The sequence below is a fragment of the Eschrichtius robustus genome, chromosome 5, assembly GCF_028021215.1.
Source record: "Eschrichtius robustus isolate mEscRob2 chromosome 5, mEscRob2.pri, whole genome shotgun sequence".
NCBI lineage: Eukaryota > Metazoa > Chordata > Mammalia > Artiodactyla > Eschrichtiidae > Eschrichtius > Eschrichtius robustus.
In genome coordinates, this window is record NC_090828.1 from 24,110,374 (window position 1) to 24,398,731 (window position 288,358).

The 288,358-nt window shown below is 36.3% G+C and overlaps 1 protein-coding gene and 1 non-coding gene across 7 annotated transcripts; one reads left to right on the plus strand and one right to left on the minus strand.

Moving 5' to 3' along the window:
- Positions 1 to 4,296: 4,296 nt before the first annotated feature.
- IKZF2 (IKAROS family zinc finger 2) lies at positions 4,297 to 177,350 on the plus strand. 6 transcript variants are annotated; one of them, XM_068544527.1, is made up of 9 exons: positions 4,970 to 5,146; positions 6,314 to 6,417; positions 7,908 to 7,956; positions 8,770 to 8,874; positions 106,515 to 106,781; positions 113,444 to 113,611; positions 157,589 to 157,726; positions 165,809 to 165,952; positions 171,688 to 177,350. In XM_068544527.1, the coding sequence occupies exons 3-9, from the start codon at positions 7,923 to 7,925 to the stop codon at positions 172,410 to 172,412; spliced, it is 1,581 nt and encodes a 526-aa protein (XP_068400628.1). In that variant the 5' UTR covers positions 4,970 to 5,146; positions 6,314 to 6,417; positions 7,908 to 7,922; the 3' UTR covers positions 172,413 to 177,350. The 6 variants fall into 6 exon arrangements, with proteins under 6 accessions (XP_068400630.1, XP_068400628.1, XP_068400626.1 ...); XM_068544525.1 differs by having other exon boundaries at positions 6,314 to 6,380; XM_068544531.1 differs by having other exon boundaries at positions 6,314 to 6,380; positions 106,515 to 106,703.
- Positions 177,351 to 280,966: 103,616 nt separating this feature from the next.
- Positions 280,967 to 281,073, minus strand: LOC137765557 (U6 spliceosomal RNA). Its single transcript, XR_011074204.1, has one exon. It is a non-coding gene; the product is annotated as a U6 spliceosomal RNA (small nuclear RNA).
- Positions 281,074 to 288,358: the final 7,285 nt, after the last annotated feature.

Consider the following 288,358-nt stretch of genomic DNA (forward strand, 5'->3'; position numbering starts at 1 on the left):
GATATCTCCAGCAGAATCCAACCATCGGTGTTACAGACCTTTAAGCTAGTTGGCCCTATGTTCACCTCCCAATTCCAAAGTCAAATGATCACTTTTGATTTTCCTTCTACTCCCAGAGAGTGTTTATTATTCTGTACCTAAATTAATGCTCACCAGATAACGTGTTCTCCTTTTACTGTTATCCTCTAATTTGTGAGCTGTGTCTTCAAAAATTTGAATCATCTTTTTTTTTTTTCTTGTACTAACACTTTCCAATAACCTCATTATACTTTTTGTGTTTGATGATTTCAGGATTTCCTAGAAGAATCTTCTTCCCCATGCCTTTTAGAGTTGTTTTTCGAGCATCATCTATCTGCACTTGACCCAACTCAAAGTTCCTTCATCTTTGCACTAATGGCACTCATTTCCTCAAATGCCGAACACATCTGCATTTTAAAGCAACTATGAAAGATTTCAATGACATCTTTAAAAATATGTGCTTTCATTTTTTTCCCAGAAATCTCTCCAGTCCTCACCCCTTCGGGCTAACTCCCACGACTTATAATTCTCATTTGGGATAGAGATAGCTTATCATCTGCTCTATATCAAAATGTGCTTTCTAGAAGAAATGTGATATTATTCTTTCGAAGTGTGAATTTAAGTCATAATGTTACCTTTTCTAGGGACATGGGTATTTGCACAAGAGCCTTATATAATTGCAAAGTGACACTCTTAAGAACTGTTAAAAGAAACTATTGTTCAAGGTGGATGGAATGAGAAGACCCCTACCATGTGGGACTCAAATGCCAGCTGGACAGACCCCAGACTATCAATGTAGTCACGGAGGCATAGTTAGGAGGTATTAATACACCTTACTTATGAAATGGATGGGGTATCTTAGAATGCTTTCTTTGAAACTATGGTTCCATTTATGACTTCCTTGCTTCTTCATAGTGCCAATCTAGGTCGACAGGAGAAAGTGAGACCATTGTTCCATATCCTGGTTAAAAAGAGAACACCACTTCAAAGAGAACACCACCACCTGACAAAAATAAAACAAGTAATCAGTTTTAAAACACTGTGCCTATGTGTGCTTGGTAAACTTAACTTTTTCAGGGATTCAAGTTATTTTAGGGCACCTACTCTGGTTGATTATGTTCTATATCTAGCACAATAAAGCCAGCTAAATAAAAAAAATAAGTATATAATCAGTTTCCAAAAATTTCTTCTTTGATACTAGGAAAGTACTGCAATGTTACAAACTGTCCCTTCCTACCCTCTGCTAAAAACAAAACCCAAACTTAAAAACATAAAATTAAGTGCTTGAATAAAAAAAAAGGAACTTTTATTCAAATTCTTTTAAAGGGTACTAGGGCTTTTAAATCTAAAACAGATAAAGTATCCGAAGAAAACAAGACTAATACTTTATAACGTATCTTTTAGCTACACTGCCTTTTAAAAATGTTCTTTTGCTAATTGCACTTAGTAGTTATAGAATTAAATCTGTTGCATTCTTTGATAGTCAGTCTGGTTCATGAACTATCAGGTATTAACATGAAATAATCTGTTTATGAAACAGAGGGGTCACATAAATGTATTTTACTCAGAATTATTTTACCCACTTTTACTATTCATACTTATAAAACTTTATATTATCTACCAAGGCATTCATGTTCTTCACGTGGATCATAAGACGGAGTTGACCTGTTAAGGTTATTTGTAACATGACTTATGAGCCAAGATTTGACCAAATTCTTTACGGAATTAGAGTGTATCTTGGATGTCCTATACTTTTGGCCCTGGAAAATAGTTTTGACACATGGAAGCTAGGTGAGTATGGGACTTACTCCATATTCCTCCATTCAGTAAAATGTTTACTGAGTACCAACTCCTGCCAAATACTGTGCTAGTTCTGAGAAAACAACAGTTAGCAGGGCAGACATAATCTCTGTCCTTAAAAAAGATGACATTCTAGTGAGGGAGACAGATTTTCTTCTAAAAGCTCAACAAATGAATAACATATTTACACACTGCATAATGAAGGAAATGTGCAAGTGCTAAGGTAGGGGTTGGTGCTGGGAAGGAACGGTTTCCGTAGGATGGGACAGAAAGGGGGAGGAAGAACCAGTGATATGACAAATGGTGGGGGTGGGGTATGTTTTCTCCCTGCCTCCTCACCCGGCCCCCAAAGTGAAAATTTAACTCTCCAACTGCATATAGTAGCCAAAGGATATGCTACTGCACTTGCTGGGGATATATTTTTTTATGCATAGTATAACTATAAAAGTGTGGACAGTTATGGCAAAGGCTGGAAGTACAGATATGCTCTGACCACTATAAAAATACTGTTGAGAAAAACTGTTAGCAAAGTGAGTTTCTACAGTTTATACAAAGGTTCCTTCCCAAAAGTGGAATTGTGAGTTTCAGAGCCAGGATTATTTGACCACAGAGGATGAAATAGAACCCCTAGTCTTTGTATGTAAACATAATCTTGACTTCTTTGGGGTAAATTGGATATACCATGATCTGCAAATTAGAAAGGAACATAGGACGTTAAGAAGAGGGAAAAGTTTCCCCAAATGGTCTAATTCTCACAAGTGGTCATGAGATCTTTGCCATTCTAAAATCTGGGTGCCATTGCTCCCTGCCCAAGTCCCCCATTTTGGGGGAGACAGGGCCACCAAATGTCAAGTGTCTGAACACTTAGCCACTAGAGGGAGAGAGTGTACCTTTGGTGATTAGGGAGCCAATGAAAGTAACTCATGAAAAGGATAGGCTTTCAAGGGAGCTAAATTAAGCTCTAATCAGCCAGGGGCAAAGACTGTATCAACTGTGCTAGCTTTAGGGAACTTGAGGATGATTCCTTAAGACTTCACAATGGATCCACTTCTATTAAAGAATTAAATTGCTTAAACTATCCAGATACTTCATCTTAATTTTGAATATGTTTTAATTCATCTTTTCTAAGAACCTCCATAGCTTTGCAGATACTTAAACACTTTGGCTTAGTTTTTAGGGGGGATTTATGGCAATTTAGAGAAGTTATGTTACCCTTTGTATATTGGGAAATTATATATTATGAACATTCCAATTTTCTATGGTAATTTAAGATTAAAATCTTTGCTATCTATTGGGATGATTAGAATGATTTGTGGAGTTCTATGTTTGGTCTTTCCCAAATATGACTTTAGGAAAATTACTTTTATTTGGATAATTGACAGGTTAAAAAACCCCTGCTTTACCAACGTATAACTCACAGGTGTTCTTAAAATCGTCATAAAGTTGTTGCTAGCCTGAGCCCAAATGATTTGCTCTCCAATGAAAGTTGGTTAATCTTGTTTGCAGCACGGCACCAACTATCATTTTCCATAATTTAAAAAACAAGCCTATTGGTACAACTGTTGTTTAATAAATCCAACATAGGAAGTAAACCTTTAAAAAGTAACTAATTAAAAAATTTAAATACAGGATTATACAAGTCATATGATGTTCATGATTTAGTGTCTATTAGTGTGAATAAATTCCTTCCCAGTCCCCAAATCTAAAGACATTATCCAAAATTTCCCAGATATAGAGTGATGCTTAAGATATAGGTGATGATTTTATTGTCAACGTATCATTTCTCTTTCCTCAGCAGAAAAAAACCTCAGCAACTATTTCTGGGATTCTTGAAAGGAGTAGGAGTACAGTGCCTGTTCCTACTCTTTCAGCATTGATTTTCTTCACAATCTGTGATATGGTTTTTCAGAAATGCTGTTTGGCAGTCCTGATAATTTCATGTGTTTTCAAACTTAAGCCACCCAGACTACACAGTGCAGTATTTTCAGCTCCTTTCATTTTCCTTTTCCCTTTAATTATAGAAGTCTCTATTCCCTCTTTTTGCAAATGTGGTCAAGAAAGATGCTAAATGCGACTGTTTGTAGAAAGAACGTGCATTTGTTTTTCTCATGACGATCCACATAAGTTCTTCCCAAATACAAAAGCTGTGCTATAACTAATTGATGATATTGATGGACAACACTTTACTCCTAATAACTTTTTGGACCCTCCCCCGTTCCTTTGACTTTGGTGGATGTGCCACGTGCCCAGTGGAGAGAAAGCAAGTAGACACTCTAATTTTAAACTTGCACTGTAAAGCACTTTCAAAATAGTAATAGTTGAGCTTCATTTCGGACCTGACTTTCCTTCTCAATCCATTCCCCAGGACCCCTCTCTGCTGATTCGTGTCCTGGTCTATCGCGGGCCGTTTTCTGAAATCGCAAACCACAGTTTATTGCGAAGCTGAGTGGGTGGGTCCACGCGCACACCCAGACTCCGGCCAGGACGCCGATCCCAAAGCTCCGCGTCGCGCGCCTGGATCGCGGTCCCGCTCCCTTCGTCCGGCCGCACCACAAATCCCAGTTTGAAAGAAAACTTCTCGAGGCCGAAATGAACCTCCCCTCGCCGTTGCAATTCTTCCTTCCGAGCCGGCAGAAAACGTGAGATTTACTACGACTCGCGGGGAGTGGATGGGGGCTGCCGCAGCACTCTCGGAAGCGGGTTACCTGGTCCTCCCCCACCCCGCTTTGGGGGCGGGGTCCGCCGTCTGGGGGCACCGGGTCAGGGGCGGCGCGGGTGGGCGCGAGGGAGGGCGCGCGTCGCGGAGCCGCCGGGGCAGCACTTGTCCTGTAATCGATTGCCGAGCGCGCCGAGCGGCGCAGCGCGCAGACACGCGCACACGAGCCCTCGCCAGCCCGCGCGCACACACATACACACACGCACACACGCACAGGAGCCCAGGGCCCGCACACGCGCGCGCGCGCGCGCGCGCGCACGCACGTCCTCCCGCCCGCGCCCCGGGCCCCGCCGCCCGCCGTCCGCCGCCAGCCCGCCCTCCGCCCGCGGGCGTCTGCGCGAGCCCGGCCGGCGGGGGAGATGTGCTCGGGCTCCGGCGGATCGGTTTCTCGGGGTTTGACCAGCTGTCCCGGGCTAACCCTGCTCCTCGCTGAAGATGGAGGAAGTAAAAACAGGATTACCCTTAGCTACAGATCCACTGCCTTAGTTTCCACCACCAACTGCAGTGCACAAACACACGTTAGGCACAGGAAAGAAAGAAAGAGAGAGGACACACTAACAGTAAACACAAACAAAAGGGTGATGGGATTATTTTACTGCATGCACTGCTGAGGTAAATCTCCGCTTGCCTTTTGCGCGGTGAAGAACAGCTCTTGTTTTGTCTTCTGATTCATAGGTTATATATAAATATGTGTATCTGATTTGCAAAGGGGGGGAGTGTTTTCAAAGTTAAGTGTAATTATATAGTATCTCGTTTTGCACTGTTATGTGATCAAATGACTTGTTGCTATTAACCAGTAATAATAATAATACTATAGATATTTTTCTCTGGGAGGGATGGATTGTGGTTATGATTAGGGTAATGATTTCTGTAAAGGACGCTCAGGGAATCGGGTTGAAGATGATGTCTTCTGCCTTAATTTATCGTCCCCTCCTTGTAATCTGTTTCTGGGATGTTAATCGATTAATCAGTTCTCATCTCTATAGCTGTCATGGATTTGGACTTGTTTTGCTTTGTTTTAACTTGAATTCCAAGAAAGGTTGGGTAGCCTGGAATAAATTACAGCTGTCCAGATAGAAGGTAATATCCAGATCCTGTTGGAATTAAACAACAACAACCTGGTATGACATGTAAAAATGCAGCCGTTAAATCACTTTGACAGGTTCTGGTATGGGCAAAAGAGATGGAATTAAGATTTAATTTATTATTATTATCATTTTTTTGCCAAGGGCGAAAAGCAGTCCTGTGAAGTTGGCCTAGGCTCTTTGCTGGGTTCTCCCTGACTGTCCCTCCCCTCTCAACACCCCTCCACCCCCCACCCCCCCCACCCCCCGCCTTTTCTTTCAGTTTTCTTGTCTTAGCTTTTGGTCGATTCTTAAGGAACCGGTGGATCAAGTTTTTTCTCTTCTTGTTAATCGCATTGCTGTAGCACTGACTGACCTCCCTCTCTCTCTTTTTTTTCCTCTTTCCTGAAAGTACGTGGTGCCATTCCTGAGTGACTTTTCCTACTAGACCATCCCAAAGGGACGAGGGGGAGGGGTAGAAGGAGGAGGAGGAGGAGAAGGAGAAGGGGGGTGTTCCTTCTCTCTCATTTCTTGGTTTTGTTTATCAGCCGATCTGTTTGCTGGATTTGGGCTCGGAATGACCCACCTGTAAAGTGCTTTTCCTTCCTCCTTGCCTTGAACTCTGCAGGGGGGCTTGGCTTGGAAGGGGCAAGGGAGGGAAAGAGAAGGGGGAAACACAAAAAACTTCTTTCTTTCTCTCTCCGTTTATCTTCAGCCCGACATTGTCACCTCCTCTTTGAGGGGTTAGAAGAAGCTGAGATCTCCCGACAGAGCTGGAAATGGTGATGAATCTTTTTTAATCAAAGGACAATTTCTTTTGTATGTACATTTCGTTTCTCTTTCTCCTTTTCTTTCTTTCCTTCTCTGAGGGTTAATAACCATTTCATTGATGGGGCAGACTTCTTTCGCTTCTCCCTGACGTTTCTTTCTTAATATGTGTGTGTTAAATGTGTACATTTTTAAAGAGATAAACTCATTTGTAAAATATCCGAAGAAATCGCTCCCCTTTAAACTTTACGGATGCCTTTCTTTAAAGCCTTATGTAATCATAATTTGAAAGAATTTGATAACAGTACAGCAGGTTGAAATTTAAGTGCTATGTAGTGACTGAGTTGGGAATTTGATCTGATTATTCCATAAAGGAAGAAAGAAAAGTTTCTTTTGGGGGGGGTAGGGAGGGTGGTGGTGCAGAAGGGGAGGGGAGGGAGAAGGGAAGTGGTTTTGGAGACAAGAAGTGAAGCTGCCTGTTTTCCAGTAAGTAATGGAGAAATTCCAGGAGCCAGGGCTAAATATACTTGGCGATCAATACAGAAATGGCTCATTGTGAATAATTTAGCTGCTGGTGCAGTGAGAGTTTTGAAACTAAAGGAAAAAAGGACCAGGGCCAAAGGAAAAAAAAAAAAAAAGTAAAAATCTTCTCAGGACATGTCAATTCTTTAAACTTTTTTCTTCAAAGAATACAGTTAGCTTATCGATCTTTTCGTTATGTGAAATCAAAGCTAGGGGGTGTCATCTCATACAATTTACTTTTGTTTCTGAGAATTAAGTTCTTGTTTTGTGTCATTGGTGCACGAAAATAATTCCCCAAACTTTGAAAAAGTGATCCCCTTCCCCTCTTCAAAAAGTGTATGAATTTTTCAAAATTGGAGTGTATTAAGTAGGCTCGGCATGGTATCCAACCATGGTCTGGCAGGAAATTAAGGTTACATTGAACAGGTGCTTACACAGAACTTGGGGTTGGCTAAAATGTCAATACAAGCCTGGCAGTTGGGTAACTGCTGCAGAAACCTTCGAGACATACTTGGGCACGAAGTTTTTTTGTTTTGTTTTGTATTTCTTCTGTTTGTTTGTCCTCCCCCCCCCCCCCCATTAGAACATGATGAACCAACTTGCAACAATTGTGAATAGAGCTATCTGTATACTCGGGAAGTCCTTGATTTTAGGAAGTAGTGAATGGCAAAATACTTCAATCCCAGTTAAAGCTGGCACTTTGGAGGTGTACCCCCTTCCTATTTTTTTCCTCTAAACCGAGTAAATTCTGATTAAAAGAGTCATTCGTTTCTTGCTGCAGCCCATCTCATAGCACACTTATCTTTCCTATCCTATCTCCAGCAGGAATCAGATCATTTGCAGAAAGAGTTCAGTGACTTGCAAATGAGCACATACAGTACACTGTAGTATGTTTCTTGGGCACAGGTTGCAGCAACAGCAACATGGGCTAACTGCTTGGAGCTTCAAATAAGTTAAGCATTTAATGGCAGATACTGAAAGGAATCATTGTGTTAAGGGTATAATCTTTTGTATTGCAGCACTGCACTTTGACTATGGAAACAGAGGCTATTGATGGCTATATAACGTGTAAGTATTCATTTTCATTAATCTGTTATTGTTAATAAAATTATGTTTGTTACCTGTATTGTAATTTCTGAATTGGAAGTTTTTATCAAGAACTGTAAACTCTTACCTCCTATCTGTTCACAATTTCACCTGGTAAATGAGTTTGAGAAAATAGCACTGAAGTGAAAGAAGAAGGAACTATAGATATATACCTGCTATATTAAGGACATTATTTAAATCAGTAGTAGCTTAGCAGATCAACACTTTAGGACTTTATTTTTTTCATTTACTTTAAGTCTAGAATAGGTCGGGTTACATATATGTCTACTAATATGGCATGTACTAAATACTTTGTACTCTGTAACCTAATTTTTCAGACACATAATGTGAAAGAGAATTAGCTCACTCAACTTGACAATTTTTTTTAGCAAACTCTCCTTTCAAACATCTAACTCTCTGATAGCCAGTATTTTGGAAATGCTCATTAAAAATACTGTGTGCTTAAGGATTAAATTAGATGTTAAAAGAAAACATTTTTTTCAACTAGAAGATACTTTAGAAATCAACTACTCCAGTCTCCATTATTTTACAGTTAAGATGAATGTGATAATGAAATTTTGTAATTTTTTTATTGTGGGCTGGTTGTTGCTTTTCGTCATTTCGTTCATTTATTATGTATTTCTAAATAACATTTCCTTATAGTTTCTTTTTAAGGGAAAAATGTATTTCATTAAAATCATATATGCATACCCCTGCATATATGATTACAAAGTTGGTAATTAGATTTTAGATGACAATGAACAGAGACCAAAAGATTTTATTTTGTGAAAACAGGTGACAATGAGCTTTCACCTGAAAGGGAGCACTCCAGTATGGCAATTGACCTCACCTCAAGCACACCCAATGGACAGCATGCCTCACCAAGTCACATGACAAGCAGTAAGTCTTCATTTTATGATTTTTTTTTTTCCTATTTCTCTAGCGATAGACTTGAAGTTGTTAGGTCTGTAGGGTCCTCGCACATTGTGGTGTAGCTGCTGCTGTAGATTTTGTTAAAGAAAGAACAACACAGATTTATTCCTGTTCATTTTGGTATCGTAAAACATGAGCCTGATTACTAGTCTGAACTATCCCAAGGTGGCATTTGGGAGCTGGTGCTTACCTGTATCAGGTAAGAAATGTTAGGCTTTGCTGGTTATTCTTTTGTCTTGCCAGGTTTATGACTAGATTTGTTTTTGTTGCTGGGTAAAAAAAATATGGAAACACGTTATTTCCAAAGGACTCTTCGAAGTAAAAAAAAGAAAAAGAAATTATTTTCTATTACCTTGGCATAAAGCTAATCCATCAGTGGTAGAATTGCAGTGTTAGTTGCTTTTTTTTTTTTTTAAACATGTGAAAGTTTCGTGTCCAGAGCATTGGAAGTGAAATGTAATTGAAAATTTGTGGAACTCATTTACATCTGTTTCTCTGACAAAGTGAAAGCATTTTGTTTTAGACTGTCCAGAGAAGAATTGAGAAAATTTGGAAGGATGTTTTGAACTTGCAGGAATAGACAGTTTTGGCTACTGTTTTTGATAAAGGGTCATTCATTGATATAGTAAACACTGTTTTTGTGTAATAGAAAAGCAACTTACATGCTGTCAGTGACAAGACAAAATACTTTATTAAGAATTTGGTTTATTTTCTCTTAATTATAATGTTTCATAAGTTATCAAGTACAAATGCTCTGTTACTCCTACTTAAACTTAATTTGAAATCGTGTGTTTATACTTTTGATATGTGTTATATTCTTATACAGAAAGGCCATCTGATTTACATGTAAATATAATTTAATTTAAAAGCTTTCTATTTGGGTGACATGTGAAGGAAAAGCATTTTCTTTCCTTTTTAAATGAAGATTTAATAACTAAAGGAAACTGAATCATCAAGTGAATTATGAGCATATTCTTAATATGTTAATTCTGATTATCCTGAGAGAACAAATTTTCTTTCCACTTCCCTCTTACAGTTTCAAAACTTGATGTTATTGTAAAGCTACTAGCTTCATAAGTAGTTAAGACTTTTGAATTATAAGCAAGAGTATATAGAATAGTATTGAATACATTTTGCAATTCATTAACTTTAAGTGGTTCTAGTTACTGACTTGAAAGTTTGACTGAACTATGTGAACTTACTTTACTTATTTAAAAGTTTTCTGTATTTTTATTAATGGGAAGCACTTCCTAGGAAGATTTCATTCTAGAAGCAGTCATTGAAATTCCTTTATCATGTAGGAAGAAAATTAATAGTTAGTGATGCAATGTATATTAAATTATAGTGCTAATCTCTTGTAATGGATCTTGTAGCATTAATTTATTTTTTCTGCTAGTTGGCTATTGATTTGATAAAAGTTATACTACTATTGCAATGTAGGGAGTACAATTTTTACATTTTAACATTTAATGTTACTAGGTCCTTGGCAGGATAGATTTTTTATTTTTCAGATAATTTTCATTTAATTTCCTAAAGAGTAAAGATAGATTGATATGCAATTTCTGCTAGTTTAATGTTTAGCTATTGTCTTTAGAAACATTGAATATAAGGGGTACGTAATAGTGGGTAATCAGACTTTGACTGTCATCCCCCAGCTACTGCTAGAATATCAGCTGGAAAATACTTGTTAATTGGTTAATTAGTGCCTTTATTTGTGAATTTGATTTTGGTTTTGCAAGTAGTCCTTTCTAAAAGGCAGTTCACTCATTTATTTTAAGTAAACATTGCAGAGTATGGGCATGATCAGTTTGGACAAATAAGAGCTGTGCTTTTGATATTTGAGTTTTTCTCACCCAACAGCAGTAAAATTATGTTTGGTAAAGAGGTTTTGTTCTTGTTTCTTTTTTTTTAACTTACTAGCCTGTGGCAATTCCATGTTAGTATAGTTTTTAGCTAAGCTGCATGTGTTTTCACATTCTTTTCCAAAGAGTTGCAGGTTAAATATTTTGGCTCTCACTTCAGAGCTGTCTGTTGCATCCTTTACGTAGCCTCTATTTACAGTATCTAGGTTACCCACTTAGGTGTTAGATGGAGAAGATACCCATTTTTCCTCTCTGTTAGATCTAGGAGAATATCAGCATTTTAGATTGCCAAAGCAAATAGTGCTAGAGAGGGACTCTTGTCTGTTAATTAGAATAAGAGACCTACAATCGGTCACTCAGATGTTTTTCTATGACCTGGAATAATTTTTTGTGCGTGTGTGACTTGTCAAATCACTTGTGTCTGAGATTACTGGTTTTCCTAAATCCTTTTATATGCATTGCTGACTTTATTATATAAAAAGAACTTATTTATTTTCCGCATTTTTTAATATCTTCAAATAATCTTTCTGAAGGGCTGTGACTTCCAAAAACAGAATTGCAGTTTTGGTTGAAAGTATTAGAGCTGAAAGTAAATGTGAAAACCTTTATGATAGAATAAGATAGGTTCCATAGCAGCAAGGAGGACAAGAGTATGTGTGTAAGAGGTAAAAAGTTATTTTAAAACAGTTTAGAAAAAAAATAAAAGGAATAAAGCCTTTGATTTTATGAAATAACTGACGTTCTAGCAGTGAAGTAACACTACCATGTGATAGCCCACTTATTTTGGCTTTAGGAAAGTGGTCAGTTTTATTCTAAGGTCATAGTCATTTGTTTAGGTTATTCTATGACTATTCTAAGATGAAGGGTATCTGTACAACTTGCTGCCAGCTATTGTATAAAAAATAATGACAGCAGCTATCATTATTTGACAGTGCTAGAAGAGAGCATCAGTGACTTGGGAGAGAACTAAAAATGTTACAGTGCCTGACAGTCTTTGGTTTTAAAATTCAGCATGTAAGATAAAAAGAAATAAGAGGTATTAGTGAACTTAACATTTTGTAATGACTACATCCTATATTTTCGAGTGGATTTCCTTAGAGAAACTTAGACTTTTTCTTCTAGAATAAGGATCTCTTTGATAAGAAGATGGGCATTGTTGCCCAAGATCATTAGTGTACACACTGAGTCTGCTGACAATCTTCGGTGTCAGGGATGACAGTATATGCCTTGATGGCTACTGGAAATACACAGTGTTAAGTGATTTTAAAAATAGAATCTGGAAGTTAAGAATCTGAGACAGACAACGCAGACAGAACAATACAAAAATAATCCATATTGTATTTCGGCCCATCAGATGAGACTTACTTTGTGATTCCTTATGTTTCTGGGTTAGCTCATTTCCAATTCTTGTATAGTTGCTTCAGTATCGGTTTCAAACTGTGCTATACCTGCTGCTGAGTATTTTGAAAGATTTTTAAGGTTCAAAAAATTGTCATTAATTTTATTTTTCTCATCATCATTTACTTTTATAATGCTAATAAGTAAATTTTCTTTGGAGAGAGCTAATGGTGTGAAAATACATTGTGACATAAATTTTGTTTCTATTACTTCCTTTACATGGATCAACTTTGCAGTCAATACCATTTATCAGTCAGTTTGATGGCCAGGTGGCATGTATGGGATTGGAAGAAGTAGTAATTCTAGTTTTACAAGACTCTGACCAATAATCAGGTCAGGGAATCTAGTTTATTCTTTTTAGAGTGCTTCACATTCATTTTTTTTCTTAGCTAGTTTCCATTTTTAGAACCTAGTGAAGCATAAGTATAGTATGATTTCTATTTTTCTTGTGAGGAAATGGAGGCTTGAAGAAACCAGTTGGCCTCTTACGTCCCTTAGCAGAAGGATAAAGTTGTCAGGATTGGGATATAAAACTGATATTACCTTGTGGGTTAGATCACTTTATTGATAACTCTTGAAAATGTCATTATCTCAGGGTGCCCACCATGTCCAGTACTGACCCATGTTTTAGTGACAAAAACAGTATTACAGAAGTAGAATAGGGCTATTATGAGGGTGGAATGATAACAGATAATCTTGTTAAGCAGATGCTCTAATGCACTTTTTAAAATATAGCTTATGTTTTGGGACTCACCAGCTTTCTGAGTTGTCTTCTGTAGCTTAGTTTGGCAGTCACCCTTGGCTGGATTTCCATAGGACACACCCTAATATAACACCAGATGGACTTGATGTAAAAGCTCGCTCTGTTTTCAGTTGTAGTACTTAGTTTTGTATATATACCCAACATACCTTACATTTAGTTTTTACTTGTTAGGAAATTAAAAAAATAAGTTTGACTTGATTTCTTTACACCTATCAGAGGTAAGTGTCATGGCCATGTACCAAAAGGAAAAAAAATAGGAACTAAAGGAAGTACATATGAGCAGGGAATTAACAGCAAAATTTCTGTATTTTTTTCTTTGCTGCTTATTCCACTCCCACCCCCCCATTCCCCCCATTTTTTAAGTCTGCTTTGAAGTAAGAATAAATGTCTGTCTTGGAGAAACAAAACAGCTTACTGTAGAGGTGTTGTTTATATTGCCTCTATCTTTGTCCAAATTTGTCTTCCCCACTGGAAATACATTAAAAACAATGTAATGTGATTGGTTAGGTTCTTTTGGGAGTCTTCCTTCAAGCCGTAAGGAATTGAGATCCCTGGGTCCCATCCTCTTCTCTCCTAACTTTGAGTATCGATACATTTTGATTTTATGATGTTCTGAAAGATCAATAGCAGGGTCACAGTCCTAAGATGAGGTAGACTATGTTGTTTTTCTTTGCTTTTTTCCTTTATATCTGTTTATATAATATATATTTATTGACCTGTTAGTATTTTCCTTTTGTGAATTAATCAAGACTTAGGATATCTCTGCTGAAATAGGTAAAGAGTATTTAGGAACTATTTTCCCTTATTATAAATGTGTAATCACAACTGGAGTGAGAGAAAGAAGGGGGGCATAATTTATTGAATATATATAGGCACTATACTAAGTGATATACCCAGCACTATACTAAGTGATCCATATTATTTCACTTAGTCTCCACAACAGCTCTGTGAGGTTACTCTGTTTATAATACAGAAAACCGAGGCTCAGAAGCAGTAGATTGCAGGTGGTTAAAAATATGGGCTTTGGAGTTATATAGGCCTGTGTTAGAATTCTTGCTTTGCCACTAGCTTGCTGTATGATCTTAGTCATGTTACTTCACATCTCTGAGCTCCAGTTTTCTTATCTGTAGAATTGGGAAAAGCAATACCTAAGTCAGTGGTCTGTTGTGAGGTTTATTTTTTTATCTTTATTTTTCTTCTTTTTCACTGCGCTGCGTGACACGTGGGATGTTAGTTCCCAGACCAGGGATCGAACCCATGCCCCCTGCAGTGGAAGTGCAGAGTCTTAACCACTGGACCACCAGGGAAGTCCCTGTTGTGAGGTTTAAATGAGGCAATATTATGCAAAATACTTAGCACAGTTCCTGACACATGCTAAGATCCAATAAATAATCACTGCTGCTATCACTCAGAGTGGGCAAGTTTCTTTTGCACCAAACCATGATTCATAAGAAAGTTTTTTTCTTTTTTCAAATCAATATCTGTTTGAAATCCAGATCTTTTGCTCTTTCCATTTTACTACGTAGGTCCATGGAATGGAGATAGGCATTTCTAATAATTTAGGGTAAAAATGAAAGAAAAACCCCTCTATTATTTAAAGCATCTGTGAAGATTTTGGTTAAGAAAGAAGTAGAGTTTGTCTGTGTGCCAGAGATTCTTTTTATTGGGTTTCAGTGTTCCTGAGATAAATTTTATATTTTTGGTTACATGTAAAGAAAATCATTGCTTATCATTGGTGCTCTAAAGACACCGGTCTTTAAGAATGGAAAAAGTCCTCTTAGTAGAGTAACCTAGCCATATCTAGAATCAATTCTTTCTTTGAAAATCTGTATCTAAAATTTCACCGTATTTGTTGCTTCTGGTAGTACCATCACTTCTCATTTGATGATACCTAATCAAGTTGTACGCCTGATTGTTGCTAATTGTGCATTTTGGGGGTAATAGTTTAGGTGTTTTAAATTTGAAGTAAACTTAAAATAAAATTATCACTTACAAGCATTTGACATGTTGCTATATCGTTCTAGTTGATTAATTCAACAAATATTTGTAGGCTATCTTTTATGTGTCAGGCACAGTAAGGTGAATCCAAAGGTGAATAGTACACTATTTTTGTCCTCCTGTAGCTCGTGCTCTGGTTTGAAAGAGACATCTGAACAGGGCATTATACTATGATAAGCTCAGTGTTATTATTATGGGGAGTGAGGGGTGGTACTAGTTTGAGAAGACTTCCTGGAGGGAGATGATGCTTAAGCTGAGACTTATTAAATGAATAGGATTTAGGAGAGAAGCAGAAGGCTTGTTCACCAAACAAACCCACAGCGGGAGCTGAGAAAGAATATGATATGGTCTGGGAAATACAAACAGATTGGTATTTCTGGAGTGCAAAGTTGGAGTCTTGGAATTTGAAGCCAGAGATGACTCTGGAGAATTAACCAGGGCAAGATAATGGAATATCTTTTATAAGAGGAAACTTGGATTTCATTTTCAAGGGAGCACAGGGTTTTAACAAAGAAGATTACTTCAGTTTTTTTTATTGACATGGATCATACCAGCTACAATAGGAGTAAAATGATTGTGGCCAGGGAACACTCTAGGGGCAGGGGGTTCTTTAACAGGCTGTTGCAACGACAGAGTGAAAAGTCATGAGAGCTAGTGGTAGTGAAGATAATAAGGAAGAGAAGGATTTGGGATATAATAGCTTAAAGTGGACAGGACTTGGATAGTAGGGTTAAGGAGAGGAGAAAGTTCATGATGATGATATCTAGATTATTGGATAGAGGCAATAGGTTCCATCAGGGAAGATAGGAAATCCTGGAGCAGGTTTCCAGGAAAAGATTTAGTTTAGTTTAATTCTGTATACAGAGAGTTTGAAGCACCTGTGGAATTTGGGAGAGGCTAGTAATCAGGCAGGAGGATAGTTTAGACTAAGTGTGAATTTTCCTAATTAGTGAAATCTAATATGTAGCTTGTGGTTTTGTTACTTTCCCTCCTATATTACTTTAACAATAGTTTAGTATTTCTTTAAAAAATTCTTCCCTAAGTAATTCTCAGCATTTGATCAGTGACCATATTTCCCCAACTGCCCCCATTGAATCAAAATTCTATATGGAAATGTACGATCACAGGTTTTAATGAGCTCTTTTTGCTTAATGGAGTCCTTTTATGCTAGTCTCAGAAGTTGGATTAGTTGATGTGATTGACTCACTGATTTTTAAACAAAACATGCTAGCCCTCTCCTTAAAATTTTGTGATCTATTTAATATCATAATTTTGATGGTTACATATTTTAAAAAAATCATATGCCATACACTTCAAGGCCTCTACTGTAATGATTTGTCTTTATTCTGTAACCTATTTCTCATCTATAAATACATAGCTTAAAACATATGAGGAATCATTTGTTAACTAAGTACTAGCCAGTTCTGCTACATTAATAGCCAAAGAATTTAATGATTTTATGCAGAGCCTTTTTGAAAACTTTGAGATAAATATACAACATGATATATATCATTTGGAAATTATTTGGTACATAATTTTTTTTTAAGTTTATAATATTGTGCCCCTTGGGATAAAATAATGTAAGGGGAAAAGTGTGGTATAGAAAACATCTTAATCTATTTCCTCAAAACATATATTATAGAACTCTATCTTAGAAATTAAGCCCTGATTACCCAAGACACCATGAAATTTCAAATGAATGTTAATGATGAAAATAACTTCATCTGAGATTTCCTGTATGTGGAGATTCAGAACTTGCTGTGGAGATATTTTTATCTTTTAATCACTGATCCAGCAAACATTTATTAAGCATTTTCTTTGTGTGATGCACTGCTGATGCTGGGGCACAAAAAATGTGTTAGGGCTTTTTTTTGGAATGGATGTTATCTTTCAAGATCCAAGTGAATTCATATTTTATTTGAGATATTAATAATCCCATTGCATTTAGAAGCAAATAAGTGTGTTGTGCTCACCATAGTTTATATCCATTGTAGAGAAATGAACTGCTTCTCACCTTTTACCTCTGAGAATTCTTCAAAAGTGTATAAATTTGAAGACACACAATGAAACAGAGACAAAAATACAGCCAGCTTCTAAAATAGGTTCCCACAGGAGAACATTTCCCCAAGAAATTTTTTAGAATGTAGGGTTTTGTTCTCAGCCTTGTAAGTTCCGAAACTTGATTGGCAGCACGCAAAAAGTGGTCCCGTATCTCAAGGTTGACTCGCATTAAACAAGTTTACAAAATTGATGTTTAAAATTGGAATACCAATTTATGTCTGTACTTTCATTAAAAGTAAAACAAACAAACAAAACCTGAACCAACTAACATAGGATCTGGATCACCTCAGTTGGCTTGACCAGATCTTTTTTCGTGTGTGTACTGACCTATATGGGTAAAGCAACAAAGGTCGTTTGGTTAGCAAGGAATCCAAACAAAGGGAGTTAGTTACATAATTCAAATGTTTAATGGCATCAGACTAAGAGACCCTAATATGTTCAGCATCACAATAGAAATAGCAGTGCCATTTGCATCAGTATGGTTGAAGTCTTTTGTCCAATTCCTTCTTCCCTGAATGGACATGAATTTAGATTCCCTAGATATAGCCTCAGCCAAAATACTTCTGAGAGTCATTTTTTTTTCTTGGCTTCCTTGGCTAAATCCCGCAGATTCAGTTTTTAACTTATACATGTAATCAGGTTATAACCAATTCTTGTCAGCCTAGGATCCGTTCATTTTCTTTAAGGTAATTTTACATTTCTGCTTAGATTTGTTAAATGTTGATTTTATAGCCTAACTCTATGAAAGCTATCTTATAATACCTATAAAAGACACCCCAACTACTATTACCATAAATTCAAACTTCCATTCACAGAAATGTTGATGGGTGATGTGGCCAGCAGTTTAAGAGGTCTTAGTATCTATTTTAGATGAAGATGGAAAATAGCACTGCCACCTGAGAAAGGCACCTTACGTTAGCTGGGGATCTAGGAGAGCTTCTAATTAATAGGTCAGGAGGAATAAACATCACACTAGTTTCATGAAATCTCTGAAGTAGTCCGGCCACAGCAAATGAGATTTTATAGAAAAGTATAGTATTTTAGGTTAGTTAATAGGGAAGGCTATCTTAATTACTGAGTGCGAATTTAAGAATATTTTTTCAAAGCACACGGCTTTATTTTGGGGCCACATGTTGATTATAAAGAAATTAATTAGAGATTTTCCAGATGTGAATCTTTGAAGAAAATGGCTATGCCTTATCTATTGGGTTGGCCAAAAAGTTCGGGTTTTTCCGTAAGATGTTACAGAATATTTCTTCATTCCCAGTATACAGTACCATACTGGGTCATTGTAGGAGCCCAGTAATTATTTATTGAATTAAGGAACTGCTTGTGATTCACATATTGCGTATGTGTATTTAAATAATGTGTTTCTGATCTATTTGAGGAAATTTGGAAAGTTGATTTCTTAGATGTTGAAATAATTCTGAAATCCCATTTTACTTGTGATTTTCTTTGTTAGGGTATGTATTTATTTCAACCATGTCTCAGTCTCAAAAGGATTTTGTAATCTTCAGATCAGCCCCAAAGAGATGATCTTCAAGATTCTAAACGTCTCTTCAGTTTTCTGATTCCATACTAACATAGTCAGTGGAATTCAAGTTAGTGTAAATGTTTCAGTGAATATGTTATAGTCATCATCATTGTCTTCATTACTAATATCTTTATATGACACATTTAGTGTTTACAGATTTCACGCCACATATAATTTTAAAATCAGTTTTTCTATCACTTATTTAAAACTGCATGTACAAAATGGAATGCTTCAATTAACTTTTCTTATGCTCTCCAGATATTTTGAGGAGCATATAATTAATCAGTGTAAAGTCACGTTCTAATAAATTAACATTCTGGTGTCTACACCTTTGACATTTTTGTCATTGCTCTCTTATTATCATGGAAGCTGTAGCTCTCCTTACACCTGACGGTGTCAACTTTACCTGCTACTTACTAAGACATCAGTATGCAGGGCTTGGCCATATTTTGAAGTGCTGGGAAGCTACATTGCTCTGTTTCTGTTGAATTAACTAAGAATTTCTGGCTGAGTTCTAAAGAGGAATTATTCCTTCTGCAACTATATAAAACATTTCCTGTTATGTCATTTTCATGAAGAACCTTGTTGTTTTGTATTTGTTGTTCAAAACAAACATTTTAGCAAGTAGTATTTACGTATGGAAATATATTTCTTTTGTAAGACATGTCTTTCAAGCCTTTTAATCAGATTTATGTCAGTAACTTTATTATCCAGATGGTCTGAGGTAGATTGCATTATTTTCATTACATTTGTTACCTTCTTGATAGAAAAGTAGCATTTGTATACCTTTTCGAGCTGAGGATTTACGTTTAACTCCTGATTGAAGTAGGTTCATTTATTTTTACTAGAAATGATTGCTTAGATTATTCATATATCACTTAGAGCTTGGAAATTGGGCTGTTTAAGAATTTTTAGGTATTGAAAATAGGTGAGTAGTACTTAATCATTTTTAGACACTGTTTTAAAATTATAAGTACTTTAAAAACACTGATTCTAATATAGTATTTTGAAATAGAAAACAAATTCTATTATATTGCTGAATGTTGCAAAATATTTGAAAGTGGTAATAGATTTTGTTTGAACATAATTGAGAACTAGAAAAAGAAATATGAGATATTTTTCTGTAAGTCTGCTGTTTTTTACTCAAAATATGAATTACACACTGCCATCTGTCTGAACTATGACAAATTAATGACCTAATTACAGTTTTTGGATTCAGTTTTAACAAAAAGAAACACTCCTGCTCCCCAAGAAAACATAATTTAAAATAAATTATTTTTACATATATTGTGCTAACAATAAGGCTATCTTTTGATGAATTTCAGTAGTTCTAGTTGGTCCCACAGTTTGAGTACAATAACTGGTAACAAATTTAAAGATCTGTTATTTTTTAAGCAAATCAGAGAAATTATAGTTAACTAAACAATTGCTTTCATACAACTGTATGTGCAAGAGAGTGCCATTTATGTTTTAAAAGTGTGTGTGTGTGTGTGAGTGAAAGCAAAGAATAAGGAAGGAAAGAAGGAAGGAAAGACCAGACTATTGGTAGTGTTCACTTTGGCTTATGTGAAGGTAAATAAGGTGTTTTATCATTTATTCTAAATAGTTCTGCATTATTTGGATCTTTTATAAAAGATCTTTTACTTGTATAATTAAAAAAAAAAAAACGAATTCAGTCAACCATCTTCTCAAAGCACGGAGCTGTTTTGTAAGAGAGACAATGATATCTCTGATAAGAAAGGTCTAACCTTGAAATTTCAGTGATATAGTAGACTCATGAAATTGGACTACTGCCGTTGATGATAAATACTGAAATCAGGGGTATTCTCGTATACAAATGCTGTCAACAGACTCATTGAATATTATTTTAAATTTATTCTGAATATAAGGTATTTTCTTAATGGCTGTAATACAGTGGAATTTCCAAATAAATTTACATACTCTGGAAATTTTTTTGAGTGATATTGATTTATAGCATGAGATGCTGTAAAGTAAATAATGTTCATATAAGTGTACTTCTGGCAATGGTAAGGAGACATGTAGCATTACGATGCCGAAAGAAATCTGAGTAGAATAAGTTAAAACTTATCCTTAGGTTTTCCGTTCTACCTTGTATATGATAATAAAGTTTACTTTTTTAAAAGACCCTTAGTCTCTTTTTCATGTTCATCAATTTAAAATTCCATTGAATGTTTCTCATTGAAAGGAAAGAGTAGAGGTATGGAGTATAGAGAACAGAGAAGAGAGCTAGCTCAAGAAGAGAGAACACAAATGGCAAATCCAGAAGTGAGGGATAAGCCACAGAACCCACTTGAGTTAGCAGATCTACTGGAGAGAGGAATAGGCAAATGAAAAATAGGATCTTTCCCTTCCTTTTTTCTTCTTTCAGAAAGCATAAATAAATATATGAATTTATAAGTTAATTAAAGAAGTTACCTCCTGCTTGAGTGATGAAGAATGTGGCCATAAGATTAAAGTGGTTTCTGGTAGAAGATAAATGATAAATATTGATAGTCAATAGAAAGAAGTGTACTTTTTCAGGTATCTGAAAACCAGGGAGTGAAAGATGGGGGTTGACTGGTTAGAAGAACTGGAGTCCTAAGGGTTTCAGCCTAGAAAGATTGGAAGATTGAAGCAGTAGAAGTCGGTAGTACCTAAAATAGATTGTTTGATGTCATAACCCAGTGGTGTTACTGATGGCCATCTTGCACTCATCTATTGCTTTTATCTTTTGCAAAAGTGACTGAAATATGTGCTGTGTCTGAGAGGTATCCTAATTGGTTGTGTTCCTAAATTATAACAGATGCAGTCAACTTTGGTCTTGTCCCTCAATTGCCTTTTTACTTCATTTCAGTGGGAAAGGCCGTTGGGGAGTTAGGGAGACCATAAGCCTGCCAGAAACAGTAAGAACTTACTCTGCTTTCTTTCTTTTTTTTTTTTTCCCTCATGGGAGGCGGCAATGAAGAAGGAACTTGATATTGAGCAGATGAGATGGGGTTTTGCATCCAGTTTTTGTTCTCTGATCTCTTGTTTTTCCATTTTCCTCCTGAAGTATCTAAGACACAAGCACTGAGTGTTTCAAAAGACTTTCTTCAGATCATACCCTGTCAGAGATTTAGAATTCCCAGGTTGGCTGTTACCTACTGGAATACTCTTCTAAAATTAACCTTGTGATAATACTGCAGTAAAAATTTATCAGACGTGAGATGAAGTTTACACATGTATTATTGTTGAAGGGAAGGTTTGCTAAGCCCATAAATAATAAAAACAAGATCAGGGTATATGTTTAACTGGCTTAAGAAAAAACAGTTTTTAAGCCTATTAAAAGTCATATATTTTATTTGTAAAATATTTTAGACTATTTGAAATGCTTTCACATCTAACATACAATGTGCTCATTAAAACTTGATCTTAATATTTATTTAAGCAGTCTCAGAGGACTCTATTCTTCCTGGCATTACTTAAGCCTTTTATTTGTTACTAGAAAATAATAAACATATATTTTTAAAAAATACAGAACTGAATGAATTTTCCTCTTCCCCTCCCTGTGTGGTAAAAAAAGGTGAGCCCTGATATATATCAAATGTGAGACCTCTAGACAGATATTTCATCTCTTAGAATCTCAGTTTGTAAAACAGGGATATTAATAATCTGCTTTGTCAGAGGAGTGGCAAGCGTTAGAAATAATATATGTAAAGGCTCCAGAATGGTGACTGGCATGGAGTAAGTTAACCAGAATGGTAGCTATTATTTTATTGTTAGATAAAAAGAGTATGAGAAAAAACTTGAATCAAATAACCAAGAAAAAGATCCCACATACATGTTGTATCAACTAGTCTTCTAGAAAGGATATGCTTTTAGTCTGCTTTTAATCAACAACAATTAAAAAAAGTAGTCCAAAGCGTTGCTGATAAAACTCAAGATATATGCATCACTGAGTGGATATTTTTGCTCTTCATGTGTCTGAGTGCTGTCAGATCGTCCTTGTTTGAAAAGAAATGTGTGTGCAGATATGAAGCAATTATTAATTCTGTTGTATTCAAATCAATTACTAAAGAAATGAAACTAAAATTACCTAATTAATGCGAATCACAAATAAACCTGCTCTGTTTGTGAGGGATGTAATTGAAATGGTAATTATGCGGTAGGAATGCACGTCATTTGAAGATGGCAGTTCAGAAGACGTGTTTGGTGGCAGGATTTGACTGCACAGTGTGCCTCCCTCCTGACCTGGCCCAGAGAGGGGTCTTGTTTGCTTATTTACTAGATATGTTGGTGAGTGAATTCCCAGTATGGTTCTGAAATTCCATGAATTTCCATACTCATGGAGCTGTGTGTCCTACATCATTACCCATCTCTCTGTTGCATATCTGGAATTCTCAGAACTATATATCAGTCCCCAGTAATGTCCATTATTTTCCTCTGTGAACAATCAAGAAGAAAAGTGGATATTCTTTTAAAAAGATTTTATAGCAGAGTACATAATAAACAGACTACTCATAGGTCATTTGGTTAAAAGATGCAGAAATCTTTGTAAATCCCAATGAGATCATTTAAAGTTACCCATTTTGCTTTTCATGTCTGAAGTGTAACTTTTCCTGGGTCTGGGTTACTATGAGCATAGTGTCAGTGTGCAATCAGTCCTTAAAACCAAATGATCCTTTTTATCCAGGAATAGTTTCCTCTCTAAAAACTAGGAAGCCTTTATCACTTCCTATCTTGTTTTACCATTACTCCATTGCTTGTGTACATCTTATCGCCCCTGTAAGACTGGAATCTCCTTGAGCGCAGGGAAAATGACTATAATCTCTACAGCCTGAGGGTAGCCGTCAGAGCCTGACTTCAGTGCTGATCAGACTTGGGTTTATGACTTGGGCTGTGCTATGTGTTAATCTCCAATTCCTCCTTTGTCAAAGGAGGCAAAGTTAGTACTTGTCTCTCGGGGTTGTTGTGAGGATTAATAAAACACTTCAGTAAAGCTTCTATCACAGTGCCTAACACATTTCAAGAAATATTAGTTTCTCTTTTCCACAGAAGTTAGCTAGCATGTTGCCTTACACGTATGTCTCTCAATCAAGAAGGCTGCCTATTAATTTTTAACTACATTATGAGTTAATGTGAATCGCTTATTTGGCTAGACACCTTAGAGATGTAACTCAGTTATTTCTATAAGTTATTAGTCAGATTAACCCCACAGGTTTGGTCACTTCAGCACTGTGTGTCCTAAGGGTACATCACCCAGCTAGTCTTTTTACCCACAAGGCAGTTTTAAAATAAATGGTCTAAAGTTAACACTAGCTTAGGCTCTTGAACTCTCTTAGCAACACTCATTCAAGCAAAATACTGTGTTAGACTAAAAGCTTCAAGTGCTTAGAGGCCTCACATGACTTCATAAAATGCATCTTTTTAGGCCAATGTTGCTCTACAGTACAGAGATAGATTTTATAAAGATTCTAAAAGATCTGTAGAGAATCTTTATATATATATAAATTCCCCCCCATACATTTTGGTTATTTGTTGTTAAGAAGAAGTGTGAAGTAAGAGAGATTGTTGAGAAAGTTTATAGTTTTAAAGTTATTATTATTCAATATCCTGTGATAAGCCATAATGGAAAAGAATTTTGGAAAGAATGTGTACGTGTGTGTTGATATACATATGTATATATACACACATATATCTGAATCACTTTGCTGTACAGTAGAAATTAACACAACATTGTAAATCAAGTATACTTCAATAAAAAAATAGTTATTATTATTATTTTGTCTAATGAAGGTTTCTAATTTCCATGATCCAAGATCTCTCAAATCATAACCTAGCCATTTAGTAGACACACATGAAAATGGGAGTAATACTGCTGCTGTTTTTAGTGAACTCTTACCCAGTAGCTAAATCCCAAAGATCATTTGAAAACCCATGAATCAAATGCCTCTTCCTTGAAACTGTACACATTTCTGCTTATGCTAGATTGTGAGGCCAGACCTTAATTTTCTTAGAGCAATCGTGATACTTATCACCTTTGTCCATGACATAATTGTTATAACAGTACATAGGATCAGATACCCAACCTTTAGGAAAATTTTTTTTTCCAGTTTTTATCTGAATCCTTTCTTGAAATAATTGATTAAATGTGTCTGAGCAATTTTAAAAGAGCAACCAATCGTTACCTAGTTTTACAGACATTTGTAATCAGGCCTATAGCTACAAAAAATCAGGCGGTGTATTTAATAGCTTGGAGAATGCCAAGTCTTCTCATTGTTTACATTGTAACATCTTCTTAAGAACTAATCATTTTATTGCTTCTCTACCTTTGGTTTTTCTTTTTCTTTTCTTTTTCCTTTCTTTATTGGTACAACAAAATTGTATGTTATTTGGAAGTTCATGAAATGTAGTTTGCTTGGTATGGGTTCTGTAAATTAAGCCTATAATATTTAACTGGCATATATTGGAAAGCAATGTACCTAATCCTAACTGAACTGAAAGTGCTTGTATCTCTATAGTAGCAATTTAATGATAACAGGTCATCTGCATTTTTATGCTGAAAAGAACCCTTTGTGGTAATCAATCTGTAATTTTCTGTTTGCCATCTTTTTCTTTATTGTGTGAGCGGTTGGAGTTGAATTACTGTAAAATACTTCTGCTGCTAGCAAGTTGTTTTTAATCAAAGTGCATTGTTACCTACTTGGGTGGCTCTTCAGGATGGTGGGGAACTTCAGCACTCCCCCAAATGCTTGCTTTTCAAGTGTGGAGTTCTTGGATACATTTTGGATACTGATATATTTTCAGAATCATATATCTGGATGGGCACACCTCTGGTGATTAAGGCCTATTAAGTTGTATTTACCACTTTATAATAAAGCCTTTTTTTTGGTTTTTTTTGCTTTAAAGTGCACTCATGCTTTGAATTTGGTGTTTTACTTCTTTGCTGCCCGTGAGAGACCCTGGGCTTGGTAATTAGTATTTATTTCCAAGTTTCTATTTTTACCATGTGTTTTGATTTTCTAGGTTACTGACTATTGAGATAAAGGAAATGGTCCAGTTAGTTGCAATCAGAAAGCTAGAAGCTTTTGATAGAAAAGTGAGAAAAATGTACTGCCCCTGTCTGAGAGAAAGAAACAGAGAGGGAGTGGCTTCATTAGAAGTGTCATAATCAGTGGCTGCCAATTACTCAGTGAACAGAAAACATCTGGTATTCACCTACATCTATTAGCAGCCCTTATGTTTCCATCTGCAGGTCATTGTCTCTTTCTCAGTTTTTTTTTTTTTAGATACTGCGATGCTTTGACTTTCCAATCTGTATCTGGTACTGGTTCTTTCCTCAAACTCTACATCTAGTCCATCAGAAACAGTTGGCTCCACTTCGAAAATATATCTTTAAAAAAAATTTTTTTTTTAATTTATTATTTTTGGCTGCGTTGGGTCTTCGCTGCTGCGCGTGGGCGTTCTCTAGTTGTGGTGAGAGGGGGCTACTCTTCGTTGCAGTGCGTGGGCTTCTCATTGCAGTGGCTTCTCTTGTTGTGGAGCACGGGCTCTAGGGCTTCAGTAGTTGCAGTGCGTGGGATTAGTAGTTGTGGCTCACGGGCTCTAGAGTGCAGGCTCAGTAGTTGTGGCACACGGGCTTCGTTGCTCCACGGCATGTGGGATCTTCCCGGACCAGGGCTCAAACCCGTGTCCCCTGCATTGACAGGCAGATTCTTAACCACTGTGCCACCAGGGAAGTCCCCCAAAATATATCTTGAATTTACATAATGTTCACTCCTACATCTCTAGTCTGAGCTGCCATCATTTCCTAGTCTTCTAAACCTAAAATATTACAAAAATTTGTAGCTGGTCTTTCTGCCTCCATTCTTTTTCTTCTTTGCCCCATAATCCACCCAATAGTCAGACCTGCACTTTCTAAAACTGAAACCAGATAATAACCATCCATTGCTTTAAACACAAAACTTTTCTATTAAAAACAGAATAAAGTTGAAATCCCTTTCCAGAGTCTGCAAGATCCTATAGGACATGGCTCCTGCCTCTGTCTCTGAGTCCTCCTCCTCCATTCTTCTTCTTCTTCACTAAACTCTCAAAATATCTCCCCTCTTTCTTCTCCTTGGACAGGGCAAGTTCATTCCCATCTGAGAGTTTGGAACACTCTTCCTTCATAACTTTGAATGAAGCCTCCTTCTTTTCTGCTGTCACTCAACTCAACTGTTGCCCCTTTGGAGAGGCTTTTCCTGAGCACCCTAGATAAATAAGCCCCTCTCAGGCATTCTATGACATTACCCTATTCTATTTTGTTATACTTAATAGTATCTGAAATTATCTAGTTTATTTATTTGTCTCTTCTCTCAACACACGCTTGAAGAACATTTGTCTTGGTCACTGAGGTAACCCCAACACTCAGAATTGGGCCAGGAACATAGTAGATGATAAATATGGGCTCAAGGTCTCACTAAATTACTGTCCTTTCCCTTCCATAAATAGAATTCTGCATGCGTGTGTTTATGTGTGTGTGTGTGCATGCATGCCGGTGCGTGCGCATGCACCAGTATGATAAACACAGTATTTTATACTGTAATATCTATTCCAAAGCCTGTATTTTAGAAATCTGCATATTGAGGCCCAAGGTCACATGGGGAAAGAGTAGAACAGTGATTTAAAACCTTGTGTTCTTGCTCTTGGCCTGGTGTTGCTTCCCTTACATAATTTGCTCTTTCCTTCTTTTCATTCATTTGTTCATTTGCTTCATTCACAATAAATATTGGGTACCTGTTTGCTCTGGAACATAGCAGTTTCTGTGGGTGCAGATGTTGTTATGCTTTGGGGTGGGGCCCAATGGAAGTGGTTAAGGTTTTCAAGTAACATAGACCTGGGGTCAAGTCCTTGCTCTGCTCCTCACTTTAAGGTAAATGTAGGGAATTGCTGATATTTGATTGTTCTACTATGTGACCTTGGAGTGTTTCTTGGATATTCTACACTCATTTCCTTCAGCTGTAAATAATAATACCTGTCAAAAGGTTTTAAGAAATAAATGCAGTAACTTACATAAAGCACTTAGCTCATTTTCTGGCACAATTAACTGTTATTCTTTGTAGATTATAAATATTTGCATATTATTTCTATATTTATTAGATATGGTTCCTAAGATATTACTTGAACTATAAGTAGTATCAACTCAGTCTAAAGTTATCTCTTGCCTTCTAGAGAATATGAGTATTTTTCTTACTTGATTGTTATAACGTTTAGAATATTCTTTTCCATTAAAAAAACAAACAAGTTTGCCATCCACAAATTTCACTGTTTCACAAATCATTGTGGTGTTTCACAAATTTATTTTATTTTATTATGGTAACTTTATTTAGCTTTTCTATTTGATTTTATATTACACTTAATAGTATTTTAATTATTATGGTTGATTATCATGATAATTTAATAGTCTCTTAGTACTTAAGAAAGGGAATCCTTTATAAAAGCAATCAAATCTCATTTCTTTAGTTCCTAGGATGTTTTGGAAATACATTTTTTAAAGTTAGTTAATTGGGTGGAAAAATTACATGTTATAATTTTCAGAAAAGAAAATTGATATACCTAACCAAAAATTCTGATAATATTCAATAGATTAGAAGCTAAAGAGAAAATGACAACAAGTATACCATTGATTGCAAATTACTTTTATTTAGGTAGGATTAACCATCTTCATTCTATGACTATATGTGCATACTATAGATCAATAAGGTGTTCAGAATGGGATTAACTATCTGGAAGGAAGTGGTGTTATCTAAAACCTACAGCTGGAAAATACAAGAATTAGAAACTATTTGATTAATGCTGGATCACATAATTATCCAATGATTAAAGACTGCTTGGTGGAACTGACATAATGGGGTTTTCTTTTTGGAAAATAATATTTGAATTTTAATGGTGTTCTGCTTGGTATTTAGTAAAAATGCAATTCACTAAGAATACACTTAGGGTTTAGACAGAGACCTAACCTCTGTAGCTTGGTGGTTTGGCACTTCTGATGCAGATTTGGGGAGAGGTTTGAAATTAGGATGTAAAGTCAGAACAGCATGACTTCAGCTAATGTACTGTTTGCCCTTGACCCCTTCTCCACTACCTGCCAGTAATGATAGGCGTTTGACAAGTGTAAGTACCTAATGCCCATTTTATTTACAGTTTTCATAGCTAATGAATAATAAGAAAACGTCCACCAGGACCTGACTGTTTACCTCTCTAATAGCCATTTACAGATGGTGCATGTTGTGGCTGTCACAAAGCCATGTCCTATAATCACATTTGATGTAAGTAACTGCTCGCCATTCTGTATTGTGGTTGGAGCTGGAGAAATAGAAAACTGGTCATTTCCCGGCAGATAGCAGTAAGTTTCAATTCAGTCAGAATGCTGTATGTCCTGTGATAGGTTTATAATTATTACCCAAAGATTGATGGTTTTTTGGTGAGTGTAAATTTGTGCAGCAGTAATCCATTAAGAAATCGATAATCATTCCATTCTGATGTGTAGTTCCTATTCACTGTTATAAATGTGTACTTGGAGCTGAAACCAGTGCCTTTTTTTTTTTTTTTTTTGAAATTGTAGTTGACGCTATTGGAAATGAGGGGATTATTATAACATTTTTTTCTTCAGTCGGATTCCTTTTTCTTTGCCTGTGTTCTCTTGCCCCATATGGCATACCAAAGAAAGGCTGCATATTTTCATACCATTTACAAAATTTATTTAGACCTTTATTTAATGTTTCGGTCTCCTTTTCTCCATCTTTTACTTAATTGTTTAATAATGGCAAGTCTAAGTTTAAAGTGCCTCAGTGTTTCTTTCTGTAATGTGGAGGTGATTTATTAGCAAATATACATGATCAGGAAAGTGTGGTAGTTTCTTCCCTTTAAAATAAAATTTTAACCTCAAAGCTATAATCTCATAAAAAGCAAACCTAACATTTATTTATTTACTCATACCTGTTAAGCACTGTGCTAGATGCTTTTGGCGGAAGCAAGGATTAAAACAACATTGACCTTGCTCTCAGACAAGCTTATATTTTAGAGAAAGGGAGGCCAAAATCAGCACAAATAACATAAGGATGTGAAGAAAGAAGAGAAGTGGTGGGGGAAATGTCAGCTCTGAAACCATCCATTACGTAAGTTCCGAACTGGAACTTTGGTGTTATGGTATGATAGTGCTGGGGATGATGGGGTGTGGGTAGTGATCTTCATCCCACAGGGGATGTGGCCAGTGTTACAAAATTCTGCCACGGTCTGGGACTGAAGAGCAGTCTAAATAAAGATTCTAAATAAAAGTGACATAGGGGCAGAGTAGAAAGTTAAAACAGTAGAGAAAGATATAAAATGAAAAGTAAAAGCCCCACTGCCCAGGTTATCCCAGCCCTCCGTTTCTCATATTACTAATTTCTTCATTATCCTTCCATAATTTTTTGGTATATTCTAGCATGTTAAGTCTAGTGCTAGTTCAGCTAGAATATAGACTACCACATCTACATATTTTTCTTTTTTTTTTTTTTTTACTACCAGTAGGATTACACTGTGCATACTGACTTATGGCTTGATTTTGCATTTAGTAATTTTGTTTTGGACTTTTTTTTTTGTTCTTGGGTGCATATAATTCCATTATACATTATACCCTGAGGATACACTGTGATTTACTTAGATAGTCCTTCAACGATGAGCATTTAGTTTGTTTCTAGGTGTTTGCTATTACATAAACAGTGTTACAGTGAATGGCCTGTCCATCCATTTACCTTTGCACAGGCGTCCTTAGGATAACATGGCTGCAGATTTGCTGTCATGAAGTATGTGCAGTGACCATTTTGGTGGATAAAGTATGGGCAGATTGCCCTGTGAAAAGGTTACCAATTTACACTACAAGTAGGCTGTGAGTCCTTGTTTTGTCACCTTCGACAACCCTGAATTTTATCAATGTTGGTTAATATGATAGGGGGGAAATAGTATCTAAGGTTATTTGACATTTCTTAATTATGGTTACTTAAACAGTATTTTGTATGTTTGTTGGTTGGAATGTCTGTGTTTAATTTCTGTCCATGAAGAACATTTCTACTTCAGCATCCAGAAGAAATTATAATTAAAAACTCTATTAAGAACTAGGAGAAAGGAGGAAAAAGATTTTATTTGGGGTCCATGTCTCAAGGCAGATTTAATGGGAAGATACTGATTGTTTGATGTTAAACAAAAACTTCCAAAAGTTAAATATGGCAGAAAATGTAGCTTTTATTCCTGTTTCTGCTTTCATTTCATTGGTTCATCTTGGTAAATCACGTAAGAAACTCTTCCAAGGTATTTAGCATAGTGCTTCAATAAAGTTCTACGGTTAACAAAATCTTAATTGTTATACCATGGAACCTGGCTATCCTTGTAGTAGCAATTCTTTTAAGAGAAAAGAGTGCGTATCTAAAAAGTAGAAGTAGCAAGCAGAGAATACAGAAAGAAAAATAAGGTGTTACTTAAAAACTATTTGATTAATTACATTGGAGGCTCTAGTTTTTGAATAAGGGGGATGCTTTTCATGAGGTTATGTAAGGGGATAAGGAGCTGTCTACATAGGACCTGATTTCTCCTTCTTTCCTATTTCAAGACTAACGGAGCTCTCCGAGTCTGTCAGTTCATAAGGAAGTTGATTTGTCTCAAAACTCACAGGCTAAGCCTACTCCTGAAAAAGGCTGAAGTCTAGTACTTTTTGTTTGTTTGCTTTCTGGTATGCTTTTTCAGGAAACTACTAGGTTTTTCTCGCACGGGAAACTGAAATATGCTGGAGAGCAGAGAAAGTTCATTTCATGACATCTGTGTTTTTTTTATACAATTATACATCCAAATGTGTTCTGTAGTTTTGTAGCTCCCAGTCTGTCCCAAGAACTAGATTGATGGCAGCCTGTTAAAGAATATGCTAGAGGCCACTAGGGACCTGGGCTTGTTCTTTGACTCAAAGAGCATGCTGAGGTAGAACAAATTTGTACCTTATTCCCTTCTGCAGAATGGTGGTTTGAGGATGTAGCTGATTCAATCTCTGCTTTTTGCCTATAAAATCACATTTAAAAATATCAGGCTTCTAAGTTCTCTTCTGGGACTGCAGGTGTGTGTGTGTGTGTGTGTGCATGTGTGTGTACACCCATGTCATTTATTTCACCACTGAAAATAACCTTGATGAATCAAACACTTACTTGGAAGTGACCCCAGAGGTCATTTAGAACAACTTCCTAAACAAAGCAAGAATATTCTTGGCAGCACGTGTGACAGGTGGTCTCTGGGATTTTCCTTGACCACTTCTGTGCGAGAGAAGCTGTTGTATTGTTGGTCAGCTCTGATTCTTAGAAAGTCCTTTATGCTGAGCCTTCATCTGCCTCTCTGGAATGTCACTGCCTTTTACTAAGACACAAACTAAATATCTCAGGGGAATTTTAGATGCTTTGTTCTGGATTAGTGCTTGTAGTCCTAGGTTTTCATGTACGTTTTTAGAGCTTTGCATTGGCCCTGTGTTCAAAAGACTGTCATAATTTATTCTGAGAAATAATGCCATAGTTAGCATATGTATGTCCTGTCTCTTTCCATCTTCACCCAGACAGCTACAAGTAAACCATCTAAGTATGGTTAAGTAACAAACAAAAACAAAACAAAATAAAAAACCCTGACTTTATTTTCAGTAAGTTACCTCTTAATAAAACTATAAATAACTTTTAAGTTATTTAAATAAATTTAAGGAATTTCTCTTTTAAACCTTAAATAACTTTTAAGTCTTTTGACAGTTCAGATTAAATTATATTTAAGACGATATTTTGCCTGAAAACCGGGCATATTTTGAAGACACAAATTCACTGATTATGTTTCCATTTCAAAGGGAATGCAAAATTTTGACTTCATACATAGATGTTTTAGCAGTTATATTTACCTGAAAGCTTGTTGCTCTAAGACTTAAAAGGGAAGCGACATATAGAGAGATGTTGCAAAACTCAAATATAAAATGGGAATATCTTTCAGGCATGCATTTAGCTTAGGATGTAGAAACTTACCGAAATTTTCCAGCTGAAATTTATTATGAAAAATTCCTAGGTGAAAAAGATAAGACGGAGTTTCCTGACAGGGGTTCTAGGCATCCACAGTTGTTCCTCCAAGGGTATTAGCAATATATGAATCGGCTTATGACTTCGTATTTCTCCCCTGGCTGAGTGGCAGTTTTACTGTGCCTTTATTGGATTTACTATGGTAATTGGATATGGAATTGTGCCGGGAAGCACATATTTCAATATGTGCACCTTAGCAATCTAAATTGTTAGCATGGTGACTCACTCAACATTTAACAGGGAAATTAGCTGGCTTTGTCTGTGTGTGAACATTTGGGGAGGAGCTGACCCTAGCTTCGGAGACATACCAATGCTCCAGATCACCTGTGGCAAAATCTAGCCATGGGAATTTGTCTTGATTAGCCAGGCGAGGCTTTGTCAGACACATCTTTGCTTTATTTTGGAGAAGTATCTGATTAGGGGATTCCCTAGCTGAAAAATGATTGGGTATATGTTTAGGAAATTTGTTAGCCCATTTAGTTATGCCACTGCCGATTTGGTAAGAGTGCTTCAGCAAGTTCACATAGCACTGTTGGATCTCCCTTCATTTCAAGGAATATTGTGAAATTCTCGGGAAGGGATAATCCTCATACCCAAGTTGTTTTAAAAATAGTTGTGTTATACAGCCTGTTTCCCAAACTTGTTTGATCATAAGAATCATCTGGGATGCTTGTAAAACTGGAGACCCACACCTCACTCCAGGTGTAGTGAATCAGAATCAGCAAGGAAGGAACCCATGACTCTGTGAGGCAAGTTTAAGAAATACTATCAAATAATATCTATGCAGGAAATTGGAAAGGACAGCTTTGGAAAGAAGACAGTGGTTGCTCCAAGGAGCCAGAGGATTACAGCATGTTACTATCAAACACTAAAATGTCCCTTACTTTTCTGTGATGGTACAAGAAGAATATGCCTGACTGCGTCCTTAGGGTTTTCAGGGGGTGGAGGGAAAGGTGGAGGTTGCCCTTTTCAAGAAAAAGCTAAAAATGTAAAGATATATTACATTGCTTTATTGCAGCAGGCAGAATGTCTTTACTCTTCTTCTCTCATTTTTTCCTGTTCTCTACCTGCCTTTGGCCACTTTCCTTTTTCTTGCCCTTCCAGGTTACTTTGTTTGGGACATTTAATAAAAACCATGGGCAACATTTTCACACTGCATTTTCTGAGACAATATTTTCTCTCTCTAGAGAAGAGACAATACTTCTGTCGGTTGTATTCCTTCAGCCTGTTTACAAAAACCCAGACACATGTTCCTGTTTCAGCTCGGGAGCTTGTGCATCTGTTGACACTTCAGAAATAATCAGTTTAGATTTCAACAGCTGATTAGTCCTGCCGCAGTTTCTAACCAAACTGAGAAGGAACTCTTAAGAATGTTACCATTTTGCTACTTAGTTGTCTGTACGAAAATATAATAATGGTCATTTTAGAGCAATGCTGTGGTTATAAAAGGCCTTTGCTACAATGATATTTTCCTTTATTGTACCTCAAAGAAGTTGACTAGTCTGTTAAGAGCAGTTCTTCCAAGACTAATCGCAAAAGTTTCATTAGGGTCCTTTCACTTACAGCAATTCTGAGTGTTAGAAAACATATTGATGGAATTCCAGGAATATCCTATATGATCTGCTAAACAGTTTCACAGAGACTCCAGCTTCCACACTGAGTTACTACTGAATGTAAGAAATACACCTAATGGTATCACTGTGGCACCCAAGTACTGATTTGCGTGAGATAGGGAGCCATATCCCCATGAGCTGCAGCCAGAAGGAAAGAGGAGAGGCGAGCTTTAAATGCACTTGTGTGAATATTTACCTGCTTGACCTTATATTTCTCTAATAGTGTGTAGAAATACACTAGAAATAGAATCAGAGAACATAAGAGAATTGATAGAAATAATGGAGAAGATAAAATCAGAAAGCATAAAACTTATTTATAGAATAGATCCTATAGGTTATTATGCCCCATAATCAGTGAGTACTTATTGAATACTTTATGAAAAATGTATATGGAACAGAGAATTCATTCTTACTTTAAAAAAATGAAATTTCACAGATAGAAATCATAAATAAGTAAAAAATTAAATGTCAGTTGAATATTTTAGATGTGAGTTGGAGACAGCAAACATAACAGTTTCCCAATTATATCCATATAATTAAGGCAGAGGATCCAGTGATTTTTTGGGGAAGAATTGGATGTTGTCTGCCTTCTAGTTCGGTTCATAAAATTAATCATTTTCTTTCTCTGGCCTTGTCACATTTCTTTCTGTAGTACAAATCTGTTTGTCATTCTCCTGCCTTAAAACCTTCATGACTCCCCTTATCTACAGGGAGTTAAAAAGAGCTGTATTACCTATAAAGAACTAATAAGCTCTTTAGTATTCTATACTACACCCTTTGTTAAACAACATAATCTATTAATCTTCATTTCCTGAAATTCCCGTTCACATATACCATGATTCAACCACAGACACTTGCCACGTTTGTGTTGAACATAACAACTTCTTTCAGATTACCTTATCTTTGCCTAAGTCCTTCCCTTTTCCTTGAATTTCTGTCCCTTTTTCTTGACTCCCAAGAAACTCCCAATCCTTAAAGAGCAGATGTATGTTACTGCTTCTTTAAAGCTTTAATTATTCCCCTGTAATCCTGTAGCATTGAGTGTGTACATATTTCTATCATAGTATCTACCGCATTCTATTGTTATTGTTTTACGTCTGTCTCCAATATTAGCCTTTGAGATCCTCTGTTGCACAGACTATGTACCTGTGATCTTGCAACTGCACCAGGTACAGAATAGGTGCACCCCTCTCCAATGTTTTGGGAACAAATAACTAAGGGAGAGTGAATGGGCTTTCATGAAGTGGGCTGTAGTGGGGACTGCCCTTAGGGGAAGACGGATGGAATCCCCTTTAGCTGGGGGTGGGGATCAAGTAGTAAAGGCCAGTTTTGATCTGACTTCACCTGTCCTTACGTGAACAGGATGCAGTCGGAATCCATAAAGGATGGTGACCTCCGAACCCAGATCTGTATGGATGGTCTTATACCTCAGCACTCAAACCTCTTCAGGCCTTGCTCCCTGCTTATTCTTGTAGTTTGGAGGTAGCGAGTATGGATACGTTTGTTGCTGGGCCTCACAGTAGGCTAGAGTATTAATAAGCAAAATTCCTATGGACTTCCTTCTATGTGTCATCTGTAACAGAATAATAACAGTGGTACACCCTTTATTCTTTGTCCCTGTCATATTTCTTCTCTCCCACACTTGCATCTATCCTGTTTGTGCTGGCTCATAGTGTTAGACTTGTAATGAAACTTCCTCTGACTAACCCTAGGGAAATTTGTTTCAGCTCAGGCATTTGCCCTTTGTCAAGCTGACCTATTTCATTAAAAAAATAAATGAGGTTGTGGTGGGAAGAGTACTTAGAACGCTGCAGGAAGGGGCATGCCACTGGTGCCCCAGCAAAGGTTATGTAGATCAGGCTAGTTTTAGTGAAGCATATGAATTGTCTTTGGGCCTTTTTGCTATTCTTTCTTCTTTCTTAGCACTCCTTTTAGAAACCCACTTCCCTTGTGGTACTTTCTTGTTGCTTCACTGCCCCACTCAGTCCTGCCTTCCTTGCAGGGTTGCATGATGATGATACTTGTCTCCACAATCCCTCTCTATCCAAATCAGAACCTGTCTATGGCAGTAGGAATTCTTTTCTCAGCTTTCTGTCCTGTCATGAACAATTCGGTAAAGTCATTCAAGCCGAGATTTTAGAGAGTGACTTAGTTTAATAGATTACAGTTGTATTAGAGTAGCATGTGTGCTTTAGTAGAGGCTTTTCTAGAAATTCGGTCTCAAGTTGTTGTAATACAGTTTTAATAATGGGAATTTCAGGCACCAGATCATACAGGAAGGTATGGAGGAAATGTTTGGGGCCCATGAATATTTTCCTTTTGTTTTCGATCAAATTAATAACATTAAAGTAACTTTTTCTGGCTCCAAAGTGGTATTTGACCTGTGTTGAGACTTTTTGTTTCATGAGTACAGAATATCAGCAATAAAGACTAACTTTGTGGTTAAAAAAGTTGGAGAATATTAGGATCTGGAAGTGACTCCTTGGCCATTCTTTCACCCTGTGCCAAATAATTTTTGTGGGTGGGGAGGTCTCAGGTGATATCTATAAGGCCGATGAGAGCTTGAGCTAATAGTAAGATTTGAAACTACCTTTGTCAGTTTGTTGGACTTGGTATTATTTACTTTTGTTTGTTTTGTTTCAATATAAGGAACTTCTGGTTATAGTTTTATAAATACAGGACACATTTACAAATGTCTTTGAATACTGCATAAATATGCACTTGATAATCTTACACCAGAGACCTCTGCCTAGCCCTTCCCTATGGATAAGCAGTGCTCTATCATGTGTGGTGTGGAAAAGGTGTGCTTGATTTAATAATTTCCACACTTGTCAAAACACTGCCATGGAAAAGAATTGCAACTGTTTTGGTAAAGCCTCCGTAAAACTACAGCTTTTAAATAAATATCCATAAAGATAAAAACGCCATAGGTATAAACATATATTTTGCAAAAATATACAAAACTTTTCTATTTTGGTATCCAATGCGTTTTCCCTCTGAAGGAGGGAAAACCTAGTCAGTTAGTTGGCAGACACAGAACAAGATATAATATAACAGGGATTGTCTTTGTCTGTTTATAAGTCACTTTTCTTTTTTACTTAAAATGTCTTTTTTGCTCCATATCCTGATTATGGTGGTTTTGATTATGAATCAATACATGATATAGAAAATTTTTTTGTTTGATAATTTAAAAGTAAAATGTTGGAATAAAAGAATGCACTTTTCATTTGAAAACATGGCAAAATGGTGTTAAATTTCCAGAATAACCAATGAAAAAGCTTAGTTAATGTGACATTTATCTTATCAATAGAATTATGCAGGCTAGCCATTTCTGAGGAAATACTTTTCAAATCACAAATCAGAACTTGAGGGATACATTTCTCCCCATATAGTCAGGAGTTCTGGTGATAAATGCAGTTACAGTGACTGTGGTGCTAGAGGTAAGGGTTCGGATTGAGAGTTGAAAGAGGATTGACAGAGTAATTGTTCAAGACCCTGGCCTTAGGAGGGCAAGGGTGTTGATATGCCTAACACTTTGCACATAGCAGATGCTGAACTAGTGACTAGATGCTGGGGCCTAGCTTCTGCCTTGGTTGAAATCGTGGCTCCACTTATGAGCTGTGCAACCATGGATAAGTTACTTAACCTCTCTGGGCTTCATTGCTCTCTGCCCTACACTTCTATTATAAGGCTGTTGGAAGGATTACATGAGATGATACATGAAACGTTAGCAGCATCTGGGGCACCTAGAAAGTGATCCTGTGAATGTGAAACGCTATTATTAAATAACTGTTGGATGAATGGCAGTGGCTCCTGTGGCTTTCTGAGTTGGGGAGGTGGTGTTGAATGACGGCTCCTTTACGTGTGGGCTTGTTGATTGAGGTCAGGAGCTTTTGTGAAATTAATTTCTTTCTTAGTACAGCACAGAATACTCAGATGTCTAAAATTGTGATGTTTGTTTCTTCTCTTTCCTATATACCTTTAATTCTGAGCTTTTTTCGTACTGAACTTTAAACGCCACTGAGTAAAAATTATTAGGTATACCAGTTCTGTGTAGGATTTATAATATGGGTTAGTTTTCCTGGATTGTGATTATTAGATGTGAAAATCCTGATTTTTAATTAAGTATATTTTAATGATATGCATTTTACTGTAAATATTTTTTATAGAATGAGTGTAGTTTAATAAGGAGAAAAAGAAAATATGCATAAGTAAAAACAGGGGTGCAACACTCATAATCTCACAATTGCTGCAAAATAATAATAGCAGAAATTCTTATATAGCATTTACTATGTATTAGGCACTGTTCTAATTGCTTTGTATGTAATTTATTTAACAACTTAAAGTATATCCAGGTCATTTTCTATGCCTTTGTAAACATAGAAATGGCTAGGATCATATAATAAAAATTGCTTATTGTATGATTGTTTTTCCCTTAACAGTATGCATTTTAAACACCGTTTTCATGTTATTAAGCATATATATATATATATATATATCATGATTTTTAACAGCTACTGAGTATTTCATTCTGTGGTAATGAACCTACTAGTACATCATTTTTGTGCTCCTGTAACCAAGGGAAAGTTTACCACTTAAGATGTAGATAACATGACTTTGTTTTTCCAACTATAAGTGTTATTTACCAGAAAGTCAATGAAGTATCATCTATTATTCTTATTAAAAGAGGTTCAGGTGGTACTCTGGTATATCTAAGAGTTTCACCCTATTTTTTGTGTACAAAGTGAGAAAGCTCTGTTGTTACACAGCTATTTTTTTCTGTCATACACCCAAGCAATGTGATTCTGAGATAGCTATTCATTTCTAAAATGTTGTAAATTTAAATAAGACCTAAGTATTTATTATGCCATGTAAATAATTACACTTTCTGGGTTTACTGACATTTGGCAGGTAACATTTCTATTATCTTTTGGTTTTGATAGGAAAAACTTGGTCTAATGCCAATATGACTATTCCGTGGTAGTTAATGGGACATATTTGTTGAGATCCACGTGGTTTGAGTTATGCAGTGCCTTCACCTATCCCTTTAATTTATTTTTAAGGCAGGAGATGAGAGTAATGGATTGGTTTCAGGGTGTGAACACCAGTCTCTGATTGTAGTTCGGGAGATATGTGGATCTGAAGTTGATGGGCAGGCTGCCTGCTTAGCCAGGCGAGCTTCCATTATCTCAAGAACCTGTGCCGATTAGCCTGCTATCATTTTGAGAGACCTCACTATGAAAACAGACATTTTCCCAAGGTGGCGGAGAAATAAAAGGAAATATTCCATCCAAGGTTTAATTCCTCCATTGTTTCAAGCCTATAGAATTGCATCTAACTAATAGGATAGCATGTTTATTCACGAGAGGGCTAATGTCTTATTTTCCTCTCCAGTCACTGTTTCCCTTCTTCCTACCTCAAATTAAGACCAGTTCATCTGTAAGGCATACAGATGTATAATTTTATGTTCTTAGGCCAGTGCCTTGCATAAACTAAAAGTTCAATAAACTTACTGAATAATGAATGAATGAAATTAATTTAAGAACTATGTAGCAATGTGAAATATGATTTATAATAGTATATGTGATTGTATATATTTATCCTCCAGCTTTTTCATAGCTACCATGCCCTGGTATTACCTAATTTAGCTGTGATTTTGCCTTCTTAGTGCTCAGTTGAATCTACTGTTTTGCAACTTTTAAGAGTTAATATGATTTTGCTTTAATTCTAAAAAGCTTTGCCTAGAGGGTTTATGCTTTTGTTTATAAACCTCTTCAGAGGTTTATTCTTTGATCAAAGTCATATTAAATCAGACACTGTGGAAAATCAAATCTTTACACCTTTCAGGAGACTTTTTAAGGAATCTCATAATTTGATTTTCACATTCTTTTTCATATATTTTATTTTGTGACAGTTCATACATTTGGTTCATACGATGTTGTATATCACATAGTCAATTAATATGATCACTAATAATTACATCTCTCAAGTCCATCTAACAGTAAATCAAGGGGTAAAACATGAAAGGCAAAGAAAAAAATAGGTCTTTCTTAATATTTTATTTAATCAAAATACTATTTAATTTTTCTATTGCAATTTACGTTTAGCATCTATCAAATTAAAATGATCAGAGTTCTTGGCAGAGTAAAAAAAAAACATCCTATTTCCCTACAACACACACACATATGTACACCCTTCTATTTTAGAGGCAGATTAAATTTTAGATTTCTCTGAAGAAGATACCATTTTTCAATAAATCCTGTTGTCATCATTAGCAAATATGAGCACTGAAAATATGTTGAAAAATTTCAGTCAGCTGTTATTTGAACATGAATTTTGGAGTTGAGTATCAATGTTGAAGGAATTCAAGAAGACGTTGAAGGACAGAGAGCAAGTCTCCAGCGGATGTGTTAGGCAGGACTGATTGTTATAGGTGTATTAGGGAGAGGGCGGTGCTGCAGTTTCAGTGAGAGACGGGGGTTCTGCCGGCCTGCGAGTGCTTGCCGTCCTTGTGATAAGTGTAAAAATATCCATTTGCCTTTATTTCTTTTAAACTTGGTTACCCCTTGCCCCTCCTTGTCAAACAGATGCCCAATTTAAGAACACAATCCCAGTCAGATTTAGGAACGTGCTAAAACTAAATAAAACAAATACCTCCCTTCACCCCTTCACCCAATTAGGAAAAAATGTTCCAAAATATCAACAGTTACAATTGGAAAAAAGAGAGAGAGAGAATAGAAAAAAATGAAACTTTTTACTTCAAAAGTTAATTGACTTTATGGGCTTCCCTGATGGTGCAGTGGTTGGGGGTCCGCCTGCCAGTGTTGAGGGACACGGGTTCGAGCCCTGGTCCAGGAAGATCCCACATGCCGCGGAGCAGGTAAGTCCGTGCGCCGCAACTACTGAGCCTGCGCTCTGGAGCCCGTGAGCCACAACTACTGAGCCTGTGTGCCACAACTACTGAAGCCCGCGTGCCTAGAGCCTGTGCTCCGCAACAAGAGAGGACACTGCAATGAGAAGCCCACTGCAACTAGAGAAAGCCCGTGTGCAGCAATGAAGACCCAATGCAGCCAAAAATAAATAAATTTATTAAAAAAAATATTAATTGACTTTCAAACATGGCTTTCTTTTGTTGAGAAACAGACACTTGCATAGTTAAAGGGTTTCTTGAGATTGTACTTGAAATTAATGTAGCATATTTACCAGAGGTAGCCTAACTATTAGTATCATTTGATATATATAGTGGTCAAATTCCAGCAAGTTGATGGAAATGTGAAATTTTGTCTAATAAATACTTTTTCTCCATTGGCTTCAAAGTTCACTCTGGAGAGGCCCTGGAATGCTGGGAGTTGAGGAGGAAATACGATAACTTTCTTCCAGGCTGGATTTAAGGTGTTTTTATACCTAAATACAGTAAAAATTAGGTTACTTTTGGCCTACCATTTTAGACTGAGTTAGAGTTACACCATTGTATGTCTCCTGGATTGTCCCTTGCTACAGCCGTGCCAAGAGCCAGCATGGGTGTGCATTATTAGTCTTGGTGGATAAAATAGAAAGACTCATATTTTTCTGTTATTCTGAGAATGACCACTAGATACCTACATACTTTCATACAGAAGTTTACTATATGCTCATTTCCATTTCGTTTTGAATCCCCTAAGCATTAGCATATAAATCTGGAGAAAGAAGGATATTTGTTCCTACCACCTCTTTTAGTGCCACCAACTTCTCCAGTAGGAGTTCTGGGTAAGAGACATTGAACCCGTGGATTTTAGGAACTAGGTCACCGAGTTCCTTATGAATACATGTAATTATGTTGAGGGTCTCGTTACCTCTTTTACTACTCAATCAGAAGTAGTAAGGAGTTAGGGGATAGACAATAAGCCAGAATGTTCTCATAAGTATCTTTAAGAAACATAGCATAGAAGTGTTTCTTTATCAAGTTTACAGATTTGAACATCTGGAGCAAAAGACTACATCTACTAGAGATATTAATATGGTTCTATGAAACAGTCAAAAATATATATTTGAGTCACAATGTATGGTAGCTTCTTTATAGTGTACTGGTAAATTATAATTACTTAGCATGGTTACTGGTTTGTAAAGTCTTTAAAAAGGACTTATGTGCATCTGTATATAAAAGGGAGAATAAGAGGGAGACCTTAATGCTTATTTAATTCAGCAAATATTTATTGATTATATCCCAGGCCTTGGAAGGAAAGACACAGTCCAGATGAGATGTTTAGATCATATTTGCTGTTCATCATTATTTCTAATAGATCTTAGGAAGTCTGTATTTTGAATGATTTTTCCTCAGTTTCTATATTATGGATGATGTTTTTCTTTTGGCAGCTGTAGGGTTAAGGGAAATATTTTATCAAACCAGTCAAATATATTATTGAAACTTGCATTTACAAGTATTAGCTCTTTTAATCTTCATAGGTAGATACTGTTGCCCTCATCTTAAAGATGAGATACATAGCTACAATTAAAAGCCATCAAGAGGTATAACTGTGATTCAAACCTAGTTTGTCTCGCTCCAGAATCCATGTTCTTAGCTAGTATGACAATATTTCCAAAACTACAGATTGCAAGTTATTAATGGGTTGCAAAATCAGTATAGTGTTTTGCAACTAGCAGTTTAATAAAAATAATATGGAATAAAAAAGATAAGAATATAAGATATATTTGTGCGTAGTAAATGTACATTATATGTAGTAGGTATAAATATTGTTTTATGAAACCATTTTTCATAAACATGCATATATATTTAGACACACATAGATATGCATATATATTGAGTTACTATAAAAAATGTATTTCTTATTGTGTATCTAGGTCAAAAACTGCAAGCCACTGAACTACACTATAGAGCCAGTCAATGCCTTGAAAAAAGAAGTAGGCGTTCAGTAAATCTTTATAAAGTTAAATTAATGTATTATTACATTTTTAAAAACCCATACACAATATTAGGCTAAAAGGTTTCTGCTGAGCCTATAATTCCCCTGAGGAGTAGAACTGAAAATGTTAGTCCTACAGTTCCTAACCAATGGACCTGTACCAGTCTAGTGTAATCAATTAATTTATATCCAGTCCCAAATCTAAATTCAAGTCCTTTTCCCTAAATCTTTCTGGTTGGTAACTTTTTATTACTTTAAGACTTGGCCTCTTATACTTAAATGCTGTCAAATAAAATGGTCCAAAATAAGTGGCAGTTCCTAAAAAATCACAACAGTCTAGGTTCCATTAAAGTAATAATATTGTCAACAAGAGGGGTTTATTTCAGCAATGCGAGAATATTTCAATGGTAGGAAATCTATTTATCATATTAAACTAAGGAGAAAAATCATATGCATGTATCTCTATAGACACCGAAAAGACATATGAAAAAAATTAACAATTAATGACCATTCTTCATACTCAGTAAAATAGGATTGAAAGGAGACTTCGTCAGTGTGATAAAATATATTTATATCAGCCCAAAAGTCATGATTGATAGGAACACATGAGGCATGCTTACTAACATCGGAAGCAAGGAAAAATTTGGTTCACTCTCTTTACCATTATTTAATATTGTGCTGGAGGAAACTGCCAATGCAGTTAGATAAAAGAAAGAAAAGAGGATATAAAAACTGTGTAAGGAAGAGGTAAAATAATCACTATTTACAGATTATAAGATTTTATGCTCACAAACCTCAGAGAATCAGTTGAAAAATGATCACAAACAGTAACTCCGTAATAGGAAAGTTCAAAATTAATATACCTGTTATTTAATGGCATAATATTTATATTAAATAACATGAAAAAGAATACTTAAAAATAGGAAGAACTACTGCATTCTTTGATTGGTACATCATATAGTCTGTATCTCATACTGAACATACAGCAGCATCCATATCTCATACTGAACATCAGGATAAGCTCTGATTTGGAACAAAGATTTAAATGTGAAAGATGAAACCATAAAAGTAGTATAAGAAAATATAAATTTCTTATGGTCTTAGTATGGAGAAGGCCTTTTTAATAAAATTCAAAATCTTAAAGTCAATTAAAAAGATTAATATGTTTGAATTTATAAAAATTTAAAACTTTGACATGGCAAAAAAATCAGCAAAACCATAAATAACAAGTTGAAGGTAAAAATTGCAACTCATTATGAATAAAGATCTAATCTCCCTATTATATAACAAAACCTAATAATTGACAAAGAACACCTAATGGACATCTGGTCAAATTATCCTAACACATAGTTCAAAGGAAAATACCAGTGACTTTTATACATATAAAGAGTTTCAAAATAGAAAAAAAAATCTATAACTACACTTGACAGCATTTATAATCCAGTATATTAGCAAAAATCCAAATGTGTAATAGCATACTCTATTGGCAAGGCTATCAGGAAATAGGACTCTTATACACTGTTGATGAGAGTATAAGTTGGTATGAATATGTTAGAACAAATGCGTATGTTTTGATTTAGTATTCCTATTTCTACAAATTTATCTTACGATATATTTGTAAAATGTTAAATGTACAAATTTATTCATTGCAGCATTGTTTTTAATAGTAAAAATGGGAAAGAGTTTGCAAATAATGTCCATCAGTAGAGTACTGGTTAAATAAATTAGGTACCTCAACAAGGGGGTATTATGTAGGTGTGTAAAATGAGGAATATTATGAATATGGAAAGATTTCCAAAATATATTGCTAAGTTAAAAAAAAAAAGCAAGGACAGAATAATATAAGCTACATTTGTGCAAAAAAAGAGAGATAAATTGCTGATCACTGTATTAAAAATATTGGAAAAGATGTATAAGAAAGCCAAAAAATGTGTTTTGAGGGTATTTTGGTAGAGGGTTAAGGATTGAGAGCTGAGCAGATAGAGGAATGAATTGGAAGTAAGACTCTTCACTATATACTTTGTTAAAGCAAGACTTTTCACTGTATGTATATATATATATATATATATATATATATACCTTAAAACTTTTTTTTTGAACCCTGCAAATATATATATATATTTATATATATATATGTAGTCAACAATAAAAGAAAAGATAAGCACTGAAAATAAAAAAAAACCTATTACTCAGTAATTTTCCTCGGAAGTGGGACTGAAAATGTCATCCCCGTGGTTCCATGCAAGTGTAACTGTAAGAGACTAGCATAATCCATCCATTTGCTTTCCCTCCCCCCAGCATAGATTTAAATTCCTCACACTCAAATCATTTGTTGATAGTTTTATTTATTGTATACATTCAATAATTTTAATTGCATTTTGTCTTGGTTTCCACACTTTAAAACCATCAAGCAATTATCCAAAAATATGTGTAAGTGGTAGTTTAAAAAACCAATTAAACAAAAATCAGGACTGGAATTCATCTTAAAAATTCCTGGATGTTACTATACAACATGCAGCTCTGAAAATTATAATATTATTAAAAATCTCTGAATATATTTTACCTTATTATGCTTATCTCCTTGAAGTATAACATTGTCAAATTGCCATGCTGTAACATGATGGTAATAGTGCTAGTGTTAGGAGTTTGTTTTCATTAGGGTTAAAATTCAGTTAATAAATGTGAATATACAAGACATAATGTAAATGAGAACATCGAACATTATTCAACATGGGATTTAAGAGCTACATCTTACGTTTTGGTAGGATTCATTTATTAGCTGTGAGAATTATTTAACCTTTCAGAAAGTTGGTTTCTTAATTTGTAAAAAAGATACCAATATATACTTGCCTCATAGGGTTGTGGTCAAGATTAGAGTGAATGTCTTTGAAAAAGACCGCTGACTATAAGCATTTATTAGTTTTGTGGTTATATTAATCATGATATGCAACCCTAAAATTGCAAGGTGAATTTTAATAAGGCAGTATGCACAGTTTGCCCCTACCTATAATATTTGGTTTATTTGAATGAAAAAGTGAAGTTGATTACAAAAATTTTTACTGTTGTAAGTTTGGTTTAAATTCATTCTTCATTTACTGAAAGTTTGATAGGATCAATTATTAAAATCACTTTTAAAATCATCTCCTCAAACAGAATATTTAATATGGAGAATTAGCTGTTCCATTTAAATTCTTTGAAAGATTTTAAATAATGGTTGATTGTTTTAAAAAACAGCATATCCACTGGAGAGAATAAGATACAGCTATTAAAAATCATGTGCTATAAAGATAATTATGGCATAGGAATTCTTCAAAATACAGAAATTTAAAAGGCTGCACAAGTTTGTTTAGCAGGATCTCAAATTCGTAAGTCTAGATTTCTGAATTTTATACACGAAACATGTATTGCATATACGTATAATATTTAAAAAGCAGTGTGTTTTTACATTAACTTTGAGACAATTTCAGGATGAGTAGAATCTAATCACATACCTCCTAAAGAAAAACAGTTCAAAGCTTTATTAACTTTGTTAGTGGAATCTTATTCCAGAAGAGTAGAAGTTGGCACCTGGAAGCACTCTTGGCACGTTTTCGTATTGAGGAGGGGTTTATTTTGGTAAAGTAACACTACCACTGTAGCCTGATGACTACTGAAGTGGGATCAGATCTCAGGTCACATCAGTTCAGTAGCTCAGCATGTAGCTCAGCTCTCTGAAATTGTGGGCCACACTAAGGGTTTTTAGAAGGTGATTCCTATGTCTTTTCATGCATCTAAATCTGCTTATGGAGACCAAATACGGATCACAGGACACTGGGGATGGTAAAAGTAGTACATTAAGCTAATGTAAGGAAAGTTATTTTGTGCTATGTAAATGCAGGTAAAATTTAAAAGAAATATGTAACGTTCTGCTAGCATTCTGCTCAATTTAAACAAATCCCCTACTTTCCAATGGAATAATTTCACATCTTATATAGTCTTCATTATTTCATTTCTTAGCAGCTAGTGTTGTTCTAGTTGACATCAGACATAATACTCATTATGAATACTTTGGGGAATATTCAGTGAGCTACACACTGAAAAGGGATATCTTGTAGGTTTCTATTTAGTAATTTCAGTCATTTTTCCTCAATTTATATTCACTTCATCCTTCTGACAGTTCAAGTTGGTGGCCCCTGACAGTTCAAGTTGGTGGCCCTGTTGTCTTTATGTTACCTTTTGCCTAATTGAGGATCATGCCCCTGAATCTTTTCATTTCATTTAATCGTAGCTTTTGAGAGATATTTCAACCCCCTTCATTTTAGAAGTGTAAAAACTGAGACCCAGAAAAGTTAGTGAATTGTCCAAGGCTGTAGTTAGTAAACAGATAAACCTTAAGTCTTCTGACTTCTAATTCAGGCTGTAGTATGCTCTATCATGTTCCAGTTATTTTTGAAAATTCTCAAAAATGTTGTCAAGAAAGGCATAGGAGTATAGAAATATGTATGTGTGATGTATGTTTGTTTTTCCTCCCATAAGTATTCCTGAAAAAGAAATATATATATATATATATATATATATATATATATATATATATATATATATATCTATCTCATGGCAAATTATCCAAGTTATCACTGAAAACCTGAAAACTCTGGCACATGAAAGTAGGAATATAGTTCTCATAATAACTGAACTTGATTCACAATTCACTTGTGTACCTATTAAGTTCTAGTCAGATTCTCACAACAGATGACCAAATCTGCTCTTTCTATAGTGAGAGAAATAGAGGCAATTCTACAATTAGAATTTTGAGATTCTAATGGAAACTGGATAAATGCATGTATGCATTCATACTTAAAATGAAGCATGAAATATATTTGGATTCAAAGATTCCCCTCTCTCAAAAGCTACAACCTTGAAGCCATGAGACCTTATAATTATCATCTCTTGACATAAATATAATGAATCACACCCAAGTAAGAAGTAATTCTTCATGTTCTTGCTCTGCTAAGCCTTAAAGTTCTCAAGGGCAAGGGATTACAAAATATCTTCAGAGGACCATTATTTTGGTTGTCTTTTACTAACAGTCCAAGTGCTTTGTGATGACCCCCTTTTCATATATATTTGAGAGAACCCTAAGTGTTTCTGAATCTGAGCAGGCTAATTTGGCCCCCCATATGATAAAATTATTTCTAAATTCATAATTTTTTCCCATTTATCAACCACATGATATATCTCTTCTTTACCTTATGACCTGATGAGTGCAATGACGGAGATATTTCAAATGAAAATTACATTATAATTTAGAAAAACCTTTTAGCTGAAAAGTATTTAAAAATTAGAGAGATACTTTTTAGCACTATTGTGCAAGTATTATATATTAATCACATATTAAGTACATGGATTATTTAATGTGTTCATCATAGTACTGAATATGAACAAGATATGTGAGAGTGAGACTTAAGATACTTTACTTTTAGATTTTCCAAGTGGCAAAGGGCTTTTAGATATTTGGTATCAGAATGGAAAACCTACTAAAAACAAACATATTTCCTTAAGAGTGGTTAGACCACCTTTTCATTTAGAAAAAGAGTTTGGCCCCCTCTTTCCATAAATTACTATTTTAGAAACTACAGAAGAAAATTTTAAAATAGGATCAATGTTAAAATATTTAAATACTAATTATTTGATTTATTATCATCAGTCATTATAGTAGTACGCTTTTTTTAAAAAAGAAGTGGTCAATGATGAAGTCTAACAATTTAAATAAAGTAAGTTTAGGTAAATTTATACCTTTAAAAGGAAAAAAATGGAATCAATTCTTATCACTATATTTCTGATTATGAAAGTATATAGATTGGAGAAAATGTTCTCAAACAGATTATACATTTATCTTTTGCCCCAGAGATGTTATATTATCTGAAGCAGGCAAAAATTAAATAGTGTAAAAGAAGTTGTTTCAAAACTCTTAAATCTTAGTGCCAATATTACAATGAAATAGAGTTTTGTGATAGAGTTTGCTTAACCTGTAAGCTACAGCACAGCAGTTTAACTACAGAGATTTTGAGCATGATGCCAATCTATCAGTAGTTTTTACTGAAGAAGTTTTTTTTGCCCCAGAATTCTGATTTTCAGTGCATGATAGGAGGTAAAAAAGGATCTTTGCACTTCCGTCTTTGGATTTTGGTCACAGTTTTATAAGTTGGTAAGCTTTCTGTAATTGTGTTGTTTTTGTTAAGGAAATACACACACATGTATTACACTTATTGAAATGTTTTAGATAAAATCATTTCATCAAGTGATTTGGGAAAGTTTGAGTATATCAGAGGTGATATAATGTATTATGTGTAAACAAAACTTTCAGGTAAGAAAAAAACCAGTTCAGAAATTAGAATATTCCTTCATTGTGTGTGTGTGTGTGTGTGTGTGTGTGTGTGTGCGCGCGCGCGCACGCGTGCGTGTTTTCCCTCACTTCAGTGGTATTCTTCCCCTTCCTTCCCAAACCTCTTGTGTATTTTCACTAATAGTGATGTCAGGTTCTTTAAGAGAGCGGATGGAAAGGAAAACAGGAGGGGAGGAGAGGATTGGCTCTTCGGGGAATGATTGGGAGGGAAGGCAGTTGGGGAATTGCTTTCTATGGGTAGCTTATGGGGGAGAGCTCTGCTCTAGGAGAGGCGTCACATCTTCAGGGAGGTTCAGGGGAATAAACGGTCAGGAATGACTCACTTCAGGGAGTCATTGGAATTGAAAGAAACACAGCCATGAAGGAATTCTTTTGGATACTCCTCAAAGGAGACCAGTGAGGGAAGGCAGTGAGCTCCTCTGAGAAAATTCTAGGATAGAAGCAGGGAGTGGGGAGGAGTGAAATCTCTCCACTACTTTTGTTGTTGGCTCCACTTAGGTCCCTGGTGTGAGGAAGGATCTAGAGAGTGGTAGTTACAAATTGGTTGGCTGTGTAAATCTGTTTGCGTTTGTGAATGTTGTTCTGATTTCCTCTTCCTTTTACCATCTTACCTGAGTGTGGGAATGGCTGAAGGCTTTATTGCTAGCTGTGTGTTGCATGCTATGTGGATCTTTTAAGGTGTGACCTTATCGAAGTTGGCATCTAAATGCAAAGGAAAATGCTGGGCAAGCTTGTTCTAGTTGTGGTTCCTGTCACCAGACCATAGCAACGTGGAACAATGGATACATTACCTGAATTCACTGGGTGTAGGCAGAGTCCCTGCTTCCATGCTTGTTCTTATCAGTGTTTAAAATAGCACCCAGTACTATGAGTACTATCTATCGAGAGAACACCTCCTTCTCATTCTCTTCTTTTCCCTATGCTTGGTGCATATTTTAAGGGGGAAGGCTTTTGTTTGAGTAGTTAGAAAATGTGGAAAAACAAGATTACAAGGTCGGGGTGAAAGTAGTACAAGATTGGAAGAATGAAACTCTTTTTCTTCACTCGGAGTAAAATGATACTCTTGGCTCAAGGCCAGAGAAACATAGGAGTTAGGATGGTGCGGACAGGCCTGGCAACAAGTTTGTTAAGGAATGGGCTGAGAGAGATGTATCTCTGCCCCGTGGTTTACTGTTGTATTTGCCTTTTAACTCTTTGTTTTTTTGTCTGTTGGAAGCAGTGGTAGAGAGATTACAATAAGGTTCAAAACCACAGCAAAACAAAACTTTAAAACACCTGTGGGGTAGCCTAAGAGATAGACTAACAGGTTCTGTTTTAACCATGCTGATAATTTTTTTAAATTGATTTGGAATCTTTTATTTTATTTTAAAAATTTTTTTAAATTGAATTTTATTTTTTTTTTTGAATTTTGTTTTTTTTTATACAGCAGGTTCTTATTAGTTATCCATTTTATACATATTAGTGTATATATGTCAATCACAATCTCCCAATTCATCACACCACCAAGATAATTTTTTTTTTCTGAGGGTTTTTGCAAGGCATGGAATAGTTAACCCTCTTTTTCTCCTATATTTTACTCCTATACTTCACCTATAGTGCAAATAGAATCTGAAGTGTGTGAGAAGTAAAATAAAGGAAACAAAACACAATTTTATGCAGAAAATATATACATAATCTGAATGTGCCCTTTATAGGACATAATTAGCATTCTTTTTATTCAGTACATTTCAAAATATACTATTCTTTTTATAATTTTAACATTTTCCTTATAAATCTGATCACTAATTATTAAAAAAATTTACAGTGTGTTTTTCTGTAATAATTGTTCTAAGTTATAAAAACATCTTTAGAAATCTATATACACTTTATAATAGTTATTTGTTAAGTTCCCTTCAAATATTGTATTAATTATCCAAAGTTTACAAAACAAACATTTATTGAAGATCAAGTTGTAGTTTTAAGAAGACATTTTCTTTCAGGGAATGAAGGTAACAGTAAGAAAGTTTAAAGAGAGTTCCTACTCTTTCCTTAAAAAAAAAAAGCCTATTCATCTTTTGTCCTCATGCACTCCTTCATTTATTCTTTCATTCAATGTACGTTCATCAGGTGCCTGCTAAACTTATACTAAGCCTCTCCTTTTTAGTGTGTTGATTTAATAAATCAGGTTACCTTTTGTAAACGTTAATAAGATACTTTTATAGGCAGTCCAGGCTCTGGAGACAGTCAGGCATAGGTTAAAGTCCAAGTGTCTCTGTTAGCTGTAATAAACATGTATACATGTCTGTCTGTCTATCATCGTTGATCACAATCTATCATCATTTACTCCAAAAAATTGCTAGCTACTAAGTGACCTTGTGTGAATAAATTAATACCTCTGAGTTTCAGTTGATATACCTATATAAGGAGAAGCGATAATACTTACATTTGTTGACTTTGTCAGAATTAGATGAGGTATGTAATGAAGCCTCCTCTATAGTATTTGGAATAGTATAGGAGCTCAGTTACTTATCATTGTTATTGTTTATATTCTTATTAGCATGACTACTCTATGGGCTTGAGCCTCCAATTATTTTCTTGCCTCCATGCTGTCTTACTCTCTTATTTTTCCATTACTGCCTACTTCACAGTATTCTAGAGTAAAAAAAAAAAATCTGTTTTCAGCTGTCCTGTTGGTCATACTTGCTTCCATCCTGGTGCCTTCATGCATGCTGTTGTAGAGTAGCAGGAATGCTGAGGAAGCACTGCTTTTTTTTTCTTCCTCTGGTACAACTGGGCATGTGACAGAAAGAGTGGAATATTTCATTATTAGTAAAATCAACGGTAAATTTTTCTACAAACTCAATATAACTGAGGCCTCCTTCTTTTAAATAATATATATGGTCCTATCAAAACTTTTAGCTCTATGCTGTGGGTCTTTATGTATCCTTTTTGTTAATTTCTGATAATGAGTTATTGGTATCTTAAGAGACTGACATCTTATTTCTGTTTAAAATGCCATAATGCTTTTATGTTGGAAACAAAGAAGAGGTTCAAAAGCAACCTCCAGACTTGTCTTGGTGAATTGTGAAGTGCTCTGGTTTATTTTTGTTTGAACTGCATTTTATGGTCAAGTACTGTACTGCACTGTGTATTTTAATTCAGCATTGAAGAGTCAATCTGAAAATTTTTTCTTTTTCCACTTTCTCTTTATTCTTCAAGAGCTTATTACCTTTGCTCCAGCTGGAGAAAAGGTGGGCAAACAGATACCTTGACAACTGCTAACCATGTCTTGGCTTTCCTGGGTACAGAAAATAGTAAGTTATTTCTAAGATAGTACATCTGTCCCATATGAAAGATGCCAGTCACAAATTATAATATAATTGAAAAAATGAAAATCGCCCCAACTTTAAAACTATGCATTATATGTGCTTCTATCTTGGTTTTACCAAAAATATGAAAAATCTATGTAGCAGATGCAGGTTTACAGCCCGGAATTCACTTCCTGTTGGCTTGCATGGTGACAGTGTTCATCTAAGTGCCAGTTTTGAATACTGGTAACTGGTTATGGATCAGTTAGTTACCTGAAATGGTAGGTTTATTTGTTAAGGGAGGAATGACATTATTTCCTGTCCTTCGGACAGAACTAAAGTGAGAATAAAGTGGTAAGAATGTTCCTTTGCACTTTAGGTGTTAATGTACTATCATTTGTGCTACTGATTTGATTGCCACAGCTACTATCATTAGCATCTTGGACCAAACATGGAACAAGCTGTACTCTATTCCATGTATGATGGAATACAGAGACTGATTAAAAGTACTTTGAAAGGCACTGGGTTTTTTTTTGATAGCTGACTGTGACCTTATACACTGGGGTCTTAAAGTTACTTTCATTTGCGGATATTAAACATTTTTAATCATTGCTTCTTGAAATGAAATATAAATTTAATTTGGACCTAGGGAAAGCTCTTCTCCATTTGAAACTCATTTGTTTTTGTAACCTCAGAATCATCTTCAGAGTAGGTAGTGTCAGTCACCAGAAAAACCTCAAAGTGAAGAAAGCTAATATAAGTCCTTTTCCTAGGGCATTCTTAAGGCAGATTGGAGTGAAGTTATCTATTCCATTTCATTTCTGATGTCTTTTCTGGACTACTTTAGGTAAGGAAGCTTTTCATTTGACATCTGGAAGAAGAAAAGCTCTTTTTTTTTTAACATCTTTATTGGAGTATGATTGCTTTACAATGATGTGTTAGTTTCTGCTTTACAACAAAGTGAATCAGCTATACATATACATATATCCCCATATCTCCTCCCTCTTACGTCTCCCTCCCGTCCTCCCTATCCCACCCCTCTAGGTGGTCACAAAGCACCGAGCTGATCTCCCTGTGCTATGCGACTGCTTCCCACTAGCTATCTATTTTACATTTGGTAGTGTATATATGTCCATGCCACTCTCTCACTTCGTCCCAGCTTACCCTTTCCCCTCCCCGTGTCCTCAAGTCCATTCTCTACGTCTGCGTCTTTATTCCTGTCCTGCCCCTAGGTTCTTCAGAATCATGTTTTCATTTTTTTTTTTAGATTCCATATATATGTGTTAGCAAACGCTGTTTGTTTTTCTCTTTCTGACTTACTTCACTCTGTATGACAGACTCTAAGTCCATCCACCTCTCTAGAAATAACTCAGTTTCATTTCTTTTTATGGCTGAGTGATAGTCCATTGTATATATGTGCCACATCTTCTTTACCCATTCATCTGTCGATGGACACTTAGGTTGCTTCCATATCCTGACTATTGTAAATAGAGCTGAAATGAACATTATGGTGCATGACCCTTTTTGAATTATGATTTTCTCAGGGTATATGCCCAGTAGTGGGATTGCTGGGTCATATGGTAGTTCTATTTTTAGTCTTTTAAGGAACCTCCATATTGTTCTCCATAGTGGCTGTATCGATTTACATTTCCACCAACAGTGCAAGAGGGTTCCCTTTTCTCCACACCCTCTCCAGCATTTATTGTTTGTAGATTTTTTGATGATGGCCATTCTGACTGGTATGAGGTGATACCTCATTGTAGTTTTGATTTGCATTTCTCTAATGATTAGTGATGTTGAGCATCCTTTCATGTGTTTGTTGGCAATCTGTATATCTTCTTTGGAGAAATGTCTATTTAGGTCGTCTGCCCATTTTTGGATTGGGTTGTTTGTTTTTTTGATATTGAGCTGCATGAGCTGCTTGTAAATTTTGGAGATTAATCCTTTGTCAGTTGCTTCCTTTGCACATATTTTCTCCCATCCTGAGAGTTGTCTTTTCGTCTTGTTTATGGTTTCCTTTGCTGTGCAAAAGCTTTTAAGTTTCATTATGTCCCATTTGTTTATTTTTTTCTTTTTAGTTTCCATTTCTCTAGGAGTTGGGTCAAAAAAGATCTTGCTGTGATTTATGTCATAGAGTGTTCTGCCTGTGTTTTCCTCTAAGAGTTTTATAGTGTCTGGCCTTACATTTAGGTCTTTAATCCATTTTGAGTTTATTTTTGTGTATGGTGTTAAGGTGTGTTCTAATTTCATTTTTTTACATGTAGCTGTCCAGTTTTCCCAGCACCACTTATTGAAGAGGCTATCTTTTCTCCATTGTATATTCTTGCCTCCTTTATCAAAAATAAATGACCATATGTGCGTGGGTTTATCTCTGGGCTTTCTATCCTGTTCCACTGATCTATATTTCTGTTTTTGTGCCTGTACCACACTGTCTTGATTACTGTATCTTTGTAGTATATTCTGAAGTCCGGGAGGCTGATTCCTCCAGCTCTGTTTTACTTTCTCAAGATTGCTTTGGCTGTTTGGGGTCTTTTGTGTTTCCATACAAATTGTGAAATTTTTTGTTCTAATTCTGTGAAAAATGCCATTGGTAGTTTGATAGGGATTGCACTGAATCTGTAGGTTGCTTTGGGTAGTAGAGTCATTTTCACAATGTTGATTCTTCCAATCCAAGAACATGGTATATCTCTCCATCTGTTTGTATCATCTTTAATTTCTTTCATCAGTGTCTTATAGTTTTCTGCATACAGGTCTTTGGTCTCCTTAGGTAGGTTTATTCCGAGGTATTTATTCTTTTTGTTGCAATGGTAAATGGGAGTGTTTCCTTAATTTCACTTTAATATTTTTCATCATTAGTGTATAGGAATGCAAGAGATTTCTGTGCATTAATTTTGTATCCTGCTACTTTACCAAATTCATTGATTAGCTCTAGTAGTTTTCTGGTAGTATCTTTAGGATTCTCTATGTATAGTATCATGACATCTGCAAACAGTGACAGCTTTACTTCTTCTTTTCCGATTTGGATTCCTTTTATTTCTTTTTCTTCTCTGATTGCTGTGGCTAAAACTTCCAAAACTATTTTGAATAATAATGGTGAGAGTGGGCAACCTTGTCTTGTTCCTGATCTTAGAGGAAATGGTTTCAGTTTTTCACCATTGAGAAAGGTGTTGGCTGTGGGTTTGTCATATATGGGCTTTATTATGTTGAGGTAAGTTCCCTCTATGCCTACTTTCTGGAGGGTTTTTATCATAAATGGGTGTTGAATTTTGTCGAAAGAGAAAAGCTGTTTTGGATGGGAGAAATAATGAGTAATGCTGTTTTATTTGTTTATTTATTTATTTTTGGCTGTGCCATGGCATGTGGCATCTTAGTTCCCCTTAGATCGAAACTGCGCCTCCAGTGGAAGTGCTGAGTCGTAACCACTGGGCCACCAGGGAAGTCCCAGTAATGCTGGTTTAGAGACTACCTCTTACCTTCCTTTCCAATCCCAAGCACTATATAGTGTTTTAAATAACCAGTGAAGGTGCCTCTGTTGCTCAATAGATAGCGCATTGGACTTCTAAATACCATTGAAAACATTTCATGGTTTCTGAGATTTTTTTTAGAAAGGTATGAAGTGATTTACTGATTAAACCAAACTTTATCATCATAGACACAAGAATGTTCTCTCTCCACCTCTCATTGTTTTATTGTATTATTGTCTTCTTAGGGATAGGGATATAGGAGATTTTGTTTCATTAATAAAGGGATATATGTATCCCTTTATTTTATACACCTATAAAAATATATAAATGTATTTAAATATATTTAAAATATATATATGTGTATAAAAGGACAGCCCTAGTAAAGTTCAACTGTGTAGGTAGAGCCTATATTGTTATTTGCATTAATGCCAAAACTGGTAAGAGGTTGTGTTGAAACCGTAAAAGAAGAGAAAAGACAAGGCATAATAAACATTATATATTCTATAAGAAAAACTAAAAATCTTAATATATTATTGACTTTATTGTCTTTATACTGTTGGGGTTTCTCTTTAACTCTATACAGGTACATAGCACTTTTTTTTGGTACTGTCTGGAGTAGCAACAGGTTCTGTTAAAGTCGTCAAGTGTTCCAAAATATATTGTAGCTAGATTAGTGTGAGGGACTTCATTTAATAATTTAAATGTAAACCTGTGAGGTTACTCTTACTGGTTGTTTATCATAGTTTATTTAGTGACGATTCTACAGTATAGGAGTTATTCTATACTGCTCTGTACTAAATCAATATTAAGTTAAAATCCAGTTCCTTCATTCAATAGCCATTCAAGGTAGTAGATTAAAGATGTGGTTTTTACGAAGGGCTCAAAATGGTATACTGGCTATTTTATTGTTTTTTTTATATCTCATTTGAATTATTGTGGTCCGTGTAAATGAAACATCATCAGTAAGAGAAGGATTTTTAGTCTTTAATTTTAGTTGGTTTTATTATGAAACAGTCCCTATCCATTATTCCTAACATCAGATATTCTTTATAACAGTTCTACTTAATGTGCAGTCTATGGACCAGGAAGTGTTTGTTACTAGTTGGCCTTGAGATAAACATAGAAATTAAGTGTTTAAAACTTTTGGAAAAAATTGACAGAGTAATAAAAATTTGGAGCTTGTATTTTGTATTTTTCAACTTTTACTTTTATTGTATTAAACAAAGGTATTTGTCTGTGACAAATTGGGACTTTTTAAAGAAGGTGATCCTTCACAGGTCCTTTGAGAAGCATTACTTTAGAGGACATAACATAAGGAGAGTCACCTATGTGCTCCGTGTCAGTTACCTTGAATGCTATGCATTAAAATATAAACATACCCTAAACCAACCTATATTACTAAGTAGAATACCACATAATTTTTGTAAATGAAACAAAAATGAAAATGAAAGCCAACTCTTCATTGCATCTAAAGGAGCAGAGCTTTTACTATATGCCTGATAAGTATCATTTATTAAGGGCTTACAATGTGCCAAGTACAAGGGGTTTGCTTTATCTCATTTAATGCTATAAAATCACAGTGGGGTGGGTTTCATGTTACCCTCATTTTAAAGATGAGTACTGGGGTGGGGGGGAGGGATTGTTAAACACATACATTTTGTATGTTAGGATAGGAGATGGTGTTTTCTAATTTATATCCCAGATTTTTAGGACATTCTTTTTTAGCAATGGAGGAAAGAGATTATGTTAGTTTTAGTAGATTTTAATTTTTTATGTGTGTTGTGCTCTAAAATCAGGAGCTAGTTAGAGGTAGAAAAGGAAAACTCAAGCATTTCCTCCAGTGGTAAGTTGGTACAGCACAGTAAGATGTCTTCATCATACATGTTGACCTCAGAGTCTGTTACTACCAATTATTGATAAATGCAAAATTTTAGGGATAATGTGTTCAGATTATAGTTGATACTGTTCATAAGGGTCCCTCTTCTCAAAAAAATGAGATGGGATTTTTGAAAGGCATCCCAACTCTTCATGTGGACACAGTTACCCAGCTCTCAAGAAGCACGTATATAATATTTGCATCTCAGAAAGTAATACTTAAAGTATTTTTCTCCTTCTCCAACCTCTTTAGTAATCTATTTTCTCTTTATCTTTGCAAATGAAAAGAAAGAAGGAGTGGAGGGAGGGAGGGAGAGAGGGTGGAAGAGAGGGAGGAAGGGTGACTTTCCGTATGTAGAATCCCCAACCAAATAAGCCTCTGGATCTTCATCAGTGACAGGTAAACTCAGTTGGTTTTCCAGATGCTTTTCCTCCCTAAAACTCTATAATCCAACTAGCTAATATTATATTTTGTTTGTCTCCATTTGGTCATTCTACTACTGATCATTCATGTGTCTATCTGCCTGATCACCTTTGGAGAGTGTTTAAAGATTGAGGATAAAAACTGTCTAGGGCAAGGCTAGAAGGGGTGACTGACTCCTGATTCTCTGCTGCCCTTGAAGGCACTGGATAATGGAGAAACAAGTGCCTGCATGTGTTGGATTTTGTTAGTTGGATCCAGCTGCAGCAAAGAGATGACTGAGGTCACGTCAGTGCCTTGGAAGGCTGGGAAGCTGGAACTAGAGCAGCTGAGCCAATCCCCAGACAAACAGGTTTTAACCAGGATAGAGTGAGAGAGTGCTTTGCTTTGTAGTGATTCTGTCCATATTTTACTCTGTTCATTTTTGTATAGAGTAGATTAGTTGTGAAGACATTTCTTCTTACATAGCAAAAAGTGATTGCTAATTTTTATGTTAGTCTTTAAAGTTTTTTTGTTCTTTAAGATGCAAAGGAAATATTAGTTATGTAATTAAGGTAGTGTGATGGGAAGACTATTTGCGACAACAGCAAGGATGACCGTTGACCATCAGCATCTTGTTTAAGGTTAAATGCGAATTAAATGTGGTGCCTGCCTGAATAAAGTGTTTAAATATTTTCAGGTTATGTAACATCAGACTCAAACCCCTTTTAACTCTAGAGTGAGATTTTTCTTACAGTTCCTAAAAGTGACGATTTGGATTCTTAGGATCAGCTTCTTCACTGGCTTCCTTTGCAAGTCACTTTACTCCTCTGTAGCTTATCTCCTTTTGACTTGAGATCAGTGGTTCTTAATTCTGGCTGCACAGTAGAATCATCTGGGAATATTTAAAAAATACTAATGCTTGGCTGCACCCCAGACCAATTTAATCAAAATCTTCAGGGGTGGGTTCAGGCATCTATAATGATCCTTTAATTTCCCTGGATAATTCTGATGCACAGTGAAGGTCTAGAACCACCAATATAGCATGATATAGCTGACCTAACTTCTGGGATTTTCTGAGGTTAATTACTACATGTTAACTGCAAAAATGTATAAATCACAGTGTCTTTCTTTTTTCAATATTGAGTCAGAAAAGTGTCCTTTGATATGATCCTGTACTTTGGCAGATTGTATCTAACATTAATAAGGTATAAAGATACTTGGTGATGTATCATGTAATTATATCATATTTTATCACACATTTAATTAAATGTAAATAATTGATTTGTCAGCAAGTATATACTGATAGAGAGGGAAGGGTGGGAGAGCAAGGAGTGAAGGGAAGGGATTAACATTTATTGAGCATCTCTGTGCTCTATGTGCCAGGTCCAGAATACAATACTCTCTAGTATAAGAATCACTATTTCCCCTTATACACTAAGAAATAAGGATGGGAGAGTTTGTTAATTAAATTTAATTATATCTTATTAAGTCATAGAATCTCATGGATATGATTGCTCCTAAAAGTCACCTAAGTAACTCATGTGCTGCACAGAAAGGCTAAATGTGGAGGTTTCTGGGTACTTGAAAAATATTAAATCAGTTATGAACCTTGGGATTTAAAATATTTGTCAGCAAAAGTAATCGTGATTAAAAAAGTCCTGAGAAAGAGAATTGGTATTATATATATTTTACAGTATAACTGTTTGCTTAACTGTGCAGAGTTTTATTTTTTTCTTATCTATTTGGTAATTATAGCAGAGATGGAACTTTAATTTTTTAGATATGATTATTCACTAATAAAATGTTTTAAAATGTTGCATGTCAATTTATATTACAAGTCTGATTATTTCCAACTACTGAATATTTCTAGAACCCCCATATTTAACTTGAACATCTAAAATGATTCCACAGTTGTATTAAATTAGCACAATAAACCATCTTATTATAAAGTATACCATCAACCTTGATTTTACTACATATTCAATGTATTATCTCAGTCTTAAAATATAAAGACAATAATAATACAGCCGTTCAGTGACTGACATTAAGTTGGCAGTTGTCAAAAATTTTTTAATCTTAGGAGTTAATAGCGTGTATGACAGACTCATATTTATAATGTTTTTTTTTTTATAATGTTTTAAAAATTAGAAGAAGAAAAAAAAATGTTCATCCCTATTTGTGAGCATGAAATACACATTAAAAAGTGAAATATCATGTTTCACCCATGATATTAAAAAAAAGATTAAAATTACTGAGATTATTTTACATTGCTAATGTTGTGTTGGTTTGATTGACAACATTATTGGTAACATTGTAGTTTTCACACAATACTCATAGGAATATAAATTGGTGCCTCATTTTGGAAGGAAATTTTGTAGTATATATCAGGACACTTATAATGTCCCCACTGGTTTTTGATCTACTAATGCCTCTTTTAATATTCTAATATTAAGAAACTAATCAGAAATACAGACAGAAGTTTATGCATAAATATGGTCACTGAAGCATTATTATTGGAAATTATTTTTGTAAACAATGCTTAGTAAATTATGGTTGCTACATAAAAGGAAGTATTATGCAACATTAGAAAATTATGTGATGATTTTCTTAATGAAATGGGAAATGATTAGACTATTTTAGAGGAGTAAATAATATATAATGCATATTATATATGTAAATAATTTACATATAGTCTCAACTCCTTGAAAAGAATAATAATACATAATTTATTTATCTATCCATTTGTGCTCTCAACTCTCTTTGAAAAGAAGCAACAGAAAGAGATATGATAAAGTGTTAAAAGTAGGGGTAGATTTGTGGATGCTGGCTTATCTATCTCTGTATATACTGATTTTATATAATGAGAACTTGTTGCTTTGATAATCATAGTTTACATGTAATTATCAGCAGTTTTATTTGGGGGGCCCAGGCTTGAGTCACAATTCTTAGAGATGTTTTTAGATATTCTTAGGTGTTTTTATGGTCAATATTTTGGCAATTAAGTTTGTGAAATTTATATTAAGTTTAGAGTATAATGCTCTCTTGATCAAGTGCCTTGTCCTCAGAGAATGGGTGCTGTTTTTTGAAATTTCAGCTATACCTTCTTCTCCAGTACCTTTTCTGGGCAATTCTGGGCATATGTTCCAGGTTATCTTCCCGTAGGCTGCATGATATTTAGTAGTCATTGTAACCCAGAGATGGGTTACTTATGAATATCAGCTGATACTAAGGAGACTGCAAATGGGATTCTTTCACTCCAAGGCATAGTATTTACATTTTACTTTAAATATCTATAATTCTCTCTTTAGTAAATGGAAACAATATCCTTAGATGAGCTAGAAATGCTAAATTAAGAATTTTTCCTGAGTTTTGCTTCTGCTGAAATACATGTTGTAACTTATTTTTATTTAGGTTTAGTGAAACAGCAAAGTGTGCTTCTTAGCCCAAATTGAAATGTCAGACTTTTCCACCATAAGAAACTTCAGCAAAACTAGATAAAAAGCAACCTCAAGGTTATGCTAATTTTAATAAAAAATATTTTTAAAGAATTAATCTTTAAAATGTTTATTGTGTACCATTGAATAATTAAAGAGGTTGTTGTATAATGAAAATGAGTAATATATACATGGTTTTAAATTTTTGACTCCTCAGTGTTTAAAACTGTTTTCATTATCAGATAAATCTTTATTGTTATATATCTCTTCATTGAAGAATAAGTTTCTATATTTTCTCAGCTTATGATATTTTACTTTATATATGTTCTCTCACAAGATCATTTTATTTAGTCGTGCATGTATACATTTCTCATTCATTCATATATCTGTTCATGTAACAAACATTTCTAGAGTGCTAACTGTGTGCTAGATACTTTTCTGCTAGGTCACAGATCTTCCTAAAATATTTCAATTAAATTAGTTGGGTGACTAAATTAGATATAGTTATTTCTGTAATCTTTGAATATGATTTAAGTCAGTGGTTCTCATTTAATTGGTCAAATATCAGTGTATTACTCTGCTCAGGCTGCCATAACAAAATACTTTAGGCTGGGTGGCTTAAACAACAGAAATTTATTTTCTCACATTTCTGGAGGCTGGAAGTCTGAGATCAGGATACCAGCATAGTTGGGTCTGTTGGGTCTGGTGGTGGGGGAATTTTCCCAACTTGCCCATAGCGGCCATCTCACTGTGTCATCATGTGGCAGAGAGAGAGGGAGAGGGAGAGGGAAAACCCTCTGGTATCTCTTCTTAAAAGGACACTGACCCCATTATGAAGGCCCCACCCTCATGACCTCATCTAAACCTAATGATCTTACAAAGGCCCCATTTCCAAGTACCATAAAATTGAGGGTTAGAACTTCAACATATGAATTTGGAGGTGGGGGGATACAATTTAGTCCATAGCAATCAGTGTATTTAAATGATTTACCCACATGATTCTGGTGTGCCTCCTGGATTAAGCATCGCTGTTTTGAATGAATGTTGGGTTTACTGAATGATTTATTCAGTACTTGTGTAACACCATAATTTTTAATTTAATGGTATATTTTGGTTGATTTTAATTTACTTTATTCTAAAAGCTATTTCTCTATCAATCATTCTTTGTAGTGTTCAGTACTTAAAGAGCTTATCTACAATTATCACATTTATCCTTAGTTTTCCTTACTTTTTCCCGAAGTCTGAAACTTTGAGTTCAGGTCTGAACTTAAGATGAATATTTCTAGCTGTATTTAGGCTATTTAGAAATAACTATAAATAGCATTTTAAGCTCAAAATACTAAAAACTCAGAATTCTTATATACCAGTTCACTCAAATTCTCTTTCCAAAATATCTTATCTGTCATTAGTATAGCCCTCTACTCCATATGGTTCTTTAGGCTTGAAATCTTGGAATCACTGATAACTAAATGTTGTTTCTCATACTTAGCCTGTCCTCTAGTTTCTTATTTTTTTCCTGTAAGATTTCTCTTGGTTTGATCCTGACCTTTCTCATCCTACTTCTCCTTGTCTCATTCTAAGCTTTCTTTACCCGGGGCTGACATTCAGCAAGCACTTGCAGGTACAGTTATGCTGGTTGCTAAAATACTAAAATGCTTTTGTGCAGGTTTGATGAATAGCTTTTAGCCCCAAGTTCCATGAGTATCTAGACTCTATCCATGAAGAAAGCTTCATGAGTACCCTGTTGACTAACATGCTATCAGCTAGCCAGCTGACCTGTGGCAGCTTATGCATAGCTCCGTCTTCCTATGAAACTCCTCTCCCAGGCCAGTGGGGGCACAGACTGCCTCAAAAAAGATGGTACCCGTGGTGGCAGTGCTGGTAACCTGCCCGCCACTCCTAGCAAATGCCAAGTACCCATGTGGGCTCCTGAAGCTGTGATAGTCCCTTGCCAGTTCTCTCCTGCTGATGCTTGTGGGAACTGCAGCCTCTCTGCAGTGTACCAATGTATGTAATTGTTAGATATCGAGACTATCACTCCAGTCTTTACTTCATAATTATTATGGTAGGTTAGTAGCCTCTTACTGGCCCTTTACCTTTAGCTACTTTTCCCTCTAACATATTCATTATAGGCGGATGACTCTTCCTAATTTCATCAGTCCTCTGACCAAGAGGTGGAAATTAGAACTCAGTTCAAACCCTTTATCAACTGACCTTACCATTTCTGCTTAACTTGTTATTTCATGCCTCTCTTAAAAGAAGTCAGATTGATCTTTTAACACAAGATGTTCTCATTTCCCTTTTTATGTTTCCCTGTGTTCTTTTTCACACCTCAGAAATTCTCTATCTTGTGCTATTTCAAGTCAAACATTTCCTTTAAGTTCTATCTTAGTCCTATCTCAGGTAATTCCTCTTTGAAAGTTTTACTTACTTCTCAGATTTATAATGACCTTCACGTCTTACAATCCGTATCAGCCTACGTCTTATAAAGCATTAATTCCAGAACTAGAACATTAGAGTTCACGTAGTTGATGTTTCTAACTCAGCAATCCTTTCTGCAAAACCTTTGATATGCAATGAAGATGTTTTCCAAGATTGCAAAACTGGTGGTTCTGTTTTTGGGCACTTCTAGTTATTATTTAGTTATTTAATACAGTATTTCCTGCTGTTTGCTATGTTCCAGGCACTGAACTTATTCTCTAGTAATGAACAGAACAAACGTGGCTCTGGCCTTACATCAAAAACGTAAGCATACGCAGAAATACCTAATGATGGTTTATGGTAGGTGATATGAAAAAAAAAAGTATAAGAGGCCTGTGAAAAAGAGCATTAGGGCTTTAGTTTATATTAAATATTTAGGAGAGGTGAAATTTTAGCTGAAGAGTAGGTAAGGAGGAGATCCTCACAGAGCAGGGGAGTATATATGTGTGCAAGGCCCTAAGGAGGGAGATAGCGTTTTTGTTCATCAAAGCAATGAAAGAAGGCAGTTGGAACTAGTATTTGTGAGAGAGATGAAGGATGAGACATGTTGTGGCTGGAGAGGTAGGAAGGACCCATATGATAAATACTTTCTTGTAGCTCATGGGAGGAAGTGTGGATTTTTCTCCTAATGCAAACGAGCAGCTATTGAAAGATTTTGAACACTGAGTTGGCAAGATTTGATTTATAGATTTTTTAGGGGAGTTGGTGGTAGCAAGTATTTAAATTTAGAAAGGCTGATTTTCTGTATTACTTAAATGACTTTTTTTAGTTAAATGAATGTAGAGCAAGAACACAGCCATTGTCTTAGAACAGAAAGCTTTCTGACTTCATTAATAAAAGGCCACCACTCCCTGAGAATACAGGTGTGTTCTGCTCTGTAAAGCTGGTTCCTGGGGAGGAGGCGGTCAATTTACATAAGATGCTCAGGTCTTTCTGGAAGAGAAAGAACTAATACCTGGTCTCTGTTGGGATGGAGCTGTGTGGCCCTGACCAAAACCCAGTCTCAGGAAAGGGCAGTGAAAATCGTGATATAAAATTACCTTGAGGAAAACTTTACTTGATGACAGAAAGGAAGAACACAGGCTGGGGACCAACACTGAGAAGAGCTTTTGAGCTCATGCGGCTGATGCTGGAAAGTCGTGTAGATGTCATCAGGGTAGTTCGTATGCTGAGGAAGAGCAGCCATTATAGTAAGTGTAAATCATGGCTGAGCTGGGCACCAAGTGAAACCAGATCATCAAGCCACTGTGGCTTGGATAGGGAGCCGGGATGATGGATGCCATGACAGATGAGACCAGCATTGATGGGTGATAAAAGACCAGTAGTCTTGAGAGTAGCAAACTGATTAATGCTTCCTATTCCTCCTTGCAGTATGGCATGTAGACTGCACTTCTAGGGCAAGCAAGAGCCCTAGCCTGTTATATTTAAAATAAAAATTTAAGTATGACCATAATCATACCTTGAAATGGTACAGAAGGTCATTTTGGTTACAGTTTATAAAAGATGGCTTAACTTGTTTTTGAGAAAATTGGAAAATGCAAGAGAAGAAATGGGGAAACTAGTGGATACGAGGAAACCAGCAATAATAGTTAAGTAAAATATATTAATTAGAACTAGAGTGATAGCGGTAGAGAGAAGTGAAATATTCTTTCATTAATATGTCAAATTTTTCCTGCAAGAACTTCATTGCTTCTACATCTTCCATATTTCTACCCTTGAGCTTTCTTATCTACCTTCCCTTGTTCCTTATCTCTTGGTTAAACATCTCTAGTTCCTTCAGTGATTCCTCAGTTAGATGATTTCTGGAATCCAGACTCACCCATTCAGAGGATCAGGTATCCTTGTCAGCTGCGTGTCGTCCACAGGTTTGACAAACATGCTTTGCATATTTCTTTTCAATCAGTTTAAAGTAGCCCCATGGCATACAACTTGAGACTTCTCTTCAAGTTAACATCTTTTCATTAATCAACACTTTTTGGGTGTGGTTGTTCAACCTGTTATGAAAGTACCTAACTCTCATGTTATTTCCTGCATATTTCTCCATTTTGACCTTAAGAATATTGGGAGAGGTTTCTTCAGATGTGTAAGTTCAGGATGAACAAAGTCCACACATTTTAATCTACAAGCGTAATAAGTGAATCAAAATAAAAGTGTTGTTCTTAGTGAACCCATATTGGAACTTTTTAAAAGTTGTTACACAAACATTTGCCTACTAATTTTAATGGGCTCATCATAAGCTTATCTGATTTGCAGAATTCATGTCCTTTGCCTTTAAAAGTTATAAAATTACCCCACCTGTGGAGCTTTGACATCTTTCCTCTTCTCTAGAGTCTTTCAAAAGATTTTTGCAGTAGTTTCTTGATCACTTCTGCATTTCCTTGACCTCATCTGAGCTTGTATTAATCTTCTAAGGCTGCTGTAACAAAGTACCGTACCACAAACTGGGTGGCTTAAATAGTGGAAATCTAGTGTTTCAGTCTGCAGGCTAGAAGTCTGAGATCAAAGTATATTAGCAGTGCTGATTCTTTCTGAGGGCTGTGAGACAGAATCTGTTCCATGCCTCTCTCCTAGCTACTGGTGGTTTGCTGGAAATCTTTGGCTTTCCTTGGCTTGTAGATACATCACGCCTATTTTTGCCTTCGTTTTCACATGACATTCTCCCTACATGCACATGTATTCAAATTTCCCCTCTTTCTAAGGATCCTAGTCATATCAATACTTCATCTTAACCAATTACATCTGTAATTTTAAAAAATCTTGAATTTTAAAATTGGTTTATTTCTTGGCGAAAGTGAAGTACGATATAAAACCGTTTCATTGTGTAATCTGTGTATGGCCAGGACATCAAATAAAAGTGTGAATGCCAACGAAAATGAGCCTGGAGCTAGTGACACAAAAGACCATGTTTGTTTACTCTCCATTAGAAAGCTTTAAAAAGAAAAGAAAAAAATTGTACTTCACCTATAGGCAGAATCTAAATGTTACAGATATCACCAGCCCGTGACTTCCACATAGAGACACATAGACTTTAGTGAGCAGATGAAGGTGGCTTGGGGTTCTCAGTGCCAGCCCCACTCGCCTGGTTCGTGGAAATTAACCTTCTTCATAGTGTTCTTAGTTACCAGTTACTTCCAGGAGTCAACTATCACTTCACAGATGCCTGGAAATCATTCTCTCAGCTGGCACTACCATAGACTTCCTGCCATCCCTCCTCTGACTCTCAAAGGTCTACATCCAAAACACAAGAAGTTCATTGACAAAGACCCTTTGCTGTCATGAGGACAAAGCCAGTGCTTATATCAAGGCTGCCATAGGTGGCTTCTGAGATTTGTTTGTAGGAGCCCTCTCCCCAACTCTGTGCCCTACTATGTCATCTGGCCTTGAACAAATGCTGCTAGTATCCAGAATATCAGGAAGTGCCTCTTGATTGGTTTCTGGTCGTAATCTCTTTTCCAAATTTCATTTCTCATGGAACACAGTTCTATCATTTTTTTGGCCCTTATTCTTCTACTGTAAGCATTTACTCTCAGGCAAGGAGTCCCACGGGGAACAGATATGAGGCTGTACTTTGGCCTCGATACTTCTCTGTTACTAACCCTTAATTCAGTTTCCTCCCTCTTCTTTCCTTTATGGAATGAAGGTGTTCATGCCCATGAATGGTTATAAACAGAATTGGGGCGAGAGAGTGGAGATTACTTTTTGGCCCCCAGATCTGTCAGCCAAAAATGTTCTATTACATAAAGCATTAGATTTACTAAAGTAAGATGCATTAGGATTATTCTTGGGAATTATAAAACTTTGCATATTTTGTGTATTTGAGGAACAGTAAGACCAGTGCGGATATAATGGTGTAAATGAGGAGAAGGAAAGTAGGGGGTGATAAATATTTCCAAAAGACCATTCTGGATACTCTGTGGAGAGTGGACCAAGGGAGCAGTAGTGCAAACAAGGTGACCTTAAGGAGGCCTGGGGGAAAGTGATCTATGTGCAAGATGGTGGTGGACCAACTTGAGCAGGAGCAGTGGAGATGGTGAGAAATGTCAGGTGTATTGTGTAAGTAGAACCTTTCAGACTTGCTGATGGATTGGAAGTGGTATGTGGGGGAAAAGGAGGTGTCAGGAGTGACTGCTAGTTTTGACCTAAGCAGCCTGGTGAATAGTGATGTCATTTACTGGTACGGGAGGACTGGGAGGAGGGTTGGATTTGGGGACTGAAGTGAAGAGCTCTGTTTTGAACAGGGGAAGTTTGAGATTCATTTCTATGAGACATGAAGATAGAAGCCTTGGCTCTTGAACAAAGGGTCTTATCCAAAGATTTTGCTGCTTACTAATTATAAGATATGCCTGTTATTTAGTTTTTTAAGACATGGTGTCCTCATCTATAAATGGGGATAATATTACTTATTTGACTGGGTTGTTTTGATGACTACATTAGATAATGTTTGCAGAAGTCTTAGTACAGTGCCTGGAATGTAATTAGTAGATATAAATATCTTCAGTTATTGTTATTATTTTGGACAAAAGCAATATTATTTTTTAAACTGATTTTAAATATTTTGGAATGAGCTAGGATATGAATGAACAAATAATAATGGGTGTTTATTGCACATATATAGATTGAAAGGGGTCTTATTTAAATTAGTTGCGTTTTTGTACCTCCTAGAACTGCAAAGTGTTAAAATCAGTATTTTGAATTTTGTAAGCACATGGAGGGGTTTTCTGAATTGGAAATATGGTCAGTGATGTAAGTTGGTATTTGTTGCCTCATAAGGTCTGGCATACATTTATGCAAATCAAAATTCCCACAGAAATAATGAGTCAAATACAGCAGCAGGCAGTATTTAGATCACATTTTTTTCACTGCTCTACAGTTAATCTCACCGTACGTTGTGTATCAAGACCTTTGATGTGCTTAGGTTTTCCATTCGTTTGACTGCCTCTAACCTTTGTTTTAAACCTCAGATTACTATTTTAAGTGTCCTAGATTATGGAAACATTTTTCAGAACAGAGTAAATGTATACTAGAGAATATTATGTTGAGACTCTTCCTATTCCATTAACAGAGAGATCTTTAAGGAGCAAAGGCTAGATCACTTAATAAAACCACAGCCTCTTCTTTGGCGATCGTCTTGAACATGGAAGAGAGCCAGACGTGGCCAGTATGATGTTAGATTCCATTCCATCAGCGTAATAGTTAATAATAATTGACTGACAGGGATGTGAAGGGTGCCCTCTTTTCCTCCCCCCTCCACCCCCATTCCAGGCTAACCTCTCTAAGGAATATGCCATTCCTTTCCCCATTCCTAAAATTCTTTGCTCCAGCACAGCCAGGGGCTGCTGGACCGGTGCCTGATTGTATAAGGGGTGGGGGGTGTCTCTCTGAAAGAGTTGTTAGTCCCTGTAGTTCCTGCTGAGGAAGTCCAGAAGTCTCCAAACATCTGTAGGGATATGGAGGAAAGGTGAGCTGCCCCTGCTGAGGCTAGTGTTTTTGTGTGAAAAATAAGCAGACTCCTGTCACTCACGTGGACTGGCTCAATACCGCATAGAGATCACTTCTGCTTCCCGGCAGCCACTGGTGACATTCGTGTCTGTGGAAAATTAGAGCTGTTTTACTCTATTTTTTGTGTGAATCATACCTCATGTCCTATATTATTTTGCACTGTTCAAAACGGTATTTTCAGAGAGTTTAGTACTACTAAATTAGTAACATTTGCAGCTTTCTTCCAGCCTTTTTTTTTGTTTTATTTTTTTCTGTTTGGACGCAGGTATTTGCAGGATAGGAACTATTCAAACAGTTACAGCATTCCAGAGATTCTTTCCCTGGATTCTACATGCTTACATTCGGAGTTATATTTAAACACTGAGAAGTATTGCTGAATATTGAAGAACATAAGATTTATTAGTATAGCGTTTAGGTGAAAATTCAGAAGTTTTTTCTAAGTCCAGGTAATTCCCGTTCTTAATGGGGTGATGATGCCTATACTAATCAGCCTTGAGGTCTACAATTCGGTGAAGTTAATATTCGGTGTTGCTTGCAGTTTGGGTTAGCAGTTATTCTTTACTCCACATCTCACCACTACAGAGCTACTTGCTAACTTCTAATCACCACCTTCTCAAGTTTAAGAGCTTGGCCAGAGTGATCCCGGAAAGTCTCAACATTTTCCAGTGAGTGAAGTCCATCTCTTTTGGAGATCTTGACACCTTATCATTAACAAGGTGCAACCTCCTTCAGGATAATTGAGAATAGAGACCTGCTCTTCTGTATACACAGCAAATCATAAAGAGGTTATACATCAGGATAAGATAATTTTTAAACAGAGTGCATTGTATTGACCAGCAGGCTAACCCTACATCATGTTGCCTCCTTCATTCTACAGATTATGTTGTGGGTTTCAAATGTTTTTCTCAGGTCAGTTTCCCTATCATTAATGCTGCAACACCTTTACAGAGTAGATATCCACTCTCTTCATTCTTTTATTACACCACAGTGAAACCAGCACGCTAAAACTCTCATGGGTTGATGAATAAACTCCAGTTTTACTGGCTTTTGTAAATAAGACTTAAAAATAGTTTCTAGAATCAGAATATGGTGAATAAAGTCCTTAATCGTTTTTTTTTAAACTAAGCCTCATTTAAATGAAATCACACTGAAATATGTTAATATGTGATGTAAATATGTTAATATACATGCCATTCATCCTCTAAGGTATCAATGGTGTCACCTCGTCGGCAAATTTGGCTGGTAACATGAGTTATGTGTCCAAAAGCCTTTCTATTTGATAATATATGTAATCCAGAAAATATTTAGTTGTTCTTTACACCTTTTAATAAAAGAAGGAGTTAAACTTCTTATTTTAAAAAATGCTTCTTAAAATTGCTTTTATCACCTGTTTCTAAGTGTTACTATAACAAATCAGAAAGATAACTTGGGAAAGGATTCAATTTGATTCAAGAAGCATTTTCTGCATGTTAGTATGTGTCAGCCACTATGTTAAGTGTCTGGAATGCAGAGGTGAATAAGATTGTTCTCAGGTCAGAGTTTAATAGAAGAGACAGTTAAATCATATCACTCCCCTTACAGTCGGGGTGTAGATTCACTATTCTGATAGCAGCCATTAATTTTGCCAGAATTCATCAGAAACGGATATTCTCTCAGGAAATAACATTGGGGCTGTACCTGGAATGACGAAAGCAGGAAAATGAGGACAAACAAGGACATCCAATGAAAAGGAATACTACGTTAGCAAAGAGCGTTGTACCAGTGTGTGGTGGGGAAACGGGGAGGAGCTGCAAAAGTTGCAAAATATGACTTCCACAAAGGTTCATGTTATTACTATTTTTCAGTTTAGAGAAGTCGTACCGATGTTTCTTCATGTATGAAAGGCATTCAAGTAATGCCCATCCCAACAAAATCTTGGGGCTTTGTGGCAACTTAGAAAATACTTAAAGAAGAGATGGTGAGAGGACCTGTTTTTCTCAAATGCTATAGACTGCAGAGGTTTTCAAATGAGTAACAAAGAGAATTCACTGAGATTGAAGTCCCTTAGCTTTTGATGGGAAAGAGAACTATTATGTCATTTACACATTCGTTCACTCATTCATTTATATGTACAACAATGTTAATGGACTATCTACTGTATACCTAGTACTGTCCTTGGTGTTGAGAAAACATCAGGTGACTAAGATAGATGTGATACCTGCCATCATAGAACTTTAAGGTTGGGGGAAGTCACGATTTTTCTCTTCTCAAGTATACTCCTGTTTTAGAGTGACAGATGGTTTTTTATTCATATATTTTATCATTTTAAGATAGTTTCAAAATATTTTTGTTTGTTACTTCTACAAGATCTCATATATGTTCATTTTCGTGTACCAAGCTATAAAAAAATAATTACTAAGTACTTTTCTAACACTGACTATAGGAACCAAACTAATAATGGGTGAGCAAATGGTAGTTTAGGGGAATCCTTTGGAGGAGAGGAACAGAGAACTAACATTTACTGAGTACGATTGTGTGTAAGGCCCTATGTGAGATGATTTCATATACTTTATACCATTTAATCCTGAAAGTACCTCTGAGAAGTAGCTGTCATTATTTCAATTTTTTTTCAATCAGTGAAACATTCTAGGGGAGAGAAACAGAGGTGAACTAACTTGCTCTATGATACACAGCTGGTAAGTGACAGCTTTGGGATTTGAAATCAAGATGGTTTGATTTCTCAGCATGTTCTCAGTTTACTATGGCTTAGACAGGGGTATTTGAATAATTGGTAAATGATAAGCATCAGTTTTGGTATTTAAACCAAGGCCTGACTTACTTCAAAATCTGCTCTTTCCACTAGAGCTTGTGCAGGTTACTTAAACTTCAAATATTGTAAAAGTAGAGTGTTTTCAATACTTAATTTTAATATTTCTTGCTTTCTTTGCTATAGTTTTTGATATTGTTTCACTTATATGGCTCATTTTAACTGAGGGTTTGAAAATGTATTATTTTGTATCAAAAGTATAAAATTACCATCAGATAAACAGACACATGAAGGAAAATAAATATAAAATGGTTTGGGGAGACTTGAATGACTTGCAAACCCTGCAAAGCAGAACCTCTCCTTTGAAATTATATTTTGCAAACATATTTCAGAATGAAAAAGGAATTCTTGAACAGTCAAAGGTAATGAAAATGTCCCCAGCTTTTATGAATATAGTAAGTTAATTTGCTGAAAATCCCATCCAAAACAATTGTCACTAAAATGTATGAGTCCTTTTAGTATTTGTGTAAAGGTGACAGCAGATATTTCGTATTCACATACTCACCAAATTTTGAAAAAGGACATTTTTAACTCTTGCCTCATAAGAGGTAAACTTGTGTGATCTAAATATTCCTTCACATCCCACCTATTGAGGGCTTTGAGTACTTTGAATAATCTGGAATACTGCCTATGAATATAAGAGCCAAACCCTATAGACGTAGAGTTTTAGAATTGACTTGGTCCAACGATTTGCTTCATTGCCGTCATTGGCACTGATACCATAGTGGGCTTTTGCTACTTTTATCAGTTTTCTTATTATTATCAATCCATCACTTCTGGCATGAATATAACATTACAGGATAAGCTAGTGAAAAAAGTACATTGGTAAATAAAAGAAAGCACCGATCTGACACTTGTACTTTGTATACTTGTTCATATATTTAGGTAGCTGTTTTATTTCCTTAATTTGGCTATAAGATTCTTGAGTATAAGGATCATTCTTTATCATTACTTTTATTACTCGAACTTAGCACAATAATTGATATATATTAATTGCTGCTGGAGTTCATGGCAAATTGTTTCAACATGTAGTGCACAACACTGAGTAGAACAAAACTAGAAAAATGAATCTCCATTTGACATGTTACTAAAAATCCTAGATTTTTCATAATTACTGGATAACTTGTAGTCAGCTTCACTTACCTTTAACTTGATCCGGTGTTCCACTACTTCTTTAGAGGCCTTATTAGGTCTATGGTTTAGTTCTAGTTTAGTTCTTATTAAAGTATATTTAATGATCTGCCGACTTTGCAGCCTGACCTCTGACCTTAACAGCTGAATACCCTTAACAGACTCAGATTCTGGACCCCAACCAGGGAGGACATTAGGAGCTGTGTGGTGGCCCACTAACTGAATGCAGAATTATATTTGTTAGTCCTGGTCTGACCTTGGTATCTCAGTTCCTTAGGGCCTGAGTTTGTGGTTTGCTTCCAGGGTTTTGATTTTCTTGCCCTTAAACCCCACCTTCCCCATGGCCAGTTTCAGACCACCAATTGTTTGCACTCCATTTTTCCGTACTCTACTGCATTCATACACGTTATTCCCTGTGCCTGGGTGTCCTCCCACAGCTTGGCAGACTTCATATTTTAAGATGAAGTTTTGTCATATTCTTTGGGAAGGCTTCCCTAACCCACCCACACTTCTTTGGTCATCCCCTCCTTTACACTTCCTCCTATACCTAAGTCCACTCATCTATTTGCAATCATCACGCCATATTCTCATTATTTGTTGACTTTCTGTCTCTACTAGACTTTGAGCTCATTGTAGTTCAGTAAATATTTAAAAGAATGAATGACTTCTGCTACTTCATTTGGGATCATTGCCAGTCACCTGTTTTGCATCTGCTTCACGGGTATTATGGATACTGGAGTGGAATTGAATCTAATAATGATACACTCATATACTTGTTCTTTTATCCTATTCTGGCTAATATCTGGATTTGATTTCAGTGTACCTTTGGGCCATATTCCAGTTTGTTGATTGCTAGGATAACACTGGCCAGCTGTGTGTGTTGTGAGTCTTCCTGAACTACCTCTTATGCTTTTCCTAGGCCTGATATGTCTGCTCTTGAGTTTGTGGGCAGTGGTTCTGCCGCATTCATCTTTCTAGTCTCTGGGCTTATGACTCTGCCTAACTTAATAAATGCTGGACAAATGAATAAGAACTCTAATTCCTTTTTATCAGTTTTAATAAATTTACATTTAAAAAATCCAGCCTAACACTAAAAGAAAACTCTTTATAAAAGGGATTTTTAATGATTAGGACTCATTTAAGAATAGGTCAAGACTATGCCAAACATTCCATCTTCGATTAAATTTAGGATTCTGGAGAGAACTTAGTAAATGGTCTTATTTCCCCCCCCCCCCCCACCATGTGTGTTGCAATTATCAAGGTGGTCAGAATTAGCTAGGATTTTGAGTCAGTGATATGCATCATATAGTTTTTGTTAAATTACCATCAAACCATTCTTACCATGGCTAACTCAGATATTTTATCTTAGATTTATCACTGTTCTGAAAGTTAATGTTGGGCTTTTAAAAGTATTTATCAGGTTTATGACATTTTACTAGATTTAAGAAAATATTTGAAAGTATTTTCTAAACACTTAGTAGTTCTCACTTATTTTAATATAGTTTTAATCACTTGTATGTTACCCATATCTCTTATTGTCATACGTTGTTAAAGTTTTTTTCTTTTTGATCACTTATTTTCTATTCCAACAATTTTCAAGGTTTTTTCTGAATTAAATTTGCTTGCTGTATTTTTATAACTGTTGCTCCTGGACTGATTGATCAACTGATTGATTTTCTTACCTATTTTCTCTTTACTTTTAATATGGAAAATTTGAATATATAGAGAAGTAGATGTTTAATGAACCTTCATGCATCCATCACCTAGCTTCAATAGTTATCAATTCATAGTTAGTCTTTTTTCAGCTATTCCACAAATTATATTAAAGTAAATCTTCAACTTCTTTGGAAGTTCACTAATAAAATGTTTGTAAATTACTGGGTAAGCAAAAAAGACTCTTCTTTACCTGTTACCACATCAGAACTGAATATACCAGATATATTTATACTTATGCTTTATAGATACTTCAAGGTATAGAGTAGCTCAAGCTTGGTGCTTTTTCCCTCCCTTAAGAGTATCTTTATTCCTTTTGTTCCTTTGAACTTTCTAGTTGAAAGTTATAGGAAGTGAAATTGGGGCACAAGTGGTTTTTAAGTATTAATCAATTTTTTTGCTAGAAATAGCTCATCAGTTTATCAGATTAGGTAATTGGTTTCTTAAAAGCTTTTGGCAGGATTCCAGGGAATAGAGGAAATGATAGGTGAAGTTTGATTGGGGCAGGTGATGGGAAAGCATATACAGAATCTTGTTCATTTAGGATGTGTGTGGAAAGGACAAAGTGGACATCAGAATGGAGAGTGGAAAAACATATGGGCATTAATTAGGTGCTTTAAAGGCCCTAGTATTTTGGGGAAAATGGAAGTAACTGCCAAAGGAAAAAAAACTCTGGCTATTTCATTCCTATTTTACACAGTTTTAGTGGGACTGGCAAACATATCCTGCCCAATTGTGGTGGGACAGTATGAGCGTCCTCTCTTGGTAACGTGCAAGAAATTTATGATGGAGGTTTATGGATGGAGCCTGTTGCTCATAGATATTCCTTCACCTCACCCTTCAAATAAAGGAAATCAAAGAAAACAAAAACCAACAGATGCAATAGTTTCAGTTTTTCAATAGACTTAACCTCATGATGATGGACTAGTCCTTTTTTATCAACCTGACATTTCAGAAGTTAGTACCCACCATGCAGCTGCTGTCCTTCATAGATCGGGAAACAGAAAACTCTTAGAGAATACAGTTTGGCTGTGAGGTTGACATGGGAGAGAAGGATGACCTTGGTATAGCAGGAAATTACAATAGAGTCCCATTCTGTTTGGTGGGTTTTCTCTCTGGCCCATGCTTATGTCAACTTTGAAAAAATAAGATAGCCAGTTATCTCACCAGCAAAATGAGTTTATTCAGAAATAGCCATAGGAATTGCAGTTCAGGAAATGCAAGCTATGGTGGGCCATAGGCAAATGCAGAGAACAAAGGAGGGGAGCTTGCTTTTATAAGGAAATGTTGGGGGGAGTTGGAGGCATGTTCTAAATAAAAGTTCTTTGGAGGAAAGTGAGAGTTCAGCATGGTGATGGCCTCTCATTGGTTGAGATATGGCATTTTCCATTGGCTGGGCTTGTTGCTGGACAAGAAGAAAATCTTCCTTCCTCCTGCTGGGGTAGTAAAGTAGAGGCACCTTCCTGTTGGAGATACAAGGTACAACTCTTCCTGTTTGGAGTAACTGATGATAAGTAGTAGGGCATGAGAGCTTCCTTTACAGGTATTCCTCTAATTTTAGTCGAGATTTCCTTTATTATTTTCACATTTCCCTCTTTTGATCAAGAACTTTTCTTGAAAGCATTGCTGATCAGGAGTCAGGTTCTCCACATCTAGTGGTTTGTCCCTTTGTCCCAGAAAGAACCTTTCCTGCTTGTCCTGTCCCACACTGGAGGAAATGTACACGGACTGGAAACTGCTTGAGGCCACATTTGAGTAACAAGTTGGGAGAACTCGCAGGCATTTCTTATCCAGTCTGTATTTCGTCAAGATCATAAGTGTTGAATCATCTCAAAGTGCTAAACTAGCATCACCTTATTAGGTATGTCATTTTTACAAAGGTTCATCAAACAGCAGGTACAGAACTTAACAAGTATGCAGAGCAGAATTAAAAACAATATAGCAAACATAGTTTGCATGATGGCTCTAAACCAGGAGCCCAGATCTGAAGGTAACAAGCTAAATAGATCAAAAGACCATGAATTGTGAGGTGAACTTTATTGTAGCCAATGTGCTTGCTTCCTAATTTTATTGTGTTTTTACCTCTCCAGAGGCACTTATCCATGTGCAACAGGAGGTGTTGGCTATCACACAGACACTTCCTTGCTCAGCAAGTAGATAATCAAGCGCTATATGATTATCCAAAAGTATTTTAGCCATTGAGTCAAACAGTCTTTGCTGAGCTAAAACTGCTTTGGTTGTGGAATTGACCAGCTTTCCTAATGTTAGGGAGAGATTTCTGATCATTTATTCCATTGGCATGTACTCCCATCTATGCAAAGAAAGCTCTAGTTATGGAGGCAGACACAGAACCACATATACTTCTTGGAAGTTCTCCTTTAGGGTGATTGATAATAGAGGTTTAATGAGATGGACCAGTGGGAAGTTTCTATTTTGCTATGGAGAGAGACTAGGACAGTAAATACAGCAAGGCACACTGTCCTTTTATCCTCCTGCTGTCAAGGCAGTGAGTTGCCTAAGCATAAAGGCCATTACCAAAACCTCCACATTTAAAGATGTAGCCAGGAGGTTTGCAAAACTGACAGTGTCTCTGGACCCATTCACTGGTATAGAGACATTAGCATCATTTAGCCAAGGCTCAGACATTATATTATTACATATCAAAAGGCTGTCTAAACATATGGGTATGTCAGCAAGCTTACAAATGGCCCAATTTATATTGGCCGTCCCACAGTTTTTATGTAGATATTTGAGAGCTCTTATTTTCCCATCCCAAGGTTGGGTTAGATTGAAGCAAGGGAGGAATGAGGCTAGTGGGCTTAGTACCCTCACTTTCTGAAATGGGCCTGGGGCACAATTCAAGCATAGAGTGGCATTTAAAATTCCAGGGAATTACTCATAGGATCATTACTATCTTGGACAGATCTAGGTTTCTGATGACGGATCCAACCATTGGAGAGGTTACCCCTTTCTCAATAGGTTGAGAGATGCAAATAAGGGCATTGTCTTGCCAAGAGAGAGGGAGAAGGAGGAGGAAGAGCGAGCAGAGGTAAAAAGGTTTACAGGCCTGGGCCAGACATCTTGGGAAAGCTGTCTCTGTCAGGTGTCATCTGCTTCAGTTCCTGGAAGTCTTTACTTTCAGGTCATCAATTGATGTACAGGTCCAGTTGGGGTCTTGTGTTTACTTTAGGTGTGATAACGTGAATCCAAGAATCCATTCTCTGGAGTTTGGTGGCACAAGGCTTAGTTAGCAGTACCTGATAGGGGCTCTTCCAGCAAAGCTGGAGAGAGTCCTTTTGGAGGTGTCTTTTCCAGTAAACAAATCTCCAGGTTGCAAAGTGTGGTGTTTGGGGTCTTCATCTTCTGGGAATACACTGTGAGCAGGATTGTTCCACTAAAGTGTGGTTATTTTTAACAGAAGCAATTAGGTCTTTACAATATTGAATTCTATACCCCTTTTTTCAGCCGTGTGTCACAGGAAGCAGGAACCAGGTGCATTAGGCAACTTGTTACCAGGGGAACAGATTCCCATTGGACCTATGCAAATACATACTGTCCTGAAAAACAAGAACATTTAATAAGAGTTTCAGAACCTTTGAGGGATCATGGAGGGAGAAAAGGATTAATGCTTCAACGTTTGTCGTGAAGATACATTTTACCAAATTGCTCTAAGTTATAGATAGCTTAAGGGAGAGGAGAAAAAGGAGCCCTTTACATCTGGAAAACAAAACATTAAAGCAATTGGTTTTCTGTTAGAGTTTAAGAAATTCTTACCCAGTTTGTTATTAAGATCTTAAATGTAACAAAAATCTGTATTCTAGAGTACCTATCAAAGTATTTTCCATGAATTTCTCTGAAGAGGAAACACATTTGCAAAAGCATCAGAGTAAAGCATAACTGTTCGTAAATGAAAAAAAAAAAGACTTTAAATGCCCATTATTAAAGATCTGATGAGAGTTCATTATAATGGAATTGCCAAGAGGATCTGCTTATTTCTGTGGCATACATGTTAAAATTATGACTTGATAACACATATCAGGACATTGCAGAATTTCAGGAGTTTCATGCAGTTTTGGGACACATATTAACATGTGTTAATTAACAGATACAAAGTAAAAAGTTTAGTATTCCTTCTTATTTGACAAGCTTCCCATGTAATTTAGCATATCAAGTAAGCCTGATTAGTTTAGAAATTTACCAGGTGAGACAAATCCTTTGAGATTTTTCAGGCACCCTCTGGAAGAGCTCAAAGTTAGTTCAAGGTCAAAAAGACTTCACTTAGAATCTGATTTTTGGGAAGTTTGTCAAAAAATATCAAAAGATTTTGGACCTTTGACCAAATAGTATTGCAGATTCTTATGAAATGATACTTAATTATCTATATGACCAAAGTAACAGTAAAAGATTTCAAAGACAAATGCACAGATTACATAGTTGTAAGCAAAACTTTGTTCTTTTAATATTGAGAAGACTCAAATTTCTTAAGTAATTAGAGACCTGATTAAGACATCGTGAAGCATGGGAAATAATTTTGATAAAATACAAATCTTGTTTTCTAAGCAGATATTTAAAGGTAAGGAAGGAAAAACCTTTCACAATCTCTTATCAGGCGCAGACCAAAACATCAGTAAACCTTGTCCTTTTAGAAAATGAAAGAAAATTGCGTTTTAGTTTTAATAAAATCAGTAGTGTCTTTCAAACCTCTTAATTATAAACCTCTTTTAATAATTCAATTTTACCCAGCTTGACCACACAAATAGTTACTTTTTTAAAGATTACTTTTTCACAAACTTTCTACAACTTACTGTTTTCATTCAGCCTTTGTCCTGTTTTTGTTGTTGTTTGCTTGTTTGTTTGTTTTTCTCTTTCCTATTCTGAAACAACCAGCCTCACTTTAGGACAAAATTACTTTCTTTTCCCTCAACAAAAGATGCATTTCCATTCTTTATATCTTTTCTTACCAAAAACACACAACCTGCTTTCTTTGCATACAGAATTGTTTCCCTTATTATTTCTAGCTTTAAACAATTGTGAATGGTTTGTTACTGGCAAATTTTATGAATACATTTCATAATTTCTAAATGTATATTTTCCTCATAGTAAATTTTCTAATGTGACACAAAACATGTTTACCAATAGAACCAAATATCTATAGTTTATTTGAAAAGGGAGCCAAACGTGGATGAACCTATTTTTAGTAATGTTTCAGTATTTTATCTTATTTGGAAATGATCTAGATATTTAATGACTAACAATCAGTTAATTTAAGTTAGCAAAACTGTAAGGTTTTAGGTTACCAGAAAGATTTGGGGAAGCTATTATCTCATTTACATCCCCTTAATGTTCTTGTTTTCAACAATTATGTTTAGATTACTTATGAAAGTTTTATCACAGCAAGTGATTTTTCTTGCTGACAAATTTTGTAATGGACGTAACATGAACTCATCTGACCAATAAATTCAGGTAGAATGAAAGTTAAATGTCTTCATTTTCAGCATTGATAACTCTAAATGAAAACATGCATGTTAATTAAACAAACAACCTTAAGCTAGCTTTCACTTACTAAAATTTATCCCAGATCATGTAAACACAGAAAGCACCTGGGCCAGTCTGTTATATTTTTGTTCATATAAGGCATGTGTTCATTTTTAAGCCAGTTAAATAGAGTCCTTTTACAAATTAATTCTAGCAGCACCATTCAGAAGTACCATTCAGAAAAGGGAAAAAAAATACCACACACCTACACACACAACATATATATACACATATATATAGACACACATGAAAATACAGACAGATGCAGACCAGGGACCTTATAGTTTTGTTTTAAATTTTAGCCTTGTCTCAGGTATAAAACTCAGTAGAATAGTTGGATCCAAATTGTGTTCCTGGCAGATGGACTAAGTTAAGGTTACTTGCTCAGCTGTCCAAAGTTTTTTTTTTTTTTTTTTAAAGATTTTATTTTTTACATACTGTAAGTATCCCTTTAGAGAATACTTTTGGAGCCAATTTGTCTTCTTGAGAGACTTCTGCATATAAATCAAAGAATGTATTTCATTGTCTCCGGAGAGATTTGGAAACTTCTCTTTAATGGTGCTCCTTAAGGTGGACTTTTCTAAAACAAAGTTTCCCCATTTTGAACGAGGTGAGTGACTTATCAAGCAGCTTCTACAAAGAGACAGTAACAAGAAGCAAGTTTTCTCCTAGGAATTTTGGAGTATATTTGTCTATTATCAAAAATTTAGGGTAATGGCTATTTAAATTTTTCCTTCTAGTTGTTTCTTTGCTCCAGTTAACTTAGAAACAGTAATTAGGGGTTTAGAACTTGAATTCTCAGAGGGTTTGATTTTAAAGGGGGAAGTTTTTGCAGAGGAGAAGAGAGGAATATGGCACCAGGGGCAGAACCTGAGTACAGATAGCTGTCACCTACCCAGGGACAAAGAAGATGGGGGAAGGGAAAAGAAAGGCTCAGGAGCCATTTTGTCTTCCTTCAATTGTTTGTTTGTCTTGGTTAATTTAGAAATTCTATTTTTCAAAGAGGTGATTTTGGGGTCTTGGATATGTTTGGAAGCCTCCAGGCAGCAATTAAAATAGACATTCCATTTCAGTTTGTTTTATTTCAGAACCATGGCTTTCTAATTTAGTCCTAAGAAACCCAAGTTTGGTGAGGTGAAAAGTTCCCCATAATGGCCAATGGAGTTCTAGATTACTCTTGGTCAGGTTGCTCCATTTAGCTAAAATGTGCACATGGAGGGCCCATAGTTCTTAAACATAAACTTGGCCAGGGACCGTGAAAGAGGGTTGCCCTTAGAGCATTCAGGTGATTGGGATCCCACTTCTCAAATTTTCCCAAGAACAAAAGAAACTTCCTAGCTAGCTCAATTCCAAGAGGAACTGTGCCAATGCACTAGTGTGCATTTGAAAGGAAAATAATCAATATTCACCAAGGATGAAGTCTTGACACCAAGGGCCAACTCTTTAATGATCCTGAATAAAGCTGGAGAGCTCAAAATGCAGTGAGTGGAGCTTGGAATCCAAGAGGAGACTTACTAAACTGAAAGTAGGCATTTACTCATGCAAACAATGGACACAAATGGCTCAATGTGCATACCTTGCTCAGTTTGGGGATCATTATCCCTTGGGCGGGGTGGGGGGGGGGAGTGGTCACTGCCTTCCCATCCCACTTTTGACACCAAGTAAAGTCAACTTTAAGATAGCCAGTTATCTCACTAGCAAAATGAATTTTTTTTGAGAATGGCCGGAGGAATTGCAACTTGAGAAATGAAAGCTATGGTGGACCACAGGAAATCCAGAGAACAAGGGAGGGGAGCTTGCTTTTATAAGGAAAAGAGGGAGTTGGTAGGGGCTGTTCTAAATTAAAGTTCAGTGGGGTAAAGTAAGAGTTCAGGGTGGTGATGGCTTCTTATTGGCTGAGCTATGGCATTTCCCATTGGTTGGGCTTGTTACTGGACAGGAAGAAAATCTTCCTCCTGCTGGGGTGGTAAAGTAGAGGCACCTTCCTGTTAGAGATGCAACTAAAGTAGAGGTACCTTCCTGTTAGAGATGCAAGAGATCCTTGGATTCCATCTCTTCCTGTTGGGGTAATTGATGATGAGTGATAGGGCTTGAGAGCTCTCTCTGCAGGTCTTCCTGACTTTAATTTTAGTTGAGGTTTCCTTTATTAATTTTTACTTTTATGAGGCAGATAATTGACTTAATGGTCAAAAGTAGGTAGCGACTCACTTTATTTCACCAAAATGTAAAATTTCCTTTCTGGCATTACTTTTCAAAGGGAAGATAAAGCACAGTGTTTGGATCAAAAACAAACAAACAAACAGACAACTAATAAAATTTAAGCCATGGATCTTCAGCTTACTTTGTGATTTTACTAAAATCAATTGAATTTTGTGGGATTCAGTTTCTTTATATGTATTTTGGAAATATTTATACCTCATATTGTAGTGTGAGATCTAATGAGATGGAAGATTTGAAAATTTCTGTCAACTATATGGAACTAAGTATGAGTTCCATTACAATATAAACAGACAAAATAGTCTCATAATCTGTATAAGACAGATTTTGTTTCTGAAAAGAACTTAATTCTTTATATGGACCAAAGAACTAATGTAACATAAAGAGGGAAAATTCCCCCTTTTTAAAAAAATTGTGTATTTTTCTTTACACATTTTCAACAGAAGTTAGAATATTGCTATGCATATTTTCAAATTTCCTTAACAATTTCAGTTTGTTTTTTACCCTTGTAAAATTCACATTACTAAACATAAATTCATGTATTTATGAATTAATTGTCTTTTCAAAGGACACATGGGTAATCTGTTTACAGTTGAAGATTTGAGGATTAGAATATGTAGATTTATCAGGGGGATTCCTAGTAGGATCATAAAGCTTTAGAGCTGGAAAGGAATATAAGATCTCCTAACCTAACCCACTGGTGTTATAGATTTTAAAACAAAAGCAAAATCTAGATTTCAAAGAGAAATAAAGATATAATTTCATCACTCAAACTAGCTGTGAACATGATTTTTTTAATATAAATACACAGAATAAAGTCACAACTAGAACCCCAAGGGTTAGTTAAAATAAACTGACAAACTAAAGATGTTAGACTGTTTTCCATTTTTGTCATTCATATTCATTCGCTATTTTCATTCATTTTGTTGTTTGCCAGCATTCAATATGCTAAGAGGTAGTTAGTAACAGTGATTTAATATAAATTCTTACAAAAAATTTAAATTTGGAAAGTTCTAGAAATTGACTTTTTGTGATGGGAGAAGACCAATATTATTTTACTTTAACAATGCAGTACTGCAACTTAGCATATGAAACACTTGTGGTTTTCAAGAGCACCTTTTAAGAACCACTAAAACAAACAAATGACAAATTAGTATACATATTAGTCCTCCATTCTGATGTTCATTTGGTGTTAGAATTCCGGAAATGGAGAATTATATCACTAGGAAGTTATTAAAATAAGCCTCCTGTATACCAGATTTGGTGAATCTCACATCATGTAAGATGGATATTTCTACCATTCTTAAGTAGCCTACATAGAGATATTCCACAGTCCTTTTGGTAAATTCCTTCCAATATGTAACCATCTTTTAGTCTAAGGTAACCAGAATTTTCCTTGAAATGATTTTTATTTTAGTTATATGCCTCCTGATTTTGTAAATTCATACACTCGATTTTTTATAGTGAATTGTAGAATTTGGATGTGGAAGTGGGCCATATCTCAGGCTTTTCCTAATTTAAAATAACATATAGAAATTTTCCTGAACATTTGAAAATGAATAACCATTCCTTAGTATTGAGGAAAGGAAATGATAGTATTCCATTTCTCTCCAATTATATATTAAATATTTAATTCCAAAAAAATGTAATAACTGTAGTTAATACATTTGTCTTTAGAGCTAAAAAGCACTTCACATACATTATCTCATTTGATTTAATTAAAAGGCTGTAGTGTACATGTGCTGAATAGATAGATTGGTAGATGCTATGTCAGTGGAACTAAATTGCAAGCTGTCATATTTAATTTTCATATTAGCATTATATGCTTAATATACATTGTCTCCAAATAGTTCTGTGTCTCATTTATGTCTTATGTATATCTTATATTTAGGAATTCTATTACTAATATTTTAGAAATGACATTATATAGTTGGAACCCTTTCGTGTTTCTGTGTTTTGGAACATATGGAACATATGCAAATGGGTTTTTCTATACAACTGAAAAACTGTGTGGTAATACATATGACACCTTCATCCCTGGAAGATTTGTAAGTTTAGTAGTAGGGTTTTTTGAAGCTTAATTCATTTTTTTCTCCCTGTTTATAAAAATCTAGTTTTAGTTTAAATGTTTTCATTTGTAGAAAAGGGTTGGGATAAAAATCTGTATTATTTTTTACAAATAGCAATTTAAAAAACATAGTTTTCATGTCTCTATGTGGGTTAATATATGTATATGAATCCTGTGATGCCACATCCCCTTTGCTTTTTGCTGTGTTTTTTACCTAAATTTGGTAAAGTCCCGTGCCTGGATGGTGGTGTATTTTTAGGGTTTGCTTTTAATTATTTTATGCCCATGAGTCATGTGACAATTTTCATCCCAGGTGAAGAAAGATCATAAATTTTCTTTCCATATTCTTCAGGTTGTATTTCAGTGCTTGAATTATACCAAGATAGAAGTCACATGAAAACGTTTTATCTGTATTTTTTACCCAAGTGAGGATGATTCAAATATGTTTACTGTTTTTAATATAAACTACCTAATGGTTATTATGTCAATGTATATCAGTTAATGAAAAATTAATCAAGTATTTCCTTTGAGGATACTAGTTTCATTTTTAAAGAAGGTTTTTATACTACCTCAGAAAAGCAGTATTTGTACTAGGATTCTCAAATGGCAGTCGATAAATAATATGTATTTAGGTGAAATCCAGAGCAAATTGGGTGTCATGTTAAAAAAAATAATAAACTTCTACTAATGACATTATCAGAACATCGACCTATGTTTGAAGTCACATAGGGCATAAAAGATATGTATTTTCTACTGAGTGGCCTTTTCACTTATTTCTTGGTTAAGTTTAAATATTACTGCTGATATGCTAATTTTAAGTACTTAAATGAACATTTTGCTAATGAACATAAACATATACAGCATGTACCAATGGATTATTTCACTAATATATGGCATAACTTTTAGGAAACTTTTCCCAGTGAGATCTACTATTTTATATTTAATGTTAATGAATGGGAATGAAACGTACATTAAAATACTGATAAGGCTGTATTAAACCAGAAGAACAAAATAAAACTTTTTAAACTGAGCAAAATAAGGCAGTGGATTTCAGCATTTCTCCTTAGGTGAGACTATCTCAATCATGTTAATAATAGGGCATCAGTATGGAAGATGGCTGAGAAACAATTTGTATGCCATTTTAGAATTGTTTCCTTGAAAAGTATACAAATAGTTCAGATCTGAAATCCCTAAAAGTTAGTTTTAAGAAAACACACTGCTGTTTTATGATGAGGATCCATGCCTGTCTCTCTGGCCTGAGTACATTTTGTGAACCTTTAAATAAAGTTGTAATAATAATTTTCTATATTACCACATTAATATGCTAAAAAGCTTGATGAGTAAAATTTTTACAGAATATGTAAGGAAAGGATTTCTTTCTAATTGGAGTCATTTCAGGCAATTTGATATATTATTACTCTAGCAAAACTTGGTAAATATTGAAGTACAGCACAGAGTCTAGATTCCATGTGAAATTTAAACCATAACTTCTATGCAGTAATTAATGCTATTTTAGTCTTAAAAAAAAAAAAAAAAGTAAACATCTACAGTCAATTGGATTTAAGAGTTTTGTTGTGTTTTTGTAAATTCTAACTAATGTTCTGTCTGGACTTTAATCTTTGATATAAATATTTGTATATAATACTTATAAACATGTCAGAATAATTTTATTTCTTTGTATTTAGTTTTATATTAGGTTACTAGTGAAGGGAAAGCTTGGGAAACAAATACTACTTATTTTGTTCATGTTTTTAGTAAGAGATTGATCTACCTCATCAAAGTTCTTTTCTTCTTACTTTTTGCTCTTTTATGATACTGTTAATTAGTCTGATATTTAGATCAGTGCTCTGGACATTTGCAACAAAATAATGAAAATTACTGTTACTTTTTTAAGTTTGAGAGGATGTTAAAAAACAATTACGGGACTGGAGAAATATGATTATAGAAACTGGATTAAATAGTTGTGTTTCTCTACTCTTGGGATTAATAAGTGAAATTAAAATTCACTTTTTCTCAGCCTCTAGATTTTGTTTGTTTTAGAGACAGTTCTTCACATCATTCTGAGTAACTTGTGTTATTTATAAATTTGTACATAAGTCTGGCTCTTTAGATGTCAATATGGTTTTCAGTTTCCTGATTTGAATATTATATATTTAATATGAGCTTTGCAGTTTAGAAAGGTAAACGTGTATGTTGATTTTCTGCTGATTTTCTTGTGGTACAAGAGGTACATCCTTCAGAGGTGTAATATGCTCTATATCAATTTGCCCGTCAAGCATTGAATAATTATCTTGCCACAACTGTAAGACATTTTTATGATTATGAGAAAACATCTGTATAATACTTCCCTGGAAGTGTTTTCTGTTTGACTTTTGTAAAGTTCTTCTGTGGGAAATATGGAGTTAGTTTACTTCCATTTACTCATTGGGAAACTGAGATACAAAATGTTTACCTTCATTTTTACTCACTTAAGTCCATCACTAACAAGTAGTAGTAGAATCTACTTCTAGTTCTGTGGTAGGTTTATTGTATATCATTACCTAGTACCATAATAACTACATTCGTTTTTAGTCTAATTACATTAGACTAATTGCATTAGACTTTATCAGGTTCATGTGTCATTTGAGTTGAATTTTCATATAATCTTCTAGGCCATACTTAATTTGTATTGGGTTGCCATGCTTAACACTTAAACAAAAGCACAAAATAATAACAAGAAAAAATGAAGTCTAATGTGTCTAATACACTAGGCTTGAAAAGGTGCTCTATAAATAGGGATAAAAAGATAAATAAATATGACCCCTTCTCTTATCAGGCTTACTTTTAAGAGTGCTGAAATTCACTAAGGTTTTATAGAAGTTTGTAATTAAAGTCAAGATAAGTAGACAGGTTTCTTTGCCTTCTCTGTTTTAGATTGAGCTGCTTTGTGACATATTCCATGATAGGACGGGTTCAATACCCAGTAAAAGATAATGATAATAAAGCCTGCAGCTGGTGTAGAAGTAAATTCTAGACTATCTACCCCATTATTCCTTACCGTTGTATAGTACCACATATTTTGGCTAGTTTTACTCAATATACTTGCTGGCGACAGAGTGAGTTTTTTAAAAAAAGCAGATAATGGTACTATTTGAAGAGTTCAACAGTGGAAGCAAGAAAAAAGCAAAGGAAAGGAATCTGAAAACTAATCTTTTTTTGACCAATTAGTGAGAGGAGTTTCTTCTTTCTTATTTTTCATTTTTAGCTGATTTGATTAGGAAAAGAAAAGAGATTTAAATTTTACCCTTGTCATGCAAGGCCAGAATTCACTGTTTCAAAATGCAACTGACAAGTGAATTTCATTAAGACTGATAATATGGCAGCATAGTGAAAGCTTGCAACTATTATCAGCGTGTAGATATTTTAGCCCAGCTATTACTTTTTGACCAAATGTTCTATTACATGTCAGAGCGATCTTGTATCTAATGATGTTTAGTATAATGGGTGGAAGACGTTTTATTTTAGGTTTTCGTTCAAACTGTGTCTGTGTGTGTGTGTGTGTGTGTGTGTGTGTGTGTGCTTTAGTTTTTTAGGGTTTGCTCAAATTGTTGGGCTACCTTCATGGTGGGAAATGGGAAAAGGCAATTTGATAATTTGTATATGTGGTAAAGGAACTCTAGGAATTACTGAGACCTGCCAACTGATACTTAAATATATATTTTCAATGGTAAATATTCTGCTTTGTTAGTTGTTTACATACTAAAAACAAAAATTCACATCATTAAAACAGTAATGAAGTGAAGTTATTTCTGATAAAGGGATATATGGTAGGGCTGCAAGTCCTCAGTTCCAGGAATTTTAGTGAATTGCTCTGAGCCTTTCTTGTTCCAAATTCTTTGCCTTTATACTAACTCCCTTCCTCCAAACAGACTCTTGAATGATTGCTGTCTTCCTTTGCCTCCACCTGATATGAGCAGAATATGAAGGCAAAGACTATCTCTGATTTTGTCACTCTGTCTTTAGTGCTTAGCAGAGAACCTGGTGCAAAAGTTATACCCAGACATGCCTGTGGAGTGAATGAACACTCACACTCTTGCCACCTTAAAATCAGACATAAAATTCCAATTCTTAGACCCATTCATTGCATTCAGTTCCTTTTCTCTGCAAATTCTTTGCACTTTTATGTTTGTTGCATTTCATTCATATGCATGTTACTCAGTAAATGAGTTTGTGTTTTGCTTAGTGTTGTATATCTTTATTCTGTACTCTTCTAAGGTCAGTTACTAACAAACATGTGTCTGTATAGTACTCAGTAAAATACGTCTTAAGATGGCACTATCAATAGAGAATGAACCTAGAATTCCCATATTTGTGGAAGTTGGTTTTTTCCCCCATTTGGTTCCTGTATCTGTGGAAGTTGGGTACCCCCCCCCCATTTGGTTCCCTTTGTACCCAGTGAAATACATCATGGGGATATTTGGCTGGTTTCAGAGACACAGTATTTTTCAGCCTTATGATGTGGTCCTGATCCTCAGTTTCCTTTTCTATAAAATGAAGCAAATAACTACCACAAAGTTTGGGAATTAAATGGCTAATGTTGAAGGACACGCAACAAAATGGGCCTTCACTAAATGTTAGTACTTCTCCCTGTCTTTTCACCTAATTCTTCCATTGCTAGTAGCCATTTCAAACTGGCCCACATAATGAATGAATTCGTATGGCGCCACTGGAACTAGATTTAACCTTAGAGTTCCTTGTATTTTTCTTTTTCATCAGTAATGTTTTGAGAGACCTGGACACCGTCATTGGCTCTCCTGTCTTCCTTTTCCTCCTCTCAAACTCTGTATCTTGTCACTGAGACCTGTATTCCCCTGGCACTCTGTTCCTCTCAGAGGACAACCTACATCGTTGCGATCGTCTCTGTCTCAATCGTATTATAAGCCATGCTTGTCTTGTTCACCCTTGTATCTCCAATACTTAGCAGTGTCTAGTGTATAGACTGCACTCTATAAATATACACTGAATGAATGAAGGGATTTGCTTATTTATTTTTATGGGAAAGGGATGATGTGAAGGCAGCATCAGGAAAGCCCGTGAATTCCCTGATCTTGGAATACAAGCCAGTGCCTTCCCAAACAATAACAAGATTTTTGATATCTGGAGAGAGAAGTATATTGTCTGTAAAAGCTATTCATCAGGATCCTATACCTTAATTTGTTTTTCCTTTGTATGGTTAAAGATATGCCATTTAAACCTTTCTTGATCTTTATATATCTCTTTCTTAATAATGTACCTCTCTTTGCCAAAATTGAGCACAGTTAAAATGATAAGTCATATGCTTTCTATATTATCTGAAAAACTACTTCAAGATTTTATTGCATTCCCATTAACCTTGAAAATCTCTAATTCTGGTGTCAGCTGCGATTTTAAAGCTTCATGATTTTAAGGAAGTTAGTTCAAATTTTGGAGATATTTTTTTTTTCTCTCTGAGTGTGAATGTTGAACCAGACATTTGAAAATACATTTAATCCTGAAATACATGAAAATAACAGAGTATACTGGGTATATATTTTTTAAAATATTATTGCACAATTAAATTAATCATGCAGCAGATTCAAACTATTAGAAATAGCACTAAAGGAAGAAAATAAAATTAATTCAAATGATAGTATCAGATCAAGGAAAGGAAAAATATATATAGCTTACACTTGCCAGGCACATATTGTTAACTTTGTTCAGGTGGCAGCTTTTGTGGTTTGCTTGAGTTTCAGCTTGTCTCAGAAGGTGTTGCTATACCATGAAGGTGTTAAGGCAGCGTAGTAATGGAACAGGAGATGAAACGGAAGGTTCATAAAATGTCTTATCATTTGGGCCTTCCTGGAGAAACGTAGCTTGAATTTCTGAGTGGTCAGCTTGACATTTTAAAGCAGGGAGAAGTTGTGTCATTATTTCTGGAATACTCCAGTAGCTAGAGGAAAGAGATTTAAAGTTCATCGCAGTAATTGCTGACAGCTTCCACAGAATGAGGTGCTTTTGGTAAGCATGTGCTGCCTTGCACAGAGGCAGCCTACTAGGAGTGTGGAAGAGGACAGTAAGCTGTGAGACGCATGTGACAGAAATCATAGATTTGGGTAATCTTGTGCCCCTGAAATAATTTCACCCATTTTGAAGGTGGAAAAGAAGTAAAATGCCTTGTAATGGTTCAAGCAAAGAAAAACTCTAGGCTTCTAAAACTAACAACTTGTATTACTTTCAGAAATTTAACCTATGAAACCTGGTGGCCAGTTGTCACAGGGAGCAAGGTAGCTGGTATCACTGGGCTTGTACAGTCCATGTGAAGTGCTGAGGCGATCCCTACTGTCACACATTTCCCCCTCCCTGGAAACCTGCAATTTGCCTCTTAGTCCCAGTTGGGGAGGAAACTTGCAAACAGCTGCAAGCCATACATAATGGTGGGGTTCACATCCTGACAGGGACACGGTAGAAAAGAGGAAAATTTCAAGAGTCTTTATAGCATTATTTGAATCAAGGACTTCGTGCTTTTTGTGAAGGTTGTAGCACTCTGTTTTGTTTTGTTTTGTTTTGTTTTGTTTTAAGTTTTGAATATGTTGTATTTGTTTTGCTTTTTTTTTCCCTTCTGGATGCCAGCCAGTATTCACCTGAAGGAAACACATGGGGATGGCACACTCATCACATTGCACTATCTTCTGCTTAAGTAGCTAACATTTATTGCTTAATAAAGAACATCCTGCACACATACCAACTAGGTTTTCAGTATATATACTATGTATATGTATAAATAGGTATATTCACATTTAAACATGCTCTTACCTGTGACCTTCAGAAATTCATTAATGGGTAGATTTAGGGATGCTGTTTTAAACCCAGAGGTTTTAAATATATGATCTAAAAGTGAGATTTTTGTCTGAACCCCAAACCTAGGAACATAGTTTGTATAAAGACATTTATTTATTTTTAAAAGCTTCCTGAATTTCTTTCAGCTTTATTGAAATTGACAAAACTGTAAGATATTTAAAGTATACATTGTGATGAATTGATATATGTATACGTTGTGAAAGGATTCCTTCCATGTAGTTAATAAACAGTCCATGCCTCACATATTTATCATTTTGTGAGTGTGTGCGAACATTTAAGTTCTACACTCTTTGAACATTTTAAACAAAACAGTGTTAATCAACTATAGTTACTATGTTACACGTTAGATCCTCAGACCTTACTTATCTCATAGATGAAAGTTTGTACCCTTTTACTAACCTTTCCCTATTTTCCCCTCCTTCCAGCCCCTGGCAACACACATTTCTACTCTCTATTTCTATGAGTTTGACTTATTTTAGATTCCACATATAAGTGATACCAGGCAGTATTTGTTGTTCTCTTTCTGGCTTATTTCATTTAGCATAAAGCCCTCAAGGTTCATCCATGTTGTCACAAACATAGGATTTTCTTCTTTATTATGGCTGAATAATATTCTGTTGTATTTATATTCCATGTCTTCTTTATCCATTCATTCATTGAAAGACACCTTAGGTTGTTTCCATATCTTGGCTATTATGCAAGAGAAAGAAGTAAAAGGCATCCAAATCAGAAAGAAAGAAGTAAAATTGTCTCTATTTGCAGATGACATGATGTTATATATAGAACACCCTAAAGACTCACCTAAAAACTGTTAGAACTAACAAACAAATTTAGTAAAGTTGCAGGGTACAAAATCAGTATACAAGAATCAGTTGCATTTGTATACACTAACAATGAACTATTAGAGAAGTTAAGAAAACAATACCATTTATAATTACATCAAAAAAAAAGGAAATACTTAGGAATAAATTTAACCAAGGAGGTGAAAGATCTGTACACTGAAAACTATAAAACACTGATGAAAGAAATTGAAGAAGACACAAATAAATGGAAAGATATTTTGTGTTCATGGATTGGAAGAATAATATTGTTAAAATGTTCATACGACCCAAAGGATTCTACAGATTCAATTCAATCCCTATCAAAATTCCAATGTCACTTTTCACAGAAAGAGAAAAAAAATCCTAGAATTTGTATTGAGCCACAAAAGACCCTGAATAGCCAAAGCAGTCTTTGAGAAAGAACAGCAAAGCTGGAGACATTACAATTCCTGATTTCAAACTATATTACAAAGCTATAGTGATCCAAACAGTATGATATTAACATAAAAATAGACACAGATGAAAGTAAAATAGTCCAGAAAAAAGCCCATTCATATATGGTCAGTTAATTTACAACAGAGGAGCCAAGGACAGACATGGGTCAAAGATAGTCTCTTCAATAAATGGTGCTGGGAAAACTGGACAGCCACATGCAAAAGAATGAAGCTGGACCACTGTCTTACTCCCTGTACAGAAATGCATTCAAAATGGATTACAGACTTAAATTTAAAACCTCAAACTGTAAAACTCCTAAAAGAAAACATTGGGGGTAAGTTCCTTGACATCAGTTTTGGCAATGATTTTTTGTGTAAAGAAAATTATATTTAGATACTAAGTAGCTGATTATTATTACTGATTACACAAATCATTTTTTACATAAAATTTCAAGTATAGTTTGCTTGTATCCTAGAATCACATATACCACAGACTGAAGGGACCTCAAGAATCATGGCCTCAGGCAGGTAGGCTTTTAATTATTTTAGCTGCACAAATAAGTAGCATTATCTAGGTTTCACAGATAAGGAAGCTAAGTCTCTTAGAAGGTAACTCGTCCAATTACAGGTGACAGAGATGTGAGATCAGCACAAAATCATAACTTAAGGAGAAATAAAACTCAGTTTGTATAAGTTTTAGTCTACTTATGATATGATTAGAAAATATCAAGTATTTTAAAGAAAGTATTTTTTAAATGAGTAAGGGGCTCCTTTGCATCTAATAAGTGTATTAGCTTACTTTTACAAGCTAAGACAAGCTATTTATATGCCCCTTAATGATACCAGACATATCTGTTTAATTTGCTTCCTATGATACATAGAACTATGTCATCATTTTAAGTATGTTTCATATACTTTAGCTATGAGCTTTAGAAAGCTGGCTAAAGGATCTTCTAGAAATGGAGAAAGACAACACATTGAATAATCAAAACTTTGTTTCACAGATCAATGACTGCTTAAAGTTAACTACTTACAATTCAGAAAAAGCTGTCTTTTTGAAATAGTGATCTTATGAGAGTATTTCTTGATTACTTATGCTCTGCATTTTGCACTGAGATTTTATAGTAGTAGCATATGCTGGGGGAAGGGCTTTCAAGTCATTGTATTTCACATCATAATATTTTACTGTGCACAGTTGCCCATATATAAAAGCAAAAAAATACATATACATACATATATGCATAAATTTCACAAGTGCCATGAAAGCAGGGACCACATCTGTCCTATTCACTGCTGCGTTGTGGTACCTGGCACAGAGCAGGTGCTCAGTGAGTAATTTTGAATGGATGAACGCATAAATTCTAAGGAGATCCCTCTTTCATACTGTGGTTGTTGAAACAGTCTGTTAATAAGTTGACAGCACTCATCTTTGAAATTACTACCTACAAGCATTAATTCCCTTGTGCCTTACTCTGTTTTAAACTCTTTGATTTTAAAATATTTTCTATTTATGTTACCCATTGAATATATGCATTCCAGAAAAAAACGGTGTCACTCAAAACCAACATGTATTCATGCATCTTTCTTTTCTCTTCATGTTCGCCCCCCTTCTTGAGTGCCATCTGTCTTCTCTTTATTATATAAAGCATATCCAACCTGTAAGTACTATCTTAAATGCCACTTACTTCGTGAAGCCTTCTCTGTCATCCCCGTGCTTCCCTGGAGTAAACATATCCCCCCCCCACCACCACCGCCAGTTACATTTGTTTGATGTCCTACATTTTATGATATGCTTTCATATGGTAGCTCTGTTAATAAGAAGTAAAATAGCTCTAAGGGTGTTGTATATACAATTGTACTTAATACTCAGAACAGCCCTAGGAGGCAGGTAATATCATTTTCTTGATTTTATAGACGAGAAAAATGAGACTGAGAGAGGTTTCTTGAGGTTTCTTAAGGTCATGTGGCTAAATAAATGAAAGGGCCTGGCCTTAAACCCGAGGGTACTGAGTCTCTTAGCCATAGGCTCTAACTGCTTGCACTAACTGACTGTGCTTCCCCAATTTTATGACTTTTATATAGAGGATATTATTCCCAGTTTACATGGTAGGAAACAGGGGCGTGTTAAGTTACTTCTTAATGTTCTCATATGTAAAGGACTTAAACACAGGTATTCTAATCCAGCATTTCCATTATTCATCTAGTACCTCCTATGTCGCTTTGTAATTATTTTTTTTACCTTTTAACAAATGCACTCTATATGACTGACTAAAGTGTCTATTCATTAGGGGTAGGAAACAGGTAAGAACACTGCAAAACAAAATTGCCGCTGCTACATTGCAGAAAATAAAATTTGCTGGGTGGTTGTCCAGACTCATTTTTCTTAATCACAACTACACATTTTCTCTTTTTTGCTACTACTTGATACGTTTTCTTGATTATACATTTTTAACCAAACAATCCTGCATCTCGGGGCCAAATGTTGACTCTCTTTATTTCACACAAATAGTGAAGGGTTTATGGAAGAACAGCAGGGAAAGAACTTCTGTAGCCTTGATGTTTGTTTGTTCCAGATTTTGGCAACCAGGGATATTTGAACCCAGGGTACGGAAAGCTGTTGGGCTCCTCTGTCACTTCAGTTAAGAGGCTCAGTACAGCTGTTGAAGTGCATCGCCTGGCTTTGGTTCTTCCCTCTGTTGCCCTTGCTCTGTAATAGAAGCCCTGCTCCATTTCTTATCTCTTTCTCTTTAGCGTGCCGGCAGCACTGCCTTCTGACCTGGTTTAAACGTCCTCAGTGACCTCTGGCAATCTAATGTTTGGGTCCCTTCAGGAATATGCCCACTCAGCTGGATTTTATAGTAATGATTTTACTTCTGACAGAAGTTTGGTTAACAATTTTGTACTCCCCTTATTAAAGAGAGAATTTCACAATGTAATTTGCTTCACAAACCTCCCACAGTTATGTTAAGCAGATGGTTGCCAAACACCAGTTCAAACTAGATTGCTCTTATATGAAATAAAATCCATGCTCAGAAAATCTGGCAGTGGAAGCTGGTCTTCCTCCAAAACAGGCTCTCAGACAAATTTCCCTTTACTCAAAGCTGGCAGACTACTACACCTGTATTCAACATGCAGTAAAGAAAATGTCAGATGGCACACATCGATTCAAAGTTACTCTTCTTTAACATACTGACATCCTTTTTTCTTTACTGGTAACTAGTAACTGGTTTGCTTTTGGTGACATAGGGGAAATAGCAAGAATTTGGTGATCAGTTCTTGGTTCTAGTTTCAGATCTGGCTCTGAATAGATGTGTGACTTGGACATGTTACTTCACCCATTCTGAGCTTTAGTTTTCTCATCTGTAAAATGAGGGTAATACTGTATACTTCACAGAGCGGCTGTCATGATTAATATCAGGTGATGCATGTAATGCACCTAAAGTCTTTCCTTTTATACAGTGGTCCTTTAGTTAATGTTATGTTGATGATGTTTTGTGTTTAAAACCTAATTCTATTATAATTATTTGTCACTTGTGGTTAACTTATGCATAGCCTATGTAACTTAAAAAAGTGGGAAGCAACCGAATAGCACAGGGAGATCAGCTCTGTGCTTTGTGACCACCTAGAGGGGTGGGATAGGGAGGGTGGGAGGGAGGGAGATGCAAGAGGGAGGAGATATGTGGATATATGTATATGTATAACTGATTCACTTTATTATAAAGCAGAAACTAACACACCATTGTAAAGCAATTATACTCCAATAAAGATGTTAAAAAAAAAAAAAGAAGTATGATAGGTAAATCAGCAACAACAGTTCAATAAGCATTTATTGAATGCCTGGTACGTGTAAGGGGAAGATGGTTTTACAATTGTGAATAAAGACAGCATTTCTTTTCAAAAATCTTACACCATAGGGAGCATAGAGTTAAGGCAAATATACTAATGAAATCACTGTAATGTGTCTTCGTGCTCAGGAAACACTTCATGAAAAAAGGTGGAAGATAAGTCAGCTTCGAAGGTATGCTGATATTGACAGAAGTAGAGGAAAGATTCCAGAAAATAATAATAGGGGCCAGGGGGGAAAAAATAAGTAGAGATGTATAGGATAAGTTCCAGGAAGAATGACTAGAAAATGACTGGAAAAAGTATGAATAACTAAGGGACTAATAGGACATATGGCCAAGAGCAATGACGGAACTGTGCTGTGGTGGTCCTTAAAGTCCATACCAGTACCTTTGTATTTAATTTATAGGCAGTGAGCAGTCATGGAAGACATTTAGAAGAGCAATATGAGCTCTGCTTTAGGAAAATTAATCTAAAAACTGAACATACGATGAAATGGGAGAGTGGAGTGTGGCAAAAAACTGAAAAGAGACCCAGCTAGAAAGTTGTTGAAATTGTTCCAGGTGAGAAGGCATGGGGAATCTTAAAGAAGTTCTGTGTGGCCCACGAAAATGCACAAAAAGGAGTTGCATATGCAAGACATGGCACATATTGAATCTCTAGGACTTGGCAAATGCAATCATTCATTTAAAGGATGGATAAAGGGATAGACTGTTGTTTGCCTGTGGCATTTCTATTTAAACTAGGCTTATTTTCTCCACGTTGAACATTTCTCATGAACTAGTTGTCTGCCAGAAAACAGAAACTTCACCCTTGGGCTACAGTGGTGCCACTGTGCTGGTCAATAAAGATGGGTAGTCTGATGATGGGCGTGCTGTTTATGGTTGCATGCATTGTGGGAGACCTTTAGGGAGTGAGATGTCTAGGCTCCTTAGTTTTACTTTTTTTTCCAAGGAGGTAGAGAGGATACTTTTTTGGTATTTATTTTGTTGTGAAGATCTCCTTAAATGTAAATGAAATACTGCATGAGCTACTCATAGGTCTGATTTATCTTTGTAAAAAAAATTGACAAGACTGTCAAAATGTGACAAAGGAAGTCCTAAAATGCCATCCTCTGTAACTGTTGGTTTAGAGATTAAAGTTGATTATACTGACTTATTCCTCAAATGGCTGTCTTTACCTACCACTGATAAGTCGTAGCATGACAAGGAATATAGAAAAAGCAAGGATCAGGAAAAGGATTGAATACTGGCAGATTCTTCAGGAATTAGTTGTACTACATGGACCTACCCCTGCCTTAAGACCAAAGCAAATCTAAAAATTAGAAAGTAGTTCTTTTGAGTGGGCATATGCATCCCAGACTTGATAGAAAGTATTAATTCTGTAGTTCAGTTTGTGGAAACTTATTTTTATTTTATCTGACTGACGTGGTCTTGAATTCCCGGTATCCTCTTCAACTGATGGACACAGTTTTATAACATCTGAAAGATCTATTTGCCCAGGACTGGTATTTGTCCTAAATATAATACAAATATTAGTTACTTGTTTAATTGGAGAGGCAGTATCATGTCATAGGAAGATGTGAAGCTAAGAGACAGAAGATCTTGAGTTGATATCAGGCTCCCATTTACTACCTTTGCATCCGTGGGAAGGTTATTTAACAACCATGCCTCCGTTTGTTTATCTGTGTTTGCCCTACCTACAATCCACTGTGGTTCTGAGTATCCAATGAGACAATATGAATTTTTTAAATCATGAAGAATTATAGTAAGTTGTTATTTTTCTATTATTATTATTATTAAAAGGATTCTAAATCCTTAGTGTAAAGAGACTATTTTATCTAGCCTGCTGTTTTCAGGAGCATCAAGTGTTATTTTTCCCATATTTCAGGTGATGCAGGTGGCTGAGTCAAAATAAACAAATTTCCCAAAAGGTCCCAGAACTAGTTAAGTGGCAGAAAGGGAGGTAAAGACCCTGGTTTCCTGCAATCAGGTGCAGAGTAACTTTCTTCTACACTGTTTTTAGAATAGTAGTCATATTTCAGAAACCAGCACTGTCTTGATCTATTACCCTACTAGGTTTAAGAAATACATAGTCTAACTAACTATATTGGGGAAAGGAGAGAGAGAGTGGGGGGAGGACGAGAAAATGAGGTGATGTGATGTGCAGACAGAATGCTACCTACAAATGGCTCAGCTGCAGTTCACTGACACCAGTGTCTAGACTTGTCCAACCATTTCTAAAACGAATACTTTAAGGATGTTATGAGGGAGCTGTTTTGCAAGACTTTTACGCATTTATTTACTCACAGTTAAAAGGAACAAAGTTTTTATATTGTGTGAAATTTTGTTGAGGAAATTTGTTGAAAAATGATTGCACATACCTTAATATAATTTTTGTTGTGAGGATTTTACTTTCATTGTTTAGACGGTTGTAAGTTCATTAGTAAATAATTGTGCTTTACATCAGAGTTTTGAAAGCAGTTTGTTTTTTTAACACATTATTTAAACAGCTGCTGGGCTGTTAACATGGATTTAATCATGTTTGGTGTTTCTTTTTTGAACGTTTAAATGAGAGTTGTATTAGCTCAGAAGCAACTTCAGCAGATTATTAGATAGACGTATTGATTCAATTAGTGTGTATAACACCGTTTCAAGTATCTGGCATAGCCCTGGAGAAATTGATGCTTATAAGTAATAACACCCCTTAAGTGCCCCCTTGAATGTTCACACAACAGAAACCAAGCATATGAAAGTCCACTTATACATCACACCTGAAAGATTTTTCCCCCCAGTTTGATAAGAATGGCATTTTAGCTCTCTTTTATTATTAGCACTGTGAAAGAAATATTTAACTCCTGTAGTATTTGCTTCCTTTAAAAATTGAGTTGAAAAATATAATTTGGAAATTAAACAGAAATAAATCACTAAGTGGATAGTAATTGATCTAGAAGGCCTATGTTATACTCCGTAAGATCAATAAATATTATATCCTTTCAAATACAGCAAATAAATCATAATCCCTTTGCATTATTTTCCTGGCTAGGGAATTTCAATAATCTGTTCGTGGATTAGTAGAATCAACTCATACTAATAATAAAGTTTTAAGTTGTATAAAGTTTAATTTAGATTTAAAAAAATTTTTTAATAATGATATTTTAGGTTCTGGTTACTATGATTTTTCAAAACTTGACATTTTAAAAAAGATAGGATTATCTGTGAAAACCTCATTCTAAGGATGAGGATAGAATTTATTCCTTCAATTTGGTAATTCAAAATTAACTGGATCTACTTCACCATATGTGTAAAAAATGATCTTTTCCCCCAAATTTTAAAAACTGAGAATTTTGTATTATTTGAAGCCATCTGGTGCCAGACATTGCAAAATCATATGCCACCTTGCATAAGTGGGTAATTTGGTGAAGTTATGAAGTAAAAAATAGGAAATGTCCAATTTCTAAGGAAAAGCTTCTTCACATTTATGTACTGTTTAGGTCAATAAATTCAAATTACATATGTTAGTAAAATATTTCCTGTACTTTTACTCATAAACTCTTTCATGACCTGGGTATATACCATCCTGCTAATATAGGCTTCTTACTTAAGTGAAAAATATTCTTCAGCTTTTAGTCTTAAACCTTCATAATCAGTCACTTTTAGCAAAGTATTAGGCAAACAATAAATATTTTCTGGTTCAATGAGTTTTAAAGAGAATTCCATTTTGGTCCTTGTGTCTTCTTGGTTGAGGTGGGTGAGATCTATTTTGTGAGGTCTATTAGTGTATGTAACAACATTGTACATTTCATTTTCCATTTTAAGTGGTATACATTTCGGTTTTGAATTGTCTTTAATTTTCGAAGTATAATGAGAGTAGTAAAAAAAATTTCAGTATGAAATAGACAATTAAAATAATGTTGTTTTAACAGCTTCGCAAAATAACATAATTTTTCCCCATTTGGTTTTCTGCCTTTTTTTAAAAAAAAAGTGATCTATATATGTTTAGCTGTGTAAATACCCTTATTCAGTTATCCTTTTATTTAATACCATGTTACTGAATTTAAGGCAAGTCTAGTGTGACTTCATCCACTCAGTATTATGTATCTCGAAACAATGATAATTAGGAAGGCTTTGCGTGTAGAGAGCACAGTGTAGTTACTGAAGAAACTTCTACAATTGAAATTTGTTTGGCCTGGGAGTCATTTATAAGAGCTTTTGTGTGAGTCTCTTTACTTCTCGACATTGGGATGATTACATGTAAATGGGAGGTGATTAAACCATGCGTTTTTATAGCATCTATAAACTATATCCTAAAGTTCAAAAATAGTAGTTTGAAAGCATAAAGAAGAGGGGGATAAAGCTTTAATTCATAAACATGTTTGCATTATAAAGCAATTTTTTGCATAAATATATATGTGGACTGTTTTAACATGAAATATATTCAAAGCTTTGTCTATGTAGAATTGATTATGAAAGTCTTTTTGATTAACTGTTATTATCCTTTAACCGTGTTCACAAACCTCCAAGTCTACTAAACAAAAAATCACTATAACAATGAACTTTTTCTTGATGCTTTAAAATTTGACTTTTCTTTGTTTTAAACTGTGAACTATATCATCTCCTTTAAGAAAAAAAAAGATACCTACGTTAAGCATATTTATTTATTAAAAATATTCAAATATCTATATATTATAGTTATTTGTGACTACAGTATCAAATAACAAAGAACAAATTGATCAATTAAAATCTTATTTCACATCTTTTCATTGCTAATCATTCATTCTGACAAAATATTTTTATTAAACTGTTACTGCTTGTCAGTATATAAAAGTATATGTAAATTCCCACAGATATGTTTAAATTTTACATTCTTCATTTCGTAGCAAGAAAATAAGCTTGAAAAATAATTGTTGGTATTGAGATTTATAATAACAAGATTTCTTTTCACTCACACTAGCAAGTTCTTATCTTCATAGAAATTAGCCATTTATGAGGATGCCTTTCTGGTAACCAAATTGTAAAAGAAGTATTATATGAAGAGTTAAAATTTAAAGATTTGGTAACTCATGTACTATGATTATTATACAATGATTAATAATTATAATAGCTTTATATATTGTAACTACAAACAATTATAACTCATTTATTAATATATAAATTATAATTTAGAGTATAAATTTACCAAACGTTTGAATTTAATCATTAATGAGTTAAAATATTAGCTGCTCTGCGTTAATTAGAAACATCCTAAACAGTAAAAATAAATCATAGGAGAATTTCTTTTATGTTCTTTGAGTAGGGAAATTTTTTCTATTTAACAGTTAAAATTCAGACCACTTTAAGTAATCACTTTTTGTCCTAGAATTTCAACTTAATTTTAGTAGGATGGGTTAAAAATTAATTAGAATGGAATTTTGTTTGTACATAGGCCATCACATTAATGCAAAACTTAATCCATGCTATGTATGTATTAAAATGTGTTTCATTTTATTGATTTACTATATCAATAAATATACTCTATTTACTACAGTAATAGTGTGTACATCCATACATGGCAAACATATAATTCCTTAGAGTATAATATTGTTAGAGAAAAGATGACTATAATTTTCCACTTTTTCTTATTTCAGTGCTAATAAACATATTTTTTTTTGGATATTCATTTCAAGTATATTCTTCTGTGGACAGAAATTCTAAGTATAATTGTAATATCCAATACATTGTTAAATGACATATTTACCCATGTTTGATACTATGTTTTGATGTCCATATTATAATATTCCCACTAGGGAAAAGATGATACTTTTTAGTGTAACATCAAGTCATCTCCTTCCTAATTTTGTACTGTTTTGAAATTTAAGAGGCCTATAGTTTCAGACCCAAAACCCACTCTTGTAGGTATACATTTCTTCAGTTCTCAAAATGAAATGCTAGTAGACCTTATACTCATTAAAGGTAGCTTATCAGTATTGACTAGTTCAGGAATGTAAATGATGGCATTGCTGCGAAGTTTGTGATCTTTAGGACATCGCTTAAATGTGCGGGAAAATTTGCTCACAGGCTGGTATATGAAGTCATGCTGCATAAAGTCATACTTTTCATTTGTTTTCTTCTTAATATTTCTTTTAAATGACTGACTAACAATTGTGGATGAAATGTGGGACTACATAGGGTAACCAATAGTATTTTACATTAATTAGAAAATTTTTCCTTCTCAGAAAAAATATGGAAAAATTTCTTGGAATATGGAAAATTCTATTGAAGCAAGACACAGAATCCAGAAGCCATAATTGAAAATGTTAAAAATTCAAAATGTAAAAAATTCAAAATGTAAAATTAGCATACATGCCAAAAAATACCCTAGAGTAAAAAGATAAACCAAAATTTGTGCAAAACATATCAGACACAGCGCTAAGTTCCTTAGTATATAAAGCATTTAAATTCAGTGAGAAAGGCTGACAACCTAGTAGAAAAATGGGCAAAGAACTTTGATAGGCAGTTCTAAAAAAAAAAACAACACACATTTAAACATAGAAAAAGATGCCCAACTTCATTCACAATAAAAAAATGCATATTAAAAATCTAAAGTACAATAACCAGTGTTTATCAGATTAACAGTTCTGTGTGGTATTATACAATAGTGTCTATAATAGCACTAAACAAGAAGTAATCTTAAAAGCCTGGATGAATGAATTATATTTGTAAAGTAGATTTTATGCAGGTATTAGAAAGAACAGTGTAGATTTCTGTGTATGGAAAATATTGAACAGATGTTAATTGAAGAAAGGAAAGTTAAAGTCAGATAAATTGTACAGTCCACTTTGTGTAAAAAGAGAGACTGTATATACACACATGTACACACATACATACACACACACACAGTTCTAAACAGAAGACAAGGATAGGGGTTGTTTTTGAGACCAGAACTGAAGAATGGGTGAACTTTGGGTAGAAAAGGACTTAATTTTCACTTTTCATCCTTTATGATGATTAATTTTTCGTTGCTATGTTAATGGATACTTTAAACATATTTTTATAAAAAGCTTAAAGAAAGAAAATTCTAAATCAAGTAAAATACCTCAGGGAGTACTGCCTGAAATACCTCCTATATGCCATAGATTTCTTTAGCATACTGGGGATATTAAGATGGAAAAATATTGTCTTTACTCTTCTCAAAACCCAGTAAAGCAGTCCTAATTTGTAAATAGGGTAAAACTCAAGGGAGTAGATATCTTATTAGAGATCAGGCAAGAAGACTGTCTATCCCTTTGTAGATCTTGGGATAGTTTTACATACTATAAGTTAATTGATCTTTACAAAAACCTTATGGAATAAAAAGAGCACTGTATGTCCAAAGATAAATAATAGTAAGCCCATTTTTTATATTTACACATTCAATGCTTACATCTGCCCTAGGAAGTGGGTACTGTTATCGTCCCAGTGTTGTAGAGGACATAGAGAGCTTAAGTAACTTGCAGAAGGTGACACTGCTTACTAAGTGCCACTGCTGGGATCTTCACTCTTAATAGCTAAACTATTCTGCTTAAACTTTATTCTGTAATCTGAATTCATCTCCACAAATGAAAGACGTAAGATTCAGAGGTTAAATAATTAGTTCAAGATTATACTGCAGTCAGTGTCAAAGCCAGTTCTCCTAAATCCAGGGCTCCCCACATTGTACCACACTGCCTGTAGTTCACAGGGGAGAAAGGGAAGAGTCATTTTGATAAGATGTACTACCTATCATGAGTACTAACAACAAATCACAGAAGGGGTGGTTTCTCTAAGAAAACAATTGCAGTAAAAAGAACTTACTTCCTTTTTATGAAAATAGTTCCTCTATTCAAGAAATACCAAATAATTTGTTTTGCTTAGTAACTTTGATATGGTTTCTTGAGGCATTTTCAAGATCACTGGATAAAAAACTGGTATTCATTTAAAGCTTGTTTCTCTTGTGAAAGAACTCTGTCAGCAATCCATAATGAGGGCTGTGCTAACAAAATTCCAACTTTTCTGTGGGATGATCCAAAAACAGCAAACAGAAGGCATTGAATTTCTTAACAGTCACAAGTGCGTGCATGCATGCTATGCCATTCCTGTCATTCACTGCTTTTTGGTGTGCATAGATTAAAGTTGGAATACTTTGATTTGCAGACTAATATGTTCCATAAAGAACTTTTTTCACATAGGAAAAAAAAAGAGTAGCTTAAGAGCACGTGAGGTCTGTGCACTCTGCCCTTCATTTATACAGCTCTCAACTGAATGTATGTGTTTAGTCTGATTTTAGGATATTTGCCTTGACAGTGTGCCTTCATACGTCTAAGATATTTGCTGGATTAAGATCCTGAGTTGTTTCTCTTGATATAAAAAAAGAAAAAAGAAAATATGGTTCTGATGAACCTAGGGACAGGATAGGAATAAAGACGCAGACGTAGAGAATGGACTTGAGGACACAGGGAGGGGGTAGGGTAAGCTGGGACGAAGTGAGAGAAGAGCGTTGACATATATACACTAACAAATGTAAAATAGATAGCTAGTGGGAAGCAGCCGCATGGCGCAGGGAGATCAACTCGAAGCTTTGTGACCACCTAGAGGGGTGGAATAGGCAGGGTGGGAGGGAGACGCAAGAGGGAGGGGATATGGGGATATATGTATACATATAGCTGATTCACTTTGTTATACAGCAGAAACTAACACAACATTGTAAAGCAATTATACTCGAATAAAGATGTTAAAGAAAAAAAGAAAAAAAAGCAGGTTTATGCAAGTACCCTGATGGGAAACAGAGACTATGAAGTGTATATATAATGATTGTTACATTCAGAAGAGGTGTAGCTCAATGGGTTAAGTAGTAACTAATCTTGTCTTTTTCATAATCCTACCTCAGTCTCAGTAGCCTTAGTGACAAACTCAAAAGTATAACAATACCAGTTGATCTTGAGCTTTCCTAAGCCATCTTCACTTTCATGCCAGAGCTTCACGGAAATATCATAGAACACAGTATGTATTAACATTGCATGGGGGATGGACCATATTCTACTTAGTATAGCATTCTCAACCATGTTAACAGAATGGCAGTGGGTGGAAAAGAGATGTAGGTGACAACACATAACATGCATTTAAAATGTCTTTCTTCTTTTTAAATTACAGCAAATTCAGTAAAGCTAGAAATGCAGAGTGATGAAGAGTGTGACAGGAAACCCCTGAGCCGCGAAGACGAGATCAGGGGCCATGATGAGGGTAGCAGCCTAGAAGAACCCCTAATTGAAAGCAGCGAGGTGGCAGACAACAGGAAAGTCCAGGAGCTTCAAGGCGAGGGAGGAATCCGGCTTCCGAATGGTAAACTGAAATGTGACGTCTGTGGCATGGTTTGCATTGGGCCCAATGTGCTTATGGTACATAAAAGGAGTCACACTGGTAAGCAGCTGAAAGAATAACCTGATGACTGCCTGTGACATCTGATGTTGATATTACCTGACATCTATTCTCTTTCCTTTTTATTCAGGGGTGGCAATGGTGAAACTACCTTTTCAGAATTCTGCTAGTATTGGATTGCTGAAAAGCAGAGAGTAGCCTGGGTCTTGACTTCCAGCCTTCAAATCTGAATAGCATATCAAAAAGAAGTTTGGGATTCAGTTTCCACAGTTCTTAATATAGCAAAAATATGATAAGGGTTCAAAAGGTATAGGAGAATTTCATTGTGTAACTTGATCTTTTTGTATTCCTATACATATTTTACCATACCCATGGGCAGGTAATAGAGTTTGCTAGCTAAACGTTTATACGATAACATGGTACTCATGCATTTATGTAAGGGTCGATCATTTTCATCTTGTCTAGTTAACTTCTTGGAATACAATTTCCAATCAATCTTTGCCTACCATGGGTCTCTGTAGGAGGCAGATATTTATCTTCCCCAGTTCCAGGATGTCACCATCTTCCTGTAATTTTTAACTATAACTCCTGCAAGGAGATACGTAGGGTAGAATACAGCAAAGGGTGGTAGGAATGTGTAATCACAGAATCAGGTGAGGAAAGAGACCTCAGGTTAATTTAATATATACTTTTAGACCTTTGAGTAATGTGAAAAACCAACTCAGTGAGAAGGCCTTATTTAAACCTCTTCAAATCCTTTGGTAAAAACTTTTTAAAATTTCTTTTTAATGTAAAACACAAGAAATGAGATTGTGGCAAGGTAGGCAGATCGTTGACCCAGAAAAATTCAAATTTATATGAAATTTGATTTAAAGGTAATGATAGCTTAAACTGTAATGCAGAGTAGTATTATACAGCAAAACAGTAGTAACTCATACACTCAGAGTTTTAAAATATGACACTCTTTTGGAAGAGAGATAAATCACAGTAAAGACATTGATTTAAAAGATTGACTTCTAGATAATCAATTTCATAAGTAGATGCTTAAAACATGAGAGATACCAGGGACATTGATGTCTTCTTAGTCCAAACCTCTCATTTACACATGAAGAAACTGAAGCCCAAAACAGTCAAGTGATTTATCCATGATCCCATATGTGGTTAAGGGCATTGTGAGGCTAGGATCAAGGTTTCCTGATGTCCAGAGTGGTTTTGTTCCAATATTCTATGCTTGGTATATCAATATATCAATACTTTATGGTGAGGTATTACTATAAGGCTGATATTTTAATTATAGTGAGAAATTACACATTAAAATCAGTGTTATCTTAAACAAAATCATCAGCTTTAGGGCTTACACTCTTATCCAACCATATAGTCAGTTACATTTTTACTTTTTTGTGTTGAATTTCCTTTTTAAATATCATCATGATTTTTAAATATTTTTAAAGTTTATAGTAATATTTGTATTACTAATGAAAATTTTTTTTTAATTTTTAAAAATGGCTCATGGAAAAATTAAAAGATCAAGCTTGGTACCATATTTGATAAGAAAAAAAGGAAAAGGCTATAAAGTAGTGAGGCTACTTTTCTTCTATGCTCATGAAGTAATTCCAACTGCAGTTCTAAAAGAAGAGTTCCACAAAGTTATGATGTATTCATCATCTCAGAGTGATTATATTGAGGAAGATAACACTCAGATGTCTAACTTCTCCCATCTAGCAATGTAGAAACTAAACAAAATTAGTCTAATGACTTTTCAGTTGAATTGCATATAGTGTTCATTTTAAGGCTGAAAAATATATTTTAAAAAATTTTGTAAGATATTTAATCAACCTTTTATGGTCTGAGTTAAGAATATTCAAAGAATCTGAATATACTCTGTTGAAAATTTAGGTTAATTGATGTTTCACTGTAACTGCAGTGATTTTCATGAGGATTGTTGGTTTGTAAACACAGTTAACAATTGCATACCTACTGTACTGTCCATTTGATATTTTTTACTCTAGTAGAGTTGAAAACCGTCTAACTAACATGGAAAGTTTCTAAACAGTTATACAGATTTCCACAAGTCCTAGGAGTATGGGATTCACTCAGCTAGTAAAGGAAAGGAAAATAGACTGAACAACTATTTAAAGTACTCTTGGAACTCTATGAACTTCTATTGTTAATAAATATTTATTAGAGTATTGGAAAAATTAGTACACTTTCCTCAGATCTGGGAGGTTTTTCTTAAAGTTGCTAGCCATTCGTAGAGGAGTTGGGATACCTGCCATACATTGTTAACCGTGAAATTGTGATGTGTCTTTAAATTAGCCATTTTTATATGTATTTCTGATGACCCAGTTTATACATCTGAGTGGGTCATGACATTTTCAACTCCATTTTAGCAATATGAGAATAGAAAGTCTACTTGTATTTCTTTAGATTGGAAAAAATATATATAGTCAGAATATAGTCATTAACCAAATGTTTTCTCCTTAATTTGATGAACTGTCTTCATTTTAGAACTTCCCCCTCTCACCAACTATTTATAGCTCGCTAGTATAAAAGACTCTGTCTTAAATCCTTAAAAGCCTTTGAGAAACATATGCTTGTTTCTATGAGCATTTAGCTCATGGAATGTCTAATATAAAATTGATAGTGGAAAAAGATACATAACCACCCAATTCATTAAACTGACATGGAGTATCATATCTAATTCACTTCTTCTTCTTTCTCTTTCATACTCTACTAAAGTGCCAATTCCAGCGTCTTTTTTAATGGCTTGGTGCTATTTCTTTGGTATTGCTACTTTAGTAGGTAATCAGGTAATATTGTCATCGGATACTCCAGGCACTCTTCACTGGGAATACAGGGAGAAGAAAAGAAATAGGGGTAGTAAATCAATTCATGCATAAACACAAATTGATACAAACACTATAAATATAGAATATCCTTAATTTTGCATCTCTTTGGGGTAGAGTACTGTTATCCTTGTAACTAAGTTTTCAGCATCATATTTTGTCCATTGCAGCTTTGTAGAGCCATTCTCTTGCCCTAAGGCCCTCTCTACACGTGGTTGGGAATTTTCATATTTGTAGGTGGTTGTTCCATGCAACACAGGCACACCCTCTGTCTTTGATTCACCAAAGCAAACTGATGCATGTATACTTGCATTTCAATTGAATAAACACAGATCTAGAAATATGTTTATGAAAGTATATAAAATATTGAAGTATAATTTATTCCATAATAAGAATAGTAGATAACTTCACCCAGTGAATAAAAATGGTCCTTGAGGGGCTTCCCTGGTGGCGCAGTGGTTGAGAGTCTGCCTGCCAATGCAGGGGACACGGGTTCGAGCCCTGGTTCTGGGAAGATTCCCACATGCCGCGGGGCAACTGGGCCCGTGAGCCACAGCTACTGAGCCTGCGCGTCTGGAGCCTGTGCTCCGCAACAAGAGAGGCCGCGATAGTGAGAGGCCCGCGCACCGCAATGAAGAGTGGCCCCCGCTCGCCGCAACCAGAGAAAGCCCTAGCACAGAAACGAAGACCCAACACAGCCAAAATTAAATAAATAAATAAATAAATTTATTAAAAAAAAAAAAAATGGTCCTTGAGTAGATTAGAAGATTTAAAAAAAAAAAACAGATTGAGAATGGAAATAAATAAAGAATAGCATGGCTATGTGACTACATCTTAATTGTTCTCCTGGATCCAGAGTTGTTAATCCAGACTTTGGTGCCCACCCATGGGAGGATTAGTTATCACAGATACAATAGCCTACTTGATGTTTTTGAATTGGACTTACTCTTTAATGTCACTAATGTATTTAGTAAATTTGTGGGTTTCTCCTGAAATTTGCTTTTATTTACATCTGAAGAAAGTGATTAATATATATATATATTTTAGACAAGGTCTAAACCAACCCGAAAAGGACCAATTGATTCAGTCTATTTATTAAAGAAAAAACAAATTATTATAAAAGAAATAACCAAGATGTGTTGTTTCAAGTTACATAGACAATATGGGTAGTCAACTGAACCTTTCAGTTAGTTATCAGATTTTACACATACCTCTGAAATTAACAGGCCAGGAAAATCAGTATTTCTTAAAGCTTCATCTGATTGAAATCAAAGTGCATTATTATCATAGTCTCTTTCCTCTTATCAAAAATGGGTGCATGACTGATTACCTTCATTATGCTTCTTTCTTTACTTCCCATGGCCATGGGAACAGAATTAGCAAACGCCTTCACACTAAGACTTACTCAGCAACACGGCAGTGTCTCTGGATATAACTAGACATTTCTCCTACCCTTTTAAAGATGATCATATAAATTCAGAAGTAATTCTTATTAAAAAATATTTGAGGATATCTGGAATATTTTATAAATGTAACCTAACAACTAAATTACCCTGTCATTAGTCTCATAAAACTCAATTAAGTAAATTAAAAATTATTTTTAAAAAATGATCATTATAATTTTTTTAGATTAGCATTATTCTGAATGATGAATTCAGTAACCTAAATTAGGAATTTTTAAATATTTCAGCTCAAAGACTGTAGGAGGCTTAAAGAAAATCAAAATTAGCATGCTACAGGAGTATTTTCCAAAGGCAAACATGATTTCAAATATTTTTGTTCACCACATTAATTTGTTTTAAAGTTATTGGGTACTAATTTGTTATTGCCTGGGAAACCCTACATAGATTTCAAAAGTAAAATCAAATGTTTTTAGTAAAATGTATAATTTACATTTGCTATTAACTTCTTAGAGAGTAAGAAAATTTCATTAATAAAATCCTCCTGCCTTTTTATTACTAATTTCATGACACAGGTGGGGAGTAGAAAATTCTGACTTTAAAAAGTTTTAGACTGCTGTTCCATTGAAACAAGTAAAAGAATTAAGTTGTATATATGTGTGTGTGTGTGTGTGTGTGTGTGTGTGTGTGCATAAGATTAAGAAAAAAGATCTACCAAAATTTGGTTTATTTTTAAACTTTGATTATTTTATAAGATATCATATGAGAGGTTTTTGGTTGTGCCTCTTTTTTAAGCTGTATTTAGTGTTGGTTTGTCAGTTTTACCAAATGAATCAAACAAGTTAAATTAGATAAAATTTAAGGTAACTTTAACATTATGAATAATTCTTTTTCAACCATCAATATAGGACTTTTTGTAAACTTAGGTCATAAGCTCTCCAAATTTCTTAAGAAAAAAACCTTAACCCTTGCTACACACACACAGATTACTCTTTTTCAGTATATATCTCATTAAGTTCCAAAATGAGCAAGAACTACAGAATTCAAGATACACCTGATCTGTCAGTTTTTCAATTTCCTTGGGCTTTATAAGCTATATGATAGAATGTGCAGTGGTAGCTGCCAGAAGGTGACCAAAGTTTATCTTATTTATGCCTCCCAGCTTTCTTTAATAAAAAGAATCACTGAGTTTGCATTATTTTAAAGGCCCCCAAATATAGTGTGGTTTCATTATTCACTATTATTATGAATGTTTCAGTTAAAGATATGAAACATGACAATTCAGTGTAAAATTTTTTGAAAACTATTAAAATTACAGTCATTATCTAACCTCAAGTACAGAAATGGTCCAGTTCAACCAAAAGGGAATTGTTTTTTAATTTAATTTTTATTCTAATGTTGAGTTTTAATATATTTGTATTATTTATATATTAATTTATATTTTATGTCTATCTTTAGAGATAGACATGTTTAAAGGGAGTATTTCATCATGGTTTAATGATGTTATCAGTATGATCCTACTTGCCAATTTTACTCCCTCATCAAACTATGTTTTTACCTTCAGTGACATTGTCAACAGCCAGTTGATGGCAACAGACAGCAGATAATTCTGGCGTAAACAATTTTAGGGCAATATGAGTAGTAGGAGAAAAGGTTCCTATCAAATAAATGATTTCCACAAGAAACAGAGAATATATGTACAGGAAATGTCTGGATGAATAATTTTCTTCTGATTTTCTCTGATTATATCAGCAAATTTTGCCACAGGTTTTATTGTTAGTGACTAGGAGAGTCCAGAGACCTGGGCTATATTTTGAGATTTTGTGGTAATGAGCTTTGCAACCTAGTTCATTCATTGAACCTCTTTGGCTCCCTGATAACAAAATTATCAGCTAAATTAGAGAGTTAGACTAAAGGTCCCTTTCAGCTCAAAGTTTCTGTGATTTTTTTTAAGAGATAACATGGTACACTAAATAGAGCAAGATTTTGTAGTCAAATTGACCAAGAGTCATGATCAGCTCAAGTACCTATTAGCTGTGACTATAATCAGGAACTTTGATACTTGAACTTCCGTTCCTTCATTTGTAAATTGAAATTATTAATACCAAATTAGTAATGCCATCGTGAGCTTTGAAATGTTGTATGTAAAGCAACCAATAACGTCAGTAAAGTGATGGCACCTAGTTGTTCAACCAGTGGTCAATGCTATGATTGTTACTCTTTGCAGTCAATGACAGGAATCCTGTAAAATTTACATGAAGAGTGGAAACGGCACTTGACCTAAAGTTTGGGACTTTGGTATTAGCAAAGCAAATTCTAGGAAGATAAAGGTTTAGAAGACTTAGGAGGGAGATGGACATTCTCAGCACAGAGAACTGGCTGTAGTTAACATTGTACAGCAAATTAGTCACTTGCACATAACCTACTTGATCGTCCCCACCTCTTTCCCCTTCTGCAGGTGAACGTCCCTTCCACTGTAACCAGTGTGGAGCTTCTTTTACTCAGAAGGGCAACCTTTTGAGACACATAAAGTTACACTCTGGAGAGAAGCCGTTCAAATGTCCTTTCTGTAGCTATGCCTGTAGAAGGAGGGACGCCCTCACAGGACACCTCAGGACCCACTCTGGTAAGTGCCACCAACTCTTTGAGAAGAAAGTAAAATATGAGAACTCAAGAGACTGCTATAGCATAATACAAAGTAACTTCTAGCTTTGTTGCATAGCTGGGAATGAGCTAGACAGTATTTTTATTTGTGTACACTGAATAACTGACAAATCTTGCAGGATGCATATGGCCCTTCTTTTTTAGATTTACAGACTTGGCAGAAAGGAGTACTGTCAACTGAAGAGTTTCAAGCCATTGAAGGAAACAGCTGTTATATAAATTTTCTATGATTTTAAAATTTTACAATTATTAATGCAGTAATTATGGTTAATCCAGAATAATGGAAAATCTAGTAAAATATCATCATTACGTGCTGTTGTTACCATAGAGGAGAGGAAAGCTGTGGTATTATTTTGACTGATATGGTACCTGGGCTGGAACCTCAGTGGGAAGTCAAATATCACTATTTTCAAACTTGAAAATATTATGCTCATTAGAAAATTGGCTGTGAGAGTGTTTTATGTTTAATTTTAACCCTCCTTGTTTCTTTAACTCTCAAACTATAGTCATTGGATGCTCTCTGATACTTTTCTCTGCTTCATAAATCATCATTTAAAAATCTAGAATAAGTTTGATTTTATTTTAAATGCCAGAATATAGTGCATACAAGCAAAAGAATGATTAGATACTGAATGAATTCCATTTGGCTTTAGCATGAATTGCCATAACTAAGAAGTTAAAGGTGGAAAATTAATATAGAATACTCTCAAGCCAGTTTTATATGCTCCTTCTGTTCATAATGACATATTAAAATTTAATTTTAATATGAAGATATGATGGAAGTGATATCTTCATCTACATTGACAAATTATATTAGAGAGTGCTGTGGGCTGTGAGGTAATGCTCATACTATCTTTCTTTACATTTTTCCTGTTAATCCTTAAGGCTTTACACAGTTTTTTAACGTGAATGTGAAATAATGTAAAACTATTCTAGACATTAACTCTTTAAATTTGGGGCTGTTACAGAAAAATGAAATTAAAGCAAATATTAAACTGTTTTAAGTATATATTTTATATTCATCCCTGACTTAAAGCAGTTCACTCATTTCCAACTATCACACATTATATTTTATTTAGAAATTATGCTGTGAAAATTATATCTTAAAGTGGTATTGTTTTATTATAAAAAGTATTCTTTATTGAAAGATATTTTTAAGACCTGACAGTTATTTCCTTTAGGTAGCCATGCACTCTGGCTTATTAAAGTATTATTCAGTTGACCAAGGATTATATAAAACATAGCTTTTCATGAGGATGAAGTTGAGGCAGAAATATAACTTTAAACATCTATTTCCACTGGTCACAAAATTTACAAAACTGTGTTGTTTTTACTATCATGGTTTAGTGTATACATGTAACTTTACCTGGTGATTGCTAGATTGCTCTTAGAAGGTTCACTGCCTGGTGACACCTCTGGAAGGCATTTGACAGTCATCTCAATTTGTTTCCTTGATTTCCTTTTTGTTCTTTCAAGAGATTTATCCCTGTGGGTAGTGTCTAAGAAGTCAAGACACCTTGGTTTTTGTGTTAGACTAAGCTGGACAGCTACAATTGGTTTTGTTATGCAGATTAGGCATGGTCCATACAGGGGCTCCTGGTTGGTGGCTAGTGGAATGAGGGGAGGGAAATATGTCACCCAAAGTAAGCCCCTTCCACTGGCTTTGCAAGACCAGACCCTATAATTTACACGGTTCTATATAATTATAAAGTTTATGTGCATAAAGCAAAGCTGTTTCTATGAAACTGTAAATTTTGTAAATAAATACATTTCTACTTTGAGGTTCAAAAAAAAAGATATGGTCCCTTTAACTGCTATTATGCTGATTTTGCAATTTGGTATACTAAGTCATGACCTTTACAGATATATAAACAGATATGCTCAAATTGGCTAATAAGGGGAGTTTAATGGAGGGATGAGAGGGGAAGAGGGGTATCATCCACTTACTGCATCATCAAGGGGTGAAGTCAGTTCAGACCTACTTCCAACACTAACCATCACCAATGTTTTTCACAATAGATAGAACAAAAAACATAGCTTCCAAAGTCCATGCTTCTCTAATTGGTCAGAAAGCTCAAGGTGATCATTAGAGCTTTCTTCTTCCACTGCCAATTTCATCTTCCCCTTACTTCCACCCTCTTTTTAGCCCCTGGTCTGGACAGGGTTCTTTATGGGTGATCCTGAATTCCTACAAGTTTGAGTATTTGGTGGCCCTTTCTTCCTTGGATTACTGCAGTTTTTCAATAACCAGCATTATTGGAGAAGTTTTTGTTAGAGATGCCCCAGTAAATCTCCTGAGTTTCAAACATAGTTGGCCTTGCCCATATCGTATAGCAACAACCCCAGATCATTTTGGTAATCTGGAAAAATTACCAGCCAATAGCATAGCCCACTTCTCTTCCTGTTAATTCAGCAGCTTAAAATGCCCCAAATAGCCAGGGAGTAGTCTCAGCTTCCAATACAATGGTAACAGAACTCTGATCTCTGGTAGAAACATTCTTCCTTTGGGCACTGAGATCTCCAAAACCACCAATCTCAAGATTTCAGCACAGGAAGTGAAAATCCCTTAAATGAGTTATTTGAGGTATTTGTGTTGTGGCCACTACTACCTTAACCTCTTTGTTCTCAAACTTATGCATTCTGGCAATGGAGGAGATAGATGACTTTTGGCATTTATCATATCCTATAGAACACACCAAACTTCTCCCAGCTAGCAAGTATACATGAACCACTCCACTGGTAGGCCACTTCACCACTCTATTTAGCCAAATGATTCTGGATGATGTGGCATGAGGTATGGCCAGCGAAATCTATAGGTTTGAGCCCATTTCTGTATTTCCTTTGCCGTGAAAAGAATTTCCTGGTTAAAGTCAATATTTTAAGGAATACTATGATAATTGTTAAGGCATTCTGTTAAATCCAGGCGTAGAGGCACATACAAAAGTATTGAAGGAAGGGGAGGTAAATCTATATCCCGAATATCTATCAATTCCTATGAGAATAAATTTCTCCCTCCTTCAGGTTGAAAGAAGTTCATTGTAACCTGCCAGCCATTAATTGACTGGTCGATCACCTTGGAGAATAGTGCTGTATCAGTGTCTCAGCATTGGAAAGTGGTGAACTCAGCAGTTGTTGTAGTTAAATCAGCCATAGAGAGGGGGAAATCTATGTTGTTGAAGCCATACATAGTTTCCACCCTTGTTCCCATTGTCACTTTGTACATGGGCCACTTGAGCAAGCACCAGGGTAGCTAGATAAAGAATCTGACTGTCATCCATAAAATAGATTGTGTTATTGGCTTGGGTCACCCATCACATAATCTTGTCCAGATTACTAAGAGCGTTCTCCACAGTGGAAGCCCTCTAGAGGGAATTCACATAGTAACCATGTTGTCACACTTTGTACCAATTCTGAGAGGCACATCTGCATAACTCTTCCAAACCTTCAATCTCCAATCTTCCAGTCTTGTTTTTCCAAGTCCTTGACCATATGGCCATGCCATGTATCAAAACCTCAGCTATCTCTTCTTCCATGCAAACCGTACAATCTGAAATTCTGCTAGGGGGTTATCTTTCACTACTATATTTCAGGGGCAGCCCCCTTCATTGGGCCAATATCACAGTAGTTGCAGCTAGTACTAAATACCATACAATCCATTTACAAGCTGGGTTCATGTGGTTTTATCCTACATTAATTGGTCATTGAGAACACCCCATGAGGCCAGATTGTGAGAGACTGTGAAGCTAGCAGCAGGTATCAGAAACACGTGAGCTACTTGCTCATGATGTATACTTGGGCTTCCCAAACCTGTGTGATCCAAGTTTCATTTAACAATGAAATGCTCTTGTGCACATCTTATTTTATGATATGTTGAATCGGATTAACACATAGTTCATTTTGTCTAGTTTGGGCGACATAGTCTTTTGGAGTCCCATGGCCTAATACTTAGTCTTAACAAGAGTCCAATAACAAATTAAGAGCTGTTTTTCAAATGGCAAATCGTTATTGAGAAGATCACATATATTTACTCCATTAGGGATCTGCATTCTGATGCTTCAGTGGCAGATATGTCATACACCCTCTTTGTTTACCACAGATATTTCCAAAAATCATTACATTTCTGGATCTTAGAACCAAAGGTCTAAATAGCAGCTTTCATTACAGCAGAGGTACACTGCAGATTCATTTCTTGCCCCAGTCCCCTCTCAACGTTGGCAGCCTTGTTGATTATCTAGTACATGCATCAGAGCAGACTACCCAAACGTGGTATATCTTGCTTCTAAAATTCAAAGAGGACACCACATTTTCTGCCTCCTTCTTCATAATGAAAGGTACAAGGTGCAGCAACTTATCATTTACTATAGAGGCTCTATTTCAACATGCCTACATTGCTAGGCCCCTAAAATTTCACCAATGTTGCAAGTCCCTAAACTTTTCAGAGATTATCTCCTATGCCCTAGTATATGTCTTACTGAGGCATCTTAAGTGTTTACTACTTCCTGACCCATCACCAAATCCAATTAGTATAATACCATGAATGTAATGTTCCAGCTTGATGTTATGTGAGATGTCCAAAAGATGAACAAGATTTCTTTGGACTATATTATGACAAAGAGAGAAGAGTTGACCTAGCCTTAAGGTAAGATAGTGAAAGTATGTTGACCCTGCATTGTGAAGACAAACTGCCTCTGATTATCTTTGTTGATAAGGAATTACTTTTAAAAAAATTAAGTCAGTAGCTCCATACATGGTATCAGGTACTATGTTAATATGCTCCAGCAGAGATACTACTACTAGAACTGCTTCTGTAGTTGGCATTATGATGTGATTAAACTGTCATTCATCCATAGAACCATCTAGGGCTTGCATTAGCCTAACAAACAGTTTAAACGGGTATGTAGTAGGAGTGACCACCCTAGCATCCTTCAGTTTTAGTTTATTATCTTGGGAGAAATGATAGTTCTAGGGCTGCAATCTCCAATATGGTAGCCACTAGTCACATGTGGCTGTTAAGTACCTTCATATGGTTAATGCCACATGTTGAAATTATATTTATTAAATATATTATATTATGAAAATTAATTCCACCTGTTTAAAATGTGGCTATTAGAAAATTTTAAATTATATATGTGATTCATATTTTCATTGGACAGCACGTTCTTGGCTTTTTATAGTAGACCTCCTGCCATGGGTCAGGGAACCAGTGTAAGGGTTCTTCCCATTACTAAATGCATTTATTCCTATGATACTATAAGATGGACTTGGGTGAAGTCTCCATATATATCTTGACCTCCACAAGCTCCCACTTTGACTGGTGGGCCACAGTGGTATTTTGGGTTCCAGGGATTAATGTCAGTTCAGAGCTAATCTAATACAATTGTCTAATAACCTGCAGAAGGATTTGGTATTTTCCTTCTCCCAATTCACAGTCACCCTCATAAATGGCCACAGGTGATTCTGGAATGGCTTAGAGGAAAATTCATAGCATACATCTGTGGCCAGGTTTCAGGGCCCTTCTGAAAGGGACTCTGTCCCCACCTAAAATTATGTGACTCTGGATATGTGAATAGGCTTAGGTCTGGGCAGTGGATAAGAGATCATTAAATCCACTACGGCGACTAAAGTTGGGTTTTTGCCCACAAGACCTAGACTTTTCCTGTCCATGTAAGACAGTTAGCAGCTTGGCAGTCTAACCATCTTTTTCATTATTGGAGGATCTGTAATCCATTAGCCATTTCCATAGAACCCTGTGGCACAAAACATGTTGTTATCCCATCCCTGTGGCTTATTAAGATAACTGCACTTCCTGAAATTAATTTCTACCACAAAGCATCTGCCATCTCAGAAGATCACATTGGATACATTTAAATTAGGGAGCCCAGATCTGTTTGTAACATCTATCATTGTTTTCTCCAGCCTAAAAAAGACAGTTACCAGGAAGCTTTTCAAGCACGCTGGTTCTTTCCTCACCAATGTAATTCTTTGGTGAGGCCCTTCCAGGGGTGTGGTTAGGGGAGGACTGAACAGGGTTATTCATAAATAGATCCTTTCCAATATTCTTACTTGAGCTTTTGGACTTCTACTTTGGTGTACCAAGAAAATTCGACCCTTTCAACTTTTCACCGTCTAAGCCATCATTGAATCAAGGATTCAATTAACCAGTCACTCCCACCTGCTCAAGGCAATATATTAAATCCCAAATTCCAAATGAATGCACCTATATTGATAAATTTGGCCTGATCTAGCATTTTAGTTCATCTTCTTGGTATAAAACCCTTAGAATCAATCCATTTCCTTACATGCTGTCTGGACTCCTTACTGATACAAATTGGTAAAGTTTTGCAATTCTTTCAGTGTACAGGCTGTCACCTCCTAAATATCCCTCGATTTTGGCTATATTAATATCTAACTTGGTATGAGCCTGGAGGGCCATGAGTGGTAATAGAAATGAGTCCTGAAAAGAATCACCATTCTCTGATTGAGTTCCCGCCTCAGCTGAAGCAGTTGGAAGTCCTCTTACTATACGGAAAGGCTGATTTACGGGACTGTTGGTTTCCTTAAATGGAATGGTGGGGAGTGAAGACAAATGTGTCTTTTGGCAAGGATGGTTCGGGAGGGTTTAGGGGTTCAACATTCTGAACCTCAGTATTTGATTTGATCATAACAACCCTTGTTTCACTCTTTCCCCATCATTACCCTGTTGCCAAGACCAAATGGTATTGGCTTTGCCCGTTTTATTTAATATGGCAATTTCATAACCCTTCAAATCAGATTCTGGAGTTGGTCTTCAGCCTTATTTGCCCTGAGCCTTAAGTAAATAAGGACTCTCTTAAAGCTAACAGAGAACTTTGATATTTCACCGCTGTTCTGACTTGAGCATTCAGGACCTTCAATTTGTCCTTTCTCCTTTGTATAATCCTTCAGGCCATCAGAAGCAGCCATGTAACACTACAGTCTTCACATTAGACACCACCATTGTTCCTTCAGCAAGTAAAGACCACAACTCCTAAAGCTTTGCCTTGCATCTGCACTTCATACTACCATCAGTGACAATTTGAGTAATCATGTTGCTACCACATGTCTAGAATTACCAGGATTTCACTAACTTCCTCATAAGGAGGCCATGCTGTTCTCTTCAAACATGAGAAACTTAATGCCAGAATGCCATTTTGTCTGAGGCCTTGGGCCACTCCTGCTACCAATAACTATCAATCAGAGCCCTGATAGGAAAGCAGTGAGACACTCAAATGGGGAAAATGTGGAGACATTCATGAAAGCACTAATATTTACAAGAGAAGGGGTAGGCATAAAGAAAACCAACAAGGGATGGTTGCAATCCCATGTCTGAAGAGGTCACTGGAATTAGGAGATGTAGGAGACAGTCTTGAAACTGACCTTCAGTAGAGGAATGTACCCCTGCTAACCTGTGACTGAGGAATAAACACCTTGGCCTCACTCTTTCCACCCCTCCTGTCTTGCTGATGCCTTACATTAAATGAGCATAACCAGAAGCCAGAGGAAAAAGGAGCCTATTGATGAAGCCAGTAGAAATTAGCTTTCTGCAGGAGTAGAGCAGAGCAGAGTGAAAATGGCTATAGAGGTGAAAGAAAATATGCCACAGATTGATTAAATTTAAAAACTAGTGCTTAAACTTACTAGTATAGGGTATTAAGTGTAATGTAACGATTTTTAATTCTAATTTCTGTTTTTTTATAAATATTATTATTAATACGAAGTATCTTGCTTCTTTCTTTTCCATCCCAACCCCTACTTTGGGTAATGAGTGCTCATTGTTTTGTTCTATTTAGTTAGCTATTGTGTTCTACAGTATTAATACTGCATCTTTGCTTCCTGTGTTTTAGATTTGAAAATTTTCCATGTAGTAGGTTGGTAACAGTGAGCCCAGTATTGATGTGCACTTACATATTTCTGTGAGATTTTATATCTATTAATTTAAGAAAAATATCTGGAATACAGTATACATTCAATAAATGCTAGCTCGCTCTTTCCTTCTTTCTTTCTTTCTTCCTTCCTTTCTTTCTTTCTTCCTTCCCTCCCTTGTAAGATCCCATATAAGCTGAAAGTTTCTATTTGGAACTCTCTTGCATACTCTAGAGGACACCAGGTAGTGTCTTGATTTTGGCTGCATAGCCCCAGTAGTTAGGTTATTGACAGGTAATGTCTGGCACTTCTTGAACTCTCCGTAGGCATGAGGCACTGTGCTAAGCACTTCCTATGGATTATTCGTTTAATTAACACTCTTTCACCTGACATGAGCAAAACCAGGTAGTTTATCAACTAAAAACAATACGTCTAGCAATATGGGAAATTCTTTTCATAAGAAAGGTCCTTAACATTTAAAAATATAAACATTGGGCTGGCCAAAAAGTTTGTTTGGGTATTCCCGTAAGATGTTATTGGCCAACCCAATATAAAATATGTATTTAATCTTTTTTTTAAAATATATATATATATAAGACCAGGCCCTTTCCTTTCAGTGAGGAATTTAGTTATGGAATTCCAAGTAATTTTTCTGGCCTAAACCACATTCATATCACATCATCTCTAATTCCATTTTCAGTTTCTTTAAGAACTTAAAGACCTTGTGAAGCAATCAGACTTCTATTAAATTTTTTAAAGATTTTTCTCACTAATTTTTAAGATTACCTTTGCCTACCTCCAATTCATTAGCAGTTGTTTTTCAACTCACCTTTATTGAATTTTTCCAGAGTGGTAAAATTAGTTTTTATAGAAAGAACTTTCTTTCTATACTTATTTTATTGGAATACGTATATTTGAATAATTTATTTAATTATGATAACAGGTACAGCTGGCATAAATAGGTTTGGCTAGAATCATAACTGACTGAACGTGAGTATCCAGTTCAACTGCTAGAAGTGTTTACGTCGGCATACCAAAGAAGGGCCTGGGAGCACCAGAATTTCAGTATGCTTTTCAAAGGGAATGGAAAGACAGAAAGCGTCTCGCTAATATTATTCCTAGTTTACAGGTGAGGAGACTGAGGCACGGAGAGGTCACACGGGCAGAGCCTGAATTCAAACCAAGACAAACTCCAAAATCTGTACTACGTGCTACGGAATAAATGATACAGCCCCATATGTTTATTTTATCCTCTGTCTTGCTGAACTCTTTTAACTCAAAATGATAAAGCAAAAAAGAGTACTGTCTGGAAGTCAAGAGGTCAAGACATCTGGGTTTTCGAATGGGCTCATTGCAAATTAGCTGTGTGACTTTGTCAGATCACTTAATTTAATCTTTTAATCTTCCTATGCTGCTCATATTATATGATGCTAATAACAATCTGTTATCTTTTCTCCTGGGATTTTGCTGCCCATCAGTCACTAAGATCAAACCTTAAAGAGTAAAAGGGTAGTCCCCACTCCCCAGTTTTTTGTTTTTTTTTTTTTAGTTTTCTATTGTTTGTTTTAACTTTCAAAACAGATTTGCATGAAATGGAATAGGTCTTAAGATTTTCAGATGACCTTCATGGCACCAACATTACTTCTCTGCTACCATCTGCTAACGTAAATCTCAGAACCTTGATATAGACAGTTTCTGATTTTGCACTTCTACTTCCAGATATAGTTTGCTCGTTTAAAATGCATTCCCTTTTAAAAAATATTTTTGAAAAAGCTCTGTGTTGCTGAATGCCAGCAGAAGTGTAAAACAATGTTGACTTTTCCCTCCCCCACCTTTGCCAGTTAGTACTTGAATGATATTTTTCACACTGGAATGGAAGATGCAGTCACACACTTGATTGCATGTTTTAAATTTTGATTACAGTCATTAATATTTTTTTAATTTTGAAAGGATGCCCAATTTTATAAATAATTAATAAATCAGGGCTCCTTAAAGAGCAAAAATATTTTGGTAGTGTTTACCAGTATTTGCTATGGAAAAGTTTGTTTTCTAACAATAATTTTAAACAGTATAATATTATTTCTGGAAATAGATTAATATGATCATCTTTTCTCAATTGCAGATAATTCCTGTCAACAACTCCTAGATTTTATTCCCAACTTCTTAAGATAATAACAGGAGAAATCAGAACCTTTCTTACTTTTGTTATGGCAGTGCTATATCCTATTTCTGAAATATTGTCCATTCAGGAAAAAAAAAAAAAAGTGAAATAATACAATCTAAGTTTTGTTTGTACAGCAGTCATCAGGGTTTAATTTTTTTTTTAACTATTTTCATATATTATGGGTTGGAGCTATTCTGCTGGTATTGATGCTGGATATTTCATTAGAATTGCTTTATTTTATTGCAGTATGTTGGCTAAATTTAAGATATCTAGCAATTGCAACCCTCTTTCTACTTTTGCCTCTTTGGAACACTCAAAAAAAAAGAATGACTGAGGAAGGAAAAACAAAACCCAGATCCTTTTACATGTGAAATTTAAATGACAAGAAGGAAAGGAGAGAGAAATAAAGAATTGCATCATCAACAATATATCAGCTGGAGACCACAGTCAAATTTTTAGTCCATTGAGAAAGTAAACTACACTTTATAAACATATCCCAACCTTATATTAATATATAAGGTTGTAGGAAAATAAAAGATACTGGTTTATATTTTAAACTCTATCCATTAATCTGAGATTTACCACACAAATCATCTAATTTCCTTTATGTAAATTTATAACATAACATAGTATTTATGTCAGTTTTTTGTGCTGAATCAGTGCTCCTGCTATAAAAAATGTTTTATTAGTTTTGTCAGATTTTTAGTTTAGCAAGTGATTATAGTCCTTTCATTCTTAGAAATTTGATTAGTGTGCTTCATACGTTAGGTATTACTCCTTTTAATTGTCTTTATTATAGCCAGTACACTGGGGAAATAGTGTTACAAGTAAGCCCTGGACCCCTATTAATCAAAACAATACTTAGCATACTTGTTATTTTTTAAATCTAGGAGGAACTAGAATTGCATATTTTTTCCTAATCAGCACTTCAGGTATATTTCTCACAAACTCTAATGCAGTGCCCAAATTAAATATTTAAAACACAATAGAAGAGTATGTATTTTTAATGTATGGAAGCTTATGTAACATATATGCATTATACATTCCTTTGTATAAATTGTAAAGAGAAAAAAGTAAGTAAGAATGCCTCTTGCGCAGTCTCAAATGTTTTTATGCCATATGTAAAATTCAGTTTTGGCCATGGAATTGTACTGGACTTACATTCTTATAAAAAAAATATTCTTTGCTTAAAAATGGAATCTTTTCATTTGAAAATGAAAAATCCTATGTCCCAAGGAAACTTATCCACTGTCTCTTGTATTCCTTAACACTACTGTATTTTTATATTGCTTATTAAAACATTAAGGTACTGTTCAGAGATATATAAATAAAATATCCTTGAATAAGAAGATAAATGTAGGAATTTTTTCTGATTTTTTTTTTTGTTCATCTCATTTTAAGAAAATAAGAATTACTTTGTGTTTTCAGTAAGACCTGTTATAAAAGTCAAAGGAAAACCTTATTAGCTTTCAGTTAAATCAGTATTTATTATATAATTATTTGGACATATCACCTAAAAATAAACACTTTGTAAAATTAGTTTATGTGGTATATCCATAGCATATAACCCTAGAATATATCTATTTGAGGAACCTTCCAATGTCATAGTCTTTTGACTTAGGATCAATAAGCCTACATTATTCTGAGCAAATGTCTAGTTTATTTCCAAACACCTCAGTTATGTTAATTTTTACAACATGATTTTGTAATCTATTCAATGTTTGACAAATTTCGCTTAAGAAGTTTTTTCTTTATGTCTAGTTGTCAAGTTAAAGCTATTTTGTCCTATAAAAAGCAACTGGACCAGATGTACCATATAAATATCCATCTGTTAAAACAACATCCGCCTCATTGAACATTTTTAGTTCTTTTATATAAGGACTGTCTTTTTGTTTTTTTAAGACCCTATAATTCCATGTACTATATTTTATCCATAAAAATAGCTCAGAAATATGGAATACTTGTATTAGTTCTCCTAATACTAATTTTTTTAAAAAAATGTATCAGTTCAATAGTACACTGCTGCAAACTCACTTAAAAGTTTGCCTTTTATTTTTAACTCTATTTTATATTTTGTTCAGTTACTCCTTTAACTATCATGAAATATACCTGTAGAATATTATGACTCACCCTGCTTTTGAATATATTTGGATATTCACATTTAGTGGACTATTAAACCAGCTAACAGGCATTTTCAAGGTATAAACTACATGCTCTTAGAGAAGCTGGTAAGAAAAGATAGTTTTCTCCTCCTCTTCAAATTTCTTGAAAATAAAGTTCAAAAGTAGCATCTGACTTGGTTTGAGATAGTGCTAACCTTTAACCATACTGTTAAAGAAACAAGTTCATGTCAAATACTCTAGTTTTAAGTCTTCTCATGTGGGACAGTCTGTTACTTTGCCATGAGGATGATATGCCCTCAGATTTATTGTCATTTCTTACTAAGGGACTCACTACTACTGTCGCATCATTTCCGTAAATTATTGACTGTTCAGGAATTCCATAAACTAAAAGGTACTTCAAAGCACATGTGGCATTTGTAATCACTAACTTTCTTCTCTAATACACCCTTTTCATCTTGTTTCATTTAAGTTATCTTCCCGCTCTTGTCTCTCCTTCTGCCTTCTACTCTTTGTTTTTCTCATAGGCTGTTTTCCCCCTAATCCTTCAATGTTTGCTTCAATATTACTTTGCTTTATTTTTTTGAGGTAAACAAAAAGTACATAAATAAGTACCTTAAGTTTCTATGACATATGAAATCTTTTTATAACATGGATTTGCTACAGGTTATAGACCTTTGGATATTAATAGTACTGATTATTTTGTGAAATAAGAGTTTAAAATGTCTGAAAATTGGGTATGTGGCTAAAAGATTATCATTATCAGTTATTTCCATATTGACATTATTTTAAAACCAGATCACCATGACTTTTCTAACAGATTTGCTAAAGAGATCCATTCAAACAATACTAAGCCATAGACCAGTATAATGATAGACATATTGGATTAAATGATGCTGGTTATAGAAATTGAATCTAGTGTAGCTCATTCATAGCAGTGATGGTGCATTTAGTGTAGTATAATTTGCCCTGTAGACTTCCCTTGAGAAGGAACTGTTTTCACCTGATTGTAGACCTGGCACCTGGCCCATTCTCTGGGTGATCTCCCAAGTGTGAACTTTGCCCACCCTCCACCCCTCCTTTCCTTCCTGGAGGTGGTTGATAGAGGAGGATTACACTGATAATTACACAAGCAGTGTCAGTTGCACATGTGATTTGCATAACTGTGCTGTGCTGATTTCACCTATCAAGTCCTGACACTTAGGCCCGTGGTGCCTCTCTGTATGGTTTGCAATAAACACTGAAGAGAGGGGGTGGGATTAGTGTCTTCATTCCTGACTCAGACACACACAACACACACGCAAGGCCCTGTCCATTGAAAGCTGACTGGGAGGGAAAGCCACTTTCAGTCAGGCCAGCTGCTGTGACCATCCATGTGATTTCTACCCAGTAGAACACAAATAATCATTATATACTCTACCTTATATGGTCCTTATAAAAGAAATTAAGTTTTTAATAGCATATACGATCTCATCTTTTTCAAATAGTGGTAGTCATGCTTCTTTCAATTTTTGACACTTATTTCTAGAAGGAGTAATGGAAAAGCAGTCTTTCTTCTCTAACACATACTCCTCTGATGTGGCTCTCCACATTGGCTCAAAGACCAAATCAGATTAGTTTACTTCTGGAACCTTTCCTCCTTACCTTTTTCTATTCTCAGGAGTTCTAAAGAAATAAGCAGGAACCATGGACGTATTTCTTATTCTTCTCAGTTTTCTGTAGACAAGTTGAGTAGTACAGTTTTGCATCCTACTTGGATGTTACTGTGGACAGTCTGAGCTTGTGGCTGTTGCACATTTTCCTTTCCACAGTGCTGAGTCTGCAGGCCTGGCATGTTTGGAACTCCGTGGCAGAAACAGGAGGGCAGCATGCCAACTTCTTTACTTACCCAGTGTCCAAAAATGAACATCACACTGTTTTCTGTTTTGTTTTGTTGAGGGTTTTTTTTTTTGTAAGCTAACCTCCACCCTCTCCTTTTATTTTTCCTACTTGATCCGTGCATGTGAGTCAAAGAAACCTGTTCATCCACAGCCTGTACTGTCTTGCCAATCTTGTAAGAATACTCCCAGATGTTAGAAAACCATACATATGAGGTAAATAAAAGCCCGTATCATTCATTATAAGCATATAAAATATACTTAGAATATAATTAAAATTTTATTTAAGTATCATAAATCATCAGCGTGGTTTCTCTCTAAATTGTACAAAAATATGATAATAAGCATATAGATAAAAACGAAAGATCCTAAATTCTGCATCTCAAAAGAAAAGATCTTACTATATTCTCTTTTGCATTTGTATCTCTTATACTGTATCAATTGAATGAATGAAAGAATCTATGTATGCTTTCAGTTGAACATTCTTACATTAACTAGAAAGTTAGTTTTTTAAGATTACTGGAGATCAGTTGTGGTTATATGTGTTTCCTAGCAGATGATAAATGTCAGTCCATTGTAAAAATTAAAGTTAATGGCTAACATTTAACGGGCTCTTATTTTGTGACAAGCACTATTTTAAGTGCCTTATTTTACAGATAAGTAGAGTCAAAATGAGAGAGAGAGAGAGAGAGAGAGAGACGCTAATATCCCCACAATCTATAGTTTTGAATATAATGTGTATGGTTCCTTATGTCAAGCTTTATCTTATTAAGGTTATTATTCTTTTACCTTATTTTTTAAATTTATATTTTGCCAACAATGTATTATTTGGATTAGATTTTAAACACACACACAAGCACACAAAAGTGTTTGACATAATGAAACTGAAGAAACATATCATGCTTAAATAAACAAAAATGTTCCATAATGCTTGAGGACATATAAAATTTTAGAATAAAATAAATAAATCTAAGAATAGAATAACTCATCTATGTGAGAGTGCTTTTCAAAATTATGCTATGATATAGTAAAAATCTTACCATTATAACTACATATGCACATTTCATACAATTTCCAATATATTCAGGAAAAGCTGGGGTATAAACTGCTTTTCCTGACTCCAGAGCCCATGCTCTCAGCTACCACACTCCTATTTTCCAATCTGCTCTTCATATAGCAGCCAGAACATTATTTTAAACACCAGTTTAAATCATGCTATTCCTCTACGTAAAATCTTTTAATGGCTTTCCATTGTTCTTATAATAAAATTAAACTGTTAATCATGGCCAATGGAAGTTCTGCCCACCTCTTCTGTTTGAGCATATACCACTCTACCCCTCATGCTGTGTTCTTTGCCATGTGAGGTTCCTTAAGTTTTTCCCTACTCTTTGGATTTTGCACTAATGATCCTAGAAATCTCTACCTTCAGCTTTTTCCCCAGTTCTTGACATGGTTGCTTCATTATCCTTCAGATATTTGCTTCAATGTCATCTCCTTGGAGATAATGCCCTTCCATAAGCACCCTATCTAAAGCATCCTTCTAGGTCCTCTCTATCTTGCTGTCTCTATCCTAAAGTCTTATAAAGCTTGAACCAGAATCTGTGGTTATCTTTTTGTTTGTTTATGCATATGTTACCTGTCTCCCTCCAGTTGAATGTAAGTTTGTGAGACTGTCTGTCTCCTCTGTCTTATTTATTAAGGTATTCCCAGCTCCCTGAATGGTGCTCGGCACATAATAGGTGATCAAAAAGTACTTGTTGATTAATTGAATGATGAGGGCCTTATGGTATAATGTACTTGTTCTTAAAAAAATCCCCATAAAAAGGAAAGGGAAGAAAACACTGACCTATTCTAATTTCTATAGAGTCAGCTAATGCATATTTTTCATGTTTGTCAGTGTATATACATTTAGATTTTTTCTTGTGAAATTAGATGTAGCTCAAGAGTCCTCTTTTTACTCACTCCTGGATAGTAAACATAACACACATGAGCGATGGCCTCTTTCAGTTGAAAATCCTTGGTACCGTGTGAAGAAGCTTCAAAAAGCTCTAATAATGAAACCACATGTATTCACTCAACACATATTTCTTAGCTATGTGCCAGGCATTTTTCTAGCACTTGAGGTACAGCAGTGAAGAAAAAAGATCTTGCCCTGTGTAACTTAATATTTTAATGAAGAGAGATAGGCAATCAACAGTAAATGTAATAAATAAGTCAACTATATAATGTGTTAGGTGATGAAAGCTACAGGCAGAAGAAAAGTTGCCATTTATTGAGCATTTACTGTGTCAAGTACCTTGTTAAGTTTTCTATGTGCATATTTTTATATTTCTCACAAAAATCCTATGAGTTAGGTATAAATAGTTCCTTATTTAACTTAACCTAGGGTTCACACATAGACAGTAAGTGTTAGGGCTCTTATTTGAAAACTAAGTATGAAACCATAGTATGGATATATGTATATATATCGTTCTTTACCCTATGTGAATACTCCATAAATTAGAGATTATCTACTTTCAATTTAATTGGACCCCTTTGATATCCAAATTTCTTTCTTACTTGCATTGTTACAATATCTGAAAGCCTTGCTTACTTCCCTGAGTTATTATAACATTGGAAAGTCAGATGAGAAAAGTAGTTTAAAGCGAGAATAGAAATCATATCAAAAAGGAAAATTTCTGTGATGGGATTATTAATTTATTTATTCTATAAGCCTAGAAAGTTCTTCCTTGACTTTATACTTTTTATTCCCCATGATAAATGTTTTGCACATTTATAATAATGAAACAGTATCAAATACATCTGTTTGTCTTGTGTCTTAGATTTCTACTTCACCATCTCCTTGCTGTATTATAACTATTTTTCACATTTGTAATTTCGGTGGCTCCTTTTCTTATATTCATCAATCAATCAGTTAAATAATTATTGTCACATTTGCTATGAGAGAGGTGGGCATACCTCTAAGTTCAATGGTTTATGAATATTATGTTTATTATTATGATTATACATACCACACTTTAGGTAGCTGGTAAATATCTGTGGTATGAATAAACAACTGACTTGTATATACTTTTAACAGCTGCAAAAATTCTGAGATTTCAGCATCTATCTTTGTTTTTTAAGTAGTTAATTTATAGACAAATATAGAAATAAGAAATAATTACACTCTCTATGATAAAGAAGATCCTGGAAAGCATAATTGTTACACTGCCAAAATATTTTACAATGTGTATTTCGTTCAGCTGCATTTAGCTTCCTTATTTCAGGTGTTCAGTTGAAGAAATCTTGTGAAACTTGTTACTTAAAGAGAATGATAGAAAAGTAGATGTCAACAATATACATTCTTATGAAAGTAATCTTGCATGAGACTTTTTCTTTTTACAACTGTGCCTATTTTTTTCCACACTGAGCTAAAAATAAAAAGTAGATTCTTTTGCTTTCAATTGTCTGTGATAGTTTTCATTTAAAATGCTCACCCACACTTATGTACTGTTTTTCCTGGTGTTTGTGTCTTTATACTAAGTTTTTAATTTAATTAAAAAATTAATCATACTACATTATAAAGCAAATGGAAATATTTGAATGGTTAAGTAATGTCAGCTGGGAGATTGGTTCAAGATGGCGGAGTAGAAGGACGTGCGCTCACTCTCTCTTGCGAGAGCACCGGAATCACAACTAACTGCTGAACAATCATCGACAAGAAGATACTGGAACTCACCAAAAAAGATACCCCACATCCAAAGACAAAGGAGAAGCCACAGTGAGATGGTAGGAGGGGTGCGATCACAATAAACTCAAATCCCATAACTGCTGGGTGGGTGACTCACAAACTGGAGAACACTTAATACCACAGAAGTCCACCCACTGGAGTGAAGGTTCTGAGGCCCACGTCAGGCTTCCCAACCTGGGGGGTCTGGCAACGGGAGGAGGAATTCCTAGAGAATCAGACTTTGAAGGCTAGTGGGATTTGATTGTAGGACGTCAACAGGACTGGGGGAAACAGAGACTCCACACTTGGAGGACACACACAAAGTAGTGTGTGCATCGGGACCCAGGGGAAGGAGCAGTGACCCCATAGGAGACTGAACCAGACCTACCTACTAGTGTTGGAGAGTCTCCTGCAGATGTAGGGGGCGGCTGTGGCTCACCATGAGGACAAGGACACTGGCAGCAGAAGTTCTGGAAAGTACGCCTTGGCGTGAGCCCTCCCAGAGTCTGCCATTAGCCCGACCAAAGAGCCTGGTTGGGTCGCCTCAGGCCAAACAACCAACAGGGAGGGAACCCAGCCCCACCCATCTTCAGACAAGTGGATTAAAGTACTGAGCTCTGCCCACCAGAGCAACACCCAGCTCTACCCACCACCAGTCCCTCCCATCAGGAAACTTACACAAGCCTCTTATATAGCCTTCTCTACCAGAGGGCAGACAGCAGAAGTAAGAAGAACGACAGTCCTGCAGCCTGTGGAACAAAAACCACATTCACAGAAAGATAGACAACATGAAAAGGCAGAGGGCTATGTACCAGATGAAGGAACAAGACAAAACCCCAGAAAAACAACTAAACGAACTGGAGATAGGCAACCTTCCAGAAAAAGATATCAGAATAATGATTGTGAAGATGATCCAGGACCTCGGAAAAAGAATGGAGGCAAAGATCGAGAAGATGCAAGACATGTTTAACAAAGACCTAGAAGAATTAAAGAACAAACAAACAGAGATGAACAATACAATAACTGAAATGAAAAATACACTAGAAGGAATCAATAGCAGAATAATTGAGGCAGAAGAATGGATAAGTGACCTGGAAGACAGAATGGTGGAATTCACTGCCAGGGAACAGAATAAAGAAAAAAGAATGCAAAGAAATGAAGACAGCATAAGAGACCTCTGGGATAACATTAAATGCAACAACATTCGCATTATAGGGGTCCCAGAAGGAGAAGAGAGAGAGAAAGGACCTGAGAAAATATTTGAAGAGATTATAGTTGAAAACTTCCCTAACATGGGAAAAGAAATAGCCACCCAAGTCCAGGAAGCACAGAGAGTCCCAGGCAGGAGAAACACGCCAAGACGCATAGTAATCAAATGGACAAAAATTAAAGACAAAGAAAAATTATTGAAAGCAACAAGGGAAAAACGACAAATAACATACAAGGGAACTCCCATAAGGCTAACAGCTGATTTCTCAGCAGAAACTCTACAAGCCAGAAGGGAGTGGCATGATATATTTACAGTGATGAAAGGGAAGAACCTACAGCCAAGATTACTCTACACCGCAAGGATCTCATTCAGATTCGACGGAGAAATCACAAGCTTTACAGACAAGGAAAAGCTAAGAGAATTCAGCACCACCAAACCAGTTCCACAACAAACTCTAAAGGAACTTCTCTAAGTGGGAAACACAAGAGAAGAAAAGGACCTACAAAAACAAACCCATAACAATTCAGAAAATGGTGTTAGGAACATATATATTGATAATTACCTTAAACATGAATGGATTAAATGTTCCAACCAAAAGACACAGGCATGCTGAATGGATACAAAAACAAGACCCATATATATGCTGTCTACAAGAGACCCACTTCAGACGTAGGGACACATACAAACTGAAAGTGAGGGGATAGAAAAGGATATTCCATGCAAATGGAAATCAAAAGAAAGCTGGAGTAGCAATACTCATATCAGATAAAATAGACTTTAAAATAAAGACTATTACAAGAGACAAAGAAGGACACTACATAATGATCAAGGGATCAATCCAAGAAGAAGATATAATAATTGTAAATATTTATGCACCCAACATAGGAGCACCTCAATACATAAGGCAACTGCTAACAGCTATAAAAGAGGAAATCGACAGTAACACAATAATAATGGGGGACTTTAACACCTCACTTACACCAATGGACAGATCATCCAAACAGAAAATTAATAACGAAACACAAGCTTTAAATGACACAATAGACCAGATAGATTTAATTGATATTGATAGGACATTCCATCCAAAAACAGCAGATTACACTTTCTTCTCAAGTGCACACAGAACATTCTCCAGGATAGATCACATCTTGGGTCACAAATCAAGCCTCAGTAAATTTAAGAAAATTGAAATCACATCAAGCATCTTTTCTGACCACATCGCTATGAGATTAGAAATCAATTACAGGGAAAAACACGTAAAAAACACAAACACATGGAGGCTAAACAATACGTTACTAAATAACCAAGAGATCACTAAAGAAATCAAAGAAGAAATCAAAAAATACCTACAGAAAAATTAAAACGAAAACACGATGATCCAAAACCTATGGGATGCAGCAAAAGCAGTTCTAAGAGGGAAATTTATAGCTATATAAGTCTACCTCAAGAAACAAGAAAAATCTCAAATAAACAATCTAACCTTACACCTAAAGGAACTAGAGAAAGTAGAACAAGCAAAACCCAAAGTTAGTAGAAGGAAAGAAATCATAAAGATCAGAGCAGAAATAAATGAAATAGAAAGAAAGAAAACAATAGCAAAAATCAATAAAACGAAAAACTGGTTCTTTGAGAAGATAAACACAATTTATAAACCACTAGCCAGACTCTTTAAGAAAAAGAGGGAGAGAACTCAAATCAATAAAATTAGAAACGAAAAAGGAGAAGTTACAACAGACACCACAGAAATACAAAGCATCCTAAGAGACTATTACAAGCAACTCTATGCCAATAAAATGGACAACCTGGAAGAAATGGACACATTCTTAGAAAGGTATAACCTTCCAAGACTGAACAAGGAAGAAATAGAAAATATGACCAGACCAACCATGAGTAATGAAATTAAAACTGTGATTAAAAATCTTCCAACAAACAAAAGCCCAGGACCAGATAGCTTCACAGGTGAATTCCATCAAACAGTTAGAGAAGAGCTAACACCCATCCTTCTCAAACTCTTCCAAAAAACTGCAGAGGAAAGAACACTCCCAAACTCATTCAATAAGGCCACCATCACCCTGATACCAAAACCAGACAAAGATACTACAAAAAAAGAAAATTACAGACCAATATCACAGATGAATATAGATGCAAAAATCCTCAACAAAATACTAGCAAACAGAATCCAACAACACATTAAAAGGATCATAAACCATGATCAAGTGGGATTTATCCCAGGGATGCAAGGATTCTTCAATATACACAAATCAGTCAATGTGATACACCATATTAACAAACTGAAGAATAAAAACCATATGATCATTTCAATAGATGCAGAAAAAGCTTTTGACAAAATTCAACACCCATTTATGATAAAACCTCTCCAGAAAGTGGGCATAGAGGGAACCTACCTCAACATAATAAAGGCCATATACGACAAACCCACAGCAAACATCATTCTCAGTGGTGAAAAACTGAAAGCATTTCCTCTAAGATCAGGAACAAGACAAGGATGTCCACTCTCGCCACTATTATTCAACACAGTTTTGGAAGTCCTAGCCACGGCAATCAGAGAAGAAAAAGAAATAAAAGGAATATAAATTAGAAAATAAGAAGAAAAACTGTCACTGTTTGCAGATGACATACACTATACATAGAGAATCCTAAAAATGCCACCAGAAAACTACTAGAGCTAATCAATGAATTTGGTAAAGTTGCAGGATACAAAATTAATGCACAGAAATCTCTTGCATTCCTATACACTAATGATGAAAAATCTGAAAGAGAAATTAAGGAAACACTCCCATTTACCATTGCAACAAAAAGAATAAAATACCTAGGAATAAACCTACCTAGGGAGACAAAAGATCTGTATGCAGGAAACTATAAGACACTGATGAAAGAAATTAAAGATGATACAAACAGATGGAGAGATATACCATGTTCTTGGATTGGAAGAATCAACATTGTGAAAATGACTATACTACCCAAAGCAATCTACAGATTCAATGCAATCTCTTATCAAATTACCAATGGCATTTTTTACAGAACTAGAACAAAAAATCTTAAAATTTGTATGGAGACACAAAAGACCCTGAATAGCCAAAGTAGTCTTGAGGGAAAAAAACAGAGCTGGAGGAATCAGACTTCCTGACTTCAGAATATACTACAAAGCTACATTAATCAAGACAATATGGTACTGGCACAAAAACAAATATAGATCAATGGAACAGGATAGAAATCCCAGAGATAAACCCACACACCTATGGTCAACTAATCTATGACAAAGGAGGCATGGATATACAATGGAGAAAATACAGTCTCTTCAATAAGAAGTGCTGGGAAAACTGGACAGCTACATGTAAAAGAATGAAATTAGAACACTCCCTAACACCACACATAAAAATAAACTCAAAATGGATTAGAGACCTACATGTAAGACTGGACACTATAAAACTCTTAGAGGAAAACATAGGAAGAACACTCTATGGCATAAATCAAAGCAAGATCTTTTTTGATCCACCTACTAGAGTAATGGAAATAAAAACAAAAATAAACAAATGGGACCTAATGAAACTTAAAAGCTTTTTGCAAAGCAAAGGAAACCATAAACAAGACGAAAAGACAACCCTCAGAATGGGAGAAAATATTTGCAAACAAATCAACGGACAAAGGTTTAGTCTCCAAAATATATAAACAGCTCATGCAGCTCAATATTAAAAAAACAAACAACCCAATCCAAATATGGACAGAAGACCTAAACAGACATTTCTCCGAAGAAGACATACAGATGGGCAAGAAGCACATGAAAAGCTGCTCAACATCACTAATTATTAGAGAAATGCAAATCAAAACTACAATGAGTTATCACCTCACACCAGTTAGAATGGGCATCATCAGAAAATCTACAAACAACGAATGCTGGAGAGGGTGTGGAGAAGAGAGAACCCTCTTGCACTGTTGGTGGGAATGTAAATTGATACAGCCACTATGGAGAACAGTATGGAGGTTCCTTAAAAAACTAAAAATAGAATTACCATATGACCCAGCAATCCCACTACTGGGCATACACCCAGAGAAAACCATAATTCAAAAAGACACATGCACCCCAATGTTCATCACAGCACTGTTCACAATAGCCAGGTCATGGAAGCAACCTAAATGCCCATCGACAGATGAATGGATAAAGAAGATGTGGTACATATATACAATGGAATATTACTCAGCCATAAAATGGAACGAAATTGGGTCATTAGTAGAGACGTGGATGGACCTAGAGTCTGTCATACAGAGTGAAGTAAGTCAGAAAGAGAAAAACAAATATCATATATTAACGCATATATGTGGAACCTTAGGAAAATGGTACAGATGAACTGGTTTGCGGGGCAGAAATTGAGACACAGATGTAGACAACAGACACATGGACACCAAGGCGGGGAGAGCGGTGGCGGGGGTGGTGGTGGTGTGATGAATTGGGAGATTGGGATTGACATATATACAAAATATGTATAAAATGGATACCTAATTACAACCTGCTGTATAAAAAAATAAAATAAAATTCAAAAAAAGAAAAGTAATGTCAGCTCTGTGAATTCAAAGCTAATGTCTGTCTTGTTCAGGGTTGTATCCACTGCACTTGAAGACTCTCAATAAATGTATGTTAAATGAGTGATAAAAGAATTATATGGCCTTGTTCAACACTTAGCAAATCCTATAAAAGAACAAACAGTAAAGTACATTAAAGCTGGCAGTGTGTACCTACTTTATTATCATAGTTCAGTTTTTTCAGTGTACATCCATAGAAAAATAGTTACTTGGGAAATTAATACTTGTTATAAAATACTTTTATGTTTAAAATAACTTGGGGAAAACATTGGGTTAAACAGATTTTATTTGCTTGTTTTGTTATTGAATCTAAACATCAAAAAGAACCTTGCTCATGTACATTGTGAATCTCTCTGAAACCCACCTAACTGTCCTAGTTCACAGACATATTTGAACATTTAACATTCTCCTTCCTTGCCATTGATAAACTCTGCCTAGAGAGAGAAAAGTTATTTTACTGTAATAATTTTTTAGGGACACCTAATTATACTGAAATAATTTAGCATAACAGAGGTTCTCTTTGAAAAATAGCTCACTTTCAGGTAGGAATTTTTTTTCTTTCTAAAATACTCTCTTTCTACTTAATCTATCAAAAAAAAAAAAAAAACTGGAATCATTAAGACTTCTAAAGATTTAGGGAAAAAAATAGATGTAGATATTTCTCAGAAATTCTGTATCAGGCAGAATTTTGAAACTTAGAACAGTAAAATAAATCGCAAAGAGGAAAATTACCAACAGTTTTAACTCCATGAAAATTCAAAACATCTAAACATCAAAAAGCCATAAATTATTTATGAGAAGTAAGTCAAAGGTTTATTAGCCTTAATAGATACAGAGATTAAAAAGAAGTATGATTATATTGAGTTGTTTAGCACAGAGATTCCCAAACTTTCTTGGTTCACAGTGCCCTTGGTGTCTCAGTAAGTTTCTCCAGTGCCTTTAGACCTAAAAGAAATATACCTAACAGTTTCATTTATTAAGTAGTCAAGTCTAAACGACTTAAGTATTTCTGTCCCAACCACTTCATAGCCATTTGAAAAATAGTATACCTAAATTGAAAGACAATATGTTTTCATTTCATTCTTAAAACAGTCATACTTACTAATGGGATTGTACACCCTGTTGGGAACTGCACAAAACTTCCTCAACTTGGGAATCAGATTGGACACCGTCCCTCTCATTTCCTGTTCCACACTGATTTTCACAAGGTACTTGCCTTGTGTTGCAGCAACTGCTGAAACCTAGCTTCACAAAGATGACATCATTGAAAGGAATGTATTGTTTTGTAATGTTGAAACTGTGAGCAGGTAGTTCACGTGGCACCTGAGGGGTGTAGAGTTTTATTATTTCCCTCAAATTTTAAAATATCCTGTGCTTATCTTGCTTTAAAATATCCTGCCCAAGAGTGTGCTTCTGTGTCCCCAGAGTGCCGTGCTACAACTGGAGGGTCACAGGCCTAGCACAATAGTGGAGAATTTATTATTTTAATGAGAGTACTCATTGTTGAGAGTATTGTGAATGGCCCTCTCGTATACTACTAGTCTGAATATGAATTGGCAAAACCTTTTTTGATGCAGCAATATAGCAGTAGGGATCAAGAATATTAGAATTTTTTATGTACAGGGTTGATACAATAAAACCAACCACTAATTCAGATAAAGTATAACTTGGTATTTAACCCAATTAGTAACATAATTACAGAAATAATGACAGTTGTGCCATATTTCAGGGCTAATCTTTCTTCAGATTAATTTATAATTCTTTAAGCAATCGCTAAGAAAATCAGATATCAAATTTGTGCATTTATTTATATATTTATAGGAAAGTGGGTGTATTTAATTTTATTAAGGGAAAATGAATGTGATATATGCATAATGCTCTGTTCCTGATTTTATATGTGTCATGGCAAATGGTAAATATATTTTCTGTATATATAGATGTTTCTTTGCATGTTTCTGTATGTGTAAACAAACATATATCTATATAAAGAATAAAACATTTACCACGTGAATTAGTGCTATTGTAATTTGTTTTATAGGTTTCACTAGGATAACTCTTGAAGTGACATATTTCAAGAAAATATAAGTGAACAAGTCTTGGTTGTGCTATATAACTTCATAACACCCTATGAATTTATGGTAAACATTTCTACTTCACAATTCTTTATGGCTATTTGATTTGCTTTTACTTCTGGGTAGGTATGTGGGATTCTTAGGAGTATAGGTGCAGGTATTTCTTATTTCTAATTCCTCATAATGACAGAAGGAGAAAATAGAAAAAAAATTTGCTAGAATTTTCTAGTAATTGAATAGTTGTCAGGATTGTCAAGTCTTCTTTACTGCATCTTCAATTTGTAGTTCATTGTTCAGGTCAGTAGTCTCTATCTATATCTCTGACAGATTATACTGATAATTCTTCCCTTTTTTGGTTAGTGTAGGATTTTTATGAGGGACAATATGCCAAAGAAGAGACTAGGTGTTAACTTTCGAGTGTTTGGGAACACTAACACAGCTATCTTCTGTGTTTTAGAACTCTTGGTATTATAACGAATATTCTTAGAATTATATTTAAAAGAAACTTTATTTCAGTTACCTGAATTGTATTGATAGTAAAACCTCCAAAGTTAGTGGTATTTAACCCAATTACTAACATAACTTTTGCTTCCAATCATGATGAATTATTAGGGGCTAGATTTACCCTCCCACCTTGAACAACTAGAATACCAGACAAAGTATTAGATGGCTTTTAGACATTGAACAAGAGGCACTGTAGGACTGTGATCCCTGAGAGAAGAGAACAAAGGCAGTGAGGTCTATGATTACCCCAGCTTACTTCCTAGAAGCAGTTTCCAGGCCACAGTGCAGGGACAGCAAACCCAAACAGAGCCAGGCAGTCTCACTGTGAGGAGACAGAGATCAGAGTCCAGGGAGACCTATGTGCTTAGATATGCAAGGCAGAGTATCAGATAGGAGGAAACTGCACAGAAAAAACTCAAGTTTTTCAGAGGGCCTTCTTTACTCTTTGGCTAAATAGTGATCTCTTTACATGTATGAGGAAACTACCTGAGGCTGGGGAAAGAACACCAGAAAGCAGAAGGCCAGACAATTCCTGGAGCTCATTTAGGGCTGGGAAGAGTTCATTCTCACCAGCCAGTATAGAAAGACTTTGTCATATGCAGGGCATTGAGTTAAGACCTCAGTGGTATTGCCATAGTACTGGGGCTAAATAAGCCTTGAGATTAAAACGTTCTCTGGATCTGCCTTAAAGCATAAAAGCAAATACCAGAAGGATTGAACTGATTCCAAGTAATATAACTGCATAGCAGAACAAGTAACCCATACTTTAAAGAAATGCAACAAAATCTAGGACCCACTAATGTAAAATTCACAATAGCCAGCACCTATTTAAAAATTAACAGATATGCAGAGAAGGTGGAAAGGATTACCCACAATCAGTAGAAAAATCAATCGGTAGAAACAGACCCAGAAATGATCAAATGGTGGAATTAGCAGATAGGGTTGATTAAACAGCTATAATAAATATGTTCCTGATGTTCAAGAATATAAAGGAAACATGAACATGATGAGAATGAAAGTGGTACTTGGAGGAAAACGTATATAATTAAGTGCTTGTATTAGAAAAGAAGAAAGGTCTCAAACCAATTAAGCTTGCTTCTAAAGAGATTGTGAGAGAGGAGTAAATTAAATCTAGAGTATTTAAAGGAGGGAAATAATAATGAAAGAGAAAACAGACAAATAATAGAGAAAAACCAAGGAAATCAAAGGCTGATTCTGTGAAAAGATTCATAAAATGCGTAAGCCTCTAGCCAAGATCAACCAGCACAAAGAGTGAATATTCAATTTACCAACATCAGGAATGAAAATGACACATCACTAAAATTCCTATAGCCATTGGAAGTACAATATGGAAATATTATGAACAAGTTTATGTCAGTAAACTTGAAACAAACAAATTCGAGCAGATGAAATAAATTTCTTGAAACACAGAAATTATTGAAGCTCACTCAAGAAGAAATAGATATTCTTAATAACTTAATATTCTTTCCAGGAACTGAAATTATATTGGATGGGCCAAAAGGTTCGTTTGGTTTTTTCCGTAAGATGGCTCTAGTAGCACTTAGTTGTCTCTAACTTTATTTGAAACAGTTTTGTTAGAGTGTATGTGACAGCTGTCATATCAGCATGCATTTTAAAAAAAGACATCAAAATTGGTGAAATTTTGTGTACCCATTTTAATATTGAAGATGGAAGAAAACAAGCAACATTTTTGGCATATTATGCCTTATTATTTCAAGAAAGGTAAAAACACAGCTGAAACACACAAAACGATTTGTGCAGTATATGGAGAAGGTGCTGTGACTGGTCAAATGTGTCAAAAGTGGCTTGTGAAGTTTCGTGCTGGAGATTTCTCTTTGCACAATGCTCCATGGTTGAGTAGACCATTTGAAGTTGATGGCGATCAAATTGAGACATTAACTGAGAACAATCAACATTATACCACGTGGGCAATAGCTGACCTACTCCAAATATCCAAATCAAGCGTTGAAAATAATTTGCACCAGTTTGGTTCTGTGAATTGCTTTGATGTTTGGGTTCCACATAAGTTAAGCAAAAAAAACCTTCTTGACCATATTTCCCCATGCAATTCTCTACTTAAACGTAATGAAAACATCATTCCGTTTTTAAAACAAATTGTGATGGGCAATGAAAAGTGTATACCGTACCACAACGTGGAACGGAAGAGATCTTGAGGCAAGTGAAATGAACCACCACCAACCACACCAAAGGCCGGTCTTCATCCAGAGAAGGTGATGTTGTGTATATGGTGGGATTGGGAGGGAGTCCTCTATTATGAGCTCCTTCTGGAAAACCAATTAATTCCAACAAGTACTGCTCCCAATTAGACCAACTGAAAGTGGCACTCAGTGAAAAGTGTCCAGAATTAGTCAATAGAAAACGCATAATCTTCCATCAGGATAATGCAAGACCGCATGTTTCTTTGATGACCAGGCAAAAACTGTTACAGCTTGGCTGGGAAGTTCTGATTCATCCGCCAGACACTGCACCTTTGGATTTCCATTTATTTCGGTCTTTACAAACTTCTCTTAATGGAAAAAATTTCAATTCCCTGGAAGACTGTAAAAGGCACCTGAAACAGTTCTTTGCTCAAAAAAATAAAAAGTTTTGGGAAGATGGAATATGAAGTTGCCTGCAAAATGGCAGAAGGTAGTGGAACAAAAGGGTGAATACATTGTTCAATAAAGTTCTTGGTGAAATTGAAAAATATCTTTTATTTTTACTTTAAAAACCAAAGGCACTTTTTGGCCCACCCAATATTTAAAAACATTCCCACAAAGAAAATACCAGATGACTTCACTTTTAAACTCTGTCAAACATTTCAGGTAGAAATAATGTAAGGAGAAAATTCTTCCAGAGAATAGAAGGGGGAGTGATACTTCCAAATTAATTGTATGAGTTCAGCATTACCCTGATGCCAAAACCAAAGACATTATAACATGAGAAAACTTATAGCAATATCCCTCCTGAACATAAATGCAAAAATCCTTAACCAAATTTTAACAAGTAGAATCCAGAAATATATAAAAAAGGATAATATATCATGCCGAAGTGGGGTTTATCAATTCTCAGCAATAGAATAGACAGGTACTTTCTCAACAGGATAAAAACCATCCTTGAAAGACTTTCAACTAACATCACACTAACACTAAGTGAATGAAAGTTTACCCTTAAGAGTAGGAACAAGGCAAGAATGTCTGCTCTCTCTACTTCTTTTCTACATTGTACTGGGAGTCTTGTCAATGCAGTATGGCAAGGGAAAGAATACAAATTGGAAATGAATAAATAAAACTATGTTTTGTTTTAGGTGGCATGATCACCTATAGCATAGAAAATAACAAGGAATTTACCAAAAAACTAAAATTAGTGATTTCATTAAGGCTGTAAGATGCAAAGTTAATAAAAAGAAATCAAGTTTATTTCTACATGCTAGCAATGGACAATGGGGAACTGAAAATTAGAAAGCAATGCCATTTATTATAGCATCCAAAATATATGAAAAATAGAGATAAATTTAATGTGAAATAATGTGAATATATTTAATGTGATAAATTTAATGTGAATATTTAATGTGAAATTTTTAATGTGAAATATTTAATGTGAAATTATGTGCAAGAAATATTATAAAACATTGCCAAGAGATATTAAAGAAGACCTAAGTAAATGGAGATAGTACGATCATATTTTGAACAATTCAGTATTGTTAAGATGTTAATTCTCCTGAAATTTAGCCTATCAATTCAATACAATCCCAATCAATATCTTAGCAGGCTTTTTTATAGAAATTGACAAATTGATTCCAAATTTCTTTGGAAATACAGGACCTAAAATATCCAAAATAATTTTGAAAAATCAAGACTGGATGACTTACACTACCCAATTTAAAGACTAACTCTATTAGTAAGACCTACTTTTTTAGATTTATAATAATGTTTATTGCAGATGATTTTAATTTGTATTCTTCATACATTTCAGTTTTTCCAAATTTCTATTTATTTATCTATTTATTTATTTTTACAGTAGGTCCTGTTGGTTATCTATTTTTAAATATAGCAGTGTGTACATGTCAATCCCAAACTTTGGTTTAAGGTGATGGAAATTAAAATATTGTAATTGTGATGGTGGATACACAACCATATACACTTCAAAATTCCTTGAATTGTGTACTTAAAGTGAGTGGATTTTATTTAATGTAAATTATACCTCAATAAAACTGATTTAAAAAGTAAAAATCTATATGTACTATAACTCAGATTTCAGAGGCAACAGATACTTGAGGAAGATGGTTGGAAGTGCCCACGTAAAGCTGTGATCATGTGAATGAGCCCTACTTTAGCTTATCAAGTCAGGAAATTGGCAACTCTAAAATGGTTCTCTCTTCCCAACCTCTCTTTTTATTTATCTTTTTCCCCATGAGTTCTCAAAGTATTAGTTGAAAAATAAATGACTTAAAGGCTTCAGCTATGTTCTGACAACATATTCCAGTTGGCATTTAACGTGGTGTTGTGGGAAGTGGGAAAGATAGACTCCCACAATCAACACCCGGGCAAACCATTTATCTTTTGCTAGTGGAAATGATTAATTTCCATGCTGTTCTTTCTTATGTGAAATAACACTATATAGCCCTCTTAAAAGACTGCAACAGCACGACCAGCAATGTAAGAGAAATTGGTCAATGTAAGTTTTTCCACCTGAATTTTGTTTTTACACCTTTATTGGAGTATAATTGCTTTACAATGGTGTGTTAGTTTCTGCTTTATAACAAAGTGAATCAGCTATACATATACATATATCCCCATATCTCCTCCCTCTTGCGTCTCCCTCCCACCCTCCCTATCCCACCCCTCTAGGTGGTCACAAAGCACCAAGCTGATCTCCCTGTGCTATGCGGCTGCTTCCCACTAGCTATCTATTTTACATTTGGTAGTGTATATATGTCCATGCCACTCTCTCACCCTGTCACATCTTACCCCTCCCCCTCCTCATATCCTCAAGTCCATTCTCTAGTAAGTCTGTGTCTTTATTCCCGTCTTGCCACTAGGTTCTTCATGACCTTTTTTTTTTTTTTTTTTCCCCTTAGATTCCATATATATGTGTTAGCATACTGTATTTGTTTTTCTCTTTCTGACTTACTTCAATCTGTATGACCGACTCTAACTCCATCCACCTCACTACAAATACCTCCATTTCGTTTCTTTTTATGGCTGAGTAATATTCCATTGTATATATGTGCCACATCTTCTTTATCCATTCATCCGATGATGGACACTTAGGTTGCTTCCATGTCCTGGCTATTGTAAACAGAGCTGCAATGAACATTATGGTATATGGCTCTTTTTGAATTATGGTTTCCTCAGGGTATATGCCCAGAAGTGGGATGGCTGGGTCATATGGTAGTTCTATTTTTAGTCTTTTAAGGAACCTCCATACTGTTCTCCATAGTGGCTGTATCAGTTTACATTCCCACCAACAGTGCAAGAGGGTTCCCTTTTCTCCACACCCTCTCCAGCATTTATTGTTTGTAGATTTTTTGATGATGGCCACTCTGACTGCTGTGAGGTGATACCTCATTGTAGTTTTGATTTGCATTTCTCTAATGATTAGTGATGTTGAGCATCCTTTCATGTGTTTATTGGCAATCTGTATATCTTCTTTGGAGAAATGTCTATTTAGGTCTTCTGCCCATTTTTGGATTGGGTTGTTTGTTTTTTTTTTGATACTGAGCTGCATGAGCTGCTTGTAAATGTTGGAGATTAGTCCTTTATCTGTTGCTTCTTCTGCAGATATTGTCTCCCATTCTGAGGGTTGTCATTTAATCTTGTTAAGGTTTCCTTTGCTTGCAAAAGCTTTTAAGTTTCATTAGGTCCCATTTGTTTATTTTTGATTTTATTTCCATTTCTCTAGGAGGCGGGTCAAAAAGGAACTTGCTGTGATTTATGTCATAGAGTGTTCTGCCTATGCTTTCTTCTAAGAGTTTTATAGTGTCTGGCCTTACATTTAGATCTTTAATCCATTTTGGGTTTATTTTTTTGTATGGTGTCAGGGAGTGTTCTAATTTCATACTTTTACATGTAGCTGTCCAATTTTCCCAGCACCACTTATTGAAGAGGCTGTCTTTTCTCCACTGTATATGCTTGCCTCCTTTATCAAAGATAAGGTGACCATATGTGCGTGGGTTTATCTCTGGGCTTTCTATCCTGTTCCATTGATCTATATTTCTGTTTTTGTGCCAGTACCAAACTGTCTTGATTACTGTAGCTTTGTAATATAGTCTGAAGTCAGGGAGCCTGATTCCTCCAGCTCCATTTTTCGTTCTCAAGATTGCTTTGGCTACTCGGGGTCTTTTGTGTTTCCATACAAATTGTGAAATTTTTTGTTCTAGTTCTGTGAAAAATGCCAGTGGTAGTTTGATAGGGATTGCACTGAATCTGTAGATTGCTTTGGGTAGTAGAGTCATTTTCACAATGTTGATTCTTCCAATCCAAGAACATGGTATATCTCTCCATCTATTTGTATCATCTTTAATTTCTTTCTTCAGTGTCTTATAATTTTCTGCATACAGGTCTTTTGTCTCCTTAGGTAGGTTTATTCCTAGATATTTTATTCTTTTTGTTGCAGTGGTAAACGGGAGTGTTTTCTTAATTTCACTTTCAGATTTTTCGTCATTAGTGTATAGAAATGCAAGAGATTTCTGTGCATTAATTTTGTATCCTGCTACTTTACCAAATTCATTGATTAGCTCTAGTAGTTTTCTGGTAGCATCTTTAGGATTCTCTATGTATAGTATCATGTCATCTGCAAATAGTGACAGCTTTACTTCTTCTTTTCTGATTTGGATTCCTTTTATTTCTTTGTCTTCTCTGATTGCTGTGGCTAACACTTCCAAAACTATGTTGAATAATAGTGGTGAGAGTGGGCAACCTTGTCTTGTTCCTGATCTTAGTGGAAATGGTTTCAGTTTTTCACCATTGAGGACAATGTTGGCTGTGGGTTTGTCATATATGGCCTTTATTATGTTGAGGAAAGTTCCCTCTATGCCTCCTTTCTGCAGGGCTTTTATCATAAATGGGTGTTGAATTTTGTCAAAAGCTTTCTCTGCATCTACTGAGATGATCATATGGTTTTTCTCCTTCAATTTGTTAATATGGTGTATCACGTTGACTGATTTGCATATATTGAAGAATCCTTCCATTCCTGGGATAAACCCCACTTGATCATGGTGTATGATCCTTTTAATGTGCTGTTGGATTCTGTTTGCTAGTATTTTGTTGAGGATTTTTGCATCTATGTTCATCAGTGATATTGGCCTGTAGTTTTCGTTCTTTGTGACATCTTTGTCTGGTTTTGGTATCAGGGTGATGGTGGCCTCGTAGAATGAGTTTGGGAGTGTTCCTCCCTCTGCAGTATTTTGGAAGAGTTTGAGAAGGATAGGTGTTAGCTCTTCTCTAAATGTTTGATAGAATTCTCCTGTGAAGCCATCTGGTCCTGGGCTTTTGTTTGTTGGAAGATTTTTTATCACAGTCTCAATTTCAGTGCCTGTGATTGGTCTGTTTATATTTTCTATTTCCTCATGGTTCAGTCTAGGAAGGTTGTGCTTTTCTAAGAATGTGTCCATTTCTCCCAGGTTGTCCATTTTATTGGCATACAGTTGCTTGTAGTAACCTCTCATGATCCTTTGGATTTCTGCAGTGTCAGTTGTTACTTCTCCTTTTTCATTTCTAACTGTACTGATTTGAGTCTTCTCCCATTTTTTTCTTGATGAGTCTGGCTAATGGTTTATCAATTTTGTTTATCTTCTTAAAAAAAAACAGCTTTTAATTTTATTGATCTTTGCTATCGTTTCCTTCATTTCTTTTTCATTTATTTCTGATCTGATCTTTATGATTTCTTTCCTTCTGCTAACTTTGGGGTTTTTTGTTCTTCTTTCTGTAATTGCTTTAGGTGTAAGGTTAGGTTGTTTATTTGAGATGTTCCTTGTTTCTTGAGGTAGGATTGTAGTACTATAAACTTCCCTCTTGGAACTGCTTTTGCTGCATCCCATAGGCTTTGGGTCGTCGTGTTTTCATTGTCATTTGTTTCTTGGTATTTTTTGATTTCCTCTTTGATTTTTTCAGTGATCTCTTGGTTATTAAGTAGTGTATTGTTTAGCCTCCATGTGTTTGTATTTTTTATAGATTTTTTCCTGTAACTGATATCTAGTCTCATAGCATTGTGGTCGGAAAAGATACTTGATATGATTTCAATTTTCTTAAATTTACCAAGGCTTGATTTGTGACCCAAGATATGATCTATCCTAGAGTATGTTCCCTGAGCACTTGAGAAGAAAGCATATTCTGTTGTTTTTGCATGGAATGTCCTATAAATATCAATTAAGTCCATCTTGTTTAATGTGTCATTTAAAGCTTGTGTTTCCTTATTTATTTTCATTTTGGATGATCTGTCCTTTGGTGAAATGGGGTGTTGAAGTCCCCTACTATGATTGTGTTACTGTTGATTTCCCCTTTTATGGCTATTAGCATTTGCCTTATGTATTGAGGTGCTCCTATGTTGGGTGCATAAATATTTACAATTGTTATTATCTTCTTGGATTGTCCCTTGATCATTATGAAGTGTCCTTCTTTGTGTCTTGTAATAGTCTTTATTTTGAAGTCTATTTTGTCTGATATGAGAATTGCTACTCCAGCTTTCTTTTGCTTTCCATTTACATGGACTATCTTTTTCCATTCCCTCACTTTAAGTCTGTATGTGTCCCTAGGTCTGATGTGGGTCTCTTGTAGACAGCATATATATGGGTCTTGTCTTTGTATCCATTCAGCCAGTCTGTTTCTTTTGAAGGGAGCATTTAATCCATTTACATTTAAGGTAGTTATCGATATGTATGTTCCTATTACCTTTTTCTTAATTGTTTTGGGTTTGTTATTGTAGGTCTTTTCTTTCTCTTGTGTTTCCTGCCTAGAGAAGTTCCTTTAGCATTTGTTGTAAAGCTGGTTTGGTGGTGCTGAATTCTCTTACTTTTTGCTTGTCTGTAAAGGTTTTAATTTTTCCATTGAATCTGAACGAGATCCTTGCTGGGTAGAGTAATCTTGGTTGTAGCTTCTTCCCTTTCATCACTTTACATATGTCCCGCCACTCCCTTCTGGCTTGCAGAGTTTCTGCTGAAAGATCAGCTGTTAACCTTATGGGGACTCCCTTGCATGTTATTTGTTTTTTCACCCTTGCTGCTTTTAATATTTTTTCTTTGTATTTAACTTTGGTAGTTTGATTAATATGTGTCTTGGCGTGTTTCTCCTTGGATTTATCCTGTATGGGAAACTCTGCACTTCCTGGACTTGATTAGCTATTTCCTTTCCCATATTAGGGAAGTTTTCAACTATAATCTCTTCAAATATTTTCTCAGTCCCTTTCTTTTTCTCTTCTTCTGGGACCCCTATAATTCGAATGTTGGTGTGTTTAATGTTGTACCAGAGGTCTCTAAGATGTCCTGAATTCTTTTCATTGTTTTTTCTTTATCTGCTCTGCAGTAGTTATTTCCACTACTTTATCTTCCAGGTCACTTATCCATTCTTCTGCCTCATTTATTCTGCTATTGATTCCTTCTGGAGAATTTTTAATTTCATTTATTGTGTTGTTCATCATTGTTTGTTTGCTCTTTAGTTCTTCTAGTTCCCTGTTAAACGTTTCTTGTATTTTCTCCATTCTATTTCCTAGATTTTGGATCATCTTTACTATCATTACTCTGAATTCTTTTTCAGGCAGACTGCCTATTTCCTCTTCATTTGTTTGGTCTGGTGGGTTTTTACCTTGCTGCTTCATCTGCTGTGTGTTTCTCTGTCTTCTCATTTTGCTTAACTTACATGTTTGGGGTCTCCTTTTCACAGGCTGCAGGTTCATAGTTCCTGTTGTTTTTGATGTCTGCCCCCCGTGGCTAAGGTTGGTTCAGTGGGTTGTGTAGGCTTCCTGGTGGAGGGGACTAGTGCCTGTGTTCTGGTGGATGAGGCTGGATCTTGTCTTTCCGGTGCAGCCCAAGTTTTTAATGAAACAAACATGAACCCATGCGTTTCGTGAAAATGTGGCTCCTTTCTTGACCATATAATTGAAGTAATGTGTGGCTCAAGTTTGTACTATCAATAGAATTGGGAAGTAAACGGGGCCATTAACATTATTCCTTTTCTTCCAGTTGTAACACACAATTCCAGGGTAAAATAGTAACTTCCAGCTAAGTGAGGCCTCTTTGGAGTAATGGCAGATTGTTATAGGCTTCTCTCCCCTCCCGTTCTCCCAGATGGTGATGCTGTGGGTGGCATCTCACATGCTATCTCCAGGCCTGGGTCTCTATCCTAGGTAACCTACTGAGGACATGTTGGCCTCACCCAGCATTTGGACCCCACTGGGGTCTCCCAGGAGCAAGGGGTAACTTCTAGGGTTTCTCCTAACCAGTCGGGATGGCCCTGAACTGACTCTGATCCACTTGAATTTTAAAATCCAGACACACAGGTCAGTTTGAAGTAGAATTGATGTAAATTGATCACTGTCCTCAAAAGATGTTATCAACGTACAGTAGTAAACTCCCATACCAAAATAAATATTTAAAAAAATTTTTTACCAGTAATAAATGATACTTCATCCATAGGCTTTTCAGATTTTCATCCCAACATTTCTTGTAAAAGAAAATTAATTTTAACTCTTTCAATAATATAATTAAGATCATTATGGTAGAGTCAAGAAAAGTATTCTTCACTTTAATAAGAAATTTTAACTCAATACCAGACTTAGAGAACATGATGATTTATGAGCTTCTATAGACCATTGTTTTTCAACTTCAGTACATAAGCAACTACCTGGCAGGCTTGTTAAACATGGGGAGATCAGAGTACCTCTCTCAGAAATTCTAGGTCCTAGCATGGTGCCCAAGAATCTGCATTTTAAGAGCACTCCAGGTAATTCTAACATAAGGTAGCATGCAGTTCATATTTTGAGAACCACTGCAAATGGTTACACTAAAACATATTTGAATATAGGTAGGGAATGTTGTATTATAACAGACAAATACATAGCAGATTACAGTAGAATAGAGGAAATATTTAGTTTTACATTTCCACAAATTCCCTTGTCTTACAAATATGTGATTCCTTTTTTGGTGGCTAATCTTTACTAACATGTCATGCTCCTATTTATCTAAATAGAGAGTTATGGCACACCCTTCCAGAGCCATAGCATACCAACATTAAAAGTGATACTGTCTGTTGCTGTCTAAACATGATGAAATGAAAAGCTACATCTGTCTCTACTCTTTAAAACTCCACTAAAATTACAGTAGACGTTTATAGAAGTATAAATGCATTAAGATCAAAGACAATGGGAAAGGACAGAATAGCAGCAAGAGGAAGATGGAAAGAAGATAGAGGGAGGAGTGGTAATAGACTTCACAAAACAGAAGACTCGGGAACTTATAGTGATTATAGAAAGGAATAAAGGATGAGTAGCAAAGCCATTTGGCCCTAGAGAATCCTGAAAAGTCTCTGGACTTGGAAGAAACATGGCTGTTGATGGTAGGGATGAAACTCTGGATTGAATATAAAAGGATTTCAAAATCTGAACACAGAACAGGCCACAGAGCCACTCTCACTACAGCCAACCAACTACAGGAAAATAACATTTATTCTCTGGAGATATTGAATTGGAAAGGTTCTAGCTTAGAGACTCCAGGAAAAGTAGAGAGTAGGGGGAAAACAAAGGACTTAAAGCAGGGACAGTATGTAAAAGACTACAGTTGAAAATTTATATTCCTGGCCCCATATCTTGCCTTACTTCCGGAATACTAATATCTAGCTTCATATCCCCCCCCACCCCCAGGGCTGGAAATTGGAGGTATCTTCTCTAAGGGAATTGAGAGGTCCTAGAGAAAAGACATATATTTATATTTGGGGGTCTGACAATGAAAAGGTTGCTTCATTACCTGGTCACTCTACAGTAGTTCACCAGTAGTTCACAAACCTCACCTGTGTTTCCTGAACTTCCAATTAGCTTTTTAGTTCCTTACTGTTAAATATAAATGGACAATAAATATTCAGGCACCAGACATTTAAGGAAAGCCTCCAATACAGACACCAATGTAAAAAAGAAAAAAAGCGAGAGAAGACAATATAAAAAGAACTTTTTTAAAAAGAAAAAATTATGCTCAGATAAATGTTATTGTACCCATGAAAAAACAGAATACTATTTTTAAGAAAAAGGAAAGAGGTCAGAGAAATTTATATTTGCCAGAAAATATTTCACAGAAAGATTCAAAGAAAAAGGTGAGGAATTTTTCTAAAAGTAAACAGGGTAAAAGGATAATTAATATGAGGGAAAAAAGAAATTTCAAGACTCAATCCAGAAGGTCTAACATCAAACTAATAGAAATTCCAAAAAGAGAGGACAGAGAAATAGATTATGTTTAGATGGGGGTGGGGTGAGGGGAAGACTATTTCATTAAGTGCCCTTTAGGGCTATTTGATTTTTTTTTTTTTTCAAGTATGGGCATAGTAACTATGGTAAAAAGAAAAATAATTATTAAAGGAAATAAGAAAAGGACTAAGAATGCTAAGGCAAACTAAATCAGCGTATCATAATTTTAGAATTTGGGGAAAAATTGTTACCTAACAGCAGCAACAAAACTATTATTTTATATCATGGGGAAATTTCAAGATATATTGTTCAGTAAAATAAGCAGATTGTAAAATACAGCATCTAAAATGACCCAATTTCATAACAAAATATATCTTTGCATGCATAGAAAAAATACATGATATAAAAATTTTAAAGATACTTATCTCTAAATGATGTAAGTATAAATAATTTTTGGTGAATTTTAAAATTTTCTATATGGATGCATTGCTTTCAAAGTTAGTAAAAGATTCAGGGAAAACCAGTGAAAGGAAGATATTTAAAGAGTTAGGAAATGATGTCATTCATGAAAACACCCCTTATTAGTTCTTGCTGTGAACAAATCACCATGCTAAACTCTTTGGAGGTTACAAAGATATATAAGACATTATTTCAGTCTCTCAAGAAGCTCATAATCTAACATAGGAGATCAAAATGAATGTATACATACAGTTGATTTTTGAACAACACAGGGGTTAGGGGCACCAACACCCCCTCCCTTATAGTGGAAAATCCACATATAACTTCACAGTCAGCCCTCCACATCCGCGGTTCCACATTTGTGGATTCAACCAACTGCAGATCATGCAGTACTGTAGTATGTATTTGTCAAAAAAAATTCACATTATAAGTGGATCCATGCAGTACAAACCCAAGTTGTTCATGGGTCAGATGTAATCACAAATAACTCAAGAGACAGAATGTTACCAGTTTCCTAAGTGTGAGGACCAATACAGTTACAGTTCTTTAGTAGGAAAGATCGCTTTTGGATGGAACATGGTTAGGGAGATTGGAAGGATGCGTAGGATTTCAAGAGGCAGAAATTGTGTGAAGCCATTCCAGAAAGAACTAAGACTCAGAAGAAGTATAAAAGCGGAAGGTAATCCTGGCTGAATCCTGGGGTAGAAGATGGGATGTATCCCTTGGGACCAGACAGTGTAGGATGCTGAATGCCAGGTACAGGGATTTGAACTTTGTTCAGTAGAAGTGAAAAGTCACTGAAGGTTGTTGAGGAGGGGAGTAAAATCATTACACAAGGGAAGAGAACACCTGGTTTGAAGTATACTAAGCTTGCCCAGGTTCATGATAATGAACACTTGAACTAGGAAATTGGTTTTGGGAGTGAGAAGGAGGGATAAACTTGAGCAATTATTTGGATGTGAGAAATGAGGTAGGAGGCAACAATAGTGGTTGCCTTGTCACGAGTCTGGTTTATTAAAACAGTGCTAACACATAAAAGAGAAGTCAGAATAAAGAATTAGTTTTGTAGAGGAAGATAATTTTGGATATGTTGAATTTTAGATTTTAGATTTCAGAGGAATGTGCATAACGCAATACTCCAAAGGCATTTGGAAGTATGAGGTTGAAGTACAGTCATTCAGCAAATACATATTGAGTACCTCCTATGTTTAATAACTACAGTAAGCGCTATCAATTCCAAATTGAGTAAAACATGACCTCTGTCCTCATGACAGAGCTCGTTGTTTGGACGAGGGAAACAGATCAGATGGATAATTACAATGCAATTATCATAAGTAATGCATCAACAGAATATGGACAGAGTGCTGTGAGAGCACAGAGGGGGGAAACTGTGTCCTTGGGTTCACCATGATCACTTTTAAAATGTTTGTGGCAAATAGGAGCTTCCAAACATGGGAAATTATTCCAGGCATGATTTGGACATTTCATAGAAATGAGGGCTTAATCTAGAGGGAAAAGAAGGAGACTACTGTACTGAGAGCAAAACCTGGAGGTACATATATATTTACCAGGTAGGAAAAGATTGAGAAGCCAGGGAGTGAGGATGCAGAATCTGATCCCAGAAGCTAAAACAGGAGATTCAAGACTCCTGAAAGTTTGATAGTGACAAGGAATTAGGAACATTTTGGACTGATTAAAGTCTACCAGATTTAGCACTTCAGAGACTATTGATGACTTTTTTTAAATGTTTTTTTTTTTTTTAACCCTCAATGTAGAACTTTATTAGGGGAGGGGTGATAGAAGGTCCCTGTGTTGAAGGTATTACATCATGGAGACCCGGAGCCTGGAAAAGATGGCACTGGGGAGTTAAAGGAGCTTTGAGGAGAGGTAGCAGAATGAAGGTGTTTCAGATAGTGAGTGTGTAAATAATAACATTTGTAAAAAGAAAAGTAGCAAAGACTGGTCCTTTTCTGTGAATACATATACATATGTTATACATATTAACTCATATAGTTGATACAGTTAAACTCATCATATATAGGGAATAAATATAAACAATATTTTCATGACCTTGATTTTTAGGAAAAATGGATGTCCATTAAAATTATTGTGGTATTGTGGTAATCATTTCATGACATACGTAAGTCAAATCATTCTGCTGTACCCTTTAAACTTATACAGTGCTCTATGTCAATTATATCTCAATAAAACTGGAGGGAAAAAAAAAGAAATATCAAAGAACTGACAGGAAATGGTCTTGTAGGGATAGTAGAGCCATTGGATTTGGAAGGGACTGTTGATGATGCTTGAAAATAATTTTCAGAAGAGTAGCAAGGGCATGATCTAGAATTCGAAGGAGCTAAGAACTTGAGAGTAAATAGAAAGAGATGACGACGGCAGTTCCCGGAAACACTGTCTCTCCTCCCCCCTCCCCCCCATCCCCATTATCTGACGAACTTCTACTTTTTCTTTAGTTATCAGTCTAAATGTTCATACCTCAGGCAGACCTTCCTGTCCAACCTTCTCACACTAAACTGGGGTCCCCATGTTATACTAGCTTACCATTCTTTAGCTCTGTAGAATTTACAATTTGTAATGTATTGCTTGTATATTTCTTAAATGTCTGTCTTCCTCAACAGACTGTTGGCTGCATGAGGATAGGCACCATGAGAATTTGCTCTCCACTTTACATTCCAGCCTTGTCCCAGTGTTGGTACCTAGTAGGCTTTCAATAAACATGCATTAAATGAGACATGTAGAAGGGTAAGGTGGAACACTTCCAGAACAAATTTCTTAGACATAGAATAGTTATGAGAGGTCAGAGTCCAGCATGTCACCCAGTATGTGGATTGCTGGAATAGAATACAGATGAAGATTTGGGGAAATTGAGGTTATACTTTTAGAGCAATTTACTCAAATATCTGTTATACTCACAGAGAACAAGGATGGGATGAAGAGAGGAAAGAGTGACATTTTAAACCAACAGATGACAAAATGGGAGAGGCTGAAGTAAAGCAGATGGGATTGAATTCTAAAATGAGGGCAGTAAAAAGTATCCTGTCTTTTCTTCCTTATCTGGGGAGTTGGGAGTTTATAGTGGGTTGTGAGCCAAGGGGAGTGGACAAGAACTATATTTTAATTAAGTTAAAAAGGTGTCAATTGCTTAGAGAAATAAGGGGAAGAAGTATAGGAGGATATTATGTTCACAGTAAAACATAGGTATCACAGGACACAATGCAACAGGACTTAAGAAGGGGAAGACAGAGACGATGGAACTAGTTTATAGTGGGCTGTTAAGTACAGTGTATATGCTTAACAAGTATTAATTGCTTTATAGACTTGTTGAGAGAACATTCATAAAAGGGTTTTTGTCATATGTAGCCCCATATTTGGAATGCAATTATATATAAATATATTTATACTATTTACATTAATATTTTTGACTAAAAAAAATATTTTCTTGTATTTTTTATGCTCTCACACAGTGCTATAAGAGTCCTCACAATATAAAAAGCTACCTGGTTTTTACTTCCCAGAAATTCTTGGTTCTGAAAAATAGAAGTTACTTTACCTAGTATTTTTAGAAATGACTGATCCTGCCTTAGATAGCTTTTGTTTTTTAAGACGGTTTACAAAAATATTGCGATTATCAAATAACTGATTTGAATTTATATGCACCTCAAATACAATCTAAAGGTTTGTTTGTTTTTCTTTAATTAATGTAGTGAAATTTTTATGCAGGTGTGAATACCTTGTCTTGTTAATGTATTTCAATTTCATTTATGACCATTATCCTAGCATGGGTTTGTAAGGGACCTGGAGTTGAGGATGCTATCTTTGACCATGAAAAAGAGTTGTCTATTTGTCCTCTAGGCAAAATAAAATGATTCCTAAGGGAGTCAAATGAGAGCAGCTGACCTGATTCACAATGTGCTTAACTGAGGGCTTTGGCAACAGACCACCTGATGCTTTATGGTTTTCTGTATCCATTCAACACTAAGAATCAAAGTGCTCTGTGATACCCTTGTGAATAGTCTTACATTAAAACACACCTCTTTCCCTAAATGTTTTTTTTCCCTTCTTAATTTTCTAAAGTTTTTTTTTTTTTTTAATGTGAGCATTGAAGTATTTTACCAGGTATAATGAGATGTGGCTATTAGAAAATAATTCATTTCCTGAATGTGAAATATGTAATTAAGTATCACTCTCGTTGTATAACTAAATATGTTAGGGCTTTGGTGGTTATTGTTAATAATCCTGACTCAAAGCACCTAGTAGGTTAATTCTTGGTATTATAAGAACAGTGCTGACTGATGTGGGAGAATAGGCTGATCTGCCGCAAAGTTTTGCATGTGTGAATAGTTATTACCAAGGTGGAAAGAAAAGAGAAACTCTCTGCTTTTATCTGTGCTTTTTCTCATCACCTAAATTCTTTCTAGTCTTCTTGGTACCCATGAATAATCTTTTCATTAGACAATGACATTTCAAGTTGTTGGATTTTAGTTTCCTTCAGTAAAATTCTCTATTCTTAGCCCCCTCCCAATAAATAAAAATAATTCTCATCATGTATCTAGGACACTCCTGATTTGTCTTTTGAATGAGTCAGAGCTGAGAGAACTGTGTAAGAGTAAATGTTAGTGTTAAGAGTCAGATAATTTGAAGATCAGTCATCAGCCTCTCATGATCTAGGAGACAGTCAGAGCATGATTTTGATTCATTATTTCCCCTATCACCAAAGGTACGATCTGCCTTTTCTTGCTGTCTTTTAATCTTGGTAGAAGTCTATTATCTTTAATTGCCTCAACTGGAGTGTGGTGGAGGAAGAGATTTAAGTCTGAAAAGCATATAAATGCTTCCTCCAGACTATCAAAAGTTAGCTGGTAATTTTGCTTTGGATGAGACTTGACAGCACACTAACCTTGAGTTCTCTTCACAGTGGGTAAACCTCACAAGTGCAACTACTGTGGACGAAGCTACAAGCAGCGCAGTTCACTGGAGGAGCACAAGGAACGCTGCCACAACTATCTCCAGAATGTCAGCGTGGAGGCTGCCGGGCAGGTCATGAGTCACCATGGTGGGTAGCAACGGCATTCACCATTTTCATTCTCCCCTGTTTTCGTCGTTTGTTATGGGTTAAATAGTTCTCTCTACCCTTCAGCATGAAGGTAACATTATAGTCTATTTTAGAACAATTTCAGGTCACACTCACTTTGTATGGGATTATCTTAAGTACTTGAAATGAGTTGAGCTTTGGGACACTTTGCAAACAAGCTGTATTGAGTTTTTGTGATACACCCAAATTGTTTCTGATAGCGTGTGTTTGAATTGCCATCAATAATGGCGGCTGGCCTTGAATACACCAAAGTAAGGTACTCTTTACTCTTCTTTTACATTGGCTGCACCAAAGAGTTCGAGATGGTTTCACATAAGTCTATAGGTTTTTCTAAAAGGAGTAATTGGTTATTTGTGTATTTTCAGTTCTCTTAGGTAAGTGATCAGTGATATAATTGAAAATGTCTCCAATCTGTCTTGTGATTTATCTTGGAAGTTACTGATTTTGCTTTCTACAAGTATGGGGAACAATCTAGACCAAAATTAGGCGCCACTTCCCTCCACAAAAATAAAAACCCAAACAAAACATCCTGATCTCCTACAATAGGGGGTAGGAAAGCAGTCCCTAAGGTTTATCAATTAATAATTATCTATAACTAAAAAGTTAATGTTAGTAAATCATCGTTTTTAAGGAGAGTTATGAATTTTAATTCTTTAGATTTGGGGCATCTCTTTGGTCCTACTAATTATATTTTTATACTGATTGATTTTATTATTCATACAAATATATACAGAAATGTTAACTTACTGATACATTTATATCTTTCATTTTAAAAAGATTTGCCCACTATTAAATAGTACATTTGGGAAATCCTGTAGTCACTTTTAAAATATAAATATCGGTTTTGTATTTATAGGCAGCTCAAGGATTATCTGTGAGGTTTTTGTTTGTTTTACATAGTATGCACTGTGGAACTATGTTTATTGGACAGCTAGTGATTACTTGTTGTTGAATTGGGAATCTTTTATTTTGTTTTCCTGAATAATTGAAGCATTTCTTTGTATTGAGGATAGGTTATATAATCTAAAGAATCAGATTTAATTCTGTCATTGTTGTGAGTTGAGTCTATTTGTTTTTATATTATTATTATTATCAACCAACATTTTAAAAAACCTGTCCATGTTTTAAGTCTTTGTAAATTTGGTACCGCAAGCTTGCATTGCTGGGGCTTATGACAGTAGTATAGGATCCAGAGCATCGAGGTTAAAATGGTGGACCTAGGAGTCCCAACAACTCTGGTCTGGCTATGTGATGTCTGAGTTTGTCACTCATAGGCTTGGTGTGAATTAAAAGTGATTGGATGTACCACAAAAAAAACCCCAAAAAAGTTCTTTTTACTATTTCAGGGCATTAAATATTAAGAAATAATAAATATTGCATCCCCTATAAAGTTATGTTACTTACCAGTGTTAACTTAGGCATTTGAGGTTTCATTTACTTACTGAGCACATGGTTTCTGTTCAAACTGCTGCTTTTAGAGGTGGCTTGAGGCAGGGTAGCTGATGGAGGCTTGGGGCATGCCAAAGTTTTCCAAAGACACCTTATGGCACTACTACTAGTTTTTCTGTATAATATTCTCTCATTGCAATTTTGGCATTTGACTGGATTATTAGTTTTATTAACTAATTTTTCCATTCACAGTTATTTATGAAACTGTGTTGCAAACACATGTGAATACGAAAAATAGAATCTCTCCTAAAAGACCTTATGTTGTTAGAGTGAGGTAAGGCATACATAAATATAGTCAACATGTAACTATCTGTTGAGAGATTAATCAGCTGTAGAATAAGTGGTGCCAAAAAATTTAAACAGGTATATTTTGGGGTAAAAAGACTTCTAAACAACTACAGCCTCAGCATCAACCCCCATTCCCCAGATCGCTTAGCCCTTGACAGGCGAAAGCCTTTACAGATGGCTCTGAAACTGGAAGAGTGAGGAAAGTGGGAAAGACACTCAGGTACTGGGTAGAGCAGGGGACAAAGCCAAGGTGGAGTGTGTGTGTGCATGGGAGGGGGCAGGTAGGTTTTGATATCATTTATAGACCCAAATATTTGTTCTTCAATAATGGATGGAGTTTTAACCACATAAGTTTATATTACTACTATTTCATGCTGTACTTTTTCTAGGTGTGGTGTAATAATAAATGGAGATTATCCTTAATCTCTGCTTCCTTTTGCTAGCATGCTTAATAGAGAATTGACCCTATGAGGTAGGAGTTGATAAATGCCATGAGAGAGACAATATGGATAAAATGCTACTACAGTCCATCATTAACCTTGTCTCACATACATGGCTTGGCATGTGACTCGTTTTTGACAGAGCCACAGGGAAATTCATATTTACACCTTCCCTCTCTTAGTATCCTGTTACATAGTATCTGTTATTCTGTCTTTTCTTTCAGAGTAGGTAGGAGGGTTGCCATCATTGTGGTCACCCGTTAGCTCTTTGAAATTAATTACTATTCTTTCTTTTTCATATCTGACATTGTTATGTTTCCTAGCCTTTCTTTCCCAAAACATGTTCCCACGTTGGCTCCTTCTAGTGAGGAAGCATCTGAAGTCAAAGAGACTTTCTTTCACTTCATTCAGGAAACATATATCGAGGGCTTGCTATGTGCCAAGCTCTATGGAATGTTCTGGGAATATAAAGATAAATGGATACAGTTTTGTTCTTATATTTGTAGTCTGGCAGGAAATACATAAAAGATCAATAAAATGAAGCAAATGCTCTAATAAAGGTGTATATACACTTCTTCAGAAGCACAGATGCAGAAGTGACCTAACTGACTGGAAAAGTCAAGGAAAAGCTTCTTAAATGAAGTGTTTGATCCATGCACGAGGATGAGAAAAATTGCCTAGATCTGATAGATTCACAGAAACTACACATTCCAGGGAGAAAAGTTTCCCTAGGCTAAGACTTGGAGGTATAAAAGAACATTAACAAGTTTCTAGATGTAGAACATAGTCGGAGTTAAAGGGGTGGTAGGAAATGAGACTAAAACAGTAGGTTGTGATGCAACGATAGAGCTTTACATGCTAATCCAGTGTTTGAATTTCACTGGGGTAATCAAATTCCTGTCTTCTAAACAACAGTGTCACCAATGTAGAATAAAAGATAGATGCCTGACTGGAGTGTGAGGGGAGACTAGGCCTGAGAATGCCAAGGAAAAGATGAAGAGAAGCAGCAGGAGAAAAGGATGAAACACTGAAGACATATTTACAAGTTAGAATCGAAAGTCCTCAAGTTTGATGGAAAAGGAGGAAATTGATGACTTGTAGTTTTGGAAATAAAGATAATGATGAATTGGGTTTTATGGCAGATTATCTTATTTGAAAGTTATTTTATGCTCATTTTTCAAGTCTTCTCAGCTTCAAGTAAAAGCTTTAAAAATCAAAGTATGTAATTAGCTTTTCCTCCTTGCCTGAAGACAAAAATGAAAGTGTGACCCAGAGAGACAGCCAACTTTAAAGCAAGAATATATATTCTTATGTTTATGTTTTGAATTATTTGGTAAAGGGAATTTCTTTATTGCAAGGATGGAGACATAATTGGGAACCTATAAACTTCCTAGTAAGCTTGTTCAACCTATTTCCAATGGGTGACAACATTTCCTTCATTAAGGTGTTTAGTGAACATCCACTGACTATTACATTTGTCTCACATCATAAAGGGTACTAAAGACACAGAGTCAAATAAAATGCAGTCCCTACCTAAGGTCACTTACCAGCTATTGGAAGAAATAGACCAGTAAACCAACAGTTACAGCATTGAGTGATAAGCATCAGATGATAGGCACAGAGGACAGATATCTAAATCACAGTGGGTGTGCAAGAGGAATTTCTAGGGAAAATTTTGTTTGAGTGGGGTTTTGAAATGCAGAATAGCCAGCTAAATAAATGGAAAAGGGTGTTTCATGTGGAGAGAACAGCATGTGTGAAGAAATAGAAGTCTAAAAGAGCATGGTGGGTTAAGGACCTACAAGTACTTACGTATAACTAGAGCCCAGTTGGTAAAGGCAAGAGAAATTGGAAGGTGATAAGGCCTGAAAGAGAGGCAATGAACAGGGCATCAAAAACCTGTTGTGCTAGGCAAAGAATTTTGTACTTCACCCTAAAAAGTATTATTACATTTACATTTTATTGCTAGAAATGTGGGAGATAGATCAGAAGAGTCAAGATAGGGCCAAGTAGTCCATTGCAACAGTCTCCTGATTGGTTGAGTTGGGCTTAGTAGCCAGCAATATGCAGAACAGTTATTTAATTGAGAGCAACTATAGATGTAGAATCTAAGACGCATAGTACCTCTATGCGTATATATAAGGAGAGGTGATAGGGAGGAGGGGCAGAAGACTGGGTGAAAGGGAAGAAATCTAGGATTTTCCCAACGTGTCTAGCATGGATGACCAGGTAGATAGTAGTGTCATTCACTGAGATGGAAATTAGGAAAAGAAGAGAAAGTTTGGGGAGGGAAATAGAGATTTCAGTTTTTGAACACATTATCTTCTAGGCACCTGTGAGAGACAGCCAAGTGAAACTATCTAGAAGGAAGTTGAATATATAGATCTCGAGCTCTTGAGAGAAGTCTCAGTAGGCAATAAAGATGTGGGAGCCATCACTATATAGGTAGTAGTCTAAAGTAAGAGATTTTATAAGGTTATATGGGTATAACCTTATATAGAGCATAGAGTGAGACATCTAGAAGACCAAGAACACATTAGGAAGGGGAAAAAAAGAGCAATGAAGCTGAGTAAGACCAGAGGATGGGAAAATGGAAAGAGTGATTTCAAGTATGGGCACTGCCCTGTGTTGTCAAGAATATAATTTAGATAAAAGTTCTTTTTATGTTCTACAACATGGAGAAAATTTGTGACAAAATAGAAGACATCTGTTTTGTTTGCCTGTCATACATGTCATACATGCCCTCATCCTCCTATAGTTAACAAGACTTCTGTTTTCCTTTAGAGAGCTGTCCTCTCTAATCGGCTGAAGCCACGGCAGGACTGTCAGTCTAGGTGCCCTGCCCTCTTCTGGTGGGGGGTGGACATGTGACCTAATCTAGGTCCCTCAGACTGTGTCTTCTTGGAATTTGAAATTTGAGTGGATAGTTTGGCAAAATAGCTATGTTGGGAACACTTGTATGGTTCTATCTTTATGATTAATCAGTGTGGTGAGATAATGAAATAATGCAGGGATAAATATTTTTATCCTGGTTATAACTTCAAAAATAAGGAAGATATTTGGTTATGAAGTTTGTTCTAAGAAGTGAAGTTTGCATATTGGTATTTTCTTAGCCTAGTTGAATGTCTCACAATGCGATTAATGCATTATTGAGTTAACTAGACAACTTGTTTTGTGTTTCAAGCAATGTATATCTAGAAACACTTTGATGAGTTGCACCCAGATACATGAAAGCAAATAATTTAGATTAGTTATGTAATATATAAAATGTATCAGGTCTTTTCTCAGTGGAGACCTTAAAAATATTTCAAACTTGTTTATACAAAGTCAACACTCAAATAGTGGCTAAGAGCCCAGGCTCTGGAGTCACACCACCTGGGTTCTACTCATATATTCCCTGTTAACTAGATATAAACACTGAGAAAATACTTCAGTAAAAAAAATTGAAAAAAAAATGCATTGTAAATCAACTATACTTCAATTTTAAAAAAAGCACGCTGAGAAAATTATATCTTTGGGTCTTTGTTTCCCCATCTGTATAATAGAGATGGTAATTGTACCTATCTCAGCAGGTTGTTGAAAGCATTAAATAAATTATCAGATGGAAAGCCTTAAAACAGTACTTAGCACACAGGGTGAGTCTGTTGTTGTTATTATTACTGCTGATATGGTAGAAACAAGACTAATATTTGATATGTAAAGGACTGTTGGTTGTGAAGGAGAAGTTAGATCAGAGCTCTGCCAAAGTCATTGTTTTCAGTTCATATGAGCTTCATTGAACTTGGGACAAATCACCTGAATTGAGGTGGATGTGGTGTGGGACAGTTCCCACACCCAGGTTTCGTTTTGAGTGTTAAATGTGTGCAAATATGAAAATTCAAGGTGAGACTTAGAGCAAAACTGCCAAGTTTTAGACTATTCATTTCAAAACTAATTAGTATATTCAATTTGGGGGCAAACCCTGTTAACCAGTTTTGCTGTTTTTTAGCAAGATTGACAACAACAAACTTTTTTTTTTCTTTCCTTCTTTCGTTTCGGATCTTGGTTCATGACATATTTTCATCTTTGGTCCATTCATGGCCAGTTTTTCAGTTATATAGTTATTTTTTAATAATGTAGTAAGTGCCTGTGAATTCAACACCTAAAACAAAAGTTAAAATTTTGACAATAATCTGTATCTAATTGCATGGCTCCCCTCCACATCACCACCACATCGCCATTCCATCCTCCTGGCCCCCCTTATTTGAATTCTGTGGTCATTCTTTCTTTGCTTTTCTTTTTAAGTTGTTTTTTTTTCTTATTTCAGTCGTTGCTAAGAGAGGACATAATGTTGTGTGTAATATCTGGGGACACCTTTTTGCAGTTGTATATCATGAATTATATCCGTATAGAAAGTGACCTATGTGTTTCTTTGTTTCTAAGTCTCCTCTTGAAATTTTTTTCCAAATTAACATCCAATAATTACAGAATCCCTTGCCATTAAAACAGAGATTGAAGATTGAATTTTTCTGGCCCATCCACCTGGCTATACTAGGTTAACCCAAAACTTAGGTTGAATATCGATGTCTTTAAACATGCTTGAATTACAAAAACATTTTCTGATGCCATTTTTCATTTCTTCAAAATCAGCAACCTGTATTGGTTATTAAATAGGTCACCTGAATTGTGCATTGGATTCTCTTAACTTTCATCTCTTGCTTTCTCACTCTTAGTGTCTGCCCTTATAAAGGATAATACATTGTGTTTCACACAGTGGGGCTATCCCTTTACAAACGAAAGGAGCAGAATAAATCATTTTACAGTGCATGATGAACAAGTAAAGATATCCTAAGATATGAAACCTTTAGATTTCCAAACAGTGCTGACCCAAGTACAATTGGAGAAAGCAACAGTCATCAAGAAATAATAAGTTATGGTCCTTCCTGTGAATATTGGTTTTAATCAACTGATCTGGTCTGTCTCTGATATTACTCTATCTTTACTTAAATGTCCTTTGACAGTATTTTTATTCAAAAACAACTTTTATAAGTTCTGTGTCTACACCATAAATGTCAATATGTAATGTCAATATCTATGAACTAATATATTAGCCCACAGCAACTTAGACAAATGGGATAAAGAGGGAGCAGCACTGGAGAGTTTATGTCAAATGAATTAGAGCAGTAGTTTAGTAAGCAAATACGCCAGTTTAGAAATGGATTCTTTTGTCCTGCTGAAGAGCTCTTTTTAAAATAAGTTACAATCATAAAGCCGTCACCGTTTACTGTGCATGGACATGTTTAGAACGGGATCTCCTTCATGAAGACTGCTTTGTGCAGGTATGTAGCTACTGCCAATAGGGCTCACAGCTCACTCAGCTCATCAAATAGAAAATCTGTTACAGGAAAATACATGGGTGAAAAAAAACTGATTAAATATTATACTGCTCTTCTGTGTGTCTGTGTAAGGTTTCCTCCAAAACAAATCGACTTACTTAAATTGTTTTAGAAAAATAAACTCCAGAAGCCTTGAGAACAGTGCAGTCTTAAAGTAGTATTGATTTTAATCAATGTTAAAAACACTTTCAGAGGACTAAGATGAGACACAAGAAGAACATGTTGGCCACCAATAGTGGCAACAGTTTATGTCATTGATCTGAGAGAGACTCGGATAAAAACAAATCCTCTGTGTGTGTGTGTGTGTGAGTATACACACACTAGTGTTAAAAGTATACTTTAACACTAGAGGTTATTCTTTCTACTTAACTTTTATCCAAGCATACTAGCTTATGTTTGTATAACACATATTGAGATGGCAAGTCCAGCTTTGTATCTTTTTAAATGTTGAAGAAATTATCAGATTACATTTTTTGTATGGTTTTATATAGTACCTCCTATGGAAGATTGTAAGGAACAAGAGCCTATTATGGACAACAATATTTCTCTGGTGCCTTTTGAGAGACCTGCTGTCATAGAGAAGCTCACAGGGAATATGGGAAAACGTAAAAGCTCCACTCCACAAAAGTTTGTGGGTAAGCATTACAAAGGGTTTTATTTCTGTAAAAATTGATTTTAATGAGCAAAGGCATGTTCCCATGTGCTAGAAACATATATTGGTGTATTTCAGTTCATGAAGTAAATGCCCATCTCTTTACTCCATTATGCCACTCCGTGTGTACCGCATTTACACACACACACACACACACACTACACACCCTTAGGCATACGGGCCTAAGAAAGAGAAATGAAGGAAAGAGTGACAGTAATCAATTGCTTTCTCAAAATGAAATATTACATAAAGTGAAATAACAAATAACAATACTTAAGGGAAATGATGTAGCCTACTAGCCAGTTTTGTAATCTTTTTAAATTTGCATTAGCGCCAGGTTTTTAAGCTGTTTTCTTTACACAATGTTAATGCTTTTAGTATTTAATCTAGAATGAAAAGAAATCTTTTTTTTAAATTCTGCATTAAAATACATAATGCAGCAGCCTACATTCAAGATGTTTCATATTTGGATCTATAGTTCATATTTTGATCTTTGTTTTCATGTAGCCTACAGTTTTGAACTGAAAAGATTAAATGTGATGTGTTAGACTTTCCTTTTTCATTTCCAAGCCCTCAGAAATTCTTTGATACAGTATACAGAATGATGCCAACTCTAATTGTAAGTTGTAAAGTATCTCTGAGGATACAGAAGCATCTAGTTTTTTTTTAAAAAACTGAATAACAGATTCAATATAAAGAATTATCACTATATATGTAATATATATTCTTATAGACTTTACATAGAGTAAAAATTAGAAGAGATAAAAATAAACAGATTCTCACATTCTAGTGTCAAAACGCATTATAGAACATCCTTGCGAGGGTTGAGTAGTGACTGAGAGAAAATCTTTTCTTTGGTTATTTCAGGGAGGAAAGGGTGATACAATTCTCCTACTCCAGTAAACAGAGAAGATTTCTTTTCAATCTAAAATTAAAGAACTAACAAATCACCAAAATATCACTTTAAGACAAGCTGGAGAGATTAACTGACAAAGTTCATTGAAGGAATGCTGAAGGGTAGCCCCAAGGATCATAGTTTATTTATACTAGGTCAGTTTAAAACTAGCCCCTGCGAGTATACTCAGATCTGCCTTGGGCCCTAAGTTACTTTTATTTCTCTGTGTCTCTTTCTTCCTGTTTATAAATAACTTTTTAAAAATGTCATTCATCTATTTTTAAAATTAATTTGATGGATGTCCATTAAATATCTATGTCTCAACTAGAGACTAGTATAGTTGGAAAAATATGAAATTTATTGCTATTCTATTTTCTGAATTTACTTAGTTCTGCTCTTTGTAATATTTTCATGTTTCCTTTGACTTAGAGATGCTACTCTCAATTTGATTTGATTACATTCCTTAGAAAAGGATAGATGTTTTAAAATTACATTTTGATTCTAAAATAAGGACATTAGATTTTTATTAGAATTTGATGGTATTTTTTATTTGGATTCTATCCTAGTGGTAATACACAGTTGACCTTTGAACAACATAGGGGTTAGGGGCAGTGACCCTCATACAGTAGAAAATTTGCATATAATTTACAGTTGGCCCTCCTTATACACAGTTCCTCCATATCCACTATTCTGCATCCATGGATTCAACCAACCATGGATCATGTAGTACTATAGTATTTACTGTTGAAAAAGTCCTCCTATAAGTGGACCCGCGCAGTTCAAACCCATGTTGTTCAAGGGTCAACTGAATAACAAACAATTGCATAGTAACTGTTTTTATGATGTCTTTTGAAGTGAGAAATTTCATCATTCCACACTTACTGTAAATTTCTTTTTATCATGTCCCTCAGTTAAATATTGTTCTTGATTTCATCAAGCCCTCCAGGCCAGGAAAGATCCTTGAACTTTCTGTATATGTTCCCTCCTCTCTTTTCTTATTCAATTTAGATTCTATGACTCTGTTGTCTTGTTGTCCTTCTATCTTTCTCCTAGTAAAACTCCACTCTCTAATGGAGCCAGTTGAGCCTCTTTTCCACATCTACATAGCTGCTAGTAATTTTAGAGAAAATTCCACAGCCTTATGAATTAGCATCACTGTAAATAAATGAGTAACTGATCTCAAATACTGGTTGTCGTTTTCTCATCCCTACTATATAGCAGCCTTCCTTTAATTCATCCCTGCATAGCTTTCTCTCCTACTCGCCACTTTGGGCATTTCGACCTTTCTCTACTCTCCCAAAACATGGTATCTCACTCCTTGGTGATATTACATCTAGATTCATAGGAAATAAAATCAGTTGAAATGATTTCAGTATAATTTCACTAATCCTGTAGGATCACGTGCATTCACATGAATACTTTCTTCTTTCATTGATGAAAGAAGCATCCTTCTTTCTGATTAATTCCTCTTCTTGCGCTCTGGAATTCTCCTATCCCAGCCCCCAGATAACTTACACTATTATTTTCCCCCTTTCTCACATATATTTTTAACCTCTCCCTTCTATTGGCATTTTTCTTTTGGCATTCAATGTGATAAACTCTCATGATTAAAAAAAAATCTAACCCCAAACCCAGGTATCTTTCCAGCTACCTACTTTCTCCTTCTCTTCAAGGATGTAGTTGTTGAAAGAGTTCTCTGTACTTGCTTTCTATAAGTTCTTTCTTTCTACTCATTCCCCAGTCTATACAACCTGGCTTTCTTCCTTGTGCTCTGCTGAAATTATTCTCACTGAGGTGTCCACTAGCTTCAGAGTGTCAAGTCCAGAGGAACCTTTTTAGACCATCTTAAACCTAGAGAGCATTTGCACTGCTGAATAGTTAATTCCTTTGGAAACACTCTCTTTCCTTGGTTTCTATGACATTGATCTCTCTTGCATTTCTTCCAGCTTCTCTGACTGCTCCTTCTCAGTCTTTTTTATGGATTTACCCCAACAGTTACGCAAATGGGACAACAGTACTAATGGAGGCCTCAATTCATATGCCTAAATATTTTAATATTATCAATCAGGCTTAAAAACTATTGTGTTCTAACCTCCTAATCTGGAAGACTGAGTTCAAATAAATATAGAATTCTCAGATTCCTAGGAGTTCCACATCAGACCTTGGAGGCATGAGCAGAACCACCACTCCCTGACCTGCAGCCAGGCCCCTCTTTTAAACCCACTCCTGATTCTTTCCAGTAGCAAAAAGGGGCCTCATGCACATATGTGTAGACTTTAGTCTGCACATCCAAGTTCTTTTCACATCGCACCCCACACACAGCACACAAAGAGTAGTGTATTGACCATTCTTCAGGCCTAAGCGTGTACATACCGGCAGCACAGTTGGTACTCAGGAGAATGGACCCTATGAAGAGGACTGTGCGACACTTGGTGCAAGCTCCCGGCCTTTTGGAGAAGGAATTCTGGGGTCCTGGGTACCCAGAGTACGGTCTAGGGTGTAAGCTCCAGGTAAGCACATTCCCTTGTCCCTGTACATTCCTTATTCCATGAGGAGCAAGGCCCAGGGCTCTCTAAGCATGGGGCTCAAATCCCACTTGCCCTAGTTTATGGGCAGGCATAAAAATCTTGATGTTCTTCCAGGTTCTATTTTTGACCTTCTCTTTTTCACACTTTACCTATGCCTGGGTGATATCATCTATTCCCATGGCTTCAGAAGTTACTTTCGATCAACTGATGACTCTCATATCTATATCTCAAGCCCAGATCTCTCTCCTGAGTTTGAGACTATATCTCAGTACTTATTAGACATGACTTATTACTCATAGTATTCCCCAATCTGAATTCACCATCTTTTCTATCCCATTGCTATCCACTAAGCTCCCCAGTCCAGAAACCTGGGCTCCATACTTAACCTCTTTTTCTCATTCTCTGTGTCTAGATAATCACCAAGTTCTAGCAACATTTTCTAAAATTCTCTCCATTCCATCGAATTTTCTCCATTTCCACTGCCATTCTACTAGTTGAAGCCACCATGATCTCTACATCTCTACAGCAACAACTTCCTAAACCATCTTGCTAAATAAATATCTAGTTAAGTCACTTCCCTGTTTAACCCTTTCAGTTCTTACTGCTCTCAGGATAAAATTCAAATTCCTTAATTGTTGAATGAGGCTTATATTATCTGATGCCAACTTTCTCATCTATTTCCATTCTCAGCCATATGCAAAGTGTAAGTAATCCCTAGAATGCATCATGCCCTCTAGCCTCTGAGCCTTCCTACCAGCTGCTCCAACCCCCACCATTCCTTTACTTGGCTAATATTTGTCATCACATTCTTCTCTCTGATGTCACTTTCTTCAAGAAGTTTTCTTTTACTATGAGTTATGTATTCCTCTTATTTGACCCCTTACCACATATCACACTGTATTATAAATGATCCCTAAATTGTTGTCACTCCCTCTAAACTGTAACCTCTTTGAGAATATAGATTAGGTTTGTCTAGCTTAACTTTTAAACTCTTGATGTTGCAATATTAATTGTATGCTACAAGATAATTACTCATCATATTTTTTCTTCCATTTTCATTACTCCGATCATTACCTTCATCTCATTTGGGGGACATTTCTTCAAACCTGTAATAATACTAGCCACATGAAAGTATTTTTCCAGAATACAGTTCTTTGGATCAGCATCACACGTTAGGCACCTACAACAACATACTAAACGTTTATAAGAACTTCACATATATTTTAAAGAAGCATTTATCTGTAAGATTTACCTATCAAAGTAACTAAGTATTAGTAGGAGAACACATTGTTTTAGTGGCAGAAGTTTTCAAAGATAAAATATTCTGTCCAAAGCTGGCAATATTTGAAGGAGAAAAATTTAAACTACTATTTCATGCACCAGACTCTTTTATAGTTAATATTAGATATTATGTTGAAGTAAAATACTGAAGTAAAATTAAATTAGTTGACGTAAATGTTAAAGGGAAAACTACAAATATCCTTCAGTCAAGAAAATGTATAGAAAACTAACAATGGGTATACATACATACCAGCACCATTGCACATGTGTCTAAATAAGAAAGGGGTGATGCAAAAATGAATAATTATCCATTTCAAGAAGCAAAACAATGAAACATAGTATTTTCCAAGTTTATAAGTAAGTGCTTTGGGAAATAGCCTATTTTTATATAGCCCTAAATTTCATTCAATTTATCAGACAATGTCAGCTTTTAACAGTATTTTGGTTGTGGCATTTTAAAATTTTCCAGAATGACATGTATTGGATCTATAATCGTTCTCTAATATAGCAGCTAAATCAACCAAATTAAGCCTACACAATTGTGAGATAACAAGTGTTATAACCAGATCACTCTCGCTTTTATGATCTTTGAGGCTTGGTCACTGATGTTTAAAGTATGCAAAAACAAGTATAATCTCTGACTTATTTTCACCTGGTATTTCTTCTTTCTCCTATAGTGGCTGAGCTCTAGACAAGTGGACATTTTAATAGAGAATGAAAATAAGATAACACACAATTATAACTTTCAGGCTAGATGCATTTTCATGGTGGCATTAGGACAAGTGCAAATGGCTTGTGAAATTTTTTATTACTAATCCTTTTTGTAGGTGAAGAGTATTTGTGAGTCTCAGCAGAATTAAAGAGCTTAAATACTTGATCTAAAGAATAAGAGATACCATATTACGGAAAATGGAAGTGATGAGTTAACTTTGTACTTTTATATTTTTAGTCCAACCACTTATTTTGTTGTGTTCTTTTTTTTCTTTTTTACTTGTCTCCCCCTCTGTCTTTCAGGGGAAAAGCTCATGCGATTCAGCTACCCAGACATTCACTTTGATATGAACTTAACATATGAGAAGGAGGCTGAGCTGATGCAGTCTCATATGATGGACCAAGCCATCAACAATGCAATCACCTACCTTGGAGCTGAGGCCCTTCACCCTCTGATGCAGCACCCACCAAGCACAATCGCTGAGGTGGCCCCAGTTATAAGCTCAGCTTATTCTCAGGTCTATCATCCAAATAGGATAGAAAGACCCATTAGCAGGGAAACCTCTGATAGTCATGAAAACAACATGGATGGCCCTATCTCTCTCATCAGACCAAAGAGTCGACCCCAGGAAAGAGAGGCCTCTCCCAGCAATAGCTGCCTAGATTCTACTGACTCAGAAAGCAGCCATGATGACCACCAGTCCTACCAAGGAAACCCAGCCTTAAATCCCAAGAGGAAACAAAGCCCAGCTTACATGAAGGAGGATGTCAAGGCTTTGGATACCACCAAGGCTCCTAAGGGCTCGCTGAAGGACATCTACAAGGTCTTTAATGGAGAAGGAGAACAGATTAGGGCCTTCAAGTGTGAGCACTGTCGAGTCCTTTTCCTAGACCATGTCATGTACACCATTCACATGGGTTGCCATGGCTACCGGGACCCACTGGAATGCAACATCTGTGGCTACAGAAGCCAGGACCGTTATGAGTTTTCATCACACATTGTTCGAGGGGAGCACACATTCCACTAGGCCTTTTCATTCCAAAGGGGACCCCTATGAAGTAATGAACTGCACATGAAGAAATACTGCACTTACAATCCCACCTTCTTCAGATGTTGACATACCTTTTTTTTTTTTAATATTATTACTGTCATTAATTCTTATTTTGTGGACGCAGTGTCATTTGCTCTGCCTAATTACAATAAGGAAGAAACAGAAGAGAGAAGGGATGGGATATTGTTTCTTGACAACTTGGCTTGTTTATTTTATGGGAATTGAAGAGCAGTTCATTTCTGCCATGCATAGATGTTAAGGTATATCATGCTTTGAGAAAAAACATAATCACTTGATTCGTAAAGATTCACCTAAGGATTCTAATTTGCCACTGATGTTCAGGATTATGATTGAAGGCAGGAAAGATTAGCGTTTTCTGGGTAGGACTTTCACAGTTTAAAATGGGATAAGTAATTTTACTGTTCAAAGAAGAATTTGTTTCAAAATGTAAACTGTTTTTTTTTCCCTCTAGAGATCATGGAACACAAACACATTATTTTCAGTGATAACCCCTTGGAAGACTTGTTGTTGTGGGTTCTATGTTTACTTCCCCATAAATTCCATAGAATTTATAATACGGTATGTTGTACACTGTACCATATAGCAAAACTTTTAAACTACAGGTAGTTAAGGACAGCTACAAATACATCTGAGGTCCTAGGATCTTATTTTTCTAAACTTAAGCACTGTTTTTCCATAGTTTTGATGACTGGCATTTTATAGACACCCTGGCAGCCTTACTTTTAACACCTTTAATGAATAGTATTTTTATCTAGTTTTCAGAATAACATATGGTCTAAGAGCGGCTAAGAGGCAGTCAATAGTTTCCAGAAGGGACCTCTGCTTTTCTTAAATTTGTTTGGGAAGTTTTCTTTTAAAGTTGTAATGGGATGGCAGCATAGTATATGTATCTGTTTCTAAAAGTATGCTTACGATTGTCACTTTATCAGCATTTAATCAGTGTTAACCAGTCAGCAGAAAAATATAATTAGGCTAACAGTAGGGGGGGAAAAAATCCACTCAGAAATCCCTTTTCTGGTATTTCTCTTTTCACTGGTTTTTCTCAAGCTGTGACCACCCAGTGTTTTGTCCATAGTCTGTTCAGTCTTTTACTCTTCTAGTGGAAGGTCTATAAAAATCTTGCCATAGGCTATTCCTTTCAAAATCTCCTCAGAGCAATTGCTAATTTGACCTGAATGTGGTAACTTGAACCCCATAAGATTATGGAACTAGGGCTATTTATTCTAGTATTTCTTCAATAATAATATTTACCACTTTTTGGTACAAGGAAAAGGGAACGTCTTTGTAACCGGTACATTAACTAGAGATAAGACAGAAAAACAAAACTTATTTTTACCTTTTTCTTGGAGTCCAGAATGTGACTGAACCTCCAAGCTTGTGTCCACGTCCACATTTTTCTGTCTCAAAAACATGCAACTATTTATAAGTTCTTGTCAGAAATGAATCTCAATCCCTTACTGCAGAATTTTTCTTCTTTTAATTCATACATACGTTGCCATATTTCATGTACAGATTTTAATTTCTTTTATACGGGTGCTCCTCTGCTTTTTCTTTGCAGTCTTAACAGCACTAGAGGGGAGGAACTGAATGAAACTGATTAAATTCATCTTGGGGGGCACCCTTGGAGGGGGAACTTACTGTCTGTGTTTAGGGAGGACAGGCCTGACCATGACTGGATTATCTGATAACCATTTCTGAATACTAAAGTTACATTAAGCTGATAACCGCTGTAAAAAAAAAATCATTACATGGGGTGCTGAAACTGTGTTTCTTAATGATGCAAGAATGATGTGAGAATTAGCTAGACTAGAGAACTGTGGACAGATAGGCAGATCTGGCCCCAGTACTGTTCTTCACTCATTTTCTAGTTTACCATCTGCTTACGTAAGCAGCTTCTAAGCACTGACACAGCTAGAGCTAGGCAAAAATGGTTACAACGCAACTCTCTTTTACTAGCCCTCTGTGGTAATTATTTCTGGAGAAATGTCTAAATTGTTCCTTTAACTCTGAGAGAAGGCACCAAAACAGAAATGCAAAATGTTTTAAAGAGAACGTCCACTGTCACTTTTCCTGCATGCTTTGGTACATTACTGCATTGTGAACATACAGTGTATTCAAAGGTGAAGCATGTCTTTGAGACTTCCTCACCCACCTGCCCCAACCACTCATAAATAATTGGAATTTAATTTTTTTTTTCCTTTTAGAGGAAGGTAAATAATTTAAGGTTAGTGATTTTGTGTTTTACTACAATTTAAGGAAATATTTGGATGGCAGTCAATATGTTCATAACTTTGGCTATGTGTGAGTTTCTGCTGGCATCATCTATGAATTTTTTTCCTGGTTACTATTTTTTATTTTCAGTGTATGAACAATCATGTACCTACCTGCCCTGGGATGAAACTGAATTTAGGTGGACCTACAGAGTTGTATAGTACCCCCATGAGGACAGTACTAATGCACTCTCCTTTTCTGATTTCATCTTTTTGAGAATATTTTTTATTGAAAGGACTTAATACTTTTGAGAGTGTATTTGCTACAAGTGTGTACTTGTACTTTCTTAGCTTTATATAAGGAACAAAAAGAGGTAAAGATGGCTCAGGGTGTGGCAGGGACAAATGAGGACAAGATCAATTCAAATGTGTAGTTTAGACAGAATTTTTGTGGACACAGTGCTTCTGGGAAACCCTGGATGGCTATATTTGCATGCTTCTTCACGAAAGGAAATATGCAAGGTGGTAGCACCTAAAAATAGATATGAGAGTCAGACACCAAATAAATCAAGTTTTACATAACAGTTATATGCCCAGTTTATTTAGGTGAGATTTCACATTACAGATTATTTGAGGGGCATGAAAATAGGTTAGCTTCTGTATTTTCCAGTTTGGCAAAAATTCATCACATTGCTTTGCCCTAATTTTGCCCAGAATTTTATCTCCAGCTCCTGTTAGAGAAATGTGTTGCCTCTCTCTGATAGTGGTCAATCACTTTTAAAAAGCCATTCTAATCTGGCTTGTTAAAATAGTGAAAGTGACCAGTAAGCAAATTGGAAGAGATTTTGAGTTGTTGAAACATGCCATTGAGAATTTTCTGGAGGGACAAAATGGGAGAACGAGAGACTAGGATTCAGATTTGGCTAAAAGTAGGGATTGTCTCTCCTACATACATACAAGCAGCTATATACATGCATCATAGTACACATACACACACATTCTTTTAAAGAAAATTCATGAAAAAAAGCAGAGTGATCAGATGTGTTTCCAGAGCCTACAGAGAGTTAAAATTATAGTTAATACCTGAGCAACTTAGTAGGTTTACTTTACCAGATTGTACTGAGAAATATTAAAGTTACTAGTGTGTCTTTAGGACTAGTTGCAACTATTCAACTTAAACCTTGAGGCTTTACTGTGTACTTACAGAACAAATCAAAACAAATCAAATCAAAAAAAAAAAAAGCTTTAAGTTGATTTGATATAACCTCCAAAGTGAAAGAAACACAAATTACTTTTGAATAGGAAGATACAGAAAAGAAGAATTTTCAACTTTTACTTGTTGACAAATGGAGAAAAACAAGAATGTTTTAGTGAGCTTGGTATTGTTTTGATTTATGGTTTTTGTGTCTCAGTTGTAGACCTCACAGAACCATGAAGTTTTATGGTATTTTATAAATGTTTGACAAAATTTACATCAGTGAAGGCATTTAGATGAAAATGATGTTTTACTTACTTCCCAAATGTTATCTTTAAAGTGATTCCTTATGGTGGAAAAAGAACAGAAAAGGCTGCAAAAATACAAATAAAAAACTATATGCTCCTGGTTTCAAGACAGAACTTAGACTATAGGAGGTACTGGATACATTATTTTTTAACTTTGAATTGTTCATTTTACAAAAAGGGATAAGTTACATTTGTGGTCATCTTTAGTTATATTTTATATATATTTTAGTAAGTACTATCTGTGTGAAAATATTCTAAAACAGAAAATTCCCCAAATGCAAAAGTAAAGAAGAATGGGGAGGGGGGGCGGTGAAATTAAAGTCTGTATATATGAAAGTTATCTTAGAAATGTTTTTAAACCTCCAGTTTCTGCAAGATAATTAAAATATACAGTAACTGGTCTTAAGATCCTGAATTTAATGTATTAAATACTTATAAAATTTATTTATATTGGTGCCTTTTTAAAATGCATTGAGAGAGTGTTGGTTAGCCATTGTAGCTCTACCACACTTTTATTGTGTATTTTTAAAAATCACTTAAAACTGATTACTATATAATTCTTCTTTGCGTTCCTAGGTCAAAACTGTTAGAGGAATTTCCAGTACAGAGACTTTCAGCTTATCTGCTTAAAGTAAAAGGAAACTTTGAAACCAGATGTTAATATCTTTTTAGTTTGATAATATTTCTGAATACCATTACAAGATTATGCAGGTAAAATATGAGGTAGAGGGAAATTGTAGCTGTGAATTGCATTGTGGTATGTGTTTTTGTTTTGTTTTTAAGGAAGAATAAGTTCTAATATCATACAAGGCTTTATTAGTGGAATTTTTGGTCAATAAAATATAGTATTGTTTTGGAATTTCACCTGTAGACTAGTGTTCTGCTAGTCTTAGAACTTCTGTCTTCTAACCTGTTAATGTTTTGTGGAATGATGTAGAGAAACAGGTAATTAATTCTCCTTGAACAAAACAAAACTGAACAGTCATATCGCATTGCTGTTCTCCAAAGCATAATATCAAATGGTTTCCTACCATGGTTGGGTATTACTTGCAATGGATGTGTTAAAATATGACAGCTTTTTAAAAAATGAGCTGCTTGTTATTCAAAGCAAATGTCATATGACCAAGAAGCTGTGATATGCCAGTGTTTCTTTTTATCATAGTGTATTGCTAGGCCAAATAATGACATCTTGAATATTTTTACATTTATTGCAGAAACCTAAAATTTTGGAATTTCCATAAGGTTTTTATGTAACATTGTATTTTTAGCCTTTTAGTTTTCTCTTGCTGTACTGTAAGTTTGTGGATATTTTTCACACACACTCTTAGAAATAAGTTCCTAATTCTGTTTACGGGGTTTTTCTCCGGTAACATTGCATTTGTATATTTTCTGTATAAATTTGTTGTGAATTAACCTTTATCCCATACAGAGAGTGGTACATGAATGACTAGTTTTCTAAGATGTCCTTTTTATTGTGAATAAAATATAAAATTTAGAGGCCCTCTGCTAAGCCACATAAAGTACAGCATAAAACTTCATATAGGTACAGATAAGCCAGTTTGCAGTTAATCGGGCCCTTCAAATTACCTCAAGTGACACACAGTAAGAAAAGCTTCTTGAACGGGTGGAGGTCACTGAATCCCCAACTATGCACTTATCAGGATTCTACTTAATTTACTGGAAATGGATTTTTTTAAAAAATGAATACACTGTAACAAGGGAAGGACTCTGGGTTTTGTTTTTTGTTGTTTTATTCTTCTGTGTTTGTTTTTTTTTAAGTAGTTCAATTTCTGAAACTGTGATAAAACATTTTGACTGTCAAGCACGCTCAGATTTTAACATAAATCACTTCCCCCTCTGTGTAGTGAAGTTCTTTGTGATCTCTTAAATTTTGTCTACTCTCTCCACCTCTTTTCTTTTCTTTGTCCACGTTCCCTCCATCATTGTCTCTGGACAGCTCTGCCTCTCTCTCTCCCCCTACCAGTTTGAGGATTAGGTCAACTCTTACTTCCAATTCATAGGTCTCTTAAGTCTTAATTTTTTGTGTATGATTTTTGTTGGCTGTATAATCCGCTGACATATTTTTATACTCAAGTGTAGTTTTATAATTTTTTAAAAAAGGTAGTTGGATTAAAACTAGTAAGGTATATAACCCTTGTGTTACTTTCACTTTCACTTTCAAGTCATCTAAAATATGACTTCAGAGATTATGTAATCATATTAACATGATATGTTTGCCTTCCTTTTTTGCTGGATTTTGTGTTCTGATTTGCTTTTCTTCCTAAAATGTGTATTATGAGAGATTAAACAATTTTTTTGCAAGAATTTAGAAAGATGTTAAAAATCTGAAGCAAAAAGTCTTAACTATCTCCCAGTTGGGAGAAAATGCTTTAACATTACTATAATAATATTCCAGGTTTGGAGTGGGCTCTCCAGGCTCCACATTTGCTCTTAATAGTTGACCTTTTAGACCATGTGTTATTTGCAATCCAAGAATGATTGCTTCTGCTATTTAGTTTAAAAGATGTTTTCTTTTCTTTCTGTACAAGTGCAATACTTTTCTTGAAGTCTTAAAAACTATGGTTATTTTTATCTTTCTTTCGTTAGTTAAAGACAAAAAGAAACCCTTGAAAATTATGGTATGTTAGTTAAAGGACACAACAAGCAAAAAGAAAAACACTCCACAGACAAAAGATTAGAGAATGTGGAAACTACTGGTCTAATCTCATGGTATCTCTATTTAGGCCAAATTTTCATTGCAATTAGTAATCTTTTGCCTGAGAAATGTGTCCTAAAGTTGAAATTCTTAGAGACTGAATTTTTTTCTTAGACCCTTACCCAGTGTTTTAAATTAAGAACCTAGTATTTTTTTATTTCTCTATTCTCCTTTTGGAAATGAACTTTAAAATAAAAGTAAAGCACTTAGCTCAATTTTAAACACCTATCACCTATTGGAGAAAATTTTTAAGAAATATTTGGAGCACTCCTGTTTTCATACAAACTTAAGTAAGAGGTATTTTTCATATCATACATATTTATATGTAGTATTCTGATTTTCTTTTTTTTATACCTGTGTCCCTGTAGTAAAACTGCTGTAATGTAAATACATATTTGGTTTAAAAGATAACATTTCTTTGGCATTTCTTTTAAAGGCAGTTACTGCATTTGTACAGTATATGTCTTGGCCATTTTAGATTTTTTTTCTTTAACAATACCAAAGGTAATTAGACTACTTTAAAAACTAATTGCTTGACAGTTTCTAGGATATTTTAAGTTTTAGAAGAGAAAAAAAAATAGGTCAAACCAGTAAACCTCATTTTTTTCAAACTAATAATTTGGGAAAATAAAAACTATTGTTTAAAAAAGATATATATATATATATATATATATAAATATATATGTAAAATTAAAATTCCAGACCTTGTATGTCAGGTTTGCTCAGTGTAATGTAGTTTTTTTAAGGCTCAAATACCATACCTCAGAAAATGAGGTTTACTATGGAAATACTGCAACAGTCTTTGCAGCTGTGTGACAAGTCACTCTGCTATATACCAGTTTGGAGACCTCCGCTAACAGTTTTGTCACTGCAGACTAAAATGTGGGACTTGTATTTTCTTTGTTTTTAATGCACACACATACATGTTCTGAGCATGTATGTGGGCATTGTGTATACGTGTATGAGTGTTGTATATGCATGTGTGAGTGTGTGTCTGTATGTATGTACAACTAAAGAAGCTGCAGAAACTTTGTAATACTTTGTGAAAAGGATTATATTATAAAGGTTTGTACTGTCTGAGTGCACAGCTACTGGAATAAATTTAGGGAATCTCAGGAACAAGCATATAATTTGTCCAAGATTTATTTCTTCTCAGAAGTGTAAGTGCAGTTTTTAATTCTGTATATTATTTAATATTTTACCAATAAAATAAACTTCTGACATAAAAAGTTTGCTATAAAAACTTTCTGGCGAAAATTCTGTACACAAACACATCTTTCAAATACAGAAACCTGAACTATTGAATCATATCAGGCTTACGTTATCATTGCCATCGTGTATACATGTCATGCTTCCTGACCCAGAGATTTGGGTACATGTGAGATCAGAAACCTCCATCATTACTATGTAGTCCACCAAAGCAGAGAACAAAGTAACCTATGGTTTGTTAAGGATGACCTCTCTTTTCTCTTCTGGCAGTTTTCATATATATCTTATTTTACCCTTAAAACAAATCTTAAAGGTATGTATGTCAGAGCCTATCCCCTATTTATAGAAGAAAAACTAAGACCTGAGGGAAGAAAGTTGTGACTTGCTCCAGAGTACAGAGTGAATTACACAAGCCGTCCAAGTAATGGTCAATCACCATATTAGAAACCAGCATTTCTTAGGAATCAGACCAAGATTAGATTAAGGATTAAGTCATAGAGATTGTTCAATCACATAGGCAAAAATGGGTTGTCTGTTATACTACCACTTCAGGTTATACCACCACTATGTGAGTCGTAATCTCCTCAGATTTTAAAAATATGGTTTGTTTTAACATAAGGTTTGTTGTTACAAATGTCTTCATAACTGGAAACGTAAAAGAACACAGATGATTATAAACTCATTTTATTGAGCTTTAGCTATCTTTTATCCCCCATGCCAAGTTAAAGTCCACCATCACATTTGAGATGGCTATTAGAATTTTCCTCCATCCATAAGTATTAGAATTTTATGAATATTTATCACATTCCCCAATAATTTCACTTCCACATGCCACAGAGAATGAAAAATGCTACATATTCAAATGAAATGTTACTTCATTGACCAGCCTTTAATCCAAAATACTAACCTACCTTGTGGGGGAAAAGTGCAAACAAATGAAGTAGCAAGGTTTAAAAGTGTTAAGTTTAGAAGGATCCCTTCAAGATCAGCAAGAAATATCAAATTCTCCTGACTTATAGTATCGACAGAAGCAAAATGAAAAAGATTTTTTAAGCCTGCCATATGTTCTTGATTTTTCTATTGCAGTGAGTCAGAGAAATGATAAATAATTGAAATCTTGATATGCTTGTAAGACTTTTATCAACATGCTCAAGCCCAAGGGTTCCCTGGGGTGTGAGCCACCTGGTGAAGGAAGTTCATTTTTAGCATTTTAGCAACTCTGCCTCTTGCTATTAGGGAGTACTAAGATGGACCCATTAAACATTCAACAAAACCTCATGTTTCGTTAATAGCCCTACTAACAGTTCCCGATGTGATTTTTTTTTTTTTTTTTTTTTAACTTCTCACTAGAGAGACCAACAAGGATAACAACTGGTAAAACAATTTTGCTGCTTTTCTCTGGTTTGGCACAAAACTTGAGGGAGGTGCTTCCATAAACTAGCCTAACAGGCAGAGGGGAGGAATTGATAAAGAGTATAAAGTACCCATAATTCTATATAAAAATGGGGAAAAGTAAAGGGAGATCCCAGAAAATAAACAGATGCTCAGTCTGAGAAAAAGAAATGTTAGCCTTTTTCTTTTTGTCCTTACTGCTGCCCTGTAATCCCAAAATATGTCTTAGATCAGACCAACTACTTCTAACTTGAAGTTCTGTCAGGCACAGGACAAATCCCTCAAAACACAAGGAGGGGGAAGGGTAAGCTGGGACGAAGTGAGAGAGCATTGACGTTAACGTTTGGTATATACACTACCAAATGTAAAACAGATAGCTAGTGGGAAGCAGCCGCATAGCACAGGGAGATCAGCTCGGTGCTCTGTGACCACCTAGAGGGGTGAGGTAGGGAGGGTAGGAGGGAGATGCAAGGAGGAGGGGATATGGGGATATATGTATAGCTGATTCACTTTGTTATATAGCAGAAACTAACACAACATTGTAAAGCAATTATACTCCAATAAAGATGTTTTAAAAAAAAAAAAACCAGTAAAAACAGCTGCTGCCCGTATAGGTGTTGAGTTGTTTGTTCTAGAAGCCCTTAAAAGAGCTATATGAACCTGATCATCTGACCCATTGGAACATATGCAAAGAAGCAAGAGTTATAAATGCACAGGAAGAACCAAAGGTAAAAATGAAGGTAAGGGTGTGTGTGTGTGGGGCATGAATGGGCCTTAGGTAAGCCTATGCCTAAAGAGGCAAGGGTCATGCAGTATTGTCATTTTACCTCAGCTGATGGAGATGGGATCAGAATCAGCTGTCTCCACTGGGAGGGTTTTGTGAAATCCCTTGATAGGGAAGTAGGAGAATTTAACTGAGGGAATGGGAATAAAGTCCCTATTATCTCAAAGCCCTGGGCCCACGTATTGGTTCTGGTTTGGTGAATATAAAAGCTTAAGAGACTATGGCCCACACAGCTTTTGCAAATGATGGGGGAGTTTCTAACATTCCCCATTCAGAAGTAGGGATGGGGAGACCTAGGGCCTTTGGCTATTAGAGCAATAAAAGTGGATGTGTATCTTGGAAACGGAATATCCAAGTCTAGGGAGTAAGTGGCCTTATTTTCTTTCCTATTTTTTGCCTTCTTCCCCTGTTTTTTCTCATGACGTCATGTAGTTCATCTACATCTCTTTCCAGCTTCTTTCTCACCACCCTCCTCATCTGTGTCCGCACCAACCTTTTTTCTCCTTCCCCGCTCTTCTCAACATAACCTGTTGTACCATTTGCTATCTGTTCTGCTTCACCCTGTCACAATTCTGATTAATCTGAAATACAATCATTTTTAATATAAGTAATTTAGTGCAACCAGAATATGAGTTTTAACTATGCCTTTTTCTTCTTTACAAGGACTTTACAAATTAGCACAGTTGTTAACTGGATTTATCTAATTTACTCTCAAAGTTCTCATGGAAATTGTAGGCTACCTGATACTTTATTAATAATAGGTTCAGGTTGTTGTGATTTTGTTCATAAACACCCCCAATAAGTGAAAAAGCTAAAACTAGACTCTTAATTCTGTATATACTTAGTCCAGTGTTTCATTTCAAAAGAAGTTTATTCAGCATTTGATTGATAAGCCCCACTAATAAAGGGGAATAACAGATTTATAGTCTGAATGTTTGTGTCCACCCAAAATTCACACGGTGAAATCGTAATGTTAATTTGATGGTCTTAGGAGGAGGTGTCTCTGGGAGGTGATCAGGTCATGAGAGTGGAGCCCTCATGAATGGGATTAATTCCCTTAAAAAAGAGACCTCACAGAGCTCCCTAGTCCCTTCCACTATGTGAAGACACAGCAAGAAGGCACCAGCTATGAACCGGGAAGAGGACCTTCACCAGAATGCGAACATACTGGTGCCTTGATCTTGGACTTCCAGCCTCCAGAATTGTGAGAAATAAATTTCTGTTGTCTATAAGCTACTCAGTCTGTGGTCTTTTGTTATATCAGCCTGAATGGACAAAGAGCAAATATTATAAGGTAGTGATAACAAAAAATAATGTTTCAACAGTCATACCTTATAAGTAATGTTTTGCTTATTGTGATTTTTAAACAGAATGATTCCAGATAAACTCACTGACACAGTCAGGAAGGCTAAGAAACAGCATTAAGTAGCAGGGCAAAAATAATCTGGAATTAAAATTTTTCTGCAGAAATTTTAAAGATGGATAAATTATGCTAAACATGGTCTTCTGAAAACTGCCTTCATGCTTAATTTAAATAAGTGTGGGCTTTTGATTGTTTACCAAGTTTCCTCCATAATTAATGGCATTCTTTGCCTATCCATATCAGTCTATCCGTATCCTCATACTCCTTTTCTTTCCTTATTGCAGAATACAATTTCCAGTATTCATGCTTGTCTTCCAACTCCTTTCTATTTAAAACTCTTGAGCTAACTTGTCATCAGTAATATGAAGATATTTGTACTGGAAGCCCTGGCCATGATATCCAAGTGTTTGCAATGATAAGTTGTCACTTTATGGTATCTTCCAAATTCAGTAAGTGGCCTAGATATTGTGCTTATTCTTGTTAGGTGCTAAAACCTATCTACTAATTTACCACTTTGTTAATTCTGTAGCCTAAGGGAGTTTCCAAGATTCACTCCAGTTCCAACTCTAGCCATTATGAAGTGAGTGATATATTTATGATAAAATCCGACCTGATGTCGTGTACCCTCAGGATTGAGACATGTACAACCATCTGGAATTTCTTGACTTTGACCTGACAAGTTCCCCAGTCTTCAGGAATGGTTGCTGTAGTTACGCCTACCACCATGTTCCCTTGTCTTCTACAATATAAGTAAGTAACCTGATATTTTGGCCTTCAAACAGTCTATCCTTTGTCTCCCCACCTCACCCCACCTCCCTTCTTGTTTTATTTATTTATTTGCATCAGATTGTAACATGTATATATATTACTATCATTTGATAACACTCAAGGGAAAAAAAAAAAAAAACTGGGACAGCAAATGACTCATGTTTTTCCAAACTCTTAGCCAAATTACTTTGTAGTCATCCTAACAAATGGTAGAGTTTGGCTATACCAATGTATTACACTAATATGTTTTCCAAGTTACAAGTATAAGCCCAGAGTCTTCTGCTTTCTTCTTTAATGTTTTGACAAGTCTGATTATAGCTAAGAATGTGATCACTTGATCACATAATGAGCATAGGAAAAACTCTACTTCAGGCACAGGTAAAGGGACAACAGCACTTTATTCGCCAAGAAGAATTTAAGTAGCTTTCTTGGGTCTTTGAGATATGAAATGAGTTGTTGTCTAAATCTTTTGAATTAGCACTATGTTATTATCTCGCTTACACTTTTTTTTTAATTGAAACTCTAAAATAGACACCGATATTATCTATTTAAACTAGAGTATGCTGAAAAACACTCTCTGCCTTAAATATAAAAATGTGGTTTGGGCTTTTTAAAAATTATTAAACATCCTCTTGAGATACCTGCCACCATATTCAATATGATATTTTTCACCGTTAATAACATTCTCCTTTGTGCTATATTTTGAACTCTTCTTAGAGTAATTTATCCTGGTCATAGTTTCTAACCTATAGAAAACTTAACACTGAAGAGCTTGATATTGTGTGGTGACTTTGAGGCCATGTAAAAATTTGCTAACACATCATTCTATCAATGTAGATTATCTTAATGACGTAGTTTTTTTTTTTTTTAAGATGAAGTATGTTAGATATGCTTGGATGAGTTATATTATACTCCTGTATGTGACTCAGAAAACATGGCACAATTATCCCAGTTTAAAGAAAGCCTCCAAAAATGACCAAGATAAATGGAGGGCATGTGTTTTCTGTGATCATGTGGCTCATACTAATGTCCGTATGCCTTGCCAGCCACATTTCCAATGTGTGTATAACCCAACTACAATTATTAGTCACCACATAGAGGTTTATAAGTAGCTTTGGGTAATGCTAGTGTTCCATGGTAACCTAGCATATTCAAGCATCAGGACTGGTGATCTCTCAGCCTGCTGCTTTTGGACAGTCAGTGTCACCTATAATAATACACCAGTAGAGGGTTAAGGTACAACTAGTATAATTTGTTCACTTGTTACATTTTAAAGTTTGTAAACTTTCTGGGTTCTGTTTATCTGCTGTTTGTTCTTTAGTTCTCTGGAGGCTGAGTTATAAACAACCCTTATATTTCTCAGAAGCAAAGACTTTTTCTACTTTTCTCATTTTTAAGTAAGACCTATTTTCACTATTTTGAACCTGTGTAAATTACAAATGCAATAGTCTGGAAAAGGAAAAGAGCTTTAGCTTCTAAATTTGTTTTTAGTCTGTGAGATCTAAATTCATCCCATTTGTCCAGCTATTATGGCAGAACTCCATAATAAAACTAATTTGGAGAAACAAGGACAGCAACATCATTGGCCATCTGAATGACAGTAAGAGTGAATGACCTATCCCACTGCATTTATCACTATGTACAAAACAGGCCTGATTTATATGGAGTAACACTTAATTCATGACACAGCAAGGCCTTTTCATATTTTACTCTAAGTATAAAGTTACGCTACATATGGGTCTAAGTCCTTGATCATTTTATTAATATTAAACATAGAATATTTAGGAGATATAGTTATGAAAGCATGTACACGTTTTAAAACCTAGATTTAAACCTGATTCTGTCAAGATGAAAGGAGTAAATTATTATCATTTGAAGATGTAAGGGTTTGTTTTTTGTTTTCTTTTGAGAACCCTGAAGAAATTACTTGGTGAATAGCTCTAGAAGAACAAAAAACAAGTATGAAGCAACATACTCACACTTTCATTCTAGGATTCTGGCCCAGTGAACATTATTTATTCTGGGATTCTTGGCAAGGTCACTTTGAGTCCTTGGAGAAGTTTAAGCAAATGTCTACAGAATTAGCCTGTAGGATGAGGCTTTAAGAGAATAGAATGTGCAGATGATTTTGTTTCCAAAATTAAATTTGAGTCTACTTTGAAAGTTTGAGGAGACCGTAAGCTCTGTCCCTTTCCTTTCTATACCATCTCTTCCTTTTGTGCATGTTTGGTTCCTGTTACAGTATTCACTAGTAAAATCATCTAAAATTTCAGGGATTAGAATGTCTACTGCAGGCAATCCACTTTGCTAAGTACTACAGGGAGTTTATTCTTTTAATTCAGTTACTTCCAGTGTGTCAGATTGGGTGCTTAGGATATAATATTGAATATGACCAAGTCTGTGTACTCAAAGAAATTATCTTACACTGAGGAAGAAAACAAATAATTAGGAATAAAACATGATAGTCTTTACTATAAATGTAAAAGTAAAATGCCGTGAAGATAAATAGAAGGGGAACCTAATTTAGCACTGGAGCGAGAAAAAGCTGAGTCCAAAAGGATAAATCGAAGTAAATTTGATGAATGTGGAAAACTGAGAGAGGAAGATGGAAAGTGTGTTCTATGCAGAGGGAAGACATCTACAAACTCCTGGAGAGGAGGGTGGAGAGAAAACAGACAGATGAACAAGAGGAATAGGACAAAGGAGAATCAGAAAGAGAATAAATATGAATGGTTACCTTCAGGAAATCGCATGCTCAGTATGGCTGGAGTATATGATGAGAACTGGGACACAGCAAGAGATAAAACTGGAGAGGTGAGTAAGTAGAGTCAGATATTAGGGCTTTGTTTTTTTAATTCAAGGAATTTGAATCTATACCAAGGGAAACAAGAACCAATGAAGATTCTATTGGGGAGTGACATGGTTAGATTTGCAAAATTGCTTGGGCTTCAGTATGAGACTAGTTTGGAGGGATGCCAGACAGGAAGTAGAAGTTGCTACAGTAAATCCTAGAAAAAGATCATGGTGGCTGATGCTATGGGAGTGGTCTGGAAATGGACAGATGTGCTTAGACTCCAAAGATATTTAAAAGGTAGAAGTGCTGGACTGGTGATTGGTTGTATGTAGGTGGTGAAGAAGAAGGATATATTGAGGATGATACCCTAGTTTCTGAGTCAGAAAAGTAAGTACACAGGGTTGCCATTGTTTGATGTCAAAATCACAGGGGGGAGAAACAGATTTGAGGGGTAGAAAGAGGAGGAACATACTGAACACGTTGAGTGTGAAATACCAGTGTGACATCCAAGTGGAGATGTCTAGTAGGAAAGCAAAGATACCAGGTTAATATCAGGAGAGAGATCTGAGCTTAAGTTCATATAAACCCCACTTGGATGTCATACTGGTATTTCACACAATATGACATATAAAATATATGGTATGTATACTATATATAGACACACACATATACTATATATATGGTAATATGAAACCACAGAGTGGATGAGATCATCTAGGGAGAGTGTACAGCAAAAAAGCAAACTTTAAACTCAAGGGATTAAAGTGTAAAGTGTAAGAAGAGTTTTACCAAGGAATGCATAAAACAATAGAAGGAATGAGATGTACAGAAATGATTATAAAGAAAAGTTGTGACCAAGAATCAAAACACAGGTACTGGGAGAAGGTTTTGGGGCCAGAAATAGCCTCATAGAAAAGGTGGGATTCAAGAGAGATTTTGAGGCACAGTGGTTTTGAGGCACATATTACATTTCTATTGCATAGCACCGTGATACGTAATAATCACAAACTCATGAGTGGGTTTAGTGTTACCTAGAAGTCCTGTCATAAACTTTCTATTTCAGGTGAAATGTTGTCACCCATAATTAACTTTATTAATTTTTATAATATATACGTATAATAGAAGAGGCTCTCTCTTAAGATTATAGATTTTAAATAATCTATCCATATATTATGATGTGAAATTCTTTCTATATTGTATTTGTAAAATGCCCTCCTACATAGCCTGCAAAAGTAATAATATTGGGCAGCGCATATTTTATGTATCCAGCTAATTTATATTTGTGTGCATAGCTGAAGATTTGTATGATAATAAATGGGAAAACTTAGTTAATTTTACTACAAAGCACGCAGGTTACCAGAAGACCAGTAACACATTGTGGTTAAAAAGTGGTTCCAGAGAAGCCTATGTAGGTAAAAGAGATTGTCTAAAAGCTCTGTCGTGGCACAGAGGTTAAGAATCTGCATACCAATGCAGGGGACACGGGTTCAAGCCCTGGTCTGGGAAGATCCCACATGCGGCAGAGCAACTAAGCCTGTGAGCCACAACTACTGAGCCCACGTGCCACAACTACTGAAGCTCATGCGCCTAGAGCCCGTGCTCTGCAGCAAGAGATGCTACCGCAATGAGAAGCCCACACACCGCAACGAGTAGTAGCCATTGCTCGCCACAACTAGAGAAAGCCCGCACACAGCAACAAAGACCCAATGCAGCCAAAAAATAAATAAATAAGAGAGATTTTGAAAATTCTGTTGGAAAGTTCTCAGAAAGATAACTAAAAAGTTAGGTTGAAATTGTGTTACAAAAGAATTTTAAGGGAAAGCTTCCTCAATTTTAAGTTCCTCTGAATTTGAATGTGTCTAAGAGAAACACAGAGCACAACCAGAGACCTCAAACAGGCACAGGCACAGACACAGACCACAACTTGGCCAGAGAGTGAATCCCCATATACCTCAGCTGGGGTGGTGGGTGGTGTCCAGTCATGTGTGTCTCCTTCTCTCATGAAGGTTTGAACAGTTTTTTGTTTCTCTTTGTGATGTATGCAATAGAATACCATTTAAAATTGTTCTTTTATAGATGTGGCATGTATGTGTAAAAGAAATAGGTGTATGTTTGCACTTATTTAAATGTGCCATGCATTATCATCTTATTTTGAGCTAGAGGTTTTGTCTCAATTTACAGAGATAGAAACAGGGGTCCTCACCATGAGGCTTTTGGTGAATTTATTTACATAAGCCTTTTTTCTCCACCACCAACTCATCACATGACTGGGAACTGGGGTTTCATAGTCAGATGATGTTCAAGGTCACACTAAGGCAGGATGTACAGTTATGGAACAACCCTGTAGCCCGACAGAGCTTTTAGACAATCTCTTTTACCTACATAGGCTTCTCTGGAACCACTTTTTAACCACAATGTGTTACTGGTCTTCTGGTAACCTGCGTGCTTTGTAGTAAAATTAACTAAGTTTTCCCATTTATTATCATACAAATCTTCAGCTATGCACACAAATATAAATTAGCTGGATACATAAAATATGCCCTGCCCAATATTATTATTTTTGCAGGCTATGTAGGAGGGCATTTTACAAATACAATATAGAAAGAATTTCACATCATAATATATGGATAGATTATTTAAAATCTATAATCTTAAGAGAGAGCCTCTTCTATTATACGTATATATTATAAAAATTAATAAAGTTAATTATGGGTGACAACATTTCACCTGAAATAGAAAGTTTATGACAGGACTTCTAGGTAACACTAAACCCACTCATGAGTTTGTGATTATTACGTATCACGGTGCTATGCAATAGAAATGTAATATGTGCCACAAATACAAACTACATATGTGATTTTAAATTTTTCTAATAGCCATATTTAAAATAAACAAGTGAAATTAATTTTAATAATAGTTTTTGTTTATCCCAATATATCTAATATACCTAATATTAGCATAAAAAATCTTATAAGATATTTTACCATCTTTGTTTTTCATGGTCTTTGAAATCCAGTTTTTATTTTACATTTACAATGTATCTCGATTTGGACTAGACATATTTCACTAGCCACATTCCAAGGGCTCAGTAGCAGATCTTTGATCTGTCTTAATAGTTAAACTCAATTGTATAAATAAGCCTGTGTTGTAATAATGACCACAGCTACCTTTTATTAAGTTATGTAACAGTCACTGTGGTGATTTCCATGTTTTTCTTTTTTCATCTTCAAAACAATCATATGACATAGATGCTACTGTCCACCCCATTTTCTAGTTGGAGTAACGAGAGACTTAAAAGAGTTTAACAGCTTGCCTAAATCTATGGAGTTAACCTGTGATAATCCAGGGATACAAATATGAAGATAATTATATATCATCGCAATATATTTTTTGTTTTAGATAATTTTGTACTTTTAATTTTCAGTGAAGATAGCCAATTTGATTTTAGGGAAAGTAAATGTGTGGAAAAGTGATTGAAGTGAAAGGTGGAAAGGGAGAGACCACTTGACCCGCCCACCTTGCTTGTGGATTAAGAATTTATAAATAGTAAAGAAAAACAAAAGAGATGATGTTACAAAGATAATGATATTGAAGAAAGTGACCACAGGGATGTATATCTTTGCTGAATAAAACTGAAAATGAGTAGAGTAGGAAAGATAGTAGTATATTCTGGATGTGTTTTAATCAGATTATATGAAAGAATTTGTGGTGAAACACAAAAAGTTGTTGAACAGCTACATTATTAAGTATACTGAAAGTAAATCAGTTATAAATGTGTTTAGAAAACTGGAGAATTGATTTTATGTCTGAATTTTCTAAAATATGAAGCTTTGAGTTTGAGAACTAAGAGATTTTGCATTAGATATGATGTCTGAAGAACTAAGATGAGCATTAGGCAAGTCTGATTTGGACAAAATCAGAGATGAATGCAAGAGTCAGTGGTATGGAGTTGGAGGTCCAAGAAAATCCTTAATATAAAGATGTTGTTCCTTTCTTCCCTTGAGTGTGCAGAGATTCTCTACTACTTACAACATTGCAATGGCTCTTTCTTCACTCTATTCATCATCCAGGTTTGCCTTTTTTCATTTGTGTCCGTTCCTTCCATAACACTGGCTTTTCAGCCTGCAAATTAGATCCCTTGTTCCAAACACTAAGCTATTTTTTTTTCCCTATCATTCAAGATACCCCTTGGGATCAATCTACTCCAGGAAGCCTTCCCAAACCATATATGGGAAATACAGTATCCTACATGGAGAGAAACAGTGGCATGGATAATTTATACAAATGTTCTCATTCCATGGGTTAAGTAATGCCATAGGGTAAATCTATATCTTTGGGTCTGGTTTGCTTTATATAATCTCTTTCCCACCTCAGTTTCCACATTCCTCTAATTCAGAACACATACTCCACCTTATTGCTCAGGTTTGTATTGTTTCTCCTGCACATTCATCATCTGCCCTTCCTCCTTGCTATTCGCCTATGAGTCTATAAAAAAAATTTAAGCAAAGAGAATATTAATATTCACGGATAGCTGGCAAGTAAGAATTGATCGAGACCAGGAAATGCTTTACTTCTATTCCTAGAAGAGGTTTTAATTTACTAAGTGGTTAAAGGAGACATAATAGAGTTGAAAGAGAGAATGAGCTTTGGGGTCCATGGACCAAGGAGACCCCAAGATTTATTTGCTTTGTAATATTGCTTATGCTGTTTAATCTTTCTGGCTCAGTTTCTTCATCTAAAGCAGTGGCAAGTATACCTACATGGCAGAGCTATTTATTCATTTATTTATTAATTAATTTTTCTCAGAAATATTACACGTGCCATTTATATATTAAACATAAGATATAAAAATAAAAATAATTTCCTGACTTCCAGAGATATGTAATAGATTAAAAGGAAATAGAAACAAAATGAAATGTTAGTAAGAGTATTTTAAAGAGGTAGGTTGGGAATAGGTTTAGAGTCCAGTGGAGTCAAAGAGGGAAGTTACACATTTTACTTTGAAGGATGGAGGGATCAATCAGGGAAGTCAGGCTATAAATTAAGATGTTGACACTTGACCTATACTGGAGGAAAGACAGGCTATGAGGAGTAGGTATTCCACCTATTTATTAATATAGTCATTTCTTCAGCAAATATTTATTGTGTGCCCAGCACATGGTGGTGAACATCATGGTGAAAAAAAAAGAGATGGTTTCTTTCTAAGACATGCATGCTTCTCCTGTCCTCACAGTACATACAGTCAATGTGGAAGAGAGACAACTGTGTTAACAGAGCACTCTTAACAGACCTCCACTTAACTGACTTGGCAAACTAACTAATACTATCAATTGCCTTTGCAAAACAAACTCATTAATATTCTGGGCTCAGTGAAAGCTCTCAGACAGTAGGCTACACTCCAGTAAGCCTACACACTTCTCTCATTAGTTGAGTTGCATGCTTGCCAAGAATTAGTTGTGTTTATGCTCAAACTATTTATGACAGTTGACTTATTATTGTAACCATGTAATATAATTAAACATTGCTTACATAATTTGGTGAAATAGACTGTAACGTGAAAGAGTTGTTTCTTTGAAAATTAAGTTGAATATTTTGGAAAGACTCAGTAAAGGGAAATCATTAAAAACATTTCTACCAAAATTAGGTAAAGGATGTAAACCAGAAAACACTGAGAAAAAAAGTCTTAATAATCCAGAAAATTTTACATTCAGATTGGCTGGTCAATGTCTTTAACTTTTCACCCTATTTTAAGTTATCACTGCACTTTAAATAAAGTGAAACTAGAACTTACACATGGTGCACTGTGGTAAAGAAAGACAATGGCTCTTTCATTCAGCGTACTCATCTCCAAATTAAAAGTCATAGCCCTACATCAAAAAGCTGGTGGTGATTGTGCATTTAAAGTATTAGGCCAAAAAAAATTTTAAGGTATGTAGATAACGTTTTTATAGTTCCCCAATTTGAATCTACTTTATTAGCAGTCATATGCGATGAAAGCTTTTAGTAAAGAAATGTGATGTAATGATATGGCAAATACTGGGACCTTAGAAATCTACAGTGGGAAGACATAATCAATCCTAGAGAACAGGAGTTCTGAAGTAGGAGAAAGCCAGGCAAAGGAAGGGAGTAGGATAAGGAGAGTATCCCATGCAGGCAAAACAGAGACCAAAAAAAAAAAGAAAACACATGAGGAACTAAAAAACGTTCAATATAGCTGGACTGTATGGTATGAGAGTGAACATGGCAAGTAGTCTGGGCTGGAAGGAGGGGCCAGATCCAAGTCTTGGAGAGCCATATCAATCATGTTAAATCTTTGAAACTTATCTTGAAGGGTTTTAAGTCCTGAGGGTTATATTATCAGATTTGAGTTGAGGTAAAATAACTGGTTGAGTGTGGAGGATAATGGGTTAGTGAGCAGCAGAGTTGAAGGAAAAAGATAAATTAATCTAAGTAAGAGATGATGGCAGCCTGGATTAAGGCATAGCAGTGGATTTGGAGATATGTTGTGGGGTTTTAGAGGTATTAGTGAGGTATCATCAAGATATGATAACTGGTTGAAATGTAAGGTTCAAAAAAGAGTTGTAGAGGTCAAGTATTGATTCTCCTAGATATCTGGCTTAGAAATTGGGTGGATGATTCCATTTATAGAAGTGTGCAACTTGAATGAGAAAAAGGTTGGTTTGGGAGGGTAGGGGGATAATGAAGTCCCTTCTGGAAACACTGTGGATAATTATGTCACTTATAAGACCATCAAGTGGGAAAGTCATATGAGCAATTGGGTATATAGGGTTCAGGAAAGAGGTAAGGCTTAGAAGAGGAAAAAAAAAAAGATTTGGTGGTGTTTGCATACAGATGGTAGTTGAAACTACAAAGTGTAGAGGATCTCCCAAAGATAGTAGAATAGAAAAAAAGAATAGAAAAACAGAGAAGAAAAGAAAACTGCATAGGAAAGAGTCCTGGGGGCAGAATATTGAAGTATGGGTAGGAAAAAAAAAAAAAAAGCCAAAAATGCAATTAATAAAGGGGCAGCCAAAGAATCAGGAGGAAGGGGAGTGTTCCAAGTGTCCATTACTGCTGAGTGAAGATACTCAGTGGTACATAGGTCGTGAGTGCCCAGGATGAAGGGCACAATCAAGGGACAACCTGTAGCCTAAGGCAGACTGCAGTGGGATGAGGAGTGGGGGGCGGGGGGGGCGGGGATGAAGAAAGGGAGATGAGAATGCCATTATTTTGTTGTTTCAAAAGTCATATGCAAGGTGAGGTAGAAAGAGAAAAGCCTGAAGAAGCTAAAAAGGGCCAGGTCTGAAGGGCCTTTTGTGCCAAACCAAAGGGAGCTGCATTTTACACCACAGAAAATGCAAAACATGTAGTAAAATCTACATAATAGAAACTAGCTCACTTTGACAATCACGAGGAGGATGGGATTAGTGTGGGGTAAGAAAACTGGTAAAGGAAGCTGGTTAACACAAAGCTTTCAACCATGATGTAGTTGCACACATATGTGCTGCAAGTAGTTTGCTATTGAAAATATAGTACTCAAATTTGCACCAGACTGAAATAAATGGGAGCAGATTCAAGTTAACCTCTTTAATAGTGCCACTCTTACTACTATTCTAGTATGTTTTCTCATGGCATGGGAAAGAAAGGAGTAGAGTTATAGCCTAAACTTCTAGAATTGTACTTGACATTGACTATGACTGAGGGAATGAATCACGCATGTAAACATCACCCTGTGTGCTGATGTCAGGAAAAAATGGAGAGGACCACTGAGTTAGAGAAAATTGCAATCACTGAGGTAGAGATGACTAGATCCTAACTAGGCATTGTCAGCAGTGATGGTAAAGAGAGCAAGGATTGTTGGAGTGAAGTTACAGAGTTAGAAACAACAGGATTTAGAAACCAATTGGGTGTGAGAGGTGAGACATTATCCCCCAAATAGCAATACTCTTTATTAAGGGTTTTAGTATATCAGGAACTCCAATAAGAACATATGTAACATATACCATCCCATTTCATCTTCTCAATAGCCTTGCAGAGTAGGTAATTTTATCTGCATTTTACAGAAAATAAAACTGGAGTTTAGAGAGTTTAAAAAACTTTTCCAGGGTCATCCAGATTTTAAGTCACAGAGGTAAGGTTTAAATCCAGATTTACTTGATTCAAAATCATTGCTATTCATCCTTACCCTATGCTGTTGTGCAAGTCTAGAGTGAGTCTCACATTAGGTGTTTGGTTGTGTGATGGTAAAATCAAATTCAGATAGTAAATACAAGATGAAGAGCAGGTTTAGGGCGGAAATGTTGAGTTCAATTTTAAATATATTCTGTTTTTTAAAGCCTGGAGAATATCCCTGCTGAAGATATCTAATAGATAGTTACATATATAAGTCTAGAATTTAGGGGCGATGTCTGGGAGGAGATAAAGATTAGTGAGGCATTAGCATTTAAATTGTTGTTAAAGTCATGGGGATGGATGAGATTTCCCAGGGAGACTGCAACATGAGAAGAGGATCAAGTGGAGAGCCAAGAAACACTAAAATTAAAAAAGAGGTCAGAGAAAAGTATCAGTGAAGGAGACAGAGAAGGAATGTTAATACAAGTTAGAGGAGAGTAGCAGAGGGTGATATCACACAGAAGCAGGAAAGAGTTGCATGAGAAGGGAGTGAGGGAAAATTACCCAATGCCACAGAGTGCTAAAAGATGACTGAAAAAAGTCCACTAGATTGAGAGGATTGGAAATGAGAAATACAACAGCAGGAGTTTTAATTTTAAATTATAACACTCAGTATTATCTAAGGTCTGGAAATATACAGCTTGTGGAAAGAAAAGTATCAACTTTTTGAAGGTCAATTGCCAATGCATTTGAAAAGCCAGCATTCTCATTCTAAGGATTTTCTAAAAAAAAAAAAAAAAAAAAAAAAAATGAGGATATTCATTGCAGCATTATTTAGGATAGTAACCATCTCACAGTAGTTAAGAGCACTCACTCTAGAACCGGACAACCTGAGTTGAAATCTGCCACTTACTAGTTCTGTGACCCTGGGTAAGTTACTTAACCTTTCTGTGTTTCAGTTTCCTTATTTGTAAAATAGTAAAAGGATTACCATTGTCAGAAAAGGTTGTTACAGCCTAACTGAGTTTTACAAGAATTAAGTGAATAAATACTATAAAGTATTTATATTGAGTGTTTGTTAAACTAATATAGACAAAAATAATTAATTTAATGGTAAGATTGATTAAAAAAGTATCCATGCTTTATGATAACATGCAACCATGAAAAATTGGTAACTATTTAACACTATGGAAAGGCATTAATAGTTTATTATTAGAAAAAAAAAGTTATAAACCAAATGAATTCAATGACTCCATTTATGAATAAACAATGTGTACATACGTATATAGGACAATTTTTTAAAAAGCTATATATCAAAGTGTTTATTGCTGGGTGGTTGGATTATGCATTTTATTTCACTTTTAAATTTGCACACATTTCTAAATTGTATATATATATATATATGCATAGGTATATATACATACACATACATTGTTTTATAAGAAAAAAATTAAAAGCATCCTGGAAGTCAGGATATAGAATAAATATATAATTTTTTTGGCAAAACTTGTCTGTGAAAGGAAATAGAGTAAGGGCCTAGTAGGTAGACATTTATAACCAATGGAGAAACAGCATATATAAAATGTCTTACAAAGTCCTGTCACCTGGGAGGCTTCCTATAAATGAGGGATGCTATTATTATTATATTATCATAATTGTTATTGATTACCATTAAATTTCTTCTGGCCTCAGACTTTCAGTACCAGTACAACTTTACTGAATAGCCAAAGGCAAGAGGGAAAAGAAGAAAAATTTTAAGTTGGGAGCATTCTAGAAAGATAATTTTCTTCGTAGGGTGTTCTGGACACTGTTCCTGGTGGTCAGGGCAGTGTCTAGAGCTACTTACCTATAGGGACAGCCTCAGGACCAGCGAAGACAAGACCCAAAGTGCCAGACAATTTGTAAAGTAGCCAAGATAAGAATATATTGTTTTAAGATCTTTCTTTCCACCTGTCATTTATACACACTTATTTTATGATCTAACCTTCTGGGCTACAAATGTTCTACTTGATCTCTCAGATAGTATAGATTACAAACCCCAGCAAATGTATGGGTTATATCAATCTTATGATATTTCCTCCTCTGCTAATCATCTGACATATTCAATAAACCCAGCTTGAGCAATTAATGGCACAAGCAGTAAATTCACCACATTAAAATCATTTCAATTAGCTGCTAAAATAATTTTAAAGACCTATTTAAAAAAAATAACTCATTTCACTTTGAACTTTTGATTTCTTGGTGCTATGAGAGACTGAGATACTTAAAGTAATAGTAAATAAAACCCCAGGAAAACCTGAAACCATGTCTCTTATCCAAGAACACCAAGAACAAAACTTGATGACCCTAGAAGTTTTCTATTTTAATAATTATATTTTAAAAACCACTTCTGAAGCAGTTATATCATCAGAAAGTAGAAGCTCCTATAATTGTAATCCGTTTTTTAAGAAAAGGATTTGAAGTGGAATAAAAACATAACTTTAAAAAGTAATCCAGAGTACATTGTGCATATGCTTCAGAAAAAAGATAAACATACCATTTAAAAGGAGTTAAAGTCAATGTCATTTCCTTCAAGTTTTGAGTCAGTGGCTTAACCAGTTAGCCATTGTTTTAACATTTTAAACTAGGATAATAAGCCTGTTCAGGTCACTTAAATTCTCTAGATATTTAAGTCTGCACATTTAAAAGAAACACAGCCGTGTTATCTCAACAGACAAGTCTAACAATTTGAAAGTTCAGGTAGACGTACAATACAAAAGAAGGACTTATCACTACATTAGTGGTTTGCCACAGCTCCATAACTAAGCCCCCAACTTCCCTGTCCCCTTTCTTCAGCCCTGCCACCCCATCCTAGTTTAGAGACAAACAAGCTCTCCAATCAAATTCTTATCAAGATGGAAACAAGGCCAGACCTGCTCTTCTAGATAAAATGCTTTGGCTGCTTATCTTTCATCTTGCAGTGTTAACCATAACCCCTTTCCTGACCTGCTCTACTTCTTGTTTTCAGATGAGCAGTAAGGACTGGGGAAAAAACATGCTTAAATGGACACGTTCACTCTCTTACCTCCCTCTCCATTCCTTTTAAAGTTTGTTCAAACCTTTTTATGTTCAAATTCTCCTTCTAAAGTGATCAGAAATCACATTCCAGGTACGACATGTAAATCTGATTTATTGCTGTCTCTTTTCAAACTGTTACTCTACCTACTCTGCATAATCACATACATCTTTTATTAAAAATTAAAATTTCCTGTTATTTTCTGGGAGAAGGGGATTGGGTTTGCTGAGGAAAAGCCAAGCGTCCGCCCTTCCCCCCACTCCTTTTTTTCCCCATTTGCCTGCCCAAGTCCTAATAAGCTGAATCATCTTCTTGGCTAAGCTGTTTGGTTTGGCTTACCTGGATTCCTGTGTTTTCATCCAAACATAGCATTGCACTTTCCTGCGCAGGTGAAAGTTAATGCAATACAGACCTTGGGTAATCAGGCAATGCTCAGGCTAGCTTGCTGCGTGAGGTTAACAGCGCCACTACCCTTCTTTGACGCTCATTCCTCACACATGAAGTGGGAAGATAAAAAAAATAAGCTAGTCGTCTTCTACTCATGAGAATTCTAGGAAACTCAATTCTCCTAGACTTTGAAATGAAGTTGAACTGTGTGAGAGTGCACAGGCACCTGGGTTTTAAGCACCGTGTTCTGATTATGACACCTTTACCCCACACAAGTGCATGTACGTGAACTTGCACGTCCTTAAAAACATGCAGGTTTCCAAAAGAACTTGCACTCCTTGGGGAAAAAAACCTTTCTACTAATACAATGTGCTGGGTTAATTTTTTTTTCCTTAATGTTTACTGTTTAGCAGCATTTATAAATAAATCTACATTATGTATCAGAAAATTATCTCATCGGTGCCCTGCTCTGATTCAGGTCATCTATTTTATTTTCTTAGCTTAGAAAAAGTTGAATCTGGAATTGTACTGCTTCTTTTCATTTATTTTCTTCCTGCAAATTAGAATCTAATTGACCCTTTGAAGGCCAGTTGTTTAACTGTGTCAGTGATATTAATTTTGGGAAAATAGTATTACTGAACTCAATTTTTAAATACATATTTATGTGCTTACTATGTATAAGGCATTTTATCAGGTGCTAATGGGGAAAAGATAAATACCTGCCTTTAAAGAATTAAATAATCTTATGCCAGAATAACCAACCACGATATTTTCCCTAACTATGGCATTTTCATCGTGTTAATGATTCCATGTTTAGGATACCACATTCTTGAAAACCAGGAGACGATACATTTCCTAGTTCATGTCCTTCTGTATGCATAAATAAGGTTCTAACGTTTCTTCCATTCTCAAGTAATTGATCTTCAAATATTACTTACCTTGAACAATTATACTTATTAGAAAATGTTTTATTTCTTATCTCTTCTACAAAATATCACAAGGAAGTAAACTTTTATAGTTTGTTTCTATTTTGACAAATGTTACTTGCCCATGACTTTCAATTAGGCCAGCAAGTCTAAAGATTAACTGGGCATTTGCCTAAGTTGAAATTAACTAGATTCATTGAACTTTTAATTGAAGAAAGGGGATAGTTAGTAACCTGTCACTTCTGAAAATTCTCCTTTAGTTGCCTACAGTCACAGGAATTTGTTCTCTTTACTGTAGAACACCAGTCTAGTTGGTCTACTTCGTATCTTAGAGACATGAGAGAACTTACTCTAGACTTCTATTTTTGTTTTTGTTGTTCTTTTAACCTATAGTAGGCTCTTGTATGAATATAGGGCAAGGGACAAGTTTAAATAAAATCATTCAGTCTCAAATGATTGGATGCCTTTCGGTTCATAGAAAACTCTAAAGGTATAATTTAAATAGAGAGGACAGAGAACCAAATTCTGTGATGGTTCCTGGATTTCACAGCCTTTCCACAAAGTCTTTAAGTAAATGTTACTTAAAATTCTGTTCTACTTAGAAAATACTTGTTTAAAAACTAGCTAGTTTCACATGTAAATGAAAGTAAAAAACCAGCTAGACTGGAACAAGTTAAAAGAGAGTTAGAAGAAAACAAAGCTAGAAAGGAAAACTTCTGGGTAGGGGTTTGCCTTGAGAACAAATTTACTTTAGAAAGATAAATCCAAGAAAATGGCTTGGGGCAGGGAGAGTCGGGAAATGGGATGGTCTGTTAGGTTTTCAGTCATTCAGGAATGAGAAAAGTGAGAATATGAACAATGGGAATAAAGAAGAAGCCATATATGAAAATTATTTTGAATGAAAAAAATGGCCAGGGTATGGTGATTTATTGGATTAGGGGAAGTAGGACAGAGCTAAGTCACAGATGAAGTTTCAAGTCTGAGGGACAGAGAGGAGAATGGTGGTAGTGCTGACATAATGGAGTGGGAGGGAGAACTAATGGGGAGGGTCAGATGAGAATTTCAGAAAAGTTCAGAACTTGAAGAAATGAGATTTCCAAGTATAGTTATAGTCATCTTTACATTGGCAGAGCTATAGGCTTGGAAAAGGAGAAGCTGGGGCTAGCAGTTCTGCTTTTTTCTTTTTTTTTTTTTAAGCACCTTTAGCAAAAAATGTGTCTATGGGAATTGTGAGAAAGTTTCCAGAATTCACTAAGGCCAGTCATGTTTAGAGAGAAAGCTCAAGCTCAGCAACAGTTCCAACAGGAGTAGCCACAGTTGGGGAATTTTAAAAATAAGGTGAAGAAGAAATTAAAATTTTATTATAAAGCTACAGTAATGAAGACATTTTGATATTGTAATAACAAGCAAATAAAGCAATAGAATGAAATAAAGCTATTAGAATAGCTGAAATTAAAATATTGACCATACTAAATGTTAGGAAGGATTTAGAGGAAATTACACTCTCATACACTGCTGGTGGGAATGTAAACTGTACAGCACTTTGGAGATTCGTTTACCAGCTTTTTAAAAGGTAAATATACCACCTATGATTTATGCATTTCACTCTAAGTTTTTTACTCAATAGGACTGAAAGCATATGTTCAGAGGAAAACCTGAACATATATTTTCATAGAAGATTTCTATGTAATAACCAAAAACTGGAAATAATCCACATGTCCATCAAAGAGTAGTTAGAATTGACATGAGTGGACCAATTCTAGTATACTATTTTTACAATGAATTCAAAGTCAACCACAAAAAAGAATGAACTATTGATATATGCAACAGTAATTCAAAATCGTTATGCTGACTGAAAAAAGCCAGGTCAAAAAAAAGAGGGTGAATACTGTATCATACCATTTATAAAACTTCTAGAAAATGAAAAGTAATCTATAGTGGCAGAAACCAGGTAAGTGGTTGCTTAGGGATGAAGTGGGGGGCAGTTAGAGGAGTGGATTACAGAGGGTCATGAAGAAACTTTTGGGGGTGATGGTTATATTCGTTACCTTGATTGCAGTGATGGTTTCATGGGTGTATAAATATATCAAAACATCAAGTTGTACACTTTAAATATGTTCTGTTTACTGTATGTCCATTATATCTCAATAAAGTTGCTAAAGAAGATTAATAAAAAAGATTACATCAGCACTACATAGAAACCCTAAAATAGAAAAATAAGTAAATAAAAATACAAAAGGAAAAATACGGGAGAAACAGCTACTGAAATTTGTAGGAAGAGACTAAAGGAAACCAAGAAAGAAGCCAGTGGTTCAAGGAGGAGTGAGCAGTTTAAATTAACATGACACAGAGATACCAAGAATAAAGACTGTCTGATGTATCTGGCAAAGAAAAAAACCACTGCACGTCCATGAAAGGGTAGTGGGGTGGGAGCTGAAGGGAGGCTATATGAGGCAGAGATGATGGCGGCATACTGAGACCACTTGTTTAAAAAGCTCAGCAATGAAGAGGAGAGAAATAAGATGGTAGCTGGAGGGGACAGCAGAGCAAACTAAAAGTTTTTGGTGAAGTATGAAGGCAGAAGAAAATAAATGTGGAATGAAGCAGAAACTGAAGATTCTAGAGATGAAGGCAAAACATGTGGTAACAAGTTTCTTGAGGAATTTGGAAGGGATGGGAGGTAAGGCACAGGTGCCAGAGTTGAGCCTAGGGAAGGAGAAATCTGTAATTGTTAACTCCTGACAGTCCTCCCAAAACGATGAGTTACAGAACACCGTAGTGGAGTTTTTTAAACTTTGAGAAAAAACAATTATTTTGCCAGCAGATTTCTTAGAGAACTTGGATGACTGGACGTTCTGACATTTCTTAAAACTAATCTTGATAAAAGAAGATATCATATGAACCATCACCTCTGACCCCCCCAAAATGGGACCTTTCCAGGCTGTAATCTACTGACCACAGCCCATAGGTTGTTGTCCCAAATGACATAATAGTAACTTCTGCTTCATTAGTCTCAGTGTCTTGCTGCTTCAGGAAGATTACTCTGAGTCAGATGTTTTAGAAGGAACAGAGAACGGGAGGAGAGTCAGGGATAGGCTGTGGGTTTCTGTGTACACAGTAATTGGGAAATCTCCATGGAGAAAAAACAACCATAACTGGAATGCTAAAAGGCATTGCTAAGGCTTACAGAATAGTGGGAACGATATGAGTTTTAGAACTAGACAGACTTGGTCTCAATCCAGGCTCCTCCTCTTACGTGTGCTCTGTGACCATAGGTAAATTTCTGTTTCCATTCATCTTGTTGCCTCATCTACGTAATGGGTATATGGTATACCTCACATGGCTGATCAAAGAATTAAAATCCTGATGGATTTAAGTATGTAGTAGAAAATAGGCAAGCAATATAGGGTAGCTATACTTCCTATATGATTATGTAGGAAGTGTTCTTAACCCATAAAAAATACCCCCAGCTGTCATATTTCCATCACTTGCTTACCGCAGATGGTCAATTAATTCCTGTTGACATTTAAGTGGTTAATTTAGCGGCCTTCTATGTACAACAGTGGCAAACTGTCTAAAGGTCAGATAACACATCAGCAGGCAAGGATGACGTGAAAATGCAAACAATTGGCCTTTCTCCACATCATGTTGCTTTCTCTCTTGGTGCATAGCGGGACTTAATATAACCATCCTCCCCTGTTATCACACGTGAGGAGACAGTAACTGTGAAGGGTCCTGTGATCCTAGAAGATAAATCCCCAGGGAGGAGTGGAATCGCTGAAACTCTTGTATTTTGTAAGGCTGTGAAGTATGGCCCATGCCCCAACATATGCTCACACTTTTACATTTCTGAGTATAGATCCTCATCCAGATGTGAGGCAAAGCAACTCAACTATTCACTGGGATCAAAGGATCATCTCTTTAAAGTAAATTAATCCTTTAAATGCATACCACACAGTACCTTGAACCTACTTTAATTATAGTATTAGACCCACTGCTGAATTATGGCTTTTGATATAATTAAACTGAACCTATTCAGAACAACCTGTAGTATATTTCAGGCATTCTCTGAGAATTTAAAGGATCTAGAATTTGTGGACTAAATCTATTCTCCCTTTATCAAGGCAAAAGAAAAATTTTATGATACATCCTTGGAATGAATGCATAAACCCAGTAATGAGATGTCTGAATCATGACTGAAAATGCAAATATGTAGTACTAACACATCATAATCACCTTAATCATTGGTGTTTGAGGGTAGGTCATCTTGTCTCCAGTTTTACGCTACAGTTAAGAATTAGTTCAAGCGCAAAAATGGAATGTGGTCTTAGTGACCAGGATATACTTGCTAAAGATAGCATACCCCTCGCCCATTTGATCCTCCTAGGGGCAGTTCACTGCATACTGAGTGTTATGACTTAAGAGTTACAAAGGGTCTGGCATGAGCTTTTCCCTGCTCGATATCATGACTGGAATGAGTTGATCACCCAATCCTGGGCTTTAGATTGGCTCTGAGCACTATTAAATTAAGTCATATTACCTTGAAAGGATCTGCTACAATTTTTTTTTTTTCATTTCCTGGGTCTCTGGAGACCATATGATTGGACAGAGTATCATTGAAGCAAATCACTTTCTCTGAGTTAAAAGAGAGAACATCCTACATGAGTCAAAAACTACAAAAACTGCCCAGACTTAAACTGAGCTAATTGTGTAAAGTTAACATTGCAAAGTTAGTATTGTAAAATGAATATGACACGTGTGTAATGATACACATTATTGTGCTACATGGTAATTAGGCATAAATGGTAAGCAATTAATATATACGGTTGAAATTAGTAGTTCTATACAGCTAAACCAAGTTTGAATTGATTTTTTCTTCTTGCTTCGTTAATTTTCCATTTTCTACAAAAAGTATCAGTAATGACAGCTGCTCTGACACCTTGCCTTAGGGATCTCAGTAGAATATTATTGTGCTGTTTTAAAAATGCACTACTTTAGGGGCTTCCCTGGTGCCGCAGTGGTTGAGAATCTGCCTGCCAATGCAGGGGACACGGGTTCGAGCCCTGGTCTGGGAAGATCCCACACGCTGCGGAGCAACTAGGCCTGTGAGCCACAACTACTGAGCCTGCGCGTCTGGAGCCTGTGCTCCGCAACAAGAGAAGCCGCGATAGTGAGAGGCCCGCACACCGCGATGAAGAGTGGCCTCCGCTTGCCACAACTAGAGAAAGCCCTCACACAGAAACGAAGACCCAACACAGCCAAAAATTAAAAAAAAAAAAAAAAAAAAAAATGCACTACTTTAAATCACTCATTCATTAAGGGTTTGGTGCTGTTCAACCAACCCATAATGACTGCATCCATACTTATGATAAAGTTTTAAAGGGTGCTGAATAACATCATCTCTGGGTCTATGCTCTGTTCTCTGCACTGCCCTGCAGCCTGGGTGGCTGAACCGTGTGGACCCCAATAGGGAGACTCCTCGCTCTCTGACCTTCAGACAGGCATAGGAGGGAGTGCCCAGAATGAGGGCGGGTGTGTATACCTCAGGCCCCAGCCCCATGGGGTGTCAAAGGTTTCAGCTCTGCCCAGCTGCCTCCTCACAAGTATTCTGTCTACAGTTCTCGTCACCACTCCTTCCCCGCAACCGTTCCTTCAGGACAAGGGTTGTGAAGAGTCCTGCCTTCAAACAGATACTGGCCCTGTAGTTTCCTTCTACCCAGCTCATGAAAGCTCACATTACACTCTCTCAAACTTTCTTAATTTGAACGTGCCATCTGTTTCCTGCTTAAGCCCTACTGATTCAAAAGGTATGATCTCACCTATATGCATTTATTTTGTCACAGTTAAATAAAACAAGGTTCTCATAACACCCCAGTATTTGTTTTACCTCTGTGGTAATTTTATCAGTCTTGGTGTGTGGATTGTAGTAGATACTGAATATCTATCTACCTGTTGACTGAATGTATGAATCTATGTAATGTGTAAGATTTCCTGAATTACGGTTTCTAACATCAGTATTATTCCAGTAAGACCATTAATGGTCAAATTGCATGTTGTGTATAGAGTGATGTAGCTAAAGAGTTATTACTTTGCCATAGTTGCTAAGAGAGCAATGAACAAAAAACGGGCCCTAGTTTGCAGCTGTCTTTATGAATTTAGAAAGGACCTGAATACATTGTACCAAGACCTTATTTTCTAAGTTGAGTTTCTTACACTTTAAATTGCCAAAGTTTTGTCTTTTCACTTACAGCACAACATTGATACAGTTGCTCAAACCACCAAGGTAATTTTTTCCTTGCAGAAAATATATGCTTAATAAATTCAGTTAAACAACTTATTATTTAGTGCCTAACGTAGGTAAGATCACTCAAGCAGTCGTGTGAAGAATGGATTGGATGGGAGAGACTGAAGGCAAAAAGATTAGTTAGCAATCTATTGCTATACGCAATACAAGCTAAATATTGACTGAGCTTTGCTATGGCTTTGCTTTGGCCGTTTCAGTCCTGCTTAGTTTTGGGGTGGGGCTCGTGGAGCAAAGCTGCTATTTGAGTTGTTCTGGCAAATTCTTCTGAATTACAGTGTTTAGTTTCTTTTTCTGCATTGCCTTTTCTTTCTTTGATCAACCAATTAAAAAAAAAAAAAAAAAAAGATATCTTCCAGGAACTTCAAGTTACTTACAATCTAGTTGGGAAACAAAATATTAACACCAGAAAAGTAATAGCGAAATATTAAAGCAGCAGAGGAGTTATCAGAGTGTGGCTTGGGATTAATACCCAAATTAATGGAATGATAAGTACCAGAAGTTTATGAGACTAAGAGGTGGCTGTAGGCTGGGTATCTTGGGAAATTTTCATGAACTTGAATGATAGGCTGAGAGCTGGAAAGAGAAAGGAAGACATTCATGGAAAGAGAAATTCTAAGAAAGACAGAGTTGCAAGAAAGTCTTAATTTTCTTATCTTTTCCTTTTATTCCTCTGCTCTTCAAAGTACAGAGCTGTCTGAGTTATGAGCAGGGTGGGGAGGTGTTACCTCTGAATGGGGGAGGCTCTTCCACTCCCTTTTTTCCCATTCCTCAAGGCTTAGCCAGACCTGAAATGCTTGTCCGATGTGTTGAATTATTACATGTTTTCAAGTCTGGCAAAGTTCATGTTAAAGACCCACTTAAATTTCAAATGAGAACTAAAATTGAATATATTTTATATTTTAATTCTAAAATTCATAAGGATGCTATTTCTTCCAGAAGTGTTGTGTAAATGGAAGATCTCTCTATATTCTTTAAATTATTCTGAAAGCTATGAGGAAAAATTAAAATCCCTCATGTGAAAGGAGAGTTACGGAGAAAAGTTTATAATTGAGTGCAGACTGGTTACATATACTGAGATTTGGGTGGTTTATATATATGAGTAGATCCATTTGTTCCTTGAAATAGCCTTATGAGGCAATACTACCAAATCATCCCAATTCTGTAGACAGAAAACTATGGTAAAGTTACATACTTAATGTCCCACAAGTGAAAAATGAGGGAGTCAGTTATCAAACCGAAGTTGACTGACTCCCACTAAATGCCTTGAAAAGTTATGTAATTGATCTGGTTCCTTGTCAGTAAAATCTGGGAGGTTGAATTAGATAATCATGACATTTGCCCTCATGTTAAAAGTTAAAGTGTTTGGTTCACATCCTCAATTCCTGCTCTTTTCTTATGACTCAAGTTTGAAGCTCTCTGTCCTCACTACCAAAGAAATTAATTCTTCCTTCATAGGAATTTTGACATTAATTATTCTGGGTTATTTATTTATTTATTTATTTATGGCTGTGTTGGGTCTTCGTTTCTGTGCCAGGGCTTTCTCTAGTTGCGGCAAGTGGGGGCCACTCTTCATCGCGGTGCGCGGGCCTCTCACTATTGCGACCTCTCTTGTTGCGGAGCACAGGCTCCAGACGCGCAGGCTCAGTAGTTGTGGCTCACGGGCCTAGTTGCTCCGCGGCACGTGGGATCCTCCCAGACCAGGGCTCGAACCCGTGTCCCCTGCATTGACAGGCGGATTCTCAACCACTGCGCCACCAGGGAAGCCCTATTCTGGGTTTTTGAATGACCTAAAGAGGATTAGATTTCAGGTCCGTGATGAGCAACTTCTGGGTCGGATTTTCAGTCTTCCCGAGTTTTCCAAGTGATAGAGGACCTATATTTAGGATTCAGTTTAGAATGTTGTCCTGTATTATGACAATCCTTAACATGTTAGTAAATAAGAAGTGGCTCCAGTTTTTTTCACTGACATTTAATGGGTAATCTAAGTTTGAGTGAATATATCTACCCTCACAAAAGACCAAATGAAGCTAATCTTATGTTGAAATTTTAAGTGGACTATAAACAGTTTTTCCTGAATTGGTCTAAATAAAACAGACAATTCTCCCCCTTGCACCAGCTCATGACCTATGTCTCACCAGCCTTGTAGGACACGTGAATATTCTACATATCCCAGCCACCTCAGTATCTGGGGGACTATGGGCACCATGACAAGGACAGAAGCGACATGAGACCTAGTTTAGAAGCAGAATAAAACCCTGCTTATTCGCCATGTCTTGGTTTTGACTAGAAGAATTTCAACCCAGCTCCGAGTTCCATGATTATCTGTATCTCCTGGAAATGGTATGCAACAGGTGCCATTGCTGCAGCCTCTTGCATGGCCTCCAGTGCAGAAGAGAACATGGGATAAGAGCAAAAATCACTCACCACCACCACCTCCTCCATCTTAAACTTAATGAGGGAAGTTAACTTTCAGAGCCCGTCTCTTAGGTAAAAAACATGGTGTAATAACTGAAATGTCTTAGGGACAAAGTTTTCCACTCCAGAATTAGATGCAAGGGTTAAAATGTAAATACCCCTGAAGAAAGAAGCACACTGATAGAGTTCAGCTCATAGAAAAGTGTAAATGAGAGAGGAGGGGGCTGAGAGTTTTCTAGTGGAGATCCCAAAAGGAGAAAAGACAGAATTGGGGTTGACATCTAAAGACAAGTTTTGTGTACTTCATTATTTTTGTTTAATAAACTAAAAGATTCCATGCATTTACTATTTTCTGTCTTAAATAACAATAAAGAGTCAGCCAAAGGAGGCATTGATTGAATCTGCATGAAGCCAAGGGGTTATTCTTTACTTCACTGTCCAGGTTCCCCACAATAAATGTAAAGCACCTAAATTTCGTACAAAAAAAATAAAAGACCCAGTATCTACTCCTTTTATGATACACAATAAATCATAGGAAAATATAGGGAAAAAAACTTGAGATGAGGTGAATACTTGGGAATGGGAGGATTTAGCCCCTCATTTTGTTCAAGCAGCAGTGCCGACAACACACAGGGATGAGAGAGGAGTATGGTCAGAATGTGGCCTTGGAATTCAGGGATGCTCTCCTGAGACGTGGGAAGGATGGACCAAGAAGAAAAACTGGTCTCTCCAGGAGTGGGTAAAATGGAATGTTGATGAAGTGCTAAAGTTAGAAGCTTCAGAATATCTGATATCTTCTGTATTTGCCCTTCGTTTTTCTTTCTTCCTGTTTTCCTTTTCTTTTCCCCTAACAATCTACAAAAATTCTAAACCATTTCTCTCACCTTTCTATTTTTGTTTCTATTGTGTGATTCAGCCTTCAGTATTTAAATGCATCTAAAGGTAGCTCCCCTCTTCCCTTATGTTAGCCCTGGAAAAAACTGGTATGTGCCTCACACTCTAGTTTAGGTGACTGTCGATCTGGACTGAAGCCCCTTACACTGGATGGGGCCTGTAGGTCTGCCAGGAGAAATGCTGCTTGCAGCTGCTTTTTGGAAAGTGTCAGAGTACTTCTGCTAGTTTGAAAAACTGACAGTTATTAAATGGAGTTTTTCTGAGAGACTTCTAGGCAGTAGATGAATGTCTTATATTTTATAGCAATTTTTGACTTCACCAAAAGGCCAAGGAGCAAAGTTTGAATATATTGGTGAAATGTAAATTAGTGTTAAATACCCCATATAGGGATAGGATAGTGGATATGTAGGTCTTTGATAAATTAAAGAAAGGGGAAGGGAGCAAAGAAATATTAAAATTTTTAAGGTAAAAGCTAGAGGAGAATTTAAGTTCCAATATGATTTATTCACAATGATTGGATTTAATTCTCATACCTATGTATATCATTCTAAATATTTTTAGTTGCAGCCAGACTACTAAAGACCTTTAAGGAGTTAAATACAAAATAAAAATAGATTTGAGCCTACCATGCACATTTGGTCTTTTAGCTAATGTTACATGATAAGCATCTTCCTGGTTACCTATTAACATACCCTAAGATTCCACTGTGGTCTTGTCTCCAGAAACTTACCTCCTAAGGATAAAATATAAATAGATGTCACATTCACTTTATTTGGCTTTTTTTGTTGTCTTTTCTTTTCAAATAAAGGACATGTATTTCTAATTTCTAAATTTCTAATAGCTTCATCTTAGCTAAAAGTCTGCATTTTAGCCCCAAAAGAGATCCAAATGGATAATTGAAGAAAAGTTTCCCCTTCAGAGGAATAAACAGACCACTGGAAAGTTCATCCTGCCTCCTCTGCTAAGATTGGAACAATTTAGGGTCTCAACATACCACTTTTTGAGCAAGAAGAAACATATTCTCAGTAGTAACATAAACTACAAAGAAATTCAGTTCTGTTAATCTAAGTGTCACATAGATTAGGACAAACACATGGAGTCTAAGGGTAATTCCATGTACTTCTATAAAGAAGACATGTCTACCCTAATTCTGAAGTTATTTTTAGTCAGTATACATGGTATGGTACTGACATGAATCAACATTTTCTAAATCTTGAGTGATGAGGAAAATGAACAAGTTGGGTGGAGCTCAGAAATAAACAGAAGGTCCATAGCATGTACAGGCATGATCTGGACTGGTATTAGTTAATATGAGCTTTGAGGGAGGAGGGGTCATATTTGTAAACAAACTGCAAACCGACTGTTGTAAATAATTTGCAAGCAATGCAGAATGAAAGGTGTATTATAAGTATACAAGTAACCAGCATAGAATTAGCATTTTTCTGTTAAACGTAAAAGAAAGCAGAATTGCTTGATTTCTCGTGACTTCACAATTCTCCCTTGTCTCAGGAGTAGTTCAAGTTGTCCAGCCACCCCAGAATTCTGTATATTAAGCGTGGAGTGTGGGCTTTGTGCTTTGCTGAGTCCTCTACTGGGCTTTTTTCTTGACTTGATATTTTGACTCACTATGTGAATTCTGACTAATTGCTTGGTACCTTCAGGCCACTGGTTTCCCCCAGCAGCAGTGTAAGTGCTTACTTGCAAAAATGTTCGTGTATGAAAATGTGTGTGAAAGACCCACTTAAAAATAATTCATAACATAAAGAATACTTATAATTCTAAAATATTTTTAAGAAATTCAATTAAAGCTTTCAGTTTTCACATGGACTGTTAAGGTGATTTCATGCCATCCAGACTGTTTCCTTCTCTTCTTCCTAGGGGTTAAATTTATAACAATTTCATGTAGCTTTGCATTCAGAATTTGAATAGGTTTCCGCAAATTCTCTACTGGTTCCTGCAGGATAGGATAAGCCCACTTTCACTTTTACAGCACTATGATGTTTTCATGGATGTGTTTGGTGATTACAGATTTATTACCCTAATTATGAGCTAATGAGCAAAGAGCTTTGCAAGGAAATTTGCATCATTTGCTTAAGTAGGACAAATTATCAGCTTAACCAAGATAAAACATCTCTTGCTGTTTGAGACCCTTTAACTCGCCAACAGAGAAGCCTATCCAAGCCAAGTTAAATCAGAGAAAGGCACTGACTGCTACCTTGAAAACAATAACTCTCCTGCAATTTTAAGGAGTTTGCTTGGCTGAGTCCAAATGTCTTTGGAATCCCTTTTAATTAGTGTTCTCTTTCAGCCACTTCTACAACCCTCTCTTACTATTTCTAAGACAGAGGAATGTGAAGGAAGCTATTGAGTAGTCTCCTTAGAACCAAACAGGAGATTGGGAATAATTTAACATAAAGTAAATGTAGCAGAAGTATAGACTTTTTACATCTAGTATTAAGCTTTCTTCTCTTAACACAAATATTTCATTTTAATTTTGTTTCTCTTGGTGTCAGAAAAAAATGGAGGTGTACATTTTACTTTCATTTCTCTTTCCTTCATGTTCTCTCATACAGAAAAACAACTTTGGGATTTGTTTTGGAGTTCGATAATCACCACTTTAATAAATAAGTTAAAGGCTTATTTTTAGCATTTACTTCCTCTTTTGAAATGTATCCTTCTAATATTATTGTTTTGAAAATTCTGAGAAATGATACAAAATATCATATAAGGGGACCACTCTAGGGTGTCCTTAAGAGATTTAGTAGGAGAGGTAAGGAAATTAGTCAGCTAAATTAACTAGTTGTTTTAGAGGACATGAGATCTTTAGTGCCATCACGTTATGCCTCATTAGCTCCATTAGTTGCTTGACATTGTCATTATTCTACCCACTTCTTTCTGTGCAGTTTCACCATGTCAGCTTTGATTTCCCCGTACTTATTTTTTTTTCCAGCTTAAAGCTATTATATCACCTTCCACGAGCATTGATTTTTAGTCAGGTGTCACAAATTTCCCACTCATCATTTCCTTGCCAGCATAAAACTGACTGTTTCGGCTACTCCTGCACCCTTTCATTATTTCAGAATTAATCACTTATTCCTATTGGCCAGGTCCAGCATCCTCCTTCCCTATTAAACTCAATGTTTAATCTTTAAATGTTCTAATTGACAAACATTGAAATAACTTCCTATCAGTGTGCTTTGTCCGAAATAAATCAGTAAAAGGGCAAGGAAGGGACAGATGATACAAGCATTTGTTTTGAACCATCAGACATTTGTAAAGCATCTATTATTTGTCCAGAATTGTAATAGATGATGTTGGAGGTGTGAGAGAAATATAAAATATCACTACCACTAACCCTTAAAGTACAGTCACCCCTCAGTAGCCACAGGGTATTGGCTCCAGGAGCCCTCTCAAATACCAAAATCCAAGGATGCTCAATTCCCTTATGTAAAATGGCATAGTATTTGTATATAACGTACGGCATATCCTCCCGTACATGTATAATACCTAATGCAATGTAAATGCTATGTAGGTAGTTGTAAATACCATGCAAATGTTTTATAAATAGTTGCTGGACCACAGCAAATTCAAGTTTTGCTTGCTGGTACTCTCTAGATTTTTTTTTTTCCGAATAGTTTTGAGCTGTGATCGGTTGAATCCGTGGATGCAGAGCCCGAGGATATGGAGGGCCAACTGTATTTAAAGTCTTGCTATGTGAAGCAATTTTGAAAGGAGGTTTAGAACCTCAACTATAAAGCTTACTCGTTTATGTTTAGCTTAGTTTTAACTTGTCTGGATTGCTTTAAATTTTAGAAAAATTCAGTAAGTCAGTAACTTGGGGTTATTTGGGGTTTTTTTTAACAATGTAAGAAGCAATAGTTTTTAGAATTTCAAACAATGAATTGATATTTCAGAAACAAATAACAAGTGTTGCCAACTGAAAATTTTACTGTAACTCTCACTTGAGGAGCTGACATACCCATAACCAAAAATAGAACAAATTTCTTAAAAATTGGTAAGACATACCACTTTCTCACAAATCTTTTAGATTAAATTTTGATTAATAAACAAGTCTTTTTTTCCTCTAGAGAAATAAAAACAAAAGTGAACTTTAGCTTCATAGAAAATAACTAGTTTACAGTAGTATCTGTCTTAACAAGCATAAAGCCCAACACTTTTTAAGAAAAGATGGTATATGTTCACATTACAGCCACATAGAAGTCATGGCATACATAGACAATATTTCTAAGAAGGAAATAGGAGGTAATCACAAATATAGTCATCTCACCTCGTTTTGTCAAATGTTATACACCTCCAGTTTGCAAGCGATTAAAAAAAAAATGTGCTTTTAGGGGAAAAGAATGAGGAATGGGGGTCAGTAGGAATTTGCATCATGACCCATTGCAGTTCAGATATTTTTAAGCTTCTCTTTGAGATGTGTGGTAAAGAACAGTTTTGAAAGCATGTAATATGTATAAGAAATACTGTAAGAGGAAATGTTATTTCTCCAAAGCGTAAATGAGGGGTTAGATTACAAATGCTGACCAAACCAACCCGAAGGATTATAAAACTGCATAATCTTCACAAGTGGCAAGCCACTTGTCTGTCTCTCTTTTAAAAATAATTCCTCCTTTTCAGGGTCATTTCCAACTTTTTGTTAAGTCCATCCTGCTTCTAGCCCTGAAAGGCAGTAAGCTTTATTGGAAAGAACACCAAGGCAATAGAGTTGTCTGAATAGAAATTCCGTGACTCTTCTTGGGCAGGTAGCAAGCTCGTTTTCTACAGTAAAATGTGAATACTTCTAAAGGCCAAATTTACCTGTATCATAGGAATGTTGTTAAAATCAAACAAGGTAATGGATTTGAAACTATACTGAAGGAGAACATTTCTCAAATGCCAAGTGATACTCTATTCCCTCCACAATTTGTGAACATCTGTTACTCTACATTTCCAAATCATGAATTATATGCTTATATTTGGTATATTTAAGCTCAGTTAAACTTGAAAGTGCCATGGGAAATATCATGGAAAAGGTGGTAAGATGCATTTTAGTAAAGAAAAACTTAAAGGACTGTCCATCTAACTGCTAAGCATTAATAATGCTTGATCGGATTTTTCAGAAGTTTTCTATTTATTTTTGCTGAATTATATTGGTTGTTGTAAATATGCCCTGTAATTCTCAACACAGTATATCATTTGATGTTACAGGAAATAACTACAAAGTTTCCTTGTGTTTTTGTCCCATTGATTCTAATACACATGTAGAATACTTTGGTAAACACCTATCCCTCTGCAGCCTTCCCTTAGGGGAATTTCCTGCTTACACATCTTTTACCATATTATTCATTCTGTTATATAAAATGGCAGCATAGAAAACCTACTCTACAAATAGTAATACAATACCAGAAGATCATATAGCTAGAGTAGATGATTTTTCCTTTTTTTTTTTTTTTTGGTAATTACACTTAATAATTTTAGAAATTCCAATTTACTCTATTACTTATTAAGACAGAATAAAATGCAATATTTGGCAGAAATTTATATATTCAGTACATTTTTTTCAGCTGCAACACCTAATAGTGCTTGGCAGCAGTGGTTCTATTATTTGAAAGACAGCAAACATTTCTTACCCGATTAACGTGACTCGGAATTACTGTTTTATCTGATCCTATGTATACAGACAGACCCCACAAAAAGAACATAGTGCTATTAATACATTGGCATTTCTCTTCTGGAGTAACTATCTTCAATCTTAATGGGAAACATCTTAGAGAAAATGCATCTTCAGGGCTTTCAACATGATGCTCCTTTTGGAATGTGCATAGTGACCTAAACATCTATTTCCTCAATACATGTTTGTGGATTCAAAGTTAAAATTCTTTTATAACTAATGAATCTCCCAGTCAAGATATCTTAAGTTATCTTAAGCCTAGCTTTTCCAATTAGGTACAGAAATATGAGTCTTGCTTAAGAGTATCTTGCATCTATGCTAATATTGCACAAGATTCCTAATCACCCACAAAATTTGCTCATCACCCCCATGGAAACAGGAGTAGATTAAAATTATTGCAGTAATGCCTCAAAACTATAGCAAATAATGCAAAATATTAGCTTCTTTGTCTTAGTATTTCTCCTAAAGTCCAACCATGCATGTCTACAGAACTTTCTAGTTCTAACAGAATGAGACTCTGCCTTTCCTGGATCCTTTTCTTCCTCTTCCTTTTTTAAAGTAAAATTGCTATCTAGTTATCTAACTATATACCTTAATTTTAAACTTGTCCCCCAAACCCTCAATTCCTTAATTTTACTTAAGACCTTCATTCTCATGTGGCTGCTACTTCACACTGGTTTTTGCCCTAAATCATTCCTTCCATCAAATAATTAAGCTGATGAACAATATTATATATAATGTGCAGTAAAGTTTATTTAAAACAGAAAAAGAGATGAATTGAAATAACTATAATGAATAATAATTGAATATATAGGAAAACATATGGAAAGTCCACTGCATAGTAACCAGAATTGAAGATACCCAATAATTGTTCAGCATTATTCTTCCGTACTCTCCCCACTCATCCCTGTCAAAATATTTAATAATAAACTTAAGGCATATAAGAAATTGAAATCCCTCTTGAAACAGACAAGATTATATTCCAAATAAATTTTTATGTTATACTTTATGCAAAATCAGAATAATATCCATTTCCAAAGGTGCAGGGGAGAAGAGGAAAAAGAAGGGTAGAGCATTTCATTTAGTTAAGTAGACTAAGCCAGCCTTTGAACCCTAGCAGCAGTCTTTTCCTATTCCCGGAAAATTAAGGGATATCAGGCCCCAGCAAATTCTCTAATAATGTCAGAGTTTATTTTATGTATTGTATTTTGTTATTCTATAGTGTTTTAGTTGCATTTTTCATCTGGGTTCTGAATATCTTTGGTCTTAGCTACCATTTCTTGCTCCACCATTAATATTCAAGACCCTTTTTTCCTGCAGATATGTTCATCTAAATGCTACTACCTGGTTTCCATTGCTGGGATCACATAATTCTTTTCTGAAAATCCCTTAAGTGCCTGAAATGGGTTTTGAGGTCATCCGTCAACATTCCCATTATTATTCCTGGCTATTGCTCTACTTCTGTTTCTCCTACTTGCTTCTTCATGACCTGCCTATAAACCTTTAGCCATACTCTCATCTACATTCATTTCTAAACTTTCTTCAATACTCAGCTCAAAATCCACTTTTTTCATAAGCTTTTCTCATTTTAGTAAAGGCAAATGAAGCCCTTGGGCCATTTTCAGAGGGAACATTGCACACTTGGTTCCAACTTGACCAGTGCACACTTTTCCTTACCTAAAGTGGGTTTAGAGATATGTTATATACAAACACATGAACACGATCACATGTATTTGACTCCTCTTTCATTAGATTATCTCAAGTGTAGAGACTGCCCTATAACACATACCTTAGGCTCCCCTCCATAGCACAAATGCATGGATATAAGCAACAAACTCTCAAACATATTTTAGGTGATTCATAAATAAAACATATGTTGATCTAGAACCAGGTGCATAGATCCATAGTTGAGATCTCAAACACTAGCCTTCTCTTATTTGTCTACAGCTCTCTAATTACCTCATTAATTCTGTCTCCCATCTTTCTAAAGGACTGGTAAGGATTACCAGATGTGTAGGAATATGACATTCTGCATTGGCAAGGGGGGCAGTGAAAATGCAATCTTTGGAAGAATTGTTTTTCTGTATTCTTTTGTATGCTTTTATTGTTGCTTCTGTACTAGGTAGTAGTATTATCACTTGTAGTGTTTGGTTTACTTTTTCCATGGTCTTCCTAATCTTTGGTAACAAAGTCACATCTGCTTGATCACCGGTTTATTAGCTTGGCCAAAGACATCTTGGCACCAGAGCCCAACTTAGGATAAAACCACAAGTCTAAAGTCTTATTAGAAAATATCACTTGATTCATGGAGAGGCATGCTAGTCACAAGCTACTGATAGAGATGCCGTCTTGTTACCAGTTTGTCTTTGCACACAAGGCCGCCTCTATATCCTTTGCACACCACATGATGAGTGCTTTGGATCCCTGGTAAATTAGCCTAGGTGGGAAGTAATTTCAAGTAAGGTGAACTCAAACGTTCAAATAAACAACCAACCAAGATGACCGTGGAATTGGGAAATAGGATGCTGGAGTGGGGTAATTTTAAATGGCATGAAGTCCCTGAATAAGATCAAAGAAGGTTCCCTTTTCAGCTGATACCACTTCTGGGGTGGGAAATGGCATCTTGCTGTGGTCAGGATAAATTGTCTGCACAAGCCTGAGACAATTCTTATCTCTGGTTCTACAGCATGAAAGCCTTTGAAACAGACGTGGGTTACCCAAGAGGGTGCTGGGACAGAGTGGATGGCAGAGGATAGTGGCAGCTCTGCCAGTTGAGCAGTTCCGGTTAGGTATGTTTCAGGATTATGTATGATGGCATTAATCTATAGTAGGAAAGTTGGGTCTGGCTCATACTTCTGAATTGGAAAATTACTTCTAACATTCTCTTTCTAATTATACATCCAGAGAATTATTTTTTTAATAAAACTGAGGTCTGAGGGCTTAGCAAAAGTCAGAAATCTCCTTCTCACCAAATATAGCTCAAGAACTTCATGTATACAAACTCATTCCTTAATTTAGTCAGTTGTAGTTCTTTAAACTATAATTCCCTTACTTTGGAGATTTTACATGCAGTGTCCTAACTAAAAAACCCTTCCTCCTCTTTGTCTCCACCATAGGTCCATTTTGTGCCTTGCAAACTTCCCATATAACTCACTTCATAATTTTGTTTCCTATTCTCATGTCTTTATTCCTTAAAAATAAATACTGTGGAAACAAATACTGTTGGAAACAACAAAGTACCTCTCACTGGTAAAGATAAAGAATGATTGGCAAGAAATAGGCGACAGACTTAAAATTCATGGAAAGAGAAGATAACACCCTCCTCAAGGTGATGTTCATCAAAAATTCACAGAACAACGTCAACAACAAATGCAGGGGATGTGTATGTCACTGGTTTAAATTTCATAGAAACCCAATGTCTCTTTGATTTCAGAGCTATAAGGGACCTTCAGTACCAAGTTGACCCATTTCTTCATCTTACCAATGAAAGAACTGAGGCTCAGAAATACCAAGGGATTATCCCCAGGCTATACAGCTAGTGAGATCTGCCTCCTCATCCTGCTATCACTTCAGTTCTCCTTCTAAACAACCACAAAGTCTCCCATAGAAGAGTGAAAGAGAATAAAAAAACAGTAAAAAAAAAAAAAAAAAAAAAAAAATTGGGCGACTTCCCTGCTGGCACAGTGGTTAAGAATCCACCTGTCAATGCAGGGGACACGGGTTCTATCCCTGGTCTGGGAAGACCCCACATGCTGCGGAGCAACTAAGCCCGTGCGCCACAACTACTGAAGCCCGCGCACCTAGAGCCTGTGCTCCGCAACAAGAGAAGCCAGCACAATGAGAAGCCCACGCAAGGCAACAAAGACCCAACTCGCCACAACTAGAGAAAAGCCCAACACAGCCAAAAATAATAAATAAAATTTAAAAAAAATTGGAGGATGGAAGCCTATTCAATAACCTGACCTAGATTCTAGTTATTCCAATCACATCACTTTTTAATAGAGTATTATAGAATGATTTTAAGTAAACAGGACACATTATTGTGACTCACCACAATCATATACAATCAGTTAATACCTCCTAGGAAGGAATTAGAGATTCAAAACTACATAGCCAGTTTTCCAATATATTCTTTTTCTGACACCGTACTGTCCCCAAATGATTATTTTTCAGGGCTTATAACCTTCTTAAATTTTAGACCATTTGAAACTTAGGGCTTCCTTTTCTTTGAAAAGATAATTCCAATGTAATCTGTTTTGGGAATCAAGATAGGACACTTAGGAAACTGCTGTACCCACAGAAAACTTTTTGCATGATGTCTGATAAGGCAGTTACCAATTGCTATCTTAAGATGTGAAATCGTCTGGGAATCTCCCAACATCCCTTAACAAGTGACATATAACCAGGGCAAGGAACACTATTGCATTCCTCATTAACCAACCAGGGCCATTTGGTAATTGGGATATCATCTGGAAGGGACAGACATTCAGGATGCCTGAAATGTAAAGTATATTCAGGCTTGCTTGCCTGGACAAATCCCCAGTGGAAGAAAATGTATAAAGCAGCTACTTGGATGCCATGTAAGGAGTTACTAGCCAGCTGAGCAGAGTGAGTGACATTTGGTTGGGGAAGGGTGTGGGCACAGTACTCCAGGCAATCTGGCTCTCATCTTCCCTAGTATTTATTTGGCAAACTCAGCCATCGTTCCTCACTACACCCCCTCATATCTGAAGCAGTCATCTTGGGGTGAGATGATTTATTATAGATTTCACATAGCATTACCTAAAGAGCTTTCCATGGAGAACAGATCCTCCTGGGAAACATGGCCAGGTCAAAGAGGAAGGAATGGAAGCAGCAACCCTGAATGGGCCTGATCGCCCTCAACCAGTTCTGGCTTCCTTGTGTTCCTGAGACCTTTCTTTGTACTTTTGATGAGCCCTAATCAAGTTGCAACCTCTTTAGATAGGACAAAGAGAACACATAATGAGACAGAAGCTCCATTTTCCTCAAGAAGCTGAGGAGCTATGAGGGCTAGAAGGAAGAAAGGCAGCCAGTCATCTTCTTTGTTTACGGCTTCTATTTAGGGGAAGGTCAGGGTTTCCTAATCTTGATAAAGGATGGTGAGGAGAGTGCCTATTCCCAGCTGACTCCTTGGTTTTTAGTCTTCTTTGTTCCTTCTGTGTCTGACCTGCTTTCTTCAGGTCAAAGTTAGGGAATCAGCTGTAACAGTGCAGCAGAGTTCAAAGGAAGGAAAGATGTGTGCACACACACATATGCACACACATAAATGGGGGCTGTTTTGCTACCCCGGTGTCACAATCAGCCTTTTGATTTCCTTTGTGATTTAATCAGGACCATAAGTAGGGCACGTGACTAGGACAAGGAGGTTACCGTTTGAAAGTGGTAATGGAATGGGTTACATTTGTTCCATTTCCTATGATCTTTACATTCATGAGATCATTATCATGAAAACGGATTTGTGCTGTGCCATTTCCTGTTCTTGTTACAATCTTTATCATGGCAAGAAGGTACCAGGTTTTAACGCCTGGTGTTACATTTAACTGTTATCAATAACTGCTGTGTAGTGTGACTTTTCATCCCATATCATTGTTGTGTGCCCCCAGAGTAAAGGTAGTGCAGTCTGGGTATTTGAATGATGGTATACTGAGTTGTCTTGAGGCTCTAAAATATCAGGGTAGGGACACACATCTTCCTTCTATATCCCAACCTAACCAACAGGAGAACTTTCACAAGAGACTCTGACTTGCTGCTGTACCTTCCACAGAGACTTCAGATGCCCACTTTTCTTATCCCTGGCTCTTTAAAGCCCAAATGACACTCCTAGTGACAGTCAGATTGTATAACTTAAGGGGCAAGGCAGTGCAGTTTCCAATTATCATCAAAGAATTCCCCCAACATTACCATGCTGAGACTTCAGGCTGATATTCAGGTTGATATGGATTAGATCAAAAATAGAACATGGTATAATAAGATCCTTTGCTTCCTGGCATGGAGTAGAATCTGAATAGCTAATGGTACAACACTTTCAAGCTCTCCTTTTTTTTTTTTTTTTTGTAAAGTAGGTTTAGTTCTTGTGAAAGCTGCTGAATTGACAGCTCAGGATACTATGGATAGAAAAATTATAAGCTTTCCTTCTTTGCTAGTACACCTTCGGCCTGCCCTGGAGGGAATGTCTCAAGAAGAAAAAGGTTAGTTCTTTCTCCAGATACTTTTAACCTCTAATTCAGAAGTAGGAGTATTATCCAAGCTGCCTATTATGAAGAATGTATCAAGATGTGGCTATTTTCCCTAAGATCAAAGCTAAAATGGACAGATCATTTCATATAGGCAACTACAGAATCACTCAGCTAGAGCCAGTTCTGAAACCATGTTTTCCTTCTCATAAGTGAACTCCTGAGTGCTCCAGGTGAGTTTTGCAACACACTGTTTGTGATTAAAGTTTTAAGAACTCAACATTTAGAGGAAGATAGGGTAGAGCATTTGTTTCACATCCAGCACTTAGGAAGAATTCAGTCATTGCCAATGATGACCCAACTGTATTTCTTGATAGCAGTGCTCAGAGCAGTGGGGCTGACTAGGATGACCTAAAGACTTTAGCCTTAGTTTGAAGGATGGTGGGGTATTCACAGTCTTCTACAACTTGGTAGGGGTCAACATTTTCACCCCTTTTTTTATACAGGACTCAGCTGATATTCATAAACTTTGGGGTGAGAGTTCATTGATGCCTGTCAGGAGGGTTCTGAAATTCCTGAGATTCTATATAAATTTTTGTGAGCATAGAAACTTTTTTTTCTACCAAGAGTGTACCTTCCTAGTTTTTATCCAATTTTCAAGGAGATCTGTGACATCTCACATTTTAAGAGCCACTACTTTAGACCGCCATGTCTCATTCCTCACTTTTCTCCAATTCTTGGACCAATTGTCACCAGTCCCACTCAGAAAATACGTAGAAAAAAAGGCAGTAGATCACTAACAATACAATAATGTTTTCTTAAAGGTAGACAGTACATCTACAATAATGTACATGCTCATCTGCTAGCTCCACCCACTTTAAGGAAAAGAAGTCCCTTAATGAACACTATCATTTTAAGAAAGAGAAAGAAAAATATCTTCCAGCTTATAAAGGATGGAAGTCCATTATCAAATATGACAATTCTCTGAGAAACAATACGTGAGTGCCAATATAAACATAACCACATTGCGTGCTCTGATTTTTAGAAAAGGAGAGAGAAAGAAGCTAAAGAGAACGGCTCCTGCTTTGCCACCTAATATCATTCTGGGGAGTTCATAAGGTTAGGAACTTGACACTGGTTTCGAGTGGAAGCCAGTCAAGCAGGATTTCTTTGCCCTCTGGACAAATGGTTGGCCTACTTCAGGAATTTTGAATAATTATTGCTGTTCTCTTCAGCCAGAAGTTTACCTTTCACAAAGAGTAGAGCTTGTGGCATTAACTTAATCCCATTGCCTGAGTGCACGAAGTCAGTTTTGCTCTGCAGAGTTATTATTCCTAATTTATGAGTCTGAGACCTATTATATCTCACTGCTTGAGTCCTCACGTAAAGGAAACCCTCATGGGCTTGCTTAGAGCTGACATAAAGCCCAGTACCCTGCCCTTCCGGGAAGGAAATCCCCTCACAAATACAGAGCAGTAGAGAGAACATATTGTTCCTGCTGTGTGCAATGCTGTTTTTCTCTAAGGAGTGTGGAGGCAGCAGTTATGTGCCTGCAACCATGACACTCCAGGATTTTTCATTCTTGCTTTCTCCCCATGAAAACGACTCATAGTAATTCCCGTAGAGATAGCCTTATAGTAGTTGAACAATCTATAGCCCAGCAAGAGCAAGAAGTCAGTTGTCTGCACTGAGATCATTACTATCTTTTTACAAAACAGGTAGTTGAATGAATTAAATCCTTCCATAGTCAGTCCTTGAACAAAATTAGCATCTAAGTGGGTTTGAAGAAGACATGGTCTTGGCAACCACTGGCCAAAATGGCCAGCAGTTTTATTTTCTTCAGAAAGGCAAGGTTCCCTTCATTTTTAATTCCCTCTTATTATTCCTTGGTGATTTCTATTGTTTTGGAATCATTCTCAACCATACATAACAAGTACTATTAACCATGTGGGATTACCCATCTAAATTCCCAGGGAACAGAGAGTAGCCGTGAATATTTTTGTACGCCTAGTATATTATTGCCTTCATGCTGCCTCGGATTATTAGAGTAATTTTACCAAGAATCCCCAAGCAACAGATATCTCAGGAATTACTCTGTTTCTAATAGGAAGCCCGTTAACTCTGAGGGAAAATACATTATTGTTCCACAAGTGCTGTATTGACTTAAAAATGTGTATGTACTCTGATCTAGTATAGAAAAATCTTCTGTTTTTTGGTAATCTGTGAGGGTCTTTACATTTTGCAGTGTGTGTGTGTGTGTGTGTGTGTGTGTGTGTGCATGCGTGCAAGTTTTCAAAACATCAAGGCATTTAGTCTTCCAGCCCAGTGAAAACAACATACACAGCATGAATCTCTAACTTTTTTGCAACCTATGCAGTTGACCTTGTATCCAGTTAAGAAGGCAACAAGACTAGTGTTTTGCATAGTTAAGTTTTCCAATACTTTTGACTCATGTTTGTTGATTGCTTTATCATTTCAGTACCAAAAAGTGTTTCTAGATTTTTAAAAATATAGTTTTCAGGTCACTAAACTTGTGATCTTTTACACAATTCACCTTGGTACCTTATCACTCAGACTTTGCAATTATATCTTTGTATCACCATTTCACAGACATATTCAACAGTAAGAAAATGGTTTTAATGACATTTATTTACCAAGTGTTTTGAGCTCTTTAGATAAAATTAAGTACCCACTTAAATTTGTTGAGGCCTGTTTTGTATCCTCAGAGTTCATCTGTGTTGTCCCATAAGGCCTGATTTCCTTCTTAAGGCTGAGTAATTTTCCTTGTGGTATGCACATACAATTTTCTTTATCCACTCATCTGTTAATGGACATTTAGTTTGTTTCTACATCTTGACTCTTGTACACTAACAGTGTACAAGAGTTACAATTTCTCCATATCCTCACCAACACTTATCTTTTATTTTTTGATAATAGCCATCCTAACATGTATGAGGTGATGTCTCATTGTGGTTTTGATACGCACGTCCCTGATGATTAGTGATATTGAACTCATTTTCATATACCTGTTGGCCATTTATGTCTTCTTTGGAGAAATGTCTACTCAAGTCCTTTGCCTGTTTTTTAAAATGAGTTTTTTATTCTATTGAGTTGTAGGAGTTGAAGTGTCCAGACTTGATATTCAATAAGATAAGTTCCTAAGATAATGATTTTTACATAATACTTTTGTTGGGACCATTTAAATGAACACTTAATGGGAAATGGGAAGTTTTTTTTGCCTAAAACGTTGGTGTTAGAGGCAAAGTTAAGTCCTGTGCTAGTTTTTGTGAATTTTAAGTAATTGTGTTATCTCTGTTTTACCTTGATTCTCATCAGTGTATAAAGCCAATATACAAAACAACCCTCCTGGGATGGCTATGGAGACACACACTCAGGTCTGCCTTAAGACAGACCTTGCTGATCAGCTTCAAGGAGCTGCAGCACCTTTAGCATCCACTGTGGCATTTAAGCCAAGGCAAGGTTTTTCCTAGATAACCCTAGCCAATGACTGACCATGGCAAGGCTCCTAAATCCTGGCCATTCTGCCTCATGAAGGGCTCCTCTACAGGCAATCTATGACACGGCTCCCTGAGACATTCTCAGAGCTGCACAGTAGTCTGTTCTGACCTAATCCTCCTTCCCTTCCTCCTCTCCTTTCACAGGTCTCAAACCTCTGTCATTATTTCAAGGCTTTCACTGCCTACTCCTGCTCCCTCTTCATTATCCTTCAAAGGCATTATCCCAATTAATCTCTTGTACTTCTATCTCCATATTATGGTCTGCTTCCCAGATGACCTAACCAGCACACCTCCCTTGAGTCCCAAATCCCTCTTTAGCTGCAGCCCCATTTCTTTGTTTCATTCTGCAATAGAACTTTGCACAAGAGCCATCTAACACTGTGGTTTCTACTGCCTACTTCCTGCTTACTCATTAACTCCCGTCTATCTGTCTTCTATTACCAATGTTCCACTTGAAAAGTTTTCTCCATTGAAGCAATCTATCTCCATGTTACAAGTCCAATGGATATTTTCCTGTCATCTTATTTTGTCTCAGGGAGATTTGATATTTAAGGGGATTAAAAAAAGCAACTTTTCATTTGCAAATTAGAGAGCTAATATCAGGTCCTAACTAAGAATATGGTCTTTGGAATTAGATAGCTTTGATGCCTACATCTGCCACTTATGAGCTGTGTAAACAGGCAAATTGGTTAACTCACTGTGCCTTGGTTTTTGTACCTGTAGAATGGGCTAATAATAGTACCTACCTCTTGAAATTATGAGGATTAAGTTAGTTTAAGGCAATTAAAACAGTATTTGGCACAGGAATTACTAGCAATCATTGATATTATTCAACAACACATTCTTTTGTTGTTGTTTTTTTCTCCTACTTCTGAGTGCTCCGTCTCTATTCTTCTTTCCTATTTCCTTCTTATGAGACCTCTAAATGTTGGAGTGCTACAGAGCTTGATCAAGTGCCTACTTTTCTAGCTATACTTTCTCCTAGCCCAGTGAATTTACATACCACCTAGATGCCAACAGCTCCTAAATATATATGTCTTTATCCTTGACCCATATCCAACAACATTTGACATTTCTACTTGTATATTATAAACATGTCAAGTTTAACATATCAAAAACAGAACTCCTGATAACTCCCCATCTTGTCAAACCCTGTGCTAAGATTCCCCCCTCCAGTAATTTTTCTCATGTGCTCAAGTTTAAAATCTAAGAGTCTGATCTCTCCTTTTCTCCTTCTTTCTACTACCACCACCTTCATCTAAACCACCATTACGTCTAGCCTGGATTATGGAAATAGCCACCAGCCTGGGCTCCTAGCTTTCACTTTTGTTCCCCTCTACAGCAGATTCAGCTCACAATTGCCAAGTGCGTCATTTTAATATGTAGTAAAATTATGTCACTCCCCTCCTTAAAATCCTTCTTTGGCTTCTGATTGAATTTGCGATAAAATCTAAACATTTTCCTTTGGACTGCATAACATCATCTGATCTGGCCCCTGCCCACTTCACCATCATCTCCTTCCAGATTCATTTATTTGTTATGTTCTCAGTGGTCTACTCACTGGTTTTTAAGGTGCTAAATTCTTATCTGCCTTGGGGGCCTTGGGTTTGCTCTCCCCTCTCAATGCACTGCTCTTCATTGGCTTTTTACTTGGCTGGTTACTTCAAATTTCAGGTTTCAGCTCAGATGGCACTACCTCCGGGAGACCTCCCCTGACCAGCCATAGAAAGGAATATACTGCCCTTGTTCATTATTCTTTGGCTTTTTCTAGTATGCTTGAAAAATCTTAAAGTGTCTTGGCTGTTTGCTTATTATCTGTCATTCCTCACTAGACTTTAATTTGCTTCAGGGGAAAGACCTTACCTGTCTTATTCACCTGTATATACCCACTGCCTAATGCAGTGCCTGGTACACAGCAGGCTCTTCATAAGTTTTGGCTCAATTAATAAATGACCGAATTTGGCAGTGAACATTTTAGCAAAATAATGGCATAACAATGATTAACAATTTAAGGGGATCAGTCTGGACAATAGGATTGTCACAGCTCTTACTGCCTGCATTAGAAATTGTGGAAGTCAGGCAGATGAAAAAGTGCTAATATTAAAAAATGTTTAAAACAGAAACTAACATTTAAAAAATTAAAATGCTAACATTTTGGTCATGGGTTTCTATATAAAACTTGTGTTAAACTTTATGTAGGTATTGGGGTGAAGGGAAGTTAACATTTCTTAAACATCTACTATATGCCTAGAACTTAGCTAGGTTCTTCACGTAAATAAAATATATATGTATACATATTTATCAGAACACATTTACTTTCTACTTTCATATTAGATTGATTAAAAGCAAGCTATAGCACTGAAGTGTAAAATTTTTGCAATCTAATACTTTTTTTCATTTTGTGATTGTAAAATAATACTTGATACATTTCATACATAATATGAAAACTGACAGCTTAGTAAGGGCTCAAGAACCTATAAAGCCATTTTGCATTGTGGAGATATGTATTAAAATGTAAAATGCATTGTCAGAAATAAAAATTGCCATATATCATTATAAGTAGAATATTCCCCTAAATATTTTCAGTAATTACATAAGGTAAAGGGAGGCATTTAAAAGATAATAATGACAGATACCATCTAAATATTTGCTCTACAGAGATGGCAGAAATTTGCCGTAGGACTTCAGTGAGGTAGCTGACTGTCCATTTTACAGATTTAAAAAACTGAGGCTTAGAAAAGTTGAGTAATTTGCCTAAATGCGCCCAGTAATTATCTCAACCAAGATTTGAATCCAGGTCACTCTGACTGCAAACCTCTTAACCACTGTTTTGGACTGCATGTCAGGTATTGAATCCCTAACCCCCAATGTGATGATATTTGGAGGTGGGGGCCTTTGGGAGATAATTAGGTTTAGATTTGGTCATGCGTGTCGGGCCCTCATGATGAAATTAGTGCTCTTGTAAGAAGAGAAAGATAGATCTCCCCCCTCCCCCTTTTCTCTCTCTCTCTCTCCAGAAACTTGCTCAGAGGAAAGGCCATAGGAGAACACCGCCAGAAGTTGGCTATCCACAAGCCAGGAAGTGAGCTCTCACCAGGAGCAAATCTGTGAGCACCTTGAGCTTGGACTACCCAGCCTCCAGAACTGTGAGAAATAAACTTCTCTTGTTTAAATCATCCACTCTTTGGTATTGTGTTACAGTAGCCAAGCAGAGTAAGACTGCCACATTGTTAAGCAGTCATTATATTAGCTCTACAGCACGAAAAGAAAAGTCATCTTAATGAGAAAAAGCCGAGTTCTTTACTGCTCCAGCTCTCAAAGTAAAATCCACAAGGGACTTTTCTCTTGGTTCAAATAATATTTTATGAGAAATTAAGTTATAAAAGTATATGATGAGTTTAGTCACCAGAGAGACCCAGATCTCTCTGCAGAGTTGTGGTTGAAGCTCTGTGGGGATGTTTCCATGTATTAGACTACAGCCAACTCTCTGGGGTGCCTTGCTTTCATGAGCACTAAAAATGTGTACAAGTATTGAAGAGAGGACTTGAAAGACCCTTCGTGAGCTGACCCAGAGTCTGAACATTCCTTGCCTATGCTCCCTACTAGGAGATTCTGACTTGATCAATCTCAGATTTTTGCTCATAGCCAGCTGCAAGTGTACATGCTGCACAGGTGGTCCTTTAAGCTCCCAGAGGGATGAAATGCCTCATCACTCAGCAACCACATTGGCAGACTAAAGGGTGACACTGACTGGCTCTGAACAAATGAGTAAGTGTCCAAATCTCGGGAGGAAAATATGATAGAAAAAAAAAGCCCCTTTTAACCCAATCTTTCACGGACCAGTAAGATAAATGCAAATCCATTTGCAGTGGGAAATCCAATCACTCAAATGAGGGTCCCAACAAAGTCATCCTTAGAAAATGACACATTATTTTATTCAGTGTTTACTGAGCCCCTAGTATGTACCAAACACTATTCTGGGCCCTTGGGATACAGCCTGCATGAAAAATCTCTGATCTCAAGGAGAAAGGCAAATAGGTAATATATTGGGTAGTGATAAGTGCAAGGAAGAAAAGTAAAGTAGAAAAAGTATACAGTGAGGAGGGAAATGGATGCTGTTTCTACATGGTGGACAGGGAAGGAAGGCCTATTTGACGAAAGACCTGAAAGAAATAAAGAGGCAGGGCGAGCCATCCTGATGTTTGTGGAAAGAGACTAACGAGAGCAGGATGCTACAGGAGCCATTTGAAGACATCAGTGGTTGGAGCAGAGAAGACGGAAAAGAGGGGATGCAAGGGGTAGTGGAGCCAAACAAGGTATCACCTGAAAAGCTGTGCTAGGACTTTACTGAGTGACATGGGAAATGATTGGAGGGTCTTCAGCAAAGGAGTAACATGATAATGGGTCACAACTTCAAGGAACCACTCTGGATAAAACACAGGAAGCAAGGAGGAAGGAAGCTGAGAAATTAGTGGGAAGCTTCTTCAGTTGTTCAAGGAAGAGTCGATAGTTTGAACCAGAGTAAATGCAGTGGAGGTCATGAGAAATGGTCAAATCTGGATATACCTTGAATGCTGAAGGGACAGGCTTTGCTGAAAGCTGGGATAAGGGATGTGATAGATCAAGAGGGTGGTTTAAGAAAGTTGAAGAGACAATTTGATGAAAGTCAAAAAGTTGAGTTCTTCTGTCAACCTGTTAATTTTGAGATACCTTTAGATATCCTAGTGGCGTAAACAGTTGGATATAAACATTGGGAGTTCAGAGGGAAGGCCCACACGGAAGACATAATTTTGGGAACTGTCCCAAATAAGGGCTGTAGTTAAACACATGAGCCTAGAGAGAACATCCAGGAAATGAGGCTCAAGGGTTAACAGCTAACAGTGCAGAGTGGTTAGTATGTGCCAGGCATTATTCTAGGTGCTTTACTTACATTAAACTCAACCCTCACAGTGCTATGAGGTAGATACCTTTCATGAGGAAACCGAGGCACAGAGAGGTTTGGTAACCTGTCAGCTCACAAAGCTAGATAAGTGGAAGAGGCACGATGCAAACACAGATAGATACGTTACAGAGTCTTGCACAGAGAACGCTCAGGTTATGTATCACCAATTTCAGACCTTGTATCTGCTTCAGCTTCTGCACTCCCCAGTGACGGTCAGAACAGAGAATAAAAAACAAAGGTCAGGGCTTCCCTGGTGGCGCAGTGGTTGAGAATCCGCCTGCCAATGCAGGGGACACGGGTTCGAGCCCGGGTCTGGGAAGATCCCACATGCCGCGGAGCGACTGGGCCCGTGAGCCACAACTACTGAGCCTGCGCGTCTGGAGCCTGTGCTCCGCAACAAGAGAGGCTGCGATAGTGAGAGGCCCGCGCACCGCGATGAAGAGTGGCCCCTGCTTGCCGCAACTAGAGAAAGCCCTCGCACAGAAACGAAGACCAAACACAGCCAAAAATAAATAAATTAATTAATTAAAAAAAAAAAACTAAATTAAAAGAAAACCAAAAGGAAATAATTTTAAAAAAAACAAACAAAAAAAAACAAAGGTCAGAGTTTAGGGCCATTTAAATTCTAAGCTTGTATAATTGTCAACACTAGAAATTGGAAGAGTCAAACAAGTTCTTAAAGCACACACACACAAATCAAACAAACCTTCCCTTAAAAGAAAGGCAAACAATCTCAGGAAAGAAATGAAGACACTTTTTATTTTATTCAATTTACCCAATTCCATCTATAGATTGTAAGATGCCTTTCAATTTGAGAGATCTAAAAGGAGAAAAATGTGTGTCTTAGAATTGATGAAATGTAATATTTTAGCTTTTTACAGCAGTCCGGCTTGTTTTGTTGACTGAGTTCTGAGCATTATTTTGCCAGAATTATATTGTTCTTAATATACTCTCCATTATATTAAACCACAATGCCTTCCCTTTAGTAGGAATGACTTTCTTCCCAACAATATTATTTGTAGGGAAAAGAGCCACAATTTTTAACCCTTTAGTTATCTTATTGTATATAATATTTCAGAGTGATGTTCATAATAATGGCTGATGATAGACATAAACAATTTTCACATTGTTTTTATTGAGAACAGGATCTTTATCTCATTCTCTTGATATCTTTAATACAGTAGGAACTTGGTAAACCTTCCTAAACTAATGAACAAAAATTTAAGTTTGATACTCATTCCTAGTGTCAAAATATTGCCACGTACATATGCAGAATGCATACATAAAGCTTTCCTTTTGTCATTTTGAATTTTGCTGATCTGCTCAAGTGCCAGTGTTTATGAACACAGACATTATTCTTGCTTGGTTAATCTGTGTATTTATCAAGTTCCTCTATCTTAGGTATCCCTAGGCATGATCAAACCAAGCATTTCACCCCAGAGAAGTTGTTGCCACTATTCAGTGGCAGCAGAGAGCTACCCTTACTAGCTGAATCAGATTAGTAGGGCAGACCTTGAAGACAAGCCTAACACAAAAGAACAAATATTGTATGATTCCATTTACATGCTGGTACCTAGAACAGTCTAATTCATAGAGATAAGAAGTATAATAGTGGCGACCAAGGGCTGAAGGGTGGATGGGAGGAATGGAGAGTTACTGTTTAATGGGTATGGAGTTTGGAATAATAAAATCCTGGCTAGCTAATGGTGATGGTTATACAACAGTGTGAATATACTTAATGCTACTGAATTATACACTTAAAATTTACCATTTTAACCATTTTTATATTTATATATTTTACTATAACACACACACACACACACACACACAAAGTAGGGTGGCTACAATGGTACATTTCTCCATTCTTGGTTAAGTGGTTTTCTAAAGGTAGGCAGTAAAAGTGGTAAATGTCTGTATCTACTTGTATACAAACACATGTGTGTACACATTTACCACCAGATCATGCCCTGTGTCTCCAAATAATCCTCTCACCTCCTCCAAACCTATCATCAAACCAAAATTTTAGTTTCCAGTTTATTTCAGAAGTTGCTTATTGACCCCTGAAATTAAGGCCTGAATTTCCCTCTGCTTGGCATAAGGAAGTGCTCTTTTGGACTCATCAGGCTATTTGCCCCTATCACCTGCTGGGAGAATCTGAGAAGCTGTTGGAGAAAGTCTCAGAAGCAAAGGTCCCCAGGGGTGGGGATGGGAGTGTCAAATACTGGAAAATACAGTTTAACATCTTTTTCCTAGCGCTGCAATATGATGAAAGGGCACATAGCTTTGCTGGCTGGAAGATCTGGGCCCAGTCTCTGGCCCTGCCTCCAATACCCATGTGATTTTATGAGAGTTATTTCTCTGATCTCAACCTCCTTATCTATAAGATCGGGAACACTAGTACCTGTTTGCTCAGTCCTTGTGAATGTAGATCTACCACGCTGGGCACAGAGTAGATAATCAAGAAATTCTAAGTTTCTTTCCCTTTCCTAATCAGAGTGTCTTGGCATGACCAGTAAGGGTCTGGATCTTGAGATTATTGGGCAACCCACAGCTGGTCCACAAACCAGTTGATATGGAGAGGATTTTGCCTGTGATCCTGTGGCAGAAAAAGCGAAATCTGTAACACCAAGGACCATGTAGTATAATGGAGAAAAAGCAAATGGTTATTTAAAACCCAACTATAGCTACTTTGGCTCATATGCAGAGTGACAAAACTCTTATCAGTAGAGATCAATCAACGCTGTTGCCTTCCCTGGAGGGTCTAATGGAGGGGGTGAATAAAGGAAAGTCTAGAATCTCAATACATCTCTGTGGTGCTGCTAGAGGGAAAGAGAAGGAGTCAATAGCCCATTGTTTAGGCTGGCACACTGAGAGTCTTTGGTTATACAAGGGTGGAGGGTGTGTTAACTGCTGTGCATAATAAAGTGAGGGAACAGAAATTGGAGGAAAGCTTTGAAGAGTCACTATAAGGCTAACTGCATAAATTCCTTTGTTATCCCCAAACTTTTAATACAATGTTCTACACACTCACATAACTAGCGTGGTATTTCAGGGGAGAAATCAAGGAGAAAGTACTGCCTCAGGGGTGATGTGGTACAGTACAGACACAATTCTTGGGAAGAACATGACAAGTTTACAAGTAGTTCAGAGCTAGCACTGACCCCCCGCAAAAAAAGCACACACCATCCTTTTACCCTCTCCTCCTTTTCCCTGCCGGAATTTCTAGAACAACTATGAGCAATGTGGGGCTCTCATCACTTGTGGGATAAGGTTCAAATCCATTCCACTTAGATTGAAAATGATGGCGCACCTCAACTGATGCCTGGGATACTCCAGTAGTACTGGGCTGGGATATAGGTAGGAAGGGTGCCCACGCATGCTCAGATACCGTCATAGTCCCCTGAGCAAAATTCAGAGATAGCACTCTGCAGTCTACTTCTCACAAAGAAGGGTCAGTCATCTCCGGATAAAAGATTTATTTTTCTATCAAGTTTTTTGGTATGTATTATACTTACACATAAAGCATAATTCTGGTTTCTTAAAGGGAACCGACTTGACAAGAGAAAATATATCGGAATTTCCTTTGGAAGTATTTGTCAGCTGCCGACATGTAAATTTCAAATTTGAGCTCCCAGTTTGGATAGGAACAGAGATTCAGAACTTCAATAAAGATCCTGTCTTATTTCATGGAGACAAAGGAAAGGTGTGTAAGAAGACAGGCTTGCTTTTAGATACAGTTTCAATGTAAAGGTAGACTAATTACCCTGTTCATTTTATTCCCTTTCACGGTGCCCCACCACCACCGCTGCCGCCTAGAAGCTTGTTTCTTCAATTTGCTACAATTTAATCACTGACTTAAATTATTTAAGACTAACAGACCCCCAGGTGAATATCTAATTTAGATGGCATTTTTGTTTCAGTACTCATTTTTTTTTTTAATAGGTTACCATTTTGATATTAGTGAAGCGGACTCCGGTGTACTTGAGTTATTTCCTCTATAGAATTACAGTAACTTATTTTCTAGCTTGCTAGTTAGCTATTTGAAAGGAAAATAGCGTGATAAGAGACATGCTTAGAATATAATTGGCTCTCAGTAAATACTTTAAAGGAAATAAATTAAATATTGAAGAAATCTAAAAAGGAAGCAATGAATGAATGAACTAACGCACATATCAAGAGCTGGCTATATTTCAAAGGAGCTGGCCAAATGCTCCTAGCTTATGTAGGCATCAGCTCCACTCTCTGCCTGCCCTTTGTACTACCCCTCCCAATACCCCTACCACCACTAATAACATAAACACACACCAGTGTGTATATTGACATAAATATTTGTCTAGGTAAGTGGGTACCTAAAAACTGGTCTTAGATTTACAGGTTGAAGTCTGAGAAAGGAAAAGGAAACTCTTACCCCCTTCAACTGCCTTCCTCTTCATTTACTGAGCCCTGACTGAAAGAATGAATAAGTGAATACTCAATTCAGGCTACAACTCTCTTCCATCTGACCTCTCTCGACTACCCCAAAGGATTTTCGTAAAGAAGTATAAAATAGATAGTTTGATTTTTCATAAGACATGTGCCCTTAACTATATTATTGTCTTCTGACAAAAGGGATGTTTAAGATTATATTGATGCAATTTTATTGGAGATCAAATAGAAGTTCTCTTTTCTCCCTCCTTTCAACAAACTATTTTCTTCATGGATGTGTGTTTGTGGTTGAACAATTACAGCACTCCATCCAAATCTAGAATTCACATTATGTTGTGAATTTGTAATATTTCTTAATTTTTGTGATTATAAAAAGATACTATATCATTATCACACTATATTATTATCACACTAAGTGAAGTAAGTCAAACAGAGAAAGACAAATATCATCTGCTGTCACATGTGGAATCTAAAATATGATACAAATGAACTCATCTGCAAAATAGAAGCAGACTCACAGAGATAGAAAACAAATTTTTAGTTACCACAGGTGAATGGGGGGATCAATTAGGAGTTTGGGATTAGCAGATGCAAACTACTATATATAAGTAAACAAAGTCCCACTGTATAGCACAGGGAACTATATTCAGTATCTTGTAATAAACTATAATGAAAAAGAATATATATATGTACAACTGAATCACTTCGCTGTACACCAGAAATTAACACAACATTGTAAATCAACTGTACTTCAATTTTAAAAAAGATACTATACATAGATTAATGGAATTATAATAGTTAATATTCATTTGGTTACCTGAATAAGATGTTAAAGTTATTAATACCTGAAAATTACTGAGACTTCTGTTAAAGTTCACCTTTTCAATCCAGAGTGGCTGTGCCCTTTTCTTTCAATCTATTGGTACAATGGAAATACATGCAATTAGACCATTTGCCATCAAGGATCATGATGGCAGAGGAGTGCAGGAGCTGCAGCTGCTGTAGGCACATGAGCAGAAGACCCAAAGGTGCTTGAGATGTATAGGACTAGAATGTATACACAACACATAGGCTGGGAATTGATAATTTCAATAACCAAATTAAACAAAAATCCTAAATATTTGTGTTAATTTTTAATGACTCAATCTGTTCAAGATTAAAGGATTAATGCAGATTAATATAAAGGAACAAAAGAAAAGGTATTGGCATGTGTAGGTTGGCTCAAGTAAGTTCCAAGAACCAGTGACTGAAAGGTGAACTCTGATTCTTTCCTGGTTTCTCTGGATTGTTTGGAATTAGAATTGTCTAAATACCATGAGTAATATGGAAGTTCTCTGAAGGGTAAGTTAGTGCTCTGAGCAACACTTTCTGATAATTCAACTGGAAACATAATTGAGAAACTTTGCTATGGCAGTTTCTCAGAGATGGGAGAGATATGCAGAGTCACTCTGCTTGGAACTTCATCAGTTTATTCCTAAATCCTGGCAGAATGAATTCAGCACTTTCTTGGTCTTTGCTGTTGCTTTTCATGCCTAAGAAACAAGGCCTTGTCCTTAAATAGTCACTGTCATCATCCTTAACACCACAATACACCTTCTTTATGCTTCCCATTTCAAACGCTACAGAATGTTCTATTCACGATATTTCTAAAAGGGAAGTGATAGAGGATGCTTTGCCTTTTTCTGAAAATACTCTCGTAGTTTCTTGAGATTCTAGCTTATGAAGATTCCACTATATTTCTGCATGTTCCATCTCTTATGAGGTTAGTGTTTGGATAAGGTTTTGTCACATGGGCTTTGGTGATTAATAGTAATACAAATTATATTGGTATAGCACTTGCTGTTTACCATATTCCTCTTCAGAGGAGTCCAAACTACTTTAGACATTTCCTTCTTTATGCCAAAATGCTTTCATGTATCACCCCTGGCTTATTTTTAATCTAGTTTATTTTCATCATTGAAATACCTACATAGTCATAAATTTTAAATAATTTCTTATAAAAAGAAAATTGTGTAAATAAAAAGGATAGGGTTCACTTCTTTCCTACATTCTCTTTGGAGTCACTTGATAGGTGCTTAACTTTTGGGCCCCAGTAAATTCTATCGTGGCCTTGCCATCACCACATTTGGTGGCCAAATAGATACATTGTGTCTTAAGCCAAGGCTAAGAAAAATCAATTGTAGATTAAAGGACAATTGAAACTACAAATTAGTGAAAAGAGCACCAGGGACTTCCCTGGTGGTGCAGTGGTTAAGAATCCGCCTGCCAAAGCAGGGGACACGGGTTTGATCCCTGGTCCGGGAAGATCCCACATGCCGCGGAGCAACTAAGCCTGTGTGCCACAACTACTGAAGCCCACATGCCCTAGAGCCCAGGCACCGCAACTACTGAGCCCACGTGCTGCAACTACTGAAGGCCACACGCCTAGAGCCCATGCTCCGCAACAAGAGAAGCCACCACAATGAGAAGCTCACGCACCACAACAAACAGTAGCCCTTGCTCGCCGCATCTAGAGAAAGCCCGTGCACAGCAACGAAGACCCAACGCAGCCAAAAAAAAAAAAAAAGGCACCAAATTATAACTGTGTATTAGCATGATTTAAAACTAATTTTACGGTTCTTTAGCTTGAGTTAAGATCCATATTTTTTAAAGTATATCTTAATTACTCTGTATCAAGAACCCCAAAACCTATAGTTCAGTGAAGGGGTTTTACTGCTACACATTTCAAGTAAATGACATCTGGGATAATTTAAGGTGAATTTTGAGTGTATAGAACAGAGACTTTTTGGCTACGCATAGAAAGATCAATTTTTCCTAATTCAGTAATAGTAAAAATAATACTAATGATAATGGTAATAATAAAAATAAAATAAATTCCAGTAGATGAAGTTCCTTAATAAACTGCAGAAGACTTCTTGGAAGTCTCTTCCCTACTTTTGTGTGATAGTATAACTCTCTGGAAGAGATTGTACTAGAGTTTTAAAACACTATTAATAAAGTCAAGGTGTCCTTTTTTACTGCAGGTTTTTAGACCTTTGGCTTCTTAGATAAAGTTCATGTGACTATTAGAATCTAATAATTCTGCCTAGCTTAAAATTTGTTCTCAATTTATGGCTAGAAATAATTAGAAGTCTTCATTTTAAATCATTCACCACATGGACAAATTGTTGAATGACATTTCTAAGAACTTTCTATTCAAATAAGAGGAACAGTGTAGATCATTCCATTTTCTTGACATTTGCAATGGTAAAACCCCTTAACTATTGTTTTTGGCTTTCTGCATAGTTACAGAGTGATTAGAGTGTACTTTTTTAAAAATAAGAATCCTAACCCAAGAAGTTAAAGAACCAAAACACTAAAATGTATTCTAAATCATGCTAACACCTGGTTAAATTTGACACTTTCTCACTAATTTGTAACTTCTTCAGTTGTTATTAATCTATAATTGGTTTTCCACTGTAGTATCTCTTGTATCCAATTCTCCATTTCTAGGGTCCCTGAACTCATCCTCAGGGGCTCTGGAGCCTATTAGGTTTTCCACTAACTATAGTACCTTAGGTAGAATCATATAGTGACACAGATGCTCTGTGAACACCCTCATATGTAAAATGTGAGCATGAAGGGGGATTAAATTATATCTAACATGCTGGTCTTCAAGAATTTCATTATACTACAATTCCAACTCAGGCTCCTCTTATCTTAAACCAGAAACCCTGTCCTAGCTGATCTGTCTACCTCCAATCGGATCTCTAGCATTTAAGGTGGTTTCTAGTAATTTAATCACTTTTGATTTGGGGAAATCTTTTTTTTAATTTTTATTTTATACTAGAGTATAGTTGACTTACAATGTTGTGTTAGTTTCACGTATACAGCAAAGTGATTCAGTTATACATATACATATATCTATTCTTTTTCAGATTCTTTTCCCATATAGGCTATTACAGAATACTGAGTAGAGTTCCCTGTGCTATACAGTAGGTCCTTGTTGATTATCTATTTTATATACTGTAGTATGTATATGTTAATCCCAAACTCCTAATTTATCCCTCCCCCCCACTGGGGAAATCTTTTTTATCTTCATTTACTGTTTAAAGTTAAAACTGCCTCTTGACTTTTTTCCCCAAGATATTCCCACCTGTTTCCAAACTTGAGTAAAACCACTGTGAAAGCTGAAGCTATTAGACTTCTTGGCAGAATTCTATGCAGGCAACTGGCCTTGTTGGCCATAGGTTCCTTAGTCACAGCCATAGGTAATCCGTTTCCTTCCCGGCTGTTAGGGAAGGGCTTGGTTAGCCAACCTAACAATTTCCACGCCCCACCCCCTGCTTGCCTGGGATAGTTCTCTGCTCCTGCCTGAGGCTTCTTGCCAAGTGGTGCAGAGTGATCAAGTTACTTTTGCAGTGGAGCCAGCAAGGGCACAATGCTGTTTATCTGCCGTCCACTCCACAATCGTATTTCTACATCAAAAGTTCTGCTTCCCTCGACTCTTACTGTTTTTCTTCCTCAGAAAACCTACCACTTCTCCCATTTGTTTATAATGAATTGATGAATGTTATAATTTTCATCAATTTTATCTCCCTGTTCCCAGTAACACACTGAATTTCACATAAATTGGTGAGACTTAACTTCACCAGCAAGTGAAAAAGGCTAAACAACATCTTTTCACCTGTCCAAAAGTCACATGCTAGGCATTAGAGCAATAGGAACTAGAATGCTTCAGAAAAGTTAGACATTTACACTTTTCACAAATATGGAAACAAGCACATTTTACTTGATATACAGTTTTGCTTAAAATTGATGCCTTCTTATAATGATCTTTGCTGGGATTAGTATATGAAAAGATCTCATGAAGAAGTAAAATCTATGCTATGTCAAGGTGCATTTGGCAAAGAATGACTCATCATCATGAATTCTGTGTCTATTAAAGAGTTCAGCTGGGCGGCCCGGTGATCTGTAGGAGTGGGTTATTTACCTGGAGGACCTGGAAAGCTTTTTCCACAGTGTCAACAGGATTGTTGTTAAGCAGCAAGTTGGCAAACACGGGAAGGTTGTCATTAAACAATGTTGGGATTCAGAACTGTTGACGTTTATTTGCTTTTTGACTCTTCAACAGCTCATGGAACTATCCAAGCTATCTGAAAAGGCACATGCATCATTGCACTCCTTCTCTCTCACTTTTTAAAGCTCTTAGCAACCCTAAAACAGGGTGAAACAACCCTTTAGGGCAAAGGCCTTTTTTTTTTTTTTCCACATGGGTTTCCATAAATGGGTTTTCAGGGGTTCATGAACTCCTGCAAATATATGTGGCATTTGGTGTATAATTATGTGCATATATACAGTCTCCTGTTTGGGTGGAGTGGGAGGGTTACACATCTTTTATTAGATTTTTAAATGGGTCTGTGAAACAACACAGTTTACAAACTATGCCTTTGGGGTCTAAGTTGAGTGGGTGGGGACGCAGAATAAGGACGCTGGCATAGCACATGCTACACAATTTTTAAAAGCAAGGCCATCTAGGTAGTCATGGAAGTAAGAGATAGAAAACCCTGGTCCCTGCTGCAGAGTAAAACTAGAATATGTTGAGAGCAGTTGAGTTGAGAGAAAATTAATGTAGACCCTCGAAGAAAAGGCATCAGGACACTCTCAGCCTATCCATCTAGAAAGGAGTTTCTAGCTTTTGGTATTCATTGGAAAACTGCCAGCAAGTACTGCTTTTTCTAAAGGTCTCGTGCACTAATTCCACCTCAGGTGCAAATGGGTTCAGGACCTATTTGCTGTTGTGCTTGGCTCATCACACAGCTCTGAGATTTGCATCCAGAGACCTTTACACAGCCGTCTATTTGCTGAGTAAAGAGGAACTGCTGGATAAGAAATTCCGCTGCTCCGCCCCCAAATCTGAATGGTTTCCTCAAATCCCATCAAGGCAGCAGATTTCATAAATGGCCATCCAACATCTAAGACCTAAGTTAATTCTGTTATCTTATTTCTGCTTCTTTCACAGCAAGGGAACGTCAGAGATACTTTTTTCCAAACTGAGTCACCACCTTTGACTGTTCCTTCCTCATTCACCCGGTGAATCCTCATCCCTCCACCTTATGAAAACAGTAACAATAAGCTTTGCTCCAGTTGGCTGACCCTGGCTTCTCTCCAGGGCAGGCTTCTTCCTTATAGATGTTTTTTTTTTGGTCTCATGGTTTCTTAGGTCAGAGAAAAATTGGTTAAAAACCTGTACTCTTCTTTGGGTTTATGGTTCCTTTGTAAGACTGTGCCTCATTTAACTGATTTCCTAAAGACACTGTCCTGCCGGTGCCTTATCAGCTTCACTCCTCAGAGTTTATAAGCCAGTGACTGTTGGGTTACTCCCCTCCACCACAAACCTTGGTATCTATCCCTTTTTTTTTTTTTTTTTTTCCTAAGGGTGAGGAATAAAACATAGACTTCCCTTGAAGTTTTGGATAGCCTTCTTAAAATGGTTTATTCTGCTTCCTTCTATCCTTCCAGCTAACTGCATGCACACACCCAAACTCCATTTCCACAGAATGTGAGATTTTACTCATCAAAAAGTCAAGTTATCATAATTAACTGGCAACCTATCTGCTTCAGCAGTGCTGAATCTGTGTTAGTATTTTAAATATGTTTCTCTCCACTGATGCTATCGTCTGTTTTTCCTTAAGTCTAAAAATTATCCTTTAGCCTTAAAATAAAAACAATGTTGCTGAATCACAAGTATCTTGAGTATAAAATCTAGATAGTTATTTGCATATAATTGTGACAAGTAACAGTGTGCGGTGAAACGTAATCGTATAGTCTCTAACTTTGTGGGCTTCACATACAAATTCCCCCAAAAAAGTTGAACAGAGTTTTAACTTTTACTCTGTAAAAGTATTAGTTTCCTACCAGTGCTATAACAAATTAGTGGTTTAAAAACAGCAAAAATGTATTTTCTTACAGTTCTGGAGCTTTGAAGTCCAAAATGTCTTCCACTGGGCTGAAGTCAAGGTGTCAACAGGGCTGCATTTCTTCTGGGAGCTCATGGGGCAAATTCATTTCCCTGCTTTCCCAGCTTGCAGAGACTACTTATATTCCTTGGCTCCAGACCCCTTGTTCTGCCTTCAAAGACAGCAGCACAACATCACATCTCTCTGCTTTCTCCTCTCCCTCTTATAAGGTCCCTTGTAACTACATTGCACCCACCTGGGTAATTCAGAATGCTCTCTGCATCTCAAGATCTTAACTTAGTCACACCTGTAAAGCCCCTTTAGCCATGTAACATCACATATTCACAGGTTCTGGAGATTAGGATGTGTACATCTTTGGGGGCCCTCATTAAGCCTACCACAGTAAATTAATAAAGAAGGTACTTCTTTAAAATTTTGTTAGAAATCAAAATATTTACTTTTCATTAGACAAATTAACCCCAGCCAGGTCAGAACTGGTAAAGTCAATTCAAATGAAAAACTTTCCAATTCAGCTCTACAAATGTGTTTTTGGAGTGAGTGTTAGACTAGAACATTGAGAAAATACAACAGCTCTTTGAGTAAAAGAAGTTGTCAAGGTAATTTCTTTCTAGGCTGTGGTTTTCTCCACAGATGTTGCAAATAAATCAGAACAACGCTGGAGTAATGGCAGCTGTGTTTAGTATTCTCCAAACTGTGCTGAAAGCTGACAAGCTGTAAACACTCTCTTCCATCCCTATTCCCAGTAAAGGAGTTATGCAGCTAGTTTGCCCTGCAGTTCTGACTTTTACAGATTTTGTAACTTTATGCCGTCAGACATAGAAAACAACTGAGGAAGCCGTGCCCAGTTCTTCAGGCAGCTGACGATCATCCTCACACTCTTCCCTCTCGATGCCTCTCTTCCCACTGATGATGAGTGACGTGCGGCGAAGGTGGAGCAGGTGTGCCATGTCCGCCCTTGGCATGTTGAAGCGTGACTCGAAGGAGGAACCTTGACTTTTATTTCTTACAGGAGAGGGGAACCAAAGGAACGACAGACTCCCATAGGAAATGCACGCACACCTGTTATTTTGGATTTGATGCTCTAGGCAGTTTCAGAAAACAAGCCCCAGAGTAAGACCATCAACATGAGAATGCCTTTGTGCCGTTCAAAATTATTCTGAAAAGCTAAGTAGCACTTTCTGACCAGGTGCAGGAGAATTTTTTTTTTTTCCTTTTTCCTAAACACGGAACTAGTTTTTATTACCTTCTTGTGCAATAAATTATTCTTTTCAAATCACATTTGGGTAAAATAATCTGGGAGATAACCCTGACAATTTTAAAATATGGATATTTCTCATTCATAACACTTTGAAAACAAAATCTAAAGTGTTTTTGGACAATTATGTCTTGAAATAAAGTTTAGATACAAGTATGTAAATTACGGTTGTGTGTAATAAATATGTAGCCTACTCAGAAATTAGCATTATTAAGAAGAGAACTACTTACCTGATATTTTTGCCCACTTTGGGCCTACGTACAGTTGTGTGCTGGTAAATTCATAACAAAAGGCTCTCCAGGGGAAGACAGCTCTGAGTTATAGTGTTTGTGGCTTTCTATGGTGTTAAAAAAATACCCTCACCAATGCCAATTTCAAGCAACCATCCTGAAGTCACTGCGGGCAGGGATGGGAAGAGAGGGCACAACTGGTTCTCCTGAGCTGGCGTAAGTATCTATAAATAATACGACTTAGAGAATTCATATAGATAACAACAGGATACATTCAGAGTCATTGTGCCCTGACCCTGAAAGAACTATGTACATTTTGCTGTTCAGTGAACCATGAGGATGTATCATAGATCTGTAACCAAGAACATAATTTCTGACCTAGGATGGTCTGGATTCTTCTTTTTCTAGATTCTGGCAATAATTCTTTTCTCTGTGTCTTAACCTGGTTGTCCTGGGAGTCGGCATCTTGCTTCAGGGGCCTTAGTAAAAGCCTCAGGAAGGCCCGAATTCTTATTTATGCAGTTGACACCAAGTACACTTTTTATGTATGGAGATTTTTCCAATTGCCCTGTGTGAAGGACTTGAATTCTTTCCAGTATCAGCTGAAAATACCAGATGCCTGTTCGTTTGTGTGGAAAGTTCCCGAGACTGCAACTTTTAACTCTCTGACCTGAGTAGTATATGTGTGAGTTTTCCACTGGGTTGTTTTCTCTGCATTTTCTCTGCTGTGCGGTGACAATTTTTTGTACTAATGTACAAGAGTCCCTGTCTGCCTCCCACCCCCAGCCTCACTACTGCCCTTAGGCTTGGGGAAGAGAATCTTCTGCTCTGGACTCCTGTGTCAGAGATTTGACTCTAGCCCTCTGCTGGCTCTTTCCCTTTTCACTGAGTGTGTGACCCCGGTTCTAAGACCACTGCCTGCATTTCAGAGACCCCAGCACTCCCCACCCAAAAGACACTGACTGTATTGGATCTGCATTGGCATCTTTGTCTTGTCCATCCTCCGAAGGGTAGACTGTGCCCAAGACTGCGATAAAGGGTAGCTATTGTTGTCGTGGACAGAACTAAGGGCTATGATGCATCCTAAATCTGAGCCTAGCTTTCTAGGTCAAGAATGTAGGTTGGAACATATTTCATGTAAGCATTTGTTGGCCTAAGCTTTTAAATACTTAGACATACAGTATATGGACCTCCGTTTGTACTTTTGATCCTGACCCTGTGAATATGAGGGCAGGACCCCCAAACCACAGGGTAAACAGAGAAGTATTCTTTTTTGCTCCTTAAGTGCAGACAATCTAGGTAAGGAAGGATGAGGTTTTTGAGAGGGAAACATTCTAGGGAAGGAGGCACAGGCAAGGGAATTAGTTTATTAAAAAATAGACAGCTGGGCTTCCCTGGTGGCGCAGTGGTTGAGAATCTGCCTGCCAATGCAGGGGACACGGGTTCGAGCCCTGGTCTGGGAAGATCCCACATGCCGCGGAGCAACTGGGCCCGTGAGCCACAACTACTGAGCCTGCGCGTCTGGAGCCTGTGCTCCGCAACAAGAGAGGCCGCGACAGTGAGAGGCCCGCGCACCGCGATGAAGAGTGGCCCCCACTTGCCGCAACTGGAGAAAGCCCTCGCACAGAAACGAAGACCCAACACAGCCAAAAATAAATTAATTAATTAATTTAAAAAAATTAAAAGAAAATAAAAATAGAAAGCTAATGCCCCAGTGTCATTACCAGAGAGAATGTGGCCAACCCAGCCCTGGGGGCTGCTGTGAAGACACACACGTCACTCCCCAGACCAGCAGGGAGACTCATCAATGGCAGCAGTCTTGTCTTAAGGACAGAGACCCACTTTTCCCTCCTCATTTACCTCCTACCTCTCCCTCTACATGGCCATCAGTAAGGCCATCCTCCAGGTGTGCTCAAGAGAGCTATGGCTGTCCTGGGGGAGGCACTGGAGGCTCCTCAGAGCTGCAGACCCTGGTGTCTCCCTAGTCTCATCCCTTCTACCACGGTCAGTCTGTGATGTGTTGAAGTCAACCAACCAATGGGCATTTGAAACTCCTCTGGGTAGGAAAAAGCGCGTCCTGTTGTGAGGAAACTCAAGATAATGTTAATTTGGTAGAGCAGGAGAAGATGAAGAAGAGTTAGGGAGGGTTTGTAATGGCGATGCAATTACCCCACTCCTAAGGTAATCATGCTCTCACTTGTCAGTTCCCTCACTCTTTTCCACTGAGCCCAAGTTTGAGTGAAGAGTTCATCTCAATACTGTATCCTTAAATACTCACTACTAATCATTTAGAGCAGGAGCACTAGATTAAACCTTTAAAACATCTTCTGGGCATCTGGTTTAAAATGCAGATTCTGATTCAGCAGGCCCAGGGTGGAGCCAGAGTTCTGCAGTCCCAGGTGATGCAGATGCTGCTGTAAGGACCACACTTTGAGTAGGGAACATCCCTCATTTAGTTACTGCTGCTTGAATCAAGGAGCCACTGAAGAAATACTACCTAGCCTCTGAAGAAATAAAGCCTGGCCTGGGAAATAGAGGGGACATCCCGGAATTGTTTTTGAATTGTTCTGTGGATATGACCTCCTAAATATTGTTATGGGAATGGGCTGTCAGGAATTCGCAAAATCACAGAACAAAAATTAAGAGGAAATCAATATTCATTCAGAATAACTCATTTAAGATAAGCATCATCAGTTTATCCGAGACAATTTGAACAGCTCTTTAGCTAATATTTAAAGAGATGGTATTTTAAAATTTGAACTCTGAGAAGCATTTGATGTAATTATTTATAAAATGCTCATTTTATGTAATTGTCCTGTGTAAAAGCTTGATAGGAAGATGTCAAAGGATTTAGGTAATTCAATCAGAACTGTTCAACTAGGATTTCTCTGGGGAGGGGTAGCATGGAGGTGGGAATTCCAAGGAAACCAAGGGGCAAGCCTTTTAAAATCAAGACCTGTGATTTTCCTGTCAGGACCCTCAGTAGAAAAGAATAAAGAACAAGTGAGTAATACATCCAGGAAGGATAGTCTATTTGGAAATATATAAAAGGAAGAAACAATTTGTCATCTACCCATACGATTTGTGGAGATAGGATATTATAAGATACAAAGTGAAAATTAAATATAAAGAAATGATAAATAAGGCTAAAATCCAATGTATGCTCACATTAAAATATTTAGAACATCATAATGAAAAGAAGAAGTACAGGTCTTATGATAATAAAAAGAAATGGAGGCCAAGAAGAAGTTGAATGATGAACAGGAGTTTCCCATAAATAACACACACATATGCACACACACACACGTGCTCATCTCACTCCCTCTCTATATATAGTTATGTATTTCGTTGTTGTTCAGTGTTGAGCTACAGGAATGAAGGGATGATTAAGTGTGATTTTGCCTATGTCTGAGCTGTTAGTTGTTTGGAGTAATGGGTTTAATGGAAAGAATTAACAGCCAGTTCAGTTGAATTTCAGTGTTAACCACTTACTAGATTGGAGCCATTCCTCCTTGATTTAGTTAAAATACACTCAACTACAAACTTTCGGACATCTAAAATCTACCAAACACTGTGCTAGCTGCTCCAGAAACAACATAACAAAGAGACCCAGTCCTAGTCCCCATGGAGGTAATTATTTAAGAGCTCTGACTTGGAATTCAGATTGTCTTGGGCTCCTCTGCAGAATCTATCACCTACCTGCTGTACGACCCTAAGGAACGTGACAAATGCTTACCGCAGTGCCCAGAATTTACTAAATGCTCAATAATTGTTAGTTCATCTACTACTCTTGAGCTTAAAAGTGGAGCTTATAACGCCTTTTCCATGAAGCATCCCCAAATCTATGTGTGTTAAAATTACTCTACTCTAGTAGGTTACTTTTGAAGTTTTGTCCCCAGTTATACTGATACACAGTCTCATACTCTTTCACAGATACATGGTTTGGCTCCATATATGGAATAAAATGGGCATGCTTTGAATTTAGAAATGATGTCTTTTACCCCCTGTGTCATTCCACTGTCACACACAATATGGAGAGTACGTGGCAGACATTAAGTACTTGTTAAGTTTCAGTCAACCAACCCTAACATCTTCCTTCGTGTCACAATTTCCTTTTTTTATTCCCCTGTATACATATTCTACCTATTTCAAAGACTTTATGAGTACAAACATGGTAGATATGAAACGTCTTTGAAAAGAAGTACAAATTCAAGATAATTTATTATGATGATGATAATTATGATTTTTTTTTCATAAATTTACTTTCAAATATAATTTATGTATTCATCTCCTAAAGCTCAACATTTGGCCCCTTCTTCTTTGTAATCTGTAAGAAAAGTGACTTGGTTCAAAAATCCAAAGCTGTGTCCTTGGTATAATGAAATCACTAGTTAGCAAATTTGTGCCTTGATTTTTATTTTTTTTGGATAACATTAAATGCAAATAATACTTTTGTGGTGTGTGAGCCCCATGCAAGGAATAAAACAAAAATAATGATATGCAGGAAAAACTCCTCTAGGACTGAGTGGGTTCCTCTAGTGAGAGCACTGGCTCAGAGGTTACCTTTTATTCTTCCATTAGTCCCATTCTATGATTTCCACCCTGAAAAGCCTTTAGAGCAGGGGCTCCTTACCTTCTTGTTGTCATGGACCCCTTTGTCAATCTGGAGAAGTTTATAGATCCCTTCTCAACAACAGTTTTAAATATTTAAACACATATAATACAATATATAGAATAACAAAGGAAATCAATTTTAGAGAAATAGGCACCTAAATATTAATAAACAAATTTGTAAATATGTGTACCTGTGTTTATTAAAACATTAAATATAAAGATCTTTAGTGTATCCAATTACTGCCACAATATTAAATTATCAATGAGTGTAAACTGTATTTCAAGATATCCACAACAACTCTACTATGATATGAAAATTTCTATTATTTGTCTTTATAACAAAGGTCATAGGTTATCACTAATACTATGATTGCATAGTAGTATTGTAGTATTGTAGTATTGTAGTTGTTTGTCAACTACATTTATAATCAAAAGAAATGCTAGGGACTTCCCTGGTGGCACAGTGGTTGGGAGTCCACCTGCCAATGCAGGGGACACGGGTTCGAGCCCTGGTCCGGGAAGATCCCACATGCCGCAGAGCAACTAAGCCCGTGCACCACAACTACTGAGCCTGCACTCTAGAGCCCATGAGCCACAACTACTGAGCCCGCGTGCCACAACTACTGAAGCCCGTGCGCCTAGAGCCCATGCTCTGCAACAAGAGAAGCCACTGCAATGAGAAGCCTGCGCACTGCAACAAAGAGTAGCCCCTGCTCACCACAACTAGAGAAAGCCCGCACACAGCAACAAAGACCCAATGCAGCCAAATAAATAAATAAAATAAATTAATTTAAAAAAAAAAAGAAATGCTAAATTTCACTTAGAGGTTAATGAAAACAGAGATTTTTTTTCCCATCCAAGTCCATGACTCTTCTGTATTCTATCCATGGACCCTGTCAGGATCTGCTGATTCTGGATTGAGAAACTTTGACTTAGGCTGTGTCTTAGTCTCTTAACAGCATCTCAAGCTATGAGGTCTCCTGCCCTTCCTGCATCATACTCCTTTGTTGCTGTCTCAGCTGGAGACACCTGCTCTTCCACTAAGGCTCAGCACACCATTTCCAGGAAGATTTGGTTGAAGTGGGTGCCAATTTCCTGAATCTCAGCACCCCCTGGGCTCTTCTTATGAAAACACTTAGCAAACTGTATTTAATTTTTGTTTTACTGGTTTCTCTCCTCCAACTGTCCTTGATGTTACTTGAAGACAGTGATGGGTCATTTGTTTATTTTCATTCATTCATTTATTATCAGTTATTTACAAAGTGACACACTCCATGCCTAGCTGAGAGAATACAGTGGTTAGAAGGCATAATCTGTGTCTTTAATAAGCTTTATGTGTGAGCACTGGTATGGGTGATGTCTGGACAAAAAGATGAAAGAGTGGCATAAGTGCTTTGATAGGGATAAGGACAAGGACTAAGGGTCATCACATGAGGTGCATGGAACCTTGGCCTTGGGGGTTTAGGGGAGCTTTCAGTAGGCGGATATAAAATGCTGAATATAATGAATGTAATAACAGTTTTGAATGTATTCCCCTTATAATTGTTCTTTACATGTACTTACATGTTTTATGCACTTCTCTGTATGTACATGTTATGAATTAAAAAACCTCAGATATGATGGGTGTTGGTGTTGAATACAATGAGAGATCTAGGGTGGTCCCAGCCTGGTTGGCATTTTGGTTGGTGGGGGAGGACGTCCCCATGCCCAGCCTGGTAACTGTCACTCCTTAGTGAATGGCTAGATCTATTTTCAACTGATCTAATCAATCCAAACTTCAAGCTGCTAACCATTTCAAATCTAAGTGGTCAGATAACTGAGACCTAAGTGAATTTTACCTGAAATGTCTAAAAAAAATTGTTTTCATTCTTTATAGTATACCTTTGGACAGACATTTAGCCTAACCCAGAAAGATAGTTTCTTACCTGTTTCAATACCCGAAGAGAGCCATCAGCATCTTTTTGTTGGCTCTAACAACACACTAGAAGGCAGACTTTGAAAAAGCTCAAGAACAAGAGTTATATTTTCTGGTTTTTTTCCCCCAGTGATGATAACTCAAAATAGTAAGTGTTTAGAAGAAATAAATTAAGAATGAAAGAGAGCTCTTGTTTTTACTACATGTAGTTACTTGTATCTGTTATGATACAGTTTAGATTCTGGTATGATTCTCTTAATCAAGAAGAGTTCATCCCAACTGAAAATACTACGTTTGTTAAAACTGAAACACTGTCAGGAAAGGTTTGATCTCATTTCAGATGTTAAAAAGAATAAAAGTGTTTACTAAGATTTTCAGTAAAAAAAAAAAAGAAAGAACATGTACAGTACCAGTTAATGTAAACAACAGAAACTGACTGACTTAAGAGGGGAATTTAGTGGAAGAATGTGGAGTAGCTCCTAAGATCTAAGAAATGGAAGCACAATCAGACCTCCAGAGAGAAGCAGGACAGTGGCAGGAAGAAACAAGGACAATCTCTTTGGGGAGTTGTAATCAAAAGACTCAGCTCTGACTGTGTTCTGTCCTTGGGCCAAATTCCTAGGACTCCTATCTGACTGGTCTTGGAAAGTGAGAGTAGAGATGAGAAGTGCCAACGTACCCCTTTGCACTTTGATTCATAGTTTAATGAGCCCACCAAATGGTAGATGATGGGGATGGGTAGATCCCCCAGAAAGTCAGAGGGACATTATCAAGCCAAGGAGAAGGGATGCTGCACTGGCAAAAACAACAAATGTTCACCACAGGTACTTTTGTTTTATCAAAGGGAAAAAGAAGTTTCTCTCTAAGTCTACCTGATCCAGTGTTGCTGACATCTTTCTGCACATCGGGGGGAGTTCAAATACTAACCATTTTCAATTAAAGGCCAGGGCACACCTTATTATACAAACATTAGTGACAATTTTAGAAGCCTTAGCTATTTATTATAAATCATTTTGCAGTTCCACAAGAATCTAGAAAGGCAGCTAATTTTTAGTAGATGCTTTCTTGCTGATTATTGCACTTCTTAGAATGATCACATTAAAAAAATCTTTTGTATGTAAAAGCATACAATTTGTATCATGTAACTTGTGGATGAAATTAACATCAAATATTAAGAAAAAATACTTAATGTTCCTTTTTACCTTAAGAAATGTAAGCTTTTCTTTTTACTTAATGGGATGTTGAAGTTACTCAATTTTCATTTTAAATCACTAATAATCGAGTATTATTTTAACCTAAATCTGGGTTTGGCTTATTTTTTCCCTGGTATTCAGTGATGTGGATAAAGGGTAAAGAAGATGTCAGATGTTAAATATAATTAACGTTAAAAAAAGATCTGATGAATCAGGATGTTATTTCTAAAGAGAATGACTCAACAAAGACTTGCCGGTCACAACTACTAAAAATTAGTCATTCCATGAGATCTTTGCTGATACTAATAGATGAAACACCTTTGAGGGAAACCCTTTTGAAAGTGCTGCAACATGACCTCAGAGAAACATGCCTTTCCTGACATAAAAACTAGTTATCAATTCATCCAGGAGGATGTGAGCAAAGTTTTCTTAGAATTTAAGTATCACTGAAAAGTATGTTTATGAACAGAACTCTTTCCCTAGCTAGGTTCTGAGTAAATGATTTTTGCTCTGTACTTTGCATTCATTCCTTAAAGTTACTTAAGACTAAGGACATAACCTCTGTGAACCTCAGCTTCCCAATCTGGTTACTGGGGACAATATTGGTGCTTACCCTTAGAGGTGGGATATTAACTCAAGTAAAGCATGTAATGTACTTAGCACAATATAGTATACATAACAGATGCTTAATAAATATTAATTAATATCATTATTATGAAACAGTTTTGCAATAATCTAAAGATTCCACTAATTTTTCCAGCACATTTGGGAAGTCTCTTTAATTTTGCCACACCAGTGAATTTTATATGCCTCCAATCTATGTTGCAACTCCTCTTCTCTATGACTGTGGTCAAGTTCCTTTTCCAAGTCACCTTTAGTGAGCAGTCAGCTGGATCCTTCCCTCTCGGCCTTCATTAGGCAATGAACTGCCACACCCCCCTCATCTTCAGGCTTCAGGGTGCCAAGAAGATAGACCAATTCTCTTGACATTTCTCCCTGTTCCTCAGAAGTATCTGCTTCCCCTTTCTGCCTCATCACCTTTAGAAAAACCTTTTGTTCTCACAATTGTCAACTAATACTGTTCTCACAGTTTGCCAGAAGATGTACTGGCATGCCCAGTGATGATGGGTTCCTACGAAAGGACTGGGAGTCCTTGAAAATAGAATTTATACTGATCTGGAAAGAGTAATGATAGGAAAGATGTCCTGTTTGGGAAATATTAAATAAATTGCAGAGAATCATGAATTCTTAGCATACGGGACATCTCATATGAAAGAATGTTCAGAGATATCCCTGTGGACATTTTTTTTACATTACTTGAACTATGTCATGTTTTATAGTATTTATTTCCTTAAGATCTTAGAAATATACCTAGGTTTGCAGTGGAACACTCATGTCTGAAAGGAAATGTCTTAAATTAACATATATTTTTGCTAGATGTGTCAGTTGTCATAACTTAACCCTCACCTTGTACTCAATAGGGCCTATGAGGTCATGGGGGTGAGGTTTGATTGACTCATTGGTTTTTAGATATAAGGGACAATTTTTATACCAAGAAAGAAAGTAAAGAAAAACTCCATTTTTGGAAATACTTTTAGCTAATATTTGTTTAGTTCCTATACCTTATTAAATACAGTTGAACATTCTTTCATTTAAATCTTAAAGAAAACATATGAGTTAGGTATTATTTTTATGTCCTATTTTACAGATAGAAAACTAAGATTTAAAGAGTATAGATTACCCGCCCAAAGTCACAGGCTACTTAGTGGCAGGAACAGGAATTGAATCAAACTTTTAAAATCCAAAGTCAGGGTGTTTAATTCCCATGCTATTAACACCTCTTCTCCACGAAAGCTAAGTTTCTCTTTCAACACAGGTCCTACAGGTGGTTCTACTAATTTTGTTTGTGAACTTTTGTTTTCGCTTCATGATTTGCCATGGATCAGCATGATCATAACGTGCTGATTTAGCTTCAGATTACTCTTCTCCAAACGGAGGGAGTGGACAAACCTCAAACTAACGGCAGGGTTGGAATGTCAAGGTCTCAGTTCCTTAAGGGTCCAGAGAAACCTCCCTCCCAAGAAAGCTATGGCCCCTGGGCTTCTTTCCAGGCTCAGCCTGCCCACAGGACTTGCTTGCTCCATCTTGCTGGTTCTCAATGGAGAACTCTTTGTCTTGGACCCTGTTCTTGTATTCTGCTCAGTGGACTTGAAAATTGGAGATTTCCTTGCTTCCTGGTCCTCCCTGTGCCTGGGAAACAGACATGGAATTCTTCTTTTCTTCTCTTTATTCCGCAAAAGAACAGCCCCACCAGTTACCATCCCTTGTTTCAGCTCTTGGAAACCAGCCTGGGCCAACAGTTAGGCCCCCTGAGAAGAGAAGTTTAACTTCCTTGGCCTATTTCCTTCCTCAATAGATTGAAGAACTGAAGAGAGAAAAGCTTCTCCACATATACTATATAATACTAAAATGTACTTTAAAAAAAGACTTTAGCCTTGCATTACCATTATTTGAGACAATTTATACAAGCTAATATTACCTTCTATATTATCCCCCCCCAAAATAAACCATTTCTTTCCTTTTCCCCTCCCTAACTGAGATTAAGCATAAATAGATGCTTGGGTAGAATGAATTCTTGCAGTGTGCAGGTCTGAATGCTTGTGACAACCCCAAAGGCCACGATCACTGTTTATACAGTATCTTTTATTTTGCTGAGGCAGAAATTTGTATAGTGCATGTGGCAAAGGCTGCAAGCTGTTCACAAAAATCCCTTCTCCTCTTTTTCCTGAGAGCACAGCTGAACTATATTTCCTGGTCTCCCTTGCAGTCAGGCAAGGCTAGAGTGGCCAGGTGCTAGAGTTCTGGCGCTGGTGTGCTCTTACATGCCTCTTCACCGTCTGGCTTCCTGACATGGACCCAATAGCCACCTTGAAAGGATGATAGAACTCTGTCATCCTGGCCCACCGAATGACTGCCACTGACCTGGAACTCTCACCCTGACTTTTTACCTGAAAGAGAAATAAATGTCTTATTCCCTGAGACACCGAGTTTGGAGATCTCCCTGTTATTACAGCATAGCCTATCCTAACTGAAACAGGGCACGTGTGGTCTTGAGTACACGATGCTTAGCTAGCGAGAGTACTTGGCAGAAGGTGAGCGCCTACCCTTCATCATGACTTGCTGTCTCCAACTCACCTTAGTGTAAGCAATCACTTGCCAAGTGGCATATCTTTTGAATGTGGATGGAACATGACAACACAAAGAAAACTGCTAAATGTTGGTAGAAAAAGTAAAGTGAAATTCAGTGTGCCTAAGAAGGCAACGGTTCTTAGATAAAAGGTGAATGTTGTCCATAATAGTAAAATGCCAAGTTCATATCAGTGATATGAATAAGTCCATCATATGCTTTATATACAGAAAGAACAAAAGATTTTATTCTTAATTCCTGAGCTATTTCGGCAAATGCTTCAACCAAGATTTTAAACAATAGCTTTATAGGGAACAGTGATCCTGAATTTTTAATATCAATAATATATGTAGGGATTATTTACATTTTTTATTTATACTTTGCCACATTTCTGGTAGAAACTTATATGCTATGTCTTTGAAAATGTGGTGATTCATACACATGCACAGAAAAGCTGATCACTTTATGATGTATTCCTTATAAATATCATTTGGTTGGTTTAAGTCTAGGATGAATTCACCTTCTTGATTCTCTAAGGCTGTGTTTTTAGACCACATACTTTTGTATCTTAAGTTGTAAAATGTCAGAATCTAGAGGAAGGAGGAAAAATGATACTTGTTTGTGACTATTAAATTTGTGTGGTACGTTAAAAATCATTTCCCAAAGCTATCAGGTCTTAATCCTTAGAGTCTATAAATGTTACCTTAAGTAGAAAAGTGGTCTTTGTAGGTGTGATTGAGGATTTTGAGATGAGGAGATTATCCCAGATTATCAAAGTGGGCCCTAAATGCAGTTGCATATATCCTTATAAGTGGGAGGCAGACGGAGATTTGACACACAAAGAAGAGGAGGCAGTGTGATCACAGAGGCAGGTTGGAGGGATGCAGCCACAGCCAGGGAACGCAGGCAGACACCAGAAGCTGGAAGAGCCAAGGAGCAGATTCTCACTTAGAGCATCGAGAGGGAGCGTGGCCCTGCTGTGATTTTGGACTTCTGTCCTCTAGGTCGGTGGGAGGATACACTTCTGTGTTTTTAAGTCACTTAATTTGTGGTGATTTGACAACAGCCACAGGAAAAAAACCCAAAGTCCATTTTTTAATGGCTGAGTTTAACTTTGGTGAGTTTATATCTATGATCATTTTTCCCAAGCCTCTGGAGACGTAGGTTTGTCTTTCTTTCCGTTAGCCTAGAAAAGGCAGGTGTAACTCCCATTGTAATGTGGGTTGTTGGGTCAGTAGGGAGCTCCAGACTAGGGGCATCTCTTTGCTTAGCTGATTCTGAATAACATAAATTCTTTCCAGTTACTAACCACCCCCCTGAAAAATAAGATACTAAGATAGAGAACATTATCAATTTTCTTACCAATAAAGCTGATTCTGGAGAATGAGTTTACGAATGCTGAACCTCAGATTTAGAGAGACTTACCTGCCCTCTTCCCAGCATTGGAAACATAGTCCTTTAAAACTTGGGGTCTGAAATAGGAAGGTGTAATGTGTGCTTTCTGTAGGCACCCCACTCCCAGGAGAATGAGGAGATGAAGGGGCTCAATAAAATGAACTGATTCCTTCTTCCCACGAGGGCAAAGATGTCAGCATCACTATGCTAATGTAGATCCCTGTACATGGAAGGAAATATTAGGAGTGGGGATGAGACATTTCTGATGGCTCCACCCCATGATTAATAGCTATCCATGCGCAGGAAAAGTAGCATTCTATCCTTTAGAAATTGACTGGAAGAAGCTTAAAGGCAGATGGTAAAGTCATAGCTGTTGTCACTTCGAATTTACATATATATTAATATTTATAAATTTTAATACATTAAATTTATATATATATATATATATATATTTCCCTTTGTACAGTTTCTAAGACCCTAGTGAACCTGCTGAACTCTGGTTAGGTCCTGAGTATTTCCAGAGTTCACACATGGACCTTTTGTTACATATCCCTTTTTTTAAATCTGCTAAAGGAGACTTCTGCTTAGTAGAGTCTTGTAATAGAAACTGTTTTTATAAACATATTTGTTAATATGCACCTAGAAATGTCACTCTTTCATTTATTAATAGGTTGCCTACTTTTCTTCCCCAAATGATTCTTCCTTGAAATTAAAAGGACATTGTTTTTAGTGTTAAAAGCCTACAACCTCAACATGAGGTCTCAATAATCCAGCTGGTACCTATTTGTCTTTGTAGATTCATTTATTCTCTCTTTCCCAAGGTTATTTTAGCAACTTACATTGTTTGTAATAGAAGTTGCTTTTGTTTCCACATTGGGCCAGAACTGATTGAGTAATAACATTAACAAATACCATGAACTCACATAGCACCTTTCACCATAAATTCTTTCCAGTTACTAACTTATTGTCTCCTCAGCATTCCAATGGTCAGTGACAAGGGTATTATTCCCATTTTTCAGTGGGAAAAGGGCAAACATAAAATACTCATAGCACAACTATATCTAGAAATCAGAGCCTTTGACGTTACTGTCATACCATTTTCCTTTGCCTTCTCCTGGTTATTCTGAGTGGTATTGCTGAATGTAACCTCATGCTACAGTGAAGTAAGCATTAGCTGGATTCCTGTGGCTGGCATTTCAATTATTAAAGTATGACATAAACAAACAGTGATATGTCTACTATGTTCAGGGCACGATGCACTTTTACTCTGAATCTTTGCAAGTCCCAGAACCTTGAGGTTTTGTAGAGGGTCAGAGTACTGGCATTAACTTCCTTCCTTTCCTATTTTTGCAGGTTTTCTCAGGCAAAAGAGCATATTAAGACTCAGAAAATATGATCCTGTCTTTTTGGGTTAATTCAGGACTCCAGGTCCAGCACCAAGGAATGCTGATCATTTTCAAAGGGTTCTGGAGATAGTTGGTTGACCATTTTCAGATATCCATGAAATGCTTTCTTTCCTCCTCGGGGCGGGGTTGGCAGGAGGAGAGGTTCCTAAAACTGAGAACTTCTCTTCCTGGTAATACTAAAAATTGATTTTTATTCTTTTCAAGAGCAATTGGTATGAACTAGGGAAATTGTTGACAAGCAATACCAATCAGCAAAACATATCGATCTGATGATGCACAATAGTTGATGATGTACAAAATCTTAATATATTAAACTTCATACAGTTTTAAAAGATCTATCTTAATTTCATAGTTCTAACAAACTGGAGTTTCTTAAAAGGAAGAAATCTTTACTGACTTTCTCATTTTTAAACAATTCTTGTCATAATATTGAGCAGGAAGTTTGCTGTGATTATTTCAAAGTTATTCATGCATTCTTTTAAAATTTCCTTTAGTGGACAGGTAAGAACCATTAATGACCTAGTAACATAACATTATCATTTGACTGTATTTTTCATTTGTCTTTAAAGACAACATACCTTACAGATACAACTTCTCAATGATTTCCAAAGCTAGGTAATTTTGGTTTTTTTAGAAGAAAGGAAAACTTTGTTTTCCTAATTAAAAATTTGTCATTCATTGCACTTGATATAAGAACATATTGGGGGAAAAATTAAAATTTAAAAGAGGACATACTAGAGATCCAAATCCCATAATGGCCTAAAAAGTCAGGAACCAATCACTTATATCCCAGGAATTGATGGACCTGCACTCTTACTTGCTAATTTGTTGCAGAATGCATCTTCTTATGCAATATTCATTACATCAATAGTATTCTGGAAGAATCTTCTGTGTAACCAGTGTCATCCTAAAAACCATTAAATCTGTGAAAAGCAAGCTTCTAACTTTAGGGAGCGAGAAATATAATTGGGAAATTAGGGAACAACCACAACAACAAAAAAACTAAGAAAACAGTAAAGGAATAGAGAAAATAGACCTGAGAATAATTGCTACAGGATTTCCCTTGAAGGGGAAGGAAGACCTTTCTCATTTGACAAGTGTCTTATCTGGAAAGACTTTGCAAAGGAAGTGAATTCTGAAGACATAGTGAAATGTACATTACCTGACAGAGGTTCTAGGTAGAGGGGATAGTGTAAAGCCTGGGAGAGTCTAACATCCGTGAGAAATAGTGACTTAAGCAAGTAATAGATATAGGTGAGCAAAAAAATTAGTAGTTTCCTAGAATTCTCTTCTTGTATCTAGCACAAATAAAAACAAGTCTCTTTTCAAAGATTTTATCTGCATTAATCCTTTTAAAATTATGTCATTAATGCATGGGCATTGCAGCACATTTGACTATACAGAAAAACATGAGGAAGAAAATAAAAACACCTAGAGATGCCTAACTGAAACTTTCCTTTTCTTTCTGGTATTTTTCCTTTGCATAAGTATGAATACATATATTTATGTAATTGGAATCACACCATATATGCAGTACACTACATATTTTTAATAATTAACTTTGCAGAAAAATCACCTCTTTCTACTGATCAAGCCTGTTTCTCCAAGACTGACCTCTTGAGAGAGAATATCTTAACCAGTTTTGTGCCAGTCAGCAGAATTTCCCTTAACAATTAAGCATTCTGCCTAATCCACATGTTCCTTTCCTATTAGAACAGGGAGTGGTAAGCAGGAAAGAAACAGGAAGCTCATATCTTTCTCATGGATGTCCAAAGTTATGTAACTGGCAACAGGGAGAAATGAAATTGAAAGACTACATTCGTTTATTTGTCTACTGTGACTTACTTAGCGATTGCATAGTAAGTGCCAGGCATGTTGCTAGGCTATGGTGAGATAACAAGACAGACACAATCCAGTTCTCAATGAGCTCAGTGTAAGGAGGACACAGTTACCTGACTAGGAAATCCTAGAACAGCGTGGTAAGTACTAAGACAGAAAAAATGCAGGATGTTATGGCAACTCATAATTTAGGTTGGTTCAGGGAGTCTGTTGAAGACATTGGATGTAGCAGTGACTAAACGAAGCTGAGAGTTGGCTAAGAGTTAGCTGTAGGTCAAGGAGGGAAACATGAGTTTCAGGCAGAAGAATGAATTTTCTCTGAGCATGATACAAGAGCCACAACAAAGCCCTCAGTAGGGTTGAAGCAGAGTGCAGTGAAAGGTGTGGGGACAGATAACAGGACAAGAGAGGTCAGAATCAGAGCAGGAAGGACATTGTAAGCTATATGAAGGAAGCTTGGAATTTTCAGAGCAAGAGGGGCTCATTAAAATTTAAAAGTAGGAAGCAACACGATCAGATTATATGTTCACTCAAAAATCCTATCAAAGTTACTTTCTTAATTTTAGTTACAATTAGTTTATTTATTTAATGTTATTATGATACTAAATACTTTACTTACATTAAATTATTATTATTCATAATAACCCTGAAAAGTTAATGCTATCCTTCCAGTTAGTTAGAGAGGAAACTGAACTCAGAGAGGGTCCATAATTTGCCCCAAATCACCTAGCTAATAAAGCTAGCAAAGAGCTCAAAGGGAGATCTATTTTACTAAAAAGCCCATGTTCTTTCCAGTGGAACAGACTGTCTTCTAGTTATGCTCAGCACTAACTGTTGGATGAGGATGCCAAACTTTATTTGAAACCTAACGAGAACTGGAGAAGCCTCAAAAAAAAAAAAAAAAAAAGGTAAGAGCGTGCAGCAAGAGTAGGAGGTGTACTAGGTAGGAGTGAAAGTGTTGAGTGAGCCAATTCCTTTCAGCAATAAACTCCACTCTACGTAGATCTGCTTAAGTGGGTTCTTATGTTCAAGAACTTGTCAGCCAACTAATATAATCCTTTCAGAACATACAAGTTTTCTTTTACTGAGGGGAGTTTGATTACATTGGCAACTCCAAGTAGTCCCAATTTCCTTGATTCTTTGAGTTTCTGCATTCATCTTCAAGGAGGAAATAAAAGTTCCACTGGAAATAAATGATGATTTATTTTTACAGGTAGTTGGTAATTCATATGGGAACTTCTAAAGGATAAATAGCTATTAAGAAAGTTCTAATAAGGTAGATAGGCAATGTAGGAGAGCTTCAAGAAAGTTTTGGTGTCTTATCTTTCATTGCCTATATATACTGCTTGTGTTCAAAGTCCCTTATTCCTGTATTTTGTCTACAAGCCAAGGACAGTTTCTCAAAGCAGATTCAGTGAAATACAAATAATACTATTCAATTGCTTTTGTTCACAGTGACTAACTGTGTAGTATATGTTTATAAATCAACAAATACCCGAAGAGTTTTCAGAGCAAGAATTATTCTTAGAGATGATTTAGTACAGTCTACTATTTCATACACTAGGGAACTGAGACTCAGATTGGCTTAGAATCTATTCAGCCTCATTGCCTGATTTCCTAAACAGTTGTTTTCCCTCAAATATCCTCAGCTGGCTCTATACCAGCAATGCTTGTTAAACCAATCTGATTTAAAAAGAAAAACTAAAAGCTTACCATGTTATTTCTTTATTAGACCAAGCTGCAAATCTCTAACTCATTCAAGTATAGATAGTGTACTATGAATTATCTCTCTTGTAGACAACATAAAATATCATTCTATTTCTTTGCCATTTTCTTTTTTGGAGGTGTTTTGACTACTTCCATCCTCCTATAATTGGTATCAGCAAAGAATGCTCCAGTCAGGGAATAAGAATTGTTGAAGAAGTACCTGATAGAAATGTATTAGCTTCAAGGAGAATATCCAGTTATTTCAACTCACCTGGTTTGACTTAAGAGTGTTACTTTACTGTGGGGAAGTGAATCATTCCACGTCTTGCTCACCTTCTGTGTGACCCCTTCATACCACACCTCTGTTGGGAGACAAAAGCAAACACCACAGAGCTGAGAATTCCCAAGCGTTGAGGGCCAGGTAATCCTTTCAGAACTGCTCTAACCTGATACTGCCTAAGGTGGGACTTTGTTAGTTTTTGAGAAAACTAAAATCTCCCTTTCTTTTCTTCTTTGTTTTCCCTATTCCTTTTGCCTAAAATAACCATCTCATAATCCCAAATATTTTGTAGTCATCCCTTGGTATCTGCAGGGGATTGGTTCCAGGACTGCCCCCCTCCTAAATACTAAAATCCACAGATGCTCAAGCATTCAAGTCCTTTATATTAAATGGTGCAGTATTTGCATATAACCTGTGTACATCTTCCTGCATACACTAAAATCATCTCTAGATTACTTATAATACTTAGTACAATGTAAATGCTATGTAAATAGTTGTAAATACAATGTAAATGCTAGGTAAATAGTTGCTGGATTGCGGCAAGTTCAAGATTTGCTTTTTGGAAGCTTCTGGAATTTTTTTCCAAATATTTTTGATCTGCAGTTGGTTGAATCCAAGGATGGGGAACCTGTGAATACAGAGGGCCAACTGTCTATCCTCTTATGGTAATTCCCTCACCTACTTTCTTTTGGAAATTATTCTCTTCAAAGATAAAAAGTGACTATCAAAGATTTTGTCATGAGACAGAATTGCTGATCTGGGAATAATCAAATGCCGTTAAAGGAAAATGACTGCCTTACTTTCACAAGGACGCATCCAACTTAAAATCTCAAAGCACCTAACAATCATGGTGATTTTTTCTAATTTCCCCACAAAGGGGACATGGGAGATGAGACATGGGGTACGATGTCTTAAAATCCAGGGTATGAATGAGGCCTCCTGCTAGAGTCCAAAACCATCTGGGTCCTCCTACTTAGAGAAGACCATGTAGACATTGGCTCACTTTCTTCCTGCTGGGGACAAGAAGCATCCAGGCCTTAAGAGAGTCCCCCACTCTCACCACTTAAGTAGGAAGACTTTTTGTCCCTGGTTTCCATGAATTACCAGTGGGATGTTCAGAAGGTTTGACATCCAATTTTTCTGAATTTGTTCAGTGAGTGGCTTTTCGGAGGTCTCTGTAATCAGTCAGACATCTCCATAGTCTTAGGGAAGAGATGAGTCTCTTGCATATTCTCTCTAAAATTCTAATCAAAAAGCTCATGCTCAGTGTACCCAGCCAGAAAATGTTGGCATCAGCCATAATAGCCATGAATACCAAGGTGCCCTGGCAGGCACTAAGGCCAGATAAATAAGGCAGCATTGTAGAAACTCAGACACTAGAACAACCTGACCAAAATACATTTGAACCCTTGCTCCACTACTTAGTAACTATATAACCTTGAGTTACATTTCTGGCTTCAGGTTTCTCATCTTTAAAATGGACATAAGAGTACCTATCTCATGTTTTTTATCTTTAAATCAAGTGAATTAATATGCATAAACTTAGGCTATACTGTGCACACAGTAAGTACTCAAAAAATGTTGTCCTTATCCTTTTAAATGTGATCACCCCATGTAAACAGAAAACGAATGAACCATTTGTGACCATGAAGCAAGTCACTTAGAATTTTAGTCACCAAAGGTGTTCTTCAAGGCCACCTTTTGAGCAATTCCAGGTGACATTTCACATAGTTTTTGCAAATAGAGCTCCTAGAATTGTGTAACTTGATGATCCTGGTATGCTTTGAAAATTTCTCTCTGTGGTTTCCCGGTGTCATGGGATTTTGTTTTTGTTTTTTGTTTTTCGCTTCTTTCTTCTTCACAAATAATGAATATTTTTACTGTTATGGTCTATGTTGATTTTTTCTGGCACCAGTGAGTAGAATGCAATTTATCCTAGGACACTTGGAAATGAGAACAAGTATATTCTTTTCTCCCTGGTTACTCCCAGTTCTAAGACTCCTATGTGGTTAAAGTGCAGCAAATTAACATACAAACCCAAGTGATTAAGTCCCTTTAGAATTGGATGGAAAACTTATCTAAATTGCTGTTGCTGCTGCTGTTGCTAAATCTGTGTGGAAGTTGCCAGTCTTTTAAAATGATCTTTCAGTGTTGTTGTTTTTTTTAACGATTAAAATCAAACCAACTGGTAATTATTGAGCATGTACTATATACAAGGCACTTTATGGATATGAGATTATAAGATAGGCATTCTTCAGAGAGACAGTGAGCAAGCCCTATGTTAAGCATATGCAATTCATTCTTTTTATTTTTTCCCTCAGAGACTTAAGTGCACTTTGTTCAGAAAATGTAGGGATATTACATGAGAGCAACAGAAATCCATTTCAATGGAAACTAGGGTCTACTTGTGAAAATACCCAGATTTGCACATAAAATAAAGCCTTATCCAGAAAAAAAGCCCAGATGGTTGTGAAATACTGGGGCCAGAGAGACACCTAGCTTTTCTTTAGGATTTCCACCTACAAAAGTTTATAGCCAAAAGCCTGCCTAAAGGACTAATTCCTGAGTAGAGTTTTCCAGACTCTTACAATAGCAACATCAACCGTCTCTTCTGCCTCCCGTGGGGAAAACTTCTGCAAAATGAGCTCTGTTGCCACTATCTGTCTGTTCTCTGCCCAGCCCTTCCCTAGCCTTTGTCATCTGGCCAAGTTCAAACAAAACCAGCTCACATTTACAGGTGTCAAGTATTTTTCAAAATGCTCCGTACATGTTAACGCATTTTGCCTGTACAACAAGGTGGTTCTACTATTTTACAGATGAGGAAACTGAGGAACCCAGAGATTGAGTGGAACCAGGGGCTTCCCTGGTGGCACAGTGGTTAAGAATCCGCCTGCCAGTGCAGGGGACATGGGTTCAAGCCCTGGTCCGGGAAGATCCCACATGCCGCGGAGCAACTAAGCCCGTGAGCCACAACTACTGAGCCTGCGCTCTAGAGCCCGCGAGCCACAACTACTGAAGCCCGCACGCTTAGAGCCCGTGCTCTGCAACAAGAGAAGCCACTGCAATGAGAAGCCCACGCACCACAACAAAGAGTAGCCCTCATTTGCTGCAACTAGAGAAAGCCAGCACGCAGCAATGAAGACCCAACACAGCCAAAAATAAATAAATAAATTTATTAAAAAAAAAAAAAGGAATGGAGCCAATTGCACTAGTAGCTGCTGAGCTTCTGGTCTCTTAACCCCCTTGTTATGCTGCTACAAGGCAGTGAGTGGTCTCAAGGGAGATAATAGATTCACTGGGGGTGGGGAGGGCAGGAGGGGGCAAGCTTTCATATCCTAATTTTTTCATCTAATTCAATAAAGTTGCAAATTTTTAGGAGAATAGAGAAAGACTCACTCTAACTGAGCACCTGAATTTGATAATAACTTTTCACAAAGTTGGTCTCTAAGTGGCAATGCCTCTGAGAGAGAAGAAGCCGTGAGTAGTCCTGGGCAAAACTGTGACATGGGTGAGATTCTATCTGTCAAGAGATGGCCCCAGAATCCCACTGTTTAGGGAAAACCCACTGTCAGCTGCTTGGGATAGAAAGTGAGGGCGTGGGCATCTAAGAGAGGGCTCTCTCCGTCAACTTGAGAAAGCGAAAAATAGTTGTTTTTGCTTGTGAGGAGAGGGCAGGTAGTGGGATGAGACTGGTGCCCAAAAGGGAAACAGTGGCAATGTAAGTGTTCGGGAGCTACGTGGCTGAAAGGGCAAGTGAAAATGCCCCTGGGATTTCCGGGGCAGGGTGGGGCTCAGAGGAGGAGGTTGTCTGTGTACAATAAAGGATATTTAAGTTGGGCCTTCTTAAAGTTTTATTTGGAAGTGTTTGTACTGCTTCAATGTAAACCCTATTGAACCATTCCTCAGCCCCACCCATATGCTGGGTCCCATCCATGCATCTCTTAGGATGGGAGGAGATGTTTGGTGGGAATCTGGGAAGGGTTGAAAATCATCTCTGTGCTTAGCAGGGGCAGAAGTAGGGACACAGGATCCCAGAAGCAGAGGAGCTCATGGGAGCTCTCGCCCTGAGGAAATTTGCAGAAGTCACAGAAGCAGCTCTTGGAATTGGGGGAGTTTACACAAATATCTAAATTTCAAGGAGCTGTCATCAAGATAATATGTCTCCTAATCTGGGTGTACTCCCTCTCCCTAAGCACCTGGAGTTCTCATAAAGCCACTTCTTCAGTGCACTCCAAATTTAGCTTTACAACTCTCTTGACTGAACGGAGAGTTGATTCATTGTCTATTTTTGATATTCCATATTCCCTTGACCCTTTATCATGGTTGCTCTTTTTCTTCGTCACCAAAAAAAAAAAAAAAAGAAAAAAAGACCTGTCATTTTCAATGGTGAGGCTGTCCTCAGAATCTTTCATTTTCTCTGGAAATGACCTGGGGCTCCTTGTACACAAACACCGAAACCAAATAGTCATATCATCACTGTGTTCCTGACCCTAGAGACTCTTAGCATGGGTGTGGGTTTGCATAACAGGGAAACTAGCATTGACCTGGTACAAATGCTAATTAAATGTTAAAAAAAAAAAAAGTCAAGGATAACGCTGCAATGATGTAAAAGGGTGTGTGCGTGTGTGTGTGTGTGTGTGTGTGTGCATGCCTAAAGCATCTAAATGTATTAGACAGTGGAAACAAGGCTCAGGGCAAAAACAGAAGGAATAAAAAAGTTTGTCTGAATGGATAGAGAAAATGGTTCCCTCTTGCATGCAAGTTGGTGAGTCACCAACTAGGTGACAATGCATGTCACCTAGTCTCCATGTTCTGTCCTCTACCTTTAAAAGGGGGACTGGAATACTTGAGAATGTCACTACTTAACAAAAAATATCTTCAAGATACATGAGACTCGTGTAATAAAGTGCATGCATCATTAGAAGGAAAGATTTGCGTTTTGGGGACTCAGTGGTTCTATGATGCTATCTGAAAAAGTGAAAGCAAAATCATACTTAACAGCAAAACTAAAAGATAAATTCAAGTTACATTGAAAAGGGAAGAGAGTGGAATGGAGGAAGGGGTGGGGAGAAGAAAAGAAAAAAACACTAATATTTATCAAGGAACGTATGTATGAACTTCATGTACTTCTCTCTCTTTTTTTTCCCCAGAGAGAGGCTAGATCCCATTCCAGTATCTGTTGCCTAAATTCACTGTTAATTCATGTCTCTGGAGACACCTGTGTAGTTGGGACAGTTCAGCATTCAAATTACAGGGACTTGCAAATAAAAATGATTAACACATAAAATGTCTCACTGTCTTTGTCTTTTTTGTCTTGGCAGATGCTCTTTAAATATGCAAAAGTGAAGGAAAAAATAATCTCTTTTTTTTTGCCCTTTGGAATAATTTTTATTGTAGGAAATAGAATTTTCTGATGTTGGTATACTCTGATTCAATTAAACAAATACTTTCTGCTTGCTCACCATCAAAATGAGGAAGCTGCTTGCCCACAAATTCTCTACAGGAAGATTCAGAAGAAAAAGGAATTGCAGTTAATCCTTTCCCAGGTCACACCTAAAATAAGTTTCTGCTAATAGGGAAGTTATTTGTATTTTAAATATAAATACACATTTAAGAATATGTTGAAGGAATCATGGATGAAAGAGTAGAGCCAGAAGTTCAATTCCACATTAAAGGGATTGAAAAGTATAGAAAGTATAAAATATTATTTTCCAAACTCCAGCAGAGGGTCTGAGATCTTCTATTATAACTCCCACAAAAATTAAAATATAGAAGGTGCTCCTTGGTTAAAGAATTTTCGGAAAGGCTGAGTTAAAGAAAGTTATTGCCTTCTACATAACTTTGGAGTATTTGGTAGGCTGATATATATTATGAATTTTCAAGAGAGGGATGTATGTGATAAGCAACAATTCTCAACCATAAAGCTTTTTGGCAGTATAAAATATCTCACATATTTTAAGGAAAGCAGGTTGGAAATACTGGCATAGAATGAAATAGCACTTGAACATTGGTCTAAGTTTTCTGGTTAGGTTATATCATGTTGTCAAATCTAAACATCTTGATAGCGTGCCCAATACACAATGGCAGTCCATTTTATTTACTTCCGGTTATGTGTGGATTTAGTATTTATGCTCAGACATCCATACTTCTTGACGTAAATGTGAACATTAAGGACCCTACTCTGATGTGCAGTGGTGGATAGTTAAAGCCAAAGGAAAAAAAAAAAAAAATCCAAGTTTAGTTTTAGAGAGGAGGCCAGTCAGTGGGCACTGAAAGCAATGGCTTTAAACTGCAGCTCAATACAAAGTTAGAAGATGTTCTTTTGTATTTACAATGGGAAGGTGGTGTTGGAGGAGAGTCATGTTTTTTTTTTTCCCTCCCAATGTGTTTATGTTGAAAAACAAGTCTTTTTTCGTGATGTAAAATCTTAATTATTTTCTAAACAGCCCAGTTTCTCTCCACTCCTTCTCAGTTTGGAGCCCTGCTTTTGCCTAGTTGTATGTGACAACCCCATGGGCTTTTTTGATGTCAATCCCGTACCTATTCTGTGACAGAAGAACTTTGGTCAAGGTAGCCATGTACTTTGATACTGCCTGCTCATTACCTCTTTGTGGTAATGACATTTTGACCCTATCTAGTTAAGGTATATTTGAATTTGCCACTTAAAAATAAAGCTCTATGTCAGCAATAGATGATTGAGGAGAAAGCCATTTAAAGTGACTTTAGTTTAATGAACTGTAATTGTTGCCAGCTGTGGGAATAATGGGGCAAGCTATAGATACCTCAAGCAACAGATACTGGAGATTCTGAATTAACCTTTGTAAATAACTCTTCTTTAAAAACAAAAGAAAACAAAGCATACAAGGAGGGGAAGAAGATAATAAGCCAAGCACCAGAGAGGACACACACAGATCTTTCTTAAATTGTGATATCCAGGATATGAGGGAAACTGAACAGTTGTATATTGTAGCAGGAAGACTGCAAATGAAATTGGCTCATTCATAATTTTAGTCATATTTCCCAGAATCAGAATTCAAGGAGAAAGTTTCTTCCCATCGTATGGATCTTTTTTCCTTCTGTTGAGTGTTGTTTTCCTTGACAACCACGCAGAAAGCACTCTGGCACAAGCGGGTGATAAGGCTGCCTCGTCAGTCATGTTGAACACACCCCGCGGCGATTACCATTCTGATTCAGGGCAGGATAAAGAGAGTTCAGTGCACAATGTGGTGTTTAGGGAGGTGATCTGGAAGCATTAACCACACAACTGTGGCAGAAACTGTTTTGTGAATGTGTCAGTGATATCTCAAGTACACGAAAAACCAGCTTTACTGTCCCTTAATATGAGATTACTTTTTGTGTGTGTATTTCTAGAGCATTTACCATTGTAAGGTGGACAGATATTACCCTTGTTTTTCAGCTGTAGAAACTGGAATGCTGAAAGGTTAAACAATGTTCACAAAGTTACATCGTGAGTCATTTTCTGAATCAGGAAATAAATTAGTGGCTATGATTCCCTTTTCCCTGATTCTACCGGCTGGCAGGAGTCATTTAACACTATTTACAGAAGTATTTTTCTTTATTGTCTTGCAATGTGCACCGAACAGATTTTCTGAGACTTAAAAATCATGAAATGTGACATATTCTAGGGAGCAGTAGAATTCAACTAACAACATTAACTCAGGCAACAAGTTTTATCGAGCATTGATTTTGTACAGGGGCCAAAGGTTTTCAGTCCTAATTTAAACTCTACCCATGATTTGGAAATATGTATGTAATGTTTATTTGCCTTTGGTAAAATAAGGATAATTATCCCTAACACAGATTTCATTAAAAAAAAGTTATATGATTTTATTACATGATATGTTTTGAGCTGAATAGATGGAATTACAATTTTTAAAAACATCATATTGCCCTCCCCTTTTCTAGTTGAACTTTGGTACCTTTCTTATGAAAAAGTTTCAAAAATATTATCTAATTTTAGCATATGTGTTTATACTTTTCAAAATACTTCAGAAGAATGTACCATATTATTGTACTAAACATTTACATATATTGTCACACTTGGTCCTTGTGACAACCACTTTGCTACCTTCCTAGTAGGGAATTACACCTAACCAAATAACTCAACTCTGTTCCCCAAAGTTTCTTGGGTATTTCTTGTTAAGACTGCTGTCCTGCATACTACGTTTACCTTCCCTCTCCAGTTACACCCCTTTTAAAGCTATAGCTAATGCATGGCCAGAAATACCAAAAGCATTCATTAGCGAAACTGGAACTTTTTTTCTAGGCTCCTCTTTTTAAAGGGATTTAACTAAATAATAAGAAAAAAATTAAAAGGACACAAATATAGAAAAGACAAAAAGCCTCGTTCACACAGTGCAGATTCCTGATTCAGCTACTGCTAACTAGAACTCAGCCCTCATGAGATTCCAAATGCCATTTTGAACAATCTGTAGTATAGGCCTCACATGCTTACCCAGAGCTCTTGTATATCTTGATAGTTACTGAAGTCTCTTGGAGGCTATAATGACCTTCAGATCAGTTAAAGAGAACAGCAAGCCTGGGAGGGTCCCTCCTGATGCTAGCAGGGGTACTAAAATCTAGACAGCCTCACAGAAAGATAAAACTGGGGGAAATGCCAAAGCAACTTGGTTCCCCACCCAAATCAACACCAAGCTTCTTCTTCCATGGCTAGGGGTTTCTAGGTTTGGTTTTAGTAAAGTAAAAGTTTTCTTTGTTAGCTGTATTATTATCTTTATTTTACAGAGGAGGAGAGAAAAGGAAACTCAGAAAGGTAAATAGCTCATTCTAGGTTAAATAAGCATGCATTGGTAAAGCTTGAATTTGGATCCATTTATGTTTAAAGGCAGTACTCTTTTTTTCTGCTGTATGTATCTTGTCGAAGAAGTGATGTGGCCACCTGGAAGACTGCAGAGATGTTCTGCGTGGCCAAGTAGGCAAAACCGCCAGGTCACTTCCAGGGAACTCTGAGCAAGTCACTGTTTGTTGAGCTTTAGATTAGGAAATATCTTCAATGACACCCAAACAATACTAAGAAAAAAAAAAAACCAAGAGCAAGATTTTTAAAAAAGGAATTAAAAGCCATAATAAAAAAGGGTATGATGAGCATGAGACATATGGTAAAACACAGCATCTCATTAAAATAAACCCTGCGTATTAATACCTTCCTCTAAACTCTCCATCTGACCCTTTCTGAAGATGATGAAAATGCCACATATACCATCAATTCTCCTTATTTGTGGTAGTTCTGTTCTATAAAATTGCCTTGAATACTAAACCACTGCTCCTAGAGGACATAAAGGGTTAGGGTCCTACAATTCATCACATTTTCATCAACTGATTAATACAAACCTTGTTTTGTGTATGTTTCTGTTTAAAAGCACTTTATTTACTATTATTGTTGATTCATTACATTGACCTCACAGCTGACAGCACTATAACTCTTGCGGAAGTGAACTTTATCTAACACACATATTTTCTCCAGAAGACACATCACAGCTGTCTTGTACTTAGGAACAATAGACAGCACTTCATCACTGTGCTTGGAGTTCATTTTAAACATCGAATCACAACAAAAAGCAAAAAAATGCAAAAAATGTGACACTAAAGAGACCGTGAAAAGGACGTATTTACAGTATGAGAGCATCCCTTTGTTCTACCTTTGTTCCCTTTGTTCTACATCAGCTGGACATATGCTTGTTGGGTGACACAAATTTGTTGCTGGTCTGGGCTTGTCTATGTGTGACCTCAAAGCACTGCGATTTGGGGGTTGCAAATAAGTTTCAGTGAGTAGGCGAACTCACAAATACAGAATCTGAGAACAAAGGCATTCAACTGTAAATGCAAACAAACCATATAAAAACTAGTTTTCAACCTGTGGCCACTTACATTGCTATCCACACTGAGAAATCAATGGACCTAATTTTTATACTGGGAGTTTGGTGACCAGTTATTAGGGTAATGATCAACCTTGCTTCAGTCTGTACCATTTCAAATCTAATAATGAATTTTCTACTAAAGTTTTAAGGATAAACCAACTGAAATATAATGAATTTTAAAGTTACTGTAACACAAAATTAAATCACTCAGAGGGATAACAAAATAATGTTAGTAATAATAAATGATAGTAGGGCCAAAATTGAAAATGGGAAAGAATTGGAAGATGGTTTTGCGTGTATGCCAGATTTTCATTTCAACATAACTGTTGCTATAACGTCCTCCCACTAGTTTTTCATACCATGTGCTATAATCCCACACAGTCCACCTGATGCTCAGTGCTATTAAGTGAAGTGACAGAAAAATAAGTAATAGAACAGCAGAGTTATATCTCCCCATGGCCTGGAATTCAGACTTAGAAAACAAGTAGTGAAAATCATATAATGGAGAAGTTTGGAGCATGGTAAACACTGGTGAGTTGATAAACGATGGCTTTTCCAATGTGATTTTGTCATTAAATGGACTTGTTTTTTTCTTCAAAAGTCCATGCAAAATGAATATTGCCACAAATCATATATTTTGGCTTTCTTTGATATTCCGTGGATTGTAGCAGGCCAGGTTTATCCTGCAGAGGTTTGGTATCATTTTAAAGGATAATATGAGTGTGTGTTAAGGGGCAGGGGAAGGGCAGTGATAAATATACTGTGTAGATAAAAACTGATTGCGATGTAAGCTAATAATACTTGAAACAGTTCAGATGGGCCCTGGCATTGTGGTCCATTCTGATTTGTTTGAGATTTAACAGGAATCTTTCTACCTTGAACCCCATGAAATCTGAAGTTCAAGAAAATTGAATTCATGTACAGTAAAGCCATTTTTCTCACAACATTTTAACCAATGAATATTGTGTGGGAAATTGATTCCATATGTTTTCAAGTCATTTATGCAACTTGAATAATTAAAACTTTCATTGGTAAGAGCTGCCTGATGTCTTTAAAGTCAGGAAATTATCTTATGCCAAAAGTAGACAAACTCAAAAGGTCACCAAAAGGTCAAGCTAAGTTTGAAATTTTGCAACATCCAAAAATGTAATTATTCTAAGAAAATTTAAATGTTTGCTAATCCCTCCTGCTTATTATCACATGGTAAAAAAAAATAAGAAATTCCTTTATTCTCTCACATTTTTGTTCCTTTTTATTTTTGAAAACTGTTTGCCTATGTGTCTTTCTAAATTTACCACCAAGTTATGCTGGGTAAGAGCCTAGTCTATTAATGACATTTGCAATAAAATCTCGTCAGCTCTTTTTTTAAAAAAAAAATTAAATTAATAAATGCTTATGATGCATTTCTAATTAAAAACAAAGCATAATGAGGAAGATATACATTTTTGCTTCAATCATATTTGAATAATTCTACTAAGAGTTGCAATTATTATTCCCATTTAATAGAGTTAGAAATCAAGGTTCAGACAGACTAAGTAGGCTGTGAAAGCACATCTCAACTGAATAAGCTAACCCTTGCCTGAAACACTTTAGAAATACCTGATGAGAAGCAGGTAAAAAAAAGCGAGATAGCTAATAAATTTAGCCCTGAAGAAATACTAACCCAAGTTTAATCTATTTACTTTTGTGTATGGTACTAAGAGAATGGGACTTGGGGAAAAATATGAAAATGAGGAATACTGAGAATTTTACAGTGTTTGTAGAATAAAGATGACTAAACTTGGAGCTGGAAGTCTTGCATTCAAATTCGGACGCTTCCACTTATTGTTAGCTTTTTGACTTATAGAGGTCATTACTATACACATGTAAAATAATAATAGCAATTACAATAATATAGAGAAAAAGAAAAGTCTCTGCCTATAATGAAATTGAAAATCATTGAGTTTGAACACGTTGTTTATTGTACTTGTTTAATATTAGAGTTTAATTTTTCCTCACCTTCATTGTGAAATACAAGTTTACCAAACACAAGATGTAAATTATTTCAAAAAGTTATTTTCTGAAAAATGTATAAAATTTTTACTTATTTCTCTAACTTTGAATCATTTTTACAAAAAGAGAGAGACCTTGCTTTGCCTTGCTTGCTCTAAATCTCAAACTTTTTTACTACTTTAGTAAAGTAATTAATTTAAAAAGATGGACAATGGCCTTTCAAATAAGATGTTACTTCAGGGAAAAAAAAAAAGAGTAGTAGGAAAAAAGGAAGAATATTAGTCATTCAGTTGGAAACAAGCAAATACCTGCCAAAACAATCCATGGAAATCACTCTATTGCTGTGTGTATTGTGTTTACGCTATAATTAAAAATGGATTAAAAAGAACTAGAGCATAGCACCTCTGATTGCTGTTCGCCTAAACACTCAAGAACAAGAAAGCCACAGTGTTAAATTTAGCCAGTGTCACTCAGCTAAGCCCAAGCTGTCTAGCCTGGCCTGTGGACAGTTAGTTTCCTTCTCTGAGATGATCCCAATAAAATGGAGGGGAGAAAAGTTGATTACTTTTTTAGGCCAGAAATACCATGGGTAACTAAGGAACTAGAGACCTTCCCTCCTCCCTCTTTCTTCTCTTAATGCGAGGGCTTGAGCTTTAGAATTGGTAATTCTGAACATATTGGGTCTTTTTCATGCCATATTGAGGTTTCAGATACAATATTTTCATTCTTTTTCCCAGCAGATGAAGCGCTAGTTACCTACCATTTTCCCTGAATAGGAAGGCTGCTTCTCTGTTCTTTGTGTTTTCCCCCTCCTCCTTTCAAACTGAGTCTCATTGTGTTTACCCAGAAATGGGGCTTTGTGGCAATTAAAAGATTCCAAAGTGGCAGAGGCTAACGCACCAGTAGAGCAGGATTCCAGCTTTCCATGGTAACACCCAACTTCCCTTCTCCAAGCACCTCTTCTTAGTTCACCCAGACAATTCTAATCCTACCTCTGTGGTTACTCTGAAAAAGCATCCAGTTTGGTTATCAGAAAGAATCTTTCTTAAACAAATATTTACCAACGTCTGTTTCACTCTTTGGAGGAGTGAGCAAAGGAAGGGCTTGAGTCTCTTAATCCTTTTGGATCACACATTGTGTGGTTGATGATAAAATGTAGTCAGGGCTACTAGCACTGGAGCCCAACCTGGGCAGAGACTGACACTTTATTGCCTTGATGATTGAAAACCTTAAGTGGCTTGATTGGCTACTCATCACCTGGATGACTATTATTCCTTCTTGCCATCCACTGCAAGTCGCTTCCTCTGTATGGCAGAAACCCAGGAACATTCCATGAGGGTTACAACATTTTCCTTTTACAACAATGGTCCTTACCTTTCTCTTGGTTCCAAGAACTCTTTAAATGTCAAAGTGATTCACATGGGAGGAACTGATCCTACACTTCTCATTGAAAAGCTCAAAGATATAAGATCTTTTCTCTCATGAAATGGTACGATGCTTATCTTTTTTTGGTAATAATGCACTTCGTGCTTATCATGATCACGTTTTCAGGCTGCATGTAGCCAAGCAGTCTATGGGATAAAAGGTATAAGGAATGTATAATATTTGGGGAAAAGTATTTTCTATGGCCCTTGCTTTTTCTACCTACTTCATGATGCCCTGAGCTATTGTGAAGAATATCTCAAGAAAGAGTTAATTCTCCATATCCTTACGTTGTAGGATATTTCATTAACCATGTCTTAGCTTGAGGATAGTTTGCAGCAGTATCTTCCCCATAAACATTAATGGGTGAAAGTTCATTCTTTTGAGATGATTATTTTCCCCCACATGAATTCTGAACTACATTTTAAATTACCCCTTTTATAAATGGACAAGTCAGATTTTATATATATATATATATATATATATACACATATACACACATATATATGAGAATTAAAATTTTGAGAAAGAACATACTAAGCATTTTAAAACTCATTCACGACTATTTATTGAGAACCTTCTCTGCTATCACTATCTGGTCTCCAAGCAGGGGCTAATTCCTCCCCTTAGGATCTAGAGCCTATTCCCTCTTGCTTCCTGAGGGATATCGTCCCAGCAGTTCTTCTCTCTTTTGCTTGCATCAACAATTTCCTCCTCTCTTCTGGATCTTTCTCATCTACATACAAACATGCTGTTTAAAAAGTCCTCTTGGGAACTGATACACCCCAACTAACACCCCCTCTCTCTCCTTCCTTTTTAGACAAAGTCTTTGCAAGTAATGAGTCCATTTACAGCCTCTAAATTCTCTCACTCTCTCTTGAACTTAGGCCAACTAGTCTATTGCCCCACCACTCCAAGGAAATGATGACTCTTGTCAAAGTCACTGGTGTTCCTCATGCTGCTAAATCCAAAGGTCAATTCTCAATCCTTATTTTACTTCACCTGTTAGTATCATTTAACACTATTGGATCTAAAATTTATCTGACTTGAAATTATGATGCACTATTTCTAGGATCCACAGCTTCAACTACCTCTTATTGGCTGATGACCCACAAATCTACTTCTCCAGTCCAGACCTGATATTTGTTGGAGACATGGATGGATGAATAAATGAATTACTTGTTCTATACTTCACTTTACGTGTTATACCAAGAGTATTACTAAATGTAAGGAAAAAGTAGAGCAAATATTTCCTTGTTACAAATTTGTTGATAAGATTCTGAAATATGGTCTTCTTTTTCTGAGTGAAGTTACTTTATTGGCAATAATAAAACACTACCATTTTATCCTTATGCTTCAGAAACAGAAAGTTGTACCTGTATAGATAAATATTGTGCCATGCCAATTCTGTAATTCTTTAATCTATGAAAACAATTATCTCTGATGTCAATCATCACCAATACATTTCCAGCCCATGCTTAAAAATGTTTAATTAATTGGAATTATTGATCTAGGCTATTTCATACACAGTGGTCAAAATTTATCACGTTTATGATCTCCTTGTATCTGTGGCCTCTTGACAAAATCACGAATAAAATTTTTTTTCTGCATTAGTTTTCCAGCTTAGCTCCTGCCTCTTCTGCCTCTTCATCCTGCTCTGGGCCCAGCTCTGAGCTCCTACAATTGGCCTGTATTCTTTCAACCAGGAAGCACAATGCCCAGCAGGGTCCCAACCTGTCTGATCCTGCCCTGATGCTTGGTAACTAAGTCCTTCTTTAATGATTGTGGTCTACTTTACTCCATGCTTCCTGGTTCCTGATCCTAGCTACAAACTGGTTTTTGAAAAATTCCTAATAAACTTTTGCTCTAGGAAGTGAACTTTCTGTAATAAGATGATCCCAAGAGTAAGATCTTAATTTCCTTATTAATGCAGAAATGAAACTATCAACCAGAGTTGCAGTGTGGATTCTTCCTATGGCAATGGACATATGTATCAGTAAAACAGACAGTATTGTGTGTGTCTTATCATAATAATCACCCCTTTTCTGTGTGGAATTTACACTGGCTTCGAGTGACTTAGATTGGCATTGATAATCCCTGACTTATAGGAGAATTATTATCTGTGTTGTAATGTACTTTTTTCTTGATTAAGAATGAGAGAAGAGCAGGAAGAGGATGAGTAGGAATGTGAGGGAAGGGATCTATATTATGGTGTACAGAGCAATTTATAATAATGTGGTAGTTTGATATGACATCCACTTTTTAAAAATGTAATGAGATTCCCTGTCTCAATAAGCAATAAGACCAAAAAGAAGAAGAAGAAAAGGAAGGAAGGAAGGGAGAGATGGAGGAAGGGTAAGAGGGTTAGAGGAAGGCGGGAGATGCAGAGAGAGACAGAAATTATTCTCTTCTCATAAGACCCATTAATCAAATATTTGATAAATTTCCAAGTTTAGAGAATTTAGTATTCTCCCTGTAGAGATTGTTTAATTCCAGGGAGTCCGAATGCAGTATCAACCGAAAATTAACTTGTATTTGTTGCAGAGTATAGGGAGGCTTAAACTGGGAGAAACTGATTAAACTCCAAGGAACTCTTACTATGATAAAGACATCACATCAGGCCTTGAGTTCAAGTCCTATTTTATGACTATTTTCAAAAGGGTATGATTTATTGTGGTCAGTTTAAAATAATAGGCCAGGCGTTGTTTTTTCACTGGTTCTGCCTGCTGGTAAACATGTGAACTTAAGCTATCTATCTGTGCTCTTATTTCCACTATGAAAAACAGAAATCTTTTCATTTATTTTATCAAAACTTGGGGTATTTTGAAGTACCACGTTTATGCTAATTCATAAGTATTAATGGAAAAATATCAGAAAGTTTGCTGATTTAAAGAAAAAATGATTTAATATTTTTTACTAGCATCTACTGGCAAGATCTGCACATAACAAAAGCTACCATCACACATAGTACTCCTTGATGCCCATATATCAGAATTCTCAGAGGAGAAGCCAACATCTGACTCAGTAGAAAGATTGATCCCTATTGCTGGATCCTCCCATTTGGAATAATGTTCCAGACAGTTTGTACTACCACTCCCTATGCTGAATAAACACATAAATTTTGTTTTAATTATGTCAATCTTTCCTTAATGTGAAATTCTCAGATATGTGGGATACAATGCCTTTGAGAGTTATTTCAGAGGACTCAAGGATTAGTCCCTAAATTCTAGTTCTTGTAAAGCCACCCTTGTACCTAATATTTCATATGGACAATCCAACATGGTCCCTATAATGGACAGCTGATGGTGTAAAAGAGAATTAGACCAAAGAAATACTCACCCAAAACATGTGACTACGTAAACCTGTTGATAACATTTGAATCTGAATCAGAAGACTTTTTATGTCAATAAATATATAAAATGTTATATTCTGTAAGTTACATTTATATTAATTCTCCCTCCTCAATCTTCAATAATTCCTTATAATTAATACCCAGTTAAGAAAAGTATACCTAGAATCTTAATAGTGATGTAATAACTTCTTGATCGCTCTGGAATGTGGTGACCCTTCTTGATTGCTCTGGAATGTGGTGACCCAAACGTGCACCACATGGATTTTCATGTCTCTGTTGTCTTTCATGGTATTTTTCGGATTCTCTACTGAAAAGAATCAGTGCTTCTAAAACAGAGCTTCAGCGATCATACGCCTGGATTAATCTGTCATCATAGCATCAACACTCTTCACAGCAAAAAGTTCAGAAACTCAGTTTTCCTGGCTTCTGAACAACCCTTTGGCCACAGGAAAGAAAGGCAGGCAAGGTAGGCCCCTAGGTCACATATTTCTGAGAAAAAAAAAAATCCAGTTTATCAGATAAATTAAATCAGAGAAAGTTAAAATTATTTTGAAAAAATACATCTTGGAAAGTTTCTGTAAGGATAACACAGAGATCTGTCATCAACAAGGTGTAAGTCATTCATAATTAGGATTCTGTGAGTGATGACTCATGTCTCTTGGATAAATGAACATAAAAGCAATTAGCAGGATGTGAGTTATTTGGTTTCTAAATGGCCTGACAGTTATGACAACCAAATTTAGATTTTTATCTGCCTAATGCTGGTTCGATGTATTCAGCATTAAATTAACTCTTTTTTCTTAGAGTCAGTGGGAAGCTATTTTTTAAAACTTAAAAAAAAATACTTATGATTACATTTCCTGTTTAAGGAAAGAGAACATGACAAAACGATGTGATTCCCACAAGAAGCCATCAAATTAGATGTGTCATCCCAGTGAACATGTCCAATGTGATGCGGAACTTCAAGTCTCATGATGGACAGCCAAGCACCTGCTCGGCATATACCATGCCCATGATAAACCGAGAGAGCTGGTAAACTTAATTGCTCTGAATTCTGTAAAGGACACTTCACGTACTCAAGGCTGTCTCATTTCCTTGCTCAAGTGAAATTTATAACCTCAGATGTACACATTGACAGAGGCATAGAGAACTGAGGACCATGAAGAGATAAGAAATTAATCATACCCCAGTGATTTATTCCTTAGGTTTATCTGAGTGTTTACATAACAGCATGGGAAGCACAAAGACCGCTGCTTAAAGGAAAGTCTTGGGAATACGACGGAGCAGGATACAAACACTGGCTATGTCAATTTCTAGCTGGATATCCTTAGGCAATTTAATTTACCACTTTCCTCCCATGCCTCAGTTTCTTCCCTCACAGGGCTATCATAAAGATTAAATGCAACAGTGCTTACTAGATCATACATTTCTTGAAAAGAGTGACTATGTTCACAGTCCTGGTACCCAGCAGTGTCTAGCACACAGCAGATGCTCAATAAATGTTAGGTGAATAATTATGTAAAATGTGTATCATAGTCCCTGGCACAAAATAAGTAAATATGATGATAGTGATAATGGTCACACTTAGGAGCTTTAGGAATCTTTTTAATGGTTTCCCAATGCACATAGAGTAACTTGCAAATTCCTACAAGGCCCTACCTAATTTGACTCATTTCTACCTTTCCAACCTCATCTTGAATTAACCTTCTTTTCTTTTCTGCTACCTCTCGCCACACTGCTCTTCTTCACTGTCTTAAGTAAACTAAACCATTTCCTGCCTCAGGACCTTTGCACCTACTTCTTTCAGTGAGTTCTTTGTGTGTGTGTGTGTGTGTGTGTATTTTAAAGATTTAATTTTACTTATTTTTGGCCGCATTGGGTCTTCATTGCTGCGCACAGGCTTTCTCTAGTTGTGGCGACCAGGGGCTACTCTTCATTGCGGTGCATGGGCTTCTCATCATGGTGGCTTCTCTTGTTGCAGAACATGGGCTCTAGGCGTGCGGGCTTCAGTAGTTGTGGTGCAGGGGCTCAGTAGTTGTGGCGTGCGGGCTCAGTAGTTGTGGCACATGGGTTTAGTTGCTCCATGGCATGTGGGATCTTCCCAGACCAGGGATCGAACCCATGTCCCCTGCATTGGCAGGTGGATTCTTATCTACTGTACCACCAGGGAAGTCCTTCAATGTGTTCTTGTCTTTTCCAATTCTGCATCCAGTTCTTTTCAACTCCTGGCACTTCTGATCAAGAACTATGCCAGGTCCATCACCTGATGCTTTGCTGCTAAATCACAGAAGCAAAAGCCAAAAAGGACCACAAACCTCCAATGGATTTCTCCACCAGCCTACTTCATGGTCTACACCAGCAGATGGCCATGCTTAGCTTCCTGAAAACTCAACTGTTTTACTCATGCCAGGGATGGTTAATGACTTTTTTCTGATTTTTTTAGACCTTTTCTTACTCAGCTTCTTCCACAACTATACAAGGTATAATTTCTATAATAAATTCTTTATTTTATAATATCGTAGTTGTTCTGCTTCCCTGATTAAACATTAATTGCTGAAGTCATTGGTAATGGGATCTTTAAGTTTCCAGGGCAACAAAAATTTAAAGATGAGTATCTGATCTTATTCGATTTAAAGGCATCTGTATTACTGTGGCCAGTGGTAAAAGGGATGCTGGTAATCCACTGACAAACAATTTTTTCAATGTTCATTTTTGACACCTGTATTCAAGTGCCTATAGGAGACAAGGATTGGGAAGACCAAGTTTCTGCTAGAGAACATTTTAGTGAAAATAAGGTGCATAATGGGGTAGATTGTTTGCTTTTCAATGCACTAGAAAACTTAGAAAAAGAAAATGATGTGGTTGGAATTTTAAATTCCCAGATAAGTAAATTGGGTGAGGTTGGAAAAAAATAATGTCGAATCAAGGTGAATTTGTTGATAAGCATGCACTGTGTATAAATTCTGGGTTCATGGTGACACCTTGAGCAGCAAGGAAAGAGTCCAACAATTTTGTTGACTGGTTGACTGAAATCTAGACCCAAATTTAACTTATATTAAATAAAATTGTAATGCTAGAGCTTTCTTGGTGTACTGCAGAGAAAGGTGTCCAAAGGCTTAGGGAGATTGGAATGCTCGAGTGGAATTATTTTATGTAAGATCTTCTCACACACCCCTTAGACTTGCGAAGGTCCAGAGGACATTCCTTTTACCAAGGCTGTCCAAGGCTGAAAGAAATACATTCATAAGGAGAACTCTGGCATCCTTGAAGAGCTCTGTGGTGGATATCTCCTATAGGCCAGGAATGATAGGGAAATTCTTGCCATGAAACAGAACTCCTGGAATTCACTGGGAATTCCTGGGTGGCCACAGATAAGTGGCAGCGAAAAATCACCAAAGATGTGGATTTGATGATCGTAATGGGCAGCCAAGCCAAGGTAGTAATTAGGTTGAGTTAACCAAAGTGATCTTTGGCATTGGCTCGATGATAATGATATCTCTAGAACTGAAATCAATTGGCAGCCTACTAAAGTCTTACTTAGCAGAGTGGGAAAGCTCTAGGTCTCATGAACAGAAGTCTGATTTGAGTCACTGCAACAGAGAGCTATGATCAATCCTTCAACCAATTCCCAGACTGGAACCAGTTAACAGGTTCAGAGTACCTTGAACAAAGGGGGAGAACAGATGCCCTTGAGGAAGAACCCCACTATATAGCAAAAAATTGATAGGGTACTCTCCCTCCTAGCCTTCCCCAAAGGGAACTAAGGACAATTACCAGCATGAATATTCACTGGGAAAGGATAAATAATCAGATTGTTCAGGGATTACTAGACACTGTCTCTGAAATGACATTAATTCCTGGAAACCCAAACACCATGATGGACCACCACTCAGAATAGGCACTTAGGGTGGTCCAATAATTGATGGAGTGTTGGCTTGGGGTCAGACTGTCCCCAAATGCACTGAACTCAGCATGTCCTCAAATGTTCCCTGTGAAGTTTTCTCCAAATTTCAGAGTATATAGTTGGAATGGATGTACTCAGCAACTTTTGGAATCCTCATATTGGCTATTAAGGCAGAAAGGCCACATAGAAGCTCTACAATGGGCTCTGCATACAGATAATAATGCTTGGATTGCAGAGATTAGTGACGCCACCAAGTGCCTGAAAGATGCAGAGATGGTCATTCCTAGCATATCCCCATTCAACTTGTTGATTTGTGCAGAAGACAGGTGAATCTTGAAAAATGACAGTGGATTATAATAATTTTTTTTTTCTTTTTCAAAAAATATGGAACGCTTCACGAATTTGCGTGTCATCCTTGCGCAGGGGCCATGCTAATCTTCTCTGTATCGTTCCAATTTTAGTATATGTGCTGCCGAAGCGAGCACATATAATAAATTTAATTAGCTGGTGACTCCAATTCTAGCTGCTGTTCCAGAAATGATCTTTGTTGCTGGAATAAGTGTACACATCCCTTGGCACCTGTATGTACAGATATCAACCTGGCAAATGCTATTCATGGATGTCAGTCAGCCTCTTTCTCCAGCCATTCCTGTCCTTGCCCAATGGGCTCATGAACAAAGTGACCGCAGCAGCAAGATGAATGCTATACATGGACTTAGCAATATGAACGTCCACTCACTAAGGCTAATTTGGCTATGACCACTGATAAATACCCAACTAGTCAAGAGCGGAAACCAACATTGAGGCTTGATATAGCATCATGCCTCAGGGGAATCATCTAGCCACATGGTGACAGGTAGATTTCACTAGATTACTTCTGTGGTAGAAGGGATAGTACTTTGTTATCAATGTACTACACACTAACTCTGGATTGACTTTCCTGCAGAGTGCTTCAGACAAAACACCATCCATGTATTTACAGAATGTGTTATTCATAACCATGGCCCTTCACACAACACTATCTCTTACCAAAAAATTCACTTCATAGTGAATGAAGTACAGCAATGGGCTCATGCCCTACCACGTTCCCCATTACTCTGAAGCAGCTGACTTGATACAACAGTAGAGTGGCCTTTTGATAGCTCAGTTACAGCACCAGCTGGTGGCACACTGAAACGTTATGGAAATGTCTTTCTTTGAAGATGTGGTATATGCTCTCAATCACTGACAAATGTTGCTATTTCTCCCATAGCCAGGATTCTTGGTTGTGGGAACTAAGAGATGGAAATGAGAATAGCTCCTCTCACTTATTTCTAATGAATTTTTCTAGCAAAATTTTTGCTCTATCCCCACAACTTTAGGCTCTCTTGGTCTAGAGAGTTTTGTTACCAAGGGAGAAATACTTTCACCAGGGAACAGAACAATGGTTTCATTAAATTAGAAGTTGAAAATGCCACTTTTCCACCTTGGGCTCCTCATATCAGTGGGGGAAAAAAGCAAAAAGTAGGATTATGCTATACTAGCTGGAGTGACTGCTCATGACTCTCAAGGGAAACTGGGCTACTGCTGCACAAGGTGGGTATGTTTGGATCCCTTGTGGTGCCTCTTAGTACTTCCATCCTATAATAAAAGTTAAAGAAAAAAATACAACACCCTAATAAGACAAGACTGCTTATAGCCCAGACCCCCCATTACCCTACCAAATAAAGTCTGTTAATAGTAGTTAACCTTATATATCAGTTTATCAACTTAAATTACAAGATATCAACAGGTGAGTCAGAAGAAGAATGGACATCATTTAATATGGGCAAAGTGATTTTGTACTTTCTTTTGAAAGAAGTTTTAACATGTTTTTGGTTGTATCAGTGATGGTTGCATCATGTTAGATTAAAGCATGATTTTCTTATTATCTTTACTTAAGAATTAAATATGGATAAAAGAGGCATATATACATGCTAAATTGACAAAGAGTAGACCATGGTGTGCTCATGCTGTCAATTTAGCTAAACTGAAAGTATATTTCTATATGTTTCAGATTAGGATTGGCTACTAGAGACATTTTACGTGAAATTTGGGAGGCAGAAGTGAAGCAGCTATTATACTCTGCACGTTGTTGGTTAAAGGTGATAAAGAACAGATGCAGGGGTGCCAGGGGGGTTCCAGTTTGTCCTTATCTTGCTCCACTCTTGAGTCTCTGTTTTCTTCCCAATGCCTATTCTATTCCTAGGTACAGATTTAGGAATAGGGTAAGCTCCTTGAGTGCAAGATCTAGGTGTTATTCACTGTCTAATCACAGGGCCAAGCAGTCAATGAATGCTTGCTGATTTTCTTTTAAAAAATTATCTTTATGCGAAGGAGACCAAGACTATGAGAATGATACACACATAATCAGGTAGGATGGGACAAAAAGTGACCAGGTCAAGACCTGTGCCCCTGGGAGGGGACTCGGAAGAAAAGGGAACTCACACGGGCAGAGTCTTCCCTGGGGAGTGAGCAGATAGAGTCACAGATGGGGCATCCCAGTCCTGAGGTCCTACTTGTAGGAGATAAGCTCCCTTGGCTCGTTGGAGAACTGCTGGGACAAATAGGAAGGCTGAAGAAGCATGGGCTCCACTTGTGAGGAGTGTATGGATGCTGGCTTGCCCCCAGGCAGGGTAGAGAGAGGTTTGCCCTAGTGGCTGCCAGGTTTCCCATGACCACCTCACTATGTTCCCCAGTCTGAGCCCCAGCCCTGCTTACTCCATGCTATAGCAAGGCACTGTATTATGGTGGCTAGGACCTGGGAAAAGACTCAACTTTGGGATGCAGAGGCGACCTGGTCCTGGGGCGGGGCCCAGGTGGGGCAGTGGTGGGCATTGTTAGCACTTACTCAAGCAGCAGAAGCAGCCCAGACTTCTGATGGCAGCTTGGCTGCCTGGTTTCCCATGACCGCCTTTCTGTGTGTCCCAGCCCAAGCCAAGCAAACACCCTGGCCCCACTCAGTCCACACCACATTTGCAGCACTAGATATGGGGCAACCATGACCAGAGAAAAGATGCCACTTTGGGTTGCATCTGATCAGAGCCACAGATGCCTTCATAGGCAGAGCATTGGACCTCCGTAGGCTCACAAGCCTCACTTGCTTCAGCACTCCCCTCCTTTGGAGCAAAGGCCTCAGTGCAGGTAGAAGGAAAAACAAACACTTAAAGGGAGCAGAGTCAGCTCAAACCTGACCCTCAGGGTTTCTGCTTTAGCAACTTGGGAAGCAGACCCCGCCCCTGACAGGGTGGTGACTGTCACTGAGCAGAGAGGAAGTCCCAACTTACACCCTGTGCAGGCTCTAGCTCCTCAGTCTCCAGCCCCACCCCCTACCAAGGTGGTAGCTGCCAGCACTCACTGAGGAAAGACATGACTGGTGTTTACATCAAATCCGGCCCTCCTACAAAAAGCACTGGGCATGCACAGTCTACATGGAGACACTCCCACAAAAGAACACCCGCTTTAAGACCACAATAGGTAACTAGAGGCAGAGAAAGTTAAGTTACTTGAAAAGGCAAAGGAACTACTCTCAACTGAAAGAGCAAGAGAAAATCCCTAAAAAATAAATAATGAAACAGAAATAAACAATTTACCAGATAAAGAATTCAAAACATTGGTAATAAAAGTGCTGACTGAATCAGGGAAGAGAATCGATCTAAACACAGATCATTATAACAAGAAACTAGAAAATATAAAAGACCCAGTCAAAAATAAATAATTCAGTATCTGAAATAAAAAACACTCTAGAAGCAATAGCAGACTAAGTGACACATAAGAATGCATAAGTGAGCTGGAAGATAGAATAATGGAAATCACCCAATCAGAACAGCAGAAATAAAGACAAAAAAAAAAAAAGAAGAAGAAACAAAAGCAATATACAAGATCTCTGGAAAAATATTAAACATGCCAACATTCACATTATAAGGGTTCCAGGAAGAGAAGAGAGAGAGAGAAGGGCACTAAAATTATACTTGAAGAAATTATGGTTGAAAACTTCCCAAGCCTGAAGAAGGAAACAGTTATCCAGGTACAGGAAGCACAGAGGGTCCCAAAGAAGATGAACCCAAACAGACCCACACCAAGACATATCGTAATTAAAATGGCAAAAGCTAAAGATAAAGAGAGGATTCTAAAGGCAGTAAAACATAAACAAAGAGTCATATACAAGAGAGTCCCCATAAGGCTATCAGCTGATTTCTCTGCAGAAACTTAGCAAGCCAGAAGGGAGTGGCATGATATATTCAAAGTGCTGAAAGGGAAAAATCTGTAACCTAGGATACTCTACCCAGCAGGATTATAACTTAGAATAGAAGGAGAAATAAAGAACATCTCAGTCAAGCAAAAACTAAAGGAATTCATCAATACTAAACCTACCCTAAAAGAAATGTTGAAGGGCCCTCTCTAAATGAAAAGGAAGTAAGAATCTATAGGAAAGGGAAAATCCCACTAGGAAAAGCAGATATATAGTAAGGATTGAAGATTGCTTAAATAAGGCAGTATATAGATTAAAAGACAAAAAATTGTAAAAACCAAACAACTATAACTATAATAAACAGTTAAGGGATAAGCATGAAGATATAAAATATGACATCAAAAACACAAAATGTCGGGAGGGGAGAAAAATTGTAGAACTTTTAGAATGTGTTTGAACTTCAATGACTATCAGTTTAAAACAAGTAGATATAATTATGGATCAACATATATGAACCCCATGGTTACCACAGATCAAAAACCTACAACAGATAAAAAAAAAACAAAAAGAAGGGAACTCAAGCGTACTACTAAAGAAAATCATCAAACCACAAAGAAACAAAAAGAAGAAATGAACAGAGAAGAACTACAAAAACAACTGGAAAACAAGTAATAAAATGGCAATAAGCACAAACCTATCAATAATTACTTTAAATGTCAATGAACTAAATGCTCTGATCAAAAGACATAGGGTAGCTGATTGGATACAAAAACAAGACCCTTAAATATGCCACCTACAGGAGACTCACTTCAGGGCTAAAGACACACACAAACTGAAAGCGAAGGGATGGAAAAAGATATTTCATGCAAATGGAAATGACAAGAAAGAGGGGGTAGCAATACTTAATATCAGACAAAGTAGACTTTAAAACAAAGGTTATAACAAAAGACAAAGAAGGTCATTACATAATGATAAAGTGATCGATACAAGAAGAGGATGTTATACTCATTAATATACACATACCCAATACAGGAGTACCTAAATATATAAAGCAAATACTACCAGACCTAAAGGGAGACATTGACAATAATACAATAATAATAGGGAATATTAACACCCTACTGACATTAATGGACAGATCATCCAGACAGAAAATCAATAAGGCAACGGTGGTCTTAAATGACACAATAGACCAGTTGGACTTAATAGATATCTACAGGATATTATATCCATATATCTAGTATGGCCAGCATAGATGGTAAGGACAGTGACACAACGGTTATTATGATGAAAGACTTTTGAAATGGGCAAGAAAAAGATTACTGATTGTCCTTTCAGTAGAATACAGAGTGTTGTCCAGCAGACTGTCTGAGGATTGTCTGATTCTATGGGTGTGTGAATATTTGGTTTTCTTTGGTAGGTCTATAGCAATTCTGTAGAGATGGAAGTTAGCTTGTAGAAGGCTGATGATGATCCAGATGTTTCATGTCCATAATGAAGCAAATGAGTCCAATTCATTAAAAAGCAAATGGATTTGGTCTAGCAGAGAATATAAATATCATTTCAGCACACAGGTTTTAAGAGGGTAGGGCATCTTAATCAATGGTGTTATCAGATTGTCAAATGGAGAAGAGAAAATCAGGCTCTTTTCCTAAAATATGTGAAATGAATGTTAAACAGCCAAAAGCAACAAAGAAAACACCAGAAATATCCAACACAGCTGCTTAAAAATGTACAATATAGCTATGATGTGAAAAAATGTAAGTGACATTAAACCACAATTGAGAGATCAGGAGAAAATATTTTCAACACTCATATTATACACACACAAACATATACATATCTATAATTCATAAAGAGGTCCTTCAAATCAATATGAAAGAAAACTCATCCACAACAGTCAAAGAGTAGAAAAGTTAGCAAAGGATTCAAAAAGGAAAAAATAGAGAAATAAAAATTATGTAACACGACACAATGTCACTACTAATCAGATGGATGCAAATTAAATGACAAACTTTTTGCCATTAGATTACAAACATTAAAAAGGATAGCATTCCTGTGTTCATTGCAGCATTACTCACAATAGCCATTACTCACAATAGTCATCCATTCATTCACAGATGAATGAATAAAGATGTGATGCATATATAATGGACTAATATTTCCCCTTAAAAGAGAACGACACCCTATAATTTGTAACAACATGAATGAACCTGGACAGTGCTATGCTAAGTGAAATAAGCCAGACAAAGACAGATATTTCATGGTATCACGTAGTTGTGAAATCTGAAGGAAAAAAAAGTAGAACTCACAGAAACAGAGGACAAAAAAGTGGTTACCAGGGCCTGGAGGGTAGGGAGAGGTTAATAAAAGGGTACAAACTCTCAGTTATATGATGAATAAGTTCTGAGGATCTAGTTATAATATGGTGACTATGGTTGATAACACTGTATTGTATAGTTGAAATTTGCTGAGAGTAAAACTCAATTGTTCTCACCAAAAAAAAAAAGAAAAGATAAATATGTGATGCCATAGATGTGTTAATTAACTAGATGGAGGAATTCTTTCACACTATATATGTATATCAAAACATCACATTGTTCACTAAATATCTTACAATTTTGTCAATTTTAACTTAATAAAGCTGAAAAAAAAAGGATGGCAGTCACATGCAAGGCTGTTGGTAGTGTAAGATGGCACAGACTTTTGGGAAGGCAATATCAGTACTCAAAAAGCTATGTGAAAAAATACTGACCTGCAATTTTACTGCTAGACATCTATTGTGTAGTAATGCTTTTGTATGTACACAAAAAATATGAACAAATATATTTGTTACAGCCTTGTTTTTCATTATTATCAAGAATTGTAGAATAAAATTAACATATAAAACAAACTTCTAGAATAATCTATGCCAAACAGTGTTTACCTGTTCAACAATGTCAGCAATGTTTATCTGGTGAAGGAAGTGGGCCAGGTGAGACAATCATGTTTTTCTTACATCCTTTTCCATTGTTTTAATTTGTTACCAAAAAATCAGGTATATATTTATTACTTTTATAAGAACTTTAAAAGGAGAAAATAAATTGCCTGTTCCTAGCCCAAATTTGACACAATGAAAATTTCCAGTTTTACTTGTAATATTAAACAATGTGATTACTTCTATGTTTTTCCACTTGGGGGAAAGAAAAGAGCAGAAAAACTCAAAAGGAGTTATTTCTTACTAAAGTGTTAGTTATGAAGCTGTCTAAAATTTTTGAAGTAGGGAGATTTTTATACCCAAATTGTCATTATTTTTAGGTTGAAAGAGGTAACTCTGGGCAAGTGGCTTAAATATAAAAATCTATGTTAAAAAGAAATATAAAAACTTATGTTCAGCTGTTTTTCACTGAAGACGGCTGTGAGGGATAACCAGCAAAACTGACAGCTTCCTCAAATGTTTTATTTTCAAAAATGGCTGCAGTGTGATATAAGGAAGAGTACTGAAAGGAAGACCTGAGCCCTGCTCCTGGCCATGTGTTCCACTCGTTTGTGACCTTGTGAAGTGCACTTAGTCTCAGAGT

What these genes read in the sequence shown, in the direction of transcription:
- IKZF2 (XM_068544525.1), top strand. An exon ending in ACCAAGTCACATGACAAGCA is followed by an intron (nt 8,875 to 106,514) that starts GTAAGTCTTCAT and finishes TTTAAATTACAG; the next exon opens with CAAATTCAGTAAAGCTAGAA. An exon ending in GCAGGTCATGAGTCACCATG is followed by an intron (nt 157,727 to 165,808) that starts GTGGGTAGCAAC and finishes GGTTTTATATAG; the next exon opens with TACCTCCTATGGAAGATTGT.